This window comes from Elgaria multicarinata, chromosome 14 (assembly GCF_023053635.1).
Source record: "Elgaria multicarinata webbii isolate HBS135686 ecotype San Diego chromosome 14, rElgMul1.1.pri, whole genome shotgun sequence".
Lineage (NCBI taxonomy): Eukaryota > Metazoa > Chordata > Lepidosauria > Squamata > Anguidae > Elgaria > Elgaria multicarinata.
Genome location: NC_086184.1, coordinates 17,970,046 through 18,190,409, shown reverse-complemented (window position 1 = coordinate 18,190,409; position 220,364 = coordinate 17,970,046). Strand labels below are relative to the sequence as shown.

At 41.4% G+C, this 220,364-nt stretch overlaps 9 protein-coding genes across 16 annotated transcripts; 4 read left to right on the top strand and 5 right to left on the bottom strand.

The window, feature by feature from the left end:
- Window positions 1-2,373: 2,373 nt before the first annotated feature.
- Window positions 2,374-31,509, bottom strand: TK2 (thymidine kinase 2). Of its 3 annotated transcripts, none has more exons than XM_063140981.1 (10): window positions 31,491-31,509; window positions 14,232-14,269; window positions 12,730-12,804; window positions 11,487-11,540; window positions 10,640-10,729; window positions 9,654-9,727; window positions 5,981-6,069; window positions 4,394-4,473; window positions 3,241-3,321; window positions 2,374-2,500 (listed from the first exon to the last, which is right to left on the bottom strand). In XM_063140981.1, exons 5-10 carry the CDS (start codon window positions 10,721-10,723, stop codon window positions 2,402-2,404), a joined length of 507 nt encoding a protein of 168 aa, XP_062997051.1. In that variant the 5' UTR covers window positions 10,724-10,729; window positions 11,487-11,540; window positions 12,730-12,804; window positions 14,232-14,269; window positions 31,491-31,509; the 3' UTR covers window positions 2,374-2,401. The 3 variants fall into 3 exon arrangements, with proteins under 3 accessions (XP_062997051.1, XP_062997049.1, XP_062997050.1); XM_063140979.1 differs by lacking the exon at window positions 31,491-31,509 and adding an exon at window positions 17,845-18,053; XM_063140980.1 differs by lacking the exons at window positions 2,374-2,500; window positions 3,241-3,321; window positions 31,491-31,509 and adding exons at window positions 3,350-3,602; window positions 17,845-18,054.
- Window positions 20,452-26,182, top strand: CKLF (chemokine like factor). Its single transcript, XM_063140982.1, has 4 exons — window positions 20,452-20,514; window positions 21,319-21,477; window positions 23,503-23,598; window positions 25,608-26,182. The coding sequence occupies exons 1-4, from the start codon at window positions 20,452-20,454 to the stop codon at window positions 25,710-25,712; spliced, it is 423 nt and encodes a 140-aa protein (XP_062997052.1). The 3' UTR covers window positions 25,713-26,182.
- Window positions 31,510-32,962: 1,453 nt separating the features above from the next.
- On the top strand, window positions 32,963-50,529 carry CMTM3 (CKLF like MARVEL transmembrane domain containing 3). The gene is made up of 5 exons (XM_063141067.1): window positions 32,963-33,280; window positions 40,782-40,937; window positions 43,829-43,924; window positions 45,739-45,856; window positions 46,720-50,529. Exons 1-5 carry the CDS (start codon window positions 33,167-33,169, stop codon window positions 46,758-46,760), a joined length of 525 nt encoding a protein of 174 aa, XP_062997137.1. The 5' UTR covers window positions 32,963-33,166; the 3' UTR covers window positions 46,761-50,529.
- A 9,344-nt stretch (window positions 50,530-59,873) lies between these two features.
- CMTM4 (CKLF like MARVEL transmembrane domain containing 4) lies at window positions 59,874-88,294 on the bottom strand. Its single transcript, XM_063140944.1, has 4 exons — window positions 87,915-88,294; window positions 71,146-71,322; window positions 63,335-63,433; window positions 59,874-60,976 (listed from the first exon to the last, which is right to left on the bottom strand). Exons 1-4 carry the CDS (start codon window positions 88,098-88,100, stop codon window positions 60,803-60,805), a joined length of 636 nt encoding a protein of 211 aa, XP_062997014.1. The 5' UTR covers window positions 88,101-88,294; the 3' UTR covers window positions 59,874-60,802.
- Window positions 88,295-95,011: 6,717 nt separating this feature from the next.
- Window positions 95,012-117,751, bottom strand: DYNC1LI2 (dynein cytoplasmic 1 light intermediate chain 2). 2 transcript variants are annotated; one of them, XM_063141003.1, is made up of 13 exons: window positions 117,606-117,751; window positions 113,505-113,578; window positions 112,841-112,957; window positions 110,887-111,117; window positions 105,939-106,102; window positions 105,045-105,138; window positions 103,979-104,114; window positions 102,781-102,892; window positions 101,005-101,064; window positions 100,290-100,331; window positions 99,557-99,674; window positions 98,727-98,843; window positions 95,012-98,176 (listed from the first exon to the last, which is right to left on the bottom strand). In XM_063141003.1, exons 1-13 carry the CDS (start codon window positions 117,734-117,736, stop codon window positions 98,070-98,072), a joined length of 1,503 nt encoding a protein of 500 aa, XP_062997073.1. In that variant the 5' UTR covers window positions 117,737-117,751; the 3' UTR covers window positions 95,012-98,069. The 2 variants fall into 2 exon arrangements, with proteins under 2 accessions (XP_062997073.1, XP_062997074.1); XM_063141004.1 differs by lacking the exon at window positions 117,606-117,751 and having other exon boundaries at window positions 113,501-113,578.
- A 4,921-nt stretch (window positions 117,752-122,672) lies between these two features.
- TERB1 (telomere repeat binding bouquet formation protein 1) lies at window positions 122,673-144,409 on the bottom strand. Its single transcript, XM_063141443.1, has 18 exons — window positions 144,379-144,409; window positions 141,198-141,308; window positions 140,940-141,068; window positions 139,511-139,642; window positions 138,659-138,719; window positions 138,454-138,566; window positions 138,239-138,361; window positions 136,350-136,502; window positions 135,567-135,698; window positions 134,232-134,357; window positions 132,858-133,021; window positions 129,890-130,260; window positions 128,436-128,500; window positions 127,853-127,942; window positions 127,142-127,312; window positions 124,404-124,498; window positions 122,948-123,157; window positions 122,673-122,723 (listed from the first exon to the last, which is right to left on the bottom strand). The coding sequence occupies exons 1-18, from the start codon at window positions 144,407-144,409 to the stop codon at window positions 122,673-122,675; spliced, it is 2,328 nt and encodes a 775-aa protein (XP_062997513.1).
- Window positions 144,410-148,458: 4,049 nt separating this feature from the next.
- On the bottom strand, window positions 148,459-165,623 carry NAE1 (NEDD8 activating enzyme E1 subunit 1). Of its 2 annotated transcripts, XM_063141115.1 has the most exons (20): window positions 165,544-165,623; window positions 162,564-162,667; window positions 162,415-162,475; window positions 162,090-162,120; window positions 161,106-161,177; window positions 160,132-160,211; window positions 158,070-158,179; window positions 157,542-157,651; window positions 156,735-156,797; window positions 156,096-156,159; window positions 155,416-155,507; window positions 155,260-155,319; window positions 155,037-155,170; window positions 153,715-153,790; window positions 152,165-152,204; window positions 151,568-151,654; window positions 150,659-150,751; window positions 150,187-150,301; window positions 150,059-150,108; window positions 148,459-148,750 (listed from the first exon to the last, which is right to left on the bottom strand). In XM_063141115.1, the coding sequence occupies exons 1-20, from the start codon at window positions 165,615-165,617 to the stop codon at window positions 148,641-148,643; spliced, it is 1,626 nt and encodes a 541-aa protein (XP_062997185.1). In that variant the 5' UTR covers window positions 165,618-165,623; the 3' UTR covers window positions 148,459-148,640. The 2 variants fall into 2 exon arrangements, with proteins under 2 accessions (XP_062997185.1, XP_062997186.1); XM_063141116.1 differs by lacking the exon at window positions 156,735-156,797.
- A 6,657-nt stretch (window positions 165,624-172,280) lies between these two features.
- Window positions 172,281-185,238, top strand: CA7 (carbonic anhydrase 7). Its single transcript, XM_063141018.1, has 7 exons — window positions 172,281-172,320; window positions 173,532-173,729; window positions 178,079-178,197; window positions 178,560-178,655; window positions 179,285-179,347; window positions 182,414-182,569; window positions 185,044-185,238. The coding sequence occupies exons 1-7, from the start codon at window positions 172,281-172,283 to the stop codon at window positions 185,164-185,166; spliced, it is 795 nt and encodes a 264-aa protein (XP_062997088.1). The 3' UTR covers window positions 185,167-185,238.
- Window positions 185,239-202,706: 17,468 nt separating this feature from the next.
- On the top strand, window positions 202,707-214,026 carry PDP2 (pyruvate dehydrogenase phosphatase catalytic subunit 2). 4 transcript variants are annotated; one of them, XM_063141058.1, is made up of 6 exons: window positions 202,707-202,799; window positions 204,356-204,447; window positions 205,626-205,755; window positions 205,948-206,015; window positions 208,051-208,115; window positions 210,832-214,026. In XM_063141058.1, exon 6 carries the CDS (start codon window positions 210,873-210,875, stop codon window positions 212,484-212,486), a length of 1,614 nt encoding a protein of 537 aa, XP_062997128.1. In that variant the 5' UTR covers window positions 202,707-202,799; window positions 204,356-204,447; window positions 205,626-205,755; window positions 205,948-206,015; window positions 208,051-208,115; window positions 210,832-210,872; the 3' UTR covers window positions 212,487-214,026. The 4 variants fall into 4 exon arrangements, with proteins under 4 accessions (XP_062997128.1, XP_062997129.1, XP_062997127.1 ...); XM_063141059.1 differs by lacking the exon at window positions 202,707-202,799 and adding an exon at window positions 203,983-204,124 and having other exon boundaries at window positions 204,362-204,447; XM_063141057.1 differs by lacking the exon at window positions 202,707-202,799 and adding an exon at window positions 203,983-204,124.
- The last annotated feature ends 6,338 nt before the right edge of the window (window positions 214,027-220,364 follow it).

Genomic DNA, 220,364 nt, shown 5'->3' with positions numbered 1-220,364 from the left:
TCTCATCTCAAGTTGACAACACATTCCTGCCAAAGTACTCTTTCTCCATCTAGAGAAAACACCAAAATGTTATTGCAACTGTCTCAACCCTTTAAAGCCAGGTGAAGAGGAGAAAAAGATTCCTACAACAATGGCCTTGTTCAGAAGACACTTTAAACTGTGGCGTTAACCATGTTGAATAAAGCAAAAAGCCTTATTCACAATGATTAAAGGTGTGGTTTAAGGTGTCTTCTGAACATGGCCTGGCTTTCTGGCTTAACCACCATGGTTAAAACCATGGTTTAAGGTGTCTTCTGAACAGGCCCCTTCTCACAGCTTTGAGGGTTGTTTTTCTGCTCCTTCTAGCACCATCAGATGAGCAAGGAACTGCACGCATGGGAGTGGGGGATATGGCAGACTTTGCAAAAATACTGCAAGGTTTTATTTATTTATTTTATTACATTTATATACCGCCCCACAGCCAAAGCTCTCTGGGCAGTTTACAACATGGGCGGTTTATATACGGAGTTCATCTAGACACTGCAATTGCACATGATTAGTACTAAACTGGGAAGGAGAGATTTGCAAGTTCACCTGAGGCTCCCAATCATCACAGCATGTCTTAGCTATCGAGCTCCAAAATGTAGAAGAAACAGGCCACAATTATGGCATCTCTGAAACCCCACAACTGAAGTGGGTCACAGAATAGAGAAACTCTCTAGCTGAAACTCTCTCAACTTCACAGATTGGATAACACGATGAGCCACAGGACCTGCAAAGGTTTCTTTGTTTTCAGGGAAGTTGTCCCCTTAAAAGTTTTGGTTTTGCTTAATAATAAACTTTTGCAAACATCTGGGTTCCCCCAAGCCCACTGATATCTCAGTTTCTTCTCAGGAGCCTGTTTTACGCTACAACCCTGTTAGCACTAACCAGCCAAGTTTGCTATTAGGCATGATTTCATTTTTACCTAGACATCCTCCAAGGAGCTCTGGGCAGCATTCTTCATTTTATCCCCACAACCACCCTGTGAAGGAGGGTTAGGCTGAGAGATAGCAACAGGCCCAAGGTGACCCAGTGGGTTTCATGGCTGCGTGGAGATTTGAATCCAGGTCTCCCAGATTTTAGACGGACACTCTAGCCATTACACCACACTGTCCCCGTAACTAAACTGTGCAGCCATAGAAACTCACCGTGGCCATTCTGTGGCAACAGTAATGTATAGACAAGCCCTGGAGTGTCAACTCATCAAAACAGCTGGAAAAAAGTAACCACTGATGTTGTCTGTTTGCTCTCCTTATATCATTACAACCCTGGAGGTGAAAGTGCTACAGAAATTTTTAATTACAAAAAAAACAATACATCTATAACCACTTCTCTATTGGCACTACATCTAGCTGGTTTTTTCTTCTTCTTCTCCTCAAGTCCCATCACTTCTCTCTCTTTTTTAAAAAACTTTTTTATTTTTACATGCGGGAGGCCCATCTAAGTAGTATATGAACCAGCTAAATAATATAAACAGAAGCATTTTAGAATAACAGAGGCAATCAATACATATTTACAAAAGTTGAAGAAAACACAGGGAAATTATAAATCTCGAGGTTCTCATTCTGCAGAAAAGCACTTTACAAATAAAAAGAAGCACTGAACTCTAGGGCTTACAAAAAACGTAAGCGATATTCAGAAAAAAGGATGTGCTCACTCCGTTGTTTTCTTAAAATCGGTGCCAATTCTCTTTTTTTTTTTTTTTTTTTGCCCAGCCCATCCTGAAGATGCCCAGCAGACAAACCTCCATGCTGTTCTTTCAAAGTGCCCCAAGTTCACAAAGCAGTTTGAGGGTTGAGTGGAAAACCTATCCAAAGTACCCATCAAGTGGGAGGTAATATTTATTTATTTATTTATTTATTGCATTTTTATACCGCCCAATAGCCGAAGCTCTCTGGGCGGTTCACAAAAATTAAGTAGGAAAGAACTCAGGGGTAGCAAGTGTCATTTCACACTTAATCTTCAAACTGCATTTTTTTTGGGGGGGGAGGGGGGGAATACTAAGAACACAGGGGGACTCAGGATGGGGGAGCTGTTCTTTCTGAAAAGGAAACCCTGAGATTGAGAAGTGAGTGCAAGGAGCTAGGTTTTTGCATGGCGCAGGCCACAACACGGAGAACCTCTTGAGCTGTGGACAAAACTTGTTTCTTCTTTGACACCAGCTTCTCAATGACAACGCAAAGCCATTTTAGAAACTCCCTCTGGTTTCAAAACCTACCAGTCATGCTGTGCACAGGGATGCCGCTAGGGCGGTTGTCAGAAGCCCAACTGAGCATGCAGACTATGCCAGGAATCTCAATCTCTCTCTGTCTCTGTCTCTCTCTCAGCAAAAAACAAAGCACAGTTTCTATAAACCATAAACGACAGGGTAAATCTATTTCTATAGACAATGCTGCATGTTGCAAAGGCTCAGTATTCGGTGCCGATTTTTTTCATATGTTCCCATCATAGCCTGTAGGTCGTGGTCAGCCGGAAGCACCTGAAAAACAAGGAATCAAGCATTAAAACGTGTCTCTGAAAATGCTGTGGGCAATTACATTAAACTAGGGATGTCCATCTCTGTGGAATCTGCCTCTTTTGGGGGGTCAACAGGCTCCAGGCGAGCACCCGACTCGGCTCCCTTTTCCCAAAACTGCATGGCACAAATAGTGTGATTTAGGAAAATTTTGGACGCAAATGATGGCTGAAATTTGCATGACATCCAAAACCAGGTTTACTTATACGCGCCCAAACAAACCGGGATTCATAAGCCAACAACAAACCTAGTTTAAAGCTGGCTTACAAATCCTGGCTTACTGGGGTGCACTCAACCATGATCCCAGGTTTGGGTGTCACACAAAGCTATCACTTCCTGACTTCTTTTCCTGTTTCTTGCCCTAAAGTGCAAATATGGCCACAGGTTCTCATCACATAGGGTGACTCACCATGTCTCTATTAACGTACTGGAATGTCATCTCATACTTGCACTGCTTAAACAAACGGTGTCCACTATGACATCATTGAAATATTCTCCTTCCTTCTAGAGATTCAACCAAAAGCTAGAAAAATTCTACAAAATCATCTGAGCTAATTTGGCCAGGGTGGGGTGAGTGGGGGCAATGGAATTAAAGCCAAAGGGATGGACGGGCACTTCTTTCTACAAATATCAATAAAAATGCACGTAGAGTTTATTTACCTTTGCCAAAATGCTTTAAAACAAAATCATGAATGTACACTTACAAGCACTGGAGAAGGAACTTTAAACAGTGTTTGTTTAATGAGCCAATCTTCATAGAGCTGATGAATAGTTTCTAAATATTGCTATTCAAAAAAGAGGAGGGTAGGGGGAGAAAGAGGTTTGTTACAGCAGACACAAAACTCGTAAGACTAAGACATAGTCTGATCAATGAACACTGATGTAGTTGGAAGAATTCAATTCATACTGATTCGTATAATCCGGATGCAAAATGCAAACCAGTTGAAATAAATACCGAACGCTTCCATTCGATGTGGTTAGCTCTTCTTAAGAACGTAAGAAGAGCCCTGGTGGATCAGGCTATCTAGTCCAGTGTCCTGTTTCCTCAAAGTGGCCAATCAGATTCCTACAGGAAGACCACAAGCAGGACATGAAGTCAATAGTCTTCTCCTGCTGTTGATTCCCAGCAATTGCCTCTGATACTGGTGGCAGCCCATAGCCATCAGGACTAGTAGCCATTGATAGCCTTCTCCTCCACAAGTTTGTTCAACCCCTTTCAAAGCTGTCCAGATTAGTGGCCATCTTTACATCTTGTGGAAGTGAACTCCATAGTTTAACGATGATCTGTCCTGCTGCACTCCCACAAAACAACTTTGCAGAATGACCATGGGTTCTGGTATAATGGGAAAGGTAGACGTTTTTCTGCTTTCTATCCGCTTTCTCTACACTGTGCATAATTTTATATACCTTTATCATAACACCTGATTTCCCCCCCTAAACCAGAAAGCCCCAAACAAGAGCCTAATCTACACCAAGCAGGATATTGCACTATGAAAGTGGTATGAAAGCGATATATAAAAGGCAGGTATGAAAAGTGGTATATGGCCTGTGTCAATGGGCCCCCAGCTGTTGTCAGTGCACTTCAATACTGCTATAAAGCAGTAGCGTGGCTCCTGCCTTTTATATACCACTTTTATAGTGCAATATCCTGCTTGGTGTAGATTAGGCCATTCTAACCTTTCTTCACAGGGGAGTTGCTCCAGCCCCCTGATCATTTTGGATACCCCTTTCGGCACCTTTTTAAGCCCTTCAGTGTCTTTTTTTAAAAAATGCAGGTGTCATGCAATCCTTGGGGGAAGACACACAGCCCATTGGGAAAAATCACTCCAAAATCCCAAAAGTTGGCTTCCTCCTTACCACGGGAATGACTTTCTCTTCATCCCTGCACCTCCTTTTCAGCCTCTCATAACATATTTCAGGAGAGGTCTGCAGGTAAACTGCCATTAAAAAAAAAAGAATCATATTAAATGTTGTCGGTCTTCCAGCCCTATTCTGGAAGGCTCAGAGCGGAATTAAATGTATGGCTCACTCACTCTTCATGAATATATATCCAGGCGACATTTTAGATAATTAGAGGAGGCCTTGCAGGTCATTCCAAAATGAAAGGAATGTCGTCATGAAGAACCCCAACGGTGGGGCCTTCTCCATAGTGGCACCCACTTTCTGGAAAACCCTCCTGCCGTACAGTTCGGGAGGCAGAAAATGTGGCATCTCTCAAACACCTCCTAAAAACACACCTTTTCACCCAGGCTTTCCCTGGGCTATAAGTACCATTGAATTTTGCATGCTAATTTTAAACTTCTATATTATGTTTTATCTTGTTGTATTGTATTGTTTTAATTGTTGCGAACCGCTCAGAGAACCTCAATTTTTGGGCAGTATGGAAATGTAATAAATAAATAAACATTACATGAGCAAGTCAGGGATCTCAGTTACAAATTTAGGGCATTTCACACTTAGGGAGCAACAATCCTATGGGAAAATGTGTGTAAGGAAGCCTTGATGTCATTGATGGTGTGAAGGGTTGAGGCCTACAGAGGCAAGGTAATAAGAGTCAGGCTTAGAGGCCTGGGGTTTTGTTTTGTTTTTGTTGGGAGGGGGTATTCCTAAGAGGAGTTTCATTTCTCTGGTTAAGTATCACTTCTTCAAGACCGGAACAATACTTTGTTTTGGGAGGAGAGGGCATAAAAGAGTGAGAAAGCCAGCCAGGGGAGAGTCAGAAAAGAGCAGAGCATGAGACAGAAGCAGCCTGAAGAAGTCTAGGTGCAGCTTAGGGTAAAAGAACTTGTGTTTTTGCATCTTTTATTTTCTTTTAATACCTTTTGTATTACTCAGCTCTATTAACAAAATACTTTTAATTGCAATTTGCTGTTTTAATTTACAAGTAAACTGTTGCGTTAAGCCACAAGGAGTCTGAAGTGCCACTCACCCCATGTCTAAACCCTACATTATTGGGAAGGGGGAAGTAAAAGAAGGAAAGTGGAACTCTTAAGGAGGCAAGAGATCCTTAAAGAGTTGTTCAAGGGGTCCAGGGTACAGAAGGATCCCTGACAGTGGGGCTGGTGAGTGGATGGGTGACACTTCATTGTCTCTCTACTCCAAAATCACTCTGCATGCAATATATGTACACACACCTACCTTACAGGGCTCCAAAAATGGTAAATATGAATTTTAAACTCTCCAGGGGAAAGAACTACCGGGGGGGGGGGGGGTTAGAGAAGACAAATGGCAGGAAGGGAAGGGGTTAAATCCCTCTTTTTGTTTTCAAAAAAGAGAGAGGGGACGAGCATGTCAGAACTCCGTTTCACATAGCTACATAAGATGCTGCTAGCCCCTTAAACATGGGACAAAAGCTACAAGGGCCGGCCAACTTGTGGACCCAACTGGTGAATGGGATGCAAAGAAAGCTGTATGTGAAAAGACCACCAAACACAGACATTTTACCTATCAGATCAATGGAAATATTCATATTCTTTATGATCCACTCAAACCATTCTGTCAATACAACGTAATCCACTTCTGGCATTTTCCCACTGCAACAAATAAGAAAGATACCATTGAATAAACGTGCACAGTTGTGCAACTTAAATAAAAATACTTCTAAAGAGAGCTCCGTCTGTTAGACAGCAGATGGTACCATCTTGAAGCAAAACACACACACACACACACACACACACACACACACACACACACTTTTTACATCTGTTCCCTTGGAAACCCCCACTGCAAACCAGCTATGACTTCCACCGCGCCCACAATCCAGCCAAAATATTTCGTATAAGCTGACTGATGTATCCATCTTCAAGCGCTGTTCATTGGAACTATTTCAATGAGTTTCTGAATCTGCCTTGTCCAAGTCAAGTTTATTGTATTTAGCAACCAGCCGTTATACAGTTTCACATAGATGTGCCTTGTATTTAACAGTTCGCCCATAGGCGACCAGGAGTTCCATGAAGGCGCATGCATGGACTTCCGGGCAGGCAAGTGAATGGGGTAATGGAAGAAATGGACAGATCATTCCTGACATCTTTTATTGTTAAATTAGATTATGTTGAACTATGCAATAAATTTCAGAGAAGCAAGTCAGGTGTCTGCAGCTTTTCTGGGCCCTTGAGCCCCTTAACGATGGCTGTGTGGGGTTTCCAATGAGGGAAACTACCTCACCCATCTCCAGGATTAGGTCAGCTGGGAGTATCTTATGCTTCCATTCAACATTTCCGTATGGCTTAGTCAAGACATGGTATCTGACATAACAAGTGGGTAAGCCAAAAAAGAGTAAGTAACTGAACCTCAAGAACTATTTCAGCATTGCAGGTTTTGAGTGCCTACTTCTTCCAGAACCCAGAAGGCTGCGGAAAGCGTTCTCCAAAACCTTCTGCGGGCCCAGGTCGTGTGGGCTCAGCTCCTGTTCCTTAAGCCAGAAGCGCTGAAGGTTCACGTAGCTGCTGGAGCTTCTCATCAGTCAAATATCCCAGTACCGCTCGGGGCACCTCTCCACGCACTAGCTCCAATCCCTAAGGCATCTTCAAGCTCTCCCACTCACTGCCGCCGGCTCCTCCTCCCTCCCTCCCTTCTCTGCCATTCCGCTTGGTTTCCGCTCGAGCCACACAAGAAGGAAAGACCTCCATGACCAGCACGGAAAACATAGCGGAAGGGAGAAGAGAATGATACCCCCACCTCCTCCATCAACCTGGTTTGTACCCGTCAAATTTTTACTGGCCTGCTAAGAGACAAGTAGCAGGCATTTTCATACTGGCTGTGGAAGAAGGGGCTTCTTCCACGGCCAGCACGGAAACACGGGCTACACTTAGCAGGCCAGTAACATTAAAAACAAGATTGCTGCACAGTAACTTCTGATGGCTTTATTTACAAGGCTGTTCTAAATAACGCACATGACAACCATCTGCACCTATCCAATCTATATCATTACAAAATTCATGGAAGGAGAGGCAGGGAAGCATACCCTTTACCGTGGAGTAATTTCAGCTTTTTAAAAAAATCATATTTAACTCTTCCAACATCAACCCTATCCCTTTCAAAAGCCTTAAATATTGTTTGGTTGAAATGCAACCAACTGTGCCAATTCGCTATACTGCAGTTTGCTGTAAGGAATTCAACAAATCTGACAGGTGTTGCTTAGTTCCTATGGGTAAAATGCTTATTCTATTGAAGTCAAAGATAGCTTCAGCATTAAATTTAAGGGCTTAACTAAAATGTGATGGTGAGATCAGGGGTCTGGAAACAAAACCCTATGAGGAGAGACTGAAAGAACTGGGCATGTTTAGCCCTGAGAAGAGAAAGCTGAGGAGAGACATGATAGCACTTTTCAAATACTTGAAAGGTTGTCACACAGAGGAGGGCCAGGATCTCTTCTCGATCCTCCCAGAGTGCAAGACACGGAATAATGGGCTCAAGTTACAGGAAGCCAGATTCCGTCTGGACATCAGGAAAAACTTCCTGACTGTTAGAGCAGTACGACAATGGAACCAATGACCTAAGGTCATGGGCTCTCTCACACTTCAGCCATTCAAGATGCAGCTGGACAGCCATTTGTGAGGTATGCTATAATGCAGATTCCTGCATTGAGTAGGGGGTTGGACCTAATGGCCTTATAGGCCCCTTCCAACTCAACAATTCTATGATTCTATGACCATATGCAATGGAAGGGGGGGGGAACTCATGTCTTAAAATCCAAGCAAAAAATTGATTAAATAATCACTTTTTTGTTTAGATGTTAAGATATGAATTTGCTCCCCACACCTCTTTGCTTACGTGTGTATTATCAACATATCTTGCTTCTTTTCAATTTGGGACAAACTGAATTTTTCAAATGCATCTTTTGCATAATCAAATCTACACCTTTTTCAGTAACCTAAATTTATCTCCAAAGAGTCTGTGTAGCACAGATGCCACCTTGTGGATTAACAAGCAGCCACTTCAGAAGGGAAACACTTTTGTTTTGAGATCTTTCAGAGCAAAAAATAAACAGATCTTCTTCAACATAGAGGGACACATTGGAATTATTATAATAATAATTTATATATCACCCCATAGAACAAATAAATCAGGAGGGAGACAACAGCAGTTAGCTTTTATATTTTGGTTAGAGATGTAAATATGATTAGTTCTTAGGTTAACTTTGGGTTCTTTAACCCACGAATAACCCATAGTGCTCAGGTTGGCATGCCATGCAACACCCTACAATTGAGCCCAATTGGAGATTGATTATACAAAATGGATGTGGCACACAACCCACCACTAAAATCTGAACAGGGCCAGTGACTACTACAGCGTCTAACCTAAATAAGACCAGAAAGAGATTAAAAAACCCAAACTGTCAAGAATGCACATTTTCTTGACATAATAGTCACTTGCTGGGAAACTGAGCATGACTTGGAACATCCCTAAACGTCTATCAGTAAAAGATATACTATACCAATACTTTAATACGGAATAGGGAAAAATGTTTCTAAATGTTTTTAGAAATCATTTTGTAGGAACAAAGGCTGCATAGCACTACTACCTTGTTTTAAATGTTTTATACTTCCTTCTAAAAGTAAATATTGCATAATCCAAAATTGTTCTATTTTTTTGAAAATAAAAAACAAAAAAGGTCCTTGGAAAAAACTTTTTTACACATATTTTTCTGTCTTTTTCCCCCCCTGGCTTCACATCTCTAATTTTCATTACCTCTAATTAGCCAATCTACACATAAAACATGGAGTTTGTTAAGCTCATGGTTCTTGCTATGGAGTATCTTTATTCAGAATATATTCTCCACATGCCATGAACCTTAGATACCTCCTTCAAAAATATATATATATTAAAACGGCCTCACATATCATGAGATTTGAAAGTCTAATCTGACTTTGCCCTTCACTTTTCTTGTCATTTGCAGCGACATTTTAATCAACTGTGTTTACCTTATCTGTCCTTCATAAAATCAAAAAACACAGCACGATGGATTGAGTTCGCTGACGGAGTACAATAAAATTCAAGAAGAAAAATGCAAGTTATAACAGACTAACTTAAAAACAAGGTGTTAAAATTTCACAATTTAAACATGATTGAAGCTTTTAAATATATATATAAATAAAACAAGAACAATACTGAATACCTTCGGTATAGGTTTTCTACAAAAATGTATTTTGCACTGTGAATAGACCTCTCCATCATTCTTATGGGAGAAATCTGCAAAAGTAAAATGTCAAGAACCATTTAGTAGTTTTCTTTTCTTTTCTTTCTTTATTACATTTATATCCCGCCTGTTTCTTTCCAAGGAGGCATACATAATCCTCCTCCTCTCCATTTTATCACCACAACAACAACCCTGTGAGGTGGGTTGGGCTGAGCATCTGTGACTGGCCTAAAGTCACCCAACGGACATCCATGGATGAGTGAGGCCTAGAACCCGTATCTCAGTCCAAACACTTTAACTATTACACCACATTGGCTTTCTTTTCCAGTGGTGGGCGGTCCCAAAGGCTAAAGTGAGTGGAGCCAAAGGCTAAGGGGAGGAGACAAAAAGGAAAACTAAATGACCTTTAGGAGAGACATTAGAATGGAGGAAAAAACTGCCAGAAAGACAGGAAAACACCAAATGATAGAAAGGGTGAGGTGGAAAGGGTGTGTCCAGGAGTCATGAATTTCTGCACTACAGCATGGTGTTTTGCCATGACCCTGTTCAGATGACACACTAAGCCACGGTGGTTAAACATTCAGAGCAAAACCTTATGGATTAGTGTGGCATGTGAAACATGACTTAACATGTCATGTGAACCATTCCTAACCATGGTGGCTACATAACCATAGTTTAAACACGCTCACTAGCCATTTGCTGCAAAAGGCTTAGCAGCCTAACCATGGCTTAGTGTGTTGTCTGAACAGGCCCCATAAGTGTTTGTGACAAGCGGCTGTCCCAAGAGGCTTACAATTTAACATTCAACCCTGGAGAAGAAAATAAGGGAGGCAAGGGGAGGGAGAAGCAAAAGTAATAAGGCATAAATATGAGCAAATGAGAATTATACACACACGGAGGTATTTTTTCAGTCAGGAATGAGAACTCTTTGCATTGAAAGAAAGAAACAAAACTTCGAAACATACCATCGGCCTCGTATGCTGGTCCAACATAGTAAGCTGCACATAAGTCTGTAGCGTTATCCCCCACCGTGTTGCATCTTGGTACATTAAGCCCTGGCGTAAGGAGACACAGTATTCCCCCCGCAGCAGTTATTTTGTTTTAATTGCGGTTTCACAATATAGATGATATTAGAATACAGTGCAGTACCGGGATTCTTTTTTGTCTCAGCCAATGTAAAATGCTGAGGTAAACTTTCTCTAAGGCCCTTTCTACACCTAAGTATTATCACAGGAAAATGGAGGGATCGTTCCTGCCTGCTCCCGGGATACCCTGTGTGTCACTTGGATGCACAGGGATGATCCCAGGGAAAAAGGCAGGTGAAGAAACGGCCTAAGACAAACAGATCCAGGGAAGAGATTTCCCACACAGAGTTTTATTTTTGAAAACCACAGAGAGACTGGGACAAACAAAAAATATTATCCCAAAGAGACTAGTGGTTTTTTGCCACTGAACTTTTTTTTTGCCCAGCCAATGAAAAGCATTGGGTAAAATATTGTCCCATGAGGTTTTTCAAATAGGGATGTATACTTAGGGCACAATCGTATGCATGTTTAGATAGAAAAAAGTCCTACAACTCTTCGTATTCCCCAGCCTGGTTGGCTGGGAGTTGTAGGACTTTTTTCTGCCTAAACATACATAGGATTGTGGCCTTAAGTGTCTTTCTTCTGACGCCTCACACATGGATATGTTCGATGATATTTTCCCTCCCAGAAATACATCATAGTTTGGCTTGGGGTAGTAAAATGGCACTAAAGAAGTTTCTGTCAGATTTCCCTCTCAGTGTTAAAGAACTTAAATCTGGGAACTTACCAGAGGGTTATGACCCCGAACATTCCTCCATTTTGACACTGGTTCAGTCAAAACCTGAGTTTGAAATATATAATGACATTTATTTTTCAGGACTGGAAGTTTTCAACTGATAATACAGACCTAGTTCACATGTAATAACAACCCAGCACAGGTTGAGTATGGATTGTTGTTGAATCATGGGTTGTTACATGCAAACCCTGCACTGTGGTTTAACTGCAGGCTGTTAACCACAAACAACCCAGAGTTCACAACCCAACAATGGACCATGGAGTATGGGTTGTTGTTGAATTGTGGGTTGTCGTTACACACGACAAACCACAATTCAATGTGGTTGAATTGCACTATGGTTTAACATCATGTGCAGTCAGCCTTTGCCCTCTTCTATGTGATAGCCCTTCAGATATGAAGAGTGCCATCATGTTCTCACTTGATTATCTCTTCTCCAGCTGAACGCATCCATCCAGCCCAGTCACAGATAACGTTTTCAGGCCTGCAGGCACAACATATTTGCCCTACGGCCATTTCTGCCCATGGGGATTTATTTTCGGGGATTCTTTCTTTTCTTGCCCCCCACAACTTGCTTAGATTCCCATTTTAATTCCCCCTGCCCCCCTCCCACTTGGATTCCTAGCGTCAACTGGTTGCTTGGATTCTTGCAAGGATTTCTGGACTAGATAGATCTTGATCAAATCCAACAAGGCCCTTCAGCAAGAGTGCCCATGAAGGATTACTTAACATTTGAAGCACAATTCACCTGTGTTAAGTGATCCGGATTACGCACTCAGGCTCTGCACATTAAACACATCAGTGGCTTATTGGGGTTCTAGTAATAAAGAAATAAAAGTGGACCATTCAAGAATGAAACCTGACCATCTCAGCACTAGTTAGCAACTGGGCTCCCTAAGCCAAATCTGGCCGGTGTGCAGCTTACTTTCTTGACCTTTATTGCCAACCCAGAGACCAAAAAGGTGTGGCATCTGCCAGTCCTTTCTTCAATGCAGCCTTCGAGGAAAACCAGATATGGTCCAAGAACAACATGTGGAATTCAAAGGAATTTAGGGAAACAATATCCAGATAACAGGGGGTTCCACCGAACGTCAACCCAATCCTAAGCACGTTTACTCAGAGAAGTTCATCAGAGCTCGGTTCTTTGTTAAATGTACTGAGCTTTGCAGCCAGACTTAGATCAAAATTTAACCCCAAAATACTGTTATGAGTTTGACCGAAATCTCAAATGCATCACCTCAATATTGGTGTTTTTTGCAAAATAATCCAGGCATGTTGTTTTCCCGCTTGCAATATTGCCCTCGATGCAAATCTGGGGAGAATCAAAACAACAAAACCGATCAAGGCTGTGATGCTAAATGAACCGCCAACTGGTCAGCAAGCTGTTGACTAATACACAAAAGTGATGCTTCAACTTTGTAGAGGAAAGCGGGGCGCAGGGGAGGTTGTATTCCTCCCGATCTTATAAAGCATAGCTTTTTATATTTATAAGATGTTGGGGGAGATTGTTAAAAAAAAAAAGCTCAACGTTTTGGTTATTTCATGTCCTCATTCACGCTACCCGAGGTGAATGATCATCATTTTGTGGTCAAATCAGAACTATCCACACACAAGCGCCCAGCTGTGAAACATCATGTTAAGTCGGAGCCCTTTTCCAGGGTACTTCATTCCATTTATCCACTTCTCACAACCCCTCCAGCCTTTGTGGGGAAAGCTCCCAAAGTTTGTGGAAATATCCCCCCCCCCACAAAAAATAAAAAAATTAGGAGTCAAAAAAGTCCTGTGAGGGAGGGCAGAAACCAAGAGCAGTCTAATGTGTGGAGTCTCTGTTGGGTGGGGAATGGAATGGAGTACCATACAAGAGATCATGGCTGGCTGAGTGACACCATGAACAGGAACAATCCACACTGCCATATTCTGTCGCAGGGCCCACTCACTTATTATATTCTACCAATGTTTTATGGTTCCAATGTTGTCATTGGAATCTATTTTGATGTATTTTTAAAATTTAGCAATAGCCAAGAATAATGAACTGAAATATAGAAGGCTGTAACCAATTTTTTTATCTTCAATGGATCAGATGGGCTAAACCATTCATCTACATTGTAATTGTTGTGTTGTTTATTTGGTGCGTGTTTTTATGTAAACTGCCCCTGGAGATAATTTGAAGGTGCAACCCTATGGCCCTTAGCCATTGTATACTGGGGGTTTTCACCTCTGAGGCTGTAGATAGAGCTACAACTTTGGAAGTGAAAATCCTGGCTCGGATCTTCAAACCCACCCCCTCTCCCAGCCACTGCAGAAAACTCCACACTGGCATCTCTATCATCCCATGGAAGAATCGGGAAAGGAGAGGACAGCAGCAGCCTAGCAGGGCATAGGAAACTCCAAACCCTTTGAGATCAAATGCTTCTGTCTAGCAAGTAGCAACCCAATGGAGTTTTACCCTTAGTATTTTATTTATGATGTGTGTCTTTTTTTAAAAAAAAATCTATTTAAATTTTAAAACATCCAATTTTAAAAAGAAATCATCATTTTATATCCACCCTGCTTCAAAAAAAAGTACTATACAAGTACAATTATTTCTCTCCCTTCTAATGCAAGGTCTATACCAGCATTCAAAAATGCACCAAGGCCATTATAATTACTGCATTATAATTACCCTACGTATTTTGTAAGAATCTCATATGCTATTAATGTTGCCTTTATTAGTGGGGTGTGGAGGAGTCTCATACTTACAACTGTCTTCTTCCCTCCTTCATTTGCCTGGTTTTTATCTTTTAAGAAAAAAATAAACACACATATTAGTAAGCTACTGAAGTGTAACTGGCGCTGACAAGTCATTTCAATTTTAGTGATATTACAACTCAAGAGATAATGTGGTGTAACAGTTAGAGTATTGACTAGGGAAACTCAGTTTCAAATACCCACAGTCAGAAAGCTCCCTATTGGGCCACTCACCATGGGTTAATGGTGGGTTATCCTGTTGTCTGAACACATCGTGTTTTCCACAGGGTGGCTTGTTTACCACGAAGTGTGGTTATTTTTTTTCTCAAATAAGCCACCTTGAGAAACCATGGCTTGTTGTTGGGTTGTTCAGAATGGTTAACAAGCCACACTGGATGGTTAAAAAGCAATCATGCAGAAAACGCATCACATTCAGACAACACAATAACAGACCCTGTGGAAAAAGCACAATAACCCACCCCACAGAAACGCGCTGTGTTCAGATGATAACCCACAGTTCAACAACCCACACTGGTAGGTTAGTGTGTTGTGTGAAACCAGGCAAAATCTCTCAGTCTGACCTATTGTACAGTGTTGTTATAAGGCTAAAATATGGGCCGGGGTGGGTGGGAAATCATTCACACCATGAGCACCTTAGAAGAAAACGGCAAGATATAAATATAATAGAAGAACAACCATTCCTTCTATTTCAGAAACTGCGTGACTTGACTGCAAACTATATATAACTGGTCGGTGAACATTACTTACAAAGAGTATTAGCAATTCTAAGCATGTTTAAACAGGCAAAGTCCCTCAACTCCTACAAAGGGAGTTGGGGAATGCTGGAAGTTGTAGAATGTTTCTGTCTAAACATTAAGAATTGCAACCGCTTTAACAACTCTTCGTTGTGCAAGAAGAAAAGGAGATAGGATCAAGTGAAAGGATGGGTCAGAAATTCATTGGCTTTTCATTTTTAATGCAAGATTACCCAATTTGCACTTCCCAGAATTGAACGTGGAAAGAAACGCAATTTGCCATCAGAAAGCCGTATCTTAAGGAGCTTGCAACGCGATTCGCAAAACAAAAACACTTTTAAAAACACACATACACACAAATAAAATAACAAGAACAAAAAAGAAAGGGTCTAATTTTTTCGCTGCAAGGCTTCTTCTGTCCCCATTCTGCGTCTGTGGTTTGTTTCTTCTGCAGAAAAAGATTGAATGAGCTGAACAAGATTGCACTTAACAGATTCACCCATCACTACTCAGCTGCAGCAGCTTGCATTCCCATGAGGTGTTGGCAAAGGCATACTCCGGCATGAGTACAGGTGTTGCAAGTTCAGCTGCACAGCACAAGGCCCTCCGGATGTGGACAGGGAGAGGCTGCCGCACCGGCAGGATGTGGGAGAACAAATGTCGTAGGTGCAACGCCGCCCCCCTCAACAGGGCCAACGATCTCCTGGTAGCAGAGCAACGCTACCCAAAACCACAAATCAACATCTGTGCAGGTCTAGGTGGTATTAAACTCCATCATCCTCTAAACAGAACCTGAGTTGCCAACTAGCAGGTGCTTCTAACATGCAGAGAAGCCGCTGCTCGCAATGGCTAAAGAGAAACGCCATGTTCAAAGCAATACATTGCACTGATCAGTTCCACTTGTGAGTTCCCCAGAGACATCTATCTAGTCACTAAAGAGAAAAGGCTGGATTTTGGACTAAGCCAGCAGAGTCCTCTCTTGGCATTGTAAGCCCTTCCCACTGCTGGTTCCTAAACGCTCTGCACACAGAGGGAGATTTTGGTGGGATGCCTTTCTAATTTCCGTATGCATCCTGAAGTGGTACAGGCCCACAAGAGGGCTGTATTGCAAAGTCTTTACCAGGAATTGAAACCACGCTTGTCATGGCGCCCAGCCAAGACACCTGCGATGCTGTGGTGTTTTGAAGGATAGGAGGCAGGATGGATGTTGCCGGACTACAGATCCCACCATTCTGGCTGTGGTAAAGCAGGTGTAGGCTAGAAAGGGGATTAAGCCGTTTGGGGAAGCCTCGAAAGCCACAGTGAGAACCCAGGAGGTCAGATTTGATCCCCAGGGGGCCAGGGTTCTCCATCCCTGCTTCAGACAGCAATGACTGCCCAGAGAGATGTGAAGCTGTCAGATTCATAACATCAATTAAAATGGCTGACTAAAATGACTAAAACTTCCTCCTTTGGCCCAAGACAGAGCGCATAACCCCAGGATATTTTGCATGCACACCGGTGGGGAAATGAAGCAAGAACATCCCCAACCGCTGTTTTATGTAATATACATGTAAAGTCGTAAACACATGTACACGCGAAGAGGTGCAGAAGTGAAGGAACTGCAGTATCAACGTAATTTGATGCACACTGGTGTAGCAGTTGTGGGGAGAACCGGGTTCTAGTCTCCACTGTACCATGAAGCTCACTGGGGGACTGAGAGCCAACCTCTCTCAGCCTAACCTACATCACAGGGTGGTTGTGAGGGTCAAACAGGAGAGAAGGATCGTGCATGCCACCTCAGGCTCCTTGGAGGAAAAGGCAGGCTATAAATTACTAATTAAATAAGTTAATGTTGACTCAGGAACAAGTCCCATTGACTGCAGTTAAGTTTATTTCCTGGCAAGCGTGCACAGAGATTGTAGCTTTGTTATCTACTAAAATCCTGGCACCTCTTGAAAATTTACACGATGCAACATTTAACAGCACAATCTTACGCATGCTTACTCCGAAGAAACTCTTGGTGGATTTCATTATTAATCTACCAAGGCATAATAGGGCACAATCCTATGCATGTTTAGAGGGAAAAGTCCTACAACTCCCAGCATGCCCCAGCCAACATGGCTGGTACACCTATTAGCATCACCACTAACCTAACCTACCTTTATTGTGGCAATAAATGGACAGGAGGGGGATGATGTAAGCCACCTTGGGTTCTTTGCAAGAGGAAAAAAGGTAAGATATAAATGCAATAAATAAACAAAATAAGAACAAAACTATCTGTAAGGTTTTGTGAACCGCCAAGAGACCTTTGGCTATTGGATGGTATAAACATGCAATAAATAAAAATAATAAAAAATAAATAAAGTTAAGGGTGCCATCCTATGCATGTTTACAGAAAGCAAAGGGGTGTTTCAACTCCCAGTATTCCTCAAACAGCGATGCTGGGAGTTTATTATTTTATTTATTTATTGCATTTTTATACATTTTGTACACTGATGGTGCTATATAAATAAATAATAATAATAATAATACCGCCCAATAGCCGAAGCGGTTCACAGGAGCATTTCTCTCTCTAAACATGCACAGGCCAGCACCCTTAGGACTACATCTTAGATTAAGTGCGGGTTAAGTTTACAAATACAGTTATATATTCTCTCTCTCTCTCTCTCTCTCTCTCTCTCTCTCTCTCTCTATATATATATATATATAACAAATTTACAGAGCTATTTATATGCCAGCTGCGAGAGCGGCCGTTCCTGTTTGCACCTTCCGAACGAGTAGACGGGTAGTGTCTGGATTTTATTTTATTATTTTATTTGATTAAAAATAATAACAAAAACACTGACGAATACATGCGTAGCCCTAAAGTGGGAGGAGCAGACACGTACAGGCGAGGTCTGGTGCGGAGCCGGTCGCGCGGCGGCGATGCTCGCCCTGCAGGGGAGGCGGACGGAGCTCGGGAGGCCTGGTCTTCCAGCGATGGAAGCCGAAGGCCGGCCGGCCGGCTCGGATGCACGCGGAGGCCAGCCAGGGCCGGTGGCGGAGCGCTTGCCACGGCCACATCGCCCATGTCCGGACGCGGGACCGCTTGCAGGATTCGCCGCGCGCCGGGAGAAGCAGCGGGTGCTGCAGTGGCAGCCGATTCTGCGAGCGTGCAAAGCCCGCTTCCTTCCGCTGCTGCTGCCGCTGCCTGCTGCTGCGGCCTCGCTTCCTTCCTGTGCTCGATCCAAGCGGCGAGCGAAGGCTTGGCGAGGGAGGGCCTTAAAGGCGCAGGGCTTGGCAAGCTCCTCTATCCGCGCGCGGGTCGTTTGCCTTCATTCACACGTGCGCGCTGTTCACTGCGGGACAGAACGCCGAAAGCGAGGCATGGAAGGAAAACGGAATGAATGGCAACTCTGGGCAACCGTTGGTGTAATATCTAGAAATAGCCGGATCTACACTCCTGCTTTAAAGTGCTTTATAACAGTTTTGAAAACGGTATATGAAGTGTGTCCAGGGCAGGGCCGGTGCCAGACTATTTTGCGCCCTAGGCAAGGTGAGCTACTTTCACCCCACCCCACCCCAAAAAATGCCAATTTTGATTTTTAAGAACAGATGTTTCCTGGAAAAAATACGAAGCACAAAACTTGAAACTGCAAAATTTATTTTAAAGTGCAAGAAATACGTCATGCCAATTATAATAAACAAATTGGAAAGGAACTTCCAATCTATGGGTCTAAAATGCATTATTTGATAGGAATATCACCTCCAAATCATCCCCCCCAACTCACACGCATGCACGCACACACTCAGCATCACTCACTCCAAACACACGCATGAACACATGCATTCACTCAAAGACTCCATGCACCCCATTTACCCATACATTCTCTCTCTCTCTCTCTTCCAGGCGCGTTCCAGAAGTCTGAACATGGAGCCGCCCCACCCCAGTATCCCTGGCTTCGCTTCAGCTGGGCGGGTGCAGGGCGCCATCTTGCCCACCCAGGCCCAGCTGAATCCTTGGGCTGGGCGTCTCACAGCCAATGCGCGTGAGTGCTGCGCTGTGCCCTGCGCCCCTCTTAGCTTGGTGCTCTAGGCAGCCGCCTGAGTGGCCGCTATGGTAGCACTGGGCCTGGGCCCCAACAGTTGTCTAAACTGTTATAAAGCACTTCAAAGCAGTAGTGTAGATCCTGCCAAGAAAGGGTGCATAGAGAATATGCGTCCTGGACCAATGCGGGAGCGTGCATCCAGTTGGACTGGCATCAACTGCCCTGTGGGAATGAAGGACACAGGAGCAGACCCAGGGAACATCAGGGACTGCCCCAACTGGACTCACACACACACACGGGAAGCATAAAAGGGCCTGGAGGCAAAGGCTATTAAATGGCTACTACTAGCCCTACTAGATTCAAGCCTAGCTACTCAAAACAAGGCGCCAGAGGTCTAACAGGGCTGCACTGTACCAATGAGAAAATTGCATACTCTGTTTCCATGTAAAGTACTTCATGGTACACAAGCCATCACACCACACAAATATTTAGAAAGAAAGCACTTGACAAACCATCGGTACCAATGTATCAACCCTATCTTGTTGGGAGAGAATAAAATGGAGAGGCGGAGGAGGAGGACTGAGAGAATCATAGGCGCCTCTTTGGATTTGAAATTTATTTATTTGTTTATTTATTTATTGCACTTCTATGCCGCCCAATAGCCGAAGCTCTCTGAGCGGTCCACATGAATATCACAAATCTATTGGGAGAAAATGTAAAAGACAATGCTTATGGGTGACCATATGAAAAGGAGGACAGGGCTCCTGTACCTTTAACAGTTACATAGAAAAGGGAATGTCAGCAGGTGTCATTTGTATGCATGTTGCACCTGTACAGCACCATGTACATTGATGGTGCTATATAAATAAATAAATAATAATAACCTGGTGAAATTTCCTCTTCATCACAACAGTTAAAGTTGCAGGAGCTATACTGCAGCTATACTGTGACCAGATTTAAAAGAGGGCAGGGCACCTGCAGCTTTAACTGTTGTGATGAAAAGGAAATTTCACCAGGTTTGCCATATACATAAATGACACCTGCTGAAATTCCCTTTTCGATACAACTGTTAAAGATACAGGAGCCCTGTCCTCCTTTTCACATGGTCACCCTCCCCAGTGGTTCGTTTAATTGTACGGCTATCCGTCCAAGGAGCTCAGGGCGGCCGACGTGGGCCCTCTTCCTCTGTGTTTTATCCTCACAACCACCCCGTGAGGTAGGCCGGGCAGGGAGCGAGGGAGGGGGAAGCCAAGGCGGCCCTTGCTGTCGACGGAGGGAATCTGGCCCGGCGCCGGGGTGTGGGGGTGGGCAAGGCCGACTAAGGCCCAGCTAAGGCGGCTGCTTTCGCCTCAACGGACGTTCCGCCGTGCTGTGAGGGGCAAACGGGCGGCCCTCTTCGGGCTCCCGCCGAGCGACCGGCGCCCCTTCCGGCACCGCCCGCTGGGTTCTGTTGCCTCAGAAGCGACCATGGTGGCCGTGAATCAGGCTTTCCTGCGCTCCGTGAGGGGAGGCTTAAAGATCGCCCGCATGGTAGGAGGCCAGGCTGAGGGGAGGTGGGGAGGGGGCTGAATGCCGCCGCCGCCCCCACGCTTTTTAAAATTATTAAATGTGTTTTCAACCCCCTCCCCCTGGATGTGGCATTCTTCATTTGTGTGTCCCCCCCACCCCTGGCGTCTGTTTTCACCCCCGGGCGCTCAGTTGGGAAATTAAGAGCTGGAGAGACCGTGCCTCTGAACGTGTGCAGAGTGCATTTCCGTCAGCACCGCGGAGAGTCCCCCACCCATCCGGGGATTTAGGGATTCCAGCTCAAAGGAGGTTAGAGGAGGGGTGTTTCCCTGAAGCCCTGACATATCTTCTTCCTTTTTATTTTTTGGATACTAATTAAATGCCCAGCAATCAACCTGCTATACTGGGAGCAGTCTTCTCCAACCTGGTGCCCTCCACATGTTTTAGGTTACAACTCACAGAGTTCCTCACCATTGGCCAAGCTGCCTGGGGCTGATGGGAGTTGATCTGGTTGGGGAAAGCTGTCCTAAAGCAACAAAGTGACTTTAGATCCGTAAAGAGAACTAAAAATTGCATATTTTTCCATCCCCCCCACACACACAATTTCCGTCTTTTTCATGGCTTCAAAATTTCCAGAAATTTTACTTCTCTAGTGCACATGCAATTAGTCCTGAACAGAACACTGATTAAGTAAATTACAAATTTTGAATGTACTGGTTTTGGTAGTGTTTTAAGCTTTGTGTTTGATTCAGATAGATGGTTTGGCAGTACTATTGTATTTTTAGTGTGACTGTATTCAAAATAAATATTCGGCCTTTCTTCTTGCAGGTCATAGCTCTCGCTGCAACCATCAGTTTTGGAGTTGGCAGTTCTCATGAAGCTTATCTCACACTTGCTATCATAGAACTTGTTGTCACTTCCTTATTCTTTGTACTCTATTTGCTGGAATTGGAAAAATTGATGAAGTGCTTATTTTGGCCTTTGGCTGTAAGTATTAATCTGCACAAATCTATATGCGCATTTCGAAGCCAATGCTAAGATAGGTGTTGGGCTAGAATTTAGCATAGCTAGGAGATATAAGGATTCTTGAAAAATAGGCTAGGTACAAGTAGATTTTTGCTCTTGAATACAGTTTTGTCTCTGGATGTAGTATGTGTATATTTAAACATGCATATAATTTGCTCAGGCTGCACTCCTAAACACACTTACAGTACTAGGGAGTAAGTTCCACTGAACACTGGGAGTCAGTGTGATTATCCCATTTTGCAAAATGGGGGACCAAGTTAAAGCCACCTAGTGAATTCATGGCAGATGCAAGAATTAAACCAGGGTCTTCCTGACTTTGGAGTTCAATCTCTTAGCCACCATGCTTCACCAACTTTCAATTGATAATTGATTTGACTTCCACAGCAGCTCCTGGGCTTGTTGTAATTGCATGCTGATGTTAGTGCTAATAGCCTTCCCCAACTCCGTGCCCTCCAGATATGTTGAAACTCAAGCTCCTATCATCCCCAGCCAGTATGGCCAATAAATGTGAGTGCATACAACACGATTGGGGATTATGGGGTTTGTAGTCTAACACATCTGGAAGGCCCCAAGCTAGGGAAGACTGAATTACATCCTCGTTGACTCTTCATGCTAGGAAAGGTTAGTTTATATTCTTTTCCAGGAAATAATGATAAGCGTGTTCAAACCAACTCGAATTATTCTGGATGTCAGAACTACGTCATCATTATGTTATTTATTTCTTAATCACATAATAAATGAGGCTCTCTTCCGGATATACCATAAGGATAACAATGATGAAAAGCTGCCTGCAAGCTTATATTCTAAATATTTCTTTACCATGTGCATCATCTGTGTTTCAAAATTATGACGTGTGAACTCCATAGCAGTTTTGGGGCATTACTGGTAGATTGCCGCTTGGTGTCGCTGTCGCATGGATTTGGATATTCATCTTTTGCTTTTTACATGGTCTAAGAAAGATGGCTCAAAATTATTATAACTGACTTGTTTTGTCTGGTGCTTTGTCTGCTGCCCAACATAGGATTAATTCCAGTCCAGCATGTATATTTAAGCTCACCCACTTCATAATTTTATAAGCAACTTTTTCTTATTGAATTTATTAGAATTTGCATCCTGGTTCAATAAAACGAAGGTAAAAATGAAGAAACACACAGAAAAAGAGAATAGATAAATGGGGTCGATGAACAAATAGTGCTAAGGGAGTTCTACAGCGATGTAGTTAATACATATTATTTGAGTACAGGTTTTGGCGAAGACCATATCATATATACTAACAGCAAATTCAGTTTTCCAAGTGCCGATCCTTATATAGCCCAAACGGCAGCACTCACACACAAGGAGCAGGTATCAGGCTTGGGGGAAATAGCTCCTGACATTTGCATAAGTACAACAAAAGGTGAGGGTTGCTATAATGGAAAGAAACAATCCCCAAAGAGCCTAACAAGGACTGAGTAAAGTCAGTGGACATGGAATGCTGAGTGGGCGGAATGGAATGGAGTATCCTGGAATGGTACACTGAGCAGAAGCACACCACACTGCAATATTTTGATGCAGGTCGCACTGATTCCATATCAATTACTTCTCAATATTCTTATTAGAAATGGCAGAGTTCCTAAAAGGAAAGGCTGTGCAGGTCCATTATCCAATGTCGAATCAAGGATGGGGATTGGACAGCTTTTGCCAGTGTTTTACCGTTAGGCAGAATGAGACAACCATCTAGGGCAGCTGATTTGGGGAAGCATACAAGGACAGCAAATCGTTAGTTATAGTATTACATCATCGTCAAGGTAATTTTTACTACTAGAGTGGGGAGTAGGAAGAGGTGTTTGTGGGGTTTTCTGTCTGGGGTGTCAAAATAACTTGGTTGGCTTTGAGTAGTACGCTTGTGGACTTGGAGGCAGCGGGCCATTTACTGCTGTTTCTTAAGCAGCAAAATGTCTTGGGCCGACTCTGGTTGGTATTTAAGAGTACTGTTGTTTTTTTCAGGACGCCTTCAACTCGCTGGTGGCAGCACTGTTCCTCTTCATTTTGGGCCTGTGTGCAACCATAATAAAGAGCACACGTGAAACTTTCGTTGGAGGAGTAAGTAAGATACTATTCTAAAGAACTAATGTATGAAAATACTTGCATCTACGAGAGAAAGACCTGTTTATGTGGGCCAGAGAGCAGGTTTTGACCTTACTACAGCTGTACCCCACCACAGTGCTTTAATTAACTATTGGAATAAATGACAACCATATATTCTCAAGGAAGAAAGTAAAAGGGGTATATTTCGGGACATCAGTGGATCAGAGGCTAAACCTGCTAATTGGCTCTGGTGACTGCAGTATCTTGGGTAAAGTATATGTCTCTGGTTTCCTATGTACTTTGTGCCATAGAACTGAATGGGAGCCAATTGGTCCTTTGGGATGTAACATTCCCAGTTTGCTTAACTATATTTGTATCTTAACTATTGGCAGGAGCTTTCCACCTGATACATATAGCTGGTGTGGGTCCTCATCCAGATTGGGATCCCAGCACACTTCTGCCCCCACCACGGTCCTAATCCAGATCAGAGGCCACACACCTGCTACTTACTCTAAAAATATATATCACTCAGTTGCTATTTGCAGGAATGGTCACGTCTCCTTTGGGCTTAGTAACTGTAAAATCCATGGGATTTTGCAGAAGTTAACTCTCTTCCATACTTAGCATATTATTGTTGTTCAAGGAAGACCAGTAATCACATTAAAACAGATCAGCCAGTTCAAATCATCTCTCATATTTGAAAGGGAAGACTATCATATGCTGTCAAACTTACTGACTTTCCAAATCTGTTAGGTACATAAATTAGGGAAAGTGTGTGTGAGAGATTCTGAGGAGAGTTAATTGAAGAGACTGAGGGAAGATTGGGAAGCCGTGGTATAGCAGTAAATTTTGAAGTGCAGACGCTCATCATGACAATTCCCCAAGGCTACACCCTCACCACCCAAAAGCCCAAAGATGCAGGCAGCTGTGTTGATCCATTTCAACAAACCAGTTCTAGGGGGTTTCATCTCCAGGAGCAGGCATTTGGAAAGGGTTAGGGTCTTAATTCCCATTCAAGGCCAAGACACCTGGAAATGCTTTGCATTAAAGCAGGGAGCAATATCTTGTTGCTGGGAAAATCCAGTTCTCCCCCAATTACTGTGAGGGTTGCAGTTTAGCTGAGAGGGAACAGGCAAGTCCAAGGGGGGTAGCAGATGTTGTCAGCATCCCTGTGGGCCATGGTTCCACTATACCACTACTGGAAAGTAGGTTCTAGCAGGGGAGAGCAGCTATTATATACCCTTGTTTGAAGAACAGTACACTCCTATCTGGGATGGTCATCCTCTTACACCGGGAGGGATGCGCATGGAGAGGTGAGGAAGGAAGGGGGAACCACCTAGCGAGCTAGATCAGCTGAATCAATGCTGGCAATCAATGGGGTGACAGATGTCGCGGCCAGCTCACCCTCACAACCATCCAAAGATGGTGGGAGGGCAGCAACAGCCACTGACACCTTCTACCCTCACACAGTGATCATTCAGCAGCAGCAGCTAGAAGCTGCACCCCAGCCCAGGACACTGTGTAGCCGGAAACAGATGTGCTACATCCGTTGCTGTCCAAATCTGCTATGTATGTAAATTAGCCTTCTCCCTTATGTTCCAAGTTTTGTCTGAAGAACAAACATTTCCATTTTACCAGTCAGGGTATGCATGTTGAGAGAGAGAGAAAAGTCCTACAAGTACAGCATTCTAGGACTTGTAGGGCTTTTTCCCGTCTAAACATGCATAGGATTGCGTCTTCGGAGTAGCATATCGAGGTGTCCTTGGCATTTACTCGTAGGATACAACTGATGAAGCTGAGCAAGATCAAAGGAGAGGACTTCCAAGTAAAAGGGGAGAAATTACTTTTATGAAATGTGACATGGAAGCAATCCAATTTCTTACTTCTCTGTCACAAATTAAATATTTACATGGAACAGTCACAGAAGATAAGTTACTGAATTTTTGTATTATGGTAATTCAATTAAGAGAACATTCAGTACATTTTTGATCTGGAATCTGAATCACTTTTTATTTCATTTGCAGGTGTTTTTGCTAATTCTGTGTGTTCTTTGTATAGCAGATGCTGCTATACTCCTGAGAAAGGTTACTTTTAATAATGCTTCAATAAGGAATATTTTTCGAAGATAGAATGACCAACAACACAAAGTCTAATTTATAATCCATTTGGAAAACCTGTTGAGTGATAGGCTGTTCATGTTGCTTTTTCTTGTTTTTTTTAAAAAACCAAGAACCAGTCCAGCCAATCAAACACTTTTGATTATTATTGATTTCAACGGGACAATTTTTAAGCATGTGCTCAACTCTCCCATCAAAATCAAGCCATCTAAAAATGCTTGATTTCAGCTGGCTTGTGCTCTAGTTTAAAATATATATATCTAGGAATGTAAACATGTTTTTCTGCCCTTATTTTCTAAAACATCTTCCTTTTCACTGGTACGAACATCTGTAAATAAAAGTGGTCCCGTGTATTTCATGAAATACAGCAGTTAGCAGTTCTAGCTAATGTTACGTTTCAAATGATTATCAAGTGATGCTTTCTGAACTGGTTTGTATGAAATTTTAAATGTGTTAAATTAAAAGGCTTACCTGTAATAATATCCAATCACAAGTGTGTATTGTTGAGCTTGCTTCTCTTTGCTGCAAGTAGTTAGAAGCGCAAGGGTAGCACTGAAAGGTTTCGGCTGAAGTCCTTACCACACTTGCTAGGAGCAAGTCCCATTGAACTCAGTAATTTACTTCCTCATAAAGATGCATAGGATTGTTCTGTAAGGGTTTTTGTTTTAATGAGAGTACTGGTGATTCATGGTGTCTTTGCAACTTGTGCTTTATTTACAAATATATCAGCAGAGCACATTGGAAGCAAAGTGATTCCTAAAAAACAGACAGCAAAACTATTGTTCTGGCATCAGGATATCAGAAAGCAACATTGTAGACAGGGAGGGAGCTAGTCTTGGGAAATCCAGCTTCAAATTCACACTTGGGCATGAACTCACTGGGTGACCCTAGGCCAGTCACTCAGTCTCAACTAAAAAGGTACTGTTTACACTACTGCAACATCCTTGATGGAAGAGTGGGATATGCATAGATAGGGCTAGCTCCCCACTGATAGCTTCACCCACGTACCTGCTTCCTTCGAATTATCCCCGTAGCGCTAAGCTTTTGCCGTTGTTGTTGTTTTTGCTACCGGGAGTCAGCGATCCTTTGCATACCAGGAAGTGAGTTTAAGGGGGGGCAATGTAAAAAAATCATTAAAAATCAATGAATGACCCAATTCAATTCAAATTTGGTATGCTTAAAGCTCTCCCTAATATCTATTACTGTGCCAATTTTGGTGTCTTTATCTTTAAAGCTTACACAGATGTAAGCATTTCTTTAAAATCCTGCTCCTGCGCCCCAGCGGTGGCTTGGAAGATACACTCAAAATATAGGGGCTAAATAGGGTGAATCTTTTTGCTTTATTACACATTTAAGGCAGGATGCATGGAAGTACTTCACAATCAAAGCTGATTATAAGGTGGAAAACTTCTGAGTCCTTTGCATGCCATTCACAGTGATTGCACAGTATAACGCTGGTGTGATAAAGCTCTGACATCCTGTTCCAGCTAAACAGCGGTCTCTGCCTCAGTCAATGTCTAAAAACATTTTTAAAATGTCAAGTGCTTTCCAAGGAGGAACACAGGTCTGGATCAGACCAAGGGTCTATGTAGTCCAGCAGTCTGTTCACACAGTAGCCAAACAGCTCTTGACTAGGAACCCACCAGTAGGACAGGAGTGCAACAGCACCCTCCCACCCATGCTCCCCAGCAACTGAAACTGGCACATAACCATCATGACTAGTAGCCATTGGTAGCCTTCTCCTCCAGAAATTTATCTAACCCTTTTTTGAAGCCGTCAAATTGATGGCAGTCACTACATCTTGTGGAAGTGAATTCCATAGCTTTAATTATGCACTGTGTGATGAAGTTCTTCCTTTTATGTGTCCTGAATCTCCCACCAATCAGCTTCATGCGATGACCCCAAGTTCTACTATTTTGAGAGGGGGAGAAAAATGTCCCCCCCCTCATCCACATCCTCCACACCATGCATAATTTTGTACACTTCTATCGTGTCTCCCCTTAGTCTCCTTTTTTCCATGCTAAACAATTCCAGCTGTTCTAACCTTCCCTCAAAAGGGAGATACTCCAGTCCCTAGATTAGTTGTCCTTTTTCTGCACTCTTTCCAGTTCTACAATACCGTTTTTTTAAGGTATGGAGACCAGACCTGTACACAGTACTCCAAGTGTGATGCACCATAGATTTGTAAAAAGGTAAAAACATCAGCACATACGAACCATTAACTCCCATTGAGGTAATATCAACTGTTCATGCATAGCTGTTCAGCATTCAGCTTAAAAAAGGATATTCATCCAGCATCTGTATTACCATATATATGCAGTGTTTTATTTAAAGCGGGGTGGGGTTTTTTTTTCAGCCTAAGGACCGAATTCTGGGCAAGCATATTGGGGGCTTGCACCCCCAAAATGGACAGGGCCATTCCACTACTGGCATGCAGCCCCCGTGGTGATTGACCAGAGTCCACTGACACTAACACACACCATCCTGCCCACACTGCAATCAGACTTTTAAAAAGCCTCCATCAGTGGCCACGGTGCCTTTTTAAAAAGGCTAATTGCAGTGGAGGAGCGGTGATTAGTGGGGAGACCTGCAAATGGGAAGGTTGGGCCTTCCTTCGCAGCAATGATTCCCCCCCCCCATAAAAACCTCATCCCTACACTACAATGAGACTCTTTTAAAGCCTGCTTTGGTGCCGGATTGCAGTGGACAGGTAATTTCTGCAGAGGGATAACAGCGCTAAAGTTAGCCCATCCTTTGCCAGCGGTGGCACTCCCACTGAAAAAGCTTCCACTGACACCAATGTCTTTGGGAATTTAAAAGCCTCTTTGTCACCAGCAGAAGCTTTCTTAAAGCCTGAGTTGCAGCGTGGGAGAAGGAATCCCTTATCTCTGATCAGAAAAAGGGTAGGTGCTGGACCGGGATCTCCCTGCCGAAGGTTGCCTATCCCTGATTTACAGCATAGACTTTGACTGCTTAGCAAACTGTTTAGAGTGAAATTGTATATTACCTGTTTGTTTGCTTTTAAACTAAGCTTTCTAACCTTGGGAATGGAAGACACTGGTCCTTTTCGGTCATTAATGGTTGCAGAAAGGCGTTTATTCATGGTGCAACTCTAATTTTCACGGTTTGGGTCTGACAGTAACCATTTTGCAGGGGAAAGGTCAGGTTCAGACGAAATGTTAAAACCCATAGTATAGTGCTTAACTCATGCTCATGACCTGCAGCGCCACTCTCCTCCTGCCACAAGGAGGAGATCAGAAGCATTTGCTTCCATTTTCAACTAATTGCAGTTCATCATTTGATTGCATTAGGACAAACAGTGGTTCATTTACACTGACTCCTCCCACCCACCCCAGAACTCTTGGCTTAACCATAGTTAAAACAAAATGTAGTTCCTGGTTCAGATGAAATGACAGGTGCACCATAGGAGAAAAAGGGGTGGGAGAACAGACTCGTGCATGTTTCCCTAAACTATGATTTAGTGCAAGTTCCCCCAACCTTTTTGGACCCGTGGACACATTTGGGAATTTGAGGGGCATGTTTAAATAGAAAAAAGTCCTACATCTCCCAGCATTCCCCAGCCAGTATGAGCAGTCCCCACGGGCACCCATGGGTGTTTCATTTGGGACCACTGGCTTAGCATTACATCAGACCCAAGTCAAAAACTTTCTATGCAAGTAGTTTGGTTTCTTGAACAGTGTAACATCCGAGTGACTCAGGCCCAAATGTAAACATTACACATAAAGGCATGTAATTAAACCCCAACATATGCTTACTGGATCCCTGCTGGGGAAGCAGCTTGGAGGAGATGATTCAGAACAGAAGTGGCAGGCATGGGAAGGGTGAAGGAGAAAAAGATCCCTCTGACTATAATTATGATGCTTTAAATCAAACTACAATTATGATGCTCTAAATGTGGCCCTTCAGATATTGTGGCCTACAACTCCCATGATTCCTCACCATTGGCTATGCTGGCTAGGACTGGAGGATGTTGTAAGCCAAAACATCTGGAGGGTCACTAATTGCCCACTCTTTCTCTAAATTGACTCTTCCCATGTACTTGAATGACATGTGTTGGGGTTTTTAACCAAGAGTCATGGTGGACTATGGCAAGAACTGAGCAACCAGGTGGGGAAAGGAGTAAAGAGATGACAAGCCAAAGGTTAGGCCTACTCAAATATGCAGTTTATTGCAAAAAAAAAAAAAAAAAGGTACCTTGGCAACATTCCGAATGAAGCGGCCATTATCTGGTTAAATCTATAGAGATGGTGAGAATCAGGGAAGGACCAGGTGATATGGAGCAACATGTGAAGGATACAGGAAGCCAAAGGACGAGAAACTAATGCCAAATAAGGGAATAGGAGGCTGATTGGGAAGAGACCAGTGACGAGACTTATCAAGTTGAGGAAAGGGAGAGAAAGAAAAGTAGGACTTTGAGCCAAGGCAACATGGGTAAATGAGATGAGTTATTTAATTTATTTATTGCATTTATATACTGCCCCATAGTCGAAGCTCTCTGGGCAGTTCACATAAGATAAAACATTTAAAAACAATATACAAAAATTAAAAAACACAAAAACATGCAACATTACTCTTAGAGAGAAGGAGGAATTAGAAAGAGAAACCAAGAGTACAGATATTACCAAGCCCAACACAGAGGGTAGAAAGAGACGCTTTCTCAGGGGCCTGTGATCCAGAAGTTTGCCTTTTTAAAAAAATCATAGAATAGCGTTGGAAGGGGCCTACAAGGCCATTGAGTCCAACCCCCTGCTCAATGCAGGAATCCACCCTAAAGCATCCCTGACAGATGGTTGTCCAGCTGCCTCTTGAATGCCTCTAGTGTGGGAGAGCCCACAACCTCCCTAGGTAAGCCCACGCCTCCTCCCATATGTACCTGCCCGGACCCTAAGGTTATCCTCAGGGGTCCTTCTCCGTGAGCCCCTGCCAAAGGAAGTGAGGCAGTTGGCTACCAGGAGGGGGGCCTTCTCTGCTGTGGCACCCCGGCTGTGGAATGACCTCCCTAAGAAGGTTCGCTTGGCACCTACATTATATGCTTTTAGACGCCAGGTGAAGACCTTTTTATTCTCCCAACATTTTAACAATCTATAAATACATTTTAACATGGTGTTTTAAATTTGTAATTTTGCATTGCTGCTGTTTTTATCTGGTTGAGCTTTTATATTGTATTTTATATTATGGTTTTATACTGATGTTTTATACTAAAAATGGTTTTAATTTTTGTGAACCTCCCAGAGAGCTCCGGCTATTGGGCAGTATAGAAATGTAATAAATAAATAAATAAATAAATAACTGATTCCATGGTCGTACTGCTCTAACAGTCAGGAAGTTTTTCCTGATGTCCAGCTGGAATCTGGCTTCCTGTAACTTGAGCCCATTATTCCGTGTCCTGCACTCTGGGAGGATCGAGAAGAGATACTGGCCCTCCTCTGTGTGACAACCTTTCAAGTATTTGAAGAGTGCTATCATGTCTCCCCTCAATCTTCTCTTCTCCAAGCTAAATATGCCCAGTTCTTTCAGTCTCTCTTCATAGGGCTTTGTTTCCAGACCCCTGATCATCCTTGTTGTAAATATAAATAATAGGTTATAAATAATAGGGCTATGTAATATAGTGTCTGGAAAAGAGGAGTGGAGAAAGAGAAGACCACATTGTCAGCCAGAGCTACCAGTGTGCCCCCTACTTATTATTTCTATTATTTATTACATTTATATACCACCCCACAGCCGAAGCTCTCTACCCCTTTGTTCATGCCCCGGCTATCTGATTCTTACCTTTGCTTGCCCTGGACAATCTCCAGCAGGAGGAAAGCTTTGAAGGCACCTCCCCATAAACACACACGAGATTTGTTCACAGAGCTGAGCTTGTTACCTCTCTTTCTGATATTCAGGCCGTGATCTACCCCTGATGTAATGCAAAGTCTTTTGGGGGAGCTTGGTCTGGAATGGGAAATTAAGACCTTATAAAAGACTTGCCCCATGGTGATGAAAATGGCTAGAACTGGCTTGTTAGCTTGAAGATAAAATGATTCTCCCTGGTACTGGGAAAAGAAATTCTTAGGAAAATCTTTATCTACACAAACATGTAATAAATAGATACAGCTATCTGTGTTTTGGAGCCCTCCTTGGGGGTGTGGCTATGGAGGCAGTCATGATAAGTGCCTGCACTTCAAAATTTAACACACCAGTGTCATTGCATATGCAGCCAAAACACTACACACACACAAGAGGGAAAGTGTCAGCAAGCTTCAAGGAACTCCCAAGATTGCCAGTACAAAAGAACTTGGGGAGGGAGGAAGGAATAAGTGAGAGGGGGACCCCCAAAACTACCCCAATTTGGAGCAAGCATCCTCAGAGCATATAGAATGCCATTTGACTGTTGGGGGAGACGGGATAGAAAAGGGTAGGCGAGGGGAGGGAATGGACTGGAACCCGGGGCAAACAGGGTCCCCACACTGCAACATTTTGTTGCAGGACCTATTTGTCTCTGGGATTCCCACCAGCTGGGGACAAAAATAGGGCAGCCTTCACTTCCACCTCCTGCCACTGGGAATAGTGGGGTAGCAGACATCACCTGCCAACCCCCAACCTTCCCTGTTCCCTTTGCTGCAATCCTCCCAGGAGCTGGAGGGTGTTTTTCCAGCAACAATATATCCTTCCCTATTGTAATGCAAAGTACTGGGATTGGTTTAGAATGGGCAATTAAGGGTAAAATCCAACAGAAGTCCTACCTGAGTAGACTCACTGAAATGAACAAGATTTAGTTAACCGTGACTAACTTGAAGTTCCATTCATTTCAATGGGTCTACTCTAAGGAGGGCTTACGTTGGGATTTACCCTACCCCCCTTCCCTTTCCCCAAAGGCCTGATCCTGGAGCAGACGAAAACTCCTGGATCGGCGCAGCTGCTGGATTTGGAGACCCTCTTCGGGGACCGTGCTGTTTGATGAGCGCCCGCCCGCCTGCCTGCCTTTCTACACCGGCCTCAGTTTACCCGCGAGCTGCAGCTGGGCTCCCCGGCCGGCGCCAGATCCACCCGTGTCACGCTCTGGGTTTGCAAAGCGACCCGCCAGCAGCTGCACGAGGAGGACTGGGAGAAGGGAAGTTCTCGCTCGCTCCACCCGCCCTGGCTGCAGCAGGGGGGAGCGCCCGGGGCTGGGTGTGACCCAACGTGGCGGCGCTGGGTTCCCCGCTGAAGAAAGGGGGCGGGGGCGGAGATCGCAAGCCTGCAAAGGGGGCGAGGCCGGCGGGTGCAGCATCTCCCCGTCCCCAGGAGAGGCTCTTGCGCGGCTTCTTTCGGCCCCCGGTTTCCGCAGCCTCAGGATTTCCGTTTCGCTGCTCGTTCGGAGAGATTTCGGTCTCCGGGGCGCTGAAGCGGCGCGCTTTTGGAGAACTCCGCCGCCGGGACGCTTTGCAAGCGAGCAGGGCTTTCGCCTCGGCAGCTTCCGAGGCATGGAGCAAGCCGGCGATGCCGATCCGGCCGAGCTGGCGCCGGGGGCTCGCCTTCTCCTGGCCTTCAAGGAGTTCCTGAGCTCCCGCAAAGGGCTGTTGCTGACGGCCCAGGCGGTAAGAGGAAGGGGACGCGGGAGCGGAGGGTGAGAGGGAGACGCGTTGCTGGGGGGTTGCGAGCGGATTTCCTTGCCGATGCGAGGCAAAGAGGGGCGGGGGTGGGGGCCATGAGCTCATCTGTAACAAAGAATGCGAGGCTGAGTCCGGACGACACGCTAATCAACGGCTGTTTCCCAGTCTGTTCCTATTATCCACCCACCCACCGACCCCCCGTTGATTAGCGTGTCGTCCGAACTCAGCCACAGAGTCGCCGAGGAGGGAGGGCGGTCTTTCGCCCTGCGAAGTTCAGTTCCTGCTGGCGAAGGCTTCCCTCGCCGCTGCTGCAGGAAGTTTGCCCCGGGGTGGGGTGGGGTGGAGGGAGAAGCAAGATGGGGCTCTTGGATCGTGTAAACGGGGCCCGCTTAGCCGCGCGCACTGGTGGCCAAAGAGGGGGCTGACGCCGGCAGATTGCATCGTGTGCAATCAGCCTCGCTCAGCCGCCCCACAGAAAGCAGAAACTTTTGGGGGGGCGGGGGGGACCCTGCTGCCACGCCCACTCGGGCAGGAGTCGGAAGAGTTCAGGCCAGGGCTTTCTTTCTGGGCTTTCCGTTGTAACCTTTTCCAGAGGAGGAGGAGGAAGCGTCTTCATCTGTTGCAACAAGCAGCAAACAGCCTCGGGACACCTTAGGGTAAAATCCAACGTCTACTTAGAGAAGACCCATTGAAATGACTGGGACTTCAGTGAGTCATGACTAACTCGAGTCCTGTTCGTTTCCATGGGGTCAACTTTAAGTAGGACTAATGTTAGGTTTACCCTTAAAGGTAATTTATTCTGGCATGAGCTATTGCGGACGGCATCATCAGATGCATAAAAACATAGAACATAAGATGAGCCCTGCTGGATCAGGCCAAGGGTCCGTCTAGTCCAGCACTCTGTTCACAAAATAGCCACACAGTTGCTCATGGGAAACCCACAAGCAGAACAGGATCAACACCGTTCCGCAGCAACAGGTGTTCACAGGCGTACTACCTCTGATAGATAGTATGTAGCCATCAGGACTAGTAGCCATTGGTAGACTTCTCCTCCAGGAATTTATCCAACCCCCTTGAAAAGCCATCACTATATCTTGTGATAGTGAATTCCATAGTTTAACTATGCGCTGTGTGAAGAACTTTATCTGTCCTGAATCTCTCACCAATTATCTTCATGGATTGACCCAACTGGGTTCAAGTATTACAAGAGGGGGGAAAAACGTCTCCCTGTCCACCTTCACCACACCATGCATAATTTTGTACACAGTTATCGTGTTTCCCCTTAGCCTCCTTTTTTCAATAAAGAGTCCTTTCAGTTTGTCTTTTTCTGTCAAGCAGCTCCCTAACAGAGTCTAGTTAAATTAAATTAGAACGTCATAGAGACAGTAGACTGCACTTCCCCTTCTGTTCTGAGAAATCATCCACACTAGAGTCTGCATCTTAACCCTCTTCCCCACCGCAAATCCCTCCAGAGTTATGAGAGTGGGTGACACACTAAGCCACGGTGGTTAAGCATGTTGAGCTAACCATTATGGCTTAGCGTGTCGTGTGAACCATGAATTAGTATGTCGTGTGAACCATTCTTAACCATGATGGCTACATAACCATGGTTTAACACTCTCACTAGCCATTTGTTGCAAATGGGTTAGCGGTCTAACCATGGCTTAGCTTGTTGTCTGAACAGGCCCAATAAAGATGTTGCTGCTGGCTATAGCCTATGACTTTTTCTCCTGTTCTGTCTGTCTGTCTCTCTGCAGCAATCTCTGAAAACGGTCCCAGCTCGTGGGGATTTGCATACTTGCTTTCTCAGGAAACTGCTTTGCATGACCTGGTAGAGGCTGACCTAGAGGTTGACCACTCTGGCTTGTTTCTGTAGGAAAGGAGAACTCTTTGAGACGGATGTGCTGAGAAAGAAAGAATTAGCATAGAAATAAGGAGGCAGGCTTTGGGAGTGTCACCCTGTGCGGTGTCGCCCCTCTGCAGGATGCCTGTAGCACAGCCCTCTTTGGCTCTCAGAAGCTGGCATAGATGACTGAAAAGCTTGGCCCAGGGAAATCGGGAGAGGGTTCAGAAGAGATTCTGGGGGGGAGTTGTTTGAAGAGACTGAGGGAGGAATGGGAGACTGGGCAGCCATGGTGTAGTAGTAAATTTTGAAGTGCAGATGCTCATGATGGTGGGCCCCCATGACCCCCCTCTCCCCAGAGAGTCCAAAAATGAAGGCAGCTGTGTTGATGCTTATCAACAAGCCAGTTCTCCCAGTTTTCATCCCCACCAGGAGCAGGCCTTAGTAAAGCTATTGGATCTTAATTGCACGTTCAAGGCCAAGACACCCAGAAATACTTTGCATTGCAATAGGCAACAATAGATCGTTGCCCATGAAAATCCATTTCACCTCACCTGCTGTGAGGATTGCAGCTTAAAGGAAACAAGCAAGTCCAAGGAGGTAGCAAATAGAGACCTGGTTTGCACAAAATGAGAAACCACCATGGGGAAATTTCCCCAAGTGGCTTCTCATCCTGGCAGTGGGCACCATTTTAGAATATTTGAGACGGGGGTGGGGTTGAGCCTGGCCGGGGTGGGTTGTTGGGGTGATGGACAAGCTGTTTAGGTTTACAGGTGGCTTGTCCACCACCCGAACAACCCACCTTCACCAGGTTCACACATAACAAGAGGCTATGGACAAGTATGCCCTGAATATTCAAAATGGTGGCCACCCCCATAGCACAAAGTGGCTTCCCATCATGCAAGCTGGGCCAACATCAGCGTCCCTAATAAAAAAGTGTAGTCTGTATCCCTGCACCCCCTCGCTCCACTACCCCATCACTGGGAAAGCTACAGAGGGAGAGAAGTGAGAACCACCATCCAGAAGATGGTGGGAGAGAAGCAGCGGTCAATGTCACCTTCTACCTTCATGGAGTGGTCATCCAAGAGCAGCTGCTAAGAGATCAAGGCCAACAGCGGTATCCCAGCCCATGTAACCAGAAATGGCCAGAGAACCCCATTTGTAGATCACTTAGTTATTGCATTCTTCCCCCTCTTCTTGTTATTCGGAGACTTACTCATCTTGCTTGCTTCACCCTTCTTCCCTCTTGATAAATAAAGCCCAGTTTTCTTGTGTGTCTGTTTGTTTTTCTATTAACTTTCCTACTGGTTCCCCCCACCTCCTTTCAGAAAACGTAAGGGCTGGAGACTCAAGAATGTAACTCCCATCCCCCAGCAGACCCTTCACTTCTATATCACAACCTGCTTGAGACTCTCTTCTCCATTTCAAAAGATTTGGGAGTGGGAGGTGGCTGGTCTACTATTTGGCAAAGGCACCACCTGAACCCTGTGCTGTGGATCTCAGCCGTGGCCCTGCTCCCTTCCCACTAACAATCTAACACTATTCCTTCAACAGCAAGCAATGGCATCTTGTATAGCCCTTGACTGCTGGCACATTTTCAGCCAGAACTTAGAGACAGCAATGGTATAAACGACAATGAAGTGGGTCACGTACATCCTTAACTTCAGAGACATCAGTGTCCTATTGTGAGCTTTTCCAGAAGAGAAATCATTTCCAGATTCTAAGTAAAGTGTGTTGCATAACTGTTTCCGAAAGGCTGACGGACTTTCTGCTGCAGCTCGTCTTTTATGTGTGCTGCTTTGCATTGCTTGCTTGAACAGATTTCCTGGATTTTAAAAGACAAAGAGGGTTCCTGCTTCCTCTCAAGAGCTTCCTTGTTTAGAATAATCGAGCAGAATGACAAAATCAGACCAAATCAAGTTGTTCGTTTTTGTCGTTGATGGACTTTATTCTTTTTTCTTTTGTATTTCTTTGCACATTGCCTGGAGCGTTCTTTGAGCAGAGCGCCAACCCCAAAATACTCTAAATCAATAAAACACCACCACCACAGAATTCACTCGAGAAGGGCCTCAAACAAAGAACTTCAGGCAGATTGTTATGGGAGGACACTCTCCTTCAACTATTTGGGTCTCAGTCCATTCAGGATAGGGGTACAGAAAAGTTTTGCGGTGGTGGGCTGGAAGTCCCCACAACCAGGCCCTCCGTGTGCCGGATGATGTCAGATGGTGTGTACACACCCACTGATGTCATCACCCTATCCCTTGCCAATTTCAACAATTCTCTGCGAGCATGGAGAAGGGGACTTGGCTGACCCCGGAAGGACCAGCCACTCCTCGCAGCACCGGCTGAGTTACTGGCTTTGCATGGCGTCTCTGTTGGGGCAAAGAGACTTCGCCGTCAGCGATAAGACCAGCAGTTCTTTGCGCCAGCGGCCGGGTCCCTGGGCCATGTGAAGCAACTCTGCTACCCATATCCCATCCGTTATCTTCAATCTCATAACTGCCAGGATTCCATCCATTGGGTGAGGATGAGGCTCCAATGGCTAAATTATGGAGCCTGGTGGGCCAGGCGGGTTGCACCTCTAATTTAGGGATTAGACAAATCCATGAAGGAAATAGGTCTTCTCAACACGTTAGCCATGATGCCTCATTGGGACCTCCATATTCAGAGGCCATGTACCTGTAAGTATCTTGGAGAAGAAGACTATCAATGGCTACTAGTCCTAATAGATAGATGCTACCTCCAGTCTCAGAGGCAGTATGGAAAGGGCAACGTTCAGATATCTGCTTGGCCATGGTAGGTTGAGAGCTGGTGAATGGCCCGAGCAGGTCACCTAATGAGTTCCACAGCTAAGTCAGGTACTTCTTCACACAGCGCATAGTTAAACTATGGAATTTGCCACCACAAGAGGCAATGATGGCTGTCAGTTTGGATGGCTTTAAAACGGGGTTAGATAAACATGGATGGGAGGGTGCCATTTCACTCATGTCCTGCTTGTGGATTCCTGGTCAATAGCTGTATGGCCATGGTGGACTAGATGGACCCTTGGTCTGATCCAGCAGGGCTGTTCTCTTGTTCTAGCACCTTGAATTGTCTTAGGAGCTAATACACAGCTGATGTAGTTCTTTCAAAATAGCCAGACCAGTTAGAATTTGGGCAGCCAGGTCTTGCACTAAATCAAGTTCCTGAATCGTCTTCAAAGACATCCCCCATGAATTAGAGTAATCCAACCAGGAGGTTTTTACTGTGACCATGCTATCTCTGTCCATGAACCACCACAGCTGGCAAACCATCTAGAGCTGGTAAAAGGTATTCTGTGCCATCGAGGCTTACCTGGGCTTCAAGTGACAGCACTGGATCAAGAAGTAGCCTCAAACTGTGTCCTGGAAAATTGCTGGAGAGTTCAACTCCATAACACTATTTACCATGCACACATTCCATACTCCAGAATATAGCTTAGTCAGGAAGACACACATTTCACTCACTGCATGGATGGCGAAGTGACCTCTGCCATTATAATGTCTAGTTCTTAATTTGCTTTTCTCTCTAAAAAGAGATTGCATTAATCTCTCAGGTTCTTATTTTTGAATTCATATTTGAACAGGGACAGACAGATGAAGGCAGCGCCCGCCCATCATAACAACTTATTCCCAAAGATTTCGTTTTCAGAATTTGAACAATGTTCAGTGAGCATAAACGGACCCAGAGAGTTGACTTCCCAAGCAGAAGTAACAATAGTGAATCAACTCGAAAAGCCCAAATGTTAAATAGAAATTCATGAATAATGGCTACATAACTTCCCACGCACCTTGTTAGCGCACTTTAGTGAATACTGGAACGTATCCCATTGTAAGAGCATATTTGTTCCCTTAATTTCAGAGTTGGGCAACTTGTGGTCCTCCAGATGTTTTCGCCTACAAATCCCCTCAGCCCTAGGCAGCATAGCTAATGGTGAAGGATCATAGGAGTTGTAGAGTAACCACAAATTGCCCACCACTGCTTTAACTCCACATAGAGTCATCATCCACTAAAATATGCTCTATTATCTGGTTTAGGATGACTAGAAGCATTGAGATAGCGCTTCCAAGAAAATCTGCAATGCACTCATTAAATAATCACAGTAGGAAAGCATCTAATGATAAGAAGGTGACACGGAAGCATAATTGACACTTCCAGTAAGAATGTGGGATGCCTGATTGCTTTAGGCACTTTGCTTTATTGTTAAAGATAAGTATGATGTAATGGTTAGTGCGTTGGACTGGTACTCAGGAGACCTGGGTTCCAGTTCCCACTCAGCTATGAAGCTCACTGGGCGACTTTGAGCCAGTCACTGGCTCTCTGCCTAGCCTACTATTTGTGAGGATAAAATGGAGAGGAGGACTGCCTTGTTTACTTTCAAGAGGTAAAAAGGTGGGATATAAGTTTAATAATGAATAATGGCCAGGATCTGAAGAACAGCACAACTCCTTCCATGTACCCAAGGGACCTTTGGATTTGTGTGTCTCCAATAGCACACTCCCCTCCCCAAACTCAAAGATCTAATTAAATCACAGTTTGAATATTTAAGTGACAAGAGCAGCCTTGCCCAAACCAGTGTCTTCCAGGTGTGTTGGACTACAAGTCTCAGCATTCCCTGCTAGTGGACTTTTATCTGTATCATATCTGAGTGATTTACAGCTAACAGCTGAACCAGGATGGTTTGATATTGCCATGCTGTAGTTACTGTAGAACTTGGAATGCTTTTAGAATTCCATTTTAGAAAAGGCATTAAGGTGCCTGTTCTGCACGGTTTGCTGTTGTTTTCCTCCTTATGATTTTATCAGCTTAGACTGATATACAACTATGTCCTTATATGGACAGACATAGCCTAGCTATAGTTATCCATGCTCTGATAACCTCTCGTCTGGATTACTGCAATGCATTATACGTGGAGCTGCCTTTGAAAATGGTCCAGAAACTTCAGCTGGTACAAAAGAGGGCAGCAAGATTATTAACAGGGACTGGCCAACGGGACCACATTATTTCCAGCTTCACTGGCTGCCAGTCCAGGTCCAGGCCTGATTCAAAGCCCTGTACTCTTTTTGATGCCAGGTGAATATTTTGAATCTCTGCATTGCTGCTCGGTTTTATTCTGGTTGTACTTTTGTGTTTTTATATTGTGGTTTAAGTTGTATGCTTTAAATTGTACTTTATGGTTTTTGTTTTTGTGAACTGCCCAGACAGCTTCAGTACTGGGCGGTATAGAAATGCAATAAATAAATAATATCCTGCCTTTTTTTCCTCCAAGTAACCCAAGGTGGTGTACATAAGTCTCCTCCTCTCCATTTTATCCTCACAACAACAACCCTGTGAGGTAGATTGGACTGAGAGTCTGTGGCTGGCCCAAAGTCACCCAGTGAGCTTCCATGGCTATGTGGGGACTAGAACCCAGATCTCCTGACTCCCAATTCAACACTACACCACACTGGCTCTCAACACTAAAGCCCACAAACTTCCACCGTGAATAAAATAAAATTAGCTTGTTCTTCAGAATTAAACTGCCCGGGGTATTCCCTCCCCAAAAATTGTTCCAGGACATGGGCAGACATACACTCTGCCCTTTAAATTTATAGATAACTACCCATTTTCTCCTTTGTCCCACAGGTACTGTCATTTATCATCTTCATCTGTTATATTGCCTCAACAGCTGCATCTTTTTTAATGGTACCATTATTAACATTTCTGCTGGCCCTGTGCTTTTTCTTTGTAAATTCCTTAAAGCTGAATGAGAAGTCCAAAGGAATCTACTGGGTTTTGGCGGTAAGTGGACGCACACATAAGAAATGAACAAGTGGAGCCTGCAAAATAATTCTCGGGAGTTCCTCCTTCTCTCTCTCTAACCTTTCTCCAACCTGATACAGTCTCACACATTTGTAAGACAACTTATTGGCCATACTGGCTGGGGATAATGGGAGTTGTAGTCCAAGGCATCTGGGGGGTTGAGGAAGGCTTGCTCTATGATCTCTCTCAACTGGAATATTTAAAGGTGGGAAGAGTGCCATCATAAGAACATAAGAAGAGCCGTGCTGGATTAGACCAAGGGTCTATCTAGTCCAGCATTCTGTTCACACAGTGGCCAACCAGCTACCAACGGCTTTAAAAGGGGCTAAAACAAATTCATGCAGGAGAAGGCGATCAAGAGTTACAAGTCCAGATGGCTCTGTGCTACTTCCAGTATGCCCATGGACACCAAATGCTGGGAACACACAACCAGAAGGGTGCTATAGCACTCATGTCCTCCTTGGCGGTTTCCAACAGATGGATGTCTGGCCACTGTGTGAACTGAATGCAGATGAGATGGATCATTGGTCTGACCCAGTGTGGGTCTTCTTATGTTATTACCATTGCAGGCAGGACCCACACATCATCTTGGATATGGTATGGATGGAGATATGTCTCCTCAGACGCCTACCATCAATAGCTACTGGTTACTCTTCAAACCGACCACTAGGTGCTGCTGTGCTTCCAAACCAATGTTTTATTTGGCCAAGCAGTATTGGAAAAATGTGAAGTTACACTCCAGTTTAGTTCCTCCCTGATATTTCCTTATCTTTCATCAGCTGCCTGATTTCTCTAAGCGTCATCAGACAGGGGGAAATCGTGTTTCTCTACCGTCGCTTTTCTGTCCCACAATAGGGACAAGCATCTTGCTCTTTCTTCACACGGGGAAGGAAGAGGAAGCATCAGTGATCACATGGCCCATTCAGTGGGTGTTTTAATCACGCTGGTTTTCCTGCACACAGCAAGAAATGGCAGCAAGTTTCGCTTCAATAATAATTTAAAAAAGGATTTTCTGGGTCTTATTTTGTCACAGAAAATAGAGCAGAAGGAGCGGAAGTCTGATGAACATCTGTAAGTGGCTAGTAATGAGCATGCTATAAAATGCTTGTCTGATGATGTTCTTACTGCCTCTTACAAGCTCCAGTGGCATAACTAAAATACATAACCAGTGTGTCAGGGCAGTGCTAGACATCTCCAGTATAAACTCAAGGACAACTCGCCCTTAAATGCACACAAAATAGCCCACCTCTCTTCCGCCACTTCTCAGCATACTTAATGGGTCCCTCCAAAAAAGTTATAAAGGGGGGAATTAAATGAACATTAAGTCTATTAATAGCAGAAATTAGAATTGCACAAAGCAGGAATCTCTTTACAACCTCCAAAGGATTTGCTTCTTCGGACGACAAACTAAAGAGGCTTTCCCCAAAACATCCTGCAGACCCGAATAGTAAGAAAGATCCACCCGCGGGTTGCCATCTCTACATCCACTCTGGACACATATAGCTGCATTGCAAATTGCACACTGGACATATTTGGATTGCAGTGTTCATCTGGGCTCTACTGAACTAGCTGGATTCATCTTTTGATGCTGCGGCACATCCCCATCTGGGACCTCTTAATTGTTGCACAGGATTAGTGCTGGGCCCAAAGGTTTACTTCAACTCGTTTCCTGTTTAAAAACTCAGTCAATATAAATGTGGTCCCTGGGCCAGAAATGTGCCTTTGCCACGCGAACTCCAGTCACTTCATAGCTGATCTGGCTCTAAAATTAATTCTGCACTATTTCTCTATCTAAAATCTATCTAAAATGATTTCTAGGCCACTTTTAAGGGTGAAACCTTCCCAAGGCAGCAAAGAAGATAGAACCACACAAAACAGATACAATTTTTAAATCCCTAAAAACAGAGTTTGCCAATTAAAACCATTAAATATTAAACTTGCCCATAAAAAACAACAATAGCCCCAACTCAAGGGAAGTCTAGCAAACCCAGGAGGGTTTTCAGAGCTTTCTGGAAGACCTGCAAAGAAGGGGCCTGACGAGCCCTCAGTAGAAGTTGATCCCAGAGGTGCGGGGCCACCACTGTGAAGGACCTCTTCCTAGTACTCACCACCCTTGGCAACAGACAGGTAAGAAGGGGTGGGTTCTTGTCATTAGCATCATGGGATCTGCCGTTGTCATGCTCTTTTTTAAATTTTGGGGTAATGCACAAAACCCCAGGCCATGTGGAGGAACCCATGATGGCTACAGTCTAGGGCACCTCAATTTGACCCCAGCAAGCACAGAAAGGAGTGATGCAACTGACTCCCATTCTGTTGAGATTATGTAAGAATCCAGACTTACTAGGGCATCATGGTTGATGAGCGTGTCCATTTGAGGATGGTTGGGGCTTCAGATACAAAACCCAAAGAGCCCTGAAACTGGGATCTCTGTTTTCCCTGCTTTAGATTGGAACCACGGGGAAAATCTTGATCACACCTTGTTTATAACGTGGGTAAGGGCCACCAGATCAACTGATTTGTGGCCTACCAGATGGCTCACTGATCTTGAGCTACTAATGGGGATTTCCAATCTGGGTCCAGAGTTGGGCTGTAGCTCAGTGGTAGAACACCTGCTTTGCATGCAGAAGGTCCCAGGTTCAACCCCTGGCTTCTGCAGGTACGAAAGGAAAGAATGCTGCCTGAAACCATTGAAAGCCGCTGCCAGTCAGTGTAGACAATACCGGGCTAGATGGACCCAGGGTCTGATTCAGCATAAGGCAGCTTTCTGTGTTCCTATCTTCAGTGTTGCAGGGATACTCTGTGTGTAATCTTGACCTTTATCCCGTGCATAGCTTCCTCCCTAAGTAGATTTCAAAATGCTTATTGTGCAGGATTTCTTATGCGGCATCATCGCTGCTATTATCTACTTCGCCATCTCCATTGCTGCAGTCTCCAAGTATACTGACACCGCATCCAAGGCAGCAGGGGTAAGTTATTATGTCAGACTAGTTCCCAGTTAGACCTTTATAGCAGACTTTAGGCTTGCGGGATCAACTTTGTTTTCCACTAGAATTCAGGTCCACCAGCCAAAGCCATATGCAAAGTAGCGGCACAGGCTTTCTCTAGCTATGATTCCCGCCCCCCAAATAGTCCAACCCTGTCCCATTAAGCAAGTATGCTTTTTAAAAGCTCCCTTGCCCCCCCCCCCAGCAGGGCTTTTAGAGCAGGGGTGGGCAAAGCGTGCCAACCAAGACCCCCTGATGTGCCAGGGAGGCCCCTGTCACTGACCTCCGCTGCCCCTTAATCTCCCAATTGTATGTATTTCTCTACCTCTATTAAAGTCAATGGATCGATACTGCTCCATTTCATTGGAGGCTGTTTGCTCTGATGCCAGTGGGATGGTGATTTCGCATCTTGGATGACTCCTTTTGCGTTCTGACTGGTGCTAAAACCCGGAGCAGATTCACTGCCTCACTGACATCGGAGCCACCAGCCCCCACTGCTACATTAATTTTAAGGGAGCTGGAAGAAAGGGTGCTCTGCTGAAAAACAGCTTGAGTGGGGAGGAAGCCCACCCACCACCAAAGACCCTTGGGGCAACAGGGTCCTTAGAGGGGGTGGGCTTTTCCCTCCCTCCAGCATCATTTTTGGCAGGGAGCCCTTTCGCCCACCCTCTATGAAAGCCAGTGGAGCAATATCGTGAAATCTTATGCTCTGCTTTTCAGCTGCTTCTGTGGGGAGGGGGAGGGGGAGCTATAAAAGGTTTAAACTGCCCTTCGACAGAGAGGAGTCAAACTCAGAGCAGGCAATTCCAGGAAAAAGTGGGAGGTGGCGGAAATGGTTTTGATAAGCTGCTCCTGCCCATGATTATTTTTCTTTAAGAACTTGTAGGAAGCTTATAAGGCATTGTAAGTGAGCTTATTTTAAGGTGAACTGCTATATGAACCTGCCACAAGGGTTTTGCTTATGTGGAAGAGCAGTAGAGATAATATAACATGGGTCAAGGATGGGCTAGCTTAAAGAATCAAAGATTACTAGGCCTGGTGAAATATTGGCTCAGTAGGCCTAGTTTGTCCCAGGGTAAAATTTTGGGAGGTATTTGTATGGGGTAGTGGAGTCATTTGCACTTTGGAAAAGGTAGAAGTTTAAGAGAACACATTGCAGTTAATGTAACTTTTCTGCATAGGTTGCCACGCGCAAGGTAGAGACACCGCATACTTAAAGAAATGTTAGAGACTTATCGAAATATTCTGGAATTCGTCAAAACATCAGTAATGACATTTTCAGGAGGAAGGCACTTAGATTTAATGTAAGGGGCTTAAATGAAACTTGGCCATCTTATAATAGCCAATCAAAAAGCTTATAACATAATCAATACCAAGAATGGTATTAGATAAAGGCTTGGCATAGGACTTATAGGGATAAAAAGTCATTTTTACCTGATGGGCAACATTCCTGCCCTTCTATCTCAAATCTAAGAGAACTTCTTTTTGAAGAGAGTGGAAACAGGGCTTCTGCCAGTAGAATTATTGTAAGTCTAACTCTTTCTTTTCTATTTCTGTATTAAGCATGAATGGTTGCAAATGATTTTTTTATCATAAAAAGTACTGCATTTCACTCTGATTGGTTGTATGTGTACATAATATATTTGTACTTAAAACTCAGCACTTTCTGGTGTGAAGGCAGTCAGATCTCCTGACCCAAGTCAAATTCTAGAAGGCAGGACGTAAAATTCTGCCCAAATTCAGTTTCTTTCATACTCATTCATCATGTTTTCAAAGGCCTTCTGTTTGCTGTTTAGGTATTTGGCTTTATCGCCACCATTGTCTATTGCGTTTACGTCTACTTTACCTTTAACGGCCTGGTAACACTTCTCAAGCAAGGAGAGTCTTCAGATGCCGAGCCACGTAAATCAGAAGGTAGGTACAAGCCAGATTTATGTGGCCACCAGCCACAGGTCCAAGCCCATCAACACATGCATGGACTGTTTTGGCGGTAAGTGCAAGTATCTTCTCCATTATTGGCATCCCCAATCCAGTGAAAGCTGCACTGACAAATCGTCGTCTTCTGCCTTCAGAAGAAATTATTTTTATGTGGGCATTTGATTTGGGTTTTGTCACACATTTCAAGTTCTATTTTTTAAAAAGCCAGACAGGGCTGTAGGCAATGAGGAAAGATAACAAGCTACAGGAGCAGGACTGGCCACATAGATGCTACAGTTGCCTGGAAGCACTTGACACGCCATCGTTGACTTGGCCAGATGTAGCATTAGATGTGGATGCCACCTCCTATCCGAGACCACCATTTGTTACGGGTGACTGGAGCTAGGTTGCAGCCAATGCTGTGACTTTTGGTACAGAGGTGTAGGAAAGTTTTCAAAATGGCAGTGCCTGTGGAAACCAAAAGGCTGTACTGCTTTCTGTGCAATTGTATTTATTTGTGGCCCACTTGGCAGGATCTCTTAGAGCGGAGCTTCTGAAGATGATCTTGAGGGACAGGCTGAACATCATTCACCCTAGTTGGATCAACCACAAATAGTATCTCCATCTTGTTTTGGTTGTGTCTCAGTTTCTTTGCCCTCATCCAGTGCATTACCATGCCCAAGCACTGATTTAGGACAGCCACATCATTACCTGGGTCTGATAAAAGGGAGAAATAAAATTGGGCATCATCTGCATACTGGTAACACCTCAGACCAAATCTGATGTATTCATAGTGAGCACATCAAAAATATGCCCAGTTCCAATTGTCTGTTTTTAATTCATGTCCCATCTCTTTTCAGATGATTCAGATTCAGACTCAGACAGAAGCTCAGAGCCTTGATGGATTGCTGAACCAGAACGGAGAGAGGACAAAGGACGTGTCCTTTCATTTTAGCCTTTGTAACCTGTTTATGAACTTGTATTTTTCTATCATTGTACAGAACATGACCAAAGCCACTGCCAAAGAACCCCCAATCTCATGGGGAACTTACTCAGAAAAACTTGATCTGTTGCTGTTTGAGCCTTCATGTTTGAGCCTTTACCTTTCCTCATTCAGCACTACAGCGTACTGTGTAGACATGCGCTTTTAAAATTAAACCTTTTATAAACAGGCTTGGTTTATAGAACCAGGGTTGAATGTATATAGAGCATTGCACCAGGCAAGCATGGAGTTCATTTGGTACTGGGCACAGAACTCTGACCGACCTTGTGAACTTTGGAAGCCTTGCTAAAAATTTAGTTTTCTACACTGAGGTTTTTTTTAAAATGTATCTATATTTTTAAGTTAGAGAGAAGAGGTAAACAAAGAGCTGGGTCAACTTTTGCTGGAGACATAGATGCCGGAAAAGGATGCAAAGGGGGCGTATTAAATCATGATTGAATGCTAACATTATGTGCAAAGATGTGCAAGAGTCCCAACTCGTTTAGGGTTGCTTTTAAAGGAAAAGCAGTAGGGTTACAGTAACCCCAGTAGCTCAGCTGGGGAATTTTAGACCCTCGACTTAATGGAATTGGGAAGTGGGGGGCTTTAGATGGCCATATGTATCACTTCAATTGCAGAGCGCAGAATTCACATTTCTCATCTCCTCCCTGGCCACAATCCAGGCTTTATAACTGCTTCTACATTCCTGGTGTGTTAAAGCAACAAACCCAAATTAAAAAGAAAGGAATTCTAAGCACGGGCATTTTAGACTAAAATCCTAGCACCATCATGACTACATCTACAGGAATGAAATGGACCTTGTTGCTTCTGTTGTCCCGATGTCCTCATTACCTGTCACTCCCTGGGCGGTCATTTGGGGACCTCCTCTAAGATCCCAAGCCCCGGGTTTCAACCCCAATGTCTTTGGTCCTTATCCTGCCCACCATTTCTGTACTCCATATGCCCCCCAACACACACATACACACACACACACACACACACACACACACACAGAGAGAGTTTCCTACTTTGTGTTTAGCTTTCTGCCATGATGCTGAGAGAGTAACTGGAGTTAAGCATCCCTGTTGCTTCTCCACATTATGGCCTTCCCTTCCAAAGCTGCTACTCCTTAAAAAAAACAGCAGCAGCAAGGCTCTTGACCAATTTGCATGCAACATGTAGTTAGTTCCTAAGGTGCAGCATACTTGAGCTGATAGATGCCAGTAGACATACAGCTGCCAAGCATAGCATGGCCTTGGTTCTCTATAAATGCCATCCTTTTGGTCATTTTTTTTTAAAGGAAAGGTTGTAGCCAAGTAGTAGAGCACCTGCTTTGGAAGCTGCTATTTGCATTGGGAGGAAATCCCCAAAAAGCAAATAGTTTCAGAAAAGGTATCTTCCGTAGGAGCACCGCAGGGAAAGAAAGGCTTACGTTCACCCTCTGCTTGCTCTGATCGTTGTAATAATTAGTGCCCCTTACAGCTCATGCTATTTGCACTTTTTAAAGCCTACAAATTAGATGCACAGATGCATTTAACATCACATGTAATACGGCCCCGAGACACTAAAAAACTGCAGTGAGTCAGGGTAGTATCAATACAAACACTCCAGGTGTGAGAGACATACAACCTAACACTAGGCCAGCTAGTTACAAAATGTATAATAATTAGAGGTACAGTTGTGCCAATTGGTTTACAATTCTAAACAGTCACTCAGGATTTCAAAGCAACTACAATCAGATATGCTGGTCTATTTCAAAACAGAAATAGACCAGCATTACTGATATAGTTGTTTGAAATAGACCAGCATATCTGACCTACTTAGTTTTGAACTCTTATAATCATCAATCAATTGCACAATAGTACCTCAAATTAATTTAAGTGTTGTAACTAACTGGCCTAGTGCTGTGTTGTAGGTCTTTCACACCTGGAGTGTTTATACTGATACTGTTATAGTTGAGCACCTTGTCCTTTTTGTTTTCTGAGTCAGAGTAGAACATGTTGCACTTAATGGACTAATAACAATGCTTTCATGATAATAGGACTAAATTACAAATAAGTTGGCAAGAGTAGGTATTAGTGGAAATTTTCAAGCATTGATTAAGGAAATCAAAGAGGCTCATTCATTATCTGCTCGTCCTCCATTGTATATCTAGAACCTTAAAGGAATAAGAGCAAGCACAGATTTCAGCAATGACAATCAAACGTTGCATCATCCGGGCGCATATGTGCTTGTGCCACAGGCACCAAAGATCTGCTTTCAGGGAATGTGCCTTGTAGCAACGGAACTCTGGGAAATGATGCTAAATTGGGGTGCATTTTTCTTCTAGATCCGATGTTCCTATTTATACAAAAAGTGTAATAGACTAGGCGAAAAGAAAAGAAAAATGACAGATATATGAGAACTGCAGTAGTCTACCAGCCTGAAGAACTGTAATAGCAGAACAGCAGTAATGGTTCTGAAGAAGTAAGACTGGAACATCACTTCTGGGGCAAAATTAACTATTTATATAAAAGTAAGGGAAACAAGACACAAAGGTACCTTTTTCTATCTTAATAACCTACATGAACAGTCCCTTCCTCAAACGTGTATGATATATATATATATATATATACACATACATACACACACATGGGGAGGGGGCAGCTAACACAAACTTGGGATGCATTAAGAGAAGCATAGCACCCAGTTCACAAGAGGTAATAGTCAGACTGCAACTGCAGTACTGTGTCCAGCTCTAGGTACCACATTTTAAAAAGGACATTATCAAACTGGAGGATGTCCAGAGAAGGGCAACTAAAGTGATGAGGAGGTCTGGAAACACAATTCTATGAGGCACAGTTGAAAGAGCTAGGAATGTTTAGCCTGGAGAAGATGAAGGGGAGACATGAAACTGGTCTTCAAATATCTGAAGAACTGCCATGCAGAAGATGGAGCAGACCTGTTCTCCGTTGGTCCAGAGGGCAGGACTAGAACCAATGGGTGGAAATTACAAAGGTGTAGATACTGGTTTAACATTAGATGAAACATCCTAATGATAAGAGCTCTTCAACAGTGGAATAGACTGTCTTGGGAAGTGGTGGGATCTCCCTCGTTAGAGGTATTTCAGCAGAGGCTGGTGGCCATCTGTTAATGAGTGGGATGATTTAGTTGCATCCTGCATTGAGCAAGGAGTGGACTAGATGATTTCTAAGGAGACTTCCAACTCTAACGTTTTCCACCTTTTTTCTCAACTGTATCTATTGAAGGAAACTATGACACGATGTATTATTATACAGTATTTACAACATATGTTGACAATGCATGAAATACTAATTTTGTACATAACCAAAGTCATTAACACAAAACAGGGATTCCTTATATTTCACTGAATGTTGCTAGCAGGCTCCTAGCAATGCACCAAAGTGCTTTTCAGAAATGGCTTGGCTTGATAGTATAATAATTTCCCTGAAGGCTGGCTCCTTCAGTGTAACTAAAAGTCCTGCCATGTTCTGAGACAAAAGCCTTGAGACTCTCCAAATGAACATTTTATATTGCCGCCTCTTTTTACGGGCATTTCAATGTGATTTTATGTATACAGTACCTGTGTGTCTTCAGTTGAAGCTTTTAACATATTGCATGTCAAAACTGACACAGGGTTGGCATTGGTGAACCATGCTGGAATAAATTCCATTGATAAGACATTAAATGTGTAGCTTTACTTCAGAGGTTGTTTTAATCTTTACAATCAGCTCTACCCAGGTAAGCATAAGGGTCCAGAAATATTGAGGTATCTTGGATCGGAGAGGGATTGTAGTAGGCTTTCATGGACACTTAATATTTATTCTTTAATGCTCCTTTTCCAAAGCAGATCCCTCAAGAACACAGTCCAGACTTTTCCTCCTTTTGACTGGTCTCTGAAAAGATTTAAGTCACCTGTTGGCACGCGAATCACCTATTTTTATACTACTAAAGCTACGTTCCTGTGCTGAAGCACTTCTTTGATTCAAAAGCTCTGTGATGTGTCAAAGGTTACACATGGGCTGAACAACTATATACGCATCCACCCAGAGTGTTCATGGATTCATTAATGGAATCATGGGCACAGGTACAAAGACTGTAACGTCGTTTTGGAACTCCGTCTTCACTACAGCTTCTGATTTTGAAAAATTGCCATCTTTCTTAGTATGGATTAGCAAACACTCTTGAATTTCATTGCACTTATCTACGTAAAAATAAACAACAGCTATTATTCTATTCAGTTTGCCACTATCATGAATGGTAAAAATTCTGAATCATAACTCATGTACAAAGACAGCATAGACATATTTTTACTCCTATCCATTTATTAAACAAATCCTTTACAATGATTCCATACAAGATTAGTGTTCAGAAAACCTATGATTTTCTCTACATACAAAAATACAGATTTTTTTAAAACACTATGAAAACAAACATGTACCATGAGAGTTTTGTAGAGTTCAATATCTTGGTGTATCAAAAAGAACAGAAAATATTAGCGTAGATCAAAAGGCAGAAGAACAGCCACATTAAATTGTAAATTACAAAAAAAGGTGCCAATATACAAAGCAATACTGATAAAATACACCGCAAAAGAATAAATTTTAAAACAGACATAATCAAGCAGCGATTTAGTGATTGCCTTCAGTATCACAATAAGTAAAAATCATTACAATCCTTCATCTTGAAATTTATAAATGTATACTAATATTGCAAATTAAAAGGAAGTGCATGGCATACAACTACTACTTGTCTCCATAAAGGTTTAGAGTGGTTGAACAAAATGTTTAAAAGGTATTCACAGCACAAATAGGACTTCTCATATATGGAGCCAGAAGGAGCTTCATGTGTGCTCAAGTTAATTGCTTCCTGCACTTAACCAGAGAGGCAAGAGACAACTCCACACTTAAGGAGTGTTGCTGGCTGAAACGCCCCACACACCCACTGGTAGGATACCAGTGAGGGCTGAAATACCACTGCAATGATGCCAGCACTAGCCAAATCAACATGCAGGCCACACAGGTGAGCTGATGGCCACCAAAAGCTTACCATATGTTACTGGAGCACCATGGTAGTTGCTTCTACATCACTTTAGTAATGATGAAGCCAAATTGTGCAAGCATAGGTCCATTCCATGTGACTCCAACAATGTATGAATCAGACCTATGTTGGCTAAAACAGGTGAGGATGCAGATTCTGGAATGCTGAGAAAGTGACACCAGTCTAGAGAGCAAAGTAGAGGAGATCTCTGTGTATTAACTACATCACTTTGAGTGTGGATTTTGTTAGTGTAAACTTGCTATGATTTGCTCCTAAATCAACTATGAAGTCTGACCAATCTATGTGTCTGAATGTATCTTATATTGAAAGCCCAGGATGAAAGCCAGTTCGACTGAAATCAACAGCAAAGCCTATACCAAGGTTGCGACTGGAACAACTTTCTAACCTTAGTTCTAAGTACGTGAACTGTAAGTTAAGTCCCAAGCATTTCAATTATTATTATTATTTGTTCAGAATGGGCTTGGTATTGTAGCTCTAGACACATGACTATAACCACAGTTATTTGGAAGTAAGAACGTTTAAGTCTGTGGGACTTGCTTCCAAGAGTGTTTAGTACTGTGGAGCCAAGTTTTGGATTCTCTAATGCTTTTCTGTACTCAGTAGGAATGTTCGATTTTTTTCACAGCGCTCAATAAATCTAGAGAGAATGATTAAGAGCAGCTGCACTTTACCAAAAAGGAAAAGTGGATCCATTCTTGCTAACCCAAGAGCAAATTTTTTAAAAAAGCTAACTCTGGATTAACGAAGATATTTTTTGTGACCATTTCTGAGCTTCCTGACATTGAAACTAACTTAAACACAACATTTTAAGCAAGATGTTAACAGCAACATTCTGGTTTTAAAGAGTATGTGATATACTATATAACTGAATTTTGTAGAGCAACCCAAATGTTTATTTCCATATACACTTAGGAACAAGCTTCCATGAGTCACAAGTATTAACCTGAAAGGGGAATATCACAAATACAAAAGAGCAAAGTCCATGGTGAATCCAGATAATGTTTTTGGTCACAAGTGTTTTGGAGCTCAATTTCAGTCAAGGAGAAGGAAAGACACATGGACTGCCGCTACTTAAGACTGGACATGGAAACGTAATGCTCAACTTTACCAGTTTTCAGAGGCAGTCCCTTAAAAAGCCAAATGCATAGAAATGCAACCTTTGTAGGGACCTGAAACTGTTTTAGTTGAAGAAAGAATTGCCTGTTCACTCATTAATGCTGTGACCTTCAAAATACTGCCTTGGGCTTACCCGGAAACTGGGGATTGCTCCTTTGCGGCCCCCATTTCCATTTGGTCCCACCAGTAGCCCAACAAACCTGTTTTATTTTCTATATAGATCCACAAGGTTCTTTCACCAAACGTTGTTCTACCTCTAACAATACTGGATTTTGGTCGTGGCAATGCAAGGGGAATATACTTTCTATTTCTACCTGGAAAGCAGAAGCTTTAGTGCACAGGCCAAAGAAATGCCTGTTTCCATTAAGGCTGGAGTCTAACACAACTTTTTTTTAAGAACTACAATGTGCTAGGAATTCATGGTTATAAAAATAGTGTTTGTGTGGAGGATCTCTATTTGACTGAGAAGTAATTGCACCATACACACACAAACACACATACGAAGGCACCCTAGGTGAAGCTGGATCATGTTTGACAACAGGTATGAAAAGGCAGAGCAAGTGTCAACTTCTCAAATTCAAACTGGGACAATAAAATGAGTAATAAATATACAGTTTACCATTTCATTACTGTATTATAATCAAGATACGTAAACTTCAAAATATACAAATAAGTTCCATCCACAAAAATGCAGAAGAGGATAAATTTGTCCGCAGAAGACAATTTAAGTGCATCGTTTATTCCAGGCTGAATAAGTGTATGGGAGTTATCAGAGAGTCATTCAAACCAGTAACAAATCAAAACACGCACTACCCACACACAAACTGCAACCCTTCACCAAAAGGTGCACAAACAGCAATGCAAGAGTGCACTGGGTGTCCATGACATCTAATAAAGGAGAACCAGTACACATGCAAGTCCCAAATATAAACACAGGACAAGCGAAGACAGTACTTCAAAATTAAAGCCAGGATATTCTAGTCTCAACTACTCTGTCCCTACAAGTATCAGGCTCCATCTAGTATTACTGGAATGTTTAGAAATGGAAGCTCTCAAACTTCGCAACAGAAAAGCCTCCCTGGCGAAGACACAAATGAGATGAACCTTCCCATAATTCACAATGCAATCCTATACATACCTACTCAAAAGCAAGCTCCGTTGAGATCGGGTAAGTGGGTACATGATTGTAGCCTAAGACAAATGAAAGATTACTTGTTAGCAGAGCTTACAACTCCTGTCTCATGCACGGGGCCCAGACAGATAAATAGAAAAGGGAAGAACAGGGTGAACCTTCAAGTCCAGGGGAAGCAGAAATAGTGTTTTTCTCTGTTATGCTCCCCGCCACAGGGTTCATCAATTAGTACCACACACCAGGTAAAACACAGTGGTTCCTGTTATATTAATAGACACTGTCTCCCAGTCCAGTAAAGGCTTAGCAGGGGATGCCAAGTGAGAAACTGCCATTCCCCTTCAATCGCTTGCGCCTTTACTGAAAAGTCCACTTCAAGAATACAGAGATGCTGTACCTTGGAGACTGAGAGCAATTTGAAAAGGCTACAATTAAGCCATTTGGTTGAGGGTAGACTTATGACCTTGAATTTTAATAAGATGAGTTTTGTGGAGTGTAGATTATAAAAGTTATATTTCCTTCAAGCCATCTAATTCTGTCCCTCTCAAGCAATTTGAATAAAATTGCTACAGAAATGTAGTGTATTCTACAGGAACATCTGCAGCTAGAGCAGCTTTCCCCAATCCGGTGCCATCCAGACGTTTTGGACTGCAAGTCTCATCAGCCTCAGCCAGCATGGTCAGTAATCAGGGATGATGGAAGATATAGTCCAAAACATCTGGTGGTCACAAGGTTGGGGGAGGCTGACCTAGAGGTTATTAGTACAGCTGTAGAGCCAAGACCTAGCTATTGAAATCACAACCCCCAAGATCTGAAAATTTCCTTGAGTTCTTATGTCTTCATTACTGACTACAAAACCAAGATCAAAGCTACAGTGCAGTGTCTAAAGACACATTGTTTTGCCAAGTTTAAAACGGTGCATATTTAACATGGGCGGGAGACTGATGAGGGCCAAAGCCGTGGGGCAGGAGGAAGAGTTATTTGGGTACCATCAACTGCTAAAAGGCATTCAGCCATCCTTCCAGGACAGGTAAAGACAGGCACTCTACCAGGTACGTGATTATTGTATGCCCCATTGCAAGCCACAATATCACACACTAGTGTTTTATTTGGTTCTTGAGACAAGGCCCTCATCTACACCAGGCAGGATATCCCACTATGAAAGCAGTATGAAAACTGTATACAAAAGGCAGAAGCCACACTACAGCTTTATAGTGGTATTGAAGTGCACTGACAACTGTTGGGGCCCATTGATACATGCCATATACTGCTTTCATACCACTTTCATAGTGTTATATCCTGCTTGGTGCAGATGCGTCATGAGCCCCTACAGTTGTCAGTGTACTTCAGTACCACCATAAAGCAGGCGTGTAGATCCTGCAGTGCACTTCAATACCGCTATAAAGCAGTAGTGTGGCTCCTGCCTTTTATATACCATTTTCATACCACTTTCATAGTGAAATATCCTGCTTGGTATAAATCAGACCATAGATTCAATCATGCTTTTGAAAACAACGCCAGTTGACATTGTTGTCACAGGAAATCAGCCAACTCCCACTAGGCAAAATGAGGGATCTCTCCCACATTTCCATCCTAGCAGGAATGCAAAGTCTGAGGGCGCTTCCAGATTGAGGGCTTCTAGTGCTACTAATCAAAAGACATCATGCAGCTGTTCCATCTTTTCCTCCTTAACAGGTTTTTTGTGGAAAGAAAGAAGACCGAAGCCGGGGGGAAACATGGGAGAGTTACAAGTGGAAGACGATGTCCACACCCTTGCAAAATTCCATGAATTGTGCAGGGTGGTCGCACAGTAAAAGTCTCATCTGGGAGCACCCTGAGTCCTTACCCATTGAGAACTACAGAAAGCAAATTAAGTTGTACACTGTATCTCTTACACCAGGAAAGTCATGGCAGAGGGATAACCCAACACTGCTCCTAACATTGTGCAGATACCAACATATCAGTTGGACTGACAATCACACATGTAAGATGGAAGGAAAAAAATAACAATTAACTGTACTAAGATATACAAATACATACTGTATGCCAGTCATTCAAACACAGAGTCCCATTGCTTATTACATTAACAATAATTTGGTCTTAAAATACCTTGTTAAAAAAGGATATTTGATCTCCTAGGCAGCATCAACCATCACTCTTCTCCACCACAACGTTAAATTCTGTATACATTCAATCGAGTCATCTTCATATAGATATACTCCTATCCCCACAGAGAACTGCAACCCATATGGTGTTAGAGATGGTTAGTTCCAGCCTAAATTGTACTTTGTTGCTAAAGAAGAACACAAATTCATAGCCCAGAGATTAGTTTGTGGGCTAAGTCAGTTTACACTTAAGCCAGTAGATTAGAATGAGACAACAAGCTGAATTAAGGTTTGCCAAACTTGTAAGAAAATATCCTGTTACCATCTATAAGTCTTTTGTATAACGCCATTTGGTATATTTCTATTTTAACCTATGCACTCTAAGTAGAAACTAGAGAGCTATTTTAAGTGTGGCCAGTGATTTCGTCCTGCCCAGTCAGATGTTTTACTTTCTCTCACTTTGAACAGCAGACTCCTCCACCAACAGGTATATTACAAACACACTGCTTTTGAAACTCCTCTCCATACCAAAAGAAGTTTGAAGATTTGTCAAAGACTCTTTCAAATATGTCAAACTTTGTGCATGATTTTTGGTAACCCTGGTCTAATATTCACCCTCCTTCTTCCCAAAATTGAATGGAATCCTAAAGAAAAAGGCCCACCACTATACTATAATGGTGCAGAGAAGTGACGTTGCAAAAAAAAAGTAATAAAATTCAAAGCAGAAACATTTTAAAAATGTTTGCTAATCTGTCTGCGCTTCAGGGCTGTCTTTGTTTCATTGAAACGTATTGTCAAAGTGTACCATGAACTCCACAATAGTTTTTAAATCATTTTAGTATTTATATCCTCATGCCATACATAACCCTTTCCAAAAAAAATTAATGCATCTTCAATCTGAAGACTTTGGTCACAAACATTTTAAAGTGTAAATTACAAATGAACTTTTTTTTTTTTTTGCAAATTTAAGATGCGTCTTAAAAAAGCTATTTTAAAGCCCCACACATAAACCAAATGCTTTAGAAGAGTATTTTCTTTGATATTGACAATGTACTCATGATTTTAAATAAAATAAAATAAAATGACAACAGGCACTGGCCGAAACACCTATATAAAATTAAGATATATGACCACATGTTATGCTGTCTTGGAAGCATCACTGAGGAACACTTATTAATCCAGTTTAAACATAATGTCATAACTATGGGTTAAACAACCCATGGTCAAGTTAGTCAAGGCTGTGCAAGAGCAAGTGAGCGGTCTCCCATGCATTTGCTACTTCCACTTTGCAAAATGACCCAGGAACACACAATTCCAGTGTTGTTTATTACGACGTGGTTAAGGGAGAAACCAACAATAAGCCACGGGTTAAGACTCTGGGTTCTTTCTCCCTCAACAACACAGAGTTCTGGTTTGTTCATGAAAGTGGGTGGAAAGAGGAAGTGGTGAGCACCCAAGAAGCAGCTTGCTCACTCCTGCACAGCTCTAACTAACTATGGGTTGTTTAACCCACAGTCATGATGTGTAAACCAGGTCATTAACAAGAGGAGCCTGCTCTACAAGCAGTCAACAACAGTGAAGGATATTTTGCAAATGCTCACTCTGATGGGAGATTAAATGCATTAGTTTCCAAGTTAACTTGTGACAGCTCACAAGATCTCTTAGGAAAAAAGATTAATTAAGGTCACTGGGTCATTGGAGAACTATAGAAACAGTTCTCAGGCAACTCCAGTCCTTTTTAAAGACCAGACAGAAAACTGGATACACTCTTGTTATTTAAGTAAGTCAACCGTGGCAACAAGCACAGTGTTCTTCCATTACTTAATTCTGAATAAAGTTCTCATACGAAAACTAGAAAACTAGTATTAAAGTGTACATGTTGTCAAAAGTTTCTGGGATCATTATTTAAATATTTCACTACACAGAACCTCTGAGTCCAGTCACTTGAACATGTGCAATCTTAATTAATGCTTTGTAAGCTGTTTTAACATGAATTCTTGATTTTAGCATCTTCAGCAATGAAAAATGACAAAATAATAATAACAATACCCAGTTAAAACCCTAACCTTGGTATCTATTTGGTGGATGGTCAGTGGGCCTTCCAGTTATCCTGGTAAGGGGCAGTTTTCAGTCCATAAAGTGGTTCCCTACTGCATCCAATCTATGGAGTACCACAGCCCTCAACCACTCTCTCATGAAAGGTACAATGTACATCTTACAATGAAATAAAGTGTTAAATCAAGTAGAGAGTGGAGCTACCGTATTGGTTTTCTGAAACACATTTTAAGGGGTCTAGTGAACTGCCCAAGCTTTTCTAGGGTAACAATGACTATAGAAAACATTGTGTGCATGTTGAGATAGTTACGAATGATTCTTTGCCAATGGAAGGCAAATTCTTCAACCAATTATAGAAATTGGCTATAACACACAGACACACATACTTATTTAGTATACCTTATACTGTTTCTACTGACCATTGGATCTATGTAGAGAACTGGATTTCCCTCCAACCACTTTAAACCTGACTTCCACAGGACAATGCATACATTTTCAAGCTTACCTCCACAAGTATGTTCCAAATGTGCTTTTTTGGCCAACAAATCTGCTGCCCAACAGATCAGCCTTCAGCTGGGAGGCAAAGAACAGATTCATGAGGGTGGAGGGGTAGATGAGGCTTTAAACTCACTCTTCCCCCAGCAATCTTGACACAGAGATTGCCATATCCTCACTAACAGAAGTGAGGAAACAACAATCTGGATCAAGACCTCTAGGCAATGACAGCAAGGGGTGGAAAGAGGTTTTAACACCCCATCACCTCCACCAGTGATCCCATCCTCTCTGATCTCAGTGGGCAGGAAAGGAAGGCTTAAACCTCCCCATTCTTATGTGTTGATGTGCGTACATGTATACATGTGCGCGCACACGCATATGTGGCTCCTGACCCTTGGGTTGCCCACTCCTGCCCAGCATGGTCATCAAACAAAGGAATGGGGAATTTCATTTCCTACAATTAGCGACATTCAACCAACATTCACTATTCTGCCTCCTGCCTTATCAAGACACACAAAAACTGAGCATGGAGAAAGAGAGGGCAGAGAAACTGCCTATACCAACTTTCTCCCATGCGGTGCTATCTAGATGTTTCAGCTTACAAACTCCCATCAGCCCCAGCTAGCATGTCCAATGGTCAGTGATGTGGGAGTTGTCGTCCAAAATATCTAGAGGGCATCACTTTGGAAAGGCAGCCCTACACCATCATTAGGGAAATATTCCTGACATTTTGAGAAGAAGGGATATAAATTCTTATCGACTTCACATATTAATCTTGTGGTTGACCTAAACACCGGATGCGAGACACACAAAAGACAAAGCTAAAGAGGTTCTAATCACTGGGTCCAGATTCCCTACCCGCAGAGTGCATTATTTTCCCTATGAAATCTTACTGGGAAGACGGAGAGAAAAGTGGAGTTATATAGAATGGTATGTAAACTAAACGGACCACATAAATGCTACTCCATCCATGTTCACTGGCAAAAATAAATCTTCATCTGTAGACAATTACCAGAACATTTTGTAGATTTGCTTTCATGCTTAAAAAATTATTGTTTAGCTATCTTCAACTAAATTAAACATAACATTTTAATTCAGAGCAACAGATCGACGTAATTTGGGCAACTGAAGTTTGCAGCCATACAAATTAAGCTCTCAGGGTAATTACACCATTTCAAAAACATCGCAGTACGTGGACACAACACAAATGTTCCTTAACCCTGACCACAATGAGGCTTTCCTATGGTTGACCATAAATAGAAAAAAAAATTCACTCGGTACAGATTTTGATCAACAGAGAGGCTCAATGTCAATTTTGTATTACTCTCGTGTAAAATGGAAAAGGAAATGTAGTAGATGGAGGTGTTAAATCCCAATTTGTAACTAGTTATGGACACAAATGAGAGCAAGCTTTGTTTTTTCTCTGTAGTCAAGAGCTTATTCAGTTAATATTATCCAATCCTCCAACTAAAAGTTGGAGATACATAACAGAGCTGTAAGAGTCGAGAACTGAAGTTATCTGGCAGATCTTGATAGGAAACGGATTCAGCAGTTGTGTAACCCAATACCTGATTGACGTTATTGCTATCTCTCACCCCAATGCATTATGTCTATTGTTGGAAAATATCCATTTCAAAAGCAAAATCTATTGCCAGTGTTAATTCTAATGTGTTTACTGGATGATGGGAAAGTAGATTGAACATCAAGTCCCTCTCTGCAGAAAAGTACTGTGCACCAAGACAGATCTTCATTCTAATGGATCCTCCTCTTCCTCCATATTTATGGACAAGTATCTTCATTTGAAAAGGTCAGCCACTGTAACCTTCATGTCAATTGCTTCTCAATCCTTCTCCCTCTCTTTGGGCATGCAGCTGCTCTCGACCACCACATGCTCCTTCTTCATTTCCTATAAAAGTGAATAATTTTTTAAAGAAAAAAAAAAAGGTCTGCATGCTTCTATTTTTCTTCTTCTTGGAAAGATCCCACTTGGCATGCGATTTTCACCCATCCAGGCGCTGAATCTCCGGCCGATGGTCCACTTCTCTGGATTCTGTCCGAGCACGCATATAATCACTGGTCTGCCGTGTGTTTTGCTGCTGGCTGTTCATTCTCCAATTTTTAACCGCTAAAAATGAATTCACAGCATAGACTGCAGTTGCCAGAAAGCCAAATACCTAAAGGGAGAAAGGACATTTTATGGACGTGAACAGTGGCTCACCTTTAACATAGTAGGAATGTAATAGGTTCATACAGAAACACTGCAGGGGCATTGCTGGTGTTAATGCTTTTGTCAACCTTGTAGAACTATAATCCTCGACACACAGAGCGCAGTCACACCTCATGCCTCTTCAGAGTCCTTTAAACAAGCCAAGAAATAGTATGCTGGTTCCTTTTACTGATTGGTACTCAAGTGCCTGCCTTTTCCTTTTTTGGATTTTCCTATGCTGCTGGTGTCTTTATATGGGGAGATCCATAGGTATTGCTATAGGCATCTGAACAATTCTGACTTCTTTAGAGTCATAAATTAAGGAATCCACACACACCCAATTGTTTTCCACTAATGATAACAAGATAGCCATGGCCTGAAGCTATGCTAGATAAAGAAAAAACTTCGCCATGTATCAAATTTGTTAGTCTTTAAGCTGCTACAAGACTCTTTGTCGTTTTTGTGGCGAGGAGGCGCTCCTTATTATCTACAGCCTGCTTGTCACTCCAGAGCTATTTTAAGAATGCCTCTAAAATTTAATCTAGAAACATGTCAGTGGCCACTCTGATGATAGATTCACCTAAAGAGTGATTTCACCAGAAAGACTGATGGTGCAACAAATAATTCTAATGTCTCAGAAGAGACTCCAAAAATAAAAGGGTGCATTTGTGACTTAAGTCTTGTTCTTTCAATTAAAATTATATAAACATAGATGCCAAGAATCCTAGGTGGATTTTGAGGGTTTTAGGGAACATTCCCTGCTCTGCATGCGATCGACACATTCTAGATGACAGTTATCTCAACCACTATGGAGATGATCTATTTCCAATACACAAATATAACTGAAATATATGAGTTATTTATCTAAGTGCAGCAACGAGGTCAGCTATGAAAAGTGCCAATATATTATCTCCTATAATAAGGAACAAGGACAATTCCTCCAAAATTTATTGCAGCAATTTTTAAATAGCTGAGACGTTTTAGCTTAGCTGTAACTTTTACATAATGCAAATAGTACTGGATAATTTAAATGACAGCAAACGAAAGAGTTCAGGGTTTTTTTCTGGACTGTCACCATTACAATTCATTTTCCCCCTTTTAAAGAGTCACTCCTAGGCTTCTTACAGTAGCCAGCATAGAGAGGCAGCTTTGTTTGAAGCCCATACATGAACGTCCAACAGAAATACTACTCTTAAGACTAGCCTTCCCCAACCTGGTGTCCTCCAGATGTTTTGGACATCAACACCCATGAGCTCCAGCCATCATAGCTAATTATCAGGAATTCTTGGGTAGTCCAAAACAGCTAGAAGGCACCAGGTTGAGGAAGGCTGATTAAATCAACCCTTGAAAGTTTGCTGAGGATTCCCAAAAATTGCATAAGGTAATGTGGCTCATTAATGAAAGAGGGGAGAGCTATATAAAATGGTGATTTTGATGTAAGCCTGCCCATTGGTGGCTGCAAGATTAGTTTTATTTTATTTAGTTTTATTTAAACTACTTATATGCTGCTTGATATCATATGATCTCTAAGTGGTTTATATAAGAAAGACATAGGCTGTTTTAGAACTCCATGGTTGAGTTGTTATACCATGGAGAAATGTGTTGTCTGGAGGGAAAACTCCACCCTGAGTATCCACACTGTGCAGAGGAGAGTTCCTGCACAACTGTTGTGTTCCATGTTGTCTGGAGGGCTCCGTGGAGTTTCTTGCTGCATTGAGTGGAGTTTCCCCACTGGCTACAGAGTTCCCTGGCTAGAGCGGCCAAATGAGGAAGTGCCACTCTAGGAGAGCTGCCAGGATTGTTTTTTCACAGCAATGGCTGATGGGATAGCTTCGGGAGGACTGGGGAAGGAGAGAGGGTGAGGAACTGTCAATCAAACATCACGTTGAGTTTTATTATACTCCACGGTAGCCCACAATCACACAAAGATGGAGTTTGTTGTGAGTACCTCCTAAAAACTCCACCGTTGAGTAGAGTTGTCACACTGCATAGAGAAAAGGATTGCCATAAAGGACAATATAAAAGCCAATATAAACACAATATAAAATAGCAAATACATTAAAAAATATATTACAGAAATAAAAAATAGCAGTGAATAAAAAGGTGCAAGATTCACCACTAGCAAAGTATCAACTAGGCAAACGTGCTGAAGGCAAAGGTAAAGCCCATCCCATTAGTGGTCTCCTCACTGCTTGCAAGGAGGTTTGCTGAGTTTGCAAAATGGGAGGCTGAGCAAAACATGCAATGCTGCTTAGCATTATGAGGACACAAGTTAAGCATTTATTTTTCCTGGAAAAAAAATGAAAAGAAAGTAATGTTTTCTTACCACAGCTGCAATTTCTGCTCCTTTTTTATGGTTAAGAGCAGCAAGTACTACAGATGCAATGAAAAAGAAGAAAGTGCAGAGTCCAGTATTGACCAAATCCTATTAAGACAGAATTAGGGAAGTTATTTCACAGTGACAATGTCAACGGACTGGATGAAACAGAAAAAGTTTCACCATTTACACAAATTGATTCTTTATGCAGAAGAGGCGACAACGACACAGAACACACACTATAGACCCTAATAGATCATTGCTACACCGTAATTTTGAGCCTGAAATAGTACTAAACAGAAAGAGTATTTGTTAGCATAAAAATAAGTGAAGCATTCGGTAACTTTCGTAAAGGCTTTCTTCCATTCCAAGGGATGAGCCTTTGTGCAACGTGTCTACTCAACCCAAACCACTGTTCGTTCTTTCAACCACAAAAATGTTGTATGACCTAGCCATAGAATATATATATATATATATATATATATATATATATATATTTCTTTTTGATTGCTAGCTCTCTGGAAAGTTACCCATATGCCTGCCACATGCATCTATTGCATAATATAGTACATTTGTATACATGCTAACTTCATTCATTTAAGTAATTTAGATTTTGTATTGACATGTACGAACACACAATGAAGGAACATTTTTAATGTGTTTCCCCTCCCCCTGAAACAAAACAAAACTTTCAGAAACTCCTAATTTTACACAATTAACTGCTGCTTAGCAATGAAACTCATATGCTTCCAGTCTCACAGCATTCCAAACCATTCCATTAACACATTGTGATGGGTATGATTATAATCCCGATGAGTTACAAATATAAAGGAAGCTTTTTTGGCACCTTATTAGCATGCTAATAAGCGAATAATGAAAAACAAACATTCAAATTGCTTATAACATACAGATACAGTTTCTACAGTCCTCACTACCACCTCCAACACACACACACACACACACAATCAAACGCACACGCAAGATTACGTGCTCCAGACTGTATTCTGAATACTCTCTCACAGAGGTACACTTCAAGATCACTTTCATCTGTTCCGCTTTTTCTCCCAGTCTCATTTTTTTCAGTATAAAACAGATTCAACACCTTTGGAATAGTAAATCCAGGGTTTCCAACTATTGGCTTAGGATCACCAGAATTGAGGATTCTAACTTAGCAGATAGTTTGTTCCAAGGAAATTCCCAATTTTAAACCAAAATACAAATCAACATGAATCCGGGAGTGTATTTACACAGTGAATTTTTCCAATTCCTTATTTATTACAACTAGATAGGGCTATGGGTAGAACTCGTATTAAGATTTGTTGCCTAATACAGAACATCAAAATGATTTATCACACGTCCAGGGTTGGTACTGCAATCTGGGCCTCTATGAACAACCCAGCATTTTCTCTTCCTTCAAATTAAAGGGAGGCTTTTTTCTCAATATGGCTACAAACCATGGATACTACAGTACTGAGACAGGTACAGCCAAATAAATCAGTTGCAAGTGGTCCACTGTGCCCGCACTGTTTGCTTTTTTTAAAAAAATATAGCCTTTACGTTGCACCTAGAAAAAGGCTGATTCTTTTCTCTGGTGTGGACCTAGGGAAACCTATTAATGATCTCACTTTTTTAAAAGACAGATCCCCTTCCACAACTAGCAACTTTGCAGCATCAGATATTCACAGTCTATTTACTTTATCTGATGTTATAGATTGACAGCTGATAAACCAGCCACAAAGATGCATCCAAAGATGCATTAGCTCAACTTGCTGAAAGATTTTGGTAGTACAGGCATGTGGTATTAACAAGACAACAAGTGTTAACTGTTGTGACAATAAAAACTGGATGCAATGGATGAAACACTATTCTCTGCTTCATGACTCAGACAAGCAAAGCACCTATCCATATTGACATCCTGCCCCACCCATCCCATGTACAACATAGGTGATGTTTCCTGATGGAAATGGGCAAGTATACATCAGAACTACTTTGCTTAGCCATATGGGCCTTTCTCAGGTCGCGTTTGGATGAAATGGATATTTAGGGGACATATTCAAAAAGAGATTCTACTTAAAAAAAAATCAAAACACACAAATGCAAAAAAGGACAACTAATTCGAAAAAGATGAGCCATTCTGAATTAGACCCTGGTGAAGACTTGACTATGAGATTTTTAGACAAAACAAACTACAATACAGATGAAAGAGTTTCAACTGAAATAAGAGCAGTTTTGAAACAGAAATTGCTTTCATAAAATAGTTCACAGGACAGGAATCCACAGGGCCATCTAAAATGAGAATCAACGTCAATCTAAACTGCAACTGTTCTTCATCCCATTCATAAATGATTTAATGAAAAAATGCAATTTGCTGTAACCTTCTTATTACAGGTCATCTTGCTCCATAATTCAGAAAGTCATATTAGCTGCCCTGATATAAGGGAAAGAAGTGTCTAAATTTTGAATGAAAGCAATTACTTTATTTTATTAGCTCAATGAGCAATCTTTGCCCAGATACCTAAGCAATCCCTTCTAACCCCTGGATTGGAAAATGATTCCCAAAGTGGCAGTTTCTTCAAGAATTGGTTGGCCTTTCTCTGGTTCAAGTGTTTATTTTGTTTTGGCAGGTACAGTGTTGAATATTGAGGTGAGGCTGAGCTTTCCTGAGCAATACAAAACAAAGAGCAGAACACACAATATTTAAAAGGGAACTTTCTGGCAAATGGAGGACTATGCACTCGTCAAAGACCAGCATTATTTTGGGGGCTGCTTCCAATCATGTCTTTCCTCCACTGAGATAAGTACAGGTGGAAAAGGTTACAGAGGAATGAAAAAATAATTCTACATATATTCAGGATCATGTTTGCCGATCTGCCATACAATACCTCAGTGGATTCTTTGCTTCATTATCGTTCTCCCACCCCAAGCTATATAGTTATACTGTTCAAACAAAAGCAATCTAGTGAAGAAAACTGTTAGGTTGTAACAAGTTTCATAAATCACACATTTTGCATTATCTCACCATGACGGATGGTGCAAGAAAGGATAAATTCTTTTAGACTTCTAATATGTCCCATTCTTAAGAGCTGACACCAGGAAACTAAACTGTCAAAGCAAATTATAAATACCAGTTAAAATTAGAGCAACCTACGTACATGCTCTCTTTCTAAATCACTTTAGGAAAAAATGACATCAGGTACTACCTCAACATCTCAGATTTGCTACAATCCCAGTTCATCTAGCAAGGGTGGGAAACTCAAGGCTCTCCAGATGTTTTGACCTACAACTCCCATCATCCCTCATCACTGGCTATGCTGGCTAGGGCTGGTGGGCATTATAGCCCAAAATATCTGGAGGACTACAAGTTGCCCACCTCTGTGTTATAGCAAGTGAGATTTGCCATGGGGTTTCAAGGGTTGAAGATAAGTTACAAAGCAGCAACAAGCCTGACCCTAGGTTTTGATCAGCCCAGTCTAAGACTCAAGTGCAAAATGGCCCAATTAGAAACATGTAAGGCTGGCAACAGCTGGTCAGACATGCCATATACTCTTGACAGCCATAATGTACCTCCTAAAGAGATTTAAGGAGATCAGCTAGGAAAAAGTCTCCTCTGTTAAGTACTCCAAGTTGGAACTGCTGCCAAGAGCTCATTCACTCCTCCCAAACCCACCTATCACCGAAGATTTGCGCTCTGCATTCTTTTGTCAGTCATGCCAAAGCCACATGAAATTCCACATACAAAGAGAGGAGAGAAAAACAATTCCACAGGCTGCTCTAAAAGGTCATCCAGAAGTATGTAGCACATTTTAAAAATTCAATTACTGGCCTTTTAATCTTGCCTCTCACCTCATGGAATGAAAACTTTCACATAGCCCTTTGCCACCCAGTCTGCAAGATTTAGAAACCAGACTGATCCTCCCACCCATTATGGATGAAATGGCAAAGGCAGCCGGCCATAGTAAACTCAGAGCAAGTTTCTGAAAGGCAGAGTGTCAGATGAAGGACTTAATTTGAGCTCATGCATATCAAGTCTCTGCTCCAGAACAGAAGCTGGTTTAAGATCATGTTTCCGCTTACAACATGCAAAACACTAATAATAAAGGTATAGCCTGAAGGCATATGAAGGGTCCTGCACCCCTGAATAACCCAGCCTGCTCCCAGAAAAAAAGGCTCAGGCTTCTAAGCAGGCATGAGCATCCTATTTTAGTATTCTGGTGTTATTTTGTTTAATTAATTTCAAAGCATCTGTGTGGTTGAAGCCTGCAGTAAAATCTTTAGCTATTACCAGGACATAGCTTTGCAAGCCATACAGTTTGAAGCCATGGGAGATTAGTAGGGCCAAGGGACAGAGTTATATGCCTGACCCTCATCCCTGCAGTGGGGTAGCCCTACTTAGGAGAATGGAGAGCCCCTCCCTCAGGGGGCTATAGGGGTGTCACCAGGACCCAATGAGCATGTGTAAGTTTGCTTGAAGGCTTTGCTGTACCAAACTAAGAGCTATTCCAACCCATGAGAACCACAGTCCATCCACTAGTCATTATATAAAGTAGCACTTCTTGCACAACTCTGTCTTCCCTTCGAATCCTTCTTCCTTTGGTCTCCAATTTCCAACACGTTTGCATGTTGTTCATCATTCCTTCTGCACACTTCTCCCAAGCATTTCAAGTTTTAGATCTATGCAGCTACTGGCATTTTAAGTCAGAAGCATACAAAATCCCTACTCAGCTGACCATTCCAGACAAATATAAAAATAAATGGGTGAAGCAAACAGTTTTTCAAGTGTCCATGCCACAGACAAGATGAAGGAGGCTAGTAATCTTAAAAAAAACTACTGACTTTTTTTTAATTTGACAGTCCCCTGTAATTCTGATATATGAAAATAAAGTATTTTATTACACTAGTACAAATAATTCTACATATCACTTTGGTGTTCGCTACTAGGGCATTTATATAACACAATACATTTCAGCATATTTCTTATTAAAACTGCAGAGCTGAAGTTAACTTTCAGGCAACATGAAGGTTGCATGAAGGCAACATAAATGCCAAAACTTTCCATTACAATATGGAAATGGGGCGGGGGTGGGGAGACACTCAGATTAAGCTGATCTTGCAAGTTCACAGAATATCATTTAAAAACTCAGAATAGACACACTGATTTTCTCATATGCTTGGCAATTATGGGTCTTGTGTTTATGTTAGACATAAGCCAAGAGCCAAGCAGATTTCGCCAAAGCCAGAATATAATGGTACAGCATAACAAGCTTTCTTCTTGGAACTATCCTTTATATTCCCACATACAAACGCCATTTGAAGTTCTATGGAGGAAGAACAGAGAAGAAAGGGCTAAATGAAACAATTGCAACCAAGGGTATTTTGCTGATAAATACTAAAGATGTCTCTAATGACTCCTGCTATCTTTCCACACAAACCGCTCATCATGCGAGACATCCTAGGCTTTTGAAATCGCTATTTGTTGGGCAACCACAGAATTCTCTTAGACATGGATAGCAGAAAATAGGGGTATATAATTGTGTAATAAATGTAAAAGAAGTATTTCAATTAATTTCAATGTCTTTACTTTGGCTTGTAGCAAAGAGCAGCCCTCTGTTCATTTCTCTCATTCCTAGTTTCACACCTTCTACTCTGCATGCCTGGACCAGCCTTCCTCTGCCAAAACAATACCCTCGCTTCCAAATCCTCCATCAAAATCAATCCTTGCACTACAGGCTTCTGGTATCAGTTAACTCTCTCATATCACCATGCATACCGGTCCTTTGTCAATCCCTGTCCTAGCCCCACCATCTCTTCACATGCCTTATTTAAATTGCAAGTCTTCTGGACCAGAACAACTCTTCTGTTTTGTTCAGAGGATTGGTGGCACTAAATCCTAAGATGCAGCAGTCAACTCATCACTGCTACTAGGGTTAAATGTTGAATATTTCCCAGTCGTTTTTACTAACCCTACAGTACATTAATTCAACAACTGTTAGCTATATTATCTGTCATCATTTTTTTTTTAGAAACTGAAGCTATCATTCATTCCACGCACTACTTGAAACAGAATCCTGTCAAGCCAATAATTTGGGGGGGGGGGGGGTGGCAGCTGAGGGAGGAGAACTATGCCAATGACATTACAAAATTTGGTTATCTGCAATATATATTAAAGCAATTCCTGTTGAGTGAATATAAACTCATAGGGAATACCTTTTCAAATATCCCTCACATTCCTTGAAGCTATTTACATGCATCCTTACAGAGCTGTTAAGCAGCACAAAGGTGAATGGAAATTTACACTATCATTTTTCACCCTCCCTCACAGCAAAGCTGTCAATCTCAAGACAGAAGTATGACTTATCCACGCTTTCCCCTTGACACACAATTTTCAGTTGTTTCCAACATACTACAATAGAATCATTTAGTCTTCACCTTTCATATGGTGCATTTTTGAAGAATATTTCAGATGACATACAATTCCCCAGTTGGGAGAAAAACAGCACAGATGCTGGGAAAAGGTACTGAACAGCATTTTCTCTTTATGCTGCTACTGTCAGAAATGCATGAATATTTATCATACACAGTAAGACAAAGGGGACAGACAGAACCCCCAAACACACTGTTCCTTATCAAAAAGACTAGCAGCTATTACGATTCACTGCCATTAAAGGCCTGGCCTAGTGGTCACTTCCATCCAGCAGCTCAGAAAAACTGTCATGATGCCAACAATTGTAACTCTTTAAATGTCCTTAGCAGATATGCAAGCCCTAAGATGCTATTTGTTCTAGAAGGTGAGGGCACACACTCACTGGATTACCAGTTTCTAAGAGATCTAGGACTCCATGTCCCCATAGGTGTGGGAGAAGACAAGTGTGGGAGAAGGTGTGGGAGAAGACAAGTGAATTAAAAGAATTAGTGATAAGCTATTGTTAATATATTGGGCAGGGTCAAGAGGAACCTAACTGAAAGCTAGAGAAACTAGCTAGAGAAACAAAACGCTAGCAAAGCCCCATGCACTAGCAGAACTTAAGATAGTAATTTTTTATTTGCCTTTAGAGTTCATTAGGGATTCTAATGAACTCTAAATGAAAGAAACTGAAACCACTTAAACTAATCATGTACAATTAGGGCAAACAAAATAGTGAGATCTATGGCTCCCACATAGTGTTACTTGCCACCTTCTTGACATGTGCCTGACCTGCAGAAATTTAGCAGAGAAAGCTTTTCCCACAACTTAATTCCATACCAGGAAAGACTTACCCTGCCAAACGTCTTGTGTTTCAAGCTGCTGTTAAAGGTACAAGGGTAGGGCTAGTGAAAAGGTGGCAACCTTACTCTCACTAGAATGTGGGACAGAATGCATAAAACATCTGTTTTCACATGCAGAAAAGTAGGTTGATTCCAAGATACGGCTACATTCAGAACAGTGTCTATTGGTGGCCTACTGATTTACCGGGTAAACTTATTCCATTTGTACTTAATTTTTAAACCATGTGTTGATATTAAATACAGCTAGAAAACTGCAGACTGAGCTTTCCTCAATTGTGAACAATAAAGATTTGCATTGCAGAAAGCCCACCATGCGCAGGGAAAAATTGTTTGAGACACAATTTCAACTTTATATGCTTTAACATTCAATATTTCATAATGCTTATTACACCAGTGGGGTTCACACTGAATGTAAAGCAGCACATGTACTTTACTTGGTGCAAAGAGCATTTACTAACTGTCTCAAGTTTCTGTATGAGGCAGGCAGAGCTTAAAGTCTAAACTCCAAATGTTTATTCAGCTATTTTTATAAAGTGAAGGTTTGGATGAGAACTTACTGTAATGTTCCAGTTGATCTGTGGTATTCTTGCATGGAGATTTAGACTGAACATAAGCAACAGAACTCCAGTAACTACCGATGCACTACAGCTGACAAATTCAAAGAAATAAAGGCCTTCACAAGGGGAACATTCCATGATGGTCTCGATGCAGATGAAGGAAATCAGTGCCAAAACCTAGGGGGAGAAAAGTGAGAAAACATAAATAGTTCTGAAGACAGTCACAAATGATCCTGAAATGCTCATAGGGGAAATGGATACTCAAGAATGTGCAACTGCAGTAAGATTCAGGATTTAAATGAAAAAATCAACACAAGATGTTTACATGGCTTATACCAAAGCAAATTTTAGTACTAAAGCTGCAATTGTATGCACAATTCCTTGGGAGTAAGCCCCACTGAATTCATTGGGACTGCAAGTTGATCAAATACTATTGCTACTGTCACTAGCCCTTGTTTCTACTGCTACGAAGAAAATACATTTTCTATCTTCGTTTTGTGTTTTTTTTAAAAGCATTCTAAAATTCAGAATGGTTAGTAACTGGACTTTACTGAGTAGTACTAGGGAAACCTAGCTCAATTCAACAGAACTATAAAAATGCATAAGACTAGAAAGAAACTGAAAATGTTAGAATTTGGGAATCTGTGAAAAGCTATAAAATATAAACCAGGTGCAAGGAGATTGAGCTGATGAGGATTCCACAGTGAAGTGTCTTATTCTTGGGGTGCTTCCAGACAAGGCTTTTATTGTGCTTATGGCCCGCCCTGCAGTGCTACAAACCATATATCTGGAAGCACCTCAGTTTTCCTATCTGTAAAAAATGTGGGTTGTAATGCCCTTCTTAACTGGGCTAATTCAAAAAATCAAAGAGTTTATATCTCATAAAACAGTTCTAATGCTCATACTGTCTTGGAATGATGGGAGTTTGGTCCAACAAAGCTGGAAGGCACTAAAATATAGTGTTATCCACATGCTGCAGCCAAAAGAACTTTGCCCAAATATTTTTATCCTATTGTAAAAGGACGTTGCAGCACATATTTTTGAATGAACCTACACATCTTTTTTAAAAAAGAAAAAGAAAGAAATTGATCATTCCTATAGCCAATTAAGTCTACAATCATATACACACAATCAGAAAGAAGTCCTACTGAATTTAATAAGATTTATTCCCAGGTAAACATGCATAAGATAGGGCTATAAATGAACTGTAACTGCACCAGATCTACTTTGGCAGATCATCTAAAGTAAGAACTGCTGCCAGCATTTAAGAAAAATGAGGAGAATGTATTGCAGTACGAATTTAACCTCAACAGAAGTTTTCATAGGGAAAAGATTGCTACCGCTACATTTTCCCCATTAAATTGGCTGTTTTATTTTTTGATGAATCAAGCAACGTTAGCACTAAAAAAAGGGGTCCATTATGAAAGTGTTTAAAAAAAACAAAAAACAGCTTTCCTGTTTATCTGAAAGGGCCCACAAAAAGACTTATTGTGTGGTTCAATGACATAATTACTCATGATTTCAGAAAACCACTGAATAGTCAACATTTTTCTTGCTTAAGAATACCCACAATATTTTACTTAGAATGGCACACTACCAGGATTGATTTCCTTAAACTGGCACCACAGCGTAAACAATAGCCATGTACAGCATAGAAGTGGGTAAAATGCTTTTACACCTCCTCAAAATATATCTTAGTCATTAAAAACCCTCTCTCACACATTCAAGTTTAGATTTATTGTTTTCATTTGAATTGGCCAACTCAAAGTAGGTCTCATTCCTTGTAAAGCAGGATGCATTTTCCCACATCTAAAACAGTTGGCACAAATACAAATATTTTCAATAATATGGCTACACTGCAGCACTGCTTCTCGAAGAGGAAACTATCTTTCATCAACACACATGTCGTTGATCGATTTCCCACCTGCTCCCATCAGGCATCCTTAGGGGTGGATTTGCACGCATACTTCATGCACTGAAGTCCACTTTTTTATTGTACCCATAGAATCCTTCATCATGTACAAAGGAATTCAAGAGAAGGAGTTCTTGCAGTTAGTTCCTGCGGTAGTGTAATGCCTCTACAAATGTCATCCGCCCAACAAAAGCCACCTACATGTGTGATGCAAAATTCCTCCTTATTAAAAAATAATGGTATGATGCCCACCCATTTTCAGTGGAAGCCTCATCCATGTTTTGTGATGCAACTGCAACATGTGAAATGAAAAGGGTCCTAACGGAGGCAAGTAAAATGAAGCAAACGTACACTGGCCATGATCCAAAAAGCTATTTGCCATATCAAACATGGTTTAACTCATGAGTTTCCAAAGAAGTTTGCCATGCCTGGATGCTGAGTTTCAAAAGAAGTTTCCATGCATGGCTGCTGTTTGAGAGAAAAACTATCACCCCCTTGGAATTCACACAGTTAGTTCCTTTTTTTTTTTTATCCTGACCAGTATGTGTTTCCACCTCTTCTGGCTATAAGTTAAGCTTTCTTAACTGTTTACTCAAATTTGTCTTAAAAAAAAATGCAGTTATAGCTAGTGCAATAAATCAACCAACCGTTCCTTGACAGCTGCCATGCTTCTGAGAATGCAGCCCATGTAATGTTAAGTAACATACTGCTAATAAGTATAACTTGTCTATCTAGTGTGTGATGAATTCTCATGTGGACCTGTAGTTAATAAGCTGAACACCCCTTGATTTTTCTTTTCAACTACACCAAAATTAGCAACAATTTTTAAAGGCTTGCTTTAATGATATGAAGCTGATGAGATTAGCTTCATAGATGTAAAAGAGTATCTTCCCTCAAAAACTATTTTTAGAAGACAACTGCAATCTGAAAGGCCTGGTTTTTTAAATTTTATACACATTTATATATTTGCAGGCATTCTTATTCTGTCTCCCAGTACACTGGGGAATCAGCAACATAATGTGTGCAGAGAAAGAACGTTCATATGTCCATAGATTTTATAACAGCACATGTTACCAGTGCCACTGTCTGACCTGATTATGTTTTCTTGGTGTTCTTTTCATTTTGAAAATAAATTTTGTTCTTGATTATAAAGTCTGTGCCTAGCATCTGATATGCTTATGACTGCAGTTTATTTATATACTAAAGGGGATCTCAATTCTGCAGGTGTCAGTCCTTAGGTAGATACCACAGCACCACACACACACAAGAGAAAGGCCAGGTTTGCATAAATACCAAAAAACTTCAGGTAAAAAACTGGGGGGTGGGAAGAGAGACCTCCCAAACAGTCCAATGAAGACTGAGCACGCTCAATAGACATGGCATACTGATTGCTGGAGGAGACTTAGAATGGAGTGGGTTAAATCCTGAACAGAGAGCACTCCAAACTGCAACATTTATGTTGCAGGTCCCATTTACCATCATGTATATAAATAGCAATCTCAATCCCTGTTATAAAGTCCAAACATATTTTTTTTAAAAAAATTAAAAATAAACCCATGCTACAGTGGCCTATGAAACAATAGCCCTGTTTGCACCTAACTACTAATTATAGGTTAACTTTGGGTTGTTTAACCCCCAATTAACCCACAGAATCTGGTTTTGGATGTCACGGAGCAGATTCCAATAGGGCCAACCAGAGGTTGCGTATTTAAAGAGATAGCAGCATGTATGATGGCAAATCGTGAGTTAACTGTGGTTAGTCTAAAACAGAAGAAAATGCTTCCAAATTCCAGTCACACCAGAGTTAAGGGAGGAGTGCACAGGGCCAAGGTTCACTGTAGCTCATTCCCATGATAACGACTCATGAACTATTATGTCCAAAGGGGGTCCTAGACCCGCTTTGTCCAACCTGGTGCTCTCCAGAAGTGTTGGACTACCAGTCCCAACTTTCCCCAAGCCATGCTGGCTAGGGATGCTAGGACTGGTAATCCAACACATCTGGATGGCACCAGTTTTTGGAAAGCTGTCCTACACTAAGGAAGAAGCTCAACTGAAAGTTCCATTTCAGAGTGGATCACTTTAAAGTTCCATTTCCACTGAAAGTTCCATTTCAGAGCTATCACTTTATACATGAGTCTTGTTTAGGATTTGTCATAAGTAAATATCAAGTATCCAACCACCAGGGCCAGAGTGGGAGAAGAATTTTAATGAGGAAATAATCAGGAGAACAGCATGGCCTAAAAGGAACCCATTGGAAAAAAGAATTTTAACAGCTCAAAGAAAAGTATTCACAATCCGAAGAATCCCAAATTTGCAATCTGATGGCCCCCTTAAATGCCATGCCTTAAAAGGCAAAATAGTCTAGACACACTGGAATAATAGAAAGAGGAAGAGGAGGAGGAGGAGGAAGAAGAAGACAGCCACAGCACTAAGAGGACTGTCAGCTGTACTAAAAATGCTGAGCTTCAAGCTTGCCTTGCCATTTTTTAAGATGAAGGAGGAGGCAAACTCCGTGCTCAAAAGAAGAAAGAAAATTTATTGTGCTCTTTCTTCCTTTGAGGACTGGAGTTTGCTTCCTCCTTCATCATTAGTTTATCGTGCCTTTCCCTCCACATCGCCACCATTTTTTATGCCAACCCTAAAACTGGTTTGGAAGAAAGAGTATTATGCCAAAGAAAGAGCAACAAAAAATGATTTGACCGAAGGTAAACCAGAAATGATGTTCAAGCTTCCTGAGGTGTTTGCTTTCTCCTGTTAAACCTCACAGGAGGGCACAAATATCAAGTGGCTTTCATGCTTCAATTAAGTTATTATTTATTTATTTATTTATTTATTTATTTATCTATTGCATTTTTATACTGCCCAATAGCTGAAGCTCTCTAAATGTTTCTGCATTAAAAAAAAAATCAACCCTTACTTTCCAGTGATAAGTATAGCTATGCGATCAGGGCATGAACCCAAGAAAACTCAATACTACCTTTGCATATTTAATGACTGCATCAGCAGTTCAAATTAAATGCACCACTTCCACACCCATAAATGTGCACTTTTTATCATGAAATACCGAATTTAAATATCCACTAGAATTACTGTTGTAAAGACATTTAGCATTTTGGGGGTCTGTTTCCAGTCTTAACAGATAAACAGCTGTAATACAAGGAAGAAACAAAATAACAACCTACTGTCCAGGTTTTCAAACGACTCAGCTTCAGGACCAACCAGAGTAGGTGAACAAGATAAGCCTGCAGAATTAAACTGGACAGATAATCAAGCTGATTCAAGATGGGGCTTGATTGGGTGCGAAACCCACTACAAAGATAGCTGCAGCAGCCAGAAGCAAAAATGAAAAGCCTGTTTCATTCATTCAACACCTGTTCAACTTAGTATACAGTATGTAAGAGATTTATTTTCTATAAAAAGAGACAGGATATTACTGAAGATGAGCTGCAAAGACAAGACTATGGATCAACCCTAGTTGCTTGGGGAGCTGTGACCAAACATGTAACCATTTGAAAGCCGGAGATAACAAAACTAAGGCCATAGCTAGACCTAAGGTTTATCCCTGGATCGTCCAGGGGTCAAACCTGTTCATCTAGGTTACACACAGGGGATCCAGTGCTCAGGCAGGGGCGAACTCTGGATGATCCCAGGATAAACCTTAGGTCTAGCTGTGGCCTAACTCTCTCTCTCTTTTTAATTACATACCAGTCTATAATATTACTTTTGACTGCGCACTGGAAACAGCCTTCTCAAAAGTTATTTGCCTAGTTGACTGCAGTTATAGAAATCACTTCTCAGTAACTAAGGAAGGAAATTCTGCAAAATTTGCAATTAATTTGGGGGGCCTTATCTCACAAGCTGAACATTGTACTAGGAGGCAGTGGCTGCTGAAACCCAACTCTAATGGGCTAAAATTGGAAGACTCAGGCTACTTTTTCCCTATTATTTTAGCTGTGAAATGTGACACAGCCACATAAAACATAACTAACGCTATAATGAACTTTTCTGGGCAGAAGAGACCAGTCTGATATATCCCATTTTCCATGTTTGAGCTCTAGCATCTAGCACACAATCCAAGTTTACAGTATTTCCCTCTCCCCTTCCCCCATGTCACAGCAGCACAGAAATCAAGAGGACAGTTTTTCTCCTGTGAATTCTCAGAGTAATTAATTCTGGTAGGTTGTAAACATGACCAAGAGGGAACTGCAGGATAATGTGGCATAATTTTAAGATTCAGACCCTTAATTACATAGTTACCAATCTACAGAAGCAGCAAGTCTCAAAAGTCAAAGGCAATAAATAACTGTATCTTCCATAGAACGCACTTCAGCTGTTGACTGCCTAGTATCATTCAAGGACCAAGCAATTAAGGAGAGACAATTAAATAGGTTACAAAAAATGACTAAGTTCTTCAAGAAGTTTAAGTGACAGTAAGAAAGGAGGCAGTAAACTATTACCAGACCTATAAGAAACAAGTTAATATAGCAGAACCTGCTGTTTGTTTGTTTGTTTATTTCTTTCATTGGTGAGCTGCTCTATAGCCAAAGTTCTCAGGGTGACGTGTAATAAAATCAAACACAGTAAAATGATTAACATTAATGAAAAATGAAAAGCAGCAGCAGTAACAAGTTTTATAAGAAGATAAACAACAAAGCAGAACAGAAAAGAGCAATTTGAATGCGCAGCTTCAAAACATATCATGAGTAAAAGAAACAGCAAGCTACAAATAATTTAAATGCCTAAGAGAATAAAAAGGCATTTGCCTGCCACCAGAATGTCATGAAGTTGCTGCCCTCTTTATGGAGGGCATTCCACAATTTGGAGGCCATCCCTGAAAAGGCCAAGTCACAAGTGGCCACCAACCAAATCACTAGGAGCAAGGCCTCAGCTGGCGATATCAGGGCACAGGGAAGAATCTATGGGATTCTATGGGATATAATCTATGGGATTATCCAAAGGCAGTCCTTTGGATACTCTGGCTCCAAGCCATGCTGGGAGAGTCTGTGGCTCAATGAAAGAGCACATGGTTTGCAATCACCGGCATCTCCAGTTAAATTTCTACCTGAAACCCTGGAGAGCCACTGTCAGTCAGTGTTAACAATACTGGACTACATAGACCAATGGTGTGATGCAGTATTAGGTAGTTTTCCTATGTTCGGGTTTTATAAGTTAAAAAGAATACTTTGAATTGAGCCTAGAAACAAACCAGAAGACAGTGGAGAGAATACAACACTGGCATAATAAAATCATACCAATTGGTTTCAGTTAGTATCCTTGCCACCATATTCTATACAAATTGAAGTTTCTGGACTATTTTCAAAGGCAGCCCCATTTACAGCACATTGTAGTAATCTAGTCGGGAGGTTGAATCACTGGTGCCAGGCTATAATTATTGAAGTAGGGTCATGTGGCATACCAGACTGAGCTGGTAAAAGACAGTTCATGATACCGTGTTTAAACAAATGAATGCTTACTATAGTCTTCCCCCGCCTGGTGCCATGCAGATGTTTTGGATTACAGCTCCCATCAGCACAGCCAATAGTCAGGAATGCTGGGAGTTGTAGTCCAAAACACCTGGAAGGCAGCAGGTTGGGAAAGCCTTGCTTGGAAAATTAGTATGAGGTAGCACTGGAATAAGATTAGAGATGTAAAATTTCCGGAAATTTTGAATCCATGGGGAAAACCTTTTTTTCCCCATTTTTTCCCTAGGGAAAATGGAATTTTTTGAAAAAATGCAATATTAGCACTTTGTTACTCTAGGAACATAAAATGTAACTATGTACAAGTTGGTTTGGCATAAAATTATCACATTTTGTATATAAAAACTACAGTGTATTCAAACAATTATTACAAAATGAATTTATTTTTTAATTTTTTAAAAATTTGGTAACAAATGGAGCTACAAGCTCTTGAACTATAAGGAACACCTGAACTGTAAGGAACTTCTTCAGTTTTGCCAGCTTATGAGGAGCGGGCAAAAAACAATTTAAAAAAACTATGAGAAGAAACCATAAACATTAGTAACAGAGAAAATTATTTATGTCTTAAACATTTTATTCACCATGCTAAAGCAAAATATTCCATAATCCATTTTTACTTCATTTTTTTCAATTTTTCAGAAAAAGAACAAAAAAGGCTTCAGAAAAAATGGAAAAAACGTCGTCGTCCCCCAATTTTTTTCCGTTTCCCCCCGTGGGCTTTCACATCTCTAAATAAGATACAAAATACAGAAATGTTTAAGCATCTAGATTGCATCTGTTTGTTACAGGATGAACAGGAACCAGGGTGGACAATTAAAAATGAAGACGCAGGTGCTGCCGAGAAGCAGCAGTGCCATTCTTTGGGACGGAGATGCTACAACAGAGACTACAAAGAGGATGTTGGAAAGGAAAAAGCAGCAGCAACAGATTCCATCTGCTTCCGCTATCTTCTTAAGAACTTGGGATGAAGACAGGGTCAGACAGAAAGCTTGGCGAAAATTGGTTTGAATACACGTTTGCTGCACCCAAAATAAATGCAGCGAAGGTGTGTAGAAATTTGAAAGCACTTCCACAATGCTTTCCTCCTCCTGCTCTTCTCCCCAATCACTGTTTCTCTCCTTTGCCACCTTCCTCTCCCTGAATGTCTTGTGGAGGATCAAAATGTACACATGACAAAATGGTTTCAACAATGCTGGCAGAGCTGACATGCTGCCTGACACTGTCCGGTTGGACTGAAAAGGAAAAATGCAGACAGAGGTGACCATCTTACATAAGGCAACCCCGTCACGGAAAGCAAGCCTGTCACACAATAGCCATGGTATTCAGATAAGCAACTGTGTAAACACACTAGAACAGTTTTATCTGAAGGTATGCAAAGGTGGGTGGAGTTCAGTGCATGCACAAAATGGTCCACCACAGTGAGCAAGTGGTGCTACTAATGCCCTGCCATCCCACGCCTGTGGTAAAACAAAGTATTGGCTCCACTACTAATCCTGAATCAACAACCCCTGAAAGAATTTCAGTTATCCCTGACAAGTTAAGGCACCCTTTCACATTTTTAATCTACAAAGTTTACATCAGCTATTTAAGGCCACAAGGTAGTTTACAATCAAATTGAGAAGAACCATAACAGAAACCTATTAACAAACAAAACAACTGAAAAGAACAGAACAAAAATCAATGATCATACATGTGGCTGGCAGAAACCTGGTGTGTTCCAGGTTTCAGTCAACAACTTTCATTATCCCCAGCCATTATGGCCCAGGTTGGGAAAGACTGTACTAGATAAGTGTGCCTGACAAGGGCATTCCACAATGTTTTACTCAATCCCAAGGAAAAGGCATTTACAAACACTTGTACAGACACTTGTACAGGCATGCCTTTGAATCAAAAGTGCAGATGCCACAGGCCAAACTAATGAATTTAATCCTACACAATCCTATTCTGGCAACATCTGAATGTCCTATTTAACCTCTTGCTTACTAAGAAATAGAACCAATCATACCAAAATATTGTAGGTAGCCAAATTGGGTGGCTCTCCGTTGTCATTCCACCAACAGGCAAAATATTTTTATGAAGGCAGGCCTTTGGCATACAAGCTGGTCTATGCTGGAGGGTTTTTTTTTAATTGGCTGCTGCTGCTGCTTGTTCTTAATTGTGTTAATTATTTTGTTTTATGGTGTATTTTAATTAAGTTTTTGCTTTCAATCTAGATTTTATTGTTAGCCACCTTGAGTGCCATTCTTTGGCAGAAAAGTGAGTTGTCTCCAGTATTCGAGGCAGTAAGCCTGTGTGTACCAGTTGCTGGGGGACATGGGTGGGAGGGTGCTGCTGCACCATGTCCTGCTTGTTCATCCCTGGCCAATGGCTGGTTGGCCACTGTGTGAACAGAGTGCTGGACTAGAAGGACCTTTGGTCTGATCCAGCGTGGCTCTTCTTATGTTCTTAAAAAAAAAACTTCAGAGGGCACAGTCATACATCCTGTGGAAGGCGTTTCTTAAATTCTTTTCAAGACATTGATGTATGCAGCCTTTTTCCTCAACAAGGAACTGAATGTAATGTAGTATTTTCTGAACAGATAAGAAACCTCCCACAGTTAATACAAGTGCAGTGCGTCCCTTTCCCTAGTAGGAAGAGTTCCTTTTGAGAAACATAGAGCCTTGCCTTAAGGAATACGAAATTTAGCATTTAATCAAGAGGAGGGCAGCAAGTCTCTACCAATTAATGGTTTAAAGATCATCATTAAAATTTTGCACAATAAGAATAATTTGCCAGCCCAGATGGTTGGTAACATGGTCTTGCACACTCACACACAAGCAAAGAGCAGGGCAGAGAAATAGAAACCTCTATGGCAAATTACTTCAACATGTTTAACATACTACCAATAGTATTTTCTACCAGATAACCTATAGGCTAACAATTCAAAACAGGCACTCACTGCCACCACTATAGAACACGACATGCTTCAGGGAATTATACACTGCAGAGAGAGATACTTATATGCACATAAAACTCCTCAAATATTACCTCTTGACTGTAATTCAGAGAAAACCAAGGTATTTCACAAGCTTTTTCAAAGTAATTTGAAAAGTTACCTTCTACCCTTGGTTGAAACAAAGCCACACAAATGTGTTTTCAGTTATGCCCCAAAAGTACAAATTTCCCACTGTCTGGATTTTTGAAAAACATTTCACAGTCTCTAACAAAGCTCTTCAACCACAATGTTTAAGCCACCTGCCAATAACTTGTCAGTGGGCATTCCAAATGGCAACGCTGCCGGCCATATTTGTTTCAGGGATTGGGGAGGACCCAAGCAAATCTTTTCCACGAAGAACACATGTTTCTATCAAACCAAACAAATGGAATAGCTAATTTTCCATTTGCAATTATCAAACACATACCTACCAAAATAAGTCCAAAGAAATCTAGAGAAGACAACAAATGTTGATGTGCAGGGCAACTGTAACAATCCACTGTATGCAGAATATCTATTTAAATTTCTTATATCAACCTACTAATCTTGTTATAAATTGCAAGCATTTCTTGTGCCTGATTAAACTCAAACACTGTCAGTGAAGCTCAGGTACTAGCTGTAATTTAGTAAAAGTTGCAATTTTAACGTTAGTCAAGGCAAGGAAGTTTGCATGTTAATTTAGACAACCAATAATCTGTTGTGACACACTTGAAAGCCAGGGTCTCAAATTCTGCTAAATAATCGCCTGGTACATAATGCCAATCCATGGTTTGTTACCATACCTAATGTTTGTCTGGCAGATGAGCAAACAAACTGTGGGTTGTTTTCTCAATCCCTGGGTTGTTTGTTTCCCTTCTCCTTCGCCCACTCCCTTCCTGTATCCCAAATACATTTGCAGGGCTGTAGCACGGGCACGTAGAATGGCTGGTGTGTTTTTTACCACTCTTGCCCATCACCTCTGTTGCCTGGTGAAACAATTCATAAACACCCACAGTTCTGGGTTTACACATAACAACAATCCATGGTTTGAACAACCCAGACTTCACAACCCAACAAACCATGAGTTCTCTTTTTGGATTGTTTGTGCTTAACAAACCATGGTTTGTTAGCACGACCACGTTCAAACATTATGACAACCCAAAATTCAACAACACGTGCCATCAGTTAGTGTTTTATGTGCAAACCCTGTGAATCGCAAATTCAACAACCACAAAGCCTAAATTTTATAGCTGCAATAGTAAACAGGACAAACGTACACATATTTGCCCAATTTGCATGGTCCTGTAATATAACATGGAAAGATGTGCATCCATGTCTGTATTGTGATCTGCTAAGAACAGCAAGAACTGGACTCATGTCAAAATGCTGAAAATAAGAGAAATGGGACATATGAGCAGGCAAGGAAACCTGGATGTCAACTGTACCCAATAAAAGGTACCAATCCCTAACCAATGGAATTCCCACAAAGATCTTTTCTATTTTCACCATGTTTTGAAAAATAACTTTATGTAAACTTCTGTATCTTGATAAATACAAATCCTTCAGTATTATGGAGTGACTTATTATGCAGAAAGGCAAGCCAGAGTTTACAGAATTTAGCAAGTCCTGTAGAAAGCCTTTTCAATCTCAAGATATGATAAAGAAGGAAGCCACACAGCAACTTCTCCTATTTCACTTGTCTCTGTAATTTTCAATTGATTAATTATTCCATTATTGAGATATCCCAAACACTCCAGACCAGAATGCCAATATTTTTTAAAAAAAATCTCCTCAAACATAAGGGCTATAAATGTGACTTTAAAAAAAAAGAAAAGAAAGCTAAGATGATCAAAAGTCTGACCAAGCCACTCCACTCCACATATTAGCTTTCATATGACATGGATGATTATGAGGTGATCAGAGCCATACATACAGTATATCCACAGTCCCTAGTCAAGTCAAACTCTGAATTATATCGGCTGTACCCATTCTTAAGAATATTTAACTTCACAGTATGTCAACACAACTGTTTTAGCAAAACTGAAACATGTTCATCTCACTTTTTGCTTGTGAACATTATATTGCTGGTCTAAATTTAAACTAGCGGCACCAAAACAAGCAAACCCAAGCCACTCTAAAGTCAATAAACACCCCCACGCAAACCCACTTTCTTTTGTCAATTACAGAAGTCACAGCAAGACCTGTAGGGTAGGCAGAATAGGGTGTAAATCTCAGACGCTAAAACTACCAAGACACCAACAAATCAGGAACTAAGCCAGGAAAAGAGAAGCTAACAGGTCTATTATTGAAATTGTTTTTAGCTGTTTAAATTGCTTTAATTTTCTACATTAAAATGCTAGACTGTGTCTTATTATCATCTTGTATCCTGTAATATTTTATAATGTTGTGGTTTGCAATTTTTGTGAATTATTGTGAACCGCCCAGAGAGCTTTGGCTAATGGACAGTATAGAAATGAAATGAAATAAATAAAATTTAATAATCATCTGCCACAGCTATTTCTGTGACTCTGACTTACTATCTACCTTTCATGCCAGAAAAACAAGGGGAGTATTAGCTAGGTTTTTTTTCTATTACAATGTAACATTCTCAAATCATATCATAATCGATCCACACAACTTGTGATCCTCTGAATGGATCAACAGTTGTCTTATCACTAGACTGTACAAGTTGGACAATCTTGATTTTCAAACCTTGGTAACTCAGCTGATCTGACATTAGACTACCCTGTTGACAAGAACAGGGATCATGAGGCTTTCTATAAACAAAGAGCCTACAATAAGTAAATTTGCAGCTTTTTAAAAACAAATACAGTTAGTTTTCAACAACATGCTAACATTCTGAAGGCAGTACACCAGTCTTGTTTTGCTCTTCCTTTAGAGTGAAATCTTCTTTTGCCATTTACATTAAAGTCTGAGCACATTTTAATATGCTGGTGATTACCTACAAATCCTTAAATGGTTTGGGGAAGGATTATTTGAAGGACCGTCTTCTCCCACATGAATCTGCCTGCTTTTTACAATAGTAATTGAAGGCCTTGTTCCACATTCCTTTGCCTTCAGAGGCAAAGTTGCTTGGGCCATGGGAGAAGACCTTCTCAGTAGCAAGCTCAGTTGGTGGTCTCTTAACTTTTAGGCAAATAGCCAAGACATTCTTCTTTCAACCAGGTTTTGGGTTTTTTAAAAAACTTTGTACTTAATGCAATTGGTTTACTGCTACTCTGTTAACTCTCAGCTCTTTTTTATTGTGATAGTACTGTGATTTTATTGCATATGCTTTTCATCTATATTGTAAACTGCCTTGGGGGCCCTTGTAGCCAAAAGGTGGAATATAAATCTTAAAATCATCCAATCAATGTGTGACAATGGTCTTCATAAGGACAGCTATAAAGTCTTCTACTAGTGGTTGTAAACTGTTTGCAGAAGGTATCCAGGTCAAATTCCCCTCTAAGCAGCTGAAGCCATAAACAAAATTCCAACTCCACCGATTCCAAATCAAATGATTGCAGAACCAGAAAGAGAGAAGTACCTCAATGATGCAATTCTATGCAACTTAACTCATAATATGCTTACTTCTGAGTAAACATGAACAGAATTGTGCTCCATGAGGTTACCTGGTCTATTGAACCGTTCTAGACAAATGTCTACTTACATAATCAGATAGATTTAATCAAGGGTGGGCAGACTTCAGATTTATCAGATTGATTACTAGAACTCCCAAAATCCACCAACCACATTACATAATCAGATAGATTTAATCAGGAGTGGGCAGACTTCAGATTTATCAGATAGATTACTAGAACTCCCAAAACCCACCAACCAGAACCAGGTACAAAAGACATACACCTAGAATTAAGGAACAAGGTGCCTCTGAGCACATTGTGAGCCTAGAAATTTCTTTCAGTACCAGAACTGAATTCATAGTCCTTCTACACAAAAGTCAACTCCTGCTTACCCCAAGCTTTCTTCATTTCTGCAGACTAATTTAGGTGGGACACACACACACACTTTTGTTGCCGCTATTATTAAACAACAGGGAGTCAGAAATCCTTGCCAATTTACTGCAAATCAACCAGAAATTTACCAGTAGATCCCAATCTACCTTCTGCTCACACTTGCATTAAATAGACTGAAATGGTAGCAGGAATAAAGATGAGAAACAAATACTGCAAACACACCTACCCAACACACCTGAGAAGACAGGAAAGGGTCAAAAGAGGACAGGTTACCTCCTACCTGCTATTTTTTGCATAGTCACAAAAGGTGACCTTGCAAGGCTAGATAAAGCCCAATAACCTTCCAGAATGTCACCTATTGTCTAACTGCTCCCTTCCCTCCCTAACTCAAATCCTTGCCCAACAGGATTAAACATGAGCAGGAACGAAGGGAAAATAGGTTTCCTTTTCATAAAGAAAAAAAAATCTATCCAGAGAGATAGAAAAGAAAAGCCAGTGTTGCCTCCTTCATGATGCCAGGAGAAAATCAATAAAGGGATTTTGAAGCTCACCATATATTTAAGTCAAAAGTTCCCAAAGAGAGATGTTGGGAAGTATGTAAAAAGTACTATTTAGTTTAATTGTATTCCAGCCTTCTTCCCCAAGGTACAAAGAGTGGCATGGGGGGAGGGGAGCATTCAATGGGACTCCCTCCTCTAAATCCCTGCTCTACTAGGTTTAAGAGCAACTTATAAAAGGAGCCTTCTGGCACCCCCAAAAGATTTGAAGATCTTTATTTAGTTAAGTTATTTTAGAGCAGAAGCTTTTGTAGAGTAGACTAGAGTGCATTTTATCAGACACAAAATGTGTTATCCTCAGTTGGCAGATTAATATTACACACATAAATATTTGGAAGGGAGCAGGGTGGGTGGAGGAGGCTGTTTTATAAAAGGCCATGAAGTACAAGAAGTGTGCCTTCTGCATTACAGGTCATTGTAGACCCCCTGATCCTATAACTATTTATGTGTGAGATTGCACACACACACAAACACACTAGTATACAACCCAATAACTGAAGCACTCTGGGAGGGTGACAATATGCCAACCAAGAGTAAAACTTCATACAGCTGGCAAAGCATGCTTTAGAAGTCCACCATTCAGCCACCAGGAATCTGTTACGTCTTTAAGGAGCCCAGAGATTGCATTTTTTTATTTATTTTCTTATCTGCTGTTATAGACTATGGCGTCTAACGCAATGCAATTGTGCTGGAGAGATAAGTGCAACATCTGGAACCTTCAAGTCCATCTACTAAATCCGGGCCAAGGGATTGGGGCGGGGGGGGGGGGGAGAGAGGGAGGGAGGGAGAAAGGAAGGAGATATATGATGCCTTCAGAAGAGTAAAAGGGGATCCACTCCGAAGTGCGATATCAACCCTAACATATTAAAACCTTCAAGTCCATCTACTCAATCCGGGCCAAGGGATTGGGGCGGGGGGGGGGAGAGGGAGGGGGGGAGAAAGGAAGGAGATATATGATGCCTTCAGAAGAGTAAAAGGGGATCCACTCTGAAGTGCGATATCAACCCTAACATATTAAAACCTTCAAGTCCATCTACTCAATCCGGGCCAAGGGATTGGGACCGGGGGGGGGGGGGAGAGGGAGGGAGGGAGAAAGGAAGGAGATATATGATGCCTTCAGAAGAATAAAGGGGGATCCACTCCGAAGTGCGATATCAACCCTTATTAAAACCTTCAAGTCCATCTACTCAATCCGGGCCAAGGGATTGGGGCGGGGGGGGGGGGAGAGGGAGGGAGAAAGGAAGGAGATATATGATGCCTTCAGAAGAGTAAAGGGGGATCCACTCCGAAGTGCGATATCAACCCTAACATATTAAAACCTTCAAGTCCATCTACTCAATCCGGGCCAAGGGATTGGGGCGGGGGGGGGGGAGAGGGAGGGAGGGAGAAAGGAAGGAGATATATGATGCCTTCAGAAGAGTAAAGGGGGATCCACTCTGAAGTGCGATATCAACCCTAACATATTAAAACCTTCAAGTCCATCTACTCAATCCGGGCCAAGGGATTGGGGCGGGGGGGGGTGGAGGGAGGGAGGGAGGGAGAAAGGAAGGAGATATATGATGCCTTCAGAAGAGTAAAGGGGGATCCACTCCGAAGTGCGATATCAACCCTAACATATTAAAACCTTCAAGTCCATCTACTAAATCCGGGCCAAGGGATTGGGGCGGGGGGGGGGGGGGAGGGAGGGAGAAAGGAAGGAGATATATGATGCCTTCAGAAGAGTAAAGGGGGATCCACTCCGAAGTGCGATATCAACCCTAACATATTAAAAGCGGGGTGGGGGGAAGCACGCATTCATCGTAATCATCATGGTTACAGTCATATCCCCAACAATAACGCCGCCTGGTGAGGGGCGCGGCGCCCCCAGGGCATCCCCGGCAGCTCGGTACCCACCACCTGGGCGATCTTGAGCCGGCCGAAGGTCCCCCTCAGGTAGTCGGGGTCGCAGCGGAGGCCGCGCAGCCCGCGGCGCTGGCTGACGGGCTCGGTGGTGGGCTGGTAAGGGCTGCTGGCGCCGGAGATCATGGAGGTGCTCGACGCCTCGCCGTCGAAGCCCTCCAGGTCCTCGGCGCTCCTCATGTCGCTGCGCCGCCGCCTGGGGTGGGGTCGGGGCCGTCTGGGAACTTTGGCTGGCGGGAGAGGAAGGCGGCTCCTGGCTTCAGGCCGGGAAAAGCGGCGGCGGCGGCGGCGGTAGCGGCGACGGCGTTGAGGAGGATGCCGGAGGGGGAGGCATGTTGGGTCCCGAAGCCAGGCGGAGCGCTGCCCGCTGAGGGAGCCCCTTCAGGCCGCTTTCCCGCCTCGCGGCGCCCGCCTGAGGCGACGACGACGGCGGCGTCTCAGTCCTTCTTGCCTTCCCGCCTCTCTTCTCTCCCCCACAGCTTCGGCCACCGACGCCGCTCCCGCTGCCTCCCTCCCCGGCTTGATAGCGCCGCCGCCGCCGCTCCTCCTCCTCCTGCTCCTCTGGCTCGGCGGCGGAAAGGGAGGGAAAAGAAGGAGACGAAAGCCCGCCCTGAAGCGGAGGTAAGAAGAGGCTGCTGAGGCGAGGGTGCGTCTTCCCTCAGGGAAGGTCCTAAGCGGGCCCAGCGCGGCCGGAGCCTGCCTATTTATTTATTTATTTATTTATTTATTTAATTTAATTTAATTTAATTTTTATAATGCCCCATAGCCGAGGCTCTCTGGGCAGTTCGAAATTTCGTAGTCAGAGGGTTGTATCCAGTGTTGGTCCTGGTTTGGAATAGACCCATTGCGATGAATGGGAGTCAAGTTACAATAACATTGGGTAGAAACCGTTGGATACCACCTAGAGCTGCTGCCGCCTTTCTTCTTCGTCGTCTTCTTCATCTTCTCCTCCTCCTCCTCTTCTCCCTTTCTAGCAGGGCTCTCTCGTGTGTACGAAGCAGCGACATGAGTTTGGAAGTAAAGCCACATGTAATTCAACAGGTAAAGCTTTTTCCCCAGCGCTGCTGGGCCAGTGAAAAAGCTTCACCTGTTGAATTCTTGGGCACCCAAAGGCAGCCTGTGGTGGGTGGGTTGTGGTGACTCTCACACAGCCTCACTTCTTCCTGGTGTGTGTTGATGAGATGGAATGGGATGGGGGTGGGTGGGGGGAGAATAGAATGTGTTTGTGTGAATTAGGAATAGAATAGGAGTGTATTATATTATCTTTATATATTATATATAAATGGAAGTGTTTGCTTGTATGTCCTCAATGGACTTGAAAATCGTACATCCGATTGTTACGAAACCTGCAGGATTTCTTGTACCTGTATCTGGGATGGTTTTAGGCATACTGACAATTTCATCTGCCGTCTTGAACAAAATGGCAGCCAATCAGTTTATTTTAAAAAAAGATTTACTGCTTCAATACCATTTGATCCATTTCAGCCAAACTTCACATCATGATTCAGTACTACAGTGAGCACATTTTCACCATACAAAATTGTGTCGGCTATCTTGAAACAAAAGGGTGGTCAATGAAAAGTTTTGAAAAGATTTTTAGCTTAATACTTGTCTTGTTCCTCTGCCTTGACCTATCCTCTGGCTCTGAAGAGGGCTCAAAGGCAGAGGAAGCACCCTCATTAATCCAACTCCCACTGGGCTAGAGTCTTCCAGAGGATGTGCCTCTACCTGACTGCTCAGGTGAAGAGGACTCTCCCCCATCCCATAAGAGCCAGTGGCTACAGATCATGCAATAGCCCTTTAAGAAACATGCTGCTTCTCTGAGGGTGTGGAGCTAACTGCAGGTTTTGAATTGCTGGCCATTATAAGGCTTCAGAAAGCCTTTGACTATTGAGTCACCCACTCACCTTGCCTGAGTCTCAGCTAACTTGGAGCTGACCAAGGTTCTGGAAGACTCTGCCGGGTCGGCTCTTCGTCACACCTCACCTCACCTGACACCACAGGATTGAATCCCACTTGACCGGACCTGCCAAGTTCTTTCATCTGGGTGCTTTGAACCAAGTTGGACAGGACAGAACCATTTGATCAATTTCAACCACACCACATGATGATTCAGCACTACATTGAACAAATCTTAACCATACAAAAATTGTGTCTGCCATCTTGAAACAGAATGGTAACTAACTGAAAATAAAACTTGCTATGGCATCATCTGGCATTGCTACTACATTGTTGCAAAGTGGGAAAACCACACACTCCATGTTTAAATCACCACTCAATATCAGTGTTGTTATAACTTCATTGTGCAACATATCTAAACAGAGTGCTCTGTCAAAGCTTTTGCAGAAGTGTGAACTGATAGTTCCGAACGAATGTACCATGGTGAACAAACTCGATCAAAGCATTTGACCTCACATTAAAAGACAACCAATAGAAAGAAGCCCTTGTGGGTTGTGTAACTGTGGTACTAGCTGGAGATTTTTAACAGACATTGGCAGTGATTCCCAGAGGCACTCGGGAGAATTTTCTCCTTTGTGAGAAAGAGGTGCCTCTTCCAAGAAGATGGCTGCAACAAATGCACACAATGTCTAAAATGAAGTACCGGTAATACATATATAATTGTTTTCTCTCATATACAAATGTATGCAGAATTAAATCAGATTAATCATGGGTTAATTATGATTTCTGGGTAACAATTCTAGTCAAGAGCTGTATCTTTCAAGTAAACTGAGTTTCCAATACCTCCTTTAAAATCACCACTGGCCCTCAATAGGGTAACATAAAAAATAAGGACAGAGGCCCTGTTTCATCAATAAGTTGAATAACAGGCAGAAATTCAACAGGTGTTGTTTCCCAATTCACCATCTCCATGCCAAGAAAAGCAAAACCTGTTGAAGCTGCACCTGTCATGCAGTTCTTAAGGGCATAAAGTCTCTGTTGGAAAAATAGCAAACCAACAGTCAAAATAGAGTAGCACATAAGCATCAACTAAGCATTTGGCAATGGCCTGGTTCAGACAACACGCTAAACCATGCTGCTTAACCACAAAATAGTTTAGGGAATGCCATTTTGTGGTTAAGTAGCTAATGTTGTCTGAACCAGGCCATTGTCTGCTAAATTATTTTTTAAAGATCATTTTCCAATTTGAAGACAGCTAAATAATGCAAATCTGCTACAATCTATCTACATAAATGGATGTTTTTGTTTTTTACATCCTCAAAGACGTAAAAATTGTCCACCTGATTGTTATGAAATTTTTAGGATTTGTTTTACCTTTATCTGGGATGGTTTCAAGCAAAGCGAAAATTCCACCTACCATCTTGAACTAAAAGGTTGCAAAACATTTTTCAAAAAAGATTTACTGCTTCAATACCATTTGATCCATTTCTACCAAACTTTGCAGCATGATTCAGCACTGCAGCATAACCATGCAATATTCATGTGGTGTGGTTTTTTTTAAAAAAGCAAGCCCCAAATATTGGAAAAATACTGAAGTCAATACTAAAGTATATTAAAAAAAGCAAGCAGTTTGAAGCCAGGGAAGATTAGTAGACTGAGTTAAAGGTCTGCCCCCTCTCCTCTCTATGGGTCAGCTTCATCTAAGGGGCGTGGAGTGGGCAGACCCCTCCCTCAGGGGGCTATAGAGTAGACCATGGCAGAAATCACGCCTATGGGTCCCAGTAGGCATGCCTTCACTTAGGGGGTGGGTGGTGGTGGTACAGTGTATCCAATTCTGATAGCTGTGTAGGTTTGCTTAAAATCTACTCTTATCACCCAAAGGCAATTCCAACCCCTGCAAAGGCCGGGTCCATTTGCTCATCTGATTATATGCTAGCCCAAGTACTGAGTAAGTCCCCATCCCCCATTTCAACTATCATGATTAACATCAAATTCATTGGCATGAGTTTCAGGATGCTTTTCCTTTTTCACTGTGCACATTTTTATAGAGCATAAGGCAAGAATAAAAGCAGAACCAAGCTGCTGGCAAAACAGCTTATTTATTTCCTGACATTTTTCTTGAAAGCAAGATATTTTTGGCAAGCTATACTCTCTAGCTCCCTCAATTGGAAACAAATGAGCATACATTGAGACTCTCATGGTTGAAAATAGTAACAATATGCACATATTTTTCTTTTAAAAAAAACACTACTGAGCATAACAACACTACTCATCACTAACGACATGAAAGTCAAAGCAGAAATTCAAATATATATTGTCTCCTTTAAAACCTATGAAAATCCATAGCTAATAGGGTTATAAATATTGGAACAAGGTGAAAAAAACATAAGCAGCAGCACTTAAGGCTGGATGAGGAAAGAGATGAAAGCAAGAAAGTCACACCAAAGTGATGCAAAGCTGAGATGGGAACTGTCACTTAAAAAGGATCAAAGGGTGCACGATTTGCAGAACCTTCAACTTTTTTTTCTCAGCTCCATGCATTTTCATCAAGGCCCTTTGTATGAAGTTGCGGAGCGGTTTCCATTGCCCTGATATTTAAAACACCTAAATATTCTTCAATCTGTTACTTACAAAGAAACCCAAATACACCCATTCCTTCATTTCTTGGAACAACTGGTTGTTTAGGTCATCATGCCAGCAAGAGATAGATTAACAGAGAGAGACTGGTTTGCCAACAAAACCTGTTGAGGACCATGGCTCAATAGCAGAATATGCATTGCATGCAGATGATCCCAGGTTCGAACCCTGACACCTCTACGTAAGATTGAGAAATTCCCCTATCCAGAAAGTTGGAGAGCTGCTGCCAGACAGTGTTGTAGACAACAGGCCTGTTTGCACATTACAACAGCCCACCATGGCAGGGATGTTGCGTTCATGCCAGGTGCCCGCAGGCACCATTTGCCATGTTGCGTGAACCCAAGTAGCAGGGGTTGTTTGAAGGTTAGATCACCTGCAAATAACCCTAAAACAAGCCATGGGTTATTTGATAGTTGGCTAATCCCCAAACAAACTCTTGCTGCCTGGGTTCGCACAACACAAACCAGGCACCCGGCACAACACAACAGAATTAAGCCATGGTGAGCTGATGTGTCGTGCAAACCAGATCAATACTAAGTTAAACAGATCAATAGCCTAATAGTAAAAGGCAGTTTTTTATGTTCCCATTACAGAACCACAAGTGGATTCTAAGCATCGGATAAGCACATTTGAATGGGCTAGTGTTATTATGCTAGCAGTCACCAAAGATTATGAGCTGTTTGCATAAGCACCGATACCAGTGAAGAAGAAACTGGAAACAGGAAAGTGCACACAAGATGGGGGATGATTCATAAAGTCACTTCAAAATACTATACTTATCTGCATTATAAATTTAACCATTGTACCATTGGCACACAGTATAAAGTAAACGATATCTCCTAAAATTCAGGATATTTGTGCAAGGGTGGGGTAAACTACAATCAGTGCATAGTCTAATGAAGTCTACTTTGAAAGGTACTAAACAAAGAGAGACAGGAAAGATAAAGTCTATTTGGGACCTGACTTGAAGAACCATCTTCTCCCACCTGAACCTGCTTACATACCTGTACTTGTTAGCTGAGCCGTTGCTCCATGTCTCATTGCTTTGAGATTCAACTGGCTGGGATATGTGATAGGACCTATTCAGTTGCGGTGCCCAGTTTGTAACACTCCGTTGGGAAGCCAGACTGGTTCTTTCCTTAACAGCTTAACAGCAAATTGTAAAAACATCTTTATTTTGCCAAGACTCTCATTTGATTTCTTTGTGTTGATTTCTTTGTGTTTCCTTGTTTGTTAAGTGCACTTTAGCTGGCTCTGTTTTTTGTTCTCCATTTTTATTGTGATGTTAGTTTTCATGCATTTCATTTTTAAAAGCTGTAAGACACCTTAATGACTCATTTGGGCCAAGGGGCAGGATAAAAATACTTAGATTAAAAAGAAATCCATGTGTGTTTAGGGGGCGCACACTGCAAGTGAAAGAATAAAGCCACAAGGGTTTGTCCAAGCACCAAAAAGGATTTGCTATAAATGCAAATACATAGCCAAACCTACTAATAATGCTCTAATAAAATATTGAAATGACTCATTCGGTAGCAGATAGTTTACACACTCAATGCATGATTACTCCGGTGAAAGTATGAGATACGGTAGAAGTAATGTCACAAATCAAGGAAAGGATAAACACTGCAAACGAATCAGTGCAATGGCATTATACAACTCTATGATACATCCTGATTTGCACATTGCAACTAAGGGAAAATATTTACTCAAAATACAAACCTCAAGATCATCCATTGAGACTAACAAGTTGGTTGGAAATAAAAACATAACGCAGCATTAACCCATGGAATACCTTGCCAAGGGAAGCTGTGACAGCCACTAGCAGAAATATATTTATTTTAAAAAGGATTTCATTAATGCAGTCATAGGCTGGGTCCACACAACATGACAACCCACATTCAACATTTGAGTATGGGCTGAGTGTGGGTTGTCATTGAAAGGTGGGTTGATGTGTTGCCTGTCATTGGGTTGTTCATGGTTAACCAACCATGAGTTATCATGGCTGGATTCAGACAACACAAAACAACCCACATTTCAACAACCAATACTCAACCTTGAGTGTGGATTATTGTGTTGTGTGAACCCAGTCATAAGAGTTTAATGGTGGTTAGTCCAAAATGCAACCACATTCAGAGGCTGTACACATTTGAGTGCCAGGTGTGGGATTCACAGCAGACAGTCATGAGAGTTAAATTGAAATTCCATTTTAACAGGCAGCATACATCTGAATACTAGGATGCTAGCAGGGAAGGCCTAGTGCCTTCACGACTTGGTTATGAGAAGGATCTGCCTGGCTACAGCAAGAAAATGGATTCTGGACTTGAAAGATCTTCAGCCTGATTCCAAAGGATTCTTATGCCTTGTGCCCCTTATAAGTTGACCACTGTTGGCTAGAGTGGCTGGAGAATTTCATTTAGTCCAGATTTTTTAGCAAACCGATCTAATTTGCATTTTCCTAATACATGGATCAAAATGTCACATTCAAAGTGTTCTTTGTTTCAAACCACAGTCCTAGATCTGTCCCACCTTGTAAAAATTGACTCAACACGGGCAAGCAGTCTTGGTTGGTGTTTATTGAAGCCATTAATTAAAGACATGTCCTCTTTTTGCCAGCACTAGAAAGCAAGATTCCACATGACTGCACCTGGTTAAAGCCGTACAACTGGACTAAGGGTTGTGTTGGGTACATCTGCAGTCCTCATTGGAAGTTAAAAACATCAATAAACTTAGTAATATAGGAGAGTGAACTTTCATTTACAGCATGGATATGGTTAAGTTCAGTCACTTTCAATGTAGTTAAATTAAATTAAATACGACAAGTTCTGTTCAGTTTAAACAAGTTTTAAAATGCCAATAAAAAGTGCAAACTTTAAAAAAAAATCAAGCAGCATAACCATAGCATTTTGATGGAGGGCCAATCCTTAATCCTTTATATTTGCCTTCTCTTCAAGTTCAATAGATTATTACTTTAGTTTAAACATGAACAGTAGATGCAATCACTATACTGTATATAAATATAGCCGTGTAATAATTTTAACAGTCTACCATAAAAGTGTATCCTGAAAATAAAGTTAATTGTATTTTTAAAACATAAAAGGCTGTTTACAGTTTGGCCTTTGGTTCCAATGCTTGAGAACACCAGAAAAGACAACTGTGCAGCTTTCCAAAGTGGCTAGACTTTGGCAACCAACAAACACTACATTACTTACAGCTTCCTTCCTTTGAGAAACTAGGAGTATTCACTTGCAAAGAGGAAATGGGAGGGAATCAAACTCTGTTTGGATCCAAGTGCTCTTTTGCACAACTGGAAAGTGGTATGTTGTTGGCTTTTGCTCATTTGTTGCAGATCTAACCTTCATTTTATGAAAATGAAAACAAGTACTTCACTAGCCACTTGCATACAGTATTGGTACACAAAGTGAATTGACTGCGTGAATGATAAAAACTTTGAGAGGCAGTTGTGTACTGAGGCTTGTATTGGAACCATATACTATCAATCAATGAAACACTTGCTCGTCCAACTTATTTATTTTGCTTCAAAGATTTCATTCCCTGCAACTGAAAGCTGTCTCCCTGTAGCCAAAATCAGCTCATCAGAAGGCTGATCCTATGCCATTTGCATTCAGCAAATGTGGCAAGAAGATGGTGAAATTCTCTCTGCTAGAACCCAACCACCCCAAAGTGCCAACTTGCTATGCATTGATACATGGCACAAAAATTTCAGCTGCCTAACCGTATACTAAAGCTGCATCTGCTGTGGTGGTACAAGGCTACATTTTTCATTATCGTGCATCTGGCAAATCCTATGCCAGATTGTATTAGGCAGCAAAACCACAGACCAGATTCCCTGACCGTTACTTCTCAGTTTAATATCTAGGCAACTGTGGATGTAAGTGAGATTGTAAAACTTGTAAAAAATGTTTTTAAAAAAATGAAAAAGACATAACTGGCACAAGTAAACATGCTTTTATGATAACGCAAGTAAATACTCTTAGCTTTCTAAATAGTGTTAGACAGACTTACAAAAACAAAGAGAGATGGCCTCTTTATGTAACACAGGGTTCGCAATTACATCCAGTACTGTGTTAGTGGTCAATTCATTTTGTATATTTAACAATATATATATATATATATTATATAAATATTAGGGGTGTTCTATTCAGAAACAAGATTTAGCATAACACACAAATCTTTTATCAATAAAAAGTAAACTCTGCATAATTCATACGGTGTTTTTTTCCCTTCTGTGTGTTGGTTATGAACATGTTTGGTACTATAATGTAAGGTAGTGTTTCTCTGTCAAGTAGATCGTACAAAAACTCAAAAGTGCCATTTCAGTAACTGTGGGAGTCTTTCATAGAACTATAGCTCAATGTGACCAGGGGTACTAATCTGGGTAGCAATGAGAGACAACCATGATATTTCTTTCCATATGTAAAAGGCGACATTGAGGGGGTTATGCAAAAATGTGTTTACCAATGTAAACCTACCAATTCTCTAGTTTACTGCAATTTGGAACAAGATTTTTGGAAATCTATCAGAAAATCATCACAGGTTTTCAAAACCTTAAGGCAGGATTCAGTTTTCAGCTTTGCAGTTAACTGTCAGATACTAAAAAAAAAATATTGGTTTATAAGCTGCAACACGTTTCATTATGGAAAAGTGATATGTCACCCATTTCTCTTAAGAGGCAGGGTGGTTTGTATTTAGGAAAATAAAAACCCAAGGCAGAAGCTATCAGAAAAAAAAGGATTCAAAATTAAACACAACTATCAAAAGTTACCGAGTATTAAAATAAAGTCAAACAAACAGAAACTGTTTGTACTACAGTGCACAAGAGGTTCAAGCACCTTCTAAAAGACACATCTCTCACTGTGCCAGGCACTTGGTCTAAGCAAGTTTCTCCCTGTGTCAGTTATGACAAAAAAGGGCACCAACCACATTTTATGTATCTTCTTGTTAGAACTAAAAAATGCAATTTATTTTTTAAAAAAATCCCATGATGCTCAGTATTTTACGCTTTGAGCGCTCCCAAATTGTAAAGGCTTTTGTTTTAAAAAACATGATTATCTGATCTATATTCAACACTGCCTTTCTCCAGTCTGTCCAACATGCTTTTCACTTCTACTGAACAGATCTTATATTTCCCCTTTTCAAATGCAGCATTTTATACACTCTTCATCTAACCAACACTTCGCTACATCAGATTCTCTCCAAGTACAAGTATGGTCTGAATGGCCAACTCCAGTAAACTTGGGAAAAGGGACTTCATTCTTCCTTAGTGCTAGCAGCCACTAGCGGCTTTTCAACAGGAATTCTGCATCTCACTTCTCTGTGCTCTTCCTTAAGAACCACAGTTGCACCTTGTTTGCCACCCAAATAAGAGAATTGCCCTATTTAAACTCTAAAATGGTTATCTTAAAACAGAGGAATTTTATATGCAAAAACTTCCTGAATGTGCACTTGATACTGGGACAAGCCAATGAAGGTTAAATTTCATTTCCCCCTGCCCCAAGAAAAACTTATAGCATCTGCCATAGCAGAGAGCTCCTGGTCTTATCAGATCAATATACATAGTTATTTGGTCATTTACATATGCAGGTTCAAGCATAATCAAGCTTCATTTTCTGTCGGAGAGGAGTTGGCCGTTACCATAGAGTCCGGCTTGCGAGTCATTCTATCCAGTTCTTCTTGAACATTCGTCAAAACAGTTTTTTGTCCTAAAAAAAGAGAAATGACTATTTTAGTACATGTATGCAAATAGCAGCCAGTTCTAAACATGCCCTTTCTGTCATGCTCTTGAAGTCCAAGATTCTAGCAACACAACAAACAGAATGGGATTATACAGACTAGGCTGACAGAATTCTCCATAGATCACAAGCTCAAGGTAATCTATTAGTTAAGCGATTTGACTGTGGCCTTAACCAAACCACCCACTGATTTCAATATGGTCTAGGCAGGACAGGCTAGTTTGCATGCAATGCTAAACCACGGTTTAGCACTAGGCAAGCAAGCCTCAACAAACGAAGTATCAGGACCATTCCTCCTCCTGTACAGTTTGGCAGAGTTTAATTTCACTTTAAAAACATCCCAACATAGTGTTACGTTTGAAATAGGGATCCTGGTTTAAATACAAACTCCTGTAAGTTTATAAAGCCAACTTCAAATCATGCATTGCGAAGCTGCTTTAGTGTTACATGTGAGCAGGCCCAGTAAGTTAATATGGGGAAGGGGGGACCCTCTACATTTGCTTTTAAAAAAATGTAATACCTGATTTTTTGGCTGTAGTCTGAACTCCTCCTGCACCAGGACTCCCAGGAGAACCAGTCTTTTTACTCAAGAGACTGTTGAAGAAGCTGGCCAGCACACCTTCACTTGCAGCATTATCTAAGTAAAATGGTGGGGAAAGTAGGATTGCCACAGATTAACAACCTTCTGACACCTTAAAAAAATACCCTAATTTTCAAATATGAAACAAAACGATCCAAAATATATATATATATATAAATGATTTAATCTCTAACACATATACTTCTCCCTTCCTGTTGGTCAAAGAGGTTCAGATGCAAAATATTATATGGTCTTATATTTATTCCTTCCCGCCCCCCCCCGCCAATTTGCTAGCTCTTCTGGGAATGTGATAACTGGCATTCACTCTTCCATAAAACATTTGGAGAGAGGGGAGCACTTCCTTGTTGGGTCTGAATTTGTTATATCTGCAATTAAAGGTTTCATCCTTAAAGGGAGACTAGAAATAATTTTAAATAAACAACAAATAAATAAATATTAAATCCCACATCCTCCATACCCAATCAAATTCAGAAGGGTATTCTGAGTTTGCTTGTTAGCCCTATAATTAATTGGACCACAGCGATGAACATTGTATTGATCTTTTTTTTTTATGGACATGAGTGTTAATTTATTATCTCCATTATTGATTAACTCTTGGCATTTGTAAACTGTAACAGCTGCCTCCTGAATATTATGCATAGATATTCAATACTATCAACTACATTTGTACTTGCCCTTCATCTAACAAGCTCGGAGTTACAGGGACAGGGCAGATTACATATAAAATAGATGTAAGTCTCAATGCATACTTTTAATAGTTGGATCTGGTTTCTTAACGGATGCTATTGGTGAAGCACTGGGGACATTAGCAGGGCCGGCCCTGCCCTGGGGTCTTGGAGATCCGGAAGGCCCTCGTGCAGGAGATTCCTAGACCATATAATGTAAGAATGAAATTAGCAACCAAGAATAAAATAAGCAAAAAAATTAACTACTGAAGCACAAACCAAGTATTTGTTTGCTCAGATATTTCCCAAATTCTAGTCAGTTTCTCTAACAATAAAAAATCATGGGGTTTGATGAAAGATATGGAAAAAATGGCACCAGTTTGCTTTTAGGGTTTCCACCAACTACATTTTTAGTTTCCATCAACTACATTTGTCCTCAGAATCAGTTCTCTCTCCTCCAGAGTATTTTCTTTCTTCAATGAGTTTCCCTTTTTAAGTGTTCAACCTCTTCCCCTCTTCCTCCTCCCTACTTGACTCAGTCTCTTGTGCCTCCTTCTCTAGTCAATTGCCCACATCACTTTGAGAACTCTGGAGCTTCCACTGGCAAAACCATCTCTTCACACACTGGACCAGAACAGCCAAACAATGTCAACGGTTGGAGATGTTTTAGGCATGACATTTTATGAACTGCGTGTCATGTTTCAAGGAGATTCTAAGCAATTGCTATAAAAAGGTTCAGTGTTTCAATCATTCAGCTCCTGAGACTTTTGACTTGTACTTTAAAATGCAAATGACTTTCCAACAAACAGATACTTACAGAAGCTCTTGTAGGTGTAGCTGGCTGTTTGGCAAGGTAAGACTGCAAAGAGAACAAACTTTCTGTAAATATACTAGGAAAAATTGTTCTGATGTTTAAATGCATGTAGTAAAGTTGTTCTCTTGTGAGCTTAAGGTTAACCTTACCATCTTTGACTCAGACATATTTATCACTAGAGGGCATCAGAGTTAAAGAGCAAAGGAGGTTACTTAACTGTAACTCGTTGAGACATGCTATGCAATCAACAGAGAGGGGGTCATGCCCACTAGTTTTAAGTCAGATTCAAGTGATTATCACTATGTATATAGTACAATCCGAAGCTACTCTAAAGTAATGGCTTACTACCCAAGAACAAGGGAATCCCAGTGCTGCAGGGCACAGAGTTCTCTTGCAGTTTCCTCATAGAACTGCAATTCCCAGCTTCTTTGGGAGAAAGCCAGGACAGTTAGTGCAGAGTAAAACTGCATAGTGTACATATAATACGTTTATAGCACGATAACTCATTTTGGTCATGGATAAAAATGTAAGAAGATGGTATCTCCAATCTAATGCTTCGCTCTCCAGTCCTTCTGTCCAAGCAGTAGGCTGCAAGTATCCTGCTATCCATAAATTGACTTCTGATCATTTTACAAGAGATGAAAACCTTTAAAATATTCCAAGCATTAGAGAAATTCCCCAATATCATGGCAAGCACATACTGATTTCATTTACTTACCTGCTGCTTCATAAGAAACACTTGTTCATCTTCTGCTGCAAGCTCTTTATCATGAACTAACTGATGAGGAGAGGGATAAAAGAATACAAAGCTTTCTTACAGATAGAAAATAATTATCCAAATTATAATGAAGTTATCTTGGAAGGTCCTCTATCTGTTAAATTAGGAACAGGCAACCTGGTGCCCTCCAGGTGTTTTGGACTGTTGCTCCCATTATCTGACCATTGACCATGAAGGTTGGGGCTTATAGGAGTTGTAGTCCAAAACATCTTCAAGACATTATTGCCTCTCTACCCCCCATACTAAGTCATCTCTCCAGTGCTTTAATGATTGTGGGAAATTACTATTCTCTTTGCTATCTGGCACATATTATGCAGTAGTCACCAGTGTGTATATGTGTGTGTACACACATGTATGTAAGAATTCTGCAGAAGGCAGACCCAGAGATATTTTTCTTCCTCGAGCAGAGATTTAGCACTGCACCTGACAAACCATGGAAGCTACAGGAAAGCAGGGAGCACAGGGGAGCTTCTAGGAAGGCGTCTCAGAAGCCCTGTTCAATGCCAGTGATGAATGAGTATCCTGAGCCAAAGATCCGTACACACACAACCATAACCGCCCAGAGAGCTTTGGCTATGGGGCAGTATATAACTGTAATAAATAAATAACAGGCTGCCATGCTTTATGTCTGCCTGCCTACTAAAGACATGTTGGAAAGTGCCTCTGACCCTGCCAAGGTCAAAAAAATTACAAACAAATCTTATCTGCAGACCAATGGGATTTTATGACTACTGCTCTGTAGGTGGAAGAATTTGGGGGGGGGGACACAGACAAGGACAGTTAAGTGCACAATTACTGCAAAATATTTATAGTCTCTGGCTTGGCTTGTTCTTTTGCATCATCTGTGACCAACTGCTGTGCCAGCAACAATATGGCACATTATGATTTAGATAGTACAAGAGCTGATCTACAAGAAGACTTTGGTTGGTTGAATGTATAGAATGGTCCTGACTAGAGATCATAAGCTACAACATGTATCTTCCTTATTCACCATGTTTTTCATCCTATAACACAACCCCAACACATTGCGGTGCTACACTGCAAAGCGTCTTCCCCTCTCATTTATATTAGGATTCAAAGAACTGCACTAATCCATTTTCCTCTTCCACTGTTGGTTAATTAGATCCAAGCCATTGTCTTTTGGTTTCTTCCCACACCAAAATACAACACATTATTATTATTATTATTTACCAGAGACAGAGAACTGCATTTCTTTTAAAAAACAACAACAACCCAAAAACCTGTGTACTACTCCAATGTGACTTCAGTAAGCCTGTCTCAGGGCAACCCTAAAGTACTGCAAGTGCGAAGAAAAGCACTCCTGGCTAGCAAAGAGTCAAAATTAGCGGCTTAGCTTCCTTACCATGATTCAGAATATAGAGTTCACTATAACAGTTACTAGCAGCCCTGCAAGCAGGATAAATAATATAGACTTCAAAGCTGTTGTACAAAGAAATATTGGAAATAAGACCTAAATGCTCAAAAAGGAGCAGGAAGAAGTTCCTTAGGAGGCAACCGGCACAGCAAGACAACGGAGGGAATAGGCAGGAACCCACTTTGGGCATGTGCATTGGGGCGGTGGGGGAGGGTTCCCACCAAAACAATCTTCAGCTATGGGAGTTTCCCAAATTAAAGCTCCACGCAGGTGCAGAGCCCATATGTGAGATGCACAGAGATCACAAAGAAGAAATAATGTGTACTTCAAAGCTGCTGTACCTTTCTTACAGGTGGTCTTACAATGAAGTCTTCATACGCATCTTCTGGCTTCACTGTTGTGAAGTTTTCATGGAGAATTGCAATTTTCTTTTCGTTGTCCCAGCCAGCAGGTCTACAGAAAGAAATACAATGCATGTGAATGCAAATTTTTCAAATGTACAGCGCCACAATGATCCGGACAACTTTTTTAAAAAATATTTGTTTAGCTTAGCTTTTGGCCACATTGAAGAAAAATACATAAAAGAGGTTATTATGCCATAGATTAAATGGAACACTCTTTATTCCACAAAAAAAAGACAAAACTCTCCTTAATAAAACAAAACCATACAAGAGGCATAAGGCTGTTTGCCTGACTGTGAAATGCAGGGAAGTAGAGATCAACAGCCCAATCATTTGAATCACCTTATGATCACCCACATATCAGCAGCAAATCCTGGAACCTGCAAATTCTGTCACCAAACTGCTGCCCTCCAGATGTTTGGGACTTCAATTCCCATCAGCCCCAGCTAGCATGTCCAATGCTTAGAAATACTGGGAGTTGTTGTCCAAGACATCTAGAGAGCATCAGGTTCCAGTACCCAGTCCTGGCTATATAATGAACATGTTTGATAACAAGTGATCAGTCAAGTTTGCACCTTAAAAAATGGAATGTGTGATGCTATCTTATACCTGCAGCAGTCTAGCCTGTGCCTAGAAAGCTGATATAAGCTGCTGCAACCTGCCACAAAACCATTGCTTCTTCTCTCACTGCCAGCACATACTAGCACCAGCTTCTATATGGCCCAAATATCCCAGAGGATGCCACCTGAAGCGACAGAAATGAACTCTGCTCCTGCTCGAGGAGCACGATCATTCTTGGATGGCACAGATGTGACACAGACATTTAGGGATGGAAAAACACCAGTGCAGCATACTTGAGAAATCATGGTGGCAACAGTGAAGGGAGACAACTGACTCTTTGTAGAACTTCACGTGAGATCTTACAACTCTGTGCTTCAGCAAAGCAGCTCCCACATATTTCTATCAAATCAATGAAGACTGACTTCTGGGTAACATGATTAGGATTACATTCTGCAAGTTTATTTATGCTACGAAAGTGGCTTCTATTCATTTGTCTTATCTCCAGCAAAATCCTAAAGTGACTTTGTAAGCCTTAATGGAAATGTACAAAAGAGCAGTGCCTTCTGCTTCAACTTACATGAAAACTGCGTCCTTTTCTACCACTAAGGCAGGTATGGTAAAGTGAAAGCCATATGTTTTATGTACAATGTATTTATACAACAAGTCAAGATTCTTTTCCTCCTTAACTGACGTATAGATCAAGGCTGCTCCATCTATTTATTTGTCTTAAGGAAAGCATTGAGTACAGTGTGTTATTAAGATAAATTGAAATTAATCTGCTAAATATGTAGTCACATTTTTTAAACAGAGCAAAGTTTTCAGAAAATAGTTTAATCGAAGTACTGTAGCAGAATGGGCCCAACATGTAACGTTTTAAAATGAAAAGGGCTGGACATTTCAATGTCCAATGAAAGACACGGGAGGGGAAGAACTTTAACTGGGAGATAATGACCTAACAATCAAATAGAGTACCTAAAAGTCAAAAATAAAGGCAGCAAACATGGCTAACAGTAACAGGCAATGTTTAAATATAAAGAGCAATTTCTATGTGATCTACACTATTCAATAACATTATTTATTACAAGCATATTAGTTTACACATTAGCATAAACAAATACTATTATAATTATTATTGTAATAATCCACTAATTGTACTTCCAGCACAATCCTATATACATCTATTTGAAAACAAGTTCCACTGAATTCAGTGTGAGTGTGGACAGCGCACCCACCTAGGATTAAACCTCAATGAAGAATGGACTTACTTCTGAGTCAATATGCATAGGACTGCACTGTTATTTCAAGGTATAGCAGATCTAGGATCAACTTGATTTATCATTCATTTAAGGCCTGCCAGAATGTTCATAGGCCAATATTGGAAAAAGAAAATACCACCACCATTAGGACAATGGGAAATGAAGTGTTGGTCTTTGCTGTTTAAAGCTTACATATTGGTACAATAAATGAAATATACTTAGAAGATGGAGATGATCCCTACCCGACTCCTCCAATAGTGAGGAAATAATAGACCTGGACTACATAACTGGGTTGAGATGATGGCATATTGAGTTTATATAAAGTAACATTTCTCAGTATGCACTTGTTTTCAACCTTTCATTTAAATTCAAGTAAGAAAAGGATACAGTGTAAGCAGAATCTACGAATGTGTGACTGTATGAAATCAAAGTGCTCTTCTCTGTAGTCATGTTCCTTTTCTAATACGCTCATTGCATCACACTGAAAAAGAAATACAAAGAAAAATTATGAGCTTTGAAAGCCTGAAGTGCAAAATATGCACAGGACACATCTAATTATGCATAAATAAATGTTAAAAACAAGCTTTGTTTGAGACCCTTAAGCGAAATACTTCACCACGTATCACCAAAGGTCGACAGGCAAAAAGCATCTTTTCTTAAAACATCATAAAAGCATGCATCTGAGTTTGCTAGCATCACATACTTCAAGAGACTTTGTCTTTGAAGCAAACTCAAAAGGTATTTTAATTTGCATCTTCACGCTCCAGAACAACAAGGTTACCTCCAATCTGTCACTCTTAAAAGTTTTGGACTCTGTGTGTGTGTTTGAATGTAAAATTAGAAACTGAGATATCCTGTACTCTGAATTTGACTTGGAAACATTTTACAGATTTGTAAATTAGGATGACAAGAAAGGGAAAAGAGAAACCTGAAGAAAAAGGAAAGAGATTGTGCTCAACACTCTTCCTGGACATGCTTTTTAAAATCCAAATGATTCCATACAAATACAGGTCTTGACAACTAAACCCTTTATAATTGTTAAAACTCACAACCTATCTTTGGGAAGTGGAAAGATGAGGAAAGCAAGAACTGCTTCTCTGAAATAAAAACATCCAGCTACTTGGAAAGGTTACTTCCAACCACTTTGCCAGAAAAACAGGTCCCACTCCATTTCTGTGAAGGTCTAATTAATCATGGAATTTTGCTTTCAAGTTAAAACAAAGTGCACCACAACAACAAAAGTCTGCCTAGAGTTGCCAGTGAATGAGAGGTCAAGCTCACCTTTGTACAAACTACTATCACAGGGATCCCAAGGTTGTGAGTCAGGACATTATCGCCAAGTGGTAGAGTAACATTTTCATCGTCTTGCCCTGAGGGACCTCTTCTCTGTGGTGACCCCTGATAGCCTTCTTCGGGTTCTACATATTCTTGAAAAGCCTTCACAACTATGGGAAAAAATATTTTTACATCTAATAAAATGCTTTTAAGTTATGAAAAATGGGTATCTTTGAGGTTACAGGAAGAATAAAAATAAGGAACATAGAACGAGAGATACAGAACTATAACCTAAAAGAAGCTACTGCAAATAAGTTTGAACAGATGTTCAGGCAAAGATTTTAAAGGTGATTTCATATGCTTCACCTGTTATCCCACTTTATGTTCAACGTGTACTTTGTTTTTTAAAATATACAGCCACACCCACGGTCTTAGTATTCTTTAAGGGGTTTCAGTTCAGTGTTCAAACACTATTTGCGTATTTCTTCATTTGAAACCTCAATACTGCAGCATTTTAGAGCTTCAGAAATAACCTGATAAGAACAGAGGAACCTGCCTCATACCAAAGCAGACCACTGGTTGATCCAGGCCATTTCTGTCAACACTGACTGGCAGCAGCTCTCCAGGGTTTCAGACAGGAGTTTTCCAGCCCTACTTGGAGATGCTGGGGGTTGAACCTGGGAGCTTCTGAATGCACAGCATGTTATCATCTGCTGAGCTTCAGCCTTTCCCTAAACATAGATTTCTATTAAACACCCCAGTGTAGCAGGTCAGCCTCGGAGACTTCCCAATCCACAAGCAGAAGTAAGACAGGGCAAGTGCTGGGATTCTTTGCGTTGCTGCTACTCCCTCTCCTCTCCCTTCCATGATCCACAAGGAAGCCGAGCAGAGCAGAGCAAAGCTAAAGCCATCAGTGAGGTTGAGGCATGGCTACACTTCCCAGAGCAACGCTTACCCTCCCCTGTTGAGGAAAACCAGGGAATGTGACTGAAAGCCTGACCCGTGGATTAGGAGTGGGGCAGTCCTTCTTGTACAGGGTAACAAGAAATGTCCAATGGCATCTGTCATGCGTGCTAGAAAAGGATGGTGCCTGAGCCAAGGAACCAATATTCTTCCCATGCCTGCAGCAATAGGAGACACTGAAACTCAGTGAACAAGAGAAGCCAAGGGACCCTGACTACCTCTGGGTTAAGCTTTCATGAACGATATTTCTAGGGCTTATGTATGTCCCACATGTCTGAAGAACTTCAAGCGAGTAGCACCCTCACAGAAATGCCTCCCTCTCACATGACATGAGACAGTAGGAATTTTTTTTCACTCTAAGCAGCAAGCTTATTGACTTACTCTTGTTCAGGGAATTGGCAGTTTGCAATAACCCAGAACAATACCCAACATAAAATATCAGTGCAAGCTTACCTAGCCTGCAATAATAATTACCACCACTACCCAAAAAAAGCAGACGGTCCTGGCAGACTTTAGTCACTGAAATCCATTTACATGGATTTTTAGCTCAACCTAATCCTGAAGGCTGCACAGGGCCAAGTCATTTGTTTTCAGCTACTATAAGCATCTGCCTACCATAATAAAACGCAGCCTTAGAGGAGCACACTGTCTATTACATACTATAGAGGATAATAAGGCGCCACACATCTCAGAATTCTGGACAGGCAGGAAACCTATAATGGACGCAACATTTTAAGCCACACACACAATGGCAAACCCTACATTTGTACAAAGTGATATTGGAAATTATGCAACCCCTGTGCTCCTCTCACTTCCCCATCAGTATCTGTCCCGCTCTGGATCTGTCTGCTGTTTTCTACTCTCGTTCTAGCAGTGGCTGCTGCCAATGCTACAGCTGAACAAAGCCAACCTTCCTTCTGAAGGAAGGGGCTTAAAGTGCTCTGCATGGGAGAGGTCCATCTTCATATGTTCTCCTCCATGCACAACTCAACACCCTGCACTGTTTTCTCTGTGTCAGTAGCCAAAGAAGAATACACAAAACCAGTCATGGGATGCCAAGTTGCTCCATCTCTAAATCGCTGAGCCCCCTTTGACATTTAAAGAGATGTTTTTGAGAAGAGTCTCTTGTAGACAACTGCGGCATGAAAAACCCAAAGCCTTCCCTTCGGGTGATTTTTTCCTTATGCTACCCTAAGCTGCTGCTTTAGCCAATTCAACAAATCCTTCTATGGGGAGAAAGCACAGCACTAGCTATGCTCTGCCTCTTGCATTTTTTCAAACGTTTACTTGGCAGCTTCCATTTCAGCAGAGGTATGGCCACAACAAACGCTGCATAAAATATTGCAGCCAGGGAGACAGAAGAATGGCCATGTACTTTACTGAATTCCAGGAGCACTTTTGGTCACAATAGATATGGGCTCATGGTTGATCTCACAAGAAACAGAATGATGTCATCCCCAACACAAACACACTTCGTAATGAAGAAAGGGATCCTTTATCCACTGAATTTGAGATTACTGCTTGTCTTGATAAAGCCACATGACACAGCTTTGAAAAGCGTCAGTTTTTTGTACCACCATTTAAAAATTAGCAATGTGAGATTAAGGCCAGAGATACATGAAGCAATGGGAGATTTATGCCAAATTGTACTTGACAAAGAAGAAAGTATCAAAATATTTGGAAAAGGTATTCTGAAAAAACATTTATTTTGCTATTATATGGAGTTACTGTGTTTCCAGAGCTATCGCAAAGGGAAGAGTTGTTCTCCAAGTCCCAGGAATAAGTCCAAGAATGTCCCATGCAAGAACACAGAGACACTGGACCCCTTAACACAGGGAAGCTAATACTGCAAGAAGTGTGTTGGTTTCACAATGACCATATTTAAGTTGAGCCTTTTTCTGGGATTCAGCAAAATAAACTGCCATTGCACAACTTTTTGGACTCTAACAAATTTTAATGATGCTCCATCATCACACTTTTTTTCTTTCTACTACAGCAACCCTAATGATAATCACCATGCTAGTCAATAATGCAGAAGAGAAGAGTTACTTGAAAATGTTGCTGCTACCTTAGATTATCTACACTGCATAATAGAATACCTGTCTTACCTCCATAGCACCAAATATATACCCTAGATAAGGTCTCCCCCACGATAACGCTCAGGCTGCTATCCCAGTGCAAGCACCATTCAATTCAATGAAGCTTATACCAGAGCAGCTTTCTGAGGACTGGAACGTCATCATCATACTCTTGAAATCGTTCATATGGGACTGCCAAGAAATGCAATAGTCAAGTGATATTAGAAGTAAACTGGAGCTTCCTTTATTTTACCGTGTTAAACTTCCCTTCCCCCACCATTAGCCAAATACAGTAAACAGCAGATGAAAAACAATCTGAAAAGGACTAAAACATCAACTGACTTGAAAGACATGACAGACAGAATTTGGTTATTAGTTCATTCCACATGAACCAGAATACACTTTCTGGACCTGTGTGGGCAAAACTCAAGACAATGGTGGAGCAGCAATTACATTTTGTAGATGTCCAAATAGCTGCAGGAACAGAGAAGCAGGCCAACAGAAAAGTGACATTTTCCAGTGCACCCAAGGCCATTGAGGTCAGGATTGCATGCGGTAAAACAACAGGGGGAAATATGGGCTGAGACCACCACTTGCTCTTCTCACATGTAGAATAGTTCGTGTTAAGTTCATTTGCTGGGCGGGAACTCCACTATGTGATAAAACTCGGGAAGTGTGTGCTCTCAGTGGGGTTTTCCAAAGGATGAGACTAACTGCTGGAGAAGAAGGGCCTGGTAGTTACTAACCAAGATGTCCGGGGAATAGGTTTATTCTCAAGGGTGTCCACCTTGTTTCCCGAGTACAACCGAGGCTGTTCAGCCTGAAGACATTTCAGTGGAGCTTGCAGAGTCTGTCAAAGTCCCCCAGTGGAACTAATGAAACTCTGCAGAAGCAGATTTTGTTCAGGTTACAGAAAGCCAGGCAATGCAAGTGCACGGGTACTTTTAATGTCACAGACATCAACTCATCCTAGAGTCAAGGCAGTGGTGGCAATTGGAAAACCAGGAAAACTGGGGTGAGGGCCTGGACTGTCACTGTCATCCGCACATACTCCATGCCTCTCTTTGGCTCCAATTGAAAAAAAAACCAGTGTTGACTGCATCTCAGCCTCATTATGGGAAGCACTTACCGAGATACTTAATAAAACTCCAGGATAACCAACCTTTTTGCCAGAGATTTCTCATAGCTACTTAGCAACATGAACTCTTGAAGACTTCTGTAAGTCATACAGCAACTAAGCCAGTTCCTTGGACAGCCCTCAGTATGCCTTTGTTCCCAAACCTATCAGTGTTGACCAATACTATACCAAAGTACGGATTAAACTATACTATTCCAAAGTTACCATACCTCTCTCTAAGTATAAGAAATAGATATTTGATAAGATTGTTTACGAGTCTTGGAATTCTCAAGATAAGAGATTTTTCATTGAATAAGTACTGAATACATGCCCACAGCCACAAGGTCCACATAACTAGCAATACATTCGTGCAAGAAGCCAAGATATCCAACCAGAAGTCACGACAATACAATGCTGGGTTAGAAAGACCAATGGTCTCACTCAGTATAAGTCAGCTATACATTTAGGGTGTAACCTTATACATGCTTTTATCTAAACATGCATAGTACTGATTGTGCCTTTAAACATTTTAGTATTATTGTGTTTTATCATTTTAATCCCTGCAATGTTTATTATCCTAGTCTCTGCAGGGAGATGTTGTATTTTATACCGTGTTGGCACATTTATTCGTTTCAGATTGTGATTTTATGTGTATTTTCATCATTATTGTAAAACACCTAGAAAAAATATTTTATGAGGCATTTAGAAAATATATAAAGAAAAATAAACACTATGTGAGCCCTCCTCTCAGTAAGTTGTGCACAGATGGGGGTGGGGGGAGTCTTGCATTACTTACATTGCTGTTCCATATCTCTGATGTCTTCGGGGGGGATTTTCAGCTTATCAATATGCTCACGCAAGACGCTCGCCCATTTTTGTAAGCACTCCATAATAGTCCACGGCCTAGACATATCTGCCGCAAAGATGACGACGGTCTCCTGCAATGATTCTGCTGAAACAGCAAACTTCAAGAGACCTTTGTGGTACAAGTCCCCATCAAGAATCCAGACATTACAGCGGGTCTGATCTGAAAAAAGGAAGACGTCTTTTGCAAAGGTAGTCATATTTTTAATGTATATAGCTACATCTATGTACCTGGCACTTTACAAAGAATGAGAGAACAGGTCGCTACCCAAAGGCGGTGTGTGTGTGTGTGTGTGTGTGTGTGTTACAATCTAGAATTCAACACAAGGGAGACAGGAAGAAAATGCAGAGCTAAATAAGGGAAACATGTCAGTATTGCTCTTACAAATATCTAGTCTTTGCTACAGTAAGGCAATGTTCTCCAACTTGGTGCCCTCCAAGTATGCTGGAATGCAACTCCCACCATTCTCAGCCAGCTTAGGAATGATGTGAGTTGCATTCAAACATATCTGAAGGCTTTGCAGAAAAGGTGGGTTTTGAGGAGAAATCGGAAGGAAATAAGACAAGCGGACTCATGAAGAGGTCATGAGAGGCAGTTCTAGGAATAAAGGGCAGCAAGGAAGAAAGGGCAAAGCCATCAGGGAGCAGGAGGCCTTAGGATGGCTTAGAGTGGTGAAGGTGGGTGAGCAAAGGTTGGAATATTAGAGCAGAGAGGTAAGTGGGGAGGAAAAACAGCCATGGAGGGTTTTGAGGCAAGGATGGAAACCTTGTGCAGCATACAGGAGTGGACAGGAAACCAGTACAGGGATTTTAAAGTGGGGTGTAAGATGGCCACAGCAAAATTAGAGATGAATAATTTTAGCAGCAGAGGAGGATAGGTATGAGCACATCACGGTATAACAACAGAAGACCAAAGAGAAGATTGCCGTAATCAAGGAGAGAGATAACCAGGGTGTGGACCAGAATTTTTACTGAGGACAAAAAGGAAATATCATATTTTGGTATTGGGAGAAATTATATGATTTGGCAATGACTAGAGTATAGAGGGCATAAAAGGCAGAGGAATCAGAGAAAGCCAAGCCTTCTTGGCATAAATAGCGGTATTAAGTGAGGAGAGAAGACAGGTGGATAACTTACTATCTTCCACATGAATTACTACTACCCACATGTTTAGAAAAACATACTGAAGATCTACAAGACCATACGGATGCACATATAAAATCTCAGGTTATTACTGGAGGATTTGTATACTTCCATAGTTGCAAGCAACACTTCAGTCTGATTTGATATGTGAATGTGAGGAGACAACTGAAAGCAAGACCTAAAGTCTCTGCCCTGGGTAAAACTAGACCTCCTTTTATTCATGTATTAGTAGAGGAGCTCCTTCCTTATAAACAGTCAACATTTCTAATCTAATATGTTTTCTCCAGCACCACCTTTGAATATACATTAAACTTTCAGCCTGTCCCCTTCCCGGGGGGGCGGGGGGACGACGCATAAAAGAGAGTAGAAGAGGAATCTCAGAAAAAGAAAATGAAAAATCAAACAGTGGACAAGCATCAGCAAAATCCATAATGACAGCGAACTACTCGATGCATATAATATCCTAGACAACCGTGCAACAAGAGCCTGGAAAACACTAGGGATTCTTACATCTTCCCTTTGACAAATCTTATCTACGTTTCAACGTATTAGAACAAATTGATGCAATTACAGCTGCAAGTCCTATATAAACTTACATAGGACTAATCTCCACTGAATATTGAGATTTCCATGCGAACATGCAAAGGATGAAGCTGTAAGATGATATTAGCAGCCAGCTATAGCTGTGAGAATGGACAAATCTTTTTTAAGCGAAAGGAATACAGATACAGCAAATACTTTACCATCTCTGTCTTCATCATGGATATTTAAGTACAGGTATTCCAGGCCTCTTCCTTTCTTGCCGTGTTCTGCTCCTTGTATTTTAGTCATTAGTGTTGTTTTGCCTGAGCCATCATCACCTGCCAATAGGTTTGCAGGGCAGAAAAGAAACATCAAGAAGCTCACCTTTTACAGGAAACACAGTCATGTCATTCAGCTGAGAATTTAAGCGAACCTTTGCGGGTTCTGGAGAAGCAGCTCACTTGTTCTGTCATTTTATAGGGCAGCAAATAAAACAGCAGCCTCTTTATAAGTCAGGCAGTCGCTCTGAATCTCACTCACACATACGCACACACCCAGTTTTTATCATCATCATAAACATTAGTAAGCTGCATTGTGAACTATTTATCTTTCATTTTACTTCACAAAAAGGTCACATCTGCATTTTTAATGTTTTAAAGAGATTTCATTAAGCAAAAAGCTGCATCATAAAGTTCAAGGTACCTTGTCAGCGCGAAAGATACAAAACCAACTTAAGCCTAGGTAAAATTATATTAAGTGTCTCAGGCTTTCAACCAGATTAAATGGCTCTTTTTCTTCACTTAAAACTTGCTTTAAAAAAAAAAAGTTAGATCTCAGTATGACTGTGAAACCAACAGCTTCCCAGTACTCCACACAAATACTTACCAAAGACAAGAATATTTTTGCCCAAGGGTAATTTAGACCTGGATCGGGTGGACACCTCACTCAATATTGAAAACCTGCATAAAACAAAATCCCTTAATAGTTTGATTGCAGATAACACAAATCAAATGAAACAAGACAACTGACAGAGGTAGAGATGTGAAGGACCAGGGAAAAAATGAGGCAGGGAGAGCAACAATGACGACATTTTTCTTTTTTTCCCCAGGCCTTCACGTCTCTTTGTGCAGGAGAGGTTTATGTATACCCTTGACTGAGTAAGTAAGAATTAATGATGTTTTAGTTAATATATTTCAATTATTGTAGGTCACTCTTTTTAAGAAGAACCTAACTAATACGGGCATCCAAATTTAATGCAAATATATTCATAACATCGAACTGAAACCATGGACTTTTATCAGACAAATCGAGTTAAAACCTGCTTTTTATGTAAAAGAACTAAAGAAGTAACCCAGCATTATAAATATGACCCAAATATGAAAAGCTTCCTATTGACAAGTCATTTCATGTGTAAGACTCAGAAGAAACATCCTTTCTCTCATCAGGATCATCCACTGACTCCATCTGGGTAATAAATTTTATGCCCTGTATCTACCTAAGCTCTGCAGTATGTTCAATTCTTAAATTTAAAGCTTATGACTCTACTAACCAAACAAGGATATTTACTTTTGATCTTATGGAAAACACTGCTCTGCCCAGTAACTACTAGCTTTTACTGGAAAGTTCTTAGTCTCTAAATAAGCAATCTTGCTTAATTTCCCTGCATGGGTACTCAGGACCAAATAGAAAACTACTGATTTCACAGTCCAGCACTGACACCCACGTCTAAACAAATATAGTTCTACAGTGCAAAAGAGATGGGAGCAGGATGACCAGAGATTTTAAATTAGGTTCCTAGGTAGCATACATAGAGGCTTTATTTAGTTGCACAAACCAATTACTAGGTACGCTTGTTCAGAAAATTTACAACCTGGGAAACTTTATTTAAACCAGCTATTTAAATTGGATTGACTTAAAACTGGTTCACTAATTTTCATGTTTAAGACCCCAGATCGGTGCATTCCAGATGTGCTGGGAAACCACTCCCACCATGGCCAATGGGAGTTTTAGTCCAACACATCTGGAGAGCACCAAGTTGGGAAAGGCTGATGTAGAAGAACTATAAATATATTGGATCTAGAAAAACCAAAGACACTTCAACTGTTTTAAAGGACGTTTCCTATGCAGCAGAGCAATAACATTCAGTAGCAAAGTAGTTTTTGGAAACCTGATCTTATGAAATTCTGCTACTCTGAGGTGAGCGGAAGTTTTCACTGGTAATTGTTCTGTATTACTTAGCTGCAATGGTGTATTTTTAAGCCTATTAGGGTACAATCCTATGCATGTTTAGTCCAAAAACAGTTCTACAACTCCCAGTATCCCCCAGCCAACATGAGGACTTTTTTCTGTCTATACATGCATAAGATTGCATCCTTAGTCTGTTGTTCTACCATGACAACTACTTTGCTTCATAAAGTGAATAATTAAAAAAAGAAAAGAAATACACAATATACTTTCACACTTCATATCATATCACTTTAAGTAAATTTGTGTGAAGCCTTCTTGTTCTGCAGGATTTAAAAATGCCTTCAAGAAAAGCAAGAATATCCAACATCATTTTGAAGGGAATTTTCAACATATTCCCAAATTGTGGTTTATTTCTGGCAATGTGTCAACAAATCAGTCTCCACTAGAATGCAAACACAGACACTCAAGGGTAACAGATGCTCAAATCCCTAACCATTTAAACCTCATTAGCAAGGTGCACATTAACCCTTCTTTTACCCTCTCTTAAATCCTACTGATGGCTTTTGCTCAAATTCTAGATCTCCTTCTAGATCACATATATGGACCTGGAATATCCTTTTTTGGCCAGATTACCATGCATCACCAAATTCTGAGACAAAGCATCTACGGTTTCATTAGCTGCTGAAGAACAAAGTTGTTCTAGAAAGAGATAGTGACACATGAGAGGTCCTTAGATTCCACACATATAGCCAAATACCATAAAGGTAGCAGCCTTAATAGTACCGTATTTGAGCAGAATCCAATGGGGCGCTTATGCCCCCACCAATTCCTTTCCACCCTGTTGATTCCCTTCCGCAAGCTGTGGATCCCGTGGCGCCAACTGCATTGCACAAGCAGGACTCACTGTTTATGCAAGCAAGATTTAGCATTTCCTAGGGAAAGCCTAGAAATTAGCAGAAATGTTCATTTCTGGAAGGAGACGGATCATTGCGGCTCCCTTACGTAAACTCTTCTCACCTGTCTCTTTCTAGAAACAAATGTTTCTGCTGTTTTTTATTACCCCAGAAGCACTAAATCACTGTTCAGGAAGTAGTGGAGGCCGTGCAGTGGGGCATAAGTGCCCTGTTGGATTCTGCCCTCTGTTTTTATTGATAAAATATACCCCTCTTCTCAGGAACCAGTCAGGGGAACTGTAATGCTACCTGACACACAATAGTAAAATTACCCCAGAGATACTGCTTTCAGATCCTCCCCAATGCAAGAGGTAGCACCCAAAAAGGTAACGCTCCGATCTTGTAAATAGTCTCTCTGTATATCACAGTATAACTAAGCTAACTATTCGTATAAGCTCCCAAGAAGAGTTATAAACGATTCCCCAAAATAGTTGCTGATGAGAACAACACCAAAACATGGACAAGAATAAAGTGACCACCAGAGAAGAGCAGAATTTCTTGTAGCACAAGTTGAGGACCAGTCCTACAACTTGATTCTGTAGGACGCATGATATACAGCAAAAAGATTGGATGCAAAAGTTGCTGAACTAGAGAGAATGTTTGAAAAATAAATTGATCAATTCAGGATATGGTTTTTACAGACATGCTCATCTTACTAAGCTACTTCACAATGAGGGTAAAGCATTTCAAATCTATTTGCAAAGGCATTTTCTCCTGCAGAATAGTTGTGTTTGTTATTTGTGTCCTGTTATTCTATTAAAACAACCACCAAATAGTTTACACTAAAAGGAGAGAATATCATAATTTAGCTCCTGAAATAAATAGGGATGCCAATGGTTGACACTTCAAAGTTTAGCCACGGCAAAGAGTCATACCAGCAACTCCCCATGGATCGAAATATTCCCCTCAGTTTAAAGAGAGGAGTCTAGCTAGAGAATATACTGCTGTTTTAAATATACTAATAGAGTAAGGGGAGGGACAGAAAGAAAATAGATTCAATAAATGTGAATCCGAATCTATCATAAAAATTTCACTTTTCTAAAACACCATCATGCAAACACTTGAGCAGACAGCGTAACTTGAGCACAACTAAGCTCCAGGGAGGAATGATACAGCGCAGGGATTAGGTTTCTGCTGCATTCACTCTGACAACACTGCTCCTCTAGTCATGTCTGCATAGAGATGCAGAGCCCGTCATTTTGTCTCGCTAATTTTCCTAACAACCCTGGCTGCTGGTTAAGACAAGATTAGGGCTGCCAGCATCACATTCTGGGAGAAAGAGCGAGAAGGCCCTGTGGGTACACTTCATCCTGGGGGAGGCTTTTGCTCCACAATGCTTGAATGAGAGGAGGGAGGAGCATAGATGATGCCACTTCTTGGTAAGGATGTCACGGGCCCTCGTTGCAGCTCCCTGGCTTCTGAGTCCACAGAGCACAAATATGCACATCTACGTACTTGCAAAACGAGAAAGAAGGAGAACCAATCCCTCCTCGCGCCCCCAGCCCTTCCTTATGCTTCAGCGCCCCTCCCAATGCCGGAGAAAGCCAAGGCTGCTCTCCTTTCCAACTGTTATATAGGAACCATACGCGAAGAGCTACATGGGGGGTTGTGAGGGGGTCGCCGCCAACGGCTTTTCTCCCCCACGACCCCTGCTCATCGCTGACAGTGGCTACTACCAGGAGCAGGGAGGCTCCGAGCCCACCCGGTTAAGGCGAATCCCCACCAGGAAGGACAAGGTGCAACACCCCCCCACCCATCCACCCCCCACCCATCCCAACGAAGACCAGCACGGCGGCCAGTCCAGAGCCCCCGCTGTGGCCCGGCCCAGCCCGGCTGGGCTCCTCACCAGAGGCTCTGCCCTTCCTCCTCCTCGCTGGGGAAGTCGGCAGCCACAGGCCCGTCCGGCCCCAGCAGCTTCTTCTCCGCCAGCACCGGCGCCATCTTGCCAACGGCAGCCACCACAAAGAGTGACCTCATCCGCCCAGGCGCCGCCGCGAGGACCCCGCCTTCCCCGCACGCTCGAGCAAGGACCTCGCTCGCCCCGGCCGCTGCCCGGCCGCCGTCGCCGCCTTGGAACCCTTTTCCCCGCGCCGAGTTCTTGTTGGCACGTTCGTTCCCTCCGGCACCGGCTTCTGTCAGGCGGAAAGCGGATCTTTCAAGGCGGCATTGCGGTCCCACACGAGGATGAGCGGGTCCGTCTAGTCAGGCAGCGTGCAGGACAACTAATATAGCGGTAGCCTATTCTGAACGATGAGTTCAAGATTTTAGGGGCCGCCGCCCAGTGTTTGCGCGAAACAGCGACTCCTATTGCCGATGAGGGACATTGCAGGTTGTTGGCTACGCCCAGAGTTTGTAAGCGAACGTGGCGCGGTTGTTGGGACAAAATTGCTTGCGAGTTTACACACAATTACGAGTTTAACATCATCGCTCCACTCGTATCAGGACTGGAGTAGTAGGATAGAGCACGGTACCGTCATAAACCAGAGGTTGCGCCGAAGGTAGAATGCGAAAAGCAAGCCGTTCAGAATAACATCTTTTTACAAGCTTGAATTCGCACGACGGTGGTAAACTATGGCCTTAGCTAGATCTAAGGTTTATCCCCGGATCGTCCCTGCCTGCTCCCGGGATATCCTGTGTGTCATTTACATGAATGACCCCAGAACAATCCCAAGATAAACCTTAGGTCTAGCTAAGGTCTAAGTTTCAAAGTTGTCGTTTTAAAACGTCCATGGTTTGCAGATTCATTCATTTGATGCAATGGTTTAGAACTCAGGGTGACCTTTCCGTTCCAGTAAGGTGGTCAAATATCTTCTTTTACAGCTCCCTGCCCACTTTTTGAAAGCTATAACGTCCATGTCAAAACGAAAAACAGGGAACTTATTTATTTATTACAGTTTTATACTGCCCAATAGCTGAAACTCTCTAGGCGGTTCGCAAAAATTAAAACCACGAAAAGCATAATAAAAGTTGGCCATCCAGAGTTAGCACCTGGACAGCGGACTGAACAGGATGATGCTTAAGTTGGTTACTAGTTCCCAAATCCTTATTTGCAGAAAACTTCGTAAGAAAGCTCAAACATTAAACTTAAGGCCCTACACCTCCACACTAAGCGTAGGACTGCACCATATCATATATCTGTGATATAAGCAATGGTTGTATTTAACCAAAATCGTTTTCCTGCAATGCACATTAATGTGTGAAAATACCAATAACTAATTCTCCAAATAAAAAAAATGAAGGTAGGAACCCCACAATAAGCTTCGAACTACCCTAATTGATACATTTACACATCCAGGAGAGTGCCCTCTGCCGGAGGGCACTGAATTGCATCTGACCAAAAGCTTTCTCTTTGTGCAGAACACTCCCAAGCATGGCATACTATGCCAGTTGTACCCAAAATAGGTTGAAAAGAATAAGGAACTGGGACATGCACACGTCCAGGAGAGTGCCCTCTACCAGAAGGCATGTGGCCCAGTCTGTCCCAAAGCTTTCTGTATATTCATAGAACTCTCAAATTGCTGTATCCACAGCAATAATAGCAAAAATAAATAGCAAAGAATAAGGTAGTGATGTGCACCCCACAAGCAACTTTGGACCATCCCAAATCATGCACCCCACATGTCTAGGAGAGTGGCCTCTACAAGAGGTCACTGTCTTGTCCAGACCCAAGCTTTCACAGGGCTCTATCAAGCATGCCATCCTATGCCAATTATAGCAAAAATAAAACCCAAGCACATAGAAAAGAGCGGGCTCTGCACACCACAATAAGCTATGGGCTAACTCAATGAATCTGGTATAGGGTACTTGCCTGCATGTGTGGGTGTATTTATTTATTTATTAATAAATACATTTATTATTTATACATTTATTAAATGTATATACCGCCCCATAGCCGAAGCTCTCTGGGCAGTTTACAAAAAACCCGCTACTGCTACAGCTACTGCTTTGTGGTAGCTGTAGTAAAGGCGGTGTCATGCAGACACAGCGCAAGAGCACTCTGCACTGCAATATTTTGTTGTAGGGCCTCGCTTGTGTCACAGAATACCAGTTGCCGAGGAGCAACAGCAGAAGAGGACTACTGCCTTCATCATTTGCTAGTGGGCTTCCCAGATAAATCTGACTGGCTATTGTGGGGAGCATGGTCAGATCCTGTAGGATTCTTTTGCCTCAATATGACTGGAAGTCAACGGGAACCAACAGAAAATTGTGCAGACACAGACCAAAAGGGCTGTTTGAATAGTTCCTAATGTATAGATAAAAGATATAACTCCTATATGAAGTAATATAGCAAAGTTGTTAGTGCCTGGGAAGAGACAATGACTGAGTTTTGTAACGCAACATATATCCTTCAGGCCTTGTAAGAGGAGCCTCAAAGATTATATTTATCCCAGAAAGAGAAAATCTCTTTGTAAGGAAGGGAAAAAAGCATGCATACTATCTTGTGAAGTACAACACTAGAATTTATTTAACTGCCAATAAACACACTGGCTGCACAATGTATGCGTACACATATTGATCCTTAAATATGTGACAAAATAAACTGTTATTATACCAAACATTTCTCCCTGCGCTTAGGTTAACTCCATGTCGGAAAAACATCATATATTAAGTGTCCTGGATATGCACAAAATATTTCAGTTCATCTGAAGAATCAAGCCTTGAGAAACGGGGAATAAAAGAATTTGGCTGTACTATGCAATAGTAACAGAGGATAAATGAAAAAGAAAATAATTATAGCTCACATGCTTTTGTTGGATGAATATAAATGTACACAATGTATATTTAAAGTACAATAAACTTTAGCAATAACATTTGTTTATTCATCTGTGTAATATTTTCATATTGATTTTTATGAATGCTTATATTCAAAGCAAGTCAAACACTAAGAAAAAGTAAATGTTTTCTTATTAACTTCCTTGAAGAACAGTGATATTACTGTTATACATTATCAACATGCATTGCATCATATCATTGTGAAAATACCATTCAAAATTAAATGTTGCTGCCTGAAAGAGCCTATAGCACACACACAATCCTCAAATAGAAAGGGAGTATTCTGTATAGATTAATATCAACATTATACATTTTAAACAAAATCCTGTTTGTATGATAAATCAGATTTTTATGTCATATTTTTGTTCTTTTCGTTCTTCTGTAAGACAGAAAATGCAAAGACAAGACAAACTTCAGTGTACTGGCACACAGAAATGTATCAAGCTATGGTTTATGGCCTCAGGTAGGGCTGTAGGCTGGATAATCAGGTACGGAAAGACAGGTCCAACACTTATAACTTGTTCCCCACCGTTCTGACCCTTCTTCCAGCTATAGTAATGTAAGAGTTGCCCTACCAACACAGTTGTTCAATGCCATCCATTATCCATGATTTGATTATGGAACCAGCTCCAACATTGCATTATACGAGATCTTCAACGGTTAAACTTTTCCTTCAATGGTGGAGGCTATTCACTAGTGGGCTACTTTTCTCACATATTTCAGAGGGACACCTATGCAAATGTTTACATGCTTAATCCCTTTCACTGGAAGGAGCTACCCCTAGTTTCAGTTGTGCCTGCTTTGAAACAATAGTGTTTTACAGAGTTCCAGGCTCTGTAAACTTTTTTTCTGTTATACTAGCAGCCAGATCCAATATTTGTTTACCTCACAGTTTCTGACCCTGATGAGTGAAGCTTCTGCCATATGTCAGCTGTATGCCCCATATTTATTTATTTATTTATTACCCACTGATTTCTCTGGTCAATGTAAAATATATTTTCAAAATAAAACACACTTGATAAAGCAATGAATAAAAACAGCACATAATAAAACCAGGAGAAAATCACTATAGCACATGAAATAAAAGTAAAATCAGCAGCAATAAAAGTGCAGTGATCTGAAAGCACTAAAACTAGTTCTTAAAGGTCTTCACCTGGGGGGAATCCGCACATCATTCTCGAGGCGCTTCCATCCGCCCCCAGTGCACCCCGAAAACGATTGTGTAACTTGCCTGTAAAAGAGCCGAGGAAGAAGCATCCTTGCGCGGCCGCGGCGGCAAGGTTGCTTCTTCCTCGGCTCTTTTACAGGCAAGTTACACGATCGTTTTCGGGGTGCACTGGGGGCGGATGGAAGCGCCCTGAGAACGACGTGCGGATTCCCCCCTAGTGCCAACAAGGTCATAATGTAGGCATCAGATGGACCTCTCTGGGATGGGCATTCCAAAGATAGTGCCATCACTGAAAAGGCCCTCTCTCTTGCAGTCACCCACTTCACCTCATTTGGTGGGGGCACTTGGAGAAGAGTGGCAGGTGATGAGCCCAGCTACCTTAGATGATCATATGTCAGCTGTATTCCCCATAGAGGAGAAAATCAGAACTGGCTACAAAGAGGAGCAGATCTCCCAGGCTAATGCTGTCAAGAAGGTATTCCAGGCACAGAGCATCTTCTTTTCAGTTGACAGCAGATCAAATTCTCTTGAATGGAGGGAAAATCCAAAGCAAGCTACGAAGAAGGAGTGGAAGGAGCTCCCAGGCTACTTTTAGGAAGGAGGCATCCCAAGCTAGAAGTATCTTCCTATCAGATGGCAATTGTTTCCTGAAAAACTTTTCACAGCAAGGTACCCCCACATTGGATGGCAAATACAGCTGTTTTACATCCCGCTCCTCAATGACATCCACTACCAAAGGAAAAATATTGGACTTACTATAAATGTTCATTATCTTCAGTAGATAGAGGTTATTCAGATTCACTCAAGGGTTTTCTTACTGCTAATATATATGTTCTGATGCCCTGAGTCAATAATTCAAAATAATTTGATTTCTGGAAATGACCTTCAGTCTCATCTTCTCTGTATGTTTGTTGGGCTTAATATTCCTATATTTTTAAAATTTACTGTTACAGAAGTTAATGGTTTCTTGGATTAAAAGTTTGTGTGAGAGGGCATTGTACTCAGCTGCATTTTGTCCTGAAACTAAAAGAGATGCAGAGACCACAAAGAAGAACTAAGAGAGACTGCTCCCAGTGAAGGGGGGCAAGTATAGTTATTTGCATAGCCCTTCCTCCAAATCAAGTGGATAACCTCCAGTCACTAAAGAGAGTGAATATTCAGAGTAAACCCAACATTGCTTTCCATCCTTCCTCTCATTCCATCTTGAACATATAGAAGACTATTACAAAATAAATCTGAAATAATACCTGTAAATTGCAGTACTTTTTAGCAATGTCTACATTGGTCCGTCCTTTCTGAAATGGATAGGCCCATAAAATTGAATTCCAATGATGTCCCATTTTCTTTACACCATCCAAAAGATACTTTATTTCTTCTGATGTAAAATCTTTCCTGCTTCTCCGTTTGTTTGTTTTTAAAGCTGTTGCAGGTATATCTGACAGAGGTATTTCAGTATTCTGCAGTATTAAAAAAAAATCAGAGTTTCATTTTCATGTTTGCAAATAGGCCATAGTTCAGTGGTCAAGTGCATGCTTTGCATGTTTAAGGTTCCATGTTTAGTACCAAAGCAAATACAGGTTATACACAGCTTCAGTAGGAGCAATTTAGATTAGGGAAAAGAATTGAACACCTCTTTCCCTAGTACCTCGTGTGTGTGTGTGTGTGTGTGTGTGTGTGTGTGTGTGTGTGTAAAAGAGAGAGAGAGAGGTGGGTTTTCCCAGAAAACGTTCAGTTTGCATCAGAAAATTATGAGAAAGTTATTTACTTTAGCATATAAACAACAAAGATAGATAAAAAATACCTGAAATATTTGACTGGAAATATTTGAATAAAAAAATTAAAGCACACTTAATATGATTTAAATGTTATATAAAGATTTTTAATGGAATATTTGTAAAAATAATAATAAAAGATTTAAATTGTTTACATGTCTCTCCAGTCTCATTTCCCCCCCAAAGCTAAACAGTTCCAGTCGTTGGGTAGAATCCAACTAAAGTCCTACTTAGAATAGTGTTTGTTAAATGTACTGTTGGTATTGGTCAATGACCGTAATAAAATATATTCATTCATTCAACTAAAGTCCTACTTCGAATAGACCCATTGAAATGGGACTTGAGTTAGTCATGACTCGTTCATTTCAATAGATCTACTCTAAGTAGGACTTTAGTTGGATTCTACCATATTAACCTTTTAAGAGCAAGCAAATGAACTACAACACATCTAGTCCAAACCCACTTTACAACCTTTTCGAGCTCCGTCAAATGAGCATTTTATTGCATGCTCGTTACTGGGCACTCACGGATTTTTGCAGGTTCCTCTCCTGACATCGTCTGCCTTCCTCCCCTTCTAGCTTTCTTCGCACCAAAAAAAACCCCACCCCAATAAGTCCAACTTATTTTTAAAGACAGAAGTTGCTGCTTTAAGCAACAGATTGTTTACTTCCTCTTTCAAAAGAGGAAGTAATGAGGGACAAATGCACGGGCGGAGAAGTGACGGTAAGCAAACACAATTTTACCCTGTGTGATGAGTCTCTCATAAGCAAGCATCGCTTAGCTTAAGTGAATGGATATTAATAACTAACCTTACACCACTTATAAATGCTCTTTATCAGTATGCCGCAGGTCTCAGTATAGCTGTTAGTGTTCTTTGTAGAAAGTGAATATTAGATATACCCAAATATAAAAGTGCAAAAGGTGGCCATACCTCATCTTCAAATGGATAATTACGATTTTCACTCAGATCCTGTTCTTTAAGGCTGAGTTTCTTTGAGCATCCATTGCAATTTGTTGGAAGATATGCTATTTGAAACAATACAATATTTGCTTACTTAAAATTACTGAAAACTACTGAAGATTGAAGGCAGAACTAGATACTAGGAAGGAAACACAAAGTTCCCAACCTCCTATGTTTCTCTTATCATAATACCTATGGTGGGGTAGGTTGGGGCAGAATCGGTGGGCCAGTTTAACTGTTTCCCCTTGATTCTCTCCTGCAAATGAATCCTTGGGCTTCCCCCCCCATCTTTTTTACTGTTGCCCCCCACCCCCTCGCCCCATGGCCTGGGTATTAAAGGGAAAAACATGGAAGGAGGGATTGGAAAATGAAAATGATCCCACCCTGCTGATCCTACCCTGCAAATGCCCCCCACTGCATTTGTCATTTGAATTACCAGGAGACATATTTAAGAAATACATGGCTGCTAGTATACTATACAGTTTTGCATTTATTGTTGCAGTCACACTTTTCCCCCACAAAGTCCTAATTTTAATAAATATCCTATTTCTTCAATTCTAAGACACACTTCCCCCCCATATAAACATCTCTAAAAATGGGGTGCATCTTAGAATCGCAGGTGTGTCTTAGGGTTTTTTTTTCTGTTGGTGGTACTGAAATTAGTGTGCGTCTTACAATCGAATAAATACGGTACTAAACTTTTTCTATTAAAGTCACATATTTCTTAAAAACATGCAAAGAAACACAGTCAACATAAAATTTAAGACAAGGATAAGAACCACAGCCAGTTCTGCACACCCAAGGGTCTTTATGGTTTGAAAAACACAATCTACTACGCTGCATAGTATGTACTTTTGAAATGGAGAGGATTCTGAAAAGAAGATTGCAGTATGACATAGTGGCCTGATGTTAAAGAAAATCATTTTTTTAAATCCCAATTGTATATATGCCTGGCCGAGCTCTTGAATATTTATCTTTCATTGATCTATTACTGTGTTTTAGTAAATACTTAACATCCCAATCTCAGGAAGAGTCAAAACAACTTTTAAAAAGACCAAATAAAAATAGTATTTTGTATACTGTATTTCTTCGATTCTAAGACACACTTTTTCCCCATATAAACAATCTCTAAAAACAGGGTGCGTCTTAGAATTGCGGGTATGTTTATTATTTCTTAGAATCAAAGCTTTTTTTCTGTTGGTGGTACTGAAATTAGTGTGCGTCTTACAATCGATGGCGTCTTAGAATCAAAGAAATACAGTAACTCACTTTTTGCATATGTAGGTTTAATGCTATCTTTTACTAGTTTATTATTTCTGTTCATGTTGACTATTGTATTTACATTGCTACTTTTCATTTTCTTCAAAGGCATCAGAATATCTGTTAACCAAATAAAATATATTCATTTTCAGAAACTTTTGGCATTAGCAAAACAGAGCATACAATGATGGAACATTTTAAGTATGAGATTTGAGGGGTGTGTTGTTTAAGTTGTTTAAATAATCTGGACTAAAAAAAACCAGTTGTGCCAAATATGAAGTCTTAGCAGCCATTTTTAAGGGGGACATTAAGTGAGCAAATATAGCAAGCTTAAACACTATCAGTCGAATAAAAGAAAGTTTGTAGAATAAAATGTAGATTGGATTAAACATTCATCTAATAACTAAAATTATAGTTGATTGTTCATTAAGCTGTTCAGTACAGAAAATCAAATCTCAATAATGTCTCTCAACTATTCATGTAATTCCCAGCACCACTGGGTGGGGGGAATCACTGGTGCTGAGCTGACATTGCTCTAATTGATATTTACAATAACCACAAGAATATAAAGAAGCCGGCCTAAATGAACTGGAGCATCTTAAGTGCAAAATTTGTTATCTGGACACATGCAATAAAACTGTTCTTTGCATAAGTGGATTGTAGGACTGGACCCTTACTCTGGAGTCTTCCTCGAGCATTTGTTACTCTCCTCAAATTTGGTGCCTCTTTATTCTGATCTCCTCTGAAAACTGGTGTTGCTGACAGCAATGTATCTAGAACGTTGAAGCAATATTTGACACCGTATTAGAGGACATGTTTTATCCCACCTATTTCTCTAAAATTGCTATCGTGGGTCATATCCAACATTGTGCTGGCAGAAGGGAGTTTGCAAGATGGTGACTTCGCTGTCCCCTCATTCCTCCAGCAGAGCTCCTCGAAAAGCCTTTCCTCAGGGTAGGTGGAACCCTCCTGAATGGGGTGGGCTGTGATGTTGTGGGGGCTGAGGGGAAGGGGTGCCCCCCAAAATCAGGCATGGGTGAAGCTCCCACTCATGGAAGGTGTGTTGGCTGATTTTCAGGGATCCTTCTTCCCCTTCACCCCTCTCTTGCATGCATAGGATTATAAGGTAAGTGTTGTTGTTTTATTTTAGCTGTATTTCTTGTCAATGCTCTACAAATACATGTCATAAAATTTAAAGGCTGTATGGGAAATTATTCAACTCTTAATGGTCTACTAGTAGAGTTCTAAATTGTATCATGTGTCCCCGCCCCCTGGTGTTGGTGTATAATGGCAATTTACTAAGACACAATAAACTATGATTGGTTGGTTTTAGCTGTTATCTCGCATTTATTTATTTATTTATTTCATTTATATACCACCCCACAGCCGAAGCTCTCTGGGCGGTTTACAACAGTTAAAAATAGTAAACATTAACTGAATATGGTTACCATTATAATCAGGAGAAGTATTCCTGCTAGAGTTGATAGATTTTTTAAGGTTCCTTTTATATTTCATTTCAGTTTCTAGAATAACTTTGTGTTGTTCACATAGATACTGACAGGATTGCAAAATCTTGCTAAAATTTCGGCTGTTTAAAGGAAGGCCCATTGTTTTACAACCTAAAGAAAGAAAGAAGGATGATACTATTATAGAAACACCATGTTAAAGTGTACAAAGTGGCATTAATCTATGCAATAAAATATTATTTCTGGTTTTATGACATCATCATCATCATCCATGCTTAACATCTGTAAGTTCAGCTTTGTAAAGTTGATATGACCATGACAGTTGAAACAACAAATAGACTATTGACTGTAAGTTCAGCAAATTCCTATTGTGAAGTTCCCAGTAAACCTAATATTGAACTTGGTACGCATCTTAGAATTGGCCAAAAATGAAAGATTATGAGAACATTCTATTTCTTTTTTTGCCTAAATTTTCAAAACTTCTTTGGTTTAAGATGTAATTTTTAAAAATTGCATCAATAATTTTTTAAGTTATTTGAAATTTCAAAAATAATAATTAGTTAATCTCAAAACAGATTTAACCATGTATGCTGAAATCCTATACACACTTTCCTGGGAATAAGCCCCATTGAATTCAGTGTCACTTTTTTTTTTAATTGCATTGTTACAAAAGCAAAAAAAAAAAACCCTCACCTGAGCACCTTAATTCTGATAGTTTAGGATCTATAGAAGTAGTCAGAATATGGTGTATCCCCCTGCTTGTTATGCTTGAACATACTAGCTCTATCAAAGAGAAAATATTATTTGGTTAATATGAAATATATTATTATAAATTCAGATGCATTTTATACTTATATATTATGACTATATATGTAAATATAAGCCGTAGTCATTCTTATTGCTTATACTATTCTCATTTCTTATATTTCAGATACAGCCTGTTTATATTGTGAATAGATTTAATACTAAAAAGATATATTTGACAATTACAACATATCCACTATTGGACATATGATGTATTAATACTATATTCCACACATTAACACAATTCACACTCTTGAACTGCCTATATAATGCATGTAGAGGACATATTAAGTATGATATATGATAGTATATAGATATATGAACTGCTGATATATTGCATGTAAAGGACATATTAAGTATGATGGTATATAGAACTATGCCTATTTGTCTTCCATTTAAAGTAAATATTTTATGGCTAACAATAATCAACTTAGTAATACCTGAAATTAGTACAACATTAAGGCTTACATACCTGTATTTTGTACCTCTTGAGTTGTGCTGTTAATTACAAAATCTGGTTGCTTTTGCAAGAATTCACTGAAAGGGTGAAAAGAACATATTTTTAAAAAGAAACCTAAATCCAGTATATATTCACAACCACCAAAGTGATTGCTAGTAATGGCAAAGGGAGTACGCATTTCACGTTCTCACTGAAGCTTGGGAATTATTATTATTTTGCCCTATGTAGTTTATTTAATATAGATAATTTTTATACCAGCCTTAAAAAATTGCCCAGGTGGTTTACATAGTTCCCCTTTCTGGGACTACCCAGAAGCCATGAGTAGATGTTTAGGTAGCATTTATAGCTTCCTGAATAATTCAGGATGAAATTTCAGCCCCTTCAGTTTATGGCAAAAGTTCAAAGGGCTACACTAGGGATGTTTTCCATATGTCCAGTGTGATTTTTTTAAAACTTTTTTTTAAAAAAGACAGTCCCCATCCTATTTATAAACTGCTTTTGAAACTCCCTTCAGTTTCAAAAGTGGTTTAGTTCACCATGTAGCATTAGAGACTCCAGTTGAAGAAGCATAAGCCTTTTAGCCTCTTTGAGCACACAGAACAAGTTGTATATTTCTGATCGACAAAAGAAGTATTCTGTATAATTATTTCAGTTAGTGCCATTTATTTAAGAAGACTAATAACTGGCTTCTAGTAGTTTGAACAAATACTTTAATTTTATTCTTCTAGTGTATCTAAAAGATCTATATTCTTTCCTTGCTATTGTACCTGGCTTTACACTAGTGGGAATAGTCCAAAGATCGGAAGCAAACTCACAGTTGTCAGAGTTGAACACATTGCCTCTGCCCTGTCTAAGTGAAACCGTTCCCACTGGGACCTGTAGGCATAACATGGTACACCCCTATAACCACCTGTCCTGAGGAAGAGACCTTCCCACTGCCTCTGCCTTGTCTAAGTGAAACCGTTCCCACTGGGACCTATAGGCATAACATGGTACACCCCTATAACCACCTGTCCTGAGGAAGAGGCCTTCCCACTCCATTCTCCTGATGGGGGACGCTCTATAGCTAGGAAAGAGAGAAGGCATATAACTCTGTCCCTGTTAAAGAGCCCTTAGTTTGATACAATGAAGCCTTCAAGCAAACCTTTGCAGCTGTCAGAGAGCCGATCACATTGTGTCCATCCCATCTGGGTGGAGCCACGCCCGCTGTCACCCCTAGACATGCACCCTATAGCCTTTAAGGGAGGGGTCTGTCCTCTCCATTCCCCTGAAGAATTTTAGTCATGCTTTGAGTAGACCCATTTAAACCAATGAGACCTAATTTTGTCATGATTAACTTATGTTCCATTGGTTTCAATTGGTCCACCCTAAGCATGACTAAATCTAGATCCAAACCATTAATATTTCTCCCGATATGATTAAAAGGTAGCAATTTAGCTTTGTTTGTACAATCCTATATACAGTACCTTGTTTGAACATCAGATTTATTGGACCCACAAAAAATGCTTTCATTTGTAATATGGAGTTCGTTTTTGTGGGCGGTTCTCATTTTATCAGCTGAATGAAGAGAGATATTATATTCATCTTTACTGATTGAAGCATCAACTGGATTCCTATTGGCAGGCTTTAAGCGTTCATTCTTGGAAGAACCATTTACAAATTTTGTAGCAATCAACTTATCAGATATAGAATTTAGTAGTGGTTGTTTCACTTTTGTACTTGTCATGCCATTATTAGGGACTTGTTTGCTTGCATTTATTTTAGGATGTTTTGCTGTAGTCTGTAGAATTTCATCTTGAGGAATATCCTCATCAAGTATTTGTCTTCTCACTTTTTCCTGTGTTTAAAAAAAAGCAATTAAAAGAAATCAAAAGGCATAACGAAAATCATATCAACATTTAATTGAAGGTTTAATACAGCTTAGACCAGTATTAACTTGACTGTATAAAATGGAATAAGATGTGCAAGCTGTTTGCTGCCATCTTGATCCAATAATCTATAACAGTGGAATAATTCCACTGTCTTAATAACCCTCTTCAAATAGCCAAAGACCTATGTATGACAGAAATATGGCAGCTAAAAGGGAATCGAACGAGGAAGCACTGACTAACATGGGAAAGGAAATACACTGGGATTTTTTAAATAATGCAATGGACTATAGAAATAATGCACACGTTGGGAGATGAAGTACCAGTAATCCACTGCCGACTGAATGACCAATAGGAATACAAATGAAATACTATGTAGTTTACACTAAAATAATTTTTTAAGTATACAAAAGTACAGTATAAGATCATAGTTAAATATGGTATATTCTTTCTGCATACAGAAGACAGTGGGCCACCATACATGAAATGGTAGCAAATCATGGATTAATTAATCTGCGATTTGCCAGGTCGGATGCTGCTGCCATTGTGAATATGCCACTTTCAAGTTGGCCCAATTGTAGGTTGCCACATCATGTTTGTTTAACTGGATACTGCTTTTGATGGCTGCATTTTGGTTCCAAAATTTGAACATAGCTGCATATATCGTTTGAAGCCATATTTATGGCAGTTTTAAATAAAATTCTTTTATTTAAAAATGTTTCAAATTCCTTTAATATAAGCAGCTGGGAATACTGCTCTCAAGATTCAGGAATGAGTCCTATTGAACTCAATGGGACTTATTTGAGAGAAGACATACATAGGATTAAACTGTAAATCAAAGATAATGGGACAAATCTAGAGCAAACTAACAACCAACCTGAGAAAATCTCCGACACAAAAAAGTCTAGACTTCCAAAAAATATATATGATAGAATTCATAAGAGACAAGCAAAAGGCATCTTCCTGTGATATCTCAAGCCTTGATTGATCAGATCAAAATATTTTCTTATAAAAACTTGGTACATGGAATATCAGGAATTAAATTACTGAGGAAAAGAGTGTGGCACATAGACTCGTGTTGGATCAACAGCTAACTGAATAGCGGTTGGGCTACATGACACAATAATTTTGTAGGTAGATAGGGTACTTTATCTTAAGCACTGTGTAACTGTAAATAATGCAAGAAGTTACTTCTTTATCACGCAAGCAGACACCCTGATTACTCTTTTCTCTGGCTCTGAATACTCCACACAAGACATGCTTGTGCATTTTTGGCAGCTAGTGCTGAAAAAAGATGAGAATCCAACCTGAATAATTTTCATGGCAATTCACTTCCACTTTGTACTATTTTTCTTAACTGTATATCATGCGGAACAGGGGTTGCAGTGTCAGGTGTAATGCTCTCATACTATACAGTATATACCACACTGTACCTATTTGAACAGGTAGAGATTTCCTCACCTTCACTCACACTAAATTGGAGCAGCATAATTTCAAGATAGCTAAAGGCAGGTACACAATACTGTAGGCACTCAGCTGAGAATATGAAATTGAATTTACCAGGGTACATATTCCCATTTTTATAATTCACACATCTACCATTTTTATTTATTTATTTAGAATATTTATATACCACTCCCCATTGAAAAATTTCAGAGCGGTGTACAAGGTAAAATGAAGGGGGGGGGAAACAAAATAAAAACAGTTAAAACAAAATTTAAAAGAAGCAAAAACAGAAATCCAAGGCTGCATATTAAGGAAAGGCTTCTTGGAATAAAGATGTTTTCAGGAGGTGCCGAAAGGAGTACAAGGTTGGCGCCTGCCTGACCTCCAGAGGCAGGGAATTCCACAGGAGGGGCGCCACCACGCTGAAGGCTCTTCCCCTGGTGGATTCCAATCGGAGGATGGATCTAGGTGGAACCACCAGGAGCAGGCCCTCGGATGACCTCAGTGACCGGGCAGGTTGGTAAGGGAGAAGGCGCTCTCTCAGGTATCCTGGTCCCAAGTTGTTTAGGGCTTTGTACACAAGTACAAGAACCTTAAACCTGGCCCGGTAGCGAATAGGCAGCCAGTGCAGTTCCCTCAGCAGAGGAGTTACATGCTGAAAAGGGGCAGCTCCAGACAACAGCCGAGCTGCAGCATTCTGCACTAGCTCCAGCTTCCGGAGCAGCTTCAAGGGCAGCCCCACATAGAGCGCGTTGCAGTAATCCAATCTTGAGGTTACCAATGCCTGTACCACCGTGGCCAAGCTATCCCTGTCCAGGAGAGGCCGTAGTTGGCAAACCAACCAAAGATGGTAAAAGGCACTCCGAGCCGTGGCGGCTACTTGAGCCTCCAATGCCAGAAATGGGTCTAAGAGTACCCCCAAACTACGAACCTGTTCTTTCAGAGGCAGAGCAACCCCATCCAGAACAGGCAATGAGCCTGTCTCCCGGACTCGGGAACCACTCACCCACAGGGCTTCCGTCTTGCCAGGATTCAGTCTCATATATTTATATATTTTTGTATATAATCTGATTTTGGTAGATTACCCCCAGTTACTAATTTTAAAAAGAGAGAGAAGAACCTCTTGATGGTCATTTTCAAGCCTTTTTATTCTATATAAAATTTCTTTTGCTTTGTCCCAGTAGTCTTCAAGGATCATCTCTTTGTTCTGCAGATCTGCCTCCAACTGACTTGCATCATCCACTTTTAATGACTGATCCCTTAACTTCAGTGATAACTTCTCAGCTTTTTGGAAGAGATAGAGAAAAAAAAATGCTTCATAAAAACAGAATTATATTATCTAGCATACTACATGTAAAAGTCTTAAGATTTTGAGTTTCAGTATTACAAACTGTCAAGGTAAAACTTTAGATTAACTTTATTTATTTATTAAATTTATATACCGCCCCATAGCTGAAGCTCTCTGGGCGGTTTACAAAAGTTAAAAACAGTGAACATTAAAAAGTATAAAAAATTTAAAACCATCAAAAAAATATTAAAACAACAGTATAAAACAGAAGAACTAACATTTTTGCTGTTGTGGATTATTTTTCTAACCACAATAACAACTCTGGCTAATGTGCCAACCTACCAATGGGAGGAAATTGTGCCAACCAACCCATGGGGGAGAGAATTGTGCCAACCTAGCAATGGGAGAGGAGGGGGAGGGTTTTTTTTAACTCCAGAGCAATGAAACATATTTCCCCTAGATCAGTTTACTTTGAAAAATTCATGGGACATGTTTTACCTCCATACATTACATAAAAACACCTCAAATACAAAATGAAGAGAGTCTTGTCACATTTTTTGTCCCAGGTGTGCTTTTGTTTCCAGAAAGCAAACAGTAAGTAGTATGTGGTTGAAATTTGGGGATGTTAAGCAGATGACAGTAGACAACAATATGTTGAGAGGGTTATGTTCTAGATGTAATTTTGTGTAAATTCTGCATTGAAAAGTGCATTTGGGTTAACCCTTTAGGCCGCCTCACTGTACAGGGTTAAATGAAATGCTGCTTCCAGAGAAATTGTTTTTGTTAACCTAACATTGTTATACATTGCTTTCTATGTTTCTTAAAATTTCCCCACTGAATGCTAGCACTGTTCTAGGTTAGTAAGGATGCAGCTATTCTCAAACAAGATTTGGTTATATTTCACTTCATTTATTATGAAATCATAATAGTTACAATTCTGTAATTATCTTTACAGAATACCATTTAAACATTTGAAGTCTAGAACAGCCTTGCATTTATTAGCCCACCTGTCCTCACATACTTTATTAACTATTTGTGGCACATCAATAGCCAAGAAGAAGAACCAGCTCACTTCCAATTTACACAAGCTTCCCAAACTGATCACCTAAACACAATTCTTACTTTCCATAGGTGACTGGGCAAGTGTCTATTTACAAGACTGTCCTACAAGGTTTTAAAAACAAATCAAAATAATGATAATCTTACTGATATGTTTGCAGTTTTGCAGCACAAAGGTAGCAGCCTTATGCAGTTCTTCATCCTGTGATTCAGTTAGGGCCTGAATCATAATGGGAAGGCCATTGTTCTTAATCAGGGTATACTGATTTTCCTCTGAAAATATAAAACATATTTGACCACACTGTACAGTTAATGAACAGTGATTCACAACATTTTTGGAAGAAAAAGTAATAGATTTGCAATGAAATAGTCATGTAAGTTATTTTGTTACTTTAGGCAGAAAATCCCACAAATGCCTCACCTTGGCAAAAAACCTACAACAATAATACATTAAATCACCAACAATTCTCTGCCCTTCCATGACACCCAAAATCAGCTGGCTGAGCTGGCCATCTCTCAGTCTGCCCAATAGTAGGGCCAACCCTGAAGGAAGTAGGATGGTGATAAAATCCCCAGCAGGCTCTCCATAATTCAGTCCAAGTGCTGTCCATATACAGTTGGGTCTTGGAGTACATGTGCAACAGTAAAAAATGTTTCAATGGAGCGATGTTAGAATTCACAGATCTCACATGCCATCTATTTCATCTTTACAGAACCACAGGAGTCATTCTAATACAATGTTAGTAAATAACTGCCTAATTGTAATTCTTATTAACAGTGCAATCATGAAAAATATTTAGTCAGAAGTAAGACCCATCTCAAATAAATGTATATTGGATTGCAGCCTAAATAGTATCTAATCACCGAAAGTATTAATCGGGAAGAAATGATACAAATCTTTTACTGGGCTTCTAACAAGAGAATGTCTTAGGCCTTCAACCACCCAGAGAGCTTCAGCTATGGGGCGGTATTTTTATTTTATTTTTATTATTTTATTATTGCATTTATATCCCGCCGTTTTTCCTACAAGGAACCCAAGGCGGAGTACATAATCCTCCTCTCCACTTTATCCTCACAACAACAACCCTGTGAAGTGGGTTGGGCTGAGATTATGCGACTGGCCCAAAGTCACCCAGTGGGTTTCCATGGCCGAGCGGGGACTCGAACCCAGATCTCCCAACTCCCAGTCCGACACTCTAGCCACTACACCACACTGGCTACGTAATAAATAAATACATTTTTTAAAAAAAAATTCTCTGTTTCTCACTAGGTCATTTAGATGGAAATTAAAGCAGGATTGTTAAAATCAATAATGAATTACTAATAATGAACGTTAGTTTTTGTAATACGTAACTAATTATTAAAAATAATAAGTATGCGCTGGAATTCTAAAGCAATCTGTTCTGTCTGAATACAACATTTAATATGTTAAATTTTTAAAAAGACCGGAATTTCATTAAAAAAAATAAACCAGAATCCTACCACAGCCTTCTGTACAATGTCCAAGGGTAAGTATAATACTAAATCGTTCTCCTGAATCCAGAATGTTGTAAGAAAGCAGTGTCAGAAGATTTGGAATAATATTATATCTTGGCAAGCTAACTCCAACTGCAGCTATTGGTACAGAATAATTGAAAGAGGAAAAAATGCCCATTAAGCATGTAATACAGTAAAATAATTTAAAAAGTAATATTTTTTAGAGCACCTGCTGCATCCTTCCTTCTAATTATCTTACAGTTTCACCTAGTTCGGGTTCAACATTATTCCTCACACACACAAAGTGATGTGTGAGGAATTGAAATACATTGGAGCAGGTTAGAATTATTATTATTATTATTATTATTATTATTATTATTATTATTATTTATATAGCACCATCAATGTACATCAATTTACTCTGCTGTACAGAGTAAAACAGTAAATAGCAAGACTCTGCCGCATAGGCTTACATTCTAATAAAATCATAATAAAACAATAAGGAGGGGAAGAGAATGCAAACAGAAGTTGCATCTCCCTCACCCTCTTTGCAGTATTCTAAACTCTCTTAAATTATTTTTAAGAAGTTTACAATAATAATCAAGAGAAGTTAGAAACCAAGGTAGATCCTGGCAATATAAATACTCTGAGAACACCTCATTCTATAGGGAGGTATGAGTTTGACTAGTACCCAGATAGAATCGATGATAGGTACGTAGGTAAATATGCTTGCAGAATATACATTGTAGTTGCTAGGTTATAAAAAGATATTTGGGTCTGTTCACTCACAGTTATCAGTAATACAGGCATCCAAGGTTTTTGTCACCACTATTGCAAGTTTTGTGCTTGAATAGTTCCCAAATGAATTGTGTAGCAGTTTGACAAGAAGCTCATCCAAAACAGCTAATCCACCAATGGAAACAAAAAATTGTTGCATACTTGCTTGAAGAAACAAACAAACAAATAAAAAATGTAACAATTACCAGCTATGCTCTTCATTGTTTGCTTTAAGCAAAAGATTTCCAGGTTTAGTCAAATGCTTTTGGGTGGGGTAGGGGAATACTTTGCAAAAATAAATAAATACTTCTGTCATTATTAAAATTAAAACTAACCAAACTAAGTTAAAACAAAACAAAACAAACAACCTCAAGAATGGGTGCTTCCATATGGAGGGCTCCAAGCACTACCAATGAAAAGGCATTGTGCAACTATTCTGTCTTTTCTTTCTTACCAGGTTATCTGTGATAAGAGAAAATACAGAAGTGGTGAGAAAACACAGGAGAGTTATGAGTTGAAGTCATCATTTGAAGAGAGAAAAAACCCAAAAAATCCCATGAATTCCACAATAAAAGCCTCATCTGGAAGCACCCTAATTCAAATTACCACCACGTTTAAAAAGACTTCTTGTAGATGAGTTAAAGAAGCTTCTGGCATGTCTTGGAAGATACTACCTCTATCATGTCTCCCTTACTCACTCTTTTTCTAAGCTAAACAAACTCAGCTGTTGGCCATGTTGATTCTTTTTCAGAACGGCCTGACCTTCTATATGCTTACTTATTTTATCTTAATAATGCTTTCAACCAATTTACCCAGCACAGATATTAAGCTAATTAGCCTGTAATTTCCTGGATCCATTTTTTTAAATGAATCATTTAATATATACCTAGAAGCCTGAAGTTGACTTAATAAGCTTTTGTTTGCATACAGTCTCACCCAAGGCTGATTACTCATGACTATAATTCCTTGGTTAAAAGAAGAGAGATAGCACAAGTATGTCTCTTCTCCTCAAAAAATACCATAAGCCTTACTTCCCACATGTTCAGACTAAGGTTAAGATAATGCAGGTAGTAGCACCTGTTCATTATTTAAGAAGGAAGTACCACAACCTGTTCTACCTTGCAAGGAAGTGTGGGAGCATGTGTCCCTTCATCACAGTAGTAATTTAATTAATGAATTTCAAGGTAATTCCCAGAAAATGCAAGAAAAGCCAGAAAGGATGTGTCAACTCACTCTAGCATAGAAAACAATTTCCATCCTGTCTTTACAGCAATACCTGGATCCACTGCATGTTCTAGAACGTAAAGGTTATTATACTACAAAAGTAAATGAGAAAGCAATCATATGGTCCATGGAGAGTATCTCAGGGACCATAGGACATTTCGGAGTCACCCTCCAAAAGCTGTAGACACTGCTGCGACTTCAAGAGAGAGACTCCAAAATCCAATCTTTCCCCTCACCACTGCCAGAAAGAACTGTGGTGCCTGCTTTCCAAGGTCACAAAAGCAGTCTTGTAGAGGACTGAAAGGGGGCATTCCAAGGGGGGGGGGGAGGCCAGGTTACAAAGAATCCTATGGCCTCTTCAGCCCCAGCCCTGCCTCCTCCAGTGCACCTCTTCTAGACAGGCTCAGAAGCCTGTCTACAGGAAGACAAAACAACAAGGGGCAGACAGGCCAAAATTGCCTGTCGCTTCTCCTGTCCTGCTAGAAGCAACACAACTAGCCATTGGATACTTGGAGGCTTCTGTCCAATGGCGATGCAACCCTACTTTTCTGTGCAGAAGATGCCTGTGATGAAGCACATTGTAAAGCACATGAGATATCCCATCAGGCTTTTAATTACTGTTGAGTGCTACTTTGTCCCATGAAAAATAAGGTATTCATACAATATCAGGTACTTACAATTATTTGCAACTGTGAGTCCAATGAATGAACATATTGGGCGAACTATCTCAGGTTTTATACAACTTTGTAGCCAGCCTTTTGCATGTGGAAAAACCAAACTGCATATTTTCTGATTGTCCTCTGTGGGAAACAAAACAATAACTCAACACTGTATTGAAAAATAACTGTAGTTTTTCCTCACGTTTGCTTGCAAACAAATACAAAGTCATTACCATTCTGGGGATTATTGACACATGCACAGAGAGCGCTGCAAATTGAAGACCACAGATGATATTGGTTAACATTTTGATCCAAAAGGTCTACCTTAGATACTGAATGGATTGTTCTGTTGGGGGGAAAGACAACACAATAAAAATGGCCATTTAAGCTGATAAAAGTTTACTTTATCAGCTTTATTAGCAAGAACTTTGTTTTTACCTGAATAACTGTAGCAGAACATCAAGGCAACCAGATTCTCTCACACACGTTTGCCCACTCTCTATAAAATGACCACATGTGTATATAATGAATTATTGTTATTTTTAAAAGAAATTAAACAAAGTACTTCAAATATCAAGGAACAACAATTCAGTGAAATCTTTAGATAGATTCTCACATTAACTATGTTCAGATGGTTTACTGCGAACGAGCAGCATGCTAGTTCATGCAGTCCATTCATTTCTCCCTTCTTGTGAGCAGATAAAACTAACCCGGGGTTCTAGTTTGTTGTTCCCAAATAATTTTATTTATTACATTTCTATACCACCTTTCTGAAATCAACCAAGGTAGTTTACAACAAATTTACATATCAAACATTTCATCCTTTGCAATTTCCAGCTTTAGTTTATTCAGTTAGAGGAAATTTTTAAACTGCATTTATCCAAAATGATATGCATTGAGTACTTTATTCCCAAAATTATGTGATGTGAAATTGCAGATGGAATTATGGAATCTATGGAAGTATAGGCTATGCACCTGATATATGGTAGTGATTTATGTAGTGCTGCAGCTAAGAATATCCTTGGAGGAAAAATAATGAATTTGCTTAATCCCTATAGAGACCACTTAACTGTGAATGTATGACTAATTGAGCTAATTATATTTAACTTTCATCTGGAGGCCACCCATTGTGATTTAGGGTGTTTTCAGATAAAGGCAATTCTGCAGCAATTCTGCCTTCTTTTCTTTACAGTTTTTCTGTGATTAAAAAAAAAAAGAGGGGGCAGGAATTACTTGAGAATGAGTGAACAATTGTAATTTCTTTATATGTGTAGGGAAGAAAAATCTTACTGTTATTTGAAACCAGCACTAATAAGACATAAACAGACATTCTTTTCAGGTTCAGACTGGAATCCTTATTAGTTAAAAACATACGAAGGTCTTCAAACAGGCCAGAAGTGCATAACACCTGTTGGCAGAACACTGAAACAAAATAAATATCCCTTTGATAAATTTATAATGTGCTATACTACATTAATAAACTTTAATCAACAAATATAATCAAACTATTATAAATTCTGCAATAATTGTAAGTAGCTGGGGTTTTCCATTAGTAAAAATCTAAAACTAATGCTGCAATCCCTATACCCATTATTTGAAAATAAACTGCACTGAACCTCATGGGACTTGCTTCTGAGTAGACATGTATAGGATTGCAGTATTACAGTAGCCCTGGGAATTTGAAACATTTTCCCATTAATTCTTAATGTTGCAATTTTTAATGTTAGATTTGTCTCCATATATTCTTTTGCATAGACTGTTGCTATGACCATTGAGCGTGCAACTCATAGGATTACACCCCTTATATTGTTTTAAGAGAGGTGAATTAGCAATTCCTCAATTATCTTTCCAGCAAGTCTAATAAACCAAATTAGCTTTTCCTAAAAATCCAGGACACATTGACCTATTTATATCTCCTCCCCATAAAATTTTGACGTTATGTTTATGTTCTAACAACTATCCAGTGGCAGGGTGGAGGGGCACTAATGCATAGGCAATTGATCTTTGTTATCCTATGTTATTAAGCAGTGCAATCAAATGCATATTTATTCAGAAGCCCACTGTATTCAATTAGGATTATTCTCTAATAAGTGTGTTATAGGATTATAGCCTAAGGTTGCAATTCTGGGAATACTTCTGAGTAGACATTATCAAATTGCACTGTAAGACTAGATGGACCTTTGGTCTGATCCAGCATGGCTGTTCTTATGTTCTTAAGAGTATTTTCAATGAGATTCAAGAATTTGTTTTTGTGGAATGCTGGAGGAGATCAACTTTCATCAAGTCAGTATCACCAAAAAATACTCATAGATAAATATCAATTCTATACAATCTCTTGAAAAAGTCTGCAGAATCATGCGTGTGTGGTTTGACTGATTATAAAAGTTTTATGATGGTAATTCTACCACTTTCCAAAATAAACTGTTTTCCTAGTATGAGATTCCTCTTCTCAGTCTTGCTTTTCTTCTACAGACACAAAGAGTAACTGAACTATCTGAGGATTGTTAAAAGCCAACACTAATGATCCAGATATAATCTATGACGATTTTCCCAATCAGGGGAAATCCTGAGGTAATCAGATTTAAGATAGTGTTTGTAAATTGTTAAGTATATTTTAAAACTAAGTATATTTTGCATAAATTGGCAAGTAGAATCAAAACACGATGACTTAAAGAACATGATGAAATAATGATATGTAAAGAATAAAATTTTGTATTACCATTATTCTCAGCTAACCCTCCTAAGGTAAATAAAGCACCTTCCTTGACCATGCTGTGCATACTTGACTTTGCAAGGTTATGTACAAACATCAAACCACCTATTTCTCGAAAATAATCACTTGCATCACCTGTAGCAAAAATAGACACAATAAACATAGCTTTGCCTTTTACAGGTATATATATTGCTTCCAACTTAATAATCCAAGGGAACAAAACACAGAGCAACACAATTAAAATAGTAAAACTTAGCAACTTACTGTTTTGTTGACAAACTGAATAAATCGTAACCAATGCTTCCTTTTGAGAAGCAGGATGGTCCATTTGGTACTTAAGACATTCAAGCAGTAAATTCAGATCAGTTTTCATCTCTATAAAGGATAAAGCAAGCAGATTTCAGAATTATTTTACACAGATTTTGTATTTCTATATAATGAAAACTGATGAATAATTATGGCCAGAACTCTACTGCCTTTGTTAATCCCACTGAAATTCTACTCATATGAAAAACTAAATATTGTGTTTATCAGATATTTGCTAAATATTCAGCAATCTCATGGGAATTTCGTTTTTCTTGGAATTAAATGACATCCAAGATACGTATATATTCTGTTAAAAGAAAAACACATGTAGGACATTTTTCTGTCCAGTAAACGACCGATATTCCTCAAAGATTCCCTCAGGAAACCATCACTGTTATGATAACTTAACATAATGATCCAAGAAAATGAAAAATATTTCTTCAGAAGAACATGCCTTTTCCCAGGGCTCATCTACCCCAAGCAGGATATTGCACTATGAAAGTGGCACGTAAGAGGCAGGAGCCACACTACGGCTTTATAGCAGTATTGAAGTGCATTGCAGGATCTACACTACTGCTTTATGTATTGAAGTGCACTGACAAACTTTTGGGGCCCATTGACACATACCATATACCACTTTCATAGTGTTATATCCTGCTTGGAGTAGATGCTTCATGGGCCCCAACAGTTGTCAGTGTACTTCATTACCACTATAAAGCAGTAGTGTAGATCCTGCAGTGCACTTCAATACTGCTATAAAGCAGTAGTGTGGCTCCTGCCTTTTATATACCACTTTCATACCGCTTCCATAGTGGAATATCCTGCTTGGTGTAGACCTTCCTCCCACGTACCTGTTTCCCTCAAATTATCCACTACAGCACTAAACTGTCACCGTTGTTGTTGCTACCGGGAGACTAGATCCTTTGCATGCCAGGAAATGGGTTTAAGGGGGGAAATGTAAATAATAATAATAATAATCAACAGATGACCCAATCCGATTCAAATTTGGTATGCTTAAAAGCTCTCCTTAATATCTATTACTGTGCAAATTTTGATGTCTTTAGCTTTAAAGCTTACGCAGATGTAAGCATTTGTTTAATTTTTCTTCAAATCCTGCTCCTGCGCCCCAGTGGCCGCTCAGAAAACAACAAATTATAAGCTCGACAACTAGTAGCAAAATATTGCACTTCTTTTGGTTAAGAAGCGTAATTAAAGCAGGATGCATGGGAGTACTTCACAATAAAAGCAGATTATAAGCTGGAAAAATTCGGAGTCCTTTCCACGCAATTTGTGGTGATTGCACAGTATAATGGTGGTGTGATAAACCTAGTAAATGAGCCCCCAGTCAATTCATTTTTGAACATTAGCCTAACAGACTGCTAAGGTAAAAGAGAGAGAGAGAGAGAGAGAGAGAGATTGATTATGAATATAAAATAATTTTGGCAAACTTACCACATTGTCTTTTCTGATTGTTTGCATTTTGCATTTTGATTGTATTCTTCTTATTAGCCTTTAAGTATAATTAGAAGGAGAGAGGAGAGAGCATAAGCATTGTTTCTGTTATCAAAGTTTGGGGGTTTGTTTATTTTTAAAGAAACTTAAGGAAAGCTTATTCAGTTTACTAACATCTAACCTTCTTTTTGCTGATTATAGGAGCACTTGATTAAGATTCATAAATCCGCAATGCCTGTAACCACTCTCTTATACTAAGAGGGTACAGTAGAACTCTAGCCTTATTTTATGATACAAGGAGTCTAATCCAAGAGCCTGCAATTCTTTGGGGCCAGTGAGCACATTTTGGAATTTCAGAATCTGCTGTGGGTGCCCCCACAAAATGGCTCCAACGGTGGATGTGGCTAGACACATAATAACTGCTGTGGGGTCTGGCTAGTCAAAAGTAATCTAAAGAGGTGGGGGCTGGAAGGGGATGGGGAAGGAAGAGCTTTGGGGCACTGTTGGAAGTCTCCATGGGCACAGTGTTGGGAAACTTGTCTATATGTGAGCATAAAACCAGTTGGCGTAATTTCTCAAAAATTAATTCAGACACAAATTAATACAAGTGTGTGGCGAGCATGAAACTGCAGGTCTGCTAATCCCTCACAAATTTGGGATTGCCAGAAACTCTTTAATGCCTTTAGTTCCATGGAGGAAAGGCGGGATAAAGTGCTGTGTGACCTTTTCTTTCACGATAATGGGAAGGGTACATGGGAAATGGTATTTTCATGTATTTGTACTCAATACAAAAGCATGAAAATACCATTTAAAAATCATAAGTGTAATACTTATTAGCCATGGTGCAGCTAGGGCTAATAAAGTTCAGGTCGCTGCGGCTCAAAGAGGCCCCAAATGACCACTCAAGAGTGGCAGGTGATCAGGGCAGAGGAGGCAAACTCCATTTTATTCGTAGTCATGGTAGTGCAATTTAAGCAAGTTTAAAATGCAAAGTGCACATGGTCAGTTGTAGTTTTGTTTTTGAAGTCAGGGCTGGGGAAAAGCATTATTCTAACATATCTGGAACGTAGAAGCAGTTGTAAAGCAGGGAATTGGGGTCGGGAGAAGAGATAGAGGGAAAGAGAAATGTTACTTGGATGCTTCCCAAGTGAAGTAATAGCGGCTTTCTGTTTAAAGCAGCCTTCCCCAACCTGGCATCTTCCAGATATGTTAGACTGCCAACTTCATCTAACCATGTATTGCTTGTAATGTCAGCTACCCAGGACCCAATCTAGAAGAATCGAGAGGAAATTAAGAAATTCATAGAGATGGAATACTTTGGCCGAGGGGTTAAGGTCTGCTCTGCAAGCAGTTTAAAACCCTCGAAAGGGGGGAGTTGATGGCCCCAGTGAGAGGTTTCATCTCTCTAATGACTGTAATGTGCCAAGGGTTAAAGATGGCTTCTCTGCCAAAGGGTGGCTACATATGGCTATATGCCAGATTTGCATTCCTTAATGGTGGACATCATGTCCTAGCAGACAAAGGGAAAAACTTTCGACCAATAGAGCATCGAATGTAACCTATGACTTGTTGAGACTGTGCACCTTAACTTGAAAATTGAATGTAACTTAACTTGCTAATCCAGAACTGACCAACAGAAGAGTTAGAAAGAGACTAACACCCTCTTGTAGTCAAGGCCTATATATACTGTGAGATTCCTTTGTTCGGGGTGCCTCCATTTTGTGGAACCGGAGAGCACCCCCATACTGCAGTATCGGAAGTAAATGGATTAAGTGTATTCTCCAACCTCGTGTGTTTAATTAGCTATTAACGCGCCGGGAAAATGGGCCTTTAAATCCCTGATTGAGGGACAAGACTACAACTCCCAGAATGTCCCAGCCAACCATGGCTGCCTAGGGCATGCTAGGAGCTGTAGTCCAACACACCCGAAGAACCCCAGGTTGGGGAAGGCTGGCCTGAAGGAACACCCCCCCCCCAAATAAATTCAGGGTCTGAAATTACCTAGCTGCACCCCTGCTTATTAGTACAATTTATGATCTGTGAAAATCAATTTATGATCTGTGAAAAATGCCACCCGTTTCCTCATGACAGGAAGCAGATGGTCTTAAGCTGAAAACATGTACCAGGTTCGGGGGACATGTCTGAGGGAATCCGTGTCCTATTAACACGTAATTTCAGTATTGGTCCCCTCTAGTCAGAGAGCCAGGGGAATCTTGCTCCCCAATCAGGAGCTGCTGCTCATTTGAACATCGCACCTCACTTCTGGTTTTTAATTTTGTAGCGTGTGCTTCTGAGCCTGGGAACTCAGGGGCCCGAGTGTTTTCCCGCCTAAATAAACTGGCACTCTGACAGAGGGGTGGGGGATGGGTGAAGGCAGCACATGGCTCAGCTGAGAGCAGCAAAAGCAACCGATGCCTCAGGCAGGATCCATACTGCTGCTTTGTAACGGTTTTGACAACTGCTGGAAACCATTGTGACATTACATATACCATTTTCAAACCGCTTTCAAAATGTTATATCCCCGCTTGGTGTAGATCTGGTCTAGAGAGCTGAAGGCAAACCACCTCTACACATTCACTGAACATGCCATTTTGTCTGCCCAGCACTTGTGTGAACTGAATGGCTGGTATTATCGACATTACAATTCCCAGGGCTTCCTGAAATTTGTGTAGAAAAATTCAGAAGAATGTGATATACATGGAAGACAAAAGCTTCTTTTCAGAAAACTTACTGGGGCCTCCTTAGGAGCCCATTGGGCCAGTTAGTTTTTTCCTTCGCGCTAAAGCAGGGCTGCTCAAGACACCGAAGGCAGAGCAACAAATGCTGCCCCCCACCCAAGTCAAAGAGTGCTCATGCCCTGCTAACTTCAAGTTATAAGTAGGGATGTGCTCCGCTTCTAATCGGACCGGAGAAGCAGTAGCGGAGCGGGGGGCTTCGCCTGCCCTTAAGGCGGAGGCGAAGAGGATTGGGGGGGCGGCGAAGCGTGGCGAAGAGGATCGAGGTGAAGGCGGATCCTTCGCCTCGATCCGGAGCTCCGCCGGAAAGGTAAGTGGGGTTTACCGGGCCCTGCCGCTGTTGCCCATGCGGCGACGGCAGCAGGGCCCGGTAACGCCCCCCGCCCTCCTCTCCCTTACCTGCCTCCGTCCGCGGTCCGTCAGCGTCTCCAATTGAGCCCGTGGTTCCAGCAGGAAGTCTGGGCCGCACTTGCGGCCCAGACTTCCTGGTGGAACCACGGGCTCAATTGAAGACGCGGACGGAGGCAGGTAAGGCCCCCCTCCCCCTTGGTCCCTTACTGGGCTCTGCCGCCGTCGCCGCATGGGCGGCGATGGCGGCAGGGCCCGGTAACCCCCCCCTCCTCTCCCTTACCTGCCTCCGTCCGCGGTCCGTCAGCGTCTTCAATTGAGCCCGCGGTTCCACCAGGAAGTCTGGGCCGCACTTGCGGCCCAGACTTCCTGGTGGAACCGCGGGCTCAATTGAAGACGGTGACAGACCACGAACGGAGGCAGGTAAGGCCCCCCTCCTCCTTACCGGGCTCTGCCGCCGTCGCCGCATGGGCGGCGATGGCGGCAGGGCCCGGTAACCCCCCCTATCGGGGGGACTGGAGCTCCGATCTGGATCCGGAGCTCCGAGCGGAGCGGAGTGGGCACAGGCGGAGTGGGGGCGGGGCGGAGCGGGCCAATCCGAAAATGACGGATCTTAAAGTGAAGCGGAGTGGGGGGTCCGTGCACACCCCTAGTTATAAGGACATGATTGAAAAGGTCCAACATAGAATCAAAGTATTAATATTTGGCTCACCTATCCACCAAGGAACATGGTTCCTCCACTCCACCTTTGGCTCTCACTTCATTCTCAATGTGGCTCAGGGCATTAAAGTCCCAGGGTAGCTGTCAAAGATGGTTAATGTCCTGGTTCTTCAGTCCACAGGTTTAAGAACTAAATTTCAGGATGTGAACTAAATTGTTTTACTTTGCATGGTTTGGTGCTATATTCATAAGCCTTAGATCACAGACTCCTTCGCATATAGCAATTTCCTAGCTTCCAGTCATGGATGAGGCAATTCCCTATATCCTACTTGTCCACAGTGTACCATTGTTCTTTCTAATTTTCACTCAGTATGTAATTTTGCTCTTCAGGAACCATTATATGTACCATGCTTCCAGGCCTAACCCTACCATGCTGCGTGTTGTGCCAGCAACAATTCTAGAGAACCTGGACTTGGTGAAGTTCCCTTGCTGCCGATGACCCACAATCTGATGTTGTGATCATCAGAAGAGGACAGTCCGACCTCACTGGCCACACATAAGATGGGACCAAGCCTGTCGCGCGATCTCTTTGGACATTTACTATTGTAACCTGGATGCGTAGAGCTGTCAGTCCCTCAAACTGGAAAAGATTTGCATATGATACAATATACAAATTGTTATTGTTGTCCATCAAACTCTGTGTTTGCAGGGAATGCTGCTTTTAGCTTGTAGAATACTCTAACCGAAAGATTATTTTGCCCAAATGGTAATAAAACTGATTTGCAAAGTACAACCTAGGATCATGACATAGGAAATCACTATACGCAAAATGAGGGAAGGAACATGCAAGCCTGAGACTCCTCAAAGCTCAGTCTGAATGATGCCACTACGTTACATTAAACCATCCTGGCCAACACATTCATATGCCACAGGTGGGTAAATGTCAAATTTAATACTCTAAAAAGTTAGCTTGCTTCTTGTCTTTTGGGTAGTAAGGAATAAGTGTACCCTTCAATTACACAAAAATCCAGGTAAACATTATTTTTAATTCTTATAACCTGCCTTTTGACCTCATGGAGCCCTTAAGAGGTAATTCACAAAACCCATAAACTCGGACACATAAATCTTTTACATGTTAAAACAATGTATTCATCTAACATGTTTGATTTCTTACTAATAAACTCAGTTCTGTAGTCTTATGCTACTGAAACAAATGCGAACGAAAGCATGTATATTTGGTACAAGTGATCTTCAAGTACAAGCCTTCCTACTAATCCCAAACACATTTAATACTTTGTCCAGCAACATTATAGATATCAAAATAGTTTTGCACTGAACAGTTTAATAAAGGAGCAGCAATTCTTAAATGGTTCATACAAATATAATTGTAAGACCTAGAAAAACATTTTCTTGAATTGTTTCATGTAAGCTGGAGGAATGCAATGCACTAAGTAACATTTAGTACTTTTACCCTTTCTCTTCCAAGATGCTTTAAAATTTTCTCATTATTTAAGAACCCATTAACAATATTCAAAGATGCATCATGTATTATTATGGGTTGGATCCACACTTGTGCCCAGCAAAAGTCTGCTCACACTGAAGGGGTCGAAGTGGCAATTTTTGCCAGTTCTTACCACTAAGTGTGTCCCTTGAAAAACTGTTCTGGGAGGGGGAGCTAGGGCTCTAAGGGGGGAGTTCTAAATAAAAATTGCAGCTTCCTTCCTTTGTCCAGCTGGAAGCATCCACTGGATCCCAGTTCTCTCTGGGATCAGGACAGTCTGGATCCAACCCTGTGCATGTATATTGCAAGAACCACTTTTCTTTTTGCACAAAAGCAATTAACAGCAGTTTATTTTGAAAGCAAAACATATTACTTGCTGTACATTTGTTTCAAGTAGGTATTTATTTAACACAATGACTTTCCTGAGTCATATGGGCAAGCTAATAGTCTGTGTAAAAGCCTAAATCCAAAAAAGTGCTTATAACCTAAAGTAATATGAAGAATGGTGATAACAACCTACTCATAGTTTTAAAAATGTATATCTTCCACATTCCAGTGCTTTTTATTAAAATGCAAGATAAAAATATTACAATTTAAAAGAACTTTTAATGACAAAAATACCAAGGAAATCAAATATACCAACAATACTTTACAGAACAAAATGCAAACCAAAGGCAATTACACTTTCAAATGTGCTGGTTTTAGCTACAGCTTGAATGTTGCTGAGGTCTGTGACATGCCGTTGTAAATGTAGGTGTTATTAAAAATTACGAATTGTTTTGTAATGATTTTCACAACCTCCTGGGCAGCAGCTCCTGTAAAATAGCAGGGGAATGGCAACAAAGAAGAAAAAAAGAACTTTGTAACTGAATTGACATGACATTAGAAGTCTAATTACTACAAACCCAAATGCAAGTCTATTAGTTTTATTTTTTTTCTTCAACTACCAGCATCTTATGTCAGAGAACTGGAAACAGCATAGTAAGATGACTTAGCTTAGTGGTCAAACACATGCTTTGCATACAGAACATCCCAGGTTCAACCCTTGGCATCTTCAGTTAAAAGGAAATCAGGTGCTAGAAAACTCTGTTGCTGCTAGTCAGAGTAGACTATACTGGGTTTGATGGACTACAAAGTTCTAAATGTTTTGGTGCCAGGATGTCTTAAAGACCAGCTCCTCCTGTATGAGCCAGCACATAGTTTGTATTTGTCATCTGAGGCCCTGTTATATGCCCTACCACCCAGAGATAAGACAAGATTTTTTGTGGAACTCCTTCGCTAGGGAGACTAGGCTAGCTCCTTCCTTAGATGACTTGTGAAGACATTGTTCTGCCAAGCTTTTAATGGTTAATTTCATTCTCTAATTTTATTGTTGCTCAGTGGGTTTGTTGTAAAAAAAAAAGGGGGGGAGGTTTGCTTCTGCCTTTTGCTCATATTTGATGTATTTTCTTTTTATTCGTTTAGCCTGCTTATACATTGCCTCAAGAATTGTTTGAGTTCAAAGGCAATTTATAATATGCTAAATCAATAAACAACCAACAGATAATGGTGTGATTCAGTATAAGGTAGCTTCATGTATTTATTTTAAAAAAAGAGAGAGTTGAAGCAACTAACTGTATTCCAGTTAGATTTTACCAATTATACACACCCACACCAGCCTGGAATTCCACATTCCTTCAACTTTGCATTTCAATTGGGGAAATGGCAAACACCCCAATCTGGTAATGTGCAAGCTCGGCACCCTCAAAAAGAACACTTAATATAAAGTTGAACGCCCCCCTTGGTATGAACTTGTGTAGTATCTCAGTGAATACATCAAAATACACACAGAACTTAATATTTTTCTTACTTGAACAATGTGCACGTATTGCAAATATTTTAGTTTTAAAAATGTGGTTGTTTGTTTTTATCATGGCAAAGCCAAAAACATTTGTGTAGTGATATCTCCTATCTTTAATTCAACATACGATGTATTCCAAATGTTAATAAAATAGACGCGCGCATTTACAAGTGTTCAAAATTCTACTAATGTAAAAAAACAGAATCCAAAGTGGTAATAATCTTTTCACATGCCAAAAATTTTATAGTTCGGCAGGGACATGTAAAGGTAATAGTATTCTTACCTCCCAAAAATGCTGCAATCATATGTGGCTCAGCAGCTCCATAGCGGCAACTACATAGGAAAAACAGTAATATTTATGAGATCATAACAAGTTCTAGGAAAATGTTGTTTTTCTTTTATAACACTTACAATTCATGGACGTAATCATCCTTCACTGTTACAGGTAATCCATATTCTTGAAGAAAACTATTGAGGCACGATTTCAGTTTTCCAATATCATCCTCCACTTGGTAGTTATAAACACCTGAAAATAATTTTTAAAAGTTATTCATAGAACTAACATTTCAATGAAAATAAGATGCAATTTTTTAAAACAAGAGAACACAGAGGTCCTCCCTCACAATTCTACTGCTTTAGTAAACTTTTACAGTTTGAGTTTTCAAATATACAGAAGTTTAATAACAATATGTGCCACAAACACAACCTGACATACAATTAATCTATACATTTATGAACTATGAATCTAACACTAGATATTATTAAGTTTATACCACAGGGTCCCTTACAGTATTTGTTCAATAAATTATACTACACTAAGAATAAATGGCTACTATTAGGTTTTTATTTATATTATGTGTAGCAACTGGGTAAAATAAATTACCTGGGTATCTGCCATGATGTTTAAAGAATCTATCCACAGCTCGTAACATTAAGTACAGCACCATCTCACTATCCGGATTATCCATATGGGAAACTTCAAGGAAAAACAGAACAATGATCTCTTAATTGTTGAACTAATTTGGAGATGTTTTCATCAATTTTTTTAAAAAACACGAAAATCACACAAACTTATGGCTCCATTAAGACTTTTTCAATGTTTCATGTATGGATAAAATTGAAAATCAGACACTGGAATCCAATACAGTGAAAATTAGACACTGGAATCCAATACAATGTTGCATCTTATTGTTTAGAAGTAACTAAATTAGATCCAGCCCCATCTCTACTAACTAGCAAGAACTGCCAACTTTTACCCCAGATGCTACCCTTGACATTTCCAGTTGAAGCAGGGAATAAAGCAGACACAGCTCCTCTGATCCATTCCTTATGAAATTATATTTGCTGCACCCTGATCTAACAAAATAGTTCCTAAAAATCATTTTCACCATGGACTGGATTAGATATTACACAGAAAAAAGGAAAGCTTTCTCATGAAGCAGCAAAACAAGCTGTACAGGAAGCAACAATTCAGGAATCCTGCCTGTATCTATTCATTTATTTCATTTTTATACTGCCCAATAGCCGAGGCTCTCTGGGCAGTTTACAATTAATCTCTAGGCAGTTTACAATTAAATGTATAATGACATACACAAAGATCAGAACACACCTTTTGGGCTCACTGATTTCCTTTCAACTAAAATCCCAATTCTAGTTTCCATATTACAGCAGAAATGAAGAAATCAGCAGTATAAATCACTCCCTTCCAAGTCTTGAACAGGCCTTAATTTTTGTCCCACTACCACAGATGAAAACACAAAGAAATCTATAGATAATTCAATGATCTCCTTACTTATCTCATCTTTGTTTGAAGTGCTCAACCCATACTCATCAGAAAGAGATCTACACCGTACTACTCGAAGAAATGCTGAGTTACTGCCTAAAAAGGGGGAAAGAAAGAGACGAGAATACAGAAATATTACTTTTTAAAACACAGTACTTAACACAAGGATATTACTTTTTAAAACAAAACTAGATCCTTTAAACTTAATTATTTAAAAGAATATGAATAAACCTGGCATTTATTTTTTAAAAAATCATGTTTATTTTTAGCCACTTAATCTTGTGATTCATGAAATTACTTTAGTTTATTTTAATTACAGAATCATAGAATAGCTGGAAGGGGCCTATAAAGCCATCGAGTCCAACCCCCTGCTGAACGCAGGAATCCACCTTAAAGCGGAAACCATGAAGAGCCACACTATCAGTCTGGGTTGGATGGCCCCATGGTTGGACTCAATATAAGGCAGCTTCCTATGTAGTTACATAGTAATATGCAATGTTTGTGAATTGCGCAGACAGCTTCAGCTATTCGGCAGTACGGAAAAATATATATATAGATGAATAAATAATAACACATTATAATGTAAGGATTAAAAAAACTACTTACAAAGTAATTTTAACTCCCTCTGAGAAATGGATTCTGGTGCCTATGAAACAAAATGCGTGCTTTATTTCAAGTTAACATGCCAATTGTCTAATACCATTGCTTTCTAAATCCCTGTTAAATGATATAATTAAATATTGTTTTAACCCTCCCTGGATGCCATTTCCCTAATTACCTGCCCCTTTGTGGCTTGTCATGTCATCTCAATGACACAACAAGCCACCCCGGCCTATTTTAATCATGTGAACAAGGTCATAAGCTGTTAAGGGGTCAAACAAATCCACCAAATCCTACTTAAAATTATTAGTTGCCATGTCTACAGATACTCAGCTGAGAAAATATTCTGGGCATTTGCTTGAGAAAGAAGTGTAGAGAGTGAAAAAGTATTTTGTCTATTTTTTATAATAGACAAATTATTCACTTTTCTTAATACTACCACAAAGAGTATCAAGGATCTATACTAGTCAATTGCAAAATCATTCACAAAGCTGATTTCCCCCCTCCCCCAGTTAAAATCTTCGTTGTGACTTAGCAAAACCATACTGTTTTTCATCAGAGCAATTGTTTTGCGCAAAACTGACTCATCTGTTTCTTTGGGAGTATTTTGGCACCAGCTACAAGACACTCCCACAGTGCTTCATACCATGTAACAATGTTACAATGCCACCACATAAGAATGTTACAAATAATGAACAATTAGTGCCATTCAGTGGAAGCTGCCCAATAAAGCAGTGTATCACATTTAAGCTCACAAAATATGCTATAAAATTCTGGCTGTGCTGCAATTCCAAAACATATGTTTATTATGCGGACATATGTAAGAGCGACTCAGCAGCTCAAACTCTAGGCCAAACAGTGGTTGATAAATTTACACATTTACAGGGGTCCATATGAACTAGTAACAGCTTACTTTTAAAAAACAAAACAAAACAGTGTGCTAGGGAATTAGCTAAGAAAAACCTGACTCTAGTTGGCATGTTACAAACCAGAAATTCCCAGTTGGCCTTGCTCAAAAATTCAGACGAATAGTAGCATTTTGGGTTTTCAAAAAGGTTTGATACTTGTTATTACCAAAGGGATTCCCCTTTCTTTAGTGCATAAATACTGTATATAGCTATCTAAGACAATAAATCCAAGCCTGACTTCATTCATTCTAAAGATGGTCTCCACGTACACTTGCAAACTTTTTATTTATGTATTAATGACACATCTATACTGTCAGCTATGGCCAACACTAGATGCAATTATACTGACCCACAGGGAAAGCCATACAGGCAGTGGTGCTTTTCAGTGAAGGTTTTCTTGACTTTCCTAAATTGAACTATCCCCCCACTCCCGCCCATCTTATTCATTCTCCTCCACAATAATTTTATTTTTATCTTCCAGGTTGAAGAAGCCACTTGCAATGTCCACGGACCAAGTGATCAAATACAAATTTGTGAACACACATAATGGCTTTTTGGATTGAACCATAAATAGGAGTTATCAATTTCCATGCACTTCCATGTAAAGGAAGAGCAGAGAGATTAAAAACGTAATTTTCATTCACTCACCTTGCCTATCGACTGCAGCATCTTGGCAGCATAGTTACCCACAGCTTCAGCATCTTTCTTCGCTTTGTCACGGTATCTTTAAATGGCGAAAATTAAAACTTCAATAAGACTACTACCAAGGATCTGTATGCTTATTCTACATGGACATTTACACTCCTATTATAGATTAGCAGTGATAAATGAAATGGGAAGACAATAATTGCACTGACTTCCTCCTGGCATCTATTTGAATTAAAATGTATACTTACACGTCAATTATTATTTTATATATGTTTTTGTACACAAGTGGGTATCTCTGTATAAAACAGGAATGTGAGAAATTGCCACTAGGTTAGATCCAGACTTGCCCTTTTGCAAACAGAACTGCTTCCATTCCTGGAGGGAACTGGGATCCAGGCTGGAAGAAGTGAGCAAGGCAGAGATTTTCCCTGATTCTTCCGCCCCCCACCCCATGTACACATTGCTTCCCAAGCTGTTCTGGAGGGTCCCTTAAACTTCCAAAACATCATGGGAGATGGCTCTGAGGGCTGCATGGCAGGTCCAGATTTGGCCTATAGTCCTGAAGTTCTGTACCCTGTTCTAGACAGCTGCTATACCCCATCTTCAATTGTTGTGCAACTCAAGCTTGATCCTGCTAGTTCAATTGGATCTCAGTCCCGGTGTAAGAACGTAAAAAGGATCAGACCAAGGGTCCTTCTAGTCCAGCACTCTGTTCACACAGTGGCTAACCATCTGTCGACCAGGGACCAACAAAGCAGGACATGGTGCCACAGCACCCTCCCACCCATGTTCCCCAGCAACTGGTGGACACAGGCTTACTGCCTCAGATAGTGGAGGTAGCACATAACTATCAAGGTAGATCAAGTGTGCAGATTCAAAACGTCCCAATACAGATTCTGCTCTGTGGGAGGCTCTTGATATGTGCAGCTAACTAAACACATAAGCACTAAGCTATTTCAATGTATACAAATAATTTAATGAAGTATAACGGTATCAAAACTTCAGTTTTACACATAGAAGAGGATAGTGTAAGAAGCCTTGCTTGTTTCAATCTGCTCAAGTTTTTCTATAACAAGGAAGTATAACTGAGTGAGTGGAAAGGGTTTTTTTCTGTTTTGACTATGAGTTATAGGTTTTAAAAATGGTTTGTTAAGACACTTTTAGTGATATTAAGATCCACAGCTTTGGAACTAGTTTATGGGTGACTCTAAGTCCTCAAACAGGCAGCTGACATGAAACTACAGAAAACACTTATATTTCTTGTGGAGGGGGGGCATAACTTGATAATGATATAATATAAAGCTAAAAAACCTAATACTTACACATTTTGCAATTTGATAAATTTACCAGAATCTGCTATCATATCCGGAATTGTGCCCCGGACAGGTAAATTTCCTTGACCCTCTTTTGCTACGAACTCCTTTACAGCTCGAGCCAAAATCCAAAAGGGTGGAGTCTAAGAGTAAACAAAAACATGATCCTGATTTTTTTCTATTCAGAGAAGCAGCATACTGGACATCAACTCAAGCTATATGCATTTATTACCTGCTGTGAGAGATTGATACATCGATCATCATTGAAAATGTCTTCAATAGAACTTGGTATCTATAAGGAAAATCACAGAATATATACATTTCAGCAACTTTTCCAATGAAAGAGTATATATGCAACTAGAATATTTGGAGAGGTATCTTGTCTTACCTTAGTAGCAATTACAGCTGTGTTCACATTTTTAATAGCTTCTTCAAAGTTTTCTTCATCTTCTAGGCCTCCATTTTCATTCTTTAAGATTCCTAGTTATAAATAAATTACCAACTTAGGAATAGAACTTCAACATAAATGTTCTTTACATTTCTTCCCTAAAATTCATGTTAACACATCAGGTTTGCTTAAAGTTTAATGAGTTTCTAGCATACTAGTGTTGTTTATTTGTTGTTTCAACCACCATGGTCATATCAACTTTACAATGCATAGGTAAGCACACAAAGACTTTACAATACAAAGAAGTAAAATATAGAAAAATACTAAAAAGGTTTTCATTAAAAGGTGCCTGCATATATGTAAAAGTTAGTTTTAGTACAAAGAATTAAAATAAGAGACACTACGAATTTTCATTTAAAGGGCCATAAATGTATAGAAGTTAATACTACTGATATATTAGAGTGTCATGTTAAATTTCATCATTACAGTTCGCCATACTGACCTCTATGAATCTTCTCAATTTTTAATAGCAGCATATATTAAACAAAAGGTATCTAAGTGTATATTTTACATGCATCTTTAAACACAATTAACATTCAAGACAAAAATGCAATGCTAGTCAAAAATATACACATACCAACTGCATTTGGTATATTGCCAGAAGCTTTCACTGACATTACCTTGCCGAATCATCTGTCGGAAAGCTTCCTTTTCTTTGTAGTTCTTAGGTATCTGACCACTGTTCTAAATGGAAAATTATATATTTCAATTATGTAAAAACAACATACATTCAATCATTAAAAGCTACTTGAAGGAAATACAACAAGTGAATACTGGGTGTGCATCTGTATTCCAGGACATACCAGGCACTGAATTGGAGAAATTATTTCCATGTTACCACGTGTTGCCTAATCATCTCTCGGAAAGCTTCCTTTTCTTTGTAGTTCCACTGATTTCCTTGGGTCAGATCTACACATGACCAAGTCTACATCCATACTCTTTTTAATTTTACTGCAGTGAAATATACGTATATCTACCCCACTTTTTTCCTTTAAACAAAGCATTCAATGTAGCTTATAACGTTTTTAAAAAATTACATAAAAGCAAAAACCAATATCAAGGTAAACCAGGAGCAAGTTCTTACCTTTAAGAGATAGTTTAAATAATGATAATTTAAAGCAAATGCACAAAGATTACAGCCTTTGTCCTAAAAAATGTAAAAGTGCATAAGCCTCTTTGGAGGGAGGCACTATTCCTATAGTTCTGCAGTATAAAGGATAGATAATCTACTTTAGATTACTACCAAGGTATCTACGTACCTTATTATACCATTGTTCTAGATACTTGGATACAATCACAATCCATGGAATGTGGCTGTGTTCCTGTAAATGCAAAATTAAAGCAAGTATAGCAAAAAAAAATTGGGAAGCTGTGTTGCTGTACAAACTCAATTCACCACACAAATTCAGAGTTGAACAAAAAAGTAGCCAGGTGAACAGAATTGCCTTCAATAACAGTCTCCATAAGGTATTTGCAGCACAGTCCTTTTACTTTGTGAGACAGATCTGAAGAACCTACTTCTAGAAGGTCATATGTGACTTTGCAAATCCCCAGTTAGAGCTGAAGATTCACAGCTTGGCTCTGTATTTGAAAATCCCAAGACTATTCAAATGTAGACGTAACTTTTTTTTTTAAAAAAAAAAAGATCAGATATTTTAGTCATTTTGGGGTTATTCGATCCTTACTGGGCTGGCTGCCATGGTTTTAAGATATTATATTAGAAGTGTGTGGAGAAGGCAAGGCTGTGATAAAGGATTTTGTTCAAAAAGCATGCTTTGTAAATTTTTCCTAGAACAAAACAGGATTCACACTGTTTATCATATGATTTTCTATGGTAGGCTCATTAAAAGCTTCCCCAGAGTTAAATCAGATTTAATTTATAGTAGGTGAACCAACTTGAAAATCTCCAAGACACCCCACCCCCACTTTTTTCTTTTTTCTTTTTAAGAAGAGTCTTTTGTAGGCAGTGCATGCAGTCTGTAATCCAGTTCTTCTAGAATAAATTTGTGAATTGTCTCTAAAGCTTGCGTGCATATTGCGAAGAAGAATACCAAGCTCGAACCAACCTTTTTTTCCATATTATCCAAATCGTAAGACTGAACATGCTCCCTCAATTCTGGAAATGGATTGTCCAGTCTCAGATCATCCAATGCGTTATCTGGGTGAGATTCTACAACTATTGAAAAGTTAAACGTTTTAGTTTGAAACAAAAGCTGAAGACAACATTGAATGATTGCAGCTGAATCTTTAAAATATATAAATTCGTATGGCTATTTAGTATCATATCCTGAAGTTGTAACATACATTACAAAACTATTGGAAAATGGCATATAATGAGAGCTAGTCCATGAGATTTACAATTTGGAAATGGACTATATATTTTTCTTTGCAATCCACTAGGCTAATTTTTGGCTATATTTAGTTCTCAGTAGGTCTTATCTATTTCTTGATGTATTTTTCTGGAATATACAATAATATACCTCACTAACCCAGTAATGTATGATTAAAAGGTCATCCATAGAAGTGACTTCAACACTAAGAGATGGACACTGAAAGTTAAAGGGGAACTTTTCATTACTAAATAAATATCTTACCTGGGTGTTCTTTAATAATGATTCTCAGATATCCTATTAATCCATAAGTTCTGCAAACTAACAGTGGGATGCTGTAATTCCAGAGAACTTCAGCTAGCCGGAGCATTGTACTGAAAAACATATAGTAAGGGGTCAGAATGAAATAACAATGAGTGGAAGGAATATAGTCACTAGCACTATTCCACAAGTGTTTGCACAGTGCTAGAATACATAGGTTCTATAAGCAGTTTTCATGCATGCAGAAGCACTTGTGCAAATGGAAGAACAATGTTGCACTGAGTTTCTCTTTCCTCATGCAATACTCTAGTGTGTTTACAACAGTACATCTTGGCCCTGTGGGGAAGAAGAAGGACCGAGGGGACAGGAGCAGGCAGAAGTAACATCGGGGCCTGCTCCTGCTGGACTCTTCCCCCCCCCCCACAGGGCAAACTGCCATCTTGGCCCTGTGGGGAAAGAAGAAGGACCGAGAGGACAGGAGCAGGCAGAAGTAACATCGGGGCCTGCTCCTGCTGGACTCTTCCCCCCCCCCCCCACAGGGCAAACTGCCATCTTGGCCCTGTGGGGAAAGAAGAAGGACCGAGGGGACAGGAGCAGGCAGAAGTAACATCGGGGCCTGCTCCTCCTGGACTCTCTCTCTCTCTCCTCCCTCCCTCCCTCCCTCCTTGACTCCTTTTCCTTGTGTGTCATGTCTTTATTAGATTGTAAGCCTGAGGGCAGGGACTGTCTTTTTTGCTAAGTGTAAGCCGCTCTGAGAGCCTTTTTTGGCTGAGGAGCGGGGTATAAGTATGATAAATAAATAAAATAAATAAATAAATAAAAGATAATTTCCATGTGTAGATCTACAACTCATTAGTTCCCGTGTTTAGTCCTAAATATTTTTTACTGTGGAATTCCACTGAATTTAGTGGGATGTCTCAATAAACAGGCTTAGGACTGTTCTGCACAATTACTAACTCAAACTGCATTTCTGATCCTATTAATAGCAATATATTTCTGTTGAATATGACGGTATAAAGTTATGCTAGACAGATTAAGCAGAACCTCAAAAAGTATTATTTATCTGTTATTTGTGTGCCCTGTCTTTCCATTAAAAAAAATCCACAAATAAGCAATATAAAAATCATCCCCAAAATCAAAAAAATATAAAAAAGGTAGCCAGTTAAAGCATAATTAAATTATACACTAAAATGCAGGGCAAAAGAGAAAAATAATTTTATTTCAATAGGCTAGCACTTGTTTAAATAAGAAGGCTTTTCTTGCCTGGTGGTAGAAGGGCATCAACAAAGCGTCATAGGTGAGTTCCCCACAGTAGGGAACTCCAAAGTATCTTAAATAATTGAAATGTATTTCAAAATAAAATAGATAAAAATATCACACCAGATTTTTGTGAATCAAATCCATCCATTATGCAAATACAGAACACATTTCTCATAAAGTATTCCCTTATGAGGAATGGTAGGTTAACAAGTTGATTAACGTGGGCTAAAACGGGAGGTAGTACATATGCAGAAACAGGGCTTGATCAAGACCACTTTTAAGCATTTAGCAACAAATGCAGGCTTGCAAACTCCGGCTGCTGCTTCTCTCCTGCAAAGTAGTTAGGAGTGATGGAAGAAGCAGCTCTTGGGAGGGGTGTTCCCTGCCTGCCACTTTCCCCCTTCAACTCCCCACCCATTTGGTTGCCACACATGTGTCAGGTGAGGAAGAACAGCTGGAGAGAAAGGATGAAAGGGCCACCATTTCTTCCTTGCAAATTCTGCTCCCATCCCTCTGTAGTGATGTGGCATCTTAAGTTCCTAGAACACCTAGTTTAGCCCTGATTAGTCCATTTCAAAGTCAACAGTACATTTTCTTGATTTCACTGGAATGGCAAAAGCTGGAGAAAAAGATCTGTGTAAATGGTTAACAATAAGGAAAAGTGATTTTTTTATATAAGAATTAAAAGTTAAAAACAAAAACAAAACACTATCTTTAACATAATTTACATTTTCGCAGAATATGTCTTCAAAACAATACTTGTGTCTTAGATGAAGCCGATATTACCAAGCTGATTCCTGCTTACCTCTCTGGGAGTTGAGATGCAATCACTACATTAAACCGACAGAAAAATGAAGGATCATTGTCTAGAAGTTTATCTGGATTCTTGAGAAAACACAAAAGATACACACACATATTGGATAAAGCAATGAACACAAAAAAATGCAAAATTAAAGCGTTTTCACATCTGGCTAGGTGCCTCTTTTCCTGAATTGCAAACATTTTTTAATATCTGAAGTTAATCTTTTTTTTCATAAATGGCACCAATATAGACAAATCAACCCCTGGAAATGAATGTCCCTCATCTCCAAACTGGCATACATCACCAGCAAGGATAGGGTGAAGAGCCTCTTCAACACAGACTGCACCACATCAGTCTGCACTGATATGCACGCAACAACCCATGGGTTGGTGAAGCTGCACTGGAATGAGTACTCTGCCTCCTGCCTACCCACCGCTTCAGCTTTGCATCCAGTTTCCAAAACATCCCAGGAACACTCCATTCCTGAGTTATGTGGCATGACAAGTGAACCCAGAACTTGCATCATTCACACTATGCTGAACTGAACTGATAGTGTGGATGCGTATTGGCCAGGGTTTGCTGCCACACACAATCCTCCTTCCACACTCTGCTTAAAGCTAAATTAACAGCAGAAGCTAGCCTATCTTTGGAGTAAATCTATTTCTTTGTGATCATCAATAGAGGTAGCATGAACAGGATTTGCTGCTCAACATAAGGACAATGATGACTTTTGACATAGGGCTGTACTGCAGTATGATCCAATGGCACTAAGCAATGTGTGTGTGTGTATATGTGTGTGTGTGCTTGTGGGGTGGAAGAATGCTACAATTACGCTGGCTTTACTCAAATCATTTCCCCACACTTCCCCTTCTCTAATCATGTGTTACTATTATAAGTAGTACGGACGTGCAACCTACGCTTTTATATTTTCCCAATATGGTAATGCACTCGTGAATACAGAAACACTTGGTACAAACCTCTTCCACAAAATTTCCTGAGACATCATTATTCAATTCTTGTAACAGTTCTGTAGTGCACTGGGCTCGATTCTGTTTAAAAATAACAACAATATAACAGTATCTAACACTAACAATAAACATAGGAATTAGATTGCTGCAGAAGCAATCCTATGCAAGCTTACCTGAGAATAAACTCCACTGATTACAGTGGAACTTTTTCCTAAGTAAATGGGCACAGAATTGGATTGTATGTTAAGGGGCTCTTCACGCAACATGCTAGCCCACCCTCAGTGGTCGAGCATGGCTTGTTTTGAAGCATGAGTTGCTTGTTGAACCATGGGTTAGTGTGTTGCCTGAACACAACCACGGTGGCTCATTAACCAAGAGGTGTGGCTTATTTTCTTAAACAAGCCGCCTTGAGAACCCATGGTTTGTTGTTGGGTTGTTCAGGGTGGTTAGCAAGTCACACTGCATGGTTAACAAGCCACCCTGACTGCATTCAGACAATATGCTAACCCACGGTTCAAAACAACCCACACTCAAGCCCCTATATTTCCCAAACTCAAAGTGTCCATTGTTAACTGCTTACTGTGGTCAGAGAGATCTGAACGGAATTATCTTAATAAAGAACAGGGGAGAGTGACTGATAGGATCTGCTATTCTGAAAACACAAGACATTGGTTGCTTTGCGGTGATGTCCTAGAATGTTCAGGAGTAAACACAAAGGGCCTAGAAACAGAAGAGGCAATGAATGTGCTGTTGATGGAACATAGTCCTGAGAGAGGCATGCTCTTCTTCCTTATGGGCACTTACATCATATGGCCAGGTTAGGGTGGGTGGGGACAGACTGATCACAGTTCAGTAGGACCCACTGCCCTACACATGCTGGTCGCTATGGTGAAAAATGAACCAATTAGAATAAACCCTTCCATGCATTTGTTTGGATAGTCGGGGTTTTTGCTTCTTTTTTTTTTTAGTAAAGCACATTAATTTTTTTCTTACCTGGCCAATATTGCTTCTTTGCAGGAAAAAACTAAAAAGAAAAAAGAAAAAAAAGAAAAGAAAAAAAGAAAGAAGAAAAGAAAAAAAAGTCATTCCTTTAAGAGTTTTTCTGCGATGAAACATTTCTGGAAGCCAAACACGAATTGTTAAGTTTTGGTAAAATTCCATCTCAGTGACTTTTAGTCACTTATGGATGTTTTCAGTTTCTATACATTTCAATTTTTTGAATTACGTTGCCTGTGCAGAATACATTTTTATATGATTCCATATTTCATAGTTTTCATATTGATGAAAATGTACTAAACAGTTGTAAAACACACATTACCTGTTTCCAACATCTTCACCAGTGACTTGGTTCCCATCTACAATTGTAAACGATCCCACACCTTGAAGAAAAAAAAAATTGACCTTGTACAAAAGAACAGTTCTTATATTTAAATATATAGAGAGAGAGAGATTTGTTTTTATTTATACCTGGTAGAACTAAGTTTTTGAGGATCTCTGTTCCTGTGGCGGTTGCATTTATCATGCAAACATGAGCAGATTCTAAAGCTTCTTGCCCATGGTCACCCCATAACCTGTGACAAAAAAAATTAAAAAAATACAGACATGAAGGTATTTCAAATCCAATTTTGGGAAGTTGATGCATCACTAATGTAAGTTTTAGAATATGACCACTAAGTATTATCACAATGTACGTGAGCCTCTCTGGGGAGGGCATTGTACACATAGGATGAAAAGACGCTCTGCTTCGTACCCTGCTTCACCTGGTGGAGATACCTGGAAGAGTGCCTCTAGAAATGATCTTCTGGTCTGGTGATTGGTGGGAGATTCAGGACAGATAAAAGGAAGTACTTCTTCACATAGCACATAGTTAAAACTATGGAATTCGCTACCGCAAGATATAGCGATGGCTGCCAACTTGGATTGCTTTAAAAGGCAGTTGGATAAATTCCTGGACGCTATCTATGGCTGCTAGTCCTGATGTCTAAATACTACCTCCAGTATCAGAGGCAGTAAGGCTATACATACCAGATGCTGGGGAGCATGGGCAGGAGGATGCTGTTGTACCCGAGTCCAATTTGTGGGTTCCTGGCTGACAGCTGGTTGGCCACTGTATGAACAGGGTGCCGGACTAGATGGACCCATGGTCTGATCCAGGATGGCTCTTATGTTCTTATGAGGTATATCTGGGAGGAGATGATCCTTCAGGTAACCTCGCCCCAAATTGTTTAGCGCTTTAAAAGCTAATACCAACACTTTGAATTGGGCCCGGAAATGGACTGCAAACTAGGAAATGGACTGCAAGCTAGTGCAGATCACAGAGCACTGAATAAGATCACATCGACCAGTCCCCATTTACACTCACTGCTGCATTTTGGACCAGCTGAAGTTTCCAGACAGCTTTCAAAGACAGCCCCATGGATAACACAAATGAAAGGAGACCACAATGTGGATAACTAGGCTATCTCTACCCAGATACAGTCTGTTAGTATACCAGCCTAAGCTGATAAAAGGTGCTCCACATCACTGAAGCCACCTGTGCCTCTAATGACAGTACTGGATCCAAGAGCATCTCCAAACTACGAACCTGATCCTTTACGGGGAGTGCAACCCCCCCGCCCCCCAGAACAAGTTGAACGCCACTTAGCCAGTGTATATCTATTAATATATTCAAAACCATCTTGGAAAGCTTTATACTTAAAAGGCGGCCGACAAATATTTTAAATAAATAATTATAACGACCATCTGGAATCAAAACGATTCAGAGAGAGAGAAGTCGTCAAATGAAGCTGTTCTTCAGCTGCTAAATGAACAGCACCAGGGTCCAGTTCAAAAGCTGGCAATCAAAGAGCGGAGATCATGCTGTCTGTATGATTTTATCTGTATGCCGCCCTGAGATCCCAGTGATATAGGGCAGGATATAAATGTTTTTAATAAAAAAGTAATAAAAGAAATTGAAAGTAAAACAATTGCCTTGCTGAATCAAATCATGGTCTTCTGAGCCTAGCATTCTGTTTCCAGGAATACAGGTATAGGACAAAAGCAAAGGCCAAATTTGATTTTATTTATTTATTTATTTATTTATTACATTTTTATACCGCCCAATAGCCGAAGCTCTCTGGGCGGTTCACAAAAATTAATTTAGCAGATAATAGAGATGTATGGCTGTTTCGAAACATGCAACTTCCATTTATTGATGATACATCAGCACCAAAAGGGTTAAAAGGGTGATTAATGACCCGATTTTGGGTCAGCCTGCTGATCAAAGGGCTCATATGGGGGAATGATACGAAAAGGTATTTTTGCAAAATAAATAAATAAAATACAGGGAGCCACATTGATCTGTTAATTAAAGAAATACCCAAAAGCATAATAGTGATCTTTGGACCAACTAAGAAATCACAAATAAGTGAGCATGTTTTTTAGTTCACTGAAATTGCTTTTCAGGCTGGATTTTAACGGGGGGGGGGGGGGAAACGAAACGAAAACAAAGCAAAAGGGGAACAGGGAGAAAGCGCTATTGTGATATTGCTTATTTACCCTTTATTGTTTTAATGGCTCAGCAGAGCTGAATGGAGGCACAGCCTGGCATTTGCCAACAGCCAGAGGATGAAGGGGCTACTTGGAAGTTGAAATCTTGCTCCCAGGAAGAACAACATGCCAAGGGAAAGACTAACCAGGCATCCTCTATTGACCAGAGAAGGAACAATTGCTCCAATGCTAGTTTTCCTCGTTTCTCCCCATTCCTTTCCCCTTTCATATCATGTTTATTAAGCCAGGAGCCTGCGGGCAAGGCCTGTTTCACCTTTAAATATCCGTACCATGTTTCAAAAACGGTACTTGTTACTTATAATTAAAATTAATCGTGTATTAATTTACTACAGCTATATGTAAATATCAAACCCTTCCTCCCAAGGGACTCGGGGTGAAGTCTTCCCCTTCCCATTTTATCCTCACAACAAGCCTGTGAAGTAGGACACAGGGGGGGGGGGGAGTGAGTGAGCGAGTCCCCAAGTGCGCCTCCTCTTCGAATGGGAAACCCCACTATCCCCAGTGCTAATCAAGCACTCTAACCACTAGCCCACACTGCTTTAGCGAAGCAGTGTGTTAAAAGGGTGCTTCGTAAAAAATAAATAAAAGGTGCTTTGTTTGGGTTTTAAACCGTAAGAAGAGAGGCCTAGCGAGGGCTGGAAAAGACGGAAGGAGGCACCCCGGCCCGGGTGCTGCTGCCGGGAAAGGCCCCAGGAGGAAACTAGGGCAAGCCGTGGGGCGTCCCTAGGCAACAGCAAGGAAGGACCCTGCCCGGGATGGGGGGTGACCCCTTCCCCAAGCCGCTGCCGCTGCCGCCGCCGCCGCCGCCGCCTCCTCCTAGCGCAGAGGCGCGACGGGAGCCGCTCTCCGGCCTTGCTCGCAGCTGCAACCCCCGTCCCCCCTCGCCCAAGAGGCCGACCTGAGCTGCCGGTCGTAGCGCTGCTCCTTCATGCTGACTCTGCCCTGCTGGGACTGCACCGCCGCCGACGCCATGATGATGCCCGCTCGCTCGCTCGCCCGCCCCCGCACTTCCTAAGCCATCCTGAAGAGGGCGCCCCAACGCGCCGCGTCCGCGCCTGTGCGGGCCCAGGTCTCTCGGGTCTCCTTGCAGGGCCTTTTTCATCCAGCCGCCCCTGACCGGCCGGATTTTATTTCCCCTCCCCGGGCTGTGCGGTGACTTAAGGTTGCAGCTGCGAGCATTTTGCATTGCGGCAGCTCTGTCGGAGCAGGCGAAAAGGACGGGTTCCCCCCCCCCCCCACACACCCGATCTGCGCTCCGCCACTGCGATGCTGTTGGACCATTTCAATGTAAATGTTCCATTAAAATATCGTTTGTAGACTAAGCTGTATAGAATTAGCGAATTCCTTTGTTTCATGAGTGATTATGAGTTGCACCTCCTGGACCTCGTGTGTGTTTGCACAGAGGCAAGTCCCACAGAGTTACTCCTAGGGAGCTTCGGCTATTGGGCGGTATAAATTATTATTATTATTATTATTATTATTATTATTATTATTATTATTATTTATATAGCACCATCAATGTACATGGTGCTATACAGAGTAAAACAGTAATAGCAAGACCCTGCTGCATAGGCTTACATTCTAATAAAATCATAATAAAACAATAAGGAGGGGAAGAGAATGCAAACAGGCACAGGGTAGGGTAAACAGGCACTGGGTAGGGTAAAACTAACAGTATAAAGTCAGAACAAAATCAAGTTTTAAAAGCTTTAGGAAAAAGAAAAGTTTTTAGCTGAGCTGTAAAAGCTGCGGTTGAACTTGTAGTTCTCAAATGTTCTGGAAGAGCGTTCCAGGCATAAGGGGCAGCAGAAGAAAATGGACGAAGCCGAGCAAGGGAAGGAGAGACCCTTGGGCAGGCGAGAAACATGGCATCAGAGGAGCGAAGAGCACGAGCGGGGCAATAGTGTAAGATGAGAGAGGAGAGATAGGAAGGAGCAATAAATGCAATAAATATAATAATAATAAAAAATAGGTCAGTGCATATGGGATGAGCCTGCTATGTCATAGTAAAGAGATTATTTATGATGAGGAAGTGTTCCCTCTTTCTCAACCTCCTTATCTCGTGTCGCTTTTTCTTTCTTTCATAGAATCATAGAAGAGCAGAGTTGGAAGGGGCCTACAAGGCCATCGAGTCCAACCCCCTGCTCAATGCAGGAATCCACCCTAAAGCATCCCTGACAAAGGGCTGTCCAGCTGCCTCTTGAAGGCCTCTAGTGTGGGAGAGCCCACAACCTCCCTAGGTAACTGGTTCCATTGTCGTACTGCTCTAATAGTCAGGAAGTTTTTCCTGGTGTCCAGCTGGAATCTGGCTTCCTTTAACTTGAGCCCGTTATTCTGTGTCTTGCACTCTGGGAGGATCAAGAAGAGATCCCGGCCCTCCTCTGTGTGACAACCTTTTAAGTATTTGAAGAGTGCTATCATATCTCCCCTTTCTTTCTCAGGCTTTGTATTTGCTGTGCCAGAACACTCTTCCTCATTCTGGGAATTTCAGCAACCATTAAATGATCCAACAGTAATGTTTGAGATTTATTGTCTTCTGTGATATATGCTTTTGTGGGTGGTTTTCCCTGGTTAAGCTGACTGTATATTTCACTTGTGCTCTGAGGGCACATGATCTGGGTATCTTGCTAAAGTTAGGCAGGACTGGAGCTGGTCAGTCCTTGATGGGAATTTGACTGTATGGACATCCCATACATACCGTTTTGAGTTCCATGGAAGAAGAAAGGCAGGATACAAATGTACATAATAATAAATAAGTAATCAGAAGAGAACTAACAATGAACACAATCCCATTTAATTCAATTATTTTCCTGCAGTTTTTTTAAAAAAAATATCACTAAGCAAATGCTTTTTATATAACTGAATTATATATAATTTTTATTTTATTTATTTATCGTCATTTCTATATTGCCCAATAGCCGAAGCTCTATGGGCGGTTCACAACAATTCACAACATAAAATATGGCATAAAATATTAAATATACAAAATTTAAAAACAATTTAAAGAGCTAAAATCAATTCCAATAAAATACTAGACCTGTTCAAACAGCTGGCATAAATGCCCCATCATATGCTATTTAAATGCCTGGGAGTACATTTATATCCCACTTTTTCCCTTTTTCAAGGAACCCAAGGCAACTTATATGTTTGTCCTCCTCTCCATTTTATCCTCACAACAACCCTGTGAAATAGGCTAGACCACACCATGTGTAAAAGAGCCAATTTCAATCCTGTAAGGAATCCGGAAGCAGAAACCCTGGCAAGGATACAGGATTTAGCCTCATGTAGAGAAGGCCTGAGAGTCAGTGAGTAGCCCAAAGTCACCCAGTGAGCTTCATGGCTGAGTGGTGACTAGAACTTGGATCTCCTGAGTTCCATTCCAACACTGTTCTTGTTTGATCTTTACTGATTTTCTCAAAACAGGTGCATTCTCATGGGGCAATATACATTAAGGCTACAATCCTAAACTCTTACTAGTGATCAAGCTTCATTGGACACAGTGGAATTTACTTCCAAGTAAACATATATTAAAAAGGTTTTTTGGTTTTTTAAAAAGAAATAAATACAACTGAACAGCATCTGATCTTTAAATCTAGTGCATCCAATTTTGGGGAGATGATACTTATTCATAGTATGACCTCACAATCAAGAAATTGATTGGTTTGCTTATACCTTCCTTTAGTTCATAACTTGAACAAGTACTGTAGCTAGTGCAGAGTATCAATAATTCCCATGTAACCTAAGGGGCAAGACACTGTACGAGAATAAGATACTATTTCAGAAATGTGAGTGGAGAGAATTCTTGAGCACAGAATATTTAGCACAGTGCAATGGATGTTCTCCTAACAGCCCATGGAAATGAATGGAGGCTGTGTAAGAGTGTTGGGGGGGGGAAGCAAAATGCACAAAAAGAAGAGGTTCTGGAGCAAATTCTTTTATTTAATTTATTTTTATTTATTTATTACATTTTATACCGCCCAATAGCCAAAGCTCTCTGGGCGGTTCACCAAAATTAAAACCATGAAAAGCACAACAAAACAAGCAATGAATTTTAATAAAAGCATTAAAACTACACCTTTTCAGGCCACACCGAAAAGATGCATCTTCACCTTTCTAAAGGCCAAGGGAGTGGTAGTGGGGGCAAACATAGTTCTTGAGGGAGTGCTTTCCATAGTTTGCGAGCAACTCCAGAGAAAACCCTTCCATGTGTGCCCAACAGACAGGCCTCCACGGGTAATGGTGCCCTCGAAAGGGCCTCTGCTGCAGATCTTAATATTGGGGCAGGTTCGTAGGAAGATGGGTGGTCTCTTAGAAATGAGGGCTTTGAAGGATAAAACCAACTCCTTGAATTGTGTCCAGAAAACAATTGCGCTGTTGCTAGACCAGGGTTTAGCCCGGTGCGAGGCCTGGGCTCGTCCCTGTGTGTCCAGATGACGCACAGGGGATCCTGGGCTCAGACAGGGCTCAAATCTCCCTGGCCCCGGGGTAACCAGCACCGCTTGTGGCCTGGTATTTCCCACTGTCTCAGGCTGAGCCCAAGACTGCAGGCGTGTAGACTGGTCCGCCGCTTTTCCTAGCTACCGCAATTACTCGCAAGTAGCCGGGGAAAGCGGTGGATGGTGTGCAGCGCTCCACAGGAGCGCTGCGGCCATCAGGGCAGGGGGGGTGAGATCGGGGGGGGGAATCGGAGCCATGGGAGATGGGGGGGAACCGGAGATCGGGGGCGGGGCAATCGGAGATCACGAGGGGGGGAAACCAGAGATTGCGGGGGGAATCATGGCCTGTGGGGGAAATCGGGGGCGGGGAACCATGTTTTTAATAAAAAAAAACCTACCTTTGCCGCTGGTGCGCTCCTGCGCACCCGGCCCTTTAAGGCTTGAACAAAATGGAGGACGCGACGGGGCTTTCCTTTACCCCGTCGCGTCTGACGTGTGGAAAGGAGAGACAGCCCACGCTACTTCTGGCATGCGCTGGCCCCTCATCACCGGATTTTAAGGTTGGTCTAGCAAAGCCCTTGGTCTTTCAGGACAGGTACAGTATGTGCCACCCTACTCTTAGCCCCAGCCAACATGGCTAATAGTCAGGAATGCTGGGAGTTCTTGAACAAAAAATCTTGAGGGCGCTAGACTGCCTACTCCTGATATAGCTTATTAGGAGAAACAAATTCTTCAATAAGTTATCTCTTCTTACAAAGACAGTCCATTGGATTGAGGATAAAACAAACATGACTGCATGTTCATTTTCATGGTGCATAAATGTCTTTGAAATCTTGTTCTGATTAATTTTAGATCATATGTTTTCCTTAAATTCATGTTCTTTTTTTTAAAAAAAAAATATGTGCATTTTCTAATAAGAAAAATATATACATCTGAATATATAGCATGACTTTTTAGAATTTGACCAGCATTTCCCTACATCTCTCTACAACTGACACAGCTGTGCTATGAAAGTCCTGATCACCATCTGAATCTGTTTCTTACACACTGGGTGAGGTGATCGGCCCTTCTTTAACATAGTTGGGTTCATAGGGGACGTAAACCAACAAGATGCTATCCTGCATGACCCACATTTAAATGAATGGGATGTGGACAAGAGTGCTATCGGTGTTGCACAGGAAAACATCCTAATGGATTGTGCCCCACAATTGCTTCCATGTATACTTCAGAGGTTGCAGGTCAAATGGGTGTTTCTCATTAATCTACTCAGAACAAGTTATTTTATGATATGTCATTCTTCAGTAAGAGATAACGAATATGGAAGGAACCAAAACCTTATTTCTAAACTAAATTACCTCTGTTCAAGGACAGGTCAGCCCCCAAAGCAAAAAAACAAGATCCCCTCCACCCTTCTGGGCTGATGGAGCATCTTTTTTTTTTATTTTAGCCATGCTGGTAAGCCAGGAAAGACTCTGATGTCTAAGAAAGCACACATGCGTCCTGCCGTAAGGTGTGGCAGTCAGTAAATAATGTCCCCAAGAGTGTGTCCACACACAGTAAGAACCCAAGGCATTCCCACCATTGCAGTAAAGTTTTCCCCTTGCTTATGATTCTAAATTTATAGGCAGTGGCAGGGCCGGGGATATGGGTAGGCAGCCTCAGGCACCTGCTGTGCGCCCACACCCTAACAGGGCTCACTGACAAGAGAGCACTGGGTGAGTGTCTTCAGGGCGTCGCTTTGCCTTTCATTCCTTCGAAACCTTGCAGCATCTTGGCTGCGGGGTAGGAGCGGCAAATCCCCTCGGCAGGAGGGAGCACGAGCCTTTACACGGGCCGACACATGGTTTGCAATTGCAATTCTACATGGTTCCATATGTTTCATTTTGCAGCCACTAGATTTTATTTATTTTTATTTATTTATTTAAGGATTTTTATGCCGCCATTCAGCCAAAAAAGGCTCTCACGGTGGCTTACAAAAGTATTTTTTGACAGTCCCTGCCCACAGGCTTACAATCTAAAAGACATGACTCAAAATGAAAGGGGATTGTGAGGGAGGAGGAGGAGGGGGGGAAAGGAAAGCAAATTCAGGCACTACAATCTTAGTTGGAAAGTTCAGCAGTTACAGGTGACAGCAGGAGGGAGGGGGGGCTCTCAGCTGGAGCTGGACCCAGGCACGGTGGAGAGGTGCCTGGCTGCTGCTTCCTTCCTCACTGGTGGCCTCTGCAGTGACAGTTTTTAGCAGGAGGGAGGAGGCTCTCAGCTGGAGCTGGACCCAGGCACGGTGGAGAGGTGACTGGCTGCTGCTTCCTCCCTCACTCATCATAGATGGCGCTATGATGTCTCTATAATTTCACACAGCTGATAGATCGGAATAACATCCCTTACCGCATTATCTCCACTCTTTTTGAAAGCGGGCTAAAGCTGATAAACTGCAGGAGAGGGCCCTGGACGTTGATGGCATTGTGTAAAGAGCCCACAAACTTCAGTGAGCTACCAATCTTGATTGCATGTTATAAGCCCCATGTGGAAAAGCTCAATATCTTAGTTATGTCAGATTCCAAATCAGTATCCTTGTATTGCATGCTAGGCAATATAGAATATTTGTCATCCTATATTCACTATCAGTAGAATGAATCAGAATTTCTACTTCGCTTGAGAGTGTGTATGGAAAGAGGGGAGAATCTATACTTTTGCCCCTCAACTACCTGACTATGAGTTCTGCAGGGTGATTAAAGGGTGTTAGGATAACCAACAACCCATATTAAGTGTTCACTAATATATGTGTCCTTAGGACAATGCTACAGTTCTCCCAAGCCCTTGCTCAAAGTTAAGACCTCCCCATAAAGACATGTCTTCACAAGGTTTCCTTCAAAGCTTAGGTGAACCTATCAGATGCACTGGATCGATGCATATTCCATATCAATTCTTGCTTATGATGGCCCTTATGGAAGGAACCAGAGGAATTGTGGCATCTCTGTGGCATAATCTATACAAGAAAGAGCTATGCAAAACCATATGCCTTTCCTGGCATACTGTTTTAAACTTTTCCAGTTGTACACAGGGGACTTAGAAGCAGGAATTGCTGCTGCCTCTTTAAGAGACTGACACTGTCCCACAAGTGAGCTATTATAAAGGCAGGTAAGCTGCTGCACTTGGATTAAAAGAGCCGGCAGCAAAGCAGAAGGAAGCAGCCTAGATCATGACAGGTCATAACAGCTGGGGCTATGGGCAGAAAGAAGGTAGGCTATTTCCTTTCCTTTCCCCTTCTGCTTTGAATGTATCCCATCCTTCCTCCACTCTTCTGCTCGATACATTTGGATGGTATGCCTTGCTGATGGTGACCGCATGCCATCATTTCCAGCAAAGTGCAACAGGCACTTAAATGGTTAACCAATAAGGATCTCTTAAATTATTGCTTGGAAGAGGGTGCCGTTTTTCTGCCTTTCTGTGTGCTTCATCAAAGCATGACCTGGACACATTTTCACATTTCTTTGCTGGATACTTTTGCAAGGTCTTTTCATTGGAAAATACAATGCCATTGAGTTTTGCACATGACCTTCCCAAAAAGCCTGATCATAACCATTAAGAAGATGTGTGCACTAGTGTCTATCAATCTCCAATCAGCATGCATTGGAAAGTGGGATTGCCTTGCTGTGGAAAGAAAGCCATACCGCAGAGGGAACATGAGTGCTCCAGCAATGACCAGGGAGAAATGCACAGCTTAAAAATAAATGAACGAATAAATAGTCCACAAAGACATTTGACAGGGGAGAATAGCCCTGCTGGTGTTTCCCTTTCCTTTCCTTTTTATTTTTGAAGGGCTCCCTGAGCACTCCTGTGATCAAGTGGTACAACAGGAATGTGTTCAACAATGTGCAGGAAAACCAGTTAAACTGTTGATGAGAGGTAGCTGTCCCGCTTACTGGAGTTTTGCATGCAGAAGGTCTCAGGTTCAGTCCTTGACTTCTCCAATAACTGGCTCTCAAATGCAAAGCCTGGAAGAGACATTTGCTTTAGACCTTGGTGAACTCTTGCCAGGGACTGATGGCGTCATGAAAAGGAACCACAAACTTCAGTGAGTGACCCACCATGAATGCATGATAAAAGTCTCATGGGAATCATAGAATAGTAGAGTTAGAAGGGGCCTATAAGGCCATCGAGTCCAACCCCCTGCTCAATGAAGGAACCCTGAACCTGCGATCTTCTGCCCTTAGCTCCCATATCTTAGTATTATATTATTTGTATTTGTATTTGTATCCTGCCTTTTGCCCAATACAGGTAAAGTTATCTATTCAGCAAAATAATTGTCTACTGGTCTGATGAATCTATTTTTTGCCCCCAAAGAACCTGCTGATAAGAGGAAGATAGGACTGGAGAGGAAAAAACCACACACATCTTCTGGGGTTCTTAAGACAATAATGAAGTAACTTTTCTCTTTCCCCCCTCAAAGGACCTTCTGAGTGGTACAAGTCCTACCCCATTGCCCAAGGAAGTCATCAATCCCCCATTGACATCGTCTCCACACAAGCCATTTATGACCCCTGTCTGAAGCCCCTTCACATTTCATATGAGTCATGTTCATCTCTTGACATCTCCAACAACGGGCATTCAGTCATGGTAGACTTCAAGGATGTTGATGACAAAACAGGTAAGTGGTGCATGGAAGGTACAATGACTGAGTGTCTTAGAATAGCAGCCTTCTTGTCTATGTGTGGTGCCTTATGAGTGGAAAACCAAGAACCCAACAATTAACCTAACAACTGCCCAGGGTTTGTTGTTGGTTTAACTCTGGGTTGTTTAACCCCCAAACAAGCCAGACTTTCCAGATTCAGACATCACATTACAACCTAAGAATGGGGTGTTCCTGGGTTGTGGATTGAAAACAGAAATAGCTTGTGTGCTCTGCCTGTCCCCGCAAGGCTGGGTTAAACAACCTAGGTGATCAGGTGATTGTCTGCAGATGATTGTCTGCAGCCAGACACAATCAGGTGATTGTCTGCAGCCAGACACTGATGCTGTGCTGCTCCAGGTTTTCTCTGGACAGAGTGTAATACAGAAAGATGTCTAAAATGCTATTGTTACGGGGCAGCTGAGTCTCCGGTAACAGGTGAGGAACGTTCACGAGGCAATTCAGGATGCTGCTACGGCGTTATCAAGCACAGTATTAAGTTGCAGCTATTAGATCACTTAAGACTTCCCTTGTGAATGCCAGTAGCAGATGCAGATCAGTGAATGTGTAGTTTCCAGGGCCATGTCTTGATGACAACACCTTGCTGCTTGTTCCCTCGAAACCCTGCAGCATCGCAGCTGTGTGTTGGGAACGCTAAATCTTCATTGCAGGAAGGAATGTGGGCTTTCTGGCTGAATTTTTTTAAAATTCAGGCGGGCAGCGGGAAGGACGTCTCTTCGTCGGCTCTTCCAAAGGCCAGTTACACGCTTGCTTTCACGCCACACTGGGGTCGCTTAGAAGCGATTTCCGAACGACGTGTGGATTCCCCCTATGATAAATAAGGTCCTGTGGCAAATGAGCCTAATGAGAAAAGGAGTGCAGGATGGGTGGGAGTATTTAAAAAAGGAAAGTATTTAAAAAGTATTTAAAAAAGGAAAGTATTTAAAAAAGGAAATTTTAAAGGCACCGTTACAAACAATTCCAACAAGGAGAAAAGATAGAAAAGATAGAAGACAACAGAGGAAACCAATGTGGCTCCACAAAAAGCTTAGAGATGACCTGAAAACAAAAAGGGACACATATAGGAAGTGGAAGGAAGGCCAGGCTACAAAAGAAGAGTACAGACAAGTGGCGCAGAAGTGCCGAACTGGCGTCAGGAAGGCTAAAGCTCAGAATGAGCTGAGATTAGCGAGGGATGCTAAAAGCAATAAAAAGGCTTTCTTCAGATATGTGAGTAGTAAAAGACAGAGGAAAGAAATGGTGGTTCAACTGCTTAATGAACTGATAACAGATGACAAAGAAAAGGCTGAAGTGCTCAATTCCTACTTTGCCTCAGTCTTCTCCTAAAAGCGGGTCTATGACCCCCCTGGAAAAAGTGAAGCAGAAGTTGAGGGTGCAGGATTACAGTTTGAGATTGATAAACAAATGGTCAAAGAACACCTAATTTCCTTGAATGAGTTCAAATCTCCAGGGCCCGATGAACTGCATCCTAAAGTAATGAAGGAGCTAGCAGAAGAACTCTCAGAACCTTTGTCTATTATCTTTGCAAAATCTTTTAAGACGGGTGAGGTGCCGGACGACTGGAGGAGGGCTAACGTTGTCCCTACCTTCAAAAAGGGCAAAAAGGAAGAACCTGGGAACTACAGACCAGTCAGTCTGACATCCATCCCTGGGAAAATTCTGGAGCAGATTATAAAGAAGTCAATCTGTAAACACCTTGAAATCAATGCGGTGATCACTAGAAGCCAAAATGGATTTGTCAAGAACAAGTCCTGTCAGACAAATTTGATCTCATTTTTTGATAAGGTAACCTCTCTTGTGGACCGTGGGAACGCTGTGGACATCATATATCTTGACTTCAGCAAAGCTTTTGACAAAGTACCACATGACATTCTGATTAACAAACTAGCTAAAAGTGGGCTAGATGGAACAACTATTAGGTGGATTCACAGTTGGCTACAGAATCGGACTCAAAGAGTACTTATCAATGGAACCTTCTCAAACTGGGGAGAGGCAACGAGTGGGGTGCTGCAGGGCTCAGTCCTGGGCCCAGTGCTCTTCAACATTTTTATTAATGATTTGGATGAGGAGGTGCAGGGAACGCTGATCAAATTTGCAGATGACACAAAATTGGGTGGGATAGCTAATACCCTGGAAGACAGAAACAAACTTCAAAGTGATCTTGATAGGCTGGAGTGCTGGGCTGAAAACAACAAGATGAAATTTAATAGGGATAAATGCCAAGTTCTACATTTAGGAAATAGAAACCAAAGGCACAGTTACAAGATGGGGGATACTTGGCTCAGCAATACTACAAACGAGAAGGATCTTGGAATTGTTGTAGATTGTAAGCTGAATATGAGCCAACAGTGCGATATGGCTGCAAGAAAGGCAAATGCTATTTTGGGCTGCATTAATAGAAGTATAGCTTCCAAATCACATGAGGTACTGGTTCCTCTCTATTCGGCCCTGGTTAGGCCTCATCTGGAGTATTGCGTCCAGTTCTGGGCTCCACAATTCAAGAAGGACGCAGACAAGCTGGAGCGTGTTCAGAGGAGGGCAACCAGGATGATCAGGGGTCTGGAAACAAAGCCCTATGAAGAGAGACTGAAAGAACTGGACATGTTTAGCCTGGAGAAGAGAAGATTGAGGGGAGACATGATAGCACTCTTCAAATACTTAAAAGGTTGTCACACAGAGGAGGGCCAGGATCTCTTCTTGATCCTCCCAGAGTGCAGGACACGGAATAATGGACTCAAGTTAAAGGAAGCCAGATTCCAGCTGGACATCAGGAAAAACTTCCTGACTGTTAGAGCAGTGCGACAATGGAATCAGTTACCTAGGGAGGTTGTGGGCTCTCCCACACTAGAGGCCTTCAAGAGGCAGCTGGACAAGCATCTGTCGGGGATGCTTTAGGGTGGATTCCTGCATTGAGCAGGGGGTTGGACTCGATGGCCTTGTAGGCCCCTTCCAACTCTGCTATTCTATGATTCTATGATTCCTCTTTACTGGGTAGGGTCTATTATTTAATTGAATTTAAAATAAGACAGCAGGCTCTCCTGCTTGCTCTGCTGAGTTGGGTCCTGGAGCTTTGCCCCAAAGTGAACCCGGCCCCTGAATTGTACTTCGGCCATTTTGGCTGTCTTTGAAATTCTATTGTTCAAGAACAGCCATCATTGACTGAGGTGGGGGGAGGGGCTTGGCAGGATCATAGAGGGAAAATATGCAAGGGTGGCTTATTTTTCCTCTCTGCCTGTGAGCTGCCTAATGTCAGGATTGGCCCATTCTCCCTAGTCTGAATCAGAATCTGAAGAAGGAGAAGCAAGAGCAGAAGTATATCAGCCAAGACAGGAAGCGGGGGAGGAGATTCTCCAAGATTCTTCAGGAGTCAAGGATGAATCCTCCCAGGAGCTTATTGGACAGGATGCCAAAGGCTCAGAAATGATTCACACACACACACCCCACACACACCTCTGGGAATTCAGACTCTTATCAGAGGGGGAGGCAACATCAAAGGTGATAGATCCCAGAGTCTGCCACGGGTTCAAGTGGGTGGAGTTGAGAGGAGGTGAGAGGTGGTCCCTTAAGGTAGCCACTCGCCAGAGGCTTCTCCAAAAAGACCCTCCATGAGGTAAAGTGCCTGTTGGACTATGGGGGAAATTGTCCAGTTTTAGTTGAAAGGCAACTGCCTTGTTTTCTTAGGCTAATTAAGCTTAGAGGATAGCTCCTAGCATTCACACTCCCATCAGGGGTGAAGAAAGGTTTATTTTTTATTTTTTTAAAAAATATCATTTGCATAAACAACAATAACAAATAAAAACAAAAGAAAAAGAAGGAAAAGAAGGAGGGGAAAAGGAAGAATACATCATAAAACATATCCACACACAATAATAAGTTACATCACTCATTGTAAAAAGAAAAAGGGGAAAAGAAGGATTTGTCATACCTATTTCAAACATATACATTAATATAAACCATCCATATGTCTAAATAAGCAACCATATGAGACTGATAGCTGTACGTGATATGTTCAAATGTAGCAAGAGCAGTATGACCTTCAGGCCATTGAATGATAGTTGATGGGTGTTTATCCTTCCAAGCTTGGAGTATAAATCCAAGTATAAATCTCTTTTGCTGCTTTCTTATTGAAAGTAAACCGAATCCTGTATCATTGGTCTGGAACTTCTCACTGCAGCAATATCTTTGTCCACATGTTTCCAGTCTGTGCCCGTCTGTACCTACTGATGAGGGTCAGAAGAGGAGGATGTATAACAATTGTCAGTTTCACTGAAGCCTCGTCTGTTTCAAATTTAATTTTTGGGTTGCAGCTGTCAGTGGGGGGCCGTTGGAAGAGCCTTATAGGCTGAAGCAGTTCCACTTTCACTGGGGGACAAGCCAAGATTCCGGATCAGAGCATACTATTGATGGGAAATCTTTTCCGTGTGAGGTGAGTTGTAAATCTAGGACATCTTATATGTGTTTACAAAGAAAACCTGGGCAGAACCCAATGGCCTGCTGATTCTTACGTTCCTATGTTCTTAATCTACACAATCAGAAGTCTATAAGTGGGACTTGCAAAAATATCTTACAGTGTGAAGTGCTTCTGTTCAGAGTTCCAGCCAATCAGCTGATCCGATAAAATAATGTCTATTTGCAAGATCATTGAACTCTATTGGCTCGTCCCAGAAATTCTGAGCAAAGCAATGCCTTAAATGTTGTTTTTGCTTACTCAACATAATCAGCCAAAGAGAGGACAGGACTTTGTCGCTTAACATTGATTTAATAGTGATGGATGACTCTCCTCCTCAGCTCCATTTAGTTCACTGGAATGCCAAGAAATATGTGTCTTTTGGAGAGGCCGTGGCAGCCCCAGATGGCTTAGCAGTGGTTGGTGTTTTATTAGAGGTGAGTGACACAGAAGTTCTGTTGTTGTATTATGTATAGATAGCACTCAGTGTGCATGGCATAGGGTAACAAGACAAGTTACTGCCCCAAAGAGCTTACAATCTAAACTTCAACACCAGGGAATTACAGAAGGAGGAGAAAGAGAACCTAACAGGAGAAGGATATGGGTTCATTTAATTAGACATGTACAAGCTGCAATCCCATACACATGTACCAGGGAGTTATTCCCATGTATAGGATTTCACTGTTAGAGGCTTAAGTTGCAGCAAGGGATGAAGTCTAGGAGGTTCTGCCATAGAGAAATTGGGTTTTGAAGAAGATTTGAGGGAATTAAGAGAGGTGGTGTGCTGGTGCCGTGCCGTGAGAGTCACAGGGGGCAGGAATGGAGAAAGGATGGAGATTCCGGATGGATCAAGAAACCGTAAACAACTCCACCTTCTTAATGCATCATTTTCCTGTGTTTAAGAACCAAGATACTTGTTTAAGAAGTGATGCTTGAGGAGGAAATAAAGTGCCTAAAATCAAACCAGTAATAGAAGTAAGTCTGGGGGAGAAATTGACACACTATCTCAGCCGTTGTTTCCAGATTCCACACATTCTTATACAACTCTGTCATTTCGAATTTTTAGATTGGAGAAGAACATGCGGGTATGAACAGATTGACAGATGCCTTGTATATGGTGAAATTTAAAGTAAGTATTAAATCAAAATGCAGAGTAGCTAAGGAGGTCCTGAATTGTTTATTGTATATATATAAAACATAATAAATGAAGTCTTTTAATTTTAAAAAATATGTAGAATAGACTTTGTGTGGATATATTATTCTCACTCAATTCTTTCTTGGTGGAAAATCTGAAGCTGTGTTTGGAGGTTGTTTGGGTTTGGAACAAGCTGAAACTTCATGGAGACAAGGTGGAGGTACTGTTGGTTGGGAACTTGGCTGATCGAGGTAGAGGAATGCAACCTGATTTGGATGGGGTTGTACATCACCTGAAGAATCAAGTAGGCAGTCTAAGGAGGTCAGGGCCAACACCTAGCATGCTTGGGCAGCAGCCAGGGACCCAGCACACTGGGGGCCCACCTCTAACATCTGTGCTTTTTTCTTTTTCTTTTACAGTACAGTGCTAAAACTAGCCATCATGTCAATTTCTCACAATGCCCCTGTTGTAGTATCACTCTGAGAACTTTTCTACACAAGGCTATTAATACCCTAAATCTACTTTCGGTTCCATTGCAGAATTGAGACATGAGCTCTACACAATTAGTGTTTCTTTTCTGCTCTGGGTGGTGCTGTGCTATAGCAAAATAATGCAATTATACAAGAACAGCAATACATTTTCTTTCACTTTCAGATTGGTGGGTGGTGGATTCAAGGAAGACAAAAGGAACTATTGCTTCATACAACAACACAGAGGCCTAATCTGCACCAAGCAGAATATTGCACTATGAAAGCAGTATGAAAGCGGTATATAAAAAGCAGGAGCCACACTACTGCTTTATAGAGGCATGGGCCTATTAACACATACCATATACCACTTTCATAATGCAATATCCTGCTTGGTGTAGGTTAGGGCATAATTGACTTGTGTTCACTGCCACAGTGTACATGTAGATGGCCACTATCTTAGCTTTTTAAAAGGAGTTTTGATGCATTAATGGTCCACCAGCAGCTATTGGTCATGGTAACTTGAGATGAATAGCCTGCAATTATGCTAGACTCCAATTCAGCCAGAAATTATGAAGTCAAATAGTCTGGTTTATTTACCCAAAGACCTTGATAATACAGCAGTAGCCAACAGCAAACAAACCCTCTACATTATTCGCCAGAGAGCAACCTGCTTGCCTCTAGTCCTTCTTTGACTGTCTGATTCCCTCCTGCCACAGTACTAAAGACTTTCATGGGCTTCCCCAGTGGGTGAATTCATTCACCACTACCCCAGGCTTAGTAGTGTGGACAGGTGGCCATTTTGCATCTTCAAGCCACAACCATGGCTAATCATGTCATGTGAACCTGGTGAGGGTGGCTGTTGGTGTGGTTAACAAACGACTCACAATTCATGGGCTGTGGGTAGTTTGCTAATCATGCCAATAACCCACCATTGCCCGGTTCGCACAATACAACAAGCTGTAGTCTCAGGCCTCTGGTGGCCAGCTTAATGAAAATACCAAGACAGCGTGCAGCTGTTATTAAAAAAAGGCATAATTAGAAAAGGAATTGAAAATAAAACTGCCAATATCATGCGGCCTTTATGCAAATCTATCATACAACCACACTTGGAATACTTTGTACAGTTCTGGTCACCATACTTAATAAAGATTTTGTAGAGCTGGAACAAGGGCAGAAAAGGGCAATTAAAATGACCAAAGGGTTGGAGCATCTCCCTCATGAGGGAAGGTTACAACAGCTGAGCTTGTTCAGCTTAGAAAAAAGGAGGCTTAGGGGAGACATGATAGAGGTATACCAAATTAGGCATGGTGTGGAGAATGTAGATAAGGAGACATTTTTCTCCCTCTCTCAAAATATTACAACCCAGGTTCATCCAATGACGCTGATTGGTGGGAGATTAAGGACAGATAAAAGGAAGCACTTCTTCACATAGTGCATAGTTTGACAAAAGCTAGATTTTTGCCACTTACCTGTTCTGTGAACAAAGAAAATGCCAGTTGTTGTGCATAGTTAAACTATGGAATTCGATACCACAAGATTTTGTGATGGCCACAAATTTGGATGGGTTTAAAAGGGGATTGGATCAATTCCTGACTACTAGTCCTGATGGCTATGTGCTACCTCTAGTAGCAGGGGAAGTAAGTTGCTGGGGAACATAGATGGGAGGGTGCTGTTGTACTTGTGTCCTGCTTGTGGGTTCCTGGTCAATATCAGTTACTGAGGACATGACTGGGAGGTTGCTATTGCACACATGCCCTGTTCTTCGGCTTCCCTGGTTGGCCACTGTGTGAACGGAATGATGGACTAGATGAATCCTTGGTGTGATCCAGCACAGCTCTTCTTATGTTCTTACTTCTGAGGGGGGGAAATGTCCAGGATCAAGTTGCTAAAGTGTTTTTGTGGCAACAAATTCTAGTGAAAAAGTATAAAACCATGTATCCTGGCTATGTTATCTTGGTACACCTTTAGCACTTCTGAGTGGCATAGCATTTCCATGGCAGTGAATTCCACGGCAGGACCAGACATTTATGGTGGTGTTATTTCACCTTGACTGTCACAGTGAAGATATTTCAGCATAAACATCTCACACAGAGACAATATTATCATGGTGCTCATCTCTACAAAACTGATGCCTTTGAACTGAAATGTCATTTTGTATTTTATTTTGAGTTCTATTACATTATCCATGCCCCAAATAAAAAGATGCAGTTTTCAAAAGGGCAGGTTTTACAAAACATATTTCTTTCCAGTTTTATATAATGACAATGGGGGTTTCAATAAGGAACCAATCAAGTCCGTTTTCCTCTTTAATCACTTGACACCTCGAAAATCCATTTTGCCTATGCTTTTTATCTGTTCACTTATCCATTGTGCTAATTCCATACAGTACTTTGATCAGCCGCTCTGTTTTTGAAAGCATCCGTACAGCTTTTTAGTTCTGGGCGAGGACAATGTTTCGTTTAGGGTTCTTGTTTTTTGACAGATTCCAGGAGGTTTTGTAAATGCAATTTAGTTCATAACTTTAATTTCTACTTTAAAAAAAAAAAAGCAACAATAAAAGAATCTAATTTCATGCCAATGCTTTTCTTAGGGGACAAAAGCCCAGTTCAAGTGCTTCAATCCAAGCAGTCTCCTGCCCCCATGTCTAGATTACTGGACATATCCTGGATCTTTAACGACACCTCCCCTTAATGAGAGTGTGACATGGATAGTGCTGAAGGAGGCTATCAGAATATCTGATAAACAGGTAAATCTTTCCCAGAGGGGTGGGATGGGGTATGTTATCCAAAATAAATTGCAATAGGGTCCATGGTGTCTGCTGTTAGATCCTGCCCACCCTCACCCCCAAACACTGATTTATTTATATAGAAATGGCAAGTAGGGTCTGAAACAAAATGCTGCTGTACATCCTCACCTCCTTAGAGAAGTACATCTGTTCAGGTATCCTGCCAGCCAGCTATGTCCTCCTCTTGGTTCACACAACATGCTAGCCTACCATGAGTTATTGTGTTGTTTCCTTCAGGGTGGCTTGTTAACTATGCAGTATGGTTTATTTCCCCCCTGAATAAGCTGCCTTGAGAAGCCATGGCTTGTTGTTGGGTTGTTCAGGGTGGTTAACAAGCCACACAGCATGAGTAATGAGCAGCCCTGCAGAAAACACGCTGTGTTCAGACAACATGATAATCCACCCTGTGGAAAAAGCAGTGCATTCAGACAACACAATAACCCATGGTTCATCAACAACCTACACTGGGTGAGTTAGCGTGTTATATGAACCTGGGATTCAAGCAGTATAGCAAAACAAATTTTATCTGGTTTGTTTTGCTGTACACTTGTATTTAGTATATTTTTTAATATTATTCTGATATTGTTGATTAGTATATTGTTAAATATTGTTGTAGTTTTAATTTTTGTAAACCACCCAGAGAGCTTTGGCTATTGGGCGGTATAAAAATGCAATGAATGAATGAATGAATGATCTCTCACCTGCACTATGATTCTCTTTTCCAAATGATACTTAACATCCCGAGGCGACTGAGGATGCTTAGTTCTCATTGTCAAGTTGTTTCATTGTTCTTTTGCCAACCTAGTTTTGAAAATGTTTTTGTTGTACATCTGCAAACTTGGAGGCCTCCCCATGCATGCTGATACCTTCCTTGTGTTTCTCAATCATCCCATTTTGGCTCCATTTGTATTGGCACTCACCACCTGAGTTCATTATTAGAAGGCTGTGATGTGATGGCCCAGGGAACCAAACACAAGGATTTAATAACTGGGGTATTATGAACCCATCAGAAAGTTGGGGGGAAATTTAAGATTATGGCACACCACTATTGCATAGGGCAAGTTGATGAATACATGTCAGTCAGACCCATTAACTGCAGCATTCTTATTAGTATTAAATTTGTATCTCACCATTCCTCCAAGAAATTCAAGTGCATGAGATTTTTATACTAACAACAAACCTGCGAAGTAAGGTTGAGAAATTATGACTGGCCCATGATCACTCAGAGCTTCTCTACATGAGCAATTTATTTTACACTCATGGTTGGCCACTCACTGAAGTTTGCAGGTCCTTTGCATGATACCATCAACCTCCAGGATGTCTCCTGCCCCTTCCTCTGGTAATCTCACTTTTAAAAAGATCAGAGATAATGCAGTATTTAAAGTTATCATGGGATACTGTGGATCACTAGAGGGCGCTGTTTCATTTAACTTTATGGAGTATTGCCAAGGGGGGATGTTTTCAATTAGAAATTATGTGGTCGCCATTGGTCGCTGTCTGAAAGAGCCATAGTCAACCTGGAAAGACCCCCCAAAACGAAAAGAAATGGTATGGGTGTGGATTTGTTTCTTAATGTAGAGATGATCTCAGTGACCTTCATAGCTAAAGGAGGATTTTAATCCAGATTTTCCTGGTCCAAGTCCAACACTTTATGAAGAATACCATCACCACCAACACACACTTTTAAAAACAAACAACTTTCTGTCTGTCAGAAATTAGCATCATCAAAAGAAAGAACACTTTAATATATCTTGATATTCTGGTTTATTTTATGGAAGGAACTTTTAATGTAGGGGAGTGTTCAAAAATAGGACACTTCCTGTTTTGCTTCGTTTTGTTTTATCACAGGCTTCTTAAACTCTATGATTTTAATCTCTGGTATTATGCTGTGGTTGTTTAACTCTGTAGAATTTGTTATGCCTTGTATTAATTTTATTAATTTATTTATTAAATTTATTAAACACCTCATAAAATAATTTTCTCTAGGCGTTTTACAGTCATGTTAAAACCACTAATAAAGTCACAATGAAATCAACAATAATAAAACTAATAAACATGCTGACACAGCATAAAATTCAGTATCACATTCCAGGAACTAGGATAATAAACAACATTGCAGGGACTAAGATAATAAAACACAAAAATACTAAAATACTGAAAAATATTTTAAGAGACTGCTGCTTTTTGTGATTTTTAGATTTCTTCTCTGTTTTAAACCGATTGTTTTTTAGGCTGAGTGCTGCTCTATAGAATTTTATGCAGATTTTAAACTTTTTTTTTATCAGCATTTTCACATCCCCCAGAGAATGAATATTACTGAGTTTACTGATAAATACAATAAATAAATGAAAATAAGTAAATGACGAGAAATTTTGCCGTTTCCTTGTTTGTGAGCGGTTTTCTAAGCAGTAATACAATTTCACCTGAATTTACAGATGGAGAAATTCCGAACTCTCCTCTTTACAACAGAGGAAGATGACAGGATCCAGATGGTGAATAACTTCCGTCCTCCTCAGCCTCTGAAGGGAAGGGTGGTGCGTGCATCATTCAAGGCCTGAGAAATGGTGGCGATGGTGGTAGAGGGGGCGTATGACAAGGGAACTTCAAAACGTTCAGACGGCTTCCATATCAGCAAACACAAAACCTGGATAATCAATGATCCTCAGCTTTAGAAAGCCAGATCAAAGAGACTGTGGAAAGGCCAAAAGAGTTTGACCTCCAAGCATGGATGAAAGAAGACAGCTCGAAGACAGCTCTTGCTAATGTGGGCTGTCTCAAGAGGCAATGTAAGAATCTCAGCTTTCCTTATTTTTTGAAAAAGCAAGTTCATGGACATCGACTTTCCTTATTGACAATCAGTGGGTAGTTATACATTTTGACGGACAGCAGCTCGATGCGGCAGTCTCCGTAGCCACGCCCCCAAGGAGAGTCCAAAATGGCAGGCAGTTGTGATGATCCATATCAACAAACCAATTCTCAGCGTTTTCATCTCAATCAGGAGCAGGTCTTTGGTAAAGCCAAAGGGCCTTCGTTGCCCCTTCAAGACCCGGCCACCGCAAAAGACTGTGCATTAAAATGGGACAATATATTGTTGCTGAGAGTCAAGGGAAAGGCCTTATTTTGTGGCCACATCCTCTGGAGAACACTGTGCCCCAGTTTTGTCCTTCGTCTGCCTTGGGAGAAACGCGTGGGGGTGTTGCGTAAGCTGTCTTTGGAACAGGAGGAATGCTTGATGTGAGAGTCAGATGGTATGAGAATGTCCCGATTTTCATCTGTTGGGGGCATGCAGGCCTTCAAGATTGCAGAAGAATACAGTTTGAAAATCTACTGGCACAGCTAAGGGCTGAGGAAGCAAAAGGAGTTTTCAGCAGAGTCGCTGTTAGTTGCCACATGGAGTTCTAGTCCCCAAGCAGGTCCTTAGAGCGGTCTGCTTAGCCTAATACAAACACTGAATTTTTGGAGAAACCAAAAATGGCATTTGAAACAAATTGTGCAAATAAAGCACCTAAAATCGCATGCTTCACTTGCAAGCTTTTCTTGATCTTTTGCGTATTTACGTAGGGATAAGTCACATGGTCTGTGTTCCATTGGGTGTATTCCCAGGTTAAGCATGCAGAGAGGGTTGTCACCTTAGTCTTTCCAGCGCTGGGTGTTTTGATAAAGGGCTACAGATGACTGAATCAGTAAATCTGGATAATTAGGTGTGTAATCCTATGCATGTTTGGCTGGGGCATGCTGGGGCATGCTGACTTTTCTTTTTGTCTAAACATGTATAGGATTGCACTCACGTAACAGCAATTCTAATGAGACTTTGGTTTCATTCAGAGCATGGGGGCAGGCTAACACAGATGTGGAAGAGGAGAATCGTTCATGTGCTATTGAAAAGATGTAGCTGCTATCATGGGCCATCTATTTTACCATAAATCTGTGCTGCACCAAGGTAAGAGAATTTAAGGCTCACGACTGGGGCCTGCATCGAAATATTGCAGTGTGGAGTGTTCCTGTTTAGGGTTCCAGCCATGCTCTTTCCAAAAACATTCCACTCTGTGGCCACTGAGCATGCACAATCCTCATCAGGCTATTTTGGGGAGTGTGCGTTCTCCTGAGGGGCAGGGGGATTCCATTTTTTGCATCTCTGCAAACCTTGGGTTTCCCATCCCTCTTGTGCATGGGGGAGTCTATTTGGCTACATAATAAACTGACACTTATAGAACTGAGATTGCTATTATTATATAACCAATCGCCCATTGAAGGCCTAAGAAAAGTAGGATGAGAACTTGGAAAAGGGAAAGTCCTGCAGTTATTTCTGACTAAAATTAACAGGGCACTAAAATTTACAGTCATTGACTAAGAATAGATGTCCTCTGAAATGTTCTTAAGGTAGCAAAGCCTATAAAAAGAAAAACAATGTTTTGCTTGATTAAAGCTGTGAGCTATTTCGTTGCTCTTGGCTGAACGGTGTTGCCCTTCATGGTACATAGTTTTGGCTCCAGTCAATCCCCTTGTAAGTTGTATCTGAATTGTTTAAACGTACTATAAATTTGACTTTGCCCAAGATTAAGCGTCTATACACCAGTGATATGGCACATTCGTCTTTGGCCACTCGCAGAAGTTCATGGATCCTTTAGATGATGTCGTCAACCTCCAGGATGTCTCCCGCACCTTCCTCCAGCGATCTCGCTTTAAAAAAGAAAAATTGAGATATTCCAGAACAGAATCAGTGGCACATGCACATAGACTACCTTAGAATAATAAAGGAAACAAAACAGATTTACTCACAAATATTCTTGTATATAAATCCAGGTACAGCATTGGGTTTCAAAAGGAGTTTGTTCAGTCTGTTTTGTGTTCCAGAAGTGAGAGAACAAGCACATGTGCTCCCAGCAATGGAGGAAGTTGGGAGAGGGGAAGAAGGGACAGAGCAAAAGGAAGAAATCACAGGAAACCACATTTTAGGCTATAGAGATCCTAGGGCCAGCTGCAGACAAGGTCGCAATATTCCCAACTATCCTTAAGACATAGCAAACTGCCTTATTCCTACCAAATCAGGCCATTGTTCCTTCTTTCTTGGTATTGCCTATGTACTCTAACTGGAGGGGAGGGACCCTCCAGAGCTTCAGGTAGATGTCTTTTCTAGCCCTACCTGGATAGGCTGAGTACTGAACCTGGGCTCTTCTGCCTGTAATGCATGTTCTCTGTCCCTGAGCTACCAACCTTCCCCATGGCCCATCTTCACCCTATGGTTAAAGACAATGGGCCATTGCTAAAGATAATAGGCCATTGCCATCCCTATACAGGGCAAGTAAATTACTGTTTGGGGACTTTGGTATATGAAATAACTAGTCTGCAAATGCCACCTAGTGGCCTTGATTAATTTAGTCTGTAATCCTACATCTGATAATGTCACCTTGAACTCAGTGGGGAGTGCTTCTGAGTTGACATGTAGAGGACCATAAGGCTGCAATTTTATGCATAGGTTATTTGGCAGTCAGCCCCATTGAACTCCATGGGATTCGCTTCCAGGTAAACATTGCACTGTTGCATATGCTTTTATTGACCCAATTTCCTCATTAAACCAGTGATCAGAACTTGCCTGGAAAGACAATGCCCTGGGAACAGTGGTGCAGGTAATTTTAGACCCTGACTTCAAGGTCGTATGGGGTGGGTGGAGACGGACTTTAAACGGCCATGCATATTACTGAAACACAAAGCTCACATTTCTTTCTCCCGCTCCATTTCTTGCTTTACAACTGTTCCTACACCCCTGGTATGTTAGGATAACATCAACAAGACCATTTTCCAAGCCTGATTTAAAAAACACACACAAAAACATGTGCAGTTTTGCATTGAGGAGAGCAATCCCATGGCCCCTAGACAGAGTGTGAGGACCAGGGGTGGGGTGGGGATAGGATAGTTTGGATTCTTGGATCCAAGGTTGGGGACCGCACTCTGAACTCAGACACCAGAGTCCAAGCTTCCCAGTTTCTCCCCCAGCCAGCCAGCATGGAGAGAACTGTGTCAGCTGCTTCTTTGAGGTGGCAAAGACCTTGGAGGGAAGGGAAAGGGGGGCATGCTGGGGGTAGAGGAGAGCTTATGCCATGTCCCCCTGCCACCCCAGCCTCCTTCTCTCCCCCCATTCCCAAAACCTCAGCTAGATGGGGGGGGGGGGCGGAAAGCTTGTTTAGTGAAAATACAGGCGCACCAAGGTGAAGCTCACTTCAGTTGCTCCTCGTGCTCCGCTTTGAATGGTCGTAAGCCTCTGAGCTTGGCAACTTACGGTCATCCCTGTAAGAAATGAAGGGGTTAATTGAACTCTAAGCTGCCCTTTGTGCTTTCTGTGGACCCTGCAAGAGGAAGTGGCTGACTCACACATTCCAGAGAGATGTGGAATGGCAGGGAAGGGAGATGGGATTAGGTAAAGGTATCCTGTTTAGCCCACTCCTCTCACACAGGTTTTATAATTGTATCCCACTTCTCTCACACAGGTTGTGTAAATGTATTCCACTCCCCTTTTTCTTTGTGCATCCCACCCCCTTCATTCCACTCCCCTTTTTCCATTGTCAGCTGACCCTATGTGAATAAAAGTGGTGTGCAAGCTCCGATCAGGGTCCGACCCGGTTCGAGTCGCACCTCAGTATACTGATACGTGGTGTCCTCTGCAGTGTTTTTCTACGCTCGTCTTTCGTACCTAAGGTCAGGGACAAGAACCTGCCATATTTCTAACAATTTCTGGTGCCGTGGACTCGGATCCGTCCCTGAGTGGGCTGCGGTAGTCCAAAGCTGCGAAGGCACGGTGGAAGAGAAGTCGCGACCGGCTGAGTTCAGCTGTCTCTCCAACGTGGGACCGCGCTTTGGAGCTCCGTAGAACCCACTGGTCGGAAACGGGCTAGGCTCGAGCCACTGCAGACGCGCCTAAAGGGTCGGCCGAGGGAACGGAAGGAGTGCACCGAGACCCGGTGAGTGTGATCTGTGAAACGCCAGACACATAGAGGGAGGGCAGGGTCTGCTTGTGTGGAGTTGATTGAAGGACACTAAGGAGACCTTCCGAGCAGGGTCCGATGGTCCGAGCGAGTGTGGAGCTCTTAGCCGCGGTTCTCTGATTGCAAGCTGAAAGGCGGATCAGGGCCGGCGAGGAGCAAAGCGATTGGCAAGAGTGTTTGGGAGCAGACCCTAGGACCCCATCACGATGGGTGGTGCACAGTCCCGTTCAGGAGGGGAAACGCCTCTAGGATGTTGTTTGAAGAATTTTAAGGCATTTTGTGGTGATTATGGTGTTAAGATGAAGAGGGATAGGTTGCAGCACTTATGTGAAAAAGAATGGCCTGTTCTCTGTCCTTCTTGGCCAAAAGAGGGTTCTTTCTCCCCAGCACTTGTTAGCGCTGTTCATGTTATAGTGACAGACGCAAGGAGACTAGATCAATTTCCCTATATCGATTCTTTGGCAGACTGTGGTCACCTCTAAGCCACCACCCAAATGGGTGTTTGCCTGCAACCCTGTCATGGTGATCCGTAGAATAAAACCTCAAGAAGAATCATTGAAACATTCTGTAAAAAAAAAAAAAAAAAAGGAAGTGTTTCAGCAAGAAGATGATGATCTTGTGCCTCCTCCATATACCATGCCCACGGCCCCCATGGCATCCGCGTCAGGAGAGTGAACCTCTCGCTAGTACTCACTGCCCCACATGGCATGACTCCCAAATGCTCCTTAATTCTTGCCTGCCGGAGATTAAGTCCACGATATTGGCAAGAGCAAGAGTGCAGTTTCTGTCCGGGAAGCCTGGGGCCACTAAAAATGAAATTATAGCTGCCCTTCCTACACAAGACCCTGGTTGGAACGTGAATAGTGATGCAAGAAGAGAAAGGCACCAGAGATATTTTTCTCTGCTACTAGAAGGAATGCGAAAGTCAGCCAGGAAAGCCCCGAATCTCAGTAAGGCCCTTGATATCAGGCAGGAGAAGAATGAGACTCCAGCTGCCTTTTTGGAAAGGCTGAAGACAGGGTTTGAAGAAGAATATGGACCTTGATATGAGCCTACCAGAGAATTTGCATTTAATGACTATGCAATTTATCGGGCAGGCTGCCCCAGATATTCAGAAAAGCTCCAAAAGACTCGAGAGCTCCGAGATTGCCCCTGCTGGCCTTACTAGAGATAGCAAGGGGGGTGTTTGAGAAAAGAGAACTGTGAAGATGATAGCAGCATTTTAGAAAGAAGGAGAGGGGCAGAAGAAGGGACCAGGTGAATTGTGAAGCCAGACCTTGAGATGTTTGTGGATGGATCCAGCTTTGTTAAAGATGGACAGAGATATACCAGATGTGCTGTAATCATGATTAAACTGCTCGAAAGTACCTGGAGAAATTGCCCAGTAAATATTCAGCTCAAGCAGATGAGTTAGTGGCATTAATGAGAGCCCTTGAACTTGGAAAGGGGCAAGAAGTGAACATTTATACAGACAGTTTGTATGCATTTGGGGTTTGCCACGCCCATGCTAGACTTTGGTCCACTCGGGGGTCTGTGTCTTCACATGGACAGCCTGTACAACACCAGAGTTTGCTAGAACAACTGCTTTTGGCTGTCAAGCTTCCAGAAAAAGTCTCCATAGTGCATGTGCGGGCACACGAGAAGAGCACTGATCCATACCTTCGAAAAGGAAACCAGCTAGCAGATGAGGCAGCGCAAGAGGCTGCTAGAAAAAGAGCTGACCGTGACGGACCTCCCAGAAAGATGGAAGGGGCTCCCAGATAGAAGAATTTATATCCCAGAGGCCTTAGTACACCCCCTTGCTGTAATGATTCATGCCCAGTTGGGGCACCTAGGAATGACAGCCCTGATTGAATATGTTAAAGAGCAAATGTTTTGCCCAGGGATCACCATGGCAGCGAAGCGGGTCACCCAGAGTTGTCAAGTATGTCAGAAGGCTGGACCTTCTGCAAAATAAGTGCCACCAAGTGGTCGGCCGCTTGCATATTACCCTTTCCAACGAGTGCAAATTGATTTTGCTGAGCTCCCGCCCTCCAAGGGATATAAATATCTTTTGGTTATTGTTTGCCAGCTTACGGGGTGAGTAGAAGCGTTTCCTTGTAGAAACTGTACAGCTTGCATTGTAGTTGTTAAACTGTTACAAGAGATTGTCCCCAGGTATAGAGTATCTGAATGTTTAGAGAGTGACTTAAGGTCTCATTTTACTTCAAAAGTAACACAGGCTTTTGCACAAGCTTTGCAAATTGAGTGGAAGCTGCATGCACCCTGGAGGCCTCAGGCCTCAGGGCAGGTTGAGAGAATGAATAGGACTCTGAAGAGCACGTTGCAAAAATTACAAATAGAACTTCAGATGTCTTGGGTAGAGGCGTTACCAATAGCCCTGACAAAAGCTCGAATCATGCCCAGAAAGGGGTTGGGGGTGTCTCCCTTTGAGATGCTTTTTGGATTTCCACCCCCCATTCCCCGGCCACATTCATTTAGAGTTACATGGGAGATAGGAGACAGCCAATTACGAGAACACTTAACTGGCTTGCAGTCCTGTCTTTCACAGCTTCGAGAATATGCAGTGACGACCCAGACACTTCCCTTGGACGCCCCCTTGCATCAATACAAGCCAGGAGACCGAGTGTGGCTGAACAAGTAGAATAAAGTGACTTTGGGGGAGTCTTGGGAAGGGCCATATGTGGTTGGACTGGTGACGCATGCCTGTGTAAAATTGCTGGGATCGGCTAAATGGACACATTGTTGTAGATTAAAATCATACATCCCTGAGGACACCAACGTAGGTCCCCCTGCCGCAGTACCGGGAGCCGACAGGGGTCCCACACAAGAAGCCAGCAAAGAAAAGACATATACTTCAAAGCACCTTGGGAGGGCTAAGCTTAAAATCTACACTCACGGACAATAGTACACAAGAGAATATTTGCACTCATACTTTTTATACTATTGGTGCTTCTCACAGTTATATTTGGGGAGTTCGCAATTGTAGAATCATGAGAGTGTGGGCAAAAATTGTGTTGTTCCTTACCATTCTTTCCCAGGTATATGCTCTTGAATATGAAGAAAAACATTTATGAGAGAAAAATGCATATTTTCAGGATATTAAGCAATTGTCAAAAACCCTAAATGTATCTGATTGTTAGATGTGTCTGCATGTTCCACCGGGAAGGGGGGGAAGTAAAAGATTGGTAGTGCATGCTATCCCCTTTAATTATTCATCATAGGTCACAATCAAAAGAAGGCTTCGTAATCGAAGGGAAGTTAACTCTCCCTTAAGATTTAATTGAGGGACGGAGGTTGCTAGAAGAATAATTCCAGGAGTGGGAGTTGCCTTTAATTATAGAGACTTACACCTATTATCCAATTGGACAGAGAGTTTGCTCAATGATACAATTTCTAGTGTTAAAATGTTGGCCAAAGAACAAAGTGAAATTAAGAATGTGGCCTTACAAAATCGCCAAGCCCTTGATTTTATTTTAGCCGCGAAAAGAAGTGTGTGTGTTTTGATCAAGTCCCATTGTTGTATGTATATTTCTGATTATGCACCAAGTATTGAACGCACTATCCATCATATGGAAACGCTGATTCAAGAAGGTCCTTAGAAGAACGAAGGAAGTGATTCTATCTTTTCTTGGTTATGGTCATGGTTGCTTGATATTAGATGGCTTCACAGTCTGGTTCCCATAGTGCTCATGGTGTCATTACTGTTTCTTTTATTGCCATGCTGTATTCCCTGCCTTACTGTTTTGATTCGTAATGTGTCTGAGTCAGTCACTCAAAAGCAAATAAGAGTTACCTACATGACCCTAAGCCAGCAAGATCGAGACTTGAGAGAAGAATACACTACAATACCCCGTGAGAGTAGAAGAAATAAGTGAGACTTCACATCATTTTAAAGAGGAAGTGAGTCTCAAAGGGGGGATTGTAAGAAATGAAGGGGTTAATTGAACTCTAAGCTGCCCTTTGTGCTTTCTGTGGACCCTGCAAGAGGAAGTGGCTGACTCACACATTCCAGAGAGATGTGGAATGGCAGGGAAGGGAGATGGGATTAGGTAAAGGTATCCTGTTTAGCCCACTCCTCTCACACAGGTTTTATAATTGTATCCCACTTCTCTCACACAGGTTGTGTAAATGTATTCCACTCCCCTTTTTCTTTGTGCATCCCACCCCCTTCATTCCACTCCCCTTTTTCCATTGTCAGCTGACCCTATGTGAATAAAAGTGGTGTGCAAGCTCCGATCAGGGTCCGACCCGGTTCGAGTCGCACCTCAGTATACTGATACGTGGTGTCCTCTGCAGTGCTTTTTCTACGCTCGTCTTTCGTACCTAAGGTCAGGGACAAGAACCTGCCATATTTCTAACAATTTCCATAGGACCGTGTCCTTAAATTCACTTAAATCGTAGTGCCATAATAATTACAGGAGTAAAATGGCATGTGCTTCTGCTGCCCTGATCACCTGCCGCTTTCTGGTTGGTCATTTTGGATTGCCCTGGGCTACTGATCCCTGGAGTTCGGCTCCAAGATTCTTCCCCCACAACTGCATCACTGCCTGGAAATAACGCTTTACCAAAATAGCGATGGTTCAGAATTTCAGCTCTCCTTTATCTGCAAAAAATGGTTTCAGTTGGCAAGACAAACCGTCACAATTACAGTTGTACACATCGAACACCTGAGATGAAATGAAAGGCGGATTGCAGACCCTTTCATGTTCTAGGCCCCAAAGAGCCAAGGTTTTCAAGGAGGTGTTGCCAGAAACACACACAGAGACACACACACTTGTGGCACAAGCAAGCGTGAGGGATATATGCCAGGTACGAATGACAGGGAAACAGGTGGAAGTGAGAAAGCACTGCAAGGCAGCTTGCACAGATGGGGTTTCAATGTTGCACAAAGGTTGAAGAGATAGAAATGGGAATGTATCAGGAAAGGCAACAACGGTTGCATGATAAGGCCATAAGGTAAGTCCCTTATGACATAGCTCTTGCAAAGGTTTTCAGGGACGCACCTCTTCCACTTCAGAAGGCATTTCAGGTCATTCTGGATAGGAATCAAAAAGCATTGCGCTACCAGATAACGCAACTCCTCCTGGACCACCCAAACTCCTTGAAAACGACACAGCATAAAACCTCCTTATCATTCTTGTGCTTGCAATTCCAAACATACTTGTTCAGAGGCTAGTACTATAATTTTCCTGATAGAGACTGGGGAATCAATGCAACTGACAATAGTAAAGACATGACTATATGTCAGGGATGATTAATAGGTTTAAACAGTATAAAACAGGATGGTAGTTGGAGAGGTAAGCAGCAGGCCTTTCTTTAGCAGCGTGGTATCAGAGGACCAAATTAGGGCATGGTTGTTTTTTTAAAGTACATGGCAGGCCAGACTATTTGACTATGTAGCACAGGGTTGCCTCCTCCAACCAGCAGTGGGTCTGTGGATTTCAGGAAGGAAGTGTCTTTTCCCATCAGCAGCTACTGCATCCTTTTCCTCGGAGATGCTGGGAATGGCGCCCAAGATCTTCCGCAGGCAAAGGATATGTCCTACCACTGAGCTGTGGTCCATTTGGCATCCTTTGGAGGTTATTAACAATAAACATCGAAGGGGTTTTTGCTCAGGTGTTCCCCACACACATATACCAAACTGTTTGCTAAGTTGTGAAGAGCAAATCTCACTATATATTGGCTGGGCAAAATAAGTAGATCCAATCAAGAAGGTGCCTTTTTGCTTTTGTGGTTGAATTAGAGGGACATGCCGTTTCCACTTCTTATTGCATGGCTCCTTTTTAAGCAGAAAGGACAACACTGGCACAGAGACAGAGGTTGCATGCATGTTACTATTCATAGTACCAAGTGCCTTGTTTTCAACCCATGCATACGGATAGCCTGGATTCTCTTCCCTGGCTAGTCCTCTCCCAGTTCCTACCTACAAGTCTTCCTTATCGTGGAATCATGTGTGCTTTTTATAGACTGCCCGGCTGTCAATTGAGGTTAATCACAAGGGCTACTATTTTCCTAGTAAACCCTTAAGGAAATAATCTGGATTAACAACATGATATGAATGGATGCTTTCATGGGAATCCAGCTGGGTAGCAGTGTGGGGATAAAGAGCATGATATGCAAGCCAGGAAGTTCCTGCTCCCAATGTTGCTTTAGGGCTTTTCTACGCAAGGTATTTATTGTGCACTTGCTTCTGCTTTTAAACAGCATTTTTGGCAAGTTTTTTTTAGAGCTGAAAATGCAATATTACTTGTGAAAGTGAATGTGTAATTGTGCTATTTCACTATATCGCAATGCCACCTGGAGGTTATGTAGCAAAAAAGGAAATGCTCTTCATGTAGTGCTCGGATCTCTAGCTTCATCCCACGTACCTGTTTCCTTCGAATTATCCCCTACAGCGCTAAGCTGTCGCCGTTGTTGTTATTAGCTAAATCACACCCCTGGCAGCAGTGCTCCTAAGATCCTTTGCGTACCAGGAAATGAGTTTAAGGAGGGAAATGTAAAAAATCATAAAAAATAAACTGATGACCCAATCTGATTCAAATTTTGTTTGCTTAAAGTTCTCATTAATATCTATTACTGTGCCAATTTTGATGTCTTTATCTTTAAAACTTACACAGATGTAAGCATTTGTTTAATTTTTCTTTAAACATGATCCTGCGCCCCCAGTGGCCACTCGGAAAACAACAAATTATTCGCTTGAACTCTAGTAGCTAAATACCTTGATTATTTTCCCTTTATAGCACAATTAAAGCAAGATGCATGGGAGTACTTCACAGTCAAAGCAGATTATAAACTGGAAATCTTCAGAGTACTTCACAATAAAAGCAGATTATAAGCTGGAAAACTTCAGAGTCCTTTGCACGCAATTCACAGTGATTGCACAGTATAAGGCTGGTGTGATAAAGCTCATCTGCGATGAAACCGAAAGTAGATACAGCAATTTAACAGCTTTGTGTCATTTATTCGGGAAATAACTAATTTCTTCACCTGAGTATGAATACAAGATTGCATTCTGTGTATAGTGCATGGTGGGTTTTTTTGCAGACTGCATCTTGGGAGCTGTAGTTTGGAATCACATAGTGCATCACAATGTCATAAGACACCACAGTATGTGCCCCCTTTCTGATTGTTTGTTACTGCATGGCTTGCCTGCGTGACGATGTCATGGGATGTTTTACTTGCCAATTGTGGGTATATGGAGGAAGGAAGATAGACCTACAGGGACGTTGTTCTCCTCCTTGCAGAACCAGAGCTGCTGCAGTGGCAATGATAAGGAAAGCAGTGGTGGATCCACCAGATCATTCAAGGATTAAATCAACTCAGCGCATGTACAGAAATGGCATTGTTTAAATGCAGACTGCACATGCTCCAAATCTCACAACCAATCCTAAATGTAATAGCAAAGTCATAATACATTGATCCAGGCTCGCTGCAAAGATGAGCATTACGGGTGGATGAATTTCAACCAACAGACCAAAGTAATGGCAGCACCATTACTTCTATTAATCATTATCATTCAGTGAAATATCACAAAGCAGTAGATGTTGATGAGTGAGAGCAACTGTGGGGAAAAGCTGTTGCCCTCCTTGGAGGCAACCTGGAGGCATTTAGCTGGTCATTCTCAGGAATAGGGTGTTGGACTACATGGACCTTTGCTAAAGCAACTCTTCTTCTGTTTTTATTTCTCTGGAACCCAATCTCTTTGAGCTTTGCACGAAACAGCTCTACAGCCATTGTACCCATCAGGCAGCTGTGCAAACCATACTGTCATAACCTTTGTTACTAACATGAAGTGTTTGGACACAAGCTTATTCATGCTCGTCATGAGATATTTAGCATTATCTGTGATCAACTTGTGGGTAAAAAACCATCCCTACCTTTATGATGGTTAGATCTGGCTGTTCTTCAGGTGACTCTCACACGCGATGCACCTATTGTCTGCCTGGGGCAAACTGGATGATACGGGTCAATTGTTAATACATGGAGCAACTTTAATTGGGGCAGGAGGCTAGAGGTGATATTTGGGTCCTTTTCTGCCTTAAGTTTCCTGTTTGTGTTATGCACTTTTAAAAGAAAAGACATCCAAGGTTGTTTAGGGTAGTTGTTCTTAATTTTTCTGACCTGACTTGAATGCTCTCCTCCTTTTGGTTCAAGTTATTTCACTGCCTGAGGCAAAGGATAATATCCACCCCCAGTCCACATACAGAAGCTAACCAGACTGGTAGATAAATCTTACTACAAAGCTGGTGATGGGACAATACCTTCCACTGTACCTGTAGGCAGCAGGCTAGCTTAGGAGGGTGTAGGGCAGGCCACGTGACAGTTTTGTCCTGACAGCTCACTGCCACTCTATACCACCCCCCAGCATCCGCTGCCTGAAGTAGCCACCTCATTTCGCCTAATGTTAGGGCCGGTCCTAGCCAAAACAAAAGCAGACACACACACACACACTGTCTCTCTCATGCACATCCACGTGCATGCAGCCCCATTCATACACCTCAACACATAAAATAATAAAATATTATTATTAATAAAATATTATTATTAATAAAATATTCTGCACATCGGGGGGACTTTGCAATTTCATAACTGTTTTAAAATTGTATTTAATTATATCTTAAAGCTATTTTCTGAATGAAATTTGTTAGTTGGTGAACTGTAAGACAACAGAGTAGAGAAACCAAAATGTTCTCTTCCGTAAAGTCCTAATGTGCAAAAACAACAAAGAGTTTTGTAGCAAAAAGTGCAGAGTTTTATGATGGCCTAAGCATTTTGATCAGATGTATGATCAAGGTCATATCAGATGTGTGGTCATATAGCAAAGGTGTTCTTCTGGTATTTGGTGACCTCTTCTCCAGGCGTTTCTTGTTTTGGTATGGCTAATAGGCTTGTATTGCAATCTGTAGTGTAGTTTTCCGTAACCTTGTGATGGACTGCAACTGTCGTCATTCCCAGTCACCATTGGCTATTGCAGAGCTTTATCACACCAGCGTTATACTGTGCAATCACTGTGAATTGCATGCAAAGGACTCAGAAATTTTCCATCTTATAATCTGCTTTTATTGTGAAGTACTCCCATGCATCCTGCTTTAATTATGATGTAAAGCCAAAAGAAGTGCAATATTTAGGTACTATTTTTCAAGTGTATCATCCGAGCAGCCACTGGTGTGCAGGAACAAGATTTTAAAGAAATGCTTACATCTGTGTAAGCTTTAAAGATAAAGTCATCAAAATCGGCACAGTAATAGATATTAGGGAGAGCTTTAAGCATACCAAATTTGAATTGTATTGGGCCATCTGTTGATTTCTTATGATTTTTTTTTTTTTACATTTCCCCCCTTAAACTCACTTCCTGGTATGCAAAGGATCGCTGCCGCCCGGTAGCAACAACAATAACAACACCGAAAGCTTAGCGCTACGGGATAATTTGAGGGAAGCAGGTCCGTGGGATGAAGCTCGTAGCATAAGGAGAGGGTTAAGAAAGTACAGAAAACACACAGGACACAAGCACACAGGACCAGAGTACAGAATCAATGCTATTTTACCAGTTAGGTTTATCTGATTATATAGTATTATTGTAAAAAAAGTAAACAGCGTTCAAACATGTCAAATGTTATCTTTGAAGATAGACCATAAATGGCCTTGTGCAGAAGGAGCTTGAGGAATGAGTTGAACATTTAATTATCCTCACCAATAAAATACATATTTACGCAAAAACACAACTACTTATTAATTATGCTTCTTATTACTCACACTATACATTAATCACAAGACGGTGGGCTCTAGCTGTGAGCAATTGCTGCCATTTGTAGCCCAGCCCTTTTGCTAGCTAAATCTGACACTAGTTCAGTGATCTATGTTACGCATGGTAGGTGCTTTTGATCACACTGTTCGAGGGGTCAGGTTAGACCCTGATTTACATGGTTCCTCTTTACAGATGGTACTAGTATAATATACAATTGGATTGTGTACAACAGTAGCATCTGTATCAGCCAAATAAACACCTCTCCACCTGGTTATATCACAATATTAGCTTTAAAGCAGCTCTGATGTGACTGCTACTCATACAAATACACCGATAGGGGACCTAGAATATGTGGGGTGCATCTTTGTGCTAGAAGTACATTTTCTTCTTATTATTAATAATAAATTTGTTTATTTATTCCCCACCTCTCCCTCTGGATCGAAGTGGGGAACAACACCAAATACAATATAATACATAAAATTAGTTAAAAGAGCATATAAAACCAATACAATATTATTGTTGTTTTTATGTTTCTGATGGTTTTTAAATTTTGTATACTTTTTTTAATGTTTACTGTTTTTAACTTTTGTAGACCGCCCAGAGAGCTTTGGCTATGGGGCGGTATATAAATGTAATAAATAAATAAATAAATAACATAACATAACAATCACAGCATCTTAAAATTCTTAGGTTTAAAATTCATCTGGGTAGGCCTGCTGGAAGAGACTAGTCTTCTTCTCCTTGCTTTTTATGGATGGTGCTTGGAGGCAGGCCGGTGCCAGACTATTTTGTGCACTAGGCAAGGTAAGCTACTTGCACACACACACACACACCAAAAATTACCAACTTCGATTTTTAAGAACAGATGTTTTGTAGAAAAAATGAAAAGCACAAAACTTGAAACCGCTAAATTTATTTCAAATTGCAAGAATAATTTTTTGATTATCTTTCGCAAATACAAAAGAAATTATTTTGAAGCACAAATCATTTTGAACTAAAGGGCACTCGGTATAATGCATACCTCCGCCATTGGCAACACAACATTTAAACAGCCAATTTGTATAAAACTGTGCCCCTCTGAGGTCTGCGCCCTAGGCGGCTGCCTAGTTGGCCTAATGGTAGCGCCAGCCCTGCTTGGAGGATCCTTTATCCTCACAATGACCCAGTTTGGTGGGTTAGGCAGGCAGAGAGAGATTGCCCCTTTCTATTAAGCTCTGAGTTGAACAGAGATCTTTTCGCTTTTCAACGTTCAGTGTGGCTTTGAACTCAGTTTTCCTTGGTGCAATGCTCCAGCCACTGCACATCACTTGCTCACAGAAAGAACAAACACAAATTGCAGTTGGTTGTCTTAGACCATTAGGGGGGGAAAACCCTCAAAAGCAATTGTAGAGTAATACTTTTATTTAGAGCCAAGTAAAACATCACAAAGTAGTGATCAAGCCTTTGGGTTGCTTAGAACTTTACTTAAGGTTATCAGTTAAGCAAAAACATCCAAGAAATGAATTAGAGTTTAAAATATGGGGGAGGCGAAGACAAAGTATGTTGTTTGTACTGGAAAATCCCCAGTGTGCAATTCTTAAGAATTTGTAACTGCAGTCTCTGACTAATATCAGGCTAATGTCATCACACCCACTGATATCCGCTTTTCTCTCTCTTCCTCTTTCCACCTGCTTTTTTTTAAAAAAAATACTGTCCTTTTTACACTTCATATCCATTCAACCCATGTTTGACCATTACATCCATGTACAACTCAATCTGTTAAGTAAGGATAATGTTTCATGATGCATCTGATGAAGTAAGTGGGCCGTAGCCCATAAAAGCATATGTCATAAGACATGTCATAAGACATGACATTCCGGTAGTCCTACCCAGATTAATGTAAAATCAAGTGTTGATTCCTATACTAATGTTGTTCCCCGCCTCGATCCAAAGGGAGAGGCGGGTAAGAAATAAATATTGTTGTTGTTGTAGTTGTTGTTGTTGTTGTTGTTGTTGTTATTATTATTATTATTATTATGTCATTTATTTATTTATTTCATTTCTATCCACCTTTCCTCCAAGGAGCTGAAGGTGATTCTTCCTCCCCGCTGCCATTTTATCTTCACTACAACAACCCTCTAAGGTAGGGTGACCATATGAAAAGGAGGACAGGGCTCCTGTATCTTTCCCCTAACAGTTGTATTGAAAAAGGAATTTCAGCAGGTGTCATTTGTATATTCAATAAACAAAAAACCTACGGTTTATAAAACAACGTTAAGAATGTAGTTTTCAACCAAGCACCAAAACGCAGGGAAATTGGGAGTTAAGGCTCACAAGCCTTAACGTCACATCCTCCCTAAGGAGGCAGAAAGTACCAGTGAAATTCTCAATCTCCCAAAGCAGATAAACCATGAGGACAGGATGGAGAATAGGATATGCAGAGGTGACTGTGGGGTTGTGGAAAACTGATGACGAACAACTTAGAGCCACCTACTTCTTTTTGTGTTTAGAGCAGCCCTTCCACCAACTAGAAGGACAGGGGGACAAGATCCCACCACTGGTTTGAAGGGTAAGGGTCCCAATTCGGAGCTTTTAATGAGCCATTTTGAGCCAGAGAGGTTTCCCCCATTTTCGTACTTTGAACTGCCATCCTGCCCTCAATATTTCACAAATCTTCTTGAAACGCGCAGGGTATGTAAAACCAGCATTTTTTTCTGGCAGGTCTCCGTTTCAGAAAGATTGGCGAAACGTTTTCCATTTTATGAACGTCAGAATGACCTACCCCCAATTTCGGCCTTAACATGGTGGAATGCTCTTTTCAATGATCGCCTAACCTCCGGTAGACGGAAATATCCCATAAAACAGCGGTTCTCAACCTGTGAGTCGCGACCCCTTTGGGGGGTCGAACGACCCTTTCACAGAGGTCGTCTAAGACCATCAGAAAACACATATTTCCGATGGCCTTAGGAACCGAGATTACATATTGTTTTTGTGATTAATCACTATGCTTTAATTATGTTCAATTTGTAACAATGAAAATACATCCTGCATATCAGATATTTACATTACGATTCATAACAGTAGCAAAATTACAGTTATGAAGTAGCAACAAAAATAATTTTATGGTTGGGGGTCACCACAACATGAGGAACTGTATTAAAGGGTCGTGGCATTAGGAAGGTTGAGAACCACTGCCATAAAACTATATATATATCTATCACGCTCTGTCCCCGACCGGCCTGGCTTAGCGGGGACAGAAAGGCCAGAGGCTGCCCGTCACGCCTGTAGCTGTGGGGAGGAAGCCGCCGAGGCGGAGCCGCTTGAGGGCGAGGTGAACACAGGGCGGCGGAGGCGGGGAAGCAGGGCTCGGAGAGGAGAGGAGAGGAGGGACTCCAGCCGAGCACCACCAGCGCGCGGGGCTGGACGAGGGAGCTGCTCTGAGACCACCTGAAACGGCGGCGACCCTCCCTCTCCAGCATGGCGGGTAAGGGGCTGCACGTTCATTCGGAGGCGGAGAAGGGCAGCCCGCCACACGGCGAGGGAGGGAAGGAAGGAGGGAGGGAGGAGCCGGCATTTCCAGCTCGACCGCGGGGAGGAAAATGGAGACGCGGGTGCGTCTCTTCTTGGAAAGAACCGGTTGCTTCCATGCGAGGCGGCGTTTCCTTGCTCAAGGGCGCGACCCTGTGCATATGTAGGCAGGGCGTGCTACGACTTGTAGGACTTTTGTGTGTGTGTGTAAACATGCATAGGATTGCGCCCCCAAGGCTGCAATCCTACACTGAACTAAGGAGCAAGGGTCCCCCTCAGCCCCCATTGAGCTTAATGGGAGGTCCTCAACACGCTTACCAAGGAGTAAGCTCCATCCTCCTCCTCTTCCTCAGCCCCCATTGAGCTTAACGGGACTTCCTTATGAGTAGAAACAACAGGATGGTGTTGTAAGGCTCCAAAGCCCAGGCGAGAAAGCGAGTCTCGTTGAACAGCGGGGCTTACTCCAGAGTAAGCCTGCTAGCGTGGGGCTGCTTAGGCTTTCTGGAAAGAGAGGTGCTGGGGCTGAAACGAGCCTGGGAGCGCCGAGCCTCCGACCTCAGCTCTGGGTGGTTGGTGTGTGTTCTACTCAGAACTGCCCTCTGCACATGTTTGTAAGGCAGCGAGTAGTCCCACTGAGCTCAGTGGGACTCCGCATGAGTAAACACGCATTGGCTCGGGTGGTGTGCATGTGCGAATCACGTGTTTTTTCTCTTTAGATGTTCTAAACTGGCAACAAGAAAGAGCAGGGTTTAAACCCCTGGTTTACAACTGGTGGCTGCGATTTCAGCCCGGCTGTGCATCCATTTTGGGTTTCAGTCGGAAACAGCCACCGCTTCAGGGTGCTATTTTAGAGGGACAGGACCCAGCACCTTGGGTAGCTCCTTTAGAGTTCTGACTGAAGCCCAGAATGGATTCAGAGTCCCACTGAAATCGGAGCCACCAGCCTCTTATTTGCTCAGGAGTTACTCCAGGTGGACCAGCGTGGCTGGAAATTGAAGTGTTCCTAACTCCGCCCATACCCGCCACTCCTCACTCCCCTCGCCGCAGCCAATAGCTGTGCGTTCTAGGGGAGGAGCCAAGCTGCTGCCCCTCCTAACTCCACGCCAGCTTTGCTTTGTCAATTATGGGGTGATTTTTTTTATCTTAGGTTGTTCTCTGTGCAACAGAAAAGCGGTGATTGCTAATTTGGGGGGGGGGGGGAAGTGAGGGAAATAGCACGAACCCCCCTCGCTAGATCTTGTTTCTTCAAAGACAGAGTTTAAATTTTCAAGAAGTCAGCAGGTGAGGTGTTAAATGGCCGAGAGATAAATACTGTTTGTTCATTTACAGTATCTCCTTTTTCTGTTTCAGTATATTTACACTTGTAAAGGTGGCCTAATATTATCATTTATTAATTGGCTTATATCAAAACTGCTGCAAAGAGAATAGCTACAGGAAAGTTGGCAATCTGACTTCAAAATGCTTCCAATTTGATATTTTTAATTATTGTTATTATTATTTATTTATTTTAAGCCACAGTCCCTGCCAGAAAAGTCCGGTGATATCGACACTGTTAGAAGCCTAGGAGTCCGGGTGATCTTCCAGTGTTTAGAAATCTGAAAGAGGTAGGTTTATACCGTTACATGATTTTTCTCTTGTATACGTTAGCGGTGGATTTAAGAAATATTAATTGTTGTTTGTGGTTTCCATAGGCCTTACTTAATAGAAGACCAATTTCCTTGTTACCTTTGTGTGAATCTTTATATATGTGTGTATATTTTGTCGCATGGGAATGCCAGCTGTATATTCCATACTGTAAATGTTAGATTCTCTTGCATAATCTGATTAGTTCGTCCTTTCCGTTCTCTCCTCTCCTCTATTTCTTTGAAGAACTTTTGCTGGCATTTTTGGCTTTGTCAAACTTGTCCATAGCTCTTTAGCAGTAATGTCGTGAAGAAAAAGTAAACAGACTTTGAGAGAGCCATTTTTATCAAGTTCTAAAACAACATTTCCTTGTCTGGCTTATTATGCAATGATGCAAAACTTACGTTGATATCGACAAAGTAAATACTGCTAGACAAAGTAGTATTCTGTCTAAATGCAATGCTGTACTAGCTTGGCTTTGTATTAGAGAAAAGTTTAAATACTGTTTATTTTTGCAGTACTAAGCTGTGGTTGTGATTAAATAGGCAACATTGTTTGTGGGGGATTCCTGGAGTGGGCTCAGCCTCGGCTCAAGCAACTGTTGTGGGAGACAGTGGGGAGTTGGAGGGTTGTGATGTTGGCCCCTAACTGTGATGGTACAGTATTTGGTTGGGGTGTGACCCCCTCCTCCCTTTGCTGTATCGCCAGCCCCAAACCTGAGCACTCTAGCGCTATGGAGGGGAAAGGTTTTAGAGGCGACAGAGCAGCGAATGATGCAGTTACCCCCCAACCTGAGCAGCACAGCAGTGGAGAGGAATTTAACCCTCTTCTGCCCTTGTTGTTTGGGAAGCTTCTTTTTATTTTCTTGCTGAAGGTGAACCCTTGTTGTCATGGTCAAATGAGGTGGGAGAATTGTCCTCACGGCACCACTGGATTCCTCCTATCACCCTTTCTCTCTCAAGGCTTTTAATAGTTTTTAACATTTTCGTCCTGTAAGAGGATAGTTAGAAGGATTATTTAGTCTCTCTCTCTCCTTCCTCCCAGGTGAGGTTTTTATCCTGTAACCACCTTGCTTCCAACACAGAATTTTATGCAAGGTTCCAGATCATGTCATCCTCCATTTGTGAATCTTCCTGTGTTTTCCCACTATTTCTTCCAGCTTTTTTTCCTTACCAGAAAAAATCTATTAAGAAGGAAAAGACAGAACAGGGGCACAATTTTGACTAGCAGTACTAGGAGCGCTCCATCCGAAAACAGCCTGTCTCTCTCTTTTTACACAAGCTAACTTGGTGAGCCCCTTGAATTTGTAAAACACTTTTGTCTGTGGGTGGCTTAGACTATCTGATTTCTCTGATCTACTGGTTGGCACGGGCCACCAGGTTTGCTTATCTCTTGTACTGTACTGATAGCATTTATTAAACATCATGTCTGCAACCTCCTTTCCCCCCCACAACCATCTTATTTATTTTGATTTTTAACAGGTTTGCAAGAAGGGCATCTGCATTGCTCATACTGAGAAAGATAGCGGAGTCCTGGATTGATTAAGAAGGTAAATAAACGGCAGTTTGTTTTGTAATTCCTGATACTTCGTTCTTTTCGTTTCTATAAACGGAAGGAACCCATATTGATTGTAGATGGGAGGGAGGGTAATAGCGGGTAATAACGAAGTTATGGGGGAAGGTAGGTACTAAAAAACAACACATGCCTCTTGAAAAACCTGCCAGCTTTTCTAATAAAAATAAACTAGACAGATGGGGGAACCATGCAAGGAAAGTTGAGAGCAATTGCTGTTTTTGTGAAAAGGAGAGTTCACAATTCTTACCTTCACATCAAAATAGCAGGCAGACCTTTCGGTATTAGTGAAATATAGGTGGGATTTTTTCTTTTTCCTTTTTCCTTAATTTTTATTGTTCTTTCATTCTGGTACATAAGTCACATAATTAATACATTTACACTTAACACAGTTTCAATTTCCACCTGGTTTTAATATTGAAATCCATTAACTTGGATACTTGTCATGTTTCTCAGAAAACTCCTGCTTTTGATGGGAGGCAAATGACGAGGCTTGCTAAGTAATTCACAAAGCTTTTATTAAGCAACAAACATCTCTTCTACCTGAAGAGAGTCTAACCTCTTGGCAACGTCCCCCTAGGCAAAACTATGCAAACTAAGCAAGACAATTGTCTGCTCAAGAAGAATAGGAAGCCACTTGCCAAACGCCCATATCTTCAGAGAGCCTGGTTCGGATGCGGGTTCTGGCATAACCAAACCGATTTTCTCACGCCTTCCTTCCGCTCCGTGTGTTTGAGCTTCCGGTGGACCCGAGCATCAGCTAGGTTGTCGGGACGTTCACCCCCGGAAGAAACCTCACTTCCCACTGAGTGTGTAGGATTTGGCCTTGAGGAGATAAGCTCTGGAGAGGGCTGACTCCCAGCTGGGAAATTGCCCGTGAGAGCTTCCTCCCCCACTGGTACAGGCTGGCTGGTGTCTGGCGCTGCGTCTTCTAGTTCTGAATGTGATTCTGATTAATTACCTGAAACATTTTCTCCCAAAACAGGGGCAGTAGGGTTAGACATGACAATACTACACTTTGTTTCATTATTTCCTACTCTTGAGCCCTGGATCACCCATTTACAGACCGTGTTTTCTTTCAAAGGGGTTCAGAAGGGAACCTCCTTTCCTTACTTCTATGCTTACAGAGGCATTCTCCCCTGTTCTACTTTATTTATATACTCAGTGAATGTCCGCCACACCCCTTCAGACTTGTTGCCATCTAATTGATCTTGAGCAATCCTTAACTTTTGAGTCAATTTCTCCAAGAGTGATCTGCCAAACTCTCTAATAACAGTTTTCGATGTTCAGCCCTTTACCGTCTCTCCAATACTTGGCTATCAGTCATCTTGCCACTAACAATAGATGACTCACTAATTCTTTACTTAGCAGATGATATCTAAACCTATATATAAATTTAGCAAGGCCAGGTGAGTATTAGTGAAATAACTTAAATACACAGACATAAATCTGTTAAGCAATGAAAGCTAAATGTTTTGAAAAAGGCTAGGGGACACTGGCTTCATGCTCATAAAAAATATTCCCATCTGATCCAGACATGGTGCCAATTGATTTAACAGCTCTGGCAATAATTAGCTGACAGTGGAAAGTTCTGTCCCAGTGTTGCAGCAGTTTATTCATCCACTTTTTTTCCTACCTGCGGGAACAAGCAGAACTCTCTATGAGTCCCACAGCACCTGTCCTGCTCCACTAGAAAAATTAGAGCAGTAGACACTGTTTGTAGGTCAGGAGCTGACAATCCTACCTCCCACAGAACGATCACTGCCTCAGTTACATCAAGCCAGGGAAAAGGTATCTTGAGTTATATAATCAAACGTGTGGTGTATACATTTCATGAGTTATTGATAATATTTAACACTGATACATGTGTGCTGATTGCTTTGCTTGACAAACAAATTACTTGGATGACTCATTAAAGAAAGAAGTGTGATTAGTTAACAGAACATAGGATTTATTATCAAAATATTCATTATTGTGAAAATGTTATGTCTTCTGTTTTCATGCTCTCACAGGCTTAAAAACTAGTTACTCTTGGAAAATGCCCAGCTGTTCCCAAGGATTTGGCAGTAAATAGATTGTAAGTGCATATTTGATTATTATTATTTTTTATCATATCTTTAAAAACTTTCTGTGCTGAGATTGTCTCCATAAACCGTTGGACCCTAAATGTAAACAGTAGGAATTGCTTGTAGCTGTGTTTAGGACTAGAGTATGAATCTGGAGTTGTCCCACGGATTGCTGTGGGAATTATATAAGATTACTCCAGTTATTAAAACAGACTAAAGTAATAAAATGAAATGTTAAAGCAAATCAATCATTTGGGGGAAAAAGTATTCTGTGACAGTGTTTTTAAAACATGCCTTTATGATTGGTTACCTACCAATTCAAATGTAGCTCACCAGCTGTGTGTGGTCATCAACACTGAATCAATAAAACTTTTTCTTCCTTTCTTTTGCTGCATCCCTCGGAATGCAAAAATGGAGTCATCAAGCACCTGACAATCCCCAATACATAGATGTTGGGCTGTGAATGGCTTGATGTGTCACAAGCTATGCTTTACTGTTAGAACTGGAAGGACAATAAAAACCTTCTTCATTTATTTTTTGAATGGTAACATTTTGTGTCCTACTCAATATACACACAAAAAGTAACGTAAGTTAATGTATAGAGTTTCCGTTTTGACTACGTGTATAGCCAGATATATAAACACAGCTGGTTACTCGATACATAAAAAATACCTTTCTAATCAAAATATTTTTATAAGGGAAAATTATAATTGTTTCAATGTAGCTGTCTATTCAGCAACAAAAGCTAAATGTTTTGTCACACTGCCTAGAAAGTGAAGTTTGCATTTGTTCTCTAAAGCAAGAGGTTTCAAAGTGTTGCAGCATGCCAGGAAGATTTTGTATAATGAGCTAGCAGCGGTAGCTATTTCAGTTTTGTCAGAAGTGCATGTTGGTCAAAGGAGCAGCATAGAATGTAACAGAACGGCAAATAAGATTAGAACTACCTGACCTGCAAAGTAGTTCTACAGCCGTTCTTGAAGGAAGCCAAGTTGTGTAATAATTTCCAGGTACAAGTATTACTGTGGACATCTAAGCTAAACAGAAACCCTCTATAGGCATTTTTTGGGGTAGAATGAACATGTTTGGGGTGTGTGAGTTGCAGTAGCAGGCTGTGCCACTGACCTTACGGGTGTCTTCATTAGAGCGTTTGTATGGAGGAGGGGAAAATGGCATCATGGCCGCCTATGTGAATTCATTAGAGTTCCCTACATAGATGCACAGCCTCCTGCCCCAATGCCACCGCCCTCCCTGCATGCATTTTACCGTTTCACATGATCCCCACAGCCTAGTGTTAAACAGCCCTCAGACAACCTCCGCCACCCAGGTATGGATAACACAACAAACAATGACAACCTCTTGCCAAGTGCTGAGTATTTAAAATGGCTGCTGGCACACACCGCACCCCCTCCATAGCTTAAAAAGATAAGCCACAGTGGGCTGCAGTGCTTGTGCAAACCCAGTCATTGATTTCTAGCTGAATGAATGTCTGTAAAGAGCTTGAGACATAGTCATGAGAGGGATTTGTAAGCAGATGTTGCCCCAAGGCTTATAACATTGCAACGCTTTTGTTGTGATTGTACATGGAAGACAGAATGAGCATATGTGCTTTTATTGGGCTAATTTCCATCAGGGCAGGAATGTTTCCAGAATATGCTTGTCCTCTTATGCTAACAGTGTGATCTTAAAATATTTACTCAGAAACAAGCTGCACTGGTTTCAGTGGGACTAGACTTACTCCCAAGAGGGTGTACATACGGTTGCAGCCAAAGCGGAGTTGGTGCAATATAAGCTATTGCCTTACTCAGTTGATTTACATATTCCATGCTAACAGTGGGGATTAAACAGTACTCCTGATCCTTCATGGAATGATTCCTGTAAGGTATTATGAAATCTCTTACATCTTTGAAGAGCCGGGCAAAGCTGGTAGTAGGCCCAGGCCAGATGGGAAATGTAGGCCCCATTTCAACTGCTCATTACGTATTTTTTAATCAGTTCTAAATATATATGAACTAGAATGATTTATTAAAAAGGTAATGGCAAGCACTTTTATTCAAGATGTATATAAGACATAACTTCTTCACATTCAGAAATGCTTTACATGCTTTTCTTTGGGCAAATTCATCAACAACAGAAAAATCAAACAACTTTGCCCAGAGGGACTCAGAGTAGGCCCCCTCAGAATCATAGGCCCATGCCAACTGGACCCACTGACCCCCCACCCCGCCCAGCCCTGCATCTATGGATTATTTAGGCACCTGGCCCTTTAATTTGACTGAACTTCAGTTCATTCATATCCATGAAAGGTAGACTCAAATTAGAAGATTTCTGATGGGAAACAACTCTGCAATGTGCTTTGGCAAGTAGTCTGTCCTGAAGAAATAAACTTGTATAACAAACCGGAGTTTGCTGGCATCTGACTCTTGTGCCACTGAAATGACAGGGCTTATTTCTAAGTAAATGCATTTTGCCATCAAGACGTCTGGGTGAAATCCACCCATGTCTTCAGTTGGCAACTTTAAAAACTACTTAACATGCTACTAGTCCATAGACTTCCTTGTGGTATCAAGATTATGATTGTGGCTACTCCACGCACTCTAAATTATACTTAAATTACAAAAGCAATTATGTTTCTTCTGTAGCCTATTAAGCATTGATTTGTACCATCAGTGGTGTGCTGTGTGGATTACATTGCTACATATTTTCTAATTTAATTATTTTTACCTGTAGGCTTTTCAGAATATCCTGCTTTAAAGCAGAACATTCTTACGATGTCGAGTGCAATGTCTTCTTGGATTACAATCTCGGCAAGAAGCACCATCTCCACTCTGCATGGAAAGGGACGTTTGTATTCTAGGTGCATTTCAAGCCAGAACAAAGTAGCATGGAGAAGTTTGTTTGCCAAAGGCCCCTTTTCTTCTCTCCTGGCAAGTTGCAGTTGCAGCATGGACAATGTTTTCACGGTGAGAAAAGCTTTCAGACATACCTCAACAGAAGAAGAAGATTTCTCCTTCCGTCTGACGCCATCACAGATCAATGACATCTTACAGGCGAGTGAGTTATCCCATACAGTCCCTGAATTTGATGGGAAAAACCTGAGCCCTGTGCTGAAATTTGAGAGTAACCACTTGGCTGCCAACACCCCGATTGAAGACCGTAGGAGTGCAGCTACCTGCTTGCAAACACGAGGGATGATGTTTGGGGTCTTCGACGGCCACGCAGGTTATGCCTGTGCCCAGTCCATCAGTGAGAGACTATTTTTTTACATCGCTGTTTCTCTTCTGTCTCAACAAACGCTGGAAGAAATTGAGGCTGCCATGGAGTCCATGAAACCGGTTCTGCCTATTCTACAATGGCACAAACATCCAAGTGACAGCTCCTTTCAAGAGGTAGCCTCCCTGTATTTGGAGCAGCTCAGGGTTTATTGGCAGGACTTACTGAATATGGACGTGGAACTTGGTCTGACTCTAAAAGACGCCTTGATCTATGCATTTAAAAGGCTGGATTCAGACATATCACTGGAGGTTCAGGCTCCCTCAGAAAACGAATTGATAAGGAACATAGCTCTTCAGGTGGCCTTCTCAGGTGCAACGGCATGCGTGGCTCACATTGACAATGTTGATTTGCACGTTGCAAATACAGGTGACTGCAGAGCAATTCTAGGGGTTCAAAATAAAGATGGAACATGGGCTGCCCTCCCTCTTACTCAAGATCACAATGCCTTCAACAAATTGGAAATCTTAAGGTTAAAAGAGGAGCATCCGGCCTCTGAAGAGGACACTCTCATTGTGAACAACAGGTTGCTGGGAGTCCTTATGCCTTCTAGAGCTTTTGGAGACGTCCAATTCAAGTGGAGCCAGGAACTGCAGCACAGCGTGCTCGGAAACCGTTGCAACATGGAGGCTCTAAACATTTACGAGTATGCACCTCCAAACTATCATACGCCTCCTTATTTAACTGCAGAGCCGGAAGTTACCTACCACAAAATAAGAAGGCAGGATAAATTCTTAGTTATTGCTTCAGATGGCCTGTGGGACATGCTGAGTAATGAAGAGGTAGTCAGACTTGTTGCAGACCATCTGCTGGAAGCTGGCGTCCAGAAAACACAGCTTGCTTTTAAGAAACCGGCCAACCTGGGTTACATGCAGAACTTGCTGCTTCGGAGGAAGGCCAGACACGTCCACTCCTCTGACCGGAACGTCGCCACCCACCTCATCCGACACGCGATCGGCAATAACGAATGTGGAGAGATTGATCCTGAGAAGCTGATGGCAATGTTGACTCTTCCTGATGATTTGGCGCGCATGTACAGGGATGATATCACAGTTACTGTGATATATTTCAATTCAGATGTAATAGAAGGTTACTACAGAGAGAATGAATAAGGGACCTTGGCTTGTTATGAACTATACATATGGATTCTGGGGACCACCAAGGCTTTTTTGTGGCTGTTAACTAAGTTCCTAGACATGCTGTTGAGAAAAAGCTTCCTAATCTCTCTCCTGTCCTCAGCAGCCTAATCTTGCCTGGACTTAACCAAGAAATCCTGTAAAAGTTAAACAGCCTGATCTGGTTAAAATAACGTACCTTTAACTTGACATGTAAAAAGTATTTATATTAATAGAATAAAGATTGTAAAACTTACTTGGGGACAGTGGGGGCAGCTTTGTTACTGATTGGGAGGCAGAACGTTATACTGCTAGTTGTTTAATGCGAGATGTAACACAGGTGACAGGATCTCATTGTCATTGGAGGTGGTTACTCATGTCTCTGAACGGCGCCTGTTTGGGCCAAGATGTGCAAAATCTGTTAGAATGATGGACGGCACTTTTCATTTGTAGCCTGAGCTCCAGAACAGCCGTGAGTGTGAGTGCAAAGTGTTCATTGGGAGAGGAGGGTTGTTTCAGTCTGGGTGACACTCCCAAGACAGAATGTATGGGTGGGTGGGAGTCTAAGGCACAATCCTGGCCCAAATTACGTTGAAATACGCAGGAGCTGCTCAAAAGGGACTCCTATTGAAGAAGCCTCCCAAGGAATTGTAGCTTCAATGTGAAGTCTTGCTTCCAAGTAATCATGCTAAATCCTCTTTATTGGTCCACCCCTTTATTACCACAGGGATTATTTATTTCATAGGAAATTGCAACTATTTAAAATAACTTTTAAAATTTGATTGGCTTTCCTATTCGGCTTTCTGCTGTACCTGATTTAAAGCTTCCCAACTAGCTTTCTTCTTGTTCTGGCTATGATACTGTTTATGCATTGGACTAATTGCTGCCTGAATACTTTAGGGATTCCACAGGCAGTCAAAGTTCTTGTTGATTACTTCTGCTATGATAGTATGAATTCTATCTGTGCTTCGGAACTTATCAAGCCTATGGAAATGTTGCCCTTTAAAAAAAAAAGCCTCAAAAGCAACATTTCTTCTTACCTGTGTTGCACCCTCACAGGTATTTGGCAGAATTCTTCTAATTCAGAAAAAAATAGCAATTTTAATATATATATTAGCATATGTGGACATCTGTTTCTGCATCAGTTCAACTCGTGTTTGAATTTATTGGGAATGTAAAACTATGATGCTTTTAATTTGTTTAGGAAATTATACAGTGGGTTGGATCTAGTTTTACACACGTTACACCATTTTTAAAATCTCTTCACTGGCTGCCGATTAGTTTCCAGGTGAAGTATAAAGTGTTGGTTATCACCTTTAAAGCCCTACATGGTTTGGGTCCAGGCTACCTGCGGGATCGCCTTCTCCCATACAATCCGCCCCGCACACTCAGGTCGTCTGGGAAGAACTTCCTTCAGCCAGCCAAAACTAGACTGACAGGTATTACCCAGAGGACCTTTTCCTCTGCTGCTCCCAGGCTGTGGAATGGCCTGCCGGAGGAGATTCGTCAACTTAACAGACTTTTAGCATTTAAGAAAGCTATAAAGATGGATCTCTTCTGGCAGGCCTATCCAATGGAATTTTAGGAAGCTTTTAGTATGTTTTTAGGAAGTTTTAACAATGTATACTGTGTTTTGATTAATATTTTATGTATTTTATACTTGCTGTTTTTCCACACCTCAATCAGAATGGACTATAATATAAATTTATTATTATTACACTGGATCAACTGTGCTGAATTGGACTTCCCTGCCCCCCTCCTTCTGACAGTTCCTCTAACCCCCTGAAAATGGTACCCAGAGAATCAGGAGGTCCTGTTGAATGGGGTGGAGGCAGGATCCCAAAATGTCAGGTGGAGCAAGCTTTCACAACCGGAGTGCTTCGTAGCACAGAGCTTCCCTTCCTGCAATGGATGGCAGATCCTGATTCCAATCCAATGATATTTTTGTTTAAAATCACATTATTGATTAGCAGAAATGAAGTTTTGTTTGTAGGCTAAATGAAATACAGTTCGAATGTTGTGTGCATCAGGCTAACTTATGATTACTGAATTATTTGTATGGTGTTCTATATTATTAGAAATCACTCATAGTTTGAATGCTGATTTCAGGGAAGCATGTAGCTGTGTGCTTGATTTCAACTATTGAGTAGTTAGCTGAATAAAAGTTGTATCCTTAATTCAAAGCCATCACAGAAAGACTGAAATGCCTTTTAAAAATGTGGTGGTTGTATAAAGAATACAGCAATCTTGTGTTGGGCAATGAATGGTCATGCAGGTAGAATTTTCCATTCTGGAGGACAAAGATTGGAGCCTGTTTGAAGGTGATAACTGATAGTATAAGTTTCAGGAATAAAGCCTGGGGAATTAAAATCTCAAATGTCATGCTCTGTGCAAAGAAACGAGAGTGGGGTCGGAAGAGGTATGACACTACAATGAATGAGCAGTTTTGAGGTAGATAAGAATCGCATTTTGTCTCCTTCCTCCAGTTCCAAGTATGATATAACTTGGAGCATGCAGGCAAGCTTTTTCTGAAGAGGAAAGAAAGTGGTTAGGAAGAGAATTTAGAAAGGAAGGAAAAGGAAAAGAAAGAGAGCTAGGTTTGTATCATACATTGAGTCCTCAAAGTTTGCCTTTTTCCCCAGCTCTTTAAGATCAAACAAAAGTTCTATGCATGGTTTTGTACACACATTTGACTTAAAACATAAGATGCTGGAGGTGAAAGAATAAATAAATTAAGATAAAAAGAGTAAAATTAGGCGAGCTACCAAACTACGTGTATGCTGCCTCGCCCAACCGGAACCCGAGGTGAAAGAATATCTAGGTGCCGCGTTTTAATAGCAGTGTTTCAAAGTTTTGTGTCAGACAGCCATCAAAAGTGAGAAACACCCTGCTTTTAAATTATGCAGATTATTTATTTTATTATAGTATATTTTTAATCCACCCAATAACCAATGTTCTCTGGGTGGATTGCAAACAGTTAAAACATTTAAATGCCATTCAAACAGTTAAAAACATAAAATATTTAAAAGACTAAAATATTTTCAGTTGCTTAAAGTACAGTCTGTAATATCTCTACTTAAAGGTGGATTTTCATCTGTCGTTATCAATTGTGCATAACCAGGTAGCAGTGGGTAGAACACTTTTATGTCATCTTCCATATAAATGGCATGTGTCATTTATCTTGAAGACGAGCCAGTGTGGTGTAGTGGCTAAGGTGTTGGACTGGGAGTTGGGAGATCTGGGTTCTGGTCCCCACTCAGCCATGGAATCCCACTGGGTGACTTTGAGCCAGTCACAGACTCTCAGCCCAACCTACCTCACAGGGTTGTTATTGTGAAGATAAAATGGAGTAGAGGAGGAGGATTATGTACACCACCTTGGGTTCCTTGGAGGAAAAAGGAGGGATATAAGTTAATAAATTAATGTGTCATTAAGAGCAATAGGTGGATGTAAAAAAATGTTAATAGTGTGAAACTGTGCTTGTTAATTGGTAATTACTGTTTTAAAGATCACACTGTGTATTTACCATAAAAACTGGGCTAGAACATCTCACATACAATTGTGTGCCTGATTTAATTCAGTGCGTGGAAATCAATCTCTCGAAAGTGTTTAACAGATATGCAAGTAATACTGTTGGCTGCTTCTTCCATTCTCTCTGTGATGGCAGCAATAGTGATTCCATTTACATATACAGAAGGAGCTCCAGTGCTTCTCTTCAGAGGCAACTTCTGAGTTTCTACAAACTTGTGTTGGGGACATCTGACTAACAGGTCCTCTGAGTGTTCTGGGCCTGCCCTTCATCTCCTCCTCTTCCTCGTGAGACATACAGTCTTGAGTTGACTGCAAAGATCTTCATTCCATGCTCTGGTTTCTTATCTATAGAAACTTCCTTGCAGGCAAGCCCTTCTGCGATATCTGGCTCCATCAGTTGGAGCACCTCCTGCTAAATGTGCTTTTCACTTCCATCATTGTGGGTCTTCTGTTTCTCCTGATGTCCTTATATTGGCTCCTTGTTGATCCTTTCTGTTAAAAGTTATCCACATCAGTCCTGCTATATATATTCTCACCCACCAACTTTCCTTGCAGCCTTTCTTGCTCCTTCTGTTGTGCCATAGCTCCTCTGCAATTGATCCCCTTTCAGTCCTGTTTCTGAGACTTCTGCCTGTCGCCTGTCAACAATGTCATCGGTCAACCTGTTCATCAGGTTGTCTTCCCTTCCATTGAATCTCTTCTCAAAAGCCACTTTAGCAAAGCATTTCCAACATAAAAACAAAAGCCGCCTTTGGTCCATTCCACCCAGTGTCGTCTACATGGGTAGTGGTTTTCTGGGATTTTTCTAAGTCCTGCTACTGAGATCTTTTTATCTGGTGTGATTCTGGGGCCTTGTGCACACAGATCATGTACTCTTCCACATAGCTGTTCATCTCACCTCATCTTAAGCTGCTCCTTCATGGCCACTTCACTCTTCCCCACCTCACGTTCTGCTCCTCATGGCCTTTCTCTGATCTTTTCTCCATTTCTGTATTGTCTGTCTGAGCAGAGTATCATTTCTGCATTAATCACACAACTTTGGGTTTCTCGTGAAATGCCATTTTGACATTAGGCCTTTCAAAAGCCAAGGAGGATATATACCAGCGTATTAGTGACATTGAGTTACAAGATCATATAAGAGCAGCAAACCCATATCCTGAATTTAGAGATAGGAGACAGGCTCTCCTTCCTGCAACATATTTAAGTTCTTTAATTATTCCAGAATACAGGAAAGCGTTCACGCAGGCTAAATTTAATGTGCTTCCCTCCGCATTTCTGGAGGTTAAATATAATAATATTCTATATTCTAAGCTCCTATGCCCCTGTAAAGCTGACATGATAGAAACTGTGGATCATGAATTGCTGTTCTGCTCCTTTTATTGTGATTTTTGGCATACTTTCATCACTCCTATTTTATAAGGAATACCTGGGAGATCTGATGTGTTCTATACAGACTATCTTTTGGCTGATCAGAACTCTCGGATAACCTCCAAGGTGGCTAAATTTTGTGCTGCGGCAATTGCTTGTCGGCGTGGGATGATAGCATCTGATTGTGATAATGTTTTAATCTCTTAAAATGTGTGGGACATGTACTAATGAATTGTTACCATATATTGTTTTATTCATAGTCCCATTTTATTCCGTCGGTTTGGGAATATTATATGTGCTCATATTGTTGTGTTGTTTTGCTGGTCTTGTGACCGTAAATAAAATTCATTCATGCATTATACACACACTGACTATATGCAGAAGTTTAGTAACATACTGATTATGTGTTCATTTTTATTTTGGTGCTGTTCACAACACCCTTAATGTGGGAGTTCAAAATAGTTGTAAGCGTTGTTGAATTTTAAAATATCTAGCGTAACGAAGTAGCTGGGCTGGAATATTAAGAACTAGCTTTCAGCGCAATTTGCTAACCCCCATTAGAGGGGGACACGACACAGGAGTTATGCAATTGATTTCAGCGGAGAAATTTGTCCTAGAGACATTTCTAATATTTTCTGCTCATTGGATTAATTCAGTTGCTCAAAGTCAATTAGGGGTAAAGCCTCTATAATAAAGAGCAAAAACTAAAAAGCAGAAATCGATGTTTATCTTTACATAGAGAACTTGTTTAGCAATAGTGCTAATGTGCCTACTTGAAGGGATAACCTATTTATTTGTATGTGACTTTGTTCATATTTAAAAACTCTTTAGGTATTGTTATGCTGGTTACATTAAGATAAAATGTTAGAAGGAGAAGACCAGTATTGCTGCTGCTGTTCATTGAGACAAAGAGAAAATATTCTTATATGTCTAAATTTAAAAAATTACAAGCCTCTGTGCTTTTCTAACTTGATTGTAAATACTATATCTTTGAGAATAAAGGTATAAAACAAATACGTTAAACGTTCAGTGCATGATTTCAATATTCCAATGACATTGAAATTAAAATCTATAGAGTATACGTCCTGGTTGCACTTGATTAATGGGTGGGCATGAAATGCTAAATCCTGCTATCTATTTCATTTACAAACTACTTTAAACAGAAACAAGCAAATAAACCAGTGGTTGGGTTTTGAAGAGGTTCCGGTCCGAGGATTCTAGTTCTACCAGGGTGCTTCCAGGTGGAGAACTCCTAGCAGTCTACCAATTAGGAGTCCCTGTAGAGGTATTCTGCCTTTTTCTTTTTAATGGATTTCTGGTGGAAAGAGAAGGTTAGGAGTGGAAGGCACTGACCCAGTTCACATGATCATGGTGGCTGAAACAAGCCACTCATGGGCTATTGAGGGTTGTTGCCCACCCCAAACAAGCTATGCTTCCCAGGTTCAGAGGACATGGTAAGCTGTGGGTAATTAGGGAAATCTGGCCGTCATGTACCCGACATGCGCCGTGACTACAACAAACCACAGTGACCGTGTGAATCAGTCCACTATTGTCTGGGCCCCCTGGAAAATTCGTGAATAAGGCAAGCCAGTGGTGACATAAAAACCTTCTCTTGAAGCACCCCAAGAAGAGCATGGTTTTGCTTCTGCTATGCTAGTCTTCCTGTGTGTCTTCCTCCCCAGTCCTCAGCTAACTCCTGCCACTAAAGGAAGGGGGCGAGTGCGAAACAATCCATTTCAGCTAGAGCCTTAGAAATGAGTGGAATGTGATGTCGTTTGCAATTTCTGTGTTGCCTTCTTTAGGCTTTGTCCGTTCACAATAGCATAACTATAGTGGCAAAGGTGGCCTTGTGAGAGTTTGCCCTTTATGCTAGTCGCAAAGACTTTTGAGGGAAATGTATAGAGCAGTACAGGGGTGGTAGTGTTTTCAAATGAATGCTTGTTTGCTTGCTCTCGGTGTCTAAGCTAATTTTCTCAGAACCTAGTGTAACGGTCCAGTGTAGTTCAACTCTTTCTCCAAGCTAGAGGGGAAATATTTGATTTATTTTAAAAAAATGTACCTTGCCTTATTTTAAAAAAGCAAGCGCTCCACACACATAGGGTGTGTTCACAGGTAATGTTAAGCTACCGTGTTTAGTATTAGGAAGTGAATCACGGTGGCTTAGCATGTTGTCAGGTTTTCCTCTCCTCACACAACGATGGCTAATAAACTACCCCAGGTGACCACCCCCCTGCAGTGGGGTTAAGGGCCCCCAGGTTGGCTTACCATGTCATCTGTCTGAACCTCTGGTGGTTAAAACAGACACTGCGCGAAAATGCAATGACCATAGAATCAACCGCCTAGAGCATCTGCCTCTGCCTCTTTCTCTATGGTTGAGATTGCAACATGCCGGCTACAGCATCTGCTGTGGGGTTCATTGGGATGTGTGGCCACAGCAGTGGGAGGATGACCGAGTAACCAAAGGGCAGAGAGAGGTAAGGGAACCATGCAGCACTGCGTGGTTCTGCGGTTGTGTGACAGGAATGCATGAGTTTGGTTAACTCTCCCTGCATCTCTCTTGGATGCTCACCAACAGGGCAAGAAGGCAACTATCTTTCTTTGCCGCGTGCCTCTGAGCAACTAGTGTTCAGAGGCATATTGCCTCTGTCTGAAGGTGGATAGCCTTTCAACCTGTCTTCCTCCTGTAGGATGGGGCCCTGGCAAAAACGAGTTTTCCAAGCAGACCTCGAAGATGGCATGAGAAGCGACAGCCACAAGGTGTCACTGTTTAACCTGACATGGCAAAGCTTCACACACAAGTGGAAGATGAACAAGGAAAGTAGCCTTCGCTAGGGGCTAATGCACACTTGTAGTTCAAGGATAAAATGCACCTGGATTCAAATGGGAAAATATACATGCAGCAGCAGCATTAAATGTGAATGGCATCTGTGTGTTCCAATGGCTAGAAACACTCGCTATAAATGGAAGCATAGCTCA

Excerpts from the sequence above, each read along its gene's own strand:
- TK2 (XM_063140979.1), bottom strand. The coding sequence starts at position 18,019 with ATGTGGCCGTGGCAAGCGCTCCGCCACCGGCCCTGGCTGGCCTCCGCG. Across the intron at positions 12,805-14,231 it reads AAGGAGGGAAGAAGACAGTT|ATTTGCATCGAGGGCAATAT; the intron begins GTAAGTATGAGA and ends GATTCTCCCCAG. Across the intron at positions 9,728-10,639 it reads ACCAGCATACGAGGCCGATG|ATTTCTCCCATAAGAATGAT; the intron begins GTATGTTTCGAA and ends TTACTTTTGCAG.
- CKLF (XM_063140982.1), top strand. The coding sequence starts at position 20,452 with ATGGTGGCCGTGAATCAGGCTTTCCTGCGCTCCGTGAGGGGAGGCTTA. Across the intron at positions 20,515-21,318 it reads GCTTAAAGATCGCCCGCATG|GTCATAGCTCTCGCTGCAAC; the intron begins GTAGGAGGCCAG and ends TTCTTCTTGCAG. Across the intron at positions 21,478-23,502 it reads GCTTATTTTGGCCTTTGGCT|GACGCCTTCAACTCGCTGGT; the intron begins GTAAGTATTAAT and ends TGTTTTTTTCAG.
- CMTM3 (XM_063141067.1), top strand. The coding sequence starts at position 33,167 with ATGGAGCAAGCCGGCGATGCCGATCCGGCCGAGCTGGCGCCGGGGGCT. Across the intron at positions 40,938-43,828 it reads GAATCTACTGGGTTTTGGCG|GATTTCTTATGCGGCATCAT; the intron begins GTAAGTGGACGC and ends CTTATTGTGCAG. Across the intron at positions 45,857-46,719 it reads CGAGCCACGTAAATCAGAAG|ATGATTCAGATTCAGACTCA; the intron begins GTAGGTACAAGC and ends ATCTCTTTTCAG.
- CMTM4 (XM_063140944.1), bottom strand. The coding sequence starts at position 88,100 with ATGAGGAGCGCCGAGGACCTGGAGGGCTTCGACGGCGAGGCGTCGAGC. Across the intron at positions 71,323-87,914 it reads GGCTCAAGATCGCCCAGGTG|GTTTTGGCACTGATTTCCTT; the intron begins GTGGGTACCGAG and ends TTCTCCCCCTAG. Across the intron at positions 60,977-63,334 it reads GAGCAGAAATTGCAGCTGTG|GTATTTGGCTTTCTGGCAAC; the intron begins GTAAGAAAACAT and ends TTCTCCCTTTAG.
- DYNC1LI2 (XM_063141003.1), bottom strand. The coding sequence starts at position 117,736 with ATGAGGTCACTCTTTGTGGTGGCTGCCGTTGGCAAGATGGCGCCGGTG. Across the intron at positions 113,579-117,605 it reads GAGGAAGGGCAGAGCCTCTG|GTTTTCAATATTGAGTGAGG; the intron begins GTGAGGAGCCCA and ends TGTTTTATGCAG. Across the intron at positions 98,844-99,556 it reads ACCAGATCCAACTATTAAAA|ATAATGCTGCAAGTGAAGGT; the intron begins GTATGCATTGAG and ends CATTTTACTTAG.
- TERB1 (XM_063141443.1), bottom strand. The coding sequence starts at position 144,409 with ATGGAGGCACCCCGAACAAAGGAATCTCACA. Across the intron at positions 134,358-135,566 it reads ACATTGTACAGAAGGCTGTG|AGGAAAATCAGTATACCCTG; the intron begins GTAGGATTCTGG and ends TTATATTTTCAG. Across the intron at positions 124,499-127,141 it reads TACTTCTCCTGATTATAATG|CATATCTTCCAACAAATTGC; the intron begins GTAACCATATTC and ends TGTTTCAAATAG.
- NAE1 (XM_063141115.1), bottom strand. The coding sequence starts at position 165,617 with ATGGCGTCGGCGGCGGTGCAGTCCCAGCAGGGCAGAGTCAGCATGAAG. Across the intron at positions 161,178-162,089 it reads AAAGAAGCAATATTGGCCAG|AATCGAGCCCAGTGCACTAC; the intron begins GTAAGAAAAAAA and ends ATTTTTAAACAG. Across the intron at positions 155,508-156,095 it reads CCGACAGATGATTCGGCAAG|GAATCTTAAAGAATGAAAAT; the intron begins GTAATGTCAGTG and ends ATTTATAACTAG.
- CA7 (XM_063141018.1), top strand. The coding sequence starts at position 172,281 with ATGACAGGTCATAACAGCTGGGGCTATGGGCAGAAAGAAG. Across the intron at positions 173,730-178,078 it reads GGATGTTGATGACAAAACAG|CTGTCAGTGGGGGGCCGTTG; the intron begins GTAAGTGGTGCA and ends TTTGGGTTGCAG. Across the intron at positions 178,198-178,559 it reads GGAAATCTTTTCCGTGTGAG|CTCCATTTAGTTCACTGGAA; the intron begins GTGAGTTGTAAA and ends TCTCCTCCTCAG.
- PDP2 (XM_063141058.1), top strand. The coding sequence starts at position 210,873 with ATGTCGAGTGCAATGTCTTCTTGGATTACAATCTCGGCAAGAAGCACC.